At 40.7% G+C, this 288,358-nt stretch overlaps 12 protein-coding genes across 19 annotated transcripts; 8 read left to right on the top strand and 4 right to left on the bottom strand.

Moving 5' to 3' along the window:
- The first annotated feature begins 129,114 nt into the window (after positions 1-129,114).
- jak2b (Janus kinase 2b) lies at positions 129,115-154,293 on the top strand. The gene is made up of 25 exons (XM_085785984.1): positions 129,115-129,249; positions 129,390-129,549; positions 132,521-132,757; positions 133,423-133,546; positions 133,656-133,773; positions 137,820-137,965; positions 138,352-138,643; positions 138,931-139,050; positions 139,184-139,341; positions 141,136-141,247; positions 142,732-142,918; positions 144,115-144,239; positions 144,445-144,579; positions 145,361-145,448; positions 146,085-146,212; positions 147,017-147,155; positions 147,741-147,892; positions 148,400-148,550; positions 148,971-149,107; positions 150,165-150,354; positions 151,054-151,178; positions 151,274-151,446; positions 151,570-151,687; positions 152,001-152,114; positions 153,268-154,293. Exons 3-25 carry the CDS (start codon positions 132,526-132,528, stop codon positions 153,373-153,375), a joined length of 3,372 nt encoding a protein of 1,123 aa, XP_085642110.1. The 5' UTR covers positions 129,115-129,249; positions 129,390-129,549; positions 132,521-132,525; the 3' UTR covers positions 153,376-154,293.
- A 1,585-nt stretch (positions 154,294-155,878) lies between these two features.
- Positions 155,879-163,522, top strand: LOC146981045 (monocarboxylate transporter 13). Its single transcript, XM_085785983.1, has 5 exons — positions 155,879-155,897; positions 157,854-158,121; positions 158,677-158,820; positions 159,945-160,718; positions 161,372-163,522. Exons 2-5 carry the CDS (start codon positions 157,905-157,907, stop codon positions 161,548-161,550), a joined length of 1,314 nt encoding a protein of 437 aa, XP_085642109.1. The 5' UTR covers positions 155,879-155,897; positions 157,854-157,904; the 3' UTR covers positions 161,551-163,522.
- A 694-nt stretch (positions 163,523-164,216) lies between these two features.
- Positions 164,217-182,985, bottom strand: gldc (glycine dehydrogenase (decarboxylating)). The gene is made up of 25 exons (XM_085785981.1): positions 182,537-182,985; positions 182,269-182,347; positions 178,829-178,964; positions 178,195-178,359; positions 177,966-178,043; positions 177,700-177,847; positions 177,130-177,326; positions 176,937-177,033; positions 176,705-176,810; positions 176,177-176,316; positions 175,118-175,198; positions 174,840-174,937; positions 173,754-173,838; positions 173,584-173,625; positions 173,327-173,469; positions 171,899-171,974; positions 170,127-170,252; positions 169,311-169,460; positions 168,881-168,993; positions 167,788-167,929; positions 166,957-167,068; positions 166,766-166,861; positions 166,493-166,665; positions 166,285-166,365; positions 164,217-165,337 (listed from the first exon to the last, which is right to left on the bottom strand). The coding sequence occupies exons 1-25, from the start codon at positions 182,828-182,830 to the stop codon at positions 165,197-165,199; spliced, it is 3,099 nt and encodes a 1,032-aa protein (XP_085642107.1). The 5' UTR covers positions 182,831-182,985; the 3' UTR covers positions 164,217-165,196.
- A 25-nt stretch (positions 182,986-183,010) lies between these two features.
- Positions 183,011-188,060, top strand: mboat4 (membrane bound O-acyltransferase domain containing 4). Its single transcript, XM_085785982.1, has 3 exons — positions 183,011-183,146; positions 186,658-186,882; positions 186,982-188,060. The coding sequence occupies exons 2-3, from the start codon at positions 186,704-186,706 to the stop codon at positions 187,940-187,942; spliced, it is 1,140 nt and encodes a 379-aa protein (XP_085642108.1). The 5' UTR covers positions 183,011-183,146; positions 186,658-186,703; the 3' UTR covers positions 187,943-188,060.
- Positions 188,061-189,515: 1,455 nt separating this feature from the next.
- Positions 189,516-194,328, bottom strand: coq2 (coenzyme Q2 4-hydroxybenzoate polyprenyltransferase). The gene is made up of 8 exons (XM_085785980.1): positions 194,232-194,328; positions 193,385-193,773; positions 192,393-192,559; positions 192,160-192,281; positions 191,933-192,018; positions 191,698-191,831; positions 190,795-190,983; positions 189,516-190,668 (listed from the first exon to the last, which is right to left on the bottom strand). Exons 2-8 carry the CDS (start codon positions 193,710-193,712, stop codon positions 190,510-190,512), a joined length of 1,185 nt encoding a protein of 394 aa, XP_085642106.1. The 5' UTR covers positions 193,713-193,773; positions 194,232-194,328; the 3' UTR covers positions 189,516-190,509.
- Positions 194,329-194,963: 635 nt separating this feature from the next.
- On the top strand, positions 194,964-205,806 carry LOC146981041 (zinc finger protein 462-like). Its single transcript, XM_085785978.1, has 11 exons — positions 194,964-195,121; positions 195,359-195,426; positions 195,512-200,406; positions 200,517-200,749; positions 201,130-201,248; positions 201,469-201,603; positions 201,729-201,963; positions 202,233-202,375; positions 202,461-202,684; positions 203,081-204,176; positions 205,032-205,806. The coding sequence occupies exons 2-11, from the start codon at positions 195,417-195,419 to the stop codon at positions 205,172-205,174; spliced, it is 7,233 nt and encodes a 2,410-aa protein (XP_085642104.1). The 5' UTR covers positions 194,964-195,121; positions 195,359-195,416; the 3' UTR covers positions 205,175-205,806.
- A 532-nt stretch (positions 205,807-206,338) lies between these two features.
- slc75a1 (solute carrier family 75 member 1) lies at positions 206,339-213,355 on the top strand. The gene is made up of 13 exons (XM_085785977.1): positions 206,339-206,470; positions 207,568-207,750; positions 208,738-208,834; positions 209,002-209,105; positions 209,293-209,451; positions 209,636-209,827; positions 211,020-211,122; positions 211,242-211,353; positions 211,446-211,554; positions 211,646-211,736; positions 212,583-212,630; positions 212,740-212,829; positions 212,983-213,355. Exons 2-13 carry the CDS (start codon positions 207,601-207,603, stop codon positions 213,084-213,086), a joined length of 1,359 nt encoding a protein of 452 aa, XP_085642103.1. The 5' UTR covers positions 206,339-206,470; positions 207,568-207,600; the 3' UTR covers positions 213,087-213,355.
- A 2,678-nt stretch (positions 213,356-216,033) lies between these two features.
- Positions 216,034-221,373, top strand: hint2 (histidine triad nucleotide binding protein 2). Of its 2 annotated transcripts, none has more exons than XM_085785976.1 (5): positions 216,034-216,251; positions 217,117-217,254; positions 219,606-219,710; positions 220,857-220,929; positions 221,044-221,373. In XM_085785976.1, the coding sequence occupies exons 1-5, from the start codon at positions 216,165-216,167 to the stop codon at positions 221,133-221,135; spliced, it is 495 nt and encodes a 164-aa protein (XP_085642102.1). In that variant the 5' UTR covers positions 216,034-216,164; the 3' UTR covers positions 221,136-221,373. The 2 variants fall into 2 exon arrangements, with proteins under 2 accessions (XP_085642102.1, XP_085642101.1); XM_085785975.1 differs by having other exon boundaries at positions 216,046-216,404; positions 221,044-221,372.
- A 1,618-nt stretch (positions 221,374-222,991) lies between these two features.
- LOC146981038 (long-chain-fatty-acid--CoA ligase ACSBG2-like) lies at positions 222,992-236,378 on the top strand. Of its 2 annotated transcripts, none has more exons than XM_085785974.1 (15): positions 222,992-223,090; positions 224,736-224,810; positions 224,915-225,147; positions 226,092-226,375; positions 227,831-227,919; positions 228,854-228,974; positions 229,110-229,190; positions 229,393-229,542; positions 230,365-230,532; positions 230,632-230,813; positions 231,809-232,042; positions 232,393-232,610; positions 233,428-233,567; positions 233,679-233,922; positions 235,966-236,378. In XM_085785974.1, exons 2-15 carry the CDS (start codon positions 224,746-224,748, stop codon positions 236,055-236,057), a joined length of 2,301 nt encoding a protein of 766 aa, XP_085642100.1. In that variant the 5' UTR covers positions 222,992-223,090; positions 224,736-224,745; the 3' UTR covers positions 236,058-236,378. The 2 variants fall into 2 exon arrangements, with proteins under 2 accessions (XP_085642100.1, XP_085642099.1); XM_085785973.1 differs by lacking the exon at positions 222,992-223,090 and adding an exon at positions 223,486-223,693.
- Positions 236,379-240,321: 3,943 nt separating this feature from the next.
- Positions 240,322-245,777, bottom strand: LOC146981037 (flavin reductase (NADPH)-like). Of its 2 annotated transcripts, none has more exons than XM_085785985.1 (5): positions 245,573-245,777; positions 243,439-243,580; positions 241,902-242,103; positions 241,144-241,308; positions 240,322-240,787 (listed from the first exon to the last, which is right to left on the bottom strand). In XM_085785985.1, exons 1-5 carry the CDS (start codon positions 245,659-245,661, stop codon positions 240,630-240,632), a joined length of 756 nt encoding a protein of 251 aa, XP_085642111.1. In that variant the 5' UTR covers positions 245,662-245,777; the 3' UTR covers positions 240,322-240,629. The 2 variants fall into 2 exon arrangements, with proteins under 2 accessions (XP_085642111.1, XP_085642112.1); XM_085785986.1 differs by having other exon boundaries at positions 243,439-243,584; positions 245,573-245,692.
- A 994-nt stretch (positions 245,778-246,771) lies between these two features.
- On the top strand, positions 246,772-258,900 carry ppef2a (protein phosphatase with EF-hand domain 2a). 4 transcript variants are annotated; one of them, XM_085785967.1, is made up of 17 exons: positions 246,772-247,310; positions 248,171-248,233; positions 248,872-248,999; positions 249,098-249,152; positions 249,243-249,418; positions 249,643-249,757; positions 250,157-250,203; positions 250,478-250,644; positions 250,781-250,817; positions 251,354-251,503; positions 252,193-252,537; positions 254,225-254,410; positions 254,543-254,685; positions 255,866-255,975; positions 256,777-256,943; positions 257,262-257,349; positions 258,606-258,900. In XM_085785967.1, exons 2-17 carry the CDS (start codon positions 248,179-248,181, stop codon positions 258,857-258,859), a joined length of 2,223 nt encoding a protein of 740 aa, XP_085642093.1. In that variant the 5' UTR covers positions 246,772-247,310; positions 248,171-248,178; the 3' UTR covers positions 258,860-258,900. The 4 variants fall into 4 exon arrangements, with proteins under 4 accessions (XP_085642093.1, XP_085642094.1, XP_085642097.1 ...); XM_085785968.1 differs by having other exon boundaries at positions 246,772-247,326; XM_085785971.1 differs by having other exon boundaries at positions 246,773-247,310; positions 255,869-255,975.
- Positions 258,901-268,201: 9,301 nt separating this feature from the next.
- scarb2a (scavenger receptor class B, member 2a) lies at positions 268,202-283,885 on the bottom strand. Of its 2 annotated transcripts, XM_085785965.1 has the most exons (13): positions 283,365-283,885; positions 278,186-278,343; positions 277,828-277,975; positions 277,422-277,619; positions 276,523-276,614; positions 275,135-275,254; positions 274,499-274,677; positions 273,026-273,144; positions 272,613-272,686; positions 272,406-272,457; positions 272,164-272,316; positions 270,450-270,497; positions 268,202-270,073 (listed from the first exon to the last, which is right to left on the bottom strand). In XM_085785965.1, the coding sequence occupies exons 1-13, from the start codon at positions 283,485-283,487 to the stop codon at positions 269,933-269,935; spliced, it is 1,605 nt and encodes a 534-aa protein (XP_085642091.1). In that variant the 5' UTR covers positions 283,488-283,885; the 3' UTR covers positions 268,202-269,932. The 2 variants fall into 2 exon arrangements, with proteins under 2 accessions (XP_085642091.1, XP_085642092.1); XM_085785966.1 differs by lacking the exon at positions 270,450-270,497.
- Positions 283,886-288,358: the final 4,473 nt, after the last annotated feature.

Here is a 288,358-nt window from a genome sequence, read left to right as displayed (position 1 = left end):
TTTCATTTTCTTCTTCGGAAGCAGCTCCCTCCCCCCGTCTCATCACTTAAAGGTTCAGTGTGTAATAATTGGCAAGGTTTATTGACAAAATCTGAATATACTGCATGAATATATTTGTATAAGCGCATGTATAATCGCTATAAAATAAAGTTTGTTTGGTTTTCGTAGTCTTATAATTCTTCTTTTACATACATACACATATACAGTATATACAGTAGCAAGGGTCTTGCTTTAGAAAGTGTCGCCATCTTGCGCTGCCATGTTTGTACGGCAGCCCGAACGGAAAATCCAGCCAGCCACAGCGTACGTTTTGCGAGTTTCATGTTCATAAATAAACCAGCGAAGAAGAAGGAGGAGGAAACAGCAGACATTTTGTAAAATGGTTTAGATCTTCACCTTGTCCCTCCATGCCCCTGAAATACTCCCAGTCGACCCAGTCGTGGTAAACAAGTTTTTTTGTCCTTGGTTGGAGGCCACCGTCACTTTGCCGACAGGAGGGGTGAGTGCGAGCGAGTGAGTGAGCGCTGCAAACTAGAATCTGAACGCTAGATATCACGGTTTTACCCCCAAAATACACACTGGACCTTTAAGGCTGCTTTGTTGTGATGTCATTTGTATAAAGAACATTTGATGGATGGAGCCTGTTTGTTTCTGTTTCTAGGTAAAGCCACTTATTTCATTTCATGTCTTTTATCTGCCTGGATGAAGGTTGTGAGCTTGCATTGGACACTGGAATCATTAAATGAAGTGTTTATATTTTCAGAATAATCAAGTGAAGTGGGTGTGTTGAATTCTGCACTTTTGGGTCAACAGCTGACCCTTTACAGTAGGTTGGTGTGTTGCTACCCGCTCACAGCATCCTCTGTGGTAAACTGTGAGATGAAGGCTTTCCTCATTTTGAAAGGCTACACAGGAGGATTGTTTCTCCCAAACGTTATCACATGCATGAGAGCAGCTCACAGAGTTTTGTCGAGCTTTTGTGCTAATTCTGCCTCCCACCTCCGTCCTCTCATGGTGGTGGTCACCACGGTGAAACTCTGGAGGGGTGGAGGCTGCACAACATCACTCTCCAATGTGTTATATTAAGAAAATTTAATGATTCATTTAGCATGAATGCTCCTGATAGATATTGGTGGTTTGAATCTGGACTTTTCTGTTGAAAAAAATGTGTGTGTGTGTGTGTGTGTGTGTGTGTGTGTGTGTGTGTGTGTGTGTGTGTGTGTGTGCGTGCGTGCGTGCGTGCGTGCGTGCGTGCGTGCGTGCGTGCGTGCGTGCGTGCGTGTGTGTGTGTGTGTGTGTGCGTGCAAAGGGATCAGTGACTGATTCCCCCCTTGTCTAAACACGGTGGCTATTTACCCTAGAAGATTGGAAACACCTGTCAGTGCTGCTCAACATGATGGTGTTTGTGTGTGTGTGTGTGTGGTGAGGATAATGCATTAGATGTAAATTATGGATTATGTGTATGGAAGTAATAATTACAAACACATCAGCAACTAAATATCATGTTTTGTCATTCAGTCGCCTCTGAATACTGTACCTTTGTATCTCTTCTCAGAGCTCTATTCATGGTCCTCATTATGCAATTTGTTAATGTAGTCGTTAAACCCCAGTATATACATACTGTATAACAGATACAGTCTGAACACAGTGGACACAGAATACTTCATTGATTCTTAGGGGGATATTAGGTTGAGTAACAGTTGCTCCATGCATCAGCAAAGAATACAAAATATAAAGTATGTTAGAAAGATAAAGATACAAATGAATATATACATAAAATATAGACAGAGGTTTGGTGAAAGAGAGAACAAGAGCAGCCTTTTAGAAATGCTTTGAGCTAAAAAAAAAAAAAGAAGACAGAAAAAAAACTGTCAAAATGAATATTTGCCCGGAAGCTAATGCAAGAATCAATTAATATTAAAATTAGGAGACCTCTTAAGCTTTGTCCTTTGACAATATTTATGTGTTGGCAGGCTACTGACCAGTGTTTTTGAAATTATGACTGGGTGACTTGTTTTCATGTTGGCTTTAAAAAAAAAAGAAAAGAAAAAACTTTTTTCCCAAATGGATTTAGAGCGTATGGGATGAAATGCTTGAAGAATTCCATTACTGACGGACACAGTCCCCCAGAACAATATGGGATTTCTTGTTTAGACTAATCTTTCATGTAATGGCTCCTAGTTTCGATGATTGTTCATATACCTGGGGGGGTTGAATCAAGGACTAACAGCATGGTGCAACTATTTGACATCTTCAGATGGATATCTGCCTAAAGCTGGCACTCACAGAGATCGTCTCTCTTTTCCTCCTATAGTCCAATGAATGTTACAGATCTGCTGGAGTGCAATATTAACACCATTACTCATTTAGTCGTTTTAGATTTGTGTGCAATGAATAAACAATAATGCAATCTTTAGGATAGTTTTTCAGCTGGAAAACAAAGCGAGCTGAGATACAATGAGCAAAGTAACGACCCAAGCCTCTGTGTGTTTGTGTGTGTCCACATCTGCATGAAATTAGTCACCACACATAATATGACTACATTTTTCCTTCTCCACAGACACTGTACTAAGGGCAAAAAAAGAAAGAAAAGCAACTCAACAAAAGTTTTGACAGTGTTTATCAGCAATAAAAAAAGAAGAAAAAAAAGAAAGTGTTTCTAGCATTTTACTTTCTGCTGCACCTCCACGGGCAGTTTCACTTAATTTGCTTGATAGACCTTTTTCTAGGACTGTGTGCAGATACAGCTAAATTGACATTTGTAGCCTCCTTTTACTGAGGGCACATTTGGTTTCAGAGGTGGGGTGGGACACATTTGCACAGCACAGACAGAACAGTATTCTTTACGCTTCAGTCTCTGATGTTCAGTGCTAGAGGCCTTTTTTTAGAAGAAGAATCGTACCTGTAGACAGAAAAAATATAATCATTTTTCTAATTTGAACACATTTTAGCTTTGAGTTAAGTAATGCATAGTTTTACACTTCATGCAGTTGTATTTGAGTATTTTGTTTGCTTGTTTTTTCTCTTCCCTGATTGTGTTTGATATGTTTGTTTTGTTTTCTACTCACATAGGCCAATCTTAATTTTTGTTCATTTAATGTTATTCATGATTCTTATCTCTGTGACATGATGTCTGCTCTTGTTAAATTTTTGTTGTGTCCGAAATCACTCACTCATTCCCTACTCCCTACTCCCTATATAGTGAACATTAATAATCACTAAACATTTGGACACCACTACAAAATGGCGTGGTCACTATATATTGCACTATATAGTGAGTAGGGGGTGATTTCGGACACAGCCTAGATATAATATTTGCCTGACTAGTTTGTAAATGCATTTATTTAAAAAAAAAAAAAAAAAAACGTTACTTCCTGCTTCCGCTTCGGCCTCGCGGCCACACGCGCGCGCGGGGTTCGAATGTGCTCGCGCGAGTACGCCGAGTAAATAAACGCCGTTCGTATTAAGTTGTGCCGCTGCCCTCCTGCTGTGAAAACCGTCCTTCGCTCGTCAAAGCCCTACAGTAGTTGTCTTCCCGCGACTTTCTGCGGATGAAGCGGGTGAAATCAGATCCATCTTTCCATAGGCCGCTATTTTGTAGCGGTGAAAATGAACAGTTTGAACCATAGACTGTAAAAAGAATGGACGTAGCGTCCGTGACGTCACCCATTGGTTTTGGGGAGTCGTTTTTGTGACTCAAATATGGCGGCCTGGACAGCGCCATGTTGGATTGGCCGGCCGAGAACCCGCCCACTGGCCTCGAAGCAGCCTGTCTCCGAACCGCTCCGGACCAATATAATACATCCATGCTCCGGACCTGTCACTCAATGTTTCCGCGCCCTGATTGGCTAGAGTTTTAACCTAATAACAGTAAAACTGTAGAGTTAAAAAAAAATTCACCCCCCTCAGAGTGTGTGCGGGGGTAGAAACTATCGATTGAGACGAAAAAACGTTCTGACACCAGGCTTTTAACATGTTTACTGAGGATGTAAAGTCGGCGATTTTAACATGGGGGTCTATGGGGAATGCTCCCTTCTGACACCAGCCCCCAGAGGAATCCGAGGGGATTGCAGTTTTTTGAACGCGGAAGTGAGCTTCACTTCTCAGACCGACAACTGCCCCCTTGGTTTGAACACACTAATGCAGGAGCAGATGCAGCAGGAAGGAGAAGATGACTGAAGTTGACGGAGAGTCGGCCTGGGTTGTCTACTGTGGTTTCCCATGAAGAGATTTCATTACTTGGAATACTTGAATTGAAAAATGAATAAATGGAGGAATGGACGACATGTGTCACAACGAAGACCTTCAAACAGGTAGGGGTTAACACTGCCATGTTGCTTCTGCTGACACCGGATGCTAGTAGATATTGATAAAGCATGTGTATTATAAGTGGGCTACAAACAAAATATTTGCATTGTAGAGACTTCAACCAGACAACTTGTCTATAATGGCAAAAGTTTCAGCATATACCTGTTCAGAAACTTGTAATAAGCTCATATATGGGCTGGTGAATGCTAGTTTATTTAAATTAAGGCCCTTGTGAATATTCAGGTAATATAAATGAATTATAGGGTAGCTGGACCTGCCTGCAGGACACACTCTTTGTCATGATCAGTTCTAGAGATAGACATTTTTTCTCAGAGGGGCTGTGTGTTTATTTCACTGGTTTAACTCCAGAGATCCATGATAGTCTGGATGTCAAGACCTCCAAATTGGCTTTTAGGACCAAGAGTGAGGGCGAGAGACACAGACGGAGCACCGAAGTGTTTCCTGTGGGCGGTGAATGTAGGAAGTGTGTGCAGACGGCGATGGAGAAAAAGAGAGTTTTAAAAGGTTTTTAAAGAGGGCGAACATGGCACAACGAAAGGAGAAGTAAGAGAGAAATGGAGTTGCAGTATTTCCTCAGGGGTGAGCGCTGTCTTTTTTAGACGACTGTTTGAAGATTGTGAATCCATTCTCAATGGATATTTATCATTTCCCTGTGGATGTGCATTCCCAACCAGCTGCAATTTATCAAGGTAGACAGAAGGCGAGAGAGGGCGTGGCTGCAGGATAGACAGAGCAAGAATCAGAGAAAAGGGAAATGCACTCTTGTGGTAGAAACACTTTTGAGGATGGTGTTTGAGTAATTGTTAACACAGGACATCTGCAATATTAATGGATAATTTGCATGAGATAAGAGCTCTCTGTAATTACCGTTACAAATTACAGATATGGGAGCTTGGACTGCTCCAGTTCCATCACATCAAAAATGTAAAAAGCATCATATCATAAAAATTACATGCTTGATCTATAATAATACGGCATGACTGCAAAAAGGGAGGGAAAACCTGCATCGTTTGATAACTCAAAATGACTGTATGATTGCAGAGGGGGCGGAGTGCCGGTTTAACAGGACAGCCATGCTAGTAGCTCTGTGAGCAAAGTGTTGACTTTGATTGCAGGTGTTCCTCAAGGGATTCATCACCTGGGGACAAAAACATAGGTTAAAAAAAATGATTTTATTTGAATTCAAATAACTTTCAACACAGAGGACAGATAGAATATATCACATTTGTTTGGTTTTTGACGAGCTAGAGTTTTATTAAGTTGATCCATAAAGCATGTAATGTTTAATTAACACCAGTCATGATTATGACTTGGATGTTGACACAAACAGTATTTACAACAATTTCAACATTTCCAAAATGACATAACCACAAAATAAAATCTCTGCTAATGATGATGATAGTTAGTCAGTCCCTGTCTGATATAGGGAAGGACAGAAAAAGAGCATAGCAGGGTGAGGGGTACATTACATAACTGAAGCAGAATAAAGAGACGAAACAGTCACATGAGGACAATAATGACATTATAGAAGTGAAAGGTTTGGATAACCACAGCCAACAAATTATCAGGCATTAGGAAAGGTTTAGAGTGATAATTAGTTAAAATATCATGGTTTAAATAGCAAAAAGTACTAGTGACTTCTAAATACAACAGAGTATTGGGTAACCCTTTCTTTTACAGTCCCCTAATTACTGTGTATTTACTGTGTATTTACAAGGTAAAAGAAAGAAATTACAAGGTAACTAACACTGGTAAATGATGGTAACTACAGAGTAAATACTAACTAATTGCCTTGAAATATCTCAACTATTACTAAAGAACAACACTGCATTAATGGGTAATTACTACCGTCATTATGAAGGTAACTACAGTAAAATAAAAACGCAATTACAATGTAAAAGGAGAGAAATTACATCCCATTTACCTGGTAGTATAATCCAATATCTCACCTGTCCATCGTGTTACTAAGTTATTGAGCTGTTTTGGCTGGTAATAACTTTGCTCATTCATTTATCATGCCTGATTTTATTTAGTACTTACCTGGCAAATATGCCATCAGAGTCGTCTTGTTAATTAAACCTTCTGTAGTGTTACCAGGTAAAACCTGTATATTTACCAAGCAAATAAGATGAAAGTATGCTGTAAAAGAAAGCGTGGCTTCTTTCCACAGTATTACCAGTTTATTACTATGTAATTAAGCCAAGACTGTTCAGTTTTACACATTTTCGTTTCTCAACATTACCATGTATTTTCTGTAGCATTACTAGGTAAAACACATCTATTTACCAAGTAAATAAGATGAAAGTGTGCTGTAAAAGAAAGCGTGGCTTCTTACCAGTTTATTACTATGTAATTAAACCAAGACTGTTCAGTTTTACATATTTTTGTTTCTCAACATTACCATGTATTTTCTATAGTGTTACCAGGTAAAACACATCTATTTACCAAGCAAATAAGATGAAAGTGTGCTGTAAAAGAAAGCGTGGCTTCTTTCCACAGTATTACCAGTTTATTACTATGTAATTAAACCAAGACTGTTCAGTTTTACATATTTTCGTTTCTCAACATTACCATGTATTTTCTGTAGCATTACTAGGTAAAACACATCTATTTACCAAGTAAATAAGATGAAAGTGTGCTGTAAAAGAAAGCGTGGCTTCTTACCAGTTTATTACTATGTAATTAAACCAAGACTGTTCAGTTTTACATATTTTTGTTTCTCAACTTTACCATGTATTTTCTGTAGCATTACTAGGTAAAACACATCTATTTACCAAGTAAATAAGATGAAACTGTGCTGTAAAAGAAAGCGTGGCTTCTTTCCACAGTATTACCAGTTTATTACTATGTAATTAAACCAAGACTGTTCAGTTTTACACATTTTCGTTTCTCAACATTACCATGTATTTTCTGTAGTATTACTAGGAAAAACACATCTATTTACCAAGTAAATAAGATGAAACTGTGCTGTAAAAGAAAGCGTGGCTTCTTTCCACAGTATTACCAGTTTATTACTATTTAATTAAACCAAGACTGTTCAGTTTTACATATTTTGCGTTCTCAACATTACCATGTCAGTTCGGATCATCTTCGGTACAGTAAGAGAACCAAATGCAAAACATAAATTTGATTGTTTATTAGGAATTTTTCTAAACCAAATGTACATGTTTTAGTCAAATGTAATTATTTTACTCACCTACTAATGTTATGTTGTACATTGTCCCTGACACAAATAAACGTATTAAACAAAACTAAACCATTATACAAAATATTAAAGAAGAGAGAAAAGAATAGGCCTAGGCCTACTGTTCTAAAGTGCTGCCTAATAAGTTAAATAAATTATTCTCAAATTAACAAAATACGGTATATAAAATAAGCTTTACAATGAATTAAATATTCACAAATAAACAAAATATATAAAACATGATTTAAAAAAAAAACTTCTCACACAACTTTTGACGGACCGACCATAGGGCAATGTGGGCAAATGCCACAACGGCTGCCTGACGATGCTCTTGGCACATTTGCAGCAGATCCACAGGTGCTGGAGCCCGTGCGCAACACGGCCAGAGAGAGAGAGAGAAAGAGAGAGAGACGGACAGACAGAGGGACAGGCAGACAGACAAACACAGAGAGAGGAGCCACCGCCCCCGCCCCCACCCCTCCTACAAGCAGGAAGGCATGCTGGTGTAGACTACTGAGGAGAAAATAAAGGACAACATTGCTTTAGATAAAATAAAACAGATTTATTATTGACTGAGAACGGTTCCTATCATTGTAATGGCAAGAACACATGCTTGAGCTTTACACATGTCCTAAGATTTTCAGCCATATATAATATTATTAGCCTACCTTTTGCAGCAGGTAACGCACACGCACATGCACGCACATGCACGCACACACACACACACACACACACACACACACACACGCACACACACGCACACACACACACACACACACACACACACACACACACACACACACACACACACCTGTTGCTGTGCTGTCTCTGTTCCTCTGTTTTTGTACTCTGCTGCCTGGTTGTTCTTTTGGGCTCAAGCGAACATGGACGGCCGTCACGGCCCAATCCGACCAGACGCGCTGGTTCGTGCAGAGAAAAAAAAAAACGCCTGATGTCGTCGCTACAATTCAAATAGTTACCTTGGTTACCTGGCTGTTAGCCAATAAAACACGGAGGAGGAGTCTCCGCTTCCACAACACTTCTCTCTGATTGGTCGTGGCGTCGTGCCTGTGTTGCATTCACTGTGACTGGGAAATTACAAAACTACCATCTTACTTTCTGTTTAACTCCGTCTGAGAAAACATCCGGGGCTGAATAAGAAATGTTCGGGGCTAGAGCCAGGAATGCCCAGACCAGGCGACGCCACTACATGTATTTGTATTGAACCGTTTCGGTACGGGGCGTTCGGTTCGGTACAACGCTGAGCACGGGTGAGAAGTTGTGTGTGTTTACAGTCCGACTGCAGCTACATGTGCAGCCCGTTTGCGTCGTGGCTAATGCTACCGCTAGCAAGAAAACAGAGGCTTGAGGACCCCCCTGCTTGTAGGCACAGTCTGCCTGTCCCTTTGTCTGTCTGTCCGTCTCTCTCTCTCTCTCTCTCTGGCTGTGTTGCAAAAGTTGTGTGAGAATTTTTTTTTTAATCATGTTTTATATATTTTGTTTATTTGTGAATATTTTATTCATTGTAAGGCTTATTTATACCGTATTTTGTTAATTTGAGAATAATTTATTTGACTTATTAGGCAGCACTTTAGGCCTATTCTTTTCTCTTTTTTTATATTTTGTATAATGGTTTAATAAGTTTATTTGTATCAGGGACAATGTACAACATAACATTAGTCGGTGAGTAAAATAATTACATTTGACCAAAACCTGTACATTTGGTTGAAAAAAATTCCTAATAAACAACAATCAAATTTGCATTTGGTTATCTTACTGTACCGAAAATTAACCGAACCGAGACCTCAAAACCGAGGTACGTATCGAACTGTGATTTTTGTGTATTGTTACTGAAGAGTCTTGGTTTAATTACACAGTAAGAAACTGGTAATACTATGGAAAGAAGCCACACTTTCTTTTACAGCACAGTTTCATCTTATTTACTTGGAAAATAGTCATGTTTTACCTGGTAACACTATAGAAAATACATGGTAATGTTGAGGATGGAAAATGTGTAAAACTGAAGAGTCTTGGTTCAATTACACAGTAAGAAACTGGTAATACTGTGGAAAGAGGCCACACTTTCTTTTACAGCACACTTTCATCTTACTTACTTGGTAAATAGACATGTTTTACCTGGTAACACTACAGAAAATAAATGGTAATGTTGAGAAACGAAAATATGTAAAACTGAACAGTCTTGGTTTAATTACATAGTAATAAACTGGTAATACTGTGGAAAGAAGCCACGCTTTCTTTTACAGCACAATTTCATCTTATTTACTTGGAAAATAGTCATGTTTTACCTGGTAACACTACAGAAAATACATGGTAATGTTGAGAATGGAAAATATGTAAAACTGAACAGTACTGGTTTAATTACATAGTAAGAAACTGGTAATACTGTGGAAAGAGGCAACACTTTCTTTTACAGCACACTTTCATCTTATTTACTTGTAAATAGATGTGTTTTACCTAGTAATGCTACAGAAAATACATGGTAAAGTTGAGAAACAAAAATATGTAAAACTGAACAGTCTTGGTTTAATTACATAGTAATAAACTGGTAAGAAGCCACGCTTTCTTTTACAGCACACTTTCATCTTATTTACTTGGTAAATAGATGTATTTTACCTAGTAATGCTACAGAAAATACATGGTAATGTTGAGAAACGAAAATATGTAAAACTGAACAGTCTTGGTTTAATTACATAGTAATAAACTGGTAATACTGTGGAAAGAAGCCACGCTTTCTTTTACAGCACACTTTCATCTTATTTACTTGGTAAATAGATGTATTTTACCTAGTAATGCTACAGAAAATACATGGTAATGTTGAGAAACGAAAATATGTAAAACTGAACAGTCTTGGTTTAATTACATAGTAATAAACTGGTAATACTGTGGAAAGAAGCCACGCTTTCTTTTACAGCACAGTTTCATCTTATTTACTTGGTTAATAGATGTGTTTTACCTAGTAATGCTACAGAAAATACATGGTAATGTTGAGAAACGAAAATGTGTAAAACTGAACAGTCTTGGCTTAATTACATAGTAATAAACTGGTAATACTGTGGAAAGAAGCCACGCTTTCTTTTACAGCACACTTTCATCTTATTTACTTGGTAAATAGATGTGTTTTACCTAGTAATGCTACAGAAAATACATGGTAATGTTGAGAAACGAATATGTGTAAAACTGAACAGTCTTGGCTTAATTACATAGTAATAAACTGGTAATACTGTGGAAAGAAGCCACGCTTTCTTTTACAGCATACTTTCATCTTATTTGCTTGGTAAATATACAGGTTTTACCTGGTAACACTACAGAAGGTTTAATTAACAAGACGACTCTGATGGCATATTTGCCAGGTAAGTACTAAATAAAATCATGCATGATAAATGAATGAGCAAAGTTATTACCAGCCAAAACAGCTCAATAACTTAGTAACACGATGGACAGGTGAGATATTGGATTATACTACCAGGTAAATGGGATGTAATTTCTCTCCTTTTACATTGTAATTGCGTTATTATTTTACTGTAGTTACCTTCATAATGACGGTAGTAATTACCCATTAATGCAGTGTTGTTCTTTAGTAATAGTTGAGACATTTCAAGGCAATTACTTAGTATTTACTCTGTAGTTACCATCATTTTACCAGTGTTAGTTACCTTGTAATTTCTATCTATTACCTTGTAATTACACAGTAAATACACAGTAATTAGGGGACTGTAAAAGAAAGGGTTACCGAGTATTGTGTATGTGTTGTTTTCAATGTTAAAACAGCTTTTCTAAGTTAAAACATTTTCAGCCTTATGTATGAATTGGCTCTGTAGTTGGTCTGTTAAACGACTGTTCTGATTCACTGGTGTCTGAGAAGATCATTGACCGGAGGCTCCAACAGAAAATCAAATGGAACTTCGAACTACCACGTACAACAGGGATGTGTTGAGTGTTGAGTTTTAACAGTGATGTAGTCATCAGGACTGAGGCTTGTGGTGCGTTCGATGACATCCGGCTATGTGTCTGATTATCCTGATGCAGCATAAATAGCTACATCCGTTGCTGTGCAGCAGTATGTGAGTCATAGGGTTTGATGATAATCAAATTCATATCATTAAGGCATAATGTTAACGGCTCAGTTAACGGCTCGGGTTCAACTCCAACCTTTTTAATTTTCTCTCTCACTCTGCCCTACTTTCCTTTCTCTCTCTCACACTCTTGCAATCAAAATTAAGGCAAACTAGGCAAAAGAAACTTCTAAAAGAAACTGATGAACCCGCTGGGAAAACACGCTTATTCCATGTTTTAGCTCCAAAAGTCACAATTGGGCATTGAAAAACAAATTCCAGCCAGGTTCATCACTTTTTAGTGCCCCGCTGGAAACAGTTTTAATGTGTTGTGTGTAAATTTACAGAGAATGTGTTGTCAAATTGCGTTTGTGTATTTGCATGGGTTTTCTTAAGTTGCACAGAGCTCTCAGGGCCACCGTAGAGATGTTGACTTACTCTGGAGGGGAGATCGGCAGCCTGCGAGAATGAGAAAGAGAGAGGAAAACAGGTGCTGACACCAGTAACATTTCAGGAGTGAAAAGGTTATTGTCAGTGTGTTCACAGCCGAAAGACAAACAAATCTGTCAGATCTGTGGTTGTGTATGTGGCGCAGTGTATCCTCAGACTCTGATAGGATTCATAGGAGCTGTTGTAGTTTTCCTCTGCCAAAGGGTGTTTGGGAAGAAAGGAGAAAAGAAAGAGCTACTTGATAGAAAACGACATTAGATGTGAAGTATGCATAATGTTAAAGTCTCTGGATTTGTTTGATGTTTTGAAGTTTAAAACTTTGGGCATTTGTGACATCTTCAAATAATGGCCCCATCCACTGTGCAGGAAATTGCTACAAACACTGACAAATTGGTTCTGGTATGAATAGAAATGACATTATTGCATACTATTAGTTCTCAATCATCAATAGACCTTTATTCACAAGTTCTGTCTTGTAGAGAGAAGTGACTCGCTCTTGGAAATTGATATAAATGGTTATCATTTAAGTGAAGCACGCATTACTGAGGTGGGTATGATGTGGCACAGCTTGAATATTAATAGCGTTTTGCTAACTTGAGAGCAGCGACACCTGTGAAACACCTGTGGTTGCAGCAGCATCAACCGAGCTTTGTAACGTCATCGGCTATTTGTCATCTATTTGGGTGTGTGATTAGATATGAGTTTTTTTTACAGTGTTGGGGAAGCAACTTCGCAAGCTTGTAAAACTTTGAACAAACATTTCTACCCCTGGGGAAATGTAGTTTGTAAAACTACAGCTAAAAACTACTTGTACTCATTTAACGCAGCGTTAAATAAATCAACATGTGGTGTATGAAACTAAATATAATAGCCACCAAAAAATTCACATGCCAGCAGAGATACAGTATGCCTCTCAACTCAGTTTTATTTTTAAAGAAAAAAAGCTGACATTTTTGGTCAACATACAGTACTGTAGGTTCACCAGACATGTTGGGTTACAGCAAATTGTAGTTAAGCTATGTAGTTCAATTACATGTAGTTTAAATCTCCCCAACACTGGTTTTTTAACTGCTATATGACCCTTCACAGAACCTGTGGTGTCAGGAACAGCAGGAAGACAAGATAGATTTTCAGCAACGATTATTATAGAAGTTGGAACAGACAACAACACAGTGTGACAAAAACACATACCCCTCATCTATTTCATTGGGACCACTGTGTTTTCTAAGCATGAAGCAGTCTTATATCTTCCCAGAGTAAAATAATGCCTATGATTCTGTGCACTGTCTGATATGAAGGAAAGCATTGGTGTGGTATTATTCTGACCACGGTCTTTTGGACCTTCAACCACAGGTGTCAGGTGTGGCCTGTAGGTGGGTGTGGTCAGAGGCAGGTTGTGTTGTAACCTGCTCCCATGTTTCCTCTCGTGTCAGAGTATGGCTGTGTTTGTGTCCTTCATGTTCTTCTTCTTCTTCCTATTACAGGGCTCCAGACTAACATTTTTACTAGGAGCACAATGGACCCTAACTTAAAATTTTAGGAGCACAAGCAGCAAATTTAGCAACTTGCAAAGCAAATATTAATGATCTTCACACACATTAACCTGCCACCTGTAATGACAGATATCAGATTCTTTGAGTCTCTCCTTCCTTGTTTCACCAGCATTACAAAAAAAGGCATATTCACTGGTTGCACATGTGCAAGTAGATGTCTGTCTTAAATTTTAGGGGCAAAATGCCTCCATTTCGGGGCAGTCTGGAGCCCTGTGTTATCTTTATTTTTTGCCTCATGTGATGTGAGTCTTGACCCTGTTGCCAGTTCATTACTGGATTTGTTTGCTTCTTTTAATTCCCTGGTTTTGACCCCTGCCTGGCTCGCCATCCCATAAGACTTTTGCTTGCTCTTCTTTGTTTATGTTAAATAACTCAACTACACTAGTTTTGCCTCCAGCGTCTGCATTTGGGTCCTGCCCTCTGTGTTCTTGTTATCCTGCCTGTACCACTTGTGACAGTTTGGCACCACAGTGCCGCACTGCATCACAAACAGCACAGGATATGTGGGGGGAAAAACGCATGTTGTGACCACTAGTTGGCGGTGCACGCCACATGATTAGACTCTGAATGCTCTTTACAAGTCTGCCAAGCCGAGCCCCACAGATTTTATGAAAGATTGCCATGATTGGATGCAGCCTGATGCCCATCTCTGGCTGTTCCACAGGTGGGTAAATGCCACGCACCTGTGTGTGCACATCCACTGTGCTTCCTAGGCAGCGCTGAGGCTTATGCGTGTCGATTTGTCACCTCTATTTGTTGGGAAAGATTGTCCAAAGTACAAATGGCTGTAGTCTGATCTCATCTTCTCCTCTACACATTTTCATTCTTTCTCCACCCATTTCCATCATTTTGTCTCTGTCTCTCATTCTCCCCTCTCTTCTCCATCTGTTGCTTTCTCCCGGTCTCTCCCTCTCTCCTCCCCCTCCATCTGTCTCGGAGGAGGTTTCACTAACAGGGTACTTGACAGGAGAGAAGAGTGCAGGGAGAGTGGCCTTTTTCTAGCAAGTCAGCTAGTCATCCAAGGCTAATTAAATATCGCTTCTGAGTGCTCAAGTCTCTCTCTCTCTCTCTTTCTCTCTCTCCTGTCTCTTGCCATCTCTCTCACTATCTTCCTTAAAGTGGGTGCTTTTCCTGAACTGAATTAGCAGTCCTCGTTCCTTCTCTGTATCACTTGCTCTCTCTCTCTCTCTTCTCTCTCTCTTTATCCCCTTGTTCCCAGTCATCGCCTTGGGCTCCTTACACTCAAATTAACCTTTCACTATAAAAATCACACAGGGGAGCAGTAGCCAGACAGGTGTGTGTATTCAGAGAGGCCTGGAAAGAAAGAGGAAGGAGGTGTGTATATGTGTATATGTATGTGTGTGTGTGTGTGTGTGTGTGTGTGTGTGGCCGTGTGGCCGGGTGTGCACAGGAGTGTGCATGCATGTGACTGAGTCTACAGGGTCAACCTAAGCCCTTGTCCATGTAATTGTGAATTAGAGTCTTAAATGAGCTCTACTTCCCTGAGCTGATCGAGAGACCGAGAGGAAGGGAGCTGGGAAAGGTAAATGAAATGAAAAGGTGCAGAGAGTAGAAGTAGCGTTTATTGGGAAAATAGAAAAGATGAGAGGGGGAATACGGACAAAATGAGAGACGAAGACAAGACACAGCACGACGGGGGAATGGGGTTGTCAGGGTTGGGGGTAGAAGAGTCCATATCCATGTCTCTTTATATGTCCTTCATGGATCTAAGGACAAATAATGTGATATATTCTCGCAGTGAATCTCCTCTTTGTTAGTGTATGTGTATGGATGAACTTAAAACAAATCACAAAGAGTAAATGTTGAATAAGACAGTGCTACAATGACAAAACTGGATGTGCACTTGTTTTCTGAACTGTCAGATAAGTTCTTTGAAGGAGATGAAGTCACAACCAACTGAGCCCTGGACAATTAATAAAGTCCTGTACATCTGATGTAACTCTGAGGTGTCGAAATTTCCACCATGCGAGGTGACTGTGGCAGCACTGACAGGAGGAGCCCCAGCAAGCTCGCCTCCAGGGCTGGAAATTAAGCTTTCCCACTTATAAATGTTACATACTACTGACAGGCTGTGTCCAACAGGCTGACAGTGTGGTGTTCAGCCTGTTGGACACAGCAGTTAGGGAGTGGGCGGCTAGAAATGAGACCATCCAATTTCCAAAGTGGTGGAGATAAGGAGAGGCAAGGGGAGCAGAGGGAAGGTGCAGGAGGACAGAAGGGTTGGGAGCAAAGAGTGGAGCAAAAGTAGTGATGTGAATTTCAAAAGAATTTGACTTTTTGTGTCTTTGACCTCATGTTTAAATGCTTCTAGTTTTTTGAACATGCCAATGCATTCCTCCTTTGTGTAGAAAGAGCTCTCTTTGTCTAGATTTCTTTACATTACCCTATCAGCAGCTGTTTATCTATAGCATGAGGCGTGGTGGTCGTTTTTTCAAACAGCTGTATAACATCACTTCCTGTGTCACATGTCTCTAAAGCTTTCTGCCGAAGATAAGGATGGAAAGACATTAATTAAGGAGTTGCTTAATTAATTAGTAACTTTTAAAAGATGTCTGTAAATAATAAATAATGAACTGTATAAACACAGTAAAATATTTTTAGTTAATTAACTTTAATATGCAACATGTATTAACATCTAAGTCGTCCACTTGCACAAGTTGCCAAACAGTAAAACTGGACTGAAACTGTGAAGCCTCAAGAAGTGATCAAAGTGTCCAAGAGCAGCACTGTGCAGCATCCAATTACTTTGAGCTCATGTTTGTTCCCATGTCATCTCCAGCCCAAACCCATCTCAAAGTTTCTTGTTTTAATGTCCCACCTACGCAGAGAGAGACCTCCTACCAACCGATTCTCCAACTACCCCTCAACCTCCACAAAGAGGAGATCCAGAATAACTGTCAGCTCTTCTCTCTTATGTATCACACTCTTTATATTCTCCATGAATTACCATCCAAAAATACTGCCAGTGTGTCTGTTGGACTGCCTGTACTCCAGTCTGTAAGTGTGTATGTGTGTGTGTGTGTGTGTGTGTGTGTGTGTGGAGTTTCAAACCTTTGTTGCTTCAGTTCTTCTGAGAGAGGTGGAGCAATTATTGACAGAGATGCAGGAGGAAGGAGACACAGAGAGAAATGATGGTCACGTTAGTCTGTAGATGTTCAACCTAGAAAACGGATCAGTCTCATACAGCAAGTCATGGGCAGCTGCAGCAGCATAACCACCCAATGTTTTTCAGATGTCCTACTCAAACTCAGCCTCCATATTACAAGTACCTTACAAAAATATAAATGTACATACTGTTCGTCTCTGTCTCCCTCTAATTGGTTGTCTGTATCTACTCTGCTCCTTCTCTCTAATTGAGTGGCACTCGTTCTCTCTTTCCGTCTGTGTCTCTCGTTCTCAACTCATGTACAAAAGATGTGACTATTGGTGTAGTGTGTGTGTGTGTGTGTGGAGAGAGAGAGAAAGAGAGAGAGGGAGAGCGGGGCGCGTCATGTTGGGCACACAGATGGGAGAGGAGAGGATGATTAGAGTGGTATTACATTGTCACTGGGTTGGCACACTCTGCTTTAATTACCGGGTGCAGCAAACACACAAAGACATTTCTGGATACACACATATTAACATAAAGAGAAAGAGACACACTGAAAGACAAAACTCATCCAAACACAACACACAGACACAAACACACACTGGAAATATGGTATATTGAAACGCCAACCAGCAAATGCATTCACAAACAGTTGCCTACTCATCTGGATTGATGAGTTGAATCTCAACTTTTCAATGGAGGCCCTTTTTAAAACCTCATGTTGTTTAGTTACAATATGGCAACCAATCAGCTTTTTGTGTAATATTTTAAAATGCTGCTTTTTTGTATAGAGACGCAAAGCACCTCAAACATTAGTCTGTTACATGTTGCTTACTTGCATGGTAACCATACGTCCTCATTTGTCTGTAGGGTGTCTAGGAAATGATCCAGTTTCTAACACCTACTACCAAGTTATTATGGTTTTCACTGTATTAAAACAACTTTTATGATGTTATACACATATTTTCACAAATACGAAGAATGCAACATGTTCCTGCACAGACTGATCTGTCGGTCAATCGACACCGTTGTCAGAACTGTCTCTAGGCAACAGAAAGTGATTGGAAAGTCATTATAGACAGTCTTTAGTGAAGAGCACCCGGGGGGGAGTCACTTCTTTCTGTGCAAGGTATTTGGCAACAAAATGAATGCTGCTTTCATGGCTTCCATAGCAGATGCATCGGCTGGTATGTTGAGGAAAACGCCCATAGTGCAAGTGCATACAGTTACATTTAACAATCCTACGTAGGTTGAGTGAGTGGAAACATGGTCAGCCCGCATAATAATGTCTTCTTCGTGTCACAGACTAAGACATTTCATCTATAATACAGGATATTGCTTAAAATCCAGCATTGATGCAGTATAAACAGCCTCATTGACACTAATGTCCGCTGCACTGTTTTGTACTCACACTGTTTATTAGATTACAAGACTATGACCATTTTCATCTCCTGTGCAGACACATAAATTGAAATTTGACGCACAGCATGACATAGGAAATGCACAAATAACAAGACAATGCCTTACATTTCATACAGGGAAAACAATCTGACTGGTGGCTTATGATTTCATGGTATGAATAATACAGATGTTAGAGGAAGTATTGTTGGACAACAAACTTCAGTACTGGTATTTATGTCAGCAGAAGTGGAGCTCTAAATTTAGTTTTGAAAGTTTTGTCAGATGTATAAACAAGTTATTGTTGCAAAATCTTAGCACAAGACTGGTGTTTAAATCGTTATCAAAAAATGTTGATTGATTGGTGACAATCATTAGCCTGTTTGTTCACGTTAAAACAAACCCATCTACAGGGACCTATTGTAACTGATAGCCACTATTGAGCCTCTGTAAATATACTGAACCAAAGGTAGATAAGAAAAAGGAGTGAAAAAGAGCAGAAAAGAAAATGTTAGTCAGATGAGAAAACCAGATAGAAAACACTTTTCTTTTTCTTTGTGAAATCCGTCTGCAGACTTTGGGGACAAATAGAGAATGAAAGATGTTGAGAAGGGAAAAAGAGAGAGGAGGCGGAGGAGTCTGGGGTTGGGAGTCAAGAGCTCAATCTATCCCTTAGATGAAAAGCAAACGGCAATCGGCGCGGCACAAACACGCGTGTCATCCCTGGGAATTGGCCGGCGGTTGGTGGCTCATCAGGGTCCCTCTTTCTCTTTTTCTGTGCAAATGGGGGAAGAGATGGAGGTGGAGAACGAGGAAGAGGGAGGCAGACATTTATATTTCATTGGACTAGATGCCGTGATGCCAGTTAAACTGATGTCGGAGCTCTCCAGAGGAGGGAAAGTGAAGAAGACGGCAGACCAGCAGCCAAAAAACAAGGAAGGAGGAGGGAGATGAAAAAGAGAGGAGTGAAGAAACAAGAGAGAGAGGGGGAAAGGAGGGAGAGAGAGCATGAGAGGTTAATCTAGAACAAATATCCATAGTGACAGAACAAGAGGGCCGGATGCGGCGAGTTGTTACTGGGAGTGGATAAGAGGGGATTTACACAGCAAGTGAAGGAGGGAGGGGGGGGAGTGAAATTGGAAAACAGAGAGGGACAGACACAGAAAGAGAGAGGAAAAAGAGGAGGGCAAGGTGAGACACGTGGAGAAGGAGAAGGAAAGGAGAAGTGGGGACAGAGTCAAGAGAGAGCAACAGTACAAGTATGACAGAGGAAGAGGAGGATGTTGAGATGATAAAAGAAGAACGTGAGAGCAATCCAAAAGACAGAGGGGAAGCACAGAGACACAAGAAAGCAGAGAGACAAAAGACGGATATGGCCTTTGCCGAGCTTGTCGCACACTAAGAAATAAATCTGAGTGCAGAGCAGATGAAGACAGAATAAGACGAGGAAGTTTTCTTGATCCTCTGGTGCCATTCAAAGGTATTAAAGGCTGAGCTGAAAGTCGATAAGGAAGCTGTGGTCAAAAAAGTCAGGTTTTTACAGGAGGAGATAAAGACCACAAACTACTGCATCTTCGATTCTCCTCATCATCAAGGGTGCGGGTTTACCACTTTATTACCAGGCCCTTGATCCATAGGAGGAAAGATAAATGGTGACAGATACTCCATAGAGGAGAAAGATAAGGGTGTAAAATAGCTATCTATAAACATTACAAATGAAGTCACTATATCAGCATGAATCAGTTGATTTACATACACAGTTACAGGCTGTTAGATTTGATATAGTAATGTGATATTAAGTATTAAACATGGCCAGTCAAACCACCACCAAACAAAGAGCTACAGTACATTCGCCAAATGCAAGATTTAGCTTATGATTTCCTGATGAATGTAAGTCCATTTTCCCTCTCATTTTATTGATCGGTTTGATTAGATCTCAACACATTCTATTTGCAAGGAACTGACTGTTATTACAGAAAAAGATATCCAAAGTCAAAGGCAACAGCAGAGTCAAATGATAAATATATTTCGACTTGTCCATGAGCAACCACTTTCACATCACAAACCATTTGACAATTTAATATTAAAGGTACAGGTATGTAGGAATTACTCCCATCTAGCATTGCGGTTGTATATCTCAAGCAACTCAATCGTATTTTTCATGTTGCATTCGCGTGAAATTGGGCGAACGACAGCCGTTGCACGTAATGGCACAAACAAGCCTCTATGTAAACAAGTGGTCCGTCAGCACGAGGCAAAACAATACACGTGACAATATGTTGTCATGGCGATGTCGTATTGTTTTACCGGCTTTATCTTGACTTCTGTGACTAAAATGACATCTGGTTTGTTACCGACGGCCGTCTGCCCGACTGCAGGTGAATGCAGCATCAGTGTAACGCTCCATTCCTCCTCACTGCGTTACCGTGGTGACTTTTCACAGACGCCACCTCGACCTGAGCCGACAGCTCCGGTGAGTTTCCGTGGTTTCCTACGGTCACACTGCCACTGAACGTAAAAACATGGCGACACGACATGGCAGCCAGCACCGAGCTTACCTGCTCGATGTATATATGAATGATATGAACAGCAAATTCAGAGCTAATATATAATATATAAAATAATCGATTTTCGTGAATAGATAACAGGAGAATTTACACAATGTCCCTTTTAATATTAGCTTAAGGTGTTAAATGTCATATAGATAAGAACCTTAATTTAGAGGTAGGGTTTTATGTGTGATTGGTTTTTCCCACAGTACAGCATGGAAATGGTCAAATTTAATTGAAATTGAAAAGCATTGTTTTATTCAAAATAATACATCTAGCTAGAGTCTGACTGTGCGATGTCACTACAAAGCTACAGTTGTTGTTTTTTTTACAGCACAACATTTGTATAATGTAAAATTCAAACATTTGTAAGGATAAGAAAAACTGTCCGACTAGAGCTTGTTCTTTCTGTGCACTGTCTATCTATCTGAATGGAAAGCATATATCAGGAAGCAGCATATATTTCACAAATACACATTCACACAATACACAAGTTGCGGTTTCAAAACAAGGCACAGGGGTAGAGGGATTGATTATTGACTTGCATGCAAACAGGAATTTTAAACAGGTTGCTTGGATTCATGAAAATGTTTTCCTATATTTCCTGCTTCTTTCCAGCTACCTGGTTTCTCATGTGTATGTAAATGTACAGAATTTTTCCATTCTCAAAAAGCCATAAAGACGTACAGTATAGTACACCATTGTCAGCATGTAACAATGGTGGTTCTGGCCTTGCCTTTCTCTCCTTCCTCTTCAACATTAGACACTTATCTCCTCACTTTACCAAATATGTCATAGATTATCTATTCTTTATTTCCTTGCTCTAGTTCTTCACCTTATGTCCATCCTCCCCAAATAGGAGAGATGGATACTCAAAGCAGGCGTATAGGTAGAGGCACCAGTTAAGCAGTTTTACTTCAATCCTACAGGTGTGTCGCCACCAGCTGGCTCTCTTCCTGTTTCCTGTCTGGCTAAGTCCTCCACTTGTTTCTCTATCAGCCAGTCCTGTGTCCAGCTCATCGCTCCACTAGTGCCTGCCAGCTACAATCCCACCTGGTTCACTGCTGGCCTCAACAGTCCTTTTTTTTTTTTGTGATGCTCTAAAAGTCCTGTGTCTCCACGCAGCATTGTCCCATTTTCCCACATCTACTTAAACCTGTCCAGTCTGCCCAGTCTTCAGCGAACCAGCTACGTTATTCTGAGCAGGCATCTGTCTACCATATTTTATATCAGTACATGTAGCATCTCACTCTCCGCTGTTTCAGTTCTCCATATCTTTGCCTTGAATGGTGGTTGAGGTGACTTTGAAGGACTATCCACCCGGTAAAAGTGAAAACAGCTGTTACTGCAGCACCTGGCACTTCTTAGCCTGTGCTTGTCTTGTTACTGACAGTAATTGTCTATATAAAATGATTAAAACGTCAACAGGAAATGCTTCTGTTGTATACTAATGATGATCAATAATCATACAGGAGAGGATTAATCATATAAAAAAAGACCAGGATACAGTGCAGCCACAGAAAATGTAGTTTTCCTTTGTTTTTAAATTGCTTCTCTTTTTCCTCTTTCCTGCTGCTATGGTGTCGGTATCACTAATCACCTATTCTGTGAGGGTTATTGACAAAAATTAACAGTATAAGAGTATCTGCAGGTGGCATATTCCTTTCCTTTGCCCTCCCACTGCACAACATCCTCCATGAAGGATATTCTCATTAATTTTCACTGTGGAATTAGTTGTGACAGAACACACAGAGACCCCTCGACAAACAGACAGATGACCAGATGCACACGTATAGGGAGACAGAGGCGATGGAGAGACAGATGCAGCCGGATAGGGATGAGGAGAGAAGAGGGAGACAGATGGAAAGATGTAGATAGATGGAGACAGCAAGTCAGGGAGGATACTGGAGCATTTGGCCTTGCGCCTGAATCAACACGGAAAGCTGACAGCTATATCTGTAGGCTTTATTAACATGGAGAGGCACAAATCCATGCGTGCACACACATCCGGACTTGTAAGGGAACACACACACACACACACACACACACGCACACCAATTAGAAACTGAGTAAAATTCCAGGAATTTGTAAGCAGAGGTTTACATGCCACATGAAATGGACTGAGTCTCAGATTAAGCCAAGGTGTGTGTGTGTGTGTGTGTGTGTGTGTGTGTGTGTGTGTGTGTGTGTGTGTGTGTGTGTGTGTGTGTGTGTGTGTGTGTGTGTGTGTGTGTGTGTGTGTGTGTGTGTGTGCGCGCACACACGCGTGTTTGTGTGTGTGTTTGTTTACAGGCGGGAATTGGCACTTGTGTCTAAATGTGTGAAATCTGACATCCAGGTGCATCACTGATATCCCTCAGCAGATGTTTTAAAAGATAACCTTGTTGTGCACGCACGCACACACCACTAAGCCAAAGTAAACAAATTATGCCACAAAAGAACCAATATTGGTATACAAACAAGTTAATAAAAATAGTAACATAGTAAAAGTATGGTCAGGGCTCCATGTAGACTGATGTGTCCCCCAGCACTCTAATAAGCTTATAGCAGCATAGCTATAAAATGATTCAGAGCTACTGAACGCACTGGAGATTAGTCCAGGAACATGACCCACAATTTTTGCCTCTTTGTTGCGACACTCACTGTGGTGCTGATTCTGTTCCACCAGCAGTAGTGGAGCTGTCCATGGTACCACTGCCCTGGATGGAAAAGTCACCACAAGCAGGAACCCTGTACCTTTGTCTGTCTTAGCCATTGTGTTGATTCACTCTAAGAACAAGTATATCATTCATTGTGGTATCTGAAATTCCTGGAAAAACACTTCCTGAAACTATTACTATAAGTGTCATAGAAACAGACTGATTTATTGCTGCACTTATTACTAATCATGCTGACTGAGACTGACATTTTTATATGCTGGATTGGGTGTATAGAGCAGATGTAAAATAATTCTTTGCTTTATGCTAATACATGAATCAAACTGCTGTTAAACTCACTTTACTAGTTAAAATAATGTTGTAAACCAAGCCATCAATGAGTTTAAAGACTTACTGACGAAGCAAAAATGAACGGTATGAAGGATCTGTTGAAATGTATTTAGGAATGAAAAGTGAAACTGAGCAAAATTATACTATGAACATTATAGAAATACAAAAAAAAAAGATCAATAGGATCAAGTGCATGTGCGTGTGTGTGTGCGCGGGTAAGAGAGAGGGAGACAGACAGAGATGTGACAGCTGGTTGACACAGTGGGCAGTAGGATGAGTATTCTGTCAGAGTTGGCACAGGGAAGTGACATCACCTGTCACAATGTTTAATTAACACCTTGGAGTGTGTGTGTGTGTGTGTGTGTGAGAGAGAGAGAGAGAGAGAGTGTGTGTATGTGTGTGGATTAACTGGTACTGTGATGTGTATACCGGCATTTAATGGTCTCTCACTTCCTCGCTCTCTCTCTCTCTGTGTGCCTCCCATATTTGTGTGGAGTTTAGCATCACGGTGTGTGTGTGTGTGTGTGTGTGTGTGTGTGTGAATGTGAAAGTAGGTGTGTGTGTGTGTGTGTGTGTGTGTGCGTGCGTTTGTGTGTGTCAATGACAGCTGAGGTCACTCCTGGGGGTTTTAATCTGGACTCGCATCAGGAAGTGGGATGGCTTCAGCTGGTCTGATTGGAATTTCCGCCGGCAACCCAGAGGTTCACCAGCTGTACCAATGATACGCTTCCTGTAACTGTGCAAGCCTCTCCCTCTCCAACTCACTCTCCCCGACACACACACACACACACACACACACACACACACACACTAGTAGGCATGTACACTGACTCACACTCACGCTCACACTCTCTCTCGCTCATTATCCAGCAGTGAATTGGACCTGAAGACAGCTTCTGTCACACCTTGGAGTGGTGATTAGATTCTCCACCACTTCTTTGCTCGCCCTCTCATACAACCGAATACCTACTCCGCTATTAGCAGGCCACTGGAATTTGACTCAGTTGGGTTAAGTGCAGCAATTATGGCGATGGTTATATACATTTGCGGTTAGCCACAGAGCACTTCTCAAGGTCGAACTTATTTAATACATTCATCTACAGTACTGTATAACCATGAGTTGGTGCTTTATTTCCACTTTAAGTATCGTTTGCTTCTTCAGACTTCTGTCTTGTTCTTTCTTGTTATGAGGATGTCAAGTCTTTCAGATAAGGTGGTTCAAAGGTGTCATCCATTTCATGGCTATGACTACCAGGTATAACTTGTGTAAGTGCTGCAGTTATTTTATTTTAACATTTCCATACAAACTGTATGGTGTTTGCTCTGGTACATTATGCAAACCAGCCATTTTAACTATCTATTTATTTGCCTACTCTACCTGTGCTGAATTATTGTTATTCCTCCTCTATTCTGCTTGTTTGTCATCTGGTTTATTTATTTCTTGGCCAAAGTCCTTGCATCCAGCCCCTTGAGTCTTTTCACGGCCTCAGAAACTAAACTTTGAATTTCTATTTTTTTTGTCACTTCCCATCTTGGTCATTCAAAAAGTTCACTAAACACAATGCAAAGGCTCTTGGTGACTCTTGGTTGAAAAGAATATTCTGTGTTTATTATTCATCCGGTCAAAAGGGTGAGGGAAAGATATTTTTCATGTGGGACAGAGACTGTTCTGTGAAAGAAACATTTCTCTCCCAGTTTTAATGCATTTCACATGTTCACTTTTTCTCTCTCTTATTCATTTTTTTCTTCTTCTTTCCATCTTCCTGTAGTTTGACTACTTCATCATCTGAGGCCGTGTGACAGCAATACATTAATCCTGGCCCTGCTCACGCACACGTGGACGTTACACTTGAACACACACATGTGCACATACAAGCCCACACACAATATATTATAGTCACATACTGTAAGTACACTCAGAAATGCACAGAAATATTTGCACAGGCTCAGATATGAACACTAGTGCATGCGTATACCTTAATGCAAATATGCACATGCTCTCAAATATAAATGTACACACACAGCTGCTGGACAAGCACATAACCTGAATATGGGCGACAGATTTGGAAGAGATTCAATTCCCCCTCAAGCATATACATGTTCATTTTACAGCTACACAGTGACTGATGAGGAATGAAAAACAGCTCTGACATTTACAACATTACACAAACTTTAGTGCAGCAATGAAAAGTAACACAATCAGAAGATAGAGCAAAGTGCCAGACAGTCCAATACATTATCATAATACAACACTTGAAGCTTCACAGATTCATATTGCAATGGCAAGACAAGTGGCATCTGCCATATGGTTGAAGGTTAAAGTCACAGTGGAAGCAGGGCCGTAGCCAGGATTTTTGAAATACCGAGGTCATAGTCGTGGTGCGCGGGGGGGTGGCGTCAGAAATTTGGGGCAATTTTATATTAAAAGGCTTCAATCTGGTGCACTTTGACAGATAAAAACTACACACATCATATTAGATTAATGCCATTTTTTATGATATTATCATCACTAGTGATCATCCAGAGAAGACCCAACTTCACTGAATTCTGATGAGAACACACCACCTATTACAAACAGTAGACTAGCTCCTCACATTCGTAGCAGCCACAGAGTAGCAAAAATATTATATTATAAAGTTTAATTCCAGCTCGAAAAAAAAAAGTCTGAAATGCAATGTGAAGGTCCTGGTTGTTAACATAAAGATTAACAGGTTTCTAGGGTGAAGTGTGCACTCTTTTTTTACCATAGCTATAGCCTACTATTTTTGGGTGACTTCCTTCTGGAGCGTCACTTTGAAACAGGCCCAGGAAGTTTGTTTGCTTTTCCTTATAGTTACCACAAACATACATCTGACTGCTCCTTGTTGCAGCAAATTTTGGTTTGTGTTATAATTGGTTATTCACGTTGTTTAGCTATGTAGTATTTCACATTTCTATGCATATTTTTTATTAGTAAAATATTGGTGTCAAACTTCATTTCGGTTGTATGGTCTACTTTGAATGGGAAAATATGAAGAGGTCTAGGTGAAATCAAAATGAGCCAAAAACAGTTGTATTTGGATGGAGTGAATATTATGACACAGGCTATTAGTGAAATATAGCCTAATTAGTTTTTCAAAGGTCAAATTCCACCTGGACATACGTATCTCTGATAATAAAACAGCTGCAAAATTGCTCAGGTTCATTTTTTTAGCATCTACTTTTACACAGTTAGCCTACACATTACTTATTCATTTGCCTGATATCCCATGATTCAAAGGTAGATTTTACTCTAATGTGATTTTTGTTAGTATTCTTACTAGGCAGAGATGAAAAATTTACATTTTCTACTGTAGCCTACTCCAGACATGTCTGTAGTAATCTCACCGGTCTTAGCTTTCTTTAAATAAATAAATAAATAAATAAATAAAAAAGACTGAAATAAAACTAATGGTTGCCTAAACTTTACACCGCATGCTCTTTGTTAAATCTGTCCAACATTTTTTAGAAACAATTTCACAGTCTTTGTTTGTGAAATATTTGTGCTTGTGCACCACATATGCTCACATCTTGTGCATCTCCTGGGGGCTAAGCCCCCCCTATCCTTAAAACTTAGTGACGCCCCTGTCTGTAAACATAAAATTTATCATGTCACTGTGCTTTTCACATAAAGTTGATGGAAGAATGGACAGTGCAGTAGATGCCCCCTCAGTATAGTATCTGCAGGAAAGAGGTCTCTGCTCTCCCCCACTTAGCTCAACTAGTGCATAGTGCAGGACACAGACAGTAAACGGTGCTGAATTGACCATATTAAACAGCTGTTTTCTCCGCATACATGAGGTTCCGTCCCGAAATAATACAGCGCTTCAAGTGCACGTATGTACGAAACTTTTACAGTGTAACAACTGTTTGGAAAGAGCAGTTTATCTAGAACCAACCAACTCACCCAGTAGCCTTCTCCTCCATGCACGCAGGCTCCGCGACGCGCTGTATCACTCGCTTTTTCCGAATGAATCGCCTTTTTTCCCGCGACCAGTAAACAAACACCAGCGTACGTGAGGGCATCAATAAACAAGAGCATTATAGGCCTACCGGAATTGTTTGGACAAGAGAGGAGTCACTCAGTCACCTTCCATCTGTCCTCCCTAATACTTTGCACTTTTTTTTTTTTTCCATTCATTTGGCCGAAAAAAATACCGAGGTCATGACCTCGGTGTCCTCAATGGTAGCTACGGCCTTGAGTGGAAGTACCTTCATTTTAAACACAGAGCTTAAAACATACTCCAGTAACAAAAAAAATATCTGGCTCTAATAGAAACGAATAATAAAAGTTATTTTCTCTCTTGAAATACAAAGTCAACCATATCCTTTTAAACACAGTGTCAGGAGCACTGCCAAAGCCTCAGAAAAATAGTTGGCACATTATTCTTGTTACAGAGAAAATGTGTTAAAATTTTACTTTATACTGTCTTTTTTACTTTAGACCATTGACAGTGTAGCTTCAAACTTTTTAGATAGAAAAATGAGGGGAGAAAAAAAGTCCTAGCTGGGGCACAACTTCAATCCCAAGCTGCCACAATATAAGGAATTAAGCATAAAGTCAAACTTGAGGGTTTATTCACTCCAAACCACAAGGTAATGTCAACACTTCCCAACACACATTGCAGTGCCGTGAGACGGACAGCTTCTCCTGGTCTGGATTACTTCAGTGTAATTCGTTCAGACGGTTTTTGCCAGGAGCCAAATTATCCACAGAGGTGTCCTCTTTGAAAACAGACTCAGTGATAGTAGCCTGTAAAAACACTGAAGCAACTTTATTCAGCAACTCCACTGTACAGGGACGTCCTGCATTCTGGGCTGCATTTGTTTTGTCTTTTTCCCCGATAGTTTAGCATGCTAACGTCCAATAACTAAAATCCATCATGCTGTAGAGAGAGAACATACGTATACATTATAATAAAAAATTCTCTCAAAACTAAATTATAGGTAAATTTTGACATTCTGGCAGGTAACCATAATGCCAACACGTGCACATGGGGGAGATGATGTCATGGTGAGATAACCAAATGAAACAAAGCATTCATACAGTATGTTTTACATTCAAGTATTTTTCTAGAAACATTTTAAATAACGTAAGTTCACAACGCAGGTCAATTTTAATAGCATGTATGTATATAATTTAAAAAATAATTGCTGCAATAGATAAATACTGCAGAGGTTTTCATTTAGTTGTCCAATCATCAGCCCATCTGCAGCCCTCAGTGCCAGTTTCCAATCAGCCACAGGTAGCCAATCCCATCATGCATAGGGGAAAATGTGACAAAACCCTGTCTCCAATCTGTCACAGGTCCAATGCATTTACACACAAACACATCCACAGCTGATTTACTCTGAGCTGAATTTTTGGAGGAAACACGATTGTGAGACTTTGCACTTTGGTCGGAAACCAGAAAAACCACACAATGCCACAACAAGAGAGACTGAGAGGCCTGGACGGACCTGCATGGTGGCCAGAGTTTTTCAGACTTCAGAGCACTAAGCAGCCTCTCCAGTGCAGTTATCATTGTGCCTTTGAGCATTGACTTAATTAGCAGCTGAGCTCCCAGAGTCATTATCAAGGTGGGGAGAGAGTTTTTCAATCACTGTCCCTCCAGATTTTACTCACTCAGTCCAGGATTTGTGCAGCCTGCCCTCTGGACACAATCATGCTGCACTAACTCTGCTACTGCCTGAATAATATTTTTTACTTTGTAGTCAAAGAATACTGCTGCATCTGAACTCAGTCCTCAAGAGGGCATAATAGATTAAAACCCCAGTCAGTCGGTAATTGAATAGCAACATTATAATGAGAATACATGTAAATATAGATTTTATTTTGGCATGAAGGCTCTGTTTCATATCACTCCCCGTGAAGGCTAATTTAGAGACAGCAAAAAAAGTGAGAGCAGGGAGAGATCAATGCAACTCCCCCAGAGGGGAGGCAGGAAGAAACAGTAGGCTTTTAAAATATCTCAGCTCAGCTAGTAGCGATAGTAATATGGAAGCTAAGCTGACATATCAGCTGTACCAGAGTGCCCCACTTGTCCCGGCTAAGTAGCTTGAATTCAGATGATATTTAGGCACAATCTCAGCCATTGAAGACGACCAAGTGAGGGCACATAACGCCACCGAAGTAGATTGTTGCTTAGTACCACCAGTGGTACTCTACAGTCTGTAGTCTAACACAAGTTTGTGCATCTATTTAGACAGCAAAAAATGGTCTTTTGCAACTAATTTAGCTACAGTCAAACAGAAGCATTTGGGAGACTTGGTGTTTAAAAATCCATTCACATGTGGTTTTCTGAAGGTCTTAATTAAGATACATGTTTTGTTACTGTAGCTTCTGTCTTGTTACTTGTTTTTACAAGAATTTGTGTGAAACCTAAAATGAGAATGGATGAAACCTCACTGGGACTGTGGTTAAGCAGCATGAAAACATCAACAAGAGTTTATGGCTCTACATTTTCTATCTTGTAAACTATTGCGTAACGTCATCTGTGTGAGTATGACTGCTGTTTGCATGATACTATGTCTGATATGATTCTAAAATCATTATTATTCATGTCCCTTATCAATCTACACTTCAGTAAAAACAGAATTAAGAATGCTAATTTATTCAAATGGCAGATGTGGCTTATAGGGACAGCTCTGTATGTCAAAGTGGCCAAGCCAAAAGACTTGACTTGAGACCAGTTACAAACACTGTAGTCACTGCCAAAGGTCCTTCAGCCCCACAATACAATATTGATGTGAACATTTTGTGATATTGCAACAACATATTGTGATACATTGCAGTTAATTACCTTTTTGCAAATGCAAATGATGTCTCGAAAAGAAAACATCTGCTTTAAATGAAATAAATAAGGTAAGTTAATAGTAAATAAATAGTTAATAACATATGTTCTGTCTGTTCATCTCACTTGATTAATTCCTATATATTAAAGAAAACTTCAACTCATGCAAGGTCAAGACAAAGTCTGAAAACAAGAACTTAAAGATAATAACATAACACAAAAAGTCAAGTCTGAACAGATTGATCATGAGCTGCTTTTTTTTAGCCTCCACAGACCCAATTCCCATGGGAGCAATTTACAAAGTCTGGGAGCCAGCACTTCAAAAGCGTAAAGCCGAGCACCTTTCATTTTAAGTCTAGACCGAGGTACGAAGAACAAGCCCGGGGCTGTAGTTAGCCTGTAATGTAAAGGGGAGGTTGACCATGCAAAGCTTTCCATGTGATAACAACGATTTTGAATGGTATTCTGAAGTGAGCGATAAAAGAGGGATAGGGAATGAGACGGATAAAAGAAGGACTAAGGAGACAAAAGGAAAGAAAAGAGGCACATTGAAAGAGAGCGAGAGAGAGCAGGTCCTGGCAGTGAGCAGACAAATGGTTCTCAGAGCTGCTAGCTAGCTCGATAAAAGACAGATCTTAAACTATGTCCAAGGTCAACAGCTGACATATTTACACCACTATCACCACCATCTCTGTGTCTTTTCTGTCTTTTTTTTATCTCGCCTTCCTGCTCTATCTCTACGCGCCTCTGCCCTCTTTCAATCACTCCCTCGCCGCAGCACTACAGTGCAGAGTTTAATGCTTTTGGTGACAGACAAATGCGTTTTCATCACCTAGGCAAATACAACTGATCCATTAAAAGCTGTTTAACATTTCACTTTGTTGCGCATTTATAAGAAACAAATCCCACATTAATTTTTGTTGTGCATTATAACAACTTTAAACATGGTATCTCCCATTGTGAGTGGAAAAGTAGACATTTAATGTACTGCATTTACATTCTTAAAGGGATAGTTCACTCATAATTGAAATTTCACTCATTATCTACTCACCCTCATGTCGACTAAGGGCTGGGAGAAGTTTCAGAGTTATGCGTGGCTTCTCTGAGTTACAGGGGGTCTCGGCGTAGCAGTGCATGTGCATATAACGGTTGCAAATAGATACCAATTGTCTTCGTAACAAAAAGACACACCAAAAAACATCCAAATACCTCCATGCTGCTCGTATGTAATATTTTTTTATATTTGGATGTTTTTTGGTGTGTCTTTTTGTTACGAAGACAATTGGTATCTATTTGCAACCGTTATATGCACATGCACTGCTACGCCGAGACCCCCTGTAACTCAGAGAAGCCACGCATAACTCTGAAACTTCTCCCAGCCCTTAGTCGACATGAGGGTGAGTAGATAATGAGTTGAATTTGAATTGAATTTCCATTTTGGGTGAACTATCCCTTTAATATACAGTATTAGTGGTGTTTCCAGTGTCACAGTGTATGCAATTGATCTGAACCCACTGGTCGACTTCAGCTTCATTGTTATTGATCGGGGTTTTGATGTGATGATGTTACTTGTGGCATCCACAGTGGTTTCTGAGTTAATTATGTGGAGGCATGTTTACCATCGTCTTCTTGGATGCCATCCTCCTCTTTGGCTTGTTGTGACCCCTTTAAACCAATCAGGGTTTGTTTGCAGCCCCTTGACACGGGGAGCAAATGTTTACCAGATGTGGGATAGTAGCTGCCAACGAGATCACTGAGGTCATGCCCTAAGTCTTTCTGTGAATTTGAGGGATTTTAAGCAATCTGCTGTTTGTCAATGCACACAGTAAGTACCAGTACACCAGAAAGCAGTGATGAGTATTTTATAGGCAGATTTCAGCATTTTTAGGTTTACTGCAGTATTTCCATATCAAACTACCTTAAAGCAGATATCAGTGGAATGTTTTTGTTAATATAAGTCCTAAATAGTCCTATTTTCCGTCAGCAATCACTTACATGAAGTATTTCAGCCTAAACACGAGTCTCTCCGTCACTCTGCTCTGCTGTAACCCGAGGAGAAAATTTTCCTTGTGGGATACAAGTGTTATCCAATGAGGGGAGAGAACGGCATGAAGGGCTGTGTGTGCAGCCAAGGGATGCGCGTGAATGTGGTGACGTAGCACGAGGACCAATTGATGCCTGACAAGGGCGGGGGCTGCTAACTCATGGTGCGTTCAAGGAAACTCGTACTTTGTGTTTTTCCTTCCTGTGAAGTCATACCAGTTCGATCTGGTACGAGTTCACGGGTCGGAAGTTACGAGTGGCCGTTATAGTGACTTTCACAGACAACAGGACGGTAAAAACACGAGCTACGGGTTACCTGGAACGCTACCAAGTCGTAGTTGTGACTTGAAGCTGTAACTTACGGTTTCAAAAGCCTGCCTTGAACACAGCATTAGCCGAAACGGCCGTGCCGATGATATCTGCTTTAAGGACAAAATACGCTAATAAAAGATTCACCATTTACATTTTTTCTGGCAGTATGGAGAAAACTTTCAAATACCCCGAAAAAACCTTGATGTTGAGATTAAAGCTAACATAAATTGAAACTGGTGAAATGAATTTAAAGCCCTGAACTGTTTTATCCCAGAAGTGTTTGCTATATTAGAATTTTACTCTTGAAAATATTATCCAGAAAAAAGGGAACTAATAACAAAAATCCATTAGGAAGGGGAAAAGCATACGGTTATAGCAGGAACATGTTTATTATACTGGATCATCATTCAACCCCTTTGGATGGCAGATCCTTAGGTTTACAACCACTACTGCATCAGGAAAGTGATATACACATTTTAAGACACATTGCAAGCTTACAAATGACATTATATAGTATATATATGTATTTGTGCTTTCTGACAATAACAGTCTCATACTGTATGTACAACCTTGTTATAATTAGTCATGTGTGCAAACAGACCTGAATACAGTGGAACCCATGCATATATCTTTAACGGCAGGGAGTATAGTGAAGTATATAATCTACAGCTTGTGGCTTGGACATACAGCAGGGACACACAATATACACCCAAATCCCACACTCAGCACCCTCTCTAAGGAGCTCAACAACAGGCAGAGCAACTTTGCAGTCATATCTCTTCATTATGTCTTCATAATTACAGATGTTAAATGTTGCACTAATTAAAAACATCAGTCCCTGTCAAGATATATGGTGCCCTTTTGTTTGTCAGCTTTCTATTAATAGCTTGTTAAGCAATGTGCTTAATTGATTTCCCAGTGTGCTAATTGATTGCCAGGCTAGAGAGAGATTTGTTTTGGAAGGTAAACTGAGCTGATTGTCGGGGAATTTAGCAACCGAGACAGAGAGAGAGGCACAGACAGGGAGAGAGGAGGAAAAATGGCATCATCGTCACACAGGCAATTAAGACGGAGAGCCTGACCTCTGCTCACAATGACTGATTACAAGTTTACAGCTTTGTGACACTGCGGAACGTCTGGCAAATGTACTTAAACAAACTTTAGATGGTGTTCTACTTTTTATTTAGAAGTTCACAGTCTGAAGAGTTGTTTATCCATCTATTTCTCAGCCATCATGTGAAATATCTATAAGTCAGAAGCAGGAACCTTGACCTGAGTTAACAATAATTGATTGGAAACGTAATTATCTTGTTTAAGCAGTGAGGGTTTTAGAATTAAAACAGAATACACCCCCATCCTGTTTGTTGCAATGAGAGCTTAAATGTCTATTGGCGCTTTTCCACTACATACTGTAGTCACGGCTCGGCTCAGCACGGCTCCACTTGGTTTAGGTGCTTTTCCATTACAGCTGAGTTCTTCATAGTACATCCTCAGCGGGGACAGGGTCGTCATATTATGGCGGCTAATAGATGTCTCTGCTTAGGCTGAATCTGTGTGTGATACAAATGTATGTTTTTTGACCCCTTTTGGCAGTTGCATGTGCAGACTGTGATGTTTTCTGTCATTGATAAATCAGAAATGAATTGATAATGTAGAGAAAGCCAACATTTCAGAAGACTGTGCAAACTCTATGTAGAAAGACAGAACCGGCAGCAGCAGTGACACAGCAGACATGTAGCCACCTTTTACTCATTATCACTCACTCACATCCACAGTGACATACAACACTGTGATTAATTAAATTAATCCACTTGTTATCTTGTAAGTGTTGCAAACACAGTTATTAGAGTATTGCTTTGATATAATTAAACTGAGTTATCGGAGACTTTATGAGCATGCAAATGTATTTACTGAGAGTGACCCACTGACAGATAACGGGGTTTGGTTGTTCCTTCAGAGATATCTCACCATCCTACAGTGTGTTAGCAGTGACATTAAAGCAGATATCATCGGCACGGCCGTTTCGGCTAATGCTGTGTTCAAGGCAGGCTTTTGAAACCGTAAGTTACAGCTTCAAGTCACAACTACGACTTGGTAGCGTTCCAGGTAACCCGTAGCTCGTGTTTTTACCGTCCTGTTGTCTGTGAAAGTTCCCTATAACGGCCACTCGTAACTTCCGACCCGTGAACTCGTACCAGATCGAACTGGTATGACTTCACAGGAAGGAAAAACACAAAGTACGAGTTTCCTTGAACGCACCATGAGTTAGCAGCCCCCGCCCTTGTCAGGCATCAATTGGTCCTCGTGCTACGTCACCACATTCACGCGCATCCCTTGGCTGCACACACAGCCCTTCATGCCGTTCTCTCCCCTCATTGGATAACACTTGTATCCCACAAGGAAAATGTTCTCCTGGGGTTACAGCAGAGCAGAGTGACGGAGAGACTCGTGTTTAGGCTGAAATACTTCATGTAAGTGATTGCTGACGGAAAATAGGACTATTTAGGACTTATATTAACAAAAACATTCCACTGATATCTGCTTTAAACTGGCCATCAGTGCACTATGTACCTTTGTTAAATCCACTGAAGTATCTTACAGTCCTCTGATCCCATTAAATAATTCTCCATTTATTTCCTTTTGATTATTTTACTACAACGTATTGTTGCATATGGTATCATTTGATATTTAGAGCTTATTTAAATAGAACAGGCCTAAAGACAAAAAGGGTAAATCCATGCATGCTGTACTACACATTTACAATCTGCAAATTTAAAAGTTTACTTTTAGCTTGTGGTTTTGATTTTATATCAACTTACTTTATCTTCCTCCACATAACAACAGGCAGCAATGTTCATTGATTTTGTAGTTGATTTAAAAAAAAACATATGTCATGCAATATGAATTTCAATAAAACTGGTGACCCTATCACAACATTTTAAAATTAACCATTAAAAAAAACATCCATATTTTGTATAAGTAAAATATGAAACTTGTGAAAATTGGACAAAATGACGGAAGTCTAGCATTGACTATAAATGAAGGTTTGACAGATCACTAAGCCCCGCAGTGAGCCTCAGGCTATGCAGACCAATACAAAGTCCTAGCCTGCTGTGCTAATTGGCATGTTAACACTGTGTCTGAGTGTTGAATTAATCCAGTACCCTTTAAGATTCCCACTATGGGACAAAAAAACAAGAATGTCCATGTCATGTACAATACCACTAACAACCCCACAGTGGATTTAATAAAATGAAAAATACCACCTGTAAGTGATGGTGATTCTCAGTTTAAAGCTCAAGGTTCAAGGTTCCCCTATTGTTGCCCAAGGGTGAATTTGGTGTGTCGAGCATTCATCAGTAGCGTCAAAGTATAAAAACACCAATGAAGGTCATGACAAAGTGTTTCTGAAGACATGTACACACGCATTCACCCACTCACGCAAACTTTTAAGTGGTGCAGAAATGCAATGGCTGCAGGTGCAAAAGCATTCCTGTCTTGTTTTGTTTTGTTCTTCAAGCAGAGGCCACATACTGACAGATGGGAAGGTGTCAGAAAATGAATGGTCCATTAAGAATAGTTCACCACAGGCTACAGCTGTGAGGAGTAAAGACCTTAGGTGACAAACTCATCAGTGACTGAGTCTTGGTTGGACTCACTGTCATGTCTCAGACCTACAGTACAATGACTGAAAGATCTGTGGCGCTGTTCCTATACCTACTGACTTAGTTTGTACTTTGTGTAAAGAATATAAAATTAAGTGAGAATGGCTTCAGCCCTGAGGTGAGCCAGTAGTAGGGCATAATGAATCTGATGAAAATGCAGTTCACTTTCATCCTTTGAGTTCTGTTTGTTGAAAAACAAGTCCATTATCCAACCCATCAGGTTGTGACTCATCTCAAAACGCTCTCTCAGCCTCATGGCTAGAATGTGGACTGTGTTAAAGGTTGGAGACAAATCAATAAATAGCAATCTAGCATGGGTTTTGTTCCCCTCTAAATGTTTAAACAAAAGGTTAAGTAGGGTGATTGTAGCATCCTCAGCTGCCCTATAGGCAAATTGCATAGGGTCAAGGGCGTACTCATTTCCCTTCTAAGCTCTGCCTGCACAAGAATTTCAAAGGTTTTCATTACAACAGAAGTGAAGTTTTTATTGTTTGGGTGGGCATTTTGTTATGTACTGCACAGCAGGTCACAAGTTGTCTGATACTCACATGAAAAGTTGTCCAAAAGACACATACTACACCGAAAACGAGGTAGATCAATCACAGTCAGTGACTTGTATTAGCTGAGGAGATGCTAAGCATTCAGTGCTTTCATTCAGCACACTGTGGGTCTCTTCCAGTCTGGACCCTTTTAACATGTTTGATACAAAACACTTTAGCTTCAGTTAGTTTTGTTTTACAAAGTTCACTCGCCTCTAGTTCCCCTGTAATCTGTCCAGAAATTCACCTAAAATACACTATATTCCCTTACTTCTTTTTCGTCCTTCTGCATGTAAACATCCATGTCTGTTTTGGTACTTGGGACTTTATGTGCTCTTTGGATTTGTAGGGTCATGTTGAGTTTTAACTCCCTCTGTTACTCACAAGCAGTGTGCGAAATACCGCACTGGGAGCATACTTCTCCTCCTCAAAAAAAAAAAAAAGAAAAGAAAAGAAAAGCGGCCAATCACCAGTGCTAGCAGCAGGGGCTGCGGCTACGTCTTCAGAGCACTCGGCCTCAACTTCACTTTCTTCGGCAGAGGGTGGAGAGGAACGGGATCCTCTGTTCTGATAGCGAGTGGGCTCGACTCACAAGCCATCAGTTTGTGGTCCCTCACTGTGAAAGACCTTAAAAAATCAGTTGAAGATAGTGAAAACAACCATTATATGTGTGTCAGCTAGTCTTTAGGTTTGTCTCAAGCTGAATTTGCCAACTGTAGCCAGTCAATACTTTTTGTAAATACAGTTTTTATTGCAGTGTGCTTTTTTATATTCTGTAATATTTGTAAGGGGAGAAATTGTGGTCTATCCTTCCTATTCAAAACGTCCTGTAGATGTTTTTCTTTGCTCGTTGTGTTTTTTATGACTGTCCATCTGTCCCTAAGTGGATCCCTCCAAGGTCTTCTCAAAATTCCCGCTGTGATTTTTTGGACACTTCAATATAAACCAATTTACTTAGAGCAAGTGTCAAATGGATGGCCTTGGAAAGAAGGAAGTGTGGCAGAAAAAAGGGCAGGGAGGATGTAAAGAAAGATAGAGTGGGAGCAGTGAGAGGAAAAAAGGGGGGGAAATGCAAAAAAAAAGGGTGAACATATGAAGAAATGAAACAAGATAAATAAGCAGGTTGCAGGTTTTGTGTGAGCACATCTGAGCATTCAGTGTGTGTGTGTGTTTGTATGAGTGCACGCATCAGTTAGTGTCAGTGCGTCGTTCGCCAGGTCCGCATTTCCCACGAGGCCATGCATGAGCGGGCAAGCGGCGAGTCCCCAGGGACGGAGACAACAGCGGTTCCATTGTTGCAGCGGTGATATATTGCCAGGAAACCCCTGGGGGCAGGAACCACTTATTTAGACATCAAATTAAGGCTGAAGACACACGCACACACATACACACACACACACACACACACACACACACACACAGACACACACACACCACATAATTGGTGCACACATAGAAGATGCTTCCTGAAGCACACATACACACAAATTGATATTGATTTACAGGTGCACACACACTCGCACACACTCTGAAAGAACAAGGACATGTCGCTGTCTTATACTTTTCTCACATGTTACACACACACACACACACACACACACACATTCTCAGAGCAGTCTCTGCAGGAAGCTGAATGAGGACACAGATGCATTGCTGTGACACAATTGACAAGTGACGCCTGTTTTTCCTTGTGCTGAAGAAAACACAAATGTACACACTTAAACAAGTAGACACACACATACGCCACCATACATTGGGATAATAGTCACTTTTCCTCTTGCATCACTGTATGTGCTATAATTTCATATCTGACTGAGTGAGTGGTGGTTTTCCGAGTGCAGAGCTGCAGTCTAGTGAGCTGCTTTGGTTTCCTGGCTGCTCAAGACTTGCAGTAAAAGCGAAGGGAGGGAGTACTTCCAATACACTGAGCCTCGCTTTCAATATGGCAAATAAATTACTTGTGATACATCTAAAACATGGGACAAACCTGAACAGAGAGACTAAGAGTATAAATCAGAATTGGACCATAAATCACAATCCAGATTTTGACCTAATCTTTCTTCTAACATATAAACTGATAGCAGCTCTATCTGACTAATACTAGTGAGGAACTCTATTGCTACAGTAGATAAAACAAGGATCATATCTGCCTGACTGATGTTTTATTCATGCTTGTTCACTCTGAAATAGACCCCTCCCCACACACACACACACATGCACACAAGTCACCAGAAAATAATGGCTTTTTTTATTTTTATTTGAACTATTGGCTCAGTTTCTGACAACAGTAATCTCAAGTGCTAGTGGCAATCAGCCAAGTGTGTCTAACTCCTACGAGTGGTGTTCGTAGTTCCGAGTGTGTCACATGACCAGCAACTTTTAACCATGTCCTCCAGGCATCTCAGTGCACCCAGGGTCAATAACTCTCCTGTGCAGTCTCTCGTCCTGTGATAAGGATCTATTACCAGAAGGACTTACACCATCAGCTGGGTTATGTGTCTTGTTCTTCTCGTCTCTTTTAAGCATCATTTTTGTAGCCTTCATCCTGTCATGGCCCATTTTTGTTTACATTTATTACAACTAACCTCTCTTTTCTTTGCCATGATGACCTGACAGCAGCATCGTTACATACTGGAGCTAAAACCTTTGAAGGGTAGTTTGACGAGTTATTATAAAGGACAAGAGACGTGCCAAACTGGAGCTTGAATAACATGGGACAAGTCAGGGTCAAACTCTCCAATAGAGTTGACACTGGCATCAAGGTCTCTCCCTGTCTTACTCGGTCCTTCATGTGCCAGGGATGTGCACTGATTGTCCTTTGAAAAGCTGACACTCTAAAATTTAAACTTTAAAATGCTGAGTCAATATTTCCAGTATTCTACCAAAGTAACCCAGTTAATTCAGGCGGTATACATCAAATGTCAAATTGTACAGTTGCTTTGATGGTGAAGCGTTTCATCTGAAAACAGAAAATCCTCTTAAATTCCATACATTTTAAAGCTGGTGACAGACTGAAATAGAGCCAGTGTCATATACAGTAGGAAGCCCTCAGGACCTGCACAGTATGGCATCAGGTGTCAGCATCTGCTCTCCCACCACATTTGTAGGTCATGGTCCACTGTTTATGTGTACTTGTGCCACAACAGGTAGCTTAACTCCCTGATTCCTAACTGGTAATGTGACTTGGACTCCTGAGAACATTTTTATCTTTCTTATACACTATGAGCAACAAATAATGAATTATTATTCCATTAACCAATCTTCCTTTTTGTATATTTTTTTAGATACTCTTTGCACTCCTTTGCATGCTTTTAAATTGTAAACAACACACACCACCTATTATCTCTTAAGATAATAATTTTGGATCCAGATCATCCAGGTATGACTAATGTAATTAAAATAAAGTGCCAACATTCATGAATGTCAGCCTCTGTCCTTAATTAAGGAAACTAGAAAGACAGGGTGGTTATTGTGAATACTCATCTCCAAATCGTTTTTTTTTTTTTTTGTCTCACATCAGATGAAATTATCCTTCATGTTTATGTATATTCCTGTGATCTTCATCATCTATCTGTCAGTCACTTCTGCCACATTGCTCTGCCTATCTATATACATTACATCAGCCATTCATTGATTGTTTACCTCACCTGCCAGATCTCCATGAATACGCTGAAAACATATTAAGACGTAGGCTATTACTCCTTTCCATCAATCCACTCACCAATCTATTGATCCATTATCCTTTCATATTATGCCTAATCAAACAAGAAGATCCCAATAGATGCACAGTGGTGAGTTAGTGATGATGAGATGAACTGAGTGGTAATCAGATGGAAGGTGGTTGTTGTACCCATCATTTGATGAGCAATAGCGGCGCTGACAATGAGCTGTTGAGCACAGTGGCTGATAACCATGAGGCTCCTGTATTAATAAGTTGGTCCTGATGAAAATCAAGGAACAAAGTGATTGATTTGCAGTGTTACATGTGACTTAGGGGATGACTTAAACATCAGAGAAGTTTTTGGTTTGTAAGTTTTTTGTTTTTGTGGATAGGAAAACCATGTCTACTGCCACCTCCTCCTCACCAGAGGCTGACAATTTTTCAGGAATCCTTTCGATCACTGATACCTTTGGGATTCCCAAATAATTTTCACAAAACACGATTCAGAGCGGACGGGACAGGAATTGTAATTACAGTATGTCTGTTTCTATATGCAATTACAATGCAAATGCAATTTTCGTTATTTCAAACATGATGATGACAGTCTTTTTGTTTTCTGCTCTCCTGTTTGCTCTGGCCACTGCAGGACATTTGTGGATTGATACAGATAGAGATACAGTACAGATAACTTTATTTATCCCCAAATGGGTTAATCCAATGTAAGATGATCTCTGTGATTGACCACCATCAGAGCGATTGCCAATAGCTCAAGAGATATTTATACACTCCTTAGCACCTTTTTAGCCATCAGTATTAGTATTAGCAAGCAGTATTAGATATATTTTTAAAGGTACAGTTTGTCTGTTTATCTATTCTGTCTATTTATTGTCGTGTTGTTTGGAATGAATGTGTACATGGGCTGCTGGCATCAAGAATTTCCTTCAGGATTAATAAATTAATTTGGCTTGTAGTCACTTACTTTATATACAGTATGGTCACACAGGGCTGTACAACACAGGGCTCATTCTTTGAGATAGACAGGATTTCTTGTTGTTTTGTGGTGGGACTAGGATGGAATATAAATGTTTTCGTGGGGGGTACAGTAGATGGGACAGAAGTGAAAATCCACTCCCTTCATCTCCCAGCTTGAAGCAGAATGGAGGTGGGTTCTTGGCAGTGGTCATTGCCCGAGGAACCTCATCTCCTTCCCATTGAAAACTGACAGCTTCAGGTGGTGATTGCTTTATGTTTGTTAGTTTTGACCCTCTACAGGTCCATTCATTTGGCAATTTCTTTCAGGACCCTGTCATGCCTCAGCCTATATTGGTTTTCCACGCTGGTTGCAGGATGATGGGCCTTCTTCTTTGCCCCAGATCGCGATTGTTTGGAGTTGGCAAGAGTTCCTTTCAAGACAGCAATCACTCGAGTGCCTCGTCCCACTGCATCTTTTATTCCTGGCAAGCGAGGCCTGACGCTTTTACACAGCTGTGTTCTTCTGCTGCCTCTCGGACCCTCTGCACTACGAGTTCTGTTTGCTTTTGGCATTGGCTTTGGCTCTGGGCATTGTAAATTCATGCTCTAGCTGCCCTTGACAGACCATCCCAGCAATCTCCTGATGTTTCCAGCGTTTGTCTGCCTCCTCCTCTGCTTCCACTCAGTGGTATTGTTAGCATGTCTGACTTTCTCAAGTAGAAGCATTATACATGCCACAAAATGTGTTCATTACAGAAAGCCAGTAGCAATCACAAGCTAGAGCTGCTAAAAAATGCAAATGAATGATGATGTAAGAAGAGTGGACATTTGGCTGATTTGTCTGAGTTTGTCTCTCCGTCTGCTCTTGTCCTTCTTTTTTTGTTTGATTGTATTCATCAGTGGAATATACTCATCTGCAGTGGTCTGTGTAATTCCCAGTAGATGTCTTCCCCAGAAGTTGAAATAATAAATAATACCCCAAGGTCACTGAAGTTTCAGTGAGTTTATATCACATCTTAATAATAACTGGTTTCTACAGTTTAAAGGTTATAAAAAAAGGCTCATATTAATGTGGATGAATCTACGTTACCCACACTTGTTAATGGGTCCATTTTCAATAAATATATCGTTTTATCTTTATAGTTAGTGGTCGGCTCGCCCAACATTTCCTACTTTCGGTTTCGCGGACGCTGCTCGGCAGGTCATGATAATAACGCAGCCGAATCGCCGTTCGTGGTCGGAACTACGACGGTATCTGATCGTCTTCAAACCTACGACTTTCATTCTTGATCAATGAAAACATTCTTGGCAAATGTTTTCGCTTTTGTCCTTCTTGCGCCGGTCCAAGAATTTCACTGTGCATGTGGAGGCTCATGGGAAATGTAGTGTGAAAACACTTTGCTTTCCAAAACTCCTTGTTGTCCCTTTAATAATCATTCAGGAATTTACTCTAGATTATATACATTGTAGCAGCTCTGTTACACCACTACCAATATGACACACTTCCTCAGACAGTTTGTAAATTTCTTGCATTGTAGTTTAACCGTAGTAGATTAAACATCCTGGGAGGAAGAAGTGGGATGGCATCAAATAAACACTATAACCACTGGATTACTGTCTGCCTGAGTATGAGTGGAAGACGTGGGAAGGTGAAGTGAGATGGGAATTCTAGTGCACTGCAGGCACAGAGCTGTGCTTGATACTACAGAGGAGAATGAAGAGGTTATACCCATGTCACTTGGGATGAGAGTGGGAAGACGCAAGGATATGAAAGGCATGTGTGATAGATTGACTGTGAAGGTGAGTGAGTGAGGTGAAGAGATGCATAGTGGGTGATATACCCAACAGTGAGCACACTGATTGGATAATTGGATGACTGGACCTCGCCAGCAGTGCTCCCGTGGCGAGAAGAGAAAAAATGAAATGGAGAGCTGTGTGTAAGACTATGCTGCCCTGGTGAGGTCGGAAGAATTGTACTGCATGGGAGTCTTTACCAAAGAAATTTCATCTTGAGCAGCAATTATAAGGCACACACAGGTGCATGGCAGGTCGCTCCATCCCAAAAGAGAGATTCACACTCGTTTGCTCTTTCTGAGTTTTCTCCCTTATAACCGTCATGCTTTTTTTTCTTTACAGTATCTGAATCACGGGTGGAGCAGCATGGTGCCTCTGCGTTTGAACACTGGACCAGGGGCCTTTCTATATAGATTTTGCATGATCTCCCTGTGCTTACTTGGTTCTCATACCTTAATAAACTAGCCTTCGTTTTTCTAAGGAGGTTTGCATATTGCACAGAGGATTTGTCAGCCTACTTGCAATACCGTCTAGTTCCACCAAAAGGCTGCACCCCACGGTTGGGGAACCACTGATCATAGATAATACAAATTACAGGGGAACTATGTAAGTCTGGTCACTTTTCTGCTGATTTGCTAACCCACCTTCTGGCCATGTGCATTTGTTTACAACGAAACCGGTGAGAAAGCAATCAATCGAGCGGTACATAACGTTATATATACGATGTAACAACATGTATATTTGTGAAGTATTATATGTCATAAACAAGAAATTACGGGAGTTGTTTTAGAGGTAAATACAGAGACTGCTTGCTGAAAAACTGTCCCTGAAGGCAACTCGCATCAGCGGTTTTGCATGAATTTACCTCTAAAACAACTCTGTCTCATAACGTTCCATTATTATCTCATAGCGTGGTGAATGTGCAGGTCACAACTTGTCCACGAGAGCGTTTTGGAGTTGTTGGATTGTGTATTTGATGAGTTTGATGAGAGAAACCAAGAAATCCCATTAGCCTCCGTAGCATAGCTCTGAGCAGCTTGCGGCTCTGCTCTGCCGTTCTAAAAATAGCTTACACCGACAAATAAAGGTAACAAACCTACTGCTATGACTATAGCGATTATGGCAATGGGCCAATTTGCCAAAATGTTGAACTATCCCTTTAAAACTCTGTATTGCAGTCTAAATAACACATAGTGAGTTTAACTTTCATCAACAACTTATCAGACTGAACATGACAGGAGCTGGACTTTGAAGTCATATCCGTCACTCCTGTTGCTCACAGTGAGCAGTGGTACGACGAGCATCCTAAGTGTGTATTTTGAGTCTGTCTCACTACCCTGGACCTGTCGTTGCTTTAGCTACACTATAAAGAATTACTTCAAAAAATGCCGCAGAGGATTTAAGTTGCAAATTCAAGATCCAAATTCTAATCTTGACTCTTATTATCAACAGCACATTATAGGGCCTAGATCGGAGGCTTGACACGCAACCAGAGCCATACATTAAAGAGTTCGGCAGGGTGCATTAAAGCCTCATCACAGCGTCTATACAAATATGTGCATTTGCATTTGATTAAATATGCACATTTCCATGTATATATGTTTGTTTCTCAGAGACTGAGTTGTAGTTTCTGCTTGATTTTCTCCATTAGCGTGTGGTGGGTGTGTCCTTATATATGACTCAGCAATGCCAGCGTGTGTGTGTACAGTGTGATTGCCCAATTGAAGTACTGGCCAGAGCTGAGCAGGTCTATCAGGGTTGAGCTGATTCAGCACTTCACCAGGCACAGAAAGAGAATTACGGACTGGACACATGCGCGCGCACACACACACACACACGCACACACACGCACACACACGCACACACACTCTAACGTTCAACTGCCAACTCAACCTAAAGCATGCCCACTTATATGGACACTATCTCAATCTTCCACCGCGACACACACGATTACAGAAACTGCACACACACGTTACACTCATGCAAGCAGACACCACACTGCACCAGCACACACACACACAGACACACACTCACTTCTGGGAGCATACACCTAATGGAAATAGGATTAGATGTCGCACCAGTTATTACAGTAAAGTGGTTTGTAGCTCTTAGCTCGTACAGGTCACACTGTCCTCATTGACATGTTGTGTGTGAGTATGTGTGTCTGAAAGACAGAGAAAGACCTGCGTGTGTATGCATACACAGGCTGGTGTATCTGAATGCTGTGTGTGTGCTACATACTGTATCATGTCCTTGCACAAGTGTAAATGCCTCTGACTACTGTGTGTGTGTGTGTGTGTGCTGCGTTGTGCAGTGTGTACAACAGTCACAGTTTTTTCTCTCCCACAAAGCAAATCAATGTCTTACTGCATCATCATCAGAAAAACATGTTTTTTCTGCTTGTCTCTCTGCAGTTACTGTTATTTACCTTCAATTTATAAAACAAACACAGGCTGAAATTGTACAACTCAGAGTTGATCTTTTCTTTTTTACACAACTATTCTTACTCATTCTGTTGTTATTGTGACCACTCCCACATACTGTAACTCACTGTTGCACAACAGAAGTAACTACGAGCAGGTAGTAAAATAAAGATGCTCTGGTGGTGGTGGTGCAGTGGCTCTAAGAAGCAACTGGTGAACAGTTTAGGTGGACTATGGTAAATGGTAAATGGTCTGTATTTATATAGCGCTTTACTATACCTGAATTTGAAACGATACCCAAAGCGCTTTACAGTACATCGCATTCACCCATTCACACACACATTCACATTCACACACTGACTATATCAGTGTCTGGACTTCTGGCTTAACATACATATAAAATTATATAATCTGGTAAAGCACATGAAAGATATATATCTAAAACATCATATTAAATATATGGTGTTCCTGTCTGATTCCTGGTGAGATGTTGAACACTAATTAGCTTGAAGGCATATTTAGTAAAGTCATTATCTACATGTAACATGGTTCATGTGGAAACACGGCTGTCTGGATGCAGCGTGCTGCAGAGGCCCACAGGAATACTGACACATATGAAAGGTGTAATAACTGTGTGACATATTTGTTTGTGTCATTTTTGTCTTTTGTGTCATGCACACACACACACACACACAGATGCACACTGTATACAGTATATACAGTAAAGTACTGGTACTGCATGTGTCCTTAAATACCTTCTCACACAGAAGAGGCCTAATTCCAGAGTTAGAAACTGATCAAACTCTGCAGTTTGTGACAGCACTGCAAACAACTCTGCCTCATTAGGGAGAGGTATAACTTGTGTGTGTGTGTGCGTGCATGTGTGTGTGTCTGTGCGACTGTGCATCTGTGCGTACAGATTATCTTAAGGTATTATTTGTGTATAAGACAGTCTAGTTACCTATATTTGTGTTTGTGTTTAAGTTGTATCAATCCTGCCTTATGGATGTTCGTGTGTGTGAGTGCGCACACCGAATGGTTTGTGACTGTTTGCATGCAGTTACTTAAGAATTTCTTATATATTGAAACTTATAGGCCTTCGTGTGAGAATGAGTGTGTGTGAGAGAGTGAGAGAAAGAGATGGTGTGTGAATGTGTAAGGCTGTGTGTATATAGATAGGTGGGTGGATGGAGATGGGGAAATGTGTGTGTGCGTGTGCATGTGTCCCGTGGGGATAATGTGACAAAGCCTGTGGTGTGATGTGTGATGTAAACTGGGATCATTAGCCTAGCAGCAGCCACTGGCATTCACACACTGTCTACACCACCTGGGAGCTGATAAACACACACACACAGACACACACACACACATGCACACGCAAGCAAGAGAAATGTGCATAAAGATATGCACCTGGAAAGTAATACACCGTCACTGCAAGCTTACATCTACACACATACACACACATTTCCCATTACACATTACATACATTCAATCCCATCTCATCCCTTCCTGGAGCATCCCCCTTGTATCTTTATGGAAATTGACTGCAGACAGGGATTGGCTTTTTATGTGTGATTTATGTTGCCGCTCTGTGTGTGTGCGTGTATGCGTGTGTATGCGTGTGTATGTGTGTGTTTGTGTGTGTGTGTAAATTGAGCCCAGACAGGGATTGCGTTTTTATGCCTGTTTTATTGGACAGCCTCTATTGCTGTCAGGACCGGGTAAAGAGAAGAGAGGAGAGGGGAGGAGAAAAAGAGGAGCAGAGAGGAAGTATAGAAGAGATATATGGAAAAGAGCATAGCGACACAAAATAGCATGAGAAGCAAAAAGAAAGAACATGGACAAGGATTGAGAGAGGAGTGGAGGAGGTAAATGAGCCAGTGAGAAAAGGTGGCAAAAGGAAAGAAGGAGAAACAAACAGATTAGGACATATGGGGAAAGAAAGAGGAAATTAAAGTCAGGACAGACAAAGAGAGATAAAAAAAAAAGTAAAAGAAAAATGAGGAGGAGTAGATGGTGATGAATATAAAAAAAGAGAGTGCAGACAACGAGGAAAAGAAAAGAAAGAAAAGACAGAAGAATGAAAACACAAGAGGAGAGGGAAGACCATGAGGCGTTCGAGTGATCAATCCTCGCCTCCACGCAGGAGCGGCCCATTTTTCAGCCCCTTGTTTAGCAACCTGTGGCACTACACGGTGGAACGCAACACAGTGCGTTCCTGAACGACCCCTCCACCCTCCACCAGCCACCCAGCGCCTCAGGACAGCTGTGTGTGTGTGTGTGTGTGAGAGAGGGGACAGGCATGAATGTGCTTTCCCCTTCACCGTTTATTGATACTCTGCTTCCCTAAATACAGACCAATCTGTCTTTACTGTCACACTACACACTTACAGACACACTTAAAAACATGCTGTGCACACACACGCACACATGCACATACACACAGTGAGAGTGAGAAGCATAGAAATTAAAGGTGGTAAGATGGAGGTGAAAGGAGGAGAGAGGGGGATGCAAAAGGTGAAGAGGAAGATTAGAGAGGGAAGAGAAACAAAATTCAAAGAAAGGAGCGAGGACTCAAAGAAGAGAGAAAAGGAGGAGGGAGAAGGACAAGAGGAGAGGAAAGGTTCTTAGCAGGAAGTGAAGAGGATACGAAGGGCTGAGTGCAGAAAGCAAAGTGGAGTGATTGATAGGCAATCATCAGTGTCAGCCACACCGTCCTCTTACCCAACTCTCGCCCTTATTTCTCAAATTCTTTTCTTATTTTCCACTCTCTAAGATATGTCTTTCTGTTTTATCCATTATATCCTCTCTCTCTCTTCCTCTTCCTCTCTCTCTCTCTCCAGAGTAAGAGGCATTAATTTGCTTCAGTTGATTGCTTTGGAGCGTTTCATAGAGCAAACATACTCATCATGACTCTCCTCTCCTCTCCTCTTCTTCTCCCTTGACTCTTCTTTTCCTCCTCCTCCTCCTTCCCCCTCCAGTCTCTTTTCCTCTTTTTTTTTTGCATAATTTCCATTTTCCGTTCCTCACCCGTAAAAAAAAAAAAAAGCAACAGACACTGTTTATCTATTCATATTTATGTCTCTGTGCACTTTACTTTTTTTCCCTTCTTTTTAATTAAGGTTTGAAATATTTAGTGGCGCAAAGTAAACAATATCTTAAGTAAAACTATTTCATGACTCAACAAAGAAGACAAATGGTGAAAACAGCAGAAGGTTCCAGATCCGATATGGCTAACTATTTATTTTTGTATTACACAGTATATTTATTTTACTTCTTGATTTGTGTGACCACTGGGAGGCAGCAGAAACACCAGTTGCAGATTAAAAGACACTATCATTACTTTTTTAAGTTGTTGTGACCTGTGAGAAACCATTTGCTTATTTTCAAATGTAGTTTGTTGTGATGAATGTGTTGAATGTGATGACTACCACTGCACAGGCTGCGCTCCGCCTTGCACCGAGAGTAGACCAGGTTGGAGCTGGCGAGCTTTTGCATCTTGCACCGCGCCACAAAACTCAAGCCCGATGTTTCATCTTAGATGTGCAAGTGCATCACAATATAATGAAGCTCATATTAGATCTGACAAGGGTTCTGAAAGGACCTTATACATTCAGTTGCAATGTTATTGATAAAGTTAACTGTCCAACTAGTGCTAAGTACACAAACTGAACCATGAGCATAATGAGCCCTGAGACCAAATAAAGTTGTAACAATATCCCAAAATACCTAAGCCCCTGTACAGACTTTTCATTTAGTGTTGAGTTTGGCGGCCCCTGTGGACAAAAGCGACGGAATGAAGACTGCATTTCCCTCTGTCATGAAAATGTTTGTCTGGCCGGCGCGTGTAGATTTGTTTTGGAAATGTCGAAAAGAAGATGGGACTTGCTTTTTTTTTTTTTATCAACGTAATGTATCTATTTGTATCGTTTCGTCAGTGGTCCGACCCGACCATGCCTTCCAGAGGTATAGAATTAGACTACTAAATAGCGTATCTTCACACTGATGGGCTCATTTGCTGTTGTAGGTAACAGAGACACATCAGCAGAAACCAGAGACCTTTGCGTATTAAAAGCTCCGTACAGGGGCTTTAAGAAAAGAAAGTTAACATGAGATGCAGTTGTCTCACACCACAGTCTATCACACCATCACCTGTCCACCAGAGACTGAGACAAGCTGTTTTCGACAGGAAAATGTCATCATCATTGAGATGTTGTTCAAACACTTTGGATATTCAGTGTTTATCCTGAAGTTGGAGAGAAGGGTAACCATCATCCATTTATTTATTTCCTGGCAAGGGGCCCCTTGTTAAACAGTCAGTGTATAGCAAAGAAGGGAGCAGCTCAATACTGTTACGCTGTCAGAAGACACAAGTCTGTTTTAGTTGCTGAAGCATTTTGGCCTTTATTAGATGCTCCACAGCAGAGAGCTGACAGGAAAAGTGGAGAGAGAGAAGAGGAGGAGATCGAACTCACAACATGGATATATATATATATTATATTATAGGATATAACATGTCATATATATATATAGTGTATATTATAGTCAGCATCTTCCCTGTAATACCGCACCTTGTAGTTGCCCAAACCAAAGACACTGACAAGCAACCTATAGTTTTTCATTTTGGTGCAAGGACTTGTTGTTCAGTGATCAATGTGCTAAAGTTTAAACTTTAAAATTGCATAAATAAACTTCACCATGATACTTTTTAAATTTCCTTTTTTTTTTAGAAAAACACTTTCTACACACAACTCCAAATACACTGCAGGTGCAGGACTAGGAGCCTGACAATGTGAGAGGTCCACCAGACAAGACTGGACCTAACAGTTCCTCCTGAATAAAAGGCAGCTTTCCACGAGAACTGCAGTGAAACATGATGTTGGATAAAACAGGAAACAGGAACTTAAAGATCATTATTTGGCATTTTAAATGTGACAACCAGGGAACAAGTGAAGTACAATCAGTGACGGAGTAAAGATGATTACACTCATGAGGCAGAGAGTGACCATTTTAAGCCCATTTTTTCCTCAGAATGACAGAGGGAAAAAGTCTCAGTACTAATGATAATTGGGTACTTTTTCCTCAAAGTCTTTTTTTCTGATACATGTAAATGAAAAACACACACATCCTCTCTTTTGTGGGAAATTTTCCAAAATGTCATTTCTTTCATCAGCTGAGCATTTGCTTGATTGTTCCCGAACTGAGCACATTAGTGCACCATATAGAAAATAAAATAATAATCAAATTGGTTTTGTGAAAATGTCACACTTACGTAAATGTATTTCTAAAATGTAATTTATATCTACTTGCGTGTTGCGTGTCTTCCCCGTCTTAACAGTCTCACCCAATGGAGATGTGTTCTGACCCTCACAAAGAAAGCATTTTTGATACATTGAATAAAAGTTAGATTTGCATAATGGCCACTGTTATGCAGCCGCATCCTGTTATTGAAGCACTCTTTTGACAGACTGGGACAAAAGGAAGCTGCAGGGATGTAGGGACCGGGAGGAGGAGAGAGGGGGAGAGGGAGAAGGATGGAGAGAGTTAACAGTAAAGGAAAATGTATGGAGAGATAGGGGCAAGAGTGATGGGAGTAAAGGAAAGAAAGGGGCAAGACCAAAAAGAAAATACAGGGGGAAATGATGAATAAAGAAATAAAGACACAGGAGTGAAGAGTAAAGGATGAGAGAGAAAACAGTGGGGACAGGAAGGAGGAGAACAGACAAATATATCTGTGGTGCACTCCAGAGATGCAATTTTTCATTTTTGAAACTGATCTGTCATTATGACAATCAGAGAATCACTCATGTGTAGAATTTCCTTGGGGTTCATTTCAGGGAAAAGCTAAAAAAAAAGAAAAAAAGAAAAAGAAAAGCCATTGACAAAGACGAACTGTCCAAATGAAACTGTGACTGTTTCTGTTTCTGAACCTGCTGCCAATAAATTGATTTCAAGGAAAAACTGTAATCGATACTAGTTTTTCTACAGCTAATATGTGTTTCTTGGTATTCGGCTCGATGAATCCTTATCCTGGAAACCTCCAACTATGAAAACAGTCAAAAGCATTGGTATAAGAGACAACATACATCTCACTCCACTGTTTTATTATTCTAGGTTTACCTGGCTTTTAATAATTTTCAACCTGTAACCTGCACACATGAAGATTCACCGGTTGCCACATACATATTTTTTCCCCTTGTTGCTGGTTTTGGAGCCGTGAGAGTAACAATCTCTTTAAACTCATTGTATGCTTAACAATTCAGCTTAATATTGTATTTCCCGTTGATGTGGCTGACTGAATAACTTAATGAAGAGTAACACTTTCCAACACTTGTGATAAATGTGCACCAGCAATAGCATTTAAACTGTCCATTACCTCTTCCTGCCTTCTTTATTATCTCAAATCCTTTTTAATTAAGTGCCATTGTATCTTTTTTACTAATATTTGTGAGGAATCTTGTTAAACTTTTGTCTTACACACTAAACTTGTGCTCTGTCATTATCAGAAAACGACTGGCCTTGCTAGTTAAACACAACTCATTAAAAAAGCTGAGAAGTCCATTAGAGAGATGGAAATGAAAGTAATTTAAAGAAAGATGGTGTTAAACAGAGAATCAGAGAGACTAAATGAAATTTGTCTAAATGGATCCTTTCTTTCTCAGATTATTATGGACATTAATTTTCTATTGCAAGAAATGTCAGCGATGAGATTTCACTTAACTCACATTTTTTTAAATCTGCTCATCAAATTAATATTCATCTCATACGAGGTGTCAAACCTTTAAAAGGTACAAGAGAACAAATAAAAACACAAGCGAAGGTCAGGAGAGGTTGTTCAGGGCGTAATTGAGACTTGGACACACACACACACACACACACACACACACACAAGATAAGAACCATATACACAAACCAAAGGCAAGTTTATTTATGATGCATATTTCATTAATTTCCAAGTGCTTTAAATAAAAAAGAACAAGAAAGACGAGGATAGACAAATAAAAAGATTAAGAAGTATAAATGCATACAACAATCAAATACATAAATAAAAAAAAGCCAATGTTGCTTTAATAGTCAGATTACATTTACTAGCAGCAGTTAAAAGCCAAGGTGAACATGAAAGTCTTTGGCCTGTTTTTTAAAGTGAGCCAGAGGTCGACCACATGATTTTCTGGAGGTTTATTCCAGCTGTGTGTCGCATAATAAGTGAATAAGTGGGAATAAGTTTAGGTACAGATGTACTTTGGCTCTCAACCATTAAATATACAGTGTCCAAGATTTGCCACTAGGGAGCTCTCAGTCAAGATTAGTCAGTCTTTGATGCTATTGTGAGTTTATGAGTGATTATGGGAGTTTTGTCTTCCTTTCAAAAAAGAAACTGACCAACAGTTACCATGATTTTACACTTTTCAATGTGGAAAAGTGACATCTTATACCTTTACTACATACTGTACCCAGGTAAAGGGGATACAGAAAAGTCCCAAGTGATGTAAAAGGACAGAAATGTGTAGCAGGTCTCAAGTTTACTGGGAGTTTGTTCCAGCTATGTGGTGCATAAAAACTGAATTATGCTTCTCCACGTTTTGTTTTGACTCTGGGGACAGTAAGCCGACCTGTCCCAGACGATGAGAGGGGTTTGGATGGTTCATAAACCGAGCTCCGGATCAGAAATGTGTTTTGGCCTCAAAGCGTTTAATGCTTGATAAACCAACAGTGAAATTTCAAAGTTTCTTTCTTAAACACACAGGAAGTCAGTGTCCGTGACCTGAGAACTGTACTGACGTGATCTGACACCAGTGTTCAAAGCAGCTTGTTTTAATGTGAAGGTTAAAACTTAAATGAATACACCAAGGGTTGTGGCATTTTAGTATTTCACACTAAGCACTGGTTATTATTTTGTCTCTACACTACATAGACAAAATGATATAAAGAAGTTTCACTGGTGCATCTGGGAGGTATTTCAGGTATTCAGGAGGTATTGTGAGATATGATTTTCAATTTAAAGAAATTCTTTCAAGCAATAATGTACAACTTTTCTGTTTTCTACCCTTAAATCTATTTATGTTTTATGTAACTTTATGTCTGAATTTGACAATGTTCAGTTTTCAGTTATTCATTGGATGAAACAAGACAATTTTTGACAGTTTTTTTATTTTTAATCTTGTCAATAACTGATGATAAAAACAAGAATTAGTAGCTGTGGTCAGCAACACCTGTAACCACACTCAACTTTGATGTCACAGTGTATCGACAGGTGTCCGTTTCTACATCGCTGCACCAAGGTGAGATGTTAATCGACCACAGGTCAGTGAAAACAAGACTTTCCGCCAGTGTCGAGCTGATCATTAAAACCATTTCACCTTCAGCGTCCTCCGTCGTTTCAAGAACGAGCTGCAGAAAAGTGAGGCGCCGACTGAAACTCGGTGCTCAGCGTGACGTCGGCGATAAAAATTTCCAGCCTAAATCCAAAAACCCAAAGCCATTATTTTAACATCAAAACTCTCACTCTCGCGCCCTTTCCATTTACCGCTCCCTCTGTCTGTCACTCCAACTACAAAGCCTTTTTTAAGTATTTCCTTATCACTCTAATTCTCCTCCAAACCCACTGTGGTGACGAAATCATTCACAATTTATGTTTCTCCTGGCAGACCGCTGTGGCCCACCCAACTCCGACACATAATGGAGACAAGAGCCAGTCAGAGAGGGCTCCTATGAGGAGAAAAATAATTATCATACTCTGTCATGCAAACGCACACACACACACACACACACACACACACACACACACACACATTGACATTGATCTCTCTGAAATAGGACACAGTTCACTTAGCTGTAACAGTAATCAACCATGAGCTTTTTTCCCTGGGGTTCCCCGGATGCAGGTGCTGAACCCCACCGTGTGTGTGTGTGTGTGTGTGTGTGCAGCTCACAGTGTATATGCCATCGGTACATGCGTGTCTGTGTGCCTGTTTATGTGATTCCCCTGCCTTTGTATGTATGCATGCACGCTAACCTTGAAATCGTTCTGACATGATCTTTTTTTACAGGTATATTTAATCCGGGTATATCCTTTTCTTTTATCGTCCCCTCTTCCTTTCATCTTCCTTTCCATTTACCGCTTCACATTTCTTCTCTAGTGCCCCTCGCCTTTTAAATAATTCACTCAGTGAAGAGTCCTCTTGTCCATCTCTTCCTCTCTCCTCAGCTGCTGTTGACACTTATATCTGCCTGTCTACAACTCTTTTCTTCTCTGTGTATTACCGTTTATCTGTCAGCTTCTTTCATCCCCTGCCTCTTCACTTTCTTTCCCACTCAATCCCTCAATGTCACTCGATGACATTGTCCTGAATTGGCAGTTCCTTTTTCTCCCCCCCCCTCATGCTGCTAATTCAATTAACAAGATGCCATCTCCACAATTAAGCTTTCCAATTACCGCTCCATTCTCAGTCCGAATGAAAGTTGTCCGCTGAAGGTTTTTCTTTGTGCTGTATGTTGAATTGAAATGGACTTGCAGCCTGCGCGATAAGACCTGCTCATCATCATCAAAAAAAAGAGAGAAACTATTTTAAAAAATGTTCACAGCTCACTCTCTCTGATTGCTCTTGCTCATTACTGTTTTTGGAGTTCAGTCTGTAATAGTTAGTTCTTCTACAGTATATGCTGACCTTATTCAGATGTACCAACCTGTGGAAAGACGTAACAGCACAATCAGAGTTGGTCCAGTATTACAGTAGCTGCGGAAATGCCTCTGATATCCTCTACGAACATCGGCAAGTGCACAGTCTATGTATGTACCAATCCCATACCACATTTGCACATCTGCACGAAACAGCAATTTTCTAAGAAACAAATCTCTTTTTCTTTTTGCTCTAAAACAGTCGCCTACACAGGAAGCTGTGCTTTGCAGCTGCTGTCTTGGAGCGGAGAGGAGAAATGGATTTCACAACGTCTAACTTTGTGAATGTAAATATAGATTATATAGGAAATCCAAAATTGACACATTATATTCTGCAAACATAAGCAGTGAGTCACACTTGTTTTCCACTAGAAAGACAATCCAGTAAACATCTCTGTGGATGTACTTCTTTCATGGTCATGTCCCACACAGGAAGAAAATGATAAAAGGTTCAGATTTGTGCATTCACAAGCTCCATCACATTCGTCTCTTTGTACCACACTCTTCAAGCATCACTGTCAGGAAGTGTCGACTCGTCTTCTGTCTTCTAGAGGAAGTGATAAAACTTTGTCACAGAGTGGTTTGAAAAAGGGCCACTGATAATGTACAGGTGACATTATGATACTGTCATTATATCTGCCAGCATAATGTTACTGTGATTTCCATCAACCTTTAGCACCAAGTAAAATATGGCCCTTTATTACAGCTGTGAGAATCACTATGGAAGAGGATTAGGGACATGTAGATGTTCTTCTATCTGAAATAGAAAATAAACTACATGAAACTGGTGTGGTAGCATTATAACTAACACGTGAACATATTACCATTATCTGTGAGTTTGTCAGCATGATGGTGTTTATATTTAACTTAAAGGTAGAGTTGGAGATCCTGGAAAAACGGTTCAAGCAGGCCACATTTTGGACATACACGGTCCAAGCCCCTTAACTCAGACTTCCCTCTGAAGCCACGCCTCCAGAGCACAGAAACACGCAGCACTTGTTCAGTGTTGGGTTCACATCAACCTCACAGCACAACCCAATGTACAGTAGCTAATCCCAATGTAGCTAATCCCAACTCTAATTTTCCACCAGCTTTTTCTCATGGCTCTTTCACGTGAAAGAAAACACCTGACATCATAATAAACCACTCAGCATCCAGTTCAGAGCTACATTGGCACCTACCAGACTTCAGTGTGGTGTATCACTGGTGTTGTCTTTTCCACGGTCGTAACTCGTTAAAGACTCTGATCGCGCACACGTTTAATGTGGGAGAGCGGTACGAGCAGAGGAGGGAGAGAGAGAGACGGCAGCTTGATTGACACATCATGCCGTGGCGTTCAAGATGATTGGACGCCGTTTTTACAGGATTGTCCGTTCCACAGGTGACTGACTTTTTTCATTTTTGTGAAAAAGCCTCCAAGTTACCGGGTGTGAAGAGGATTTCAAACAAATGCTCCAGACTAAGATCTCCAACCCTACAGTACCTTTAAAGCAACACTACGCCATGGCAGAGGACCTGAAAACGTATGTCGATGTGATGTTTCAGTCTTAAAGCAGAAGTAAGTGATATATTTGTGTTAATATAAGTCTTAAATAGTTATATCTTCCGACAGCAATCACTTACATAGAGTGTTTGGTCTGAAACACGGGTCTGTCAGTCACTCTGCTCTGCTCTGAGCCGAGGAGAAAACATTTCTCGTATCCTACAGTTTTTATCCAATGAGGAGAGAGAACGGCATGCAGGGCTGTGTGTGCAGCCAAGGGACGCCGTGAATGTGGTGACGTAGGGACGAGGACTGTTATGGTGCGTTTCCATGAAACTCGTAACTCGTGTTTTTCCGACCTGTGAAGGTGTACCAGTTCGATCTGGTACGAGTTCACGGGTCGGAAGTTACGAGTGGTCGTTATAGTGACTTTCACCGGTAAAACAGGTCGGAAAAACACGAGTGGGTTGCCTGGAACGCTACAAAGTCATAAGTTGTGACTTGAAGCTGTAATTTACGGTTTCAAAAGCCTGCCTGGAACGCAGCATTAGCCAAAACGACCGGACCACTTACTTCTGCTTTAACTTTAAAATACATTTATATTTAAACTTGTTACGTTTATATTGTCATTTTAGAGTGTTGAATGTAGAATGATGATTTGGAGAAAGAATAATTGTTATTAAGCTTTCTTGAAGGTGTGAACATTTTCTGAATGCTGTATTAGAGTAATAGTCTCAGCAAAAAGACAGCTGACCAGTAGGGAGCCAGAGAGCTGTTATCACTCATTCAAATAAAAAACATAATGAAGTAGAACGACATGTCATTGACACAAATGCACCACGGGACTGGGCACTGTTGTTGTTGTTGTTGTTGTTGTTATTATTTTGGGCCAGATGAGGCAACGTTTACCTTTCAACCTTGATTATCTTTGGTGTTTGTCAGAGTAACGTTGTAGAAACCAGCAGCAGGTGCAGAGAGCTGATTAGGATCTGGCACAGTCGTACGGTGATGACTCATCAAAACACATGCAAGACGGGGAGGAAGAGGAAGCGGAGGGCAGGACCAAATCATCAGCTTCTCTCTCTATCTAGCCCGATCTCTCTCATGACTTTGTCAAAAGGCACACAGATTAAGAAAAAACAGTGCTAATTAAAACTTTTGTACAAAACTGAATCTAATTGAGCGGGCTGATTAAGTCGCTTTTCAGAAGTACGCAAGGCCATCGACGTGCCAGAGCTACAAGCAAGGGTAAAAACTGCATCAGCTCGGATTGGATGTGAGGTTGTCAAAACACGGCCCAATTAAAAAAGTTAATTCATTAAAACTTGCTCTACTTGTAGACAGACCTGCGAGATGACTGATTTATCTGATGTTTATTGCAGCACGGAGCCCATTCTGTTTTTCTTTTTTCTCCTTCTCCTCCTGAGCAGCTCCATGTCCATGCTCTGTCAGGAAGGGATAAGAAATGCTGCACTTCTCAGCAATTTAATGTGCGGTCTAATTAAAATGTTAAGAACATTACGGTCTCACAGACATGTAAGATTACTTAACTGATGCTTAGTTGTACAGCGGCAGCAATTTTAGTCCACCTTGGAACATTTATCATTTCTGTCTTATCGTCATGTGGCTTGAATTTTTACGCAGCAGCAGCTAACTTGGAAAGATTATACCAACACAATTATTCCTTGAATATTCGGACCACCAAGGTGAGAGCAAATATTTTATTGGAGTGGAAGTGTAGGAACACCCAGTTTGCTTCATTTTAATTGGGCAGAGCTAAGGACAGAGAGATTAAGATTAAAAACAAGTAACATAACACATGCACATTTGTCATCCATACACACAGATGGCAAATCTACAGTAGAAGAGCTTCACAAAAGAACCTGAGCCAGTGACAAAGAGCTGCAGGGAAACAACATAAGGAGGTGATAGAGGGAGACATTCACACTATAAATGAAAATATGAAAATAAATGTCAACATGAATCCCCCACAAAGGAGTCTTTACATGTCATGGATGAACTATAGCCAAAGCAAATGAACTCAATGCCTGCTATGAAGTATTTGACAACTGTTTTTATTTATTTATTTATTTATTTGACCTTGTCTTTGGCTATAGAGGAGGGTTGTGAGAAATTCTAGATATGTCAACAGTGTCACTCTGGGTGTAGTAATGTGTCAATGAAAGGCATAGTATAACATCCCATTCTCAATCTGAGTTATAGTTATTCCTCAGAATCGTTGACAACAGGGACAGTAGGCAGTAGCCATTGTCAGGCACCTTCTCTCCACCCCCAGTGTTTTCACCCAGTGTGTGGCCTTGATATCCACAGGAAGAATAGCTGATCCAACCTAGTGCAGGTAACCGAAGATTATTTTGGTAAATTCCACCGACTATTTAAACTCTTGTATATAGTTTTATACAGGCTTGATTCATAGTGTAAACATAAAAAATGGTAATTTTGACATCAACTTAAAAAAGACGCCCTGAGAGGTGTCTTAATGTGGAAGTTTAAGGTCCCATAAAGGTAGAACAAGTGCATGTTGAACAAGAACAAGCTGTTTGTATTGTGTTTGTCTTTACAGACCGATGGAAGGACTGAACAGTGATGGCAGTAATCGGTACACCTCAGTAATGAGCAAACAATGTCAGGATTAGAAGCCGCACCCCCACCACCACCACAACCCCACCAAGATAAAACCCCATGTTCTTATGCAATAGTACGATGAATCACTTTGCATAGGAGCATCAACCAGATGGCATCGATATGTTCATAAATGACCAGCGACAGCAGATGGAGAGAGAAGTAGTCAAGACAACATACTGTAGGAGACAGAGAGCAGCAGAGAGGAGCAGATGGAGAGAATTATTCAGAACAGGGCAAAAGGATCTGAGGAGATAGTGAGGAACATGAAGTATAGATCTTCAGGATCTCAGAGAACCGATGTAGACATAGATCTATATCATTTCACCAATCAGTTTAAGACTAGTGACTGTACTGTCATCCCAAGGAAGAAAGAAAGTTCTTCCAAGTTCCAAAGTTACAACTTCCAAAATTAAAAAGTCAGAAATTTCAAGTTTAAAGTCAAAAAGTAAGGAGAAGAAAAAAAATCCAATTTGATCAGACATAATACAGTCACAAATCCACAAGAAAAAACTAACAAATTAGCATGAGATCAGTATGTGGTGTTGACTGCTCCTCTCTCCATCTGCTGCTGCTTGGTCATTTGCAAGAAAAAAAAACCTCACAAATATTCGAGAAAAAACTCAGTGTTTTCTTCTTTTTTCCTATCAAGGAAGGAAAGACATGTCAGGTTAGAGGAGCACAGGCAGCACCAGGGAATCCTACAGCTACACCACAAAGGTCAATGAGGAGGTGCAGCAGGAACCTCCTCATATGTAAACTCAAAGCAGCAGGTGAAGTTTCTTCTTTTAACCTGAATGGAAAAAAAATCTCATCAGGCAGAAGCTGTACGCAGGATTTAATCTAATGCAAGAGAGAAACATTACTGAAAGAATGGTTTTGCTAAAAAAAAAAGACTTCAAGTTATTTCAGTCCAATCTGAAGTGATAACTGCTCCTTGGAGTTTTCCTAAAGAAGACAAAATTAAGATCTACTTCCACCCAAAACATAAAATCCAGATAGAGGCGACTAATGTGACCTTGTGACGTTCTTTCCAGATATTATCGACAAAATGTGCATTATTATATTTCAGTCAGGACCACTTTGTCAAAAATAATCTTTATTTACTTGCACAAGTTTTATTTGGCGGTATGGTACTGTTCTGGGACCCCCTGCTCTTCCACGCACTTACGTGGAAAGCCTGAGGCAGGAAGAGCACTTTCCTGCCCTTCATGAGCCATCATGAATGGCATAAGCAGGGAGCGCATGCAGCAAAGAAAACCCAGACAGAGCAGAGCAACCAACATGAATAGGCAATGACAGGAGGGGCTGGGGTGGAGGTGGGTTGCGAAAGTGCCAGCAGAGGAAGCAGGAAGGACGGTCGGGCAAGAGCAGCTTAAATACCCCGCTCTGAATGCAATTTCCCAATAGGGAGCGGACACGCAGAGTCAGCTGAGCCATCAGCTGATCTGTGCCGGTGATGACAGCTATGCTGTGAGAGCTCGTGGCCTGCCAGAACTAACGCTACGCTTGATTCAGTTCACACTCATGATGGTATTAAGCTCGACCTGTCCACAGAACTAATCTGTCTAAATCTAAGTCTAGGTGCTCATAACATGATGACAGAAACAGATTAGTTTAGATTCAATAAGGGACTGATTCAAGTACAGTTAAGTATGCAACACTGCCCACTTACTCTATTTCTGTTCAGCATCGTCATATTTTATGTTCTTTTCTCTTAATAGTGCATGCCACCAGATGTTTTCTCCTTTACCAACATCTTTGGTGATTCACGCAATATAAACACAACTTTCACACACTTAAACCCAGGAAAAAGAAAACTGTATTTTGCGGCGTGGCTCGGAGGAAGCTGGTGAGCCCGGTGCCTGATTTTTGGCGAACATCCTGTCTCTGAGGATTAAAGCTGAGCAATAAAAGCTCAGGTGTGTGCACTATGTGTGGATATGTGTGTGTGTGTGTGTGTGTGTGTGTGTGTCTACAGCTGCTGTAGGGCTGGATTGGCAGTAGGGGAGCTGGCTGTGGTGCTGAAAGCAGGAGCTCTGCCTTGTCTCTGTCCATGGTGCTGAAGCTGTTTTTTTTTGCCTTGAGGGAAGTTTGTCAGACAGCTTTTCCTCAGCTCATAAATCCCAGAGAACCAGTTGTTGCCATATCATAACCTAAGCCAGCACCACCATTCGGGGAACAGGTGGTGACTTGCCATTTTTACTTTTACTTCAAATCTTACTGTATTTAAGATGGACAGTTAATTTTGTGAATGAATTAACAAAAAAATGAATGTCTCTAAACTCAAAGCAACTTTAAGGACCAATGATGACTTATTTGTTACTTATTTTTCAACCTTGCTTCTGTTCTGGTTCGTGTTTGTTTGTTTGTTTTATTAGATCCCCATTAGCTGCCGTACAAGACAGCAGCTATTCTTCCTGGGGCAGAGAAAGCAGAGAAAGATGAAAAAGTTATATGTGGCCCAACACGATACCCTTTGTTTTCTTGTTTGGTTGCAAAGAACAAGAAGAAAAAGTCCAAATCTCCAGGATTCAAACTGTACGTGCCGGAGACAAAATATGGGACCCCCATTGTAATTTTTATTTATACTCCAGTCAGAGTTGCAGACTGCATTATCTTGTTTGTTCTTTATGTATGAGATGCAGAACTACCCAGCCTTTCTCCTCTTGCTGTCAGTCTGGTTTATGTGGAAGTCAACCTGCTGCTGTTGCCTGCCTCTATCTCCTGGCGCTCCTTTCAAAGCAGCTACAAATAATGATGATGCAGCCATAGTTTAGGAGATAATGCAGGTCGCCCACTAAACAGAAGGTCGGTGGTTCCATCAGTTTATGAGCATTTAGCTCTTTTTAGTGGTGACTAAGACAAGAAAAGTGCAATGCAAGTGCAATACCATTTACATTTACCGTAGGATAATAAATATAGTCATTTAGCTCATAAGATGAGAAAATTAGACTCTGACAAATAATCACTGCACTGGAATTATCTTTTCTCAAAACATTTAAGAAAATATGTTGTGTTTTATCCAAAAGGAAATTTTCATCGTGTGGTGTCTGCTGGGACATAATAATTTGCTGGCATGAAAGTGAAGCAGAGATGGACTATCATTAAATTGATAAGACGTCCTAAGATGTTTTCCCAGAAAATACTAATTTTTCACTTCAGACCATCTGTGTTTCAGAAATGCATAATGCATTTAGAGAAATTAAAACAAGTCTCACTTACTGAGTCTGGTTGATTATTTTCAGATTTACCAGAAGGTATGAACTGATATATTGCTTTATGTATTTCTTTCTTTGTCTTCCATTGTCTCGTGATTTTTTTTATTATTATTATTTTTCCCTGTAGAGCAGAGATTCATTTTTTTCATCTCCCTTTCCAAATATGACTCAATTCGAATTTTTATTCATCAAAGCTTATTCTGCCAGAAATGCTAAACGATCTGGCTTTATGAGAGCATGATGGAAATGTCCTCATCCCTCTCGTGCTTTACAGTTCAATCAGTACCTTTCATGTTAGACTGAGAAATACATTTCTCATTTCACTGGTCCTCAGCATATGATGTAACCATGGTAAATGAGCTTATGTCCTTCTTGCACCTCTCCTACCTGTTCTCAACAGAAACCGTGAGGGGATGAATCAGAGATTGTCCATTTGTCACAGTGGTCTCCACTTGAACTTGGGATAAGATTGTCACTATTCTGGTTCCTAGTTTCTTTGCCCATTACTTTGATTTGATTTGGATATAAAAACTTTAGACTTGAGACCATTTTAGGCTGATGAAAGATTGAATAGCCTCGTGTTTAAACCTTTTGACAGTGGAACTGCGTGTGTCCATGACAACCTTTTAAAACACATGTAATTTGGAGCCTTTTCACACAGCCTTTTCATTCAAGGAACTGTTTTGGCACTTATGTGTTGGCTCCATGTTTCAGGCCGAGAGGTACTTCTACAGTATAAAACATACAAAACGAGAAATATGAAAAAAAACGTATTATAACTGATACCGACACTATATATACTGCATCCTCACATCTTCACATTAACCCAGATTTCCCTTCAGATGGAAAATAAAGAATGAGATTTTAAAGCAGCTATCAGGAGAGCAAAAACAAAGCAAATAGTTAACTTACCATACATCCATCAGGTCATTATGCAGTAGAGGCACTGCTCCATATGGATTATTAGCGGTGGGAATCACCAGAGGTCCTGCAATAGAATGACGATTGCGATATTAAAAATATTGCAATATGCAGCAATATATTACGATTTATTATCTTTTTTCTACTGCAAATGATGTCTCCAAATGAAAACTTGGTTAGCATTTGTTTTTTCTTATAAGGTGAATAACTTCTTAGTCTGTTCAGATCAAATCACAGGAGAGTAATGCACTGAAATATCATCACCTCAAATGAACCCTATAAGCTGCTGGTGATACCAGACCAGGCTTTGGCAGGACAACCCTTGAGTGTACTGAAATGAGTACACATGTGCTTTATTGCTCATTAATTCAACTTTTCCTCTCAAAGAAAGGGATTATATTACAAAGTTGTTTATTCTTTGAAGATCACGCAGACCAACACACACAATGACCCACTCTGGGGAATTGGATTTAAGATCAAGTTGAAGTTATGTGAGGCCAACAGAAGGATGATAATAATAATAATAGATTATATTAATAAGAAAAATAATAAGAAACTGCATCTCTCACTCTAACTAAACTACTTGTACACACCCACACAGTTCTTAGAGGAGCTCTAGTGAGGCAAATAAGAGAAAGAGAGAAACCAAATCACCTGTGTGGGTGAACCAGGGGTGTTGGAGGCCTTTGATTTTTGGCATTTTGAGGTTTGATCGTGGTCGAACTCCAGGACTTTTACAGTGTCTTGAAAACATTGCAAGCATCTGACTGTCTGCGGCCATGTAAGTGTTGGCTTTTCTGTGTACCTACCTTCCACCAGCCTTTTTTCATCTCATCGTTTTAAGTGCCATGAAGAGGCCAGGTCATGAGTACCTTGGATACGAGGCTCTCTGTAGGGCTTAAGAGGCAGCCTCCTCCTCTCAGAGGCATATTGAGTTGTATACGAGTTGGTCTGGACCACTCATAACATTAGCGGCAGGTGTCCTAGACTGCTAATACTATCACACTGAGAGAGAAAGTCAAGCAGTGTGTGTATATGTGTGTATGTGTGTATGTGTGTATGTGTGAGTGAGAGTGAGTGATATACCTCATTGATTGATGGTGACATGCAGGGAATCCTGGACCAACGTGCTGACATGTGAATGTGTTTACAAGCATGTGATGGCGTGTGAACATAAAATGATTGGTAGTTTAGGGGTTTGTGGACAATATTCTTAATTTGGAGGTAATATAAACAACCGCAGTAGGTATGTGTGTAAGTGTGTGTGTGTGTGAGTGTGGTTCTGATCCTTAATATAATCACTCTGTGGTAGCCATGCACACACAGAGAGCACATGCAGGGAAATACACAGGAGTCTGTGGACTGAATTAGATGGCGGTGTGTGTAATTTACACATTCTGCAGGTCAGGTATTTTCAGATTTTGCTTTTGTAAGCCACTGAGAAATTTAATTTATTTATATTATGCAAATACATGTTGTTTGTGGAATCTTTTTTTTTTTTCCTGTTCCTGCCCTTTTGCTGCTCTGATGTTGAGGAAGTGAAATGTTTTTTTTGTTTGTTTTTTTTTCTCTCTCCTGTATGGAAATCTCTGGTGTTTACCGTTACAGGTGACTGGATTTCTTGTTGTTTATAATCACCTTTGTTTGCCTTCTGGCTCCCAATCTGCTGCAGGAAAGTTCAAAAGGGCATAAATAAACCACTGTTGGCAGTCTCAGGTATGTGTTTTACTGGTCTATGAAGTCATCATTCCACTCTGGACTTACTGGGAAACTACTACATGTACAATCCTTGTTCCTAAAGACAAATAAATGAAGATACTAGCAAGGTGAAATCTCTGATACCTGCTCTATTTATGAAGTTCCTTTTGATTCTTTTAATTCTGTTGATTTGATGCTTATTCACCCAAAACTAACTGACTGACAAAACTAAAATAATATGAGTTATACTGTCAGATTTCAAGTTTTGTGATGTTTGTATTTGTGAACCTGGGGAGCAGATGTAGGTTGGTGTTTGAAGCTGGTCTAACCAAAGTGACAGAAAGTGGAAGCTGGCCATGCAGCCCCCCACATGTCTAGTTTTTTTGACCCAGTGTCACTTTCATGCCGTCTGCCCCTCAGTGGCTCGTAATGCCCCTCAGATGTCCTTCAAAGTAACCCATGTCAACTGGCCCTGTGCCTGAGCCCCATATTGATTTTGTTTTGGTCACAGCACACGGCACAGACTCTGACCAGCCTCTGGCTCCGAGTCCACCAGGCTTCAACCGAGCAAACCCCCTGCTTCAAGATAACACTTAATAAGGTCACTGGTTCAATTATGGGCTACACTGGTTCACCCGGCAGGGCTCTTAAGATGTACCGTCTCCTCCTCTCCTTTCTGCTCATTAAGTTGGGTCTTAATGTAAAACGTTAACATTTACATACATATGCTGTCAATTACTGTCGAGAGTCCCTGTGCTTTTCAAGAGGATTGCCTTGCTTGATTGGTCACCATGGCGATACTGGTGGTGGAGAAGGTCAGTGTTTTAGGGTCCGGTACAATAGGACTGAGAGAGAAATGAATGCTTGTGGTTCATTTAACATCAGCAGTTACTTTGAAATTAGCTGCCTTGAGAGAATATATATAAGTGTGGGGTTGAAGCTAGTGCAAGTGCAATGGATAATGGGAGTAGTTTTTTTGTTGTGAGAAGAAAAATTAGCATTCAGGGTACTTAACAATGAAAAAAAATAAATAAATAAATAACAAAATACAGGAAGTGAAAAATAAAAACACTTATACGCCACATATGCCATCATCAGAAGGTAATAGTTCAGGATATGTGCAATATAAATTAAGTTATCAGGGCAACATACACAGCACTTACGCACGGATAAGATGCTACTTCATTTCATGTGCAAATGAGGCAATCTAAATGCAGTGGGAACAGAACGAGACACTGCTTCTGTTGTACTTTTGGTAGCAGATTTTGTACAAAAGGCCTCATCACTTTTATCCAGCCACACTTTTCTTCTTTGCTTTTGATAAAGCAGTGCCTGTATACACACGCACATGCACACGCACATGCACACACGCACACACACCGACAAAGCCATTCGTTTAAAGGACTAATATTTTAGAAGAGGAGTCAGACGTTTGAGTAGTTGAGGCTCCTTTTGCACAATCACTTTTGAAATGCTATCAAAATGGAAGTGCCACCGGAAGGGTCTCATTTCAAAATACCACAGATCCATTTTTACAAAACATAATAATTAAAAAAAGTAGTAGTTGTCTTTTAAGAAAGGCTAACGGGGTGTTCCCACCAAACGCGATGAACGCGATTGAATCGCGCGTCAAATGAAATCGCGTCGCGCTAGACGCTCCAGTTTTGACGCTGGTTCAATATGCAAAAAACGCCTCGTCGCGGCATCGCGTCGCGCGACGAGCCCGCCCAAACAACAACATTTCTCCCACTATTTCATTCTCTGGCTGAGATAACCACCGTCGCTGCACTGTTCCTGTCCCTGTAGATGGGAGAGGAACAGCGGTGTGGGTCTCTGGCTGCAGGAGGAGGAGGAGGAGACGGCTCCGTGAACTACTGTGTGACTGACCGCCTGTTGAGTGCTTTGGGACGGGGCGGCCGGCTCGCAGCGCCCGCTGGTTGAAAACAGCAGTGATAACGGGCTTTCAGGTCCGAATCTCCAAATCAGAAACGTTTGTAACAGCACCGGAAAAGCAACAGTGAAGAGCTGTGGCTTTGCAGCAGCTAATGGGGATCTGAATAATAAACTAAACTAAACCAGAAAACTTCTAATATTGTCAATAGACTCGCTCTGACTAAACTGCCAAGGGAACACCAGTACGTCCGTACGTCAGCACGTTGGTGACGATCTCAAACCTGATGTCGCGGCGCGTCTTCACGCGAATTCGCCGCAAAAGTTCAATTATTTGAACTCGAGCGATGAAGCGTCATCGCGCCGGGCGACGCGATGGAGGCGATTTTTCGCGGCCAACGCGTCCATCGCGTCACGCTATCGCGTCCATCGCATCGCCCGGCGCGATGACGCGACTAATCGCGTGTTTGCATTGACTTTACATGTAATCTCGACGCGCGATGAGGCGTCATCGCGTTTGGTGGGAACACCCCGTAAGCAAATAAAACCCTGTCCCATAATAGGCTGAATTTGAATAACATACTTGGGGAAGGATTTGTGGAAAAAATACACATGCATTTTAAGTTTTTTAATGCTAATGGGTGATGAAGTGTTCAAAACAACAAAAAAAAACGATCCCACCAACGTATCTCTCCGTTGCCTTGTACAGGCTGTGGGGTGTCACAAAGGCAGCAGCCGGTCTGCTGAGGTGATCGGCCGGTCAACCTGCGTCGTCATCCCGGGGGAGAAAATGAGCCGAGTAACTTATCCGCAGGTTTTTAGAGGTTTACCACCGGCTGGTTAAATTATTTTTAGGAGATACATGCTGGTCTCATTGATGAAATGTAACAACTGTGGCAGTAGCATTAGTTTGTTTGAATGAAAAGTGAAGCTACATGTGTATTGGACAGAAGAGCAGCGCTGGCTTAGGGCTCTGTAGCCTACAGTATTTACAGAAAACACCACATTTACATCAATAAATAAATGTTTTACAATGAACCGATGAGTCTACATTAAATTTTATTTTATTAAGTTATATATTCATGGATACGGTACACGGCAAAGATACTTATACTCTAAACCGTCTTTGGTTAGGGTTAGAGGTCAGGGGTGCATTGCATTGTGGGATACAGTTCACAGTGTAGACCATAGACTGGTGTAGACTGGTCAGATGCACGCTGGAGATATTCTCCGAATCAGTACGACATCCAGTAATTTTTCACATACTGCAGATTTTGCTTTTGTTTGCATAATGCATAGGGTCGTACATACTACATTTTGGCCAAATCAGTAGGCTATGTACAAGCAGTATAGTATGCGGTTTCAAATACAGCCACAGTGTCACAGCATCACCAGTGTCACTAATGAGTCCTTTTTCTTGATCCTGCCCCAAGTTTGAGTTACTCACAGGACAGATTGTTAGGTTTAGTGACTTGTGCCAAAGGTCTTGATAATGTGACTCCCATTAACCCTTTGTATCAAAGGCATCAATCCAGCTTTAGTTAGCAGGGAGCCTCAGTGTCCTGTGTCTTTTTCTTTGTGTCATGTGTCCCCAAGCTGTTGAATTCCTCTGTTCCTTTGGTGTAATGTTTTTTCCCCCACATTTGTTCTGCTACTATAGCAATGGAATAATTTCATATAAGTTGTGGTTTAAAACAAGGCAGTTGTAGCTCATTCGCTGCACAGCTGCCAAGATACCACAGTGCAATTACCGGGCACAGCGGGGAGTGCAGTTTCACTTTGAAACACAGTTTAGACAAATCTGCATTCCAAGTAAAACACAGATACCTCAAGTGTTTGAGGAAATTGTCATTAAGTGTGTACCTAAACAGATCCAAGAGGCTCAACATATGGCTGCTGGGGAAATGGAATTAAAAAAAACTAATAACTGTTTTTTTTGTTTTGTTTTTACTTTTATTTAAAACTAGCCATTACAATGCAAGAGAGTGAGTCTGCGAGTGTGAGTGCAGTGAGTCCGACAGAAAGTGAGGGACAAGTTAAAAGGGAGAAGAGAAGATGTGAGGAATGTAGCGGATATAATAAAAGAGAGGAAGAAATAATTATCATTTCATACCACATCCTCTCTCTCACTCTCTCTCTCAGCCTTCGACACATGGAGTGATGAGGTAACGGTGGCCTTGAGATGAAGCTGAAACGGTTTGCTTAACTAACTAGTGGTGAACACACACACACACACACGTTTATACATCAAGGTACAAATTATAAATGCACCCTCATCAGGTGAAATATACATGGCAACACCAAGGACACATGTAAACCATATAAAGCTGTTTACACATTCATAGCCACAGTGTTGCAGCATCACGCATGCAACACGCAACCACAGGCACAAACAAGCACATGCCTAAGCAATTAATCCTATATTAAAGTGCAGCAGAGCTGTAAGTGCAGCTCAGTGAATCCAGCACATTTCTCTGGCGACGGTTAATTCACTAAAGAGGAAATTAAACAAGAAATGGACAAGAGAACGGATGAATAAACAGGATATACTGTAATATGAATATTATTTTCAATGCCAATGACGCCGCTTGAGTAAGTGCCATTCAGCAGGTTTTGTTTCTTTCATAAAACTTCTATCACACGTAGGTGATACACTATATAGTCAGATGCTCTCTTTTTTGTTGTTGTTGGGTAGCGGATGTTTTTCACACAACAAAAGAAACACAAGTGTGTATTGAGGGAGCAGATGCAGCTCTTTGGAGGGTGATGTGTGTGTGTTTGTGTGTGTGTGCCGACTTCCATATGTTTACTTCCAGTGACAAAGCCCTCTGGTGGTTGTAGGAATTATAACGGGAGTAAAGAAAGAAGGTGGTACTGTAATGTGGAGTGACAGAGTCTGGCTGAGGAAGAGGTCAGAGGGGATCGATGAGTCGACAGAACAGTTGACTGTATCACAGGTGGTCAGCGTTGATTCCCTCTCTACTGCATCAGTTTTTTTGTTTCTGATACGACCAGTGGTGGTTCGATTTTGTGTGGTGCCCAGGCTAAACCCAATTAATACACTATTGCACACTTGTAACCGAATACAGTACACCCACGTGGTGGTGTGCCAACTAGTTTATTATTCTTAAATAATATAGTGACCCCACCGGCCTGTATCCACATTATTAGGATCAAATTGTGGTTTATTTGGTCTCTCTTTGTGGTGGGACTGATTTTACTCTTTGCATGAGGACAGACATAGATAGAAAGATAGAAAGTGCACCATTTCATAGATTGCCCACCTGCCTCCCCATCTCCCATATCTTCTGAGACTGAGGGAGGATGGATGACCCTAACCCATCATCATTGACTTTCTGTGCAAATGAGCAGTTGAAAAATGATTTAACAAATATTTTCACACATATCAAAATCTATCTGAATGTGCCAGTTCAATAGATTTTACCACTTGTTCAGCTTGTATAGGCATGTCAAAGCTCTACTAAAACTTACAAATTCATCCTTTGTTGTGTTGCAGCGCCACTACAGGCCAAGCATATGTACTACAGCGTATTGAGTCATTTTCAGAAAGACACAGCAACTGTATGGTTAATATGCACATCTGAATATTTGCTTACTTATCGCAAGTCATACTGTTATCGCACATGGGACATTTTGCTGACAATCGTGCAGGCCTAGTGTATTTTCTAACTCTGCTTTATAATGTTGTCCAGCCAACGTGGGCATTGAAATAGAAAACGCATCTAGATGTTATTCCTGAGGGGAATGGAGAAACAACAAATGTTGTTGTGTTAAATGTGGTGGACCTGTGTGCTTCAACTCTTTTTCTGGTTTTCACTGATCAGAACATTTTGTGCTCCTTTTAGTGTGAGTATCAAGTTCCCAACAAAGACAGTAGTTACAGTCAACCTACATTCTACCATTAATGGCCTCTCACCATTCACTACAGCACATTAGCATTTTTATTTAACTGAACCTTGCAGAGAAAGGAGTTTTTGATTTGCTTTCACATTGATTTCTCACTGCCCCCCCTCAGTTATCACTCCCACCTCTGTGCTGTGCTGCGTGAGTTAAGTGCTTTCTTATGGTGAGTGATTAGGCCTGAGCCCAGCTGCTAAACATAGATGCCGTATACAGTAAATGCTATATTCACAAAATCTGTTTCATGTGAGTTGGTGACTCGGCTGGTTAATGGTGCAGTTGACCGGTTGGGGGGTAAGTGGAAAATGTGGTTTGAATTTACAGTAAAAAAAAAAAACACTGATGAGTTCCTGAGGGGCAACAATACTGGTAGTGCCCCATGTCCAAATCAACACCATGGCTAAAGAGGCACTCAGTGTTAATTCAACAGGCCGAGCGTCTAAACAGAGAGTCATAGTCTGGTTTCTGTGGTTAAAGGGACAACAAGAAGTTTTGGAAAAGCGAAGTGTTTTCACACTACATTTATGAGCCTCCGCGCGCACCGTAAAATTCTTTGACCGGCGCAAGACAGACTCATGTTTTCATTCATCAAGAATTGAAGTCAGAGGTTCGAAGGCGATCAGATACCGTCGTAGTTCCGACCATAAATGGCGATTCGGCGGCATTATTGTCATGACTCGCCGCGAAACCGAAAGTAAGGAAACGCTGGTCAGCTCGACCAGCATTTCCACCACCACTAATAATAACAAAATAACGATAGAGACAAAACGATATATTTATCGAAAATGGGCCCATTAACAAGTGTGGGTAACGTAGATTCATCCACATTAATATGAGCCTTTTTAATTGTCGCAGAATTTTTGGTTCTGCCGACGGATAAAACTCCTCGTTGTCCCTTTAAATCGGCCAGAATTGCCACTGTTTGTTTTCTCCTTGTCTTCTCTTGGCTGATCTGAAGTTCAAGTCGTCCTGAAGCTCTCAAGTCCCAGATAAGCTTGATAGAGTTTTATTATCTGTGCCTCCACTGTTTTATGCAGATTAAGTTTATCTAGAGTAGATGACTAAATGGGAAACTCATAAATTTGTACACACCAGGGGAGAAAATGAATGGGTCCTCGGGGCAAACTGAGATTTAAAGTTCATAAAATGTTTCTGAAATTTTTAATGAGGAGCGACCAGGGCCCCTGTTATTATAATGTCTCACCCATCCCTCTGTGGCCAGCAAAGAGTTTAAGTACAAGATGAGATGAAAATGTCATGGGTAGAGGCTACAGTCCAAACTGCAGTCGGCCCTGGTTTGCATCCTGCATTGGGTGGCCCTTTACTGCATGTCATTCCCCCTCTCTCCGCCTCAATTTCATGTCTCTCTCTTGACTGTACTATCCATTAAAGGCATAAAAAGCCCAAAAATGTACTTTGAAAAAAGAAAATGTCATGGGTTTTACCTTAAAGATAATTTATCTTGACTTTTAAAACTCATTTTAAAAGTTTCATTTCCTTTTTATTTTTAAAAAAGACTTCCTGTCTTTGTCTTTGTTCCCTCCTCTCTCTGTCCCACCCTAATGTGTTTCACCTGAGCTCGATCACCTTTGTCCTTCTTTTGTATTCAAGTCTCTCTCTTCTCCTCTGTTTTGGTCAGTTCATCCTGTTTTGTTGGAGTTTTGTTTTTTGTTCTTGGGTTTATCTGTTTTTTCCTTTTCCTGCTTGATAGTTTGGTCGACCACCCTGGGTGACGCATCACCTGTGCCAGTGTTGGGGATCCCAGCCAACAAAATACTGTATCTTCCTGGCTTGATGACCCTGTTGTATTTCCTCACTGTCCCATTCCTCAGTTTCCTCAATTCCCAACTCCGTCCTTTTGCCCTGAAACAAACACACTAAGACCAATCTGTACTGGGCATCCTGTGTACAACTTGCTTGGGTTAGCATTTATAGATAGATAGATAGATAGATAGATAGATAGATAGATAGATAGATAGATAGATAGATAGATAGATAGATAGATAGATAGATAGATAGATAGGAGTGACATAATGACAAACCACTGTATGAGAAGACGCCTTGCAGCCTGGATATGCACATAAATACACACACACACACACTTTCCCACTCACAAACACACGTTCGTCTCCCTTGCTGAAGGGTGTGATTGCAGCGATTGCTGTGCGGCTGTCAGATTGCAGGGCAGCATCCGTCTGGAGCCTCATGCATTTTTATTGCATCTTAGCTCCTCTTCCTCTCCTTTACAGTACAATACATCTGCCTTGTACTGCACATATTGTACATCATGTTGAACATCTCTAGTGTCTTTGAAGCTGCATTGACTTTTATGTTTTGATTATACTGTATCTTTTCAATTACGTAACAACTGATGTCCAGGTTTGCTCGTTAGCTTAGCTTCCAAAGGTGCAATAGCTTCTCACAGTTCAGGATATTGTATGTTGACTTTTTAAGCGCAACCTTTAGATTATTTCTCTTTGAGATGGAGCAGTTACTGTATGCAACAGGGTGACATAAGCATTTAGCTAAAAGTCTAAAGAAGAGATGTCACTCATGTTACAAACAAATTAAAATGCTTCCATGTAAAGTGCTCTGTCCATCTCTGCTGCGGTACAGTGGCACTTTGACACTTCACAGCCAACAGCGTGACAACCATTACTCTGGTGTTTGGACAGGGTGTTGAAGTTAGCTTTATTTACTGTTCACTCATTTGTATAGCAGTATGGATTTCCCATCAAAATATATGAGGCAAACAACATACTGGCAGCCTCTGGTTATGAGTCTTTATAAGCTTCATGTGTCCAACTAAGGAATTAAAACAATGATAGAGTCACTTTGTCTCATTGCAAGAGAGAAGTGAGAAAAATATGGGAGAGAGAAGAGGGAAGGAGTGAGATGGAGAGGAGAACTGTATCATAAACCAGTTTGACTGTATACGCCAAACAAATCAAATGTATAGTGCTCAAATCAAATATGTGCAAATCCCTGTAATAGCATTCGTGCTCCACAGAAAAAAAGAAAATGTAAACCAGAAACACAAGGCATAAAGGACAACCATTAAAGGTCCCATGACTAAATTGCACATGTATTCAGAGACCAAGCCTTTAAATGAGCGGTCAAGACTTTTGCAACTTTGTGATGTCACAACTAAGCAGGCACCGCCCCAAGCCTTGCCCACCTTGTCTCACTATAAGCTTGCAGGATTTGGTTTCTCTGAGTGTCTTCCTGAAATCTGCTCTATATTTTTACTCAGAAAATAGTCAGCCAATCAAGAGAGAGGAGATGAGAAACAATCAAATATCAAAAACATAAAACAAGAGGCAGTAAAGGTGTTAAATACAAAGCCTTTAAATTTACAGTGAAGGTTGGTGGCAATTGTGTTTTCATATACAGTAGGATGGACTGTCAAGAGTTTGCTATAGTGTTTATGAGTTGTATGATTTCAAGCCAAAGGTGTAAATGATGTAAATTGGAATTGTGACTATGTGAATGCAGCGTATTCAACCTGAATGGTCTGTTTATCAAAGCATTTTTGTACCTCAACAAAGCCAAGCCTTAAACATGGTAATGGTGAGACATAAAATTGTCATTGCAACTATTTTAGATGGCTGTTGCCTTACAGCAGGAACATCAAATCAGAAAAAGGCACATACAGGTTGCAATGATGGACGGTTTCCATGCTTATTTTTAAAATGATCCATTCCATGTTTATGTTCAGGTGGGATCTACATCTCTTTGTCCACACTCAGAAAACACAATGAGGATTTGACTGTTTTCAATCCAACTGAAAGTAGGAATGGACATTTCTTTTGGAAAAAACAAGCCTGTAAATAAAAGAGAAAAGTGGTTGGGTCAGACAAGAAATCAAATGCAGCAGAATCCAAACATATTTTATTTAACCCCCAGATTTCAGGTTTAAGAGACATATACTGTTGCAATTTTATTGGCCAGAGCAACAGCGTCTGCCATCTGCTATAAAAAAAAATCAGCTGTTTGATACTGAACTGAAACTGGCTCTGAGAAACAAAACAGAGCAGACCGTTTCCTTGCAGCCTCAATGCCTGTCTGTATGAAACACAGACATATTACTAAGCAAATTGATGGAAAAGAAGAGGAGTTGCACTCTCACCAGTTAGCAAAGTATTAAAGTACTAATTTTATCTCTTTTTTTCCTCCCACACATCATGTTTTGTATCTGCAAGTCTTTGAAGAGCTAAACTGGTCATGTAATCATCCTTGATGCAACAAAATCACGTTCTTGTACCTGCTTCTCTTGATCAAAAAACACATTACAACAACTCAAGGTGAAGTTATTTCTCTAAACTGAAGATCTGCACCACCAACCCTCATCTGCATCCAACCAGCTTTTCAAGACTTCACTAATTATGTGTCTCTGAACAAGTTCGGCGCAGATTTCATTTTAAGTTTTCTCCAAATTCGTCTTGAGACTGAATGCATCACAGAACCCTACCATAAATCAAGTAATTCATTTCTTACCTCATTACTGAGATGTCTGGTTATTCGCCAGGATGTGAAATATGGACACCGTCCTAAATTATATTGATAATTCTATTTAGCACCAAACCATCACTAGACTTACAGTAGTAAGGAACCTCCAACACAGAGCCCAACGAAAAAACAAACTTCAAAACTGATATTAATGTGGGCGGATCACACATTTTGGATGCAGTGTGTACTGTACATGTAGGTAATTGAATTCAGGATGAGGAATTAAAGCACTGCCATTGTAATGATAACCTGTTTATCAACTGTGGTCTCTCTCATCCCAACTGAAGCTCAGATTACACTTGCAGTGTGTGTTTGTGTGTCTGTGAGCATCTCTTTCCTCCCTGTCACCATGGTGTTGCACTTCAGTGACTGACTGATTGTGTGCTCTGATTGGATCCTGGTTGCCAGGATGTGGGACATTAGGTCTATGATTGGTGGATTGAGACTGAGAAGGTCTTTTTTTTTTCTTTTTCTTTTTTATGACTCATCACAGTTAAATGTTACTCCAAGAATTTATTTTTCTCTTTAAAATTAAGAAGAAAACCACTTTTTAAAAACTTTATTCCACTGGCTTAACACACGACTGGACCAGGACTTCAAATTCAAAGTCCAGTAAATGAGCGACAAACAAATCATTGCCTCTTTAGCAGTTTTAGTCATCAAAAACAATTTAATGTCCAAAGTCAAGCAGCAATTCACCACACCCCGGCATCTAGTGGCACCCAGACGACATGGCATCACTCACAATACTCCTAATGACCCCATTCGCGAAAGAGATTAGTTGCAAATGAACTAATCACTCGCGAGTTGCACATTGCTACAGGGAGCTGGGAAAAAAATTGGGTGAATTAGTAAGCAGTTACGATGATGGAGAGCAACTGACAGTTAGTTATGCAGAGAGAGAGATTCAAAGTTGTGTTTACCCGACTGTTTTATGTCTTCTCCGCATGTCTTTCTGCTTCGATGAGAGAACTTTCCTAGGGCTTAATGAGTTTGGAGCCTTGGGCGTTTTAGATTGATGTGATCTGGGTTGAGGAGGTAACTTTTAAAATGTACTCTGGTGCAGCGTAATCATCGGCGTAATCTATCTAGTTACTGTCAACATGACACAGACTATTGTTTAACTTTGGTGCACATGGAATAGATTGAATTAATTAGCTGAATTAAAGAGAAACACAACATGTATATGTGTAGATGATGTATGATTTTAAGAAGTGGAGTGCAGTCCAAGGAAGTATCATATAGCAGCAAGTAGTGTTCTGCACTATAGCAGTCTTGTCTTTATTTACTTTTCTGAATCTACTGTAGTGTTATTTTTAGGCTACTTTACACACATATATCAGTTTATTCTATTTTTTTTTTGGTGGAGCAACAGAATAAAAAAAATCTTACAGCACAACAAGACACACCTATTGAGTACTTGACCAAAGTCGGTTTAAGTGGTCAAAGTCAAAAAATTGTCATAGAAATTTAAGTAAGTCATCTACAAATTTGCTCTTACAGTAAGTGGACCATAAATCAACCTAGTAGCCTATAGTTCTGGAGCTGTTGTTCATATAATGTGATCTTCATTAGCACATGGAGTTGGCCAGTTGAAGTTATAGATGTTCACTTTCTAACACCAGGTTATTGTTGTTTTTTGTTAATGTATTCAGATAAAGTTCAGATGTGAGTGTTTCACTTCCATAATGAAGGGAGAACATTGTTCACTAAAGCTGTGTACTACACAGTAGCTACACCAAAGCGACAATGTTGCGTGCCATTTGCAGCGCTATCTGAACCTAACCAGTGCCCAGTTTGACTGTCGCGGGGCTGAAGAAGAATATTTCGAACTTGCGCTGCAAGCTAGTCGGAGCAACAAGTCCAGTCATTCTGCCACGCTACAGGGCTGTACAGGATGTCACGTCATTTCATTGCCTTTGTATGTAATTTCGCCGCACCACAAATGTAAGTCGCTTTTGATGCGTACACAGCTTCATAACGATCATGAGATATGATAGAAAGACAATGCAGTGAGGTTTTTTTCTTTCCGACCATCTTTGCTCCTATTTCCAATGTCAGGAATGATATTAGTGATGATATATAATGAAAGAATAAAGAATATCACAGTAACACTGACTGTGGCTCTCTGGATCTTTAACTTTACAAGTTTGAGGATGAAGGAGGCGTTCCAGGTCAAGGACTTCCCTCAGCTGAGACTGTTTTTACCGAGAGATGTCTGGAGGCTGGGTGACAGCTTGGTTAACACACACACACACACACACACACGCACACTGTCAGACTCTCCTGCTTACATTCTGTCCAATAGTCGCACACAGACACACACAGACACACACACAGCAGCAGCAGAGTGGTTAGTGTGGCTAGCACTACCAGACCATGTGCTACAGTGTTAATCACACCTATGAACATTAGCACTACAGCACAAGCCACCGTTACAACGCATGAGTAGCCTACTGTATTCACACACACACATACACACACACTCACACAATCACACACATATGCAAAAGCATGAAAACATTGACAACAAAGGCTGATTTTCCTTTTTCAGTCTGTTTATCCTCATTAATCAGGTTATTAATATTCCAGTAATTATTACACAGCTTGAAGTTGAACTTGCATGCCATTTTGTTTCATTATTTACAGACTTTATTACTGTATTATCTAATTCACCAACAGTTGTTAATCCAACACCTCTGATAATTAAGGAAGCACTTTGAGCCTTTTGGGGATAACACCGTCTTCATAGTTCTCTCCTCAAAGGGAAGTTAAAAGTGGATGTCAACACATCTGATGTTATAGTTCTGATGTCAAAGCTGCATAGCTACATTTACAGAGGGTGCTATACTGAAAGGTCATATTGTTCATATTTCATTATAATTGATCTTTTCTCAGATCATAGTTAACTTAAAATGTGTTTACAAGAGTTGTCGTGTAAACAAATATACTAATTGAATTAACTTCTTGTGTAGCGCCACATTCACACAGATTTGTGCTGTTTATATCCACATTTACTGGTAAACAGTGTTTGCCTTTCTTACATATTCACAAAATGGGTGGATTTTTTTTTTTTTTTTTTTTTTACTGTTTTCTGACACTGAATAGACCAAATAATGAAGAGATTAGTCAAAAACACAATTAAGATACTAATTGTTGATACAGTATGTCAATTTAAACAACAATTTAATGAGAATTAATAATTACAAAAAATAATTTTTAAAAAATCGTAAATAGATCTCTCCTGCATGAAGTTGGTACCTAATATTTAGTGCAAAAGTTGCTTTAATCTAAAACTGAGGTGCTGTAACATTATAATTTCAAACTTTTCTGCTTCAGTATTGAAGGACAACCTGTTTGTTGATTTGCTGGTTTACACTTTCTGTAAGCTCTGTCTAATACAATTTTCCTACAGTTGAGCTGAGGAGAGAACAGATCTCAGCACAATCACATGCTGCAGGTTTCTATTACTGTAGATTCATTTCAATATTTTTCATTTCTGCTGCGTAGCAGGTCTCTGTTGGCCGGTTGGAATTTACACCGATTCGGTATGCAGCGTGGCTGTGTTTGTTTCATTGTCCAAGGCACGGCAATTATTAAAACAGGAACGGCTGTGATGTGTTTTCTGATTGGAAGCTAAAAGATTACAGCCGTGATGAATAATAAAATCAGATGCCACTAATGTGGGGCTTTTGTAGAATGGCAAATTATGGGCTGCCCTGGGACTGAACCAGAGCAAAGACTGACAGTTAGTGGGCTGAAAGGGGAAAGTCACGCTTTAAACATGTTGTCAAAGAGGTAATTTCCACATGTGACGTGTGCTTCCTGAACTATTTCACTGCTTTTCATATCACAAAAAAAAATAGAAAAGATTTGATAACCGTCTGGCTGAGCTTCAAATGTTCAGCAGAGCCGACAAACAGATTTATATCTTGCCCCCCTTCTTCTCTCAAAAGCCTAAATCTGTTTGTCTGTGTTAACAATGTCACTTCAACTTTTAATATTTGAACTAGTTCAGGGGCACTTGATTTACCCCAGCAGCCTGGAACAGCCGCCAACGCAGACACATTACTGGTGAGATTAAAGTAAATCAAGCACTCAGGTTTCTGCTGTGTTTGCGCTAGGATCAAGCAGCAGGGAAGGAATGGAGCGCTCTGTCTTGATCAAGATTCAAAAGGTGTGTGTGTGTGTGTGTGTGTGTGTGTGTGTGCACATCGTTGTGTGCATAACGTATACTTTCTGCGTGACGAGGTTGAGACCAGAACTCACCACCTCCTCCGTGTAGCCCACCGCTCTCGTTCCTGTCACTCTATTGAAAAGTAAACCCCAGTACCGTGAAATAATCTTTAAGAAATTGACCTGTTTTGGTTGTGGAAGGCCTCTGTAAAGCCAGCCTCCCCGCACCCGGAGTTGAAAAAGAGACGGCTGAACTAAATAAAAAATCCACATCCCTTCACTTCACATCATGTTTTGACTCAGAGACTAAATTTCACACCCAGACAATGCCAGCGCCTTTCATATACATTTACAGTAGCCTGAGCGCATAAAAGGCTTCTGATTGGTCACAGCGAGTGAGACCAACTGCTCCTGGACTTCACTCGAGCTGTAATATCGCCACCTTCCAGGTGTGTTCACATACATATATGTGTGTGTGTGTGTGTGTGTGTGTGGGTGTGTTTGTGTGTAGGTGCACGTGTGTGTGCAATGTACGGATCAATATATCGCTGAGCCAAAGCCCTCTATTACCCTCAAGTGGCCAAAGCGCAGAACTGGCAGGACTTACCTGAGAGGTACAGGAAGCAGCTTGAAGAATGACATTGTGAATCTCTCTCTCTCTCTTTCTATGTGTGTGTATGTGTGCACTTGTACTTGTGCATCCACACTTATTTGTATGTGGGTCTTACTCTTCTGTGCCACTGTGTGTGTTTGTATGTCACGCCTGCTTGCATGTTCCTATGTGTATATGTGGAAGTGTGTGATATTGTGTGTACGTGTATGTGTACTGTATGTGTGCACACCCCTGCCTCTTATTTAAACTTGAGATTAGCGGATAGAGAAGGAGCGGCAGAGCAAAACGAACAAATATACAAACTCTGTGGTGTAGAGCTGGAAGTGGTGGTACAGGTGTGGAACAGGGGAACGGAGGGATGAGTTCAGACCTTGTATTAAAAAAGAGGCTGTATGGGTGGACGTCATGTTGCTTCAGGTACATGAAAAACGACATTTAATGTTATCAAAGTGAGTTTGAAGGCTCATCAGAGATCATCAGAAAGGATCTTGCAACTCCTTTGGCCCTTCATCTTAATGATCATGAGGCAAACGGTGAGGGAAATGCCACCACAAGTGGACTTGTCTTTTTTTTTTTTTAATTCAGTGAAAAAATGAATACTTTGACTAGAGTCAGAGTTAACTCTAGGCTCATATCCTCATACATTGACATCTGATGCTGGAGCCTGATTTACTCCATAAACAACATTAGAAGTAATATAGTAATATATATAATATATGTGCAACACATAAGTGTTGCACATATCTTTATTATAAAGACACAAATGACCACCCTAAGGAATACATGTGATCAGGGATGTCATTAAATTCACAATGTGTGCTACAACTGAAAATATATCTGCTATGTGAGGGCAGAAGAAACACAGATTTTATTTCAGGATGTAATCAACTGCAAATATGTTTTTCGATGAGCCAGTGCTGCACTTTGGCAGATGATGTCGCATTGCGTTCCAGCAAAAGTTCTTGAGCCAGATTCAACTTTTTTCACTCAGTGCTCAAATTCAGCTTTTAACTGTTGTTGTACACGTATCATCAATCATCAGTCAATCTTGTTTTCATTTAGAGCCGTGGTTGTGGCTGTGCTGCACATCTTGCAGTACATGAGGAGTGGCTCTATATTAGGGTGTAAATGTACGGGGAGGCAGCAGAGTCTCAACAACATGGGTTTCCAGCCACTTGTTGTTATGCACACTTTCAATTTGTGAATAAAATACAAAAAAAAAAAAAAAAACTTGATCGTATATCACCAAAACATGAAAAAATCTCAGAAAATTGTTATTTGGGGGGATTTTCCTTCACTTGCTTCTCAGGTGTTGTTTATGCACATGGAAAAAAACTTATGAAAATGATTTCGCCAAAATGAAATAAATATAAATGTTCTTGCTCCCATGCCATGATATTGGTATAACCAGATCATTGGAGTAAATGTCACAGGCTAAGGACAATTTATTTTCAAAACCTCATGGTTTCAAATTTCATATGGAGAATTGCTTTTTAGTTTAGTTAGTGGAGCAGCAGTGAAATCAGGACTTTGGCTCTTTCCAGATCAATCTGGCAATAACAGGAATAATGTGTTGTGCTCTCCAGAGTTGAAGTGAACACACTGACTATGACAGTGGAAGCAGGTCAGCAGTCACCCACAGATGAAGAAGATCTGTGCGAATGTGGAAGTCATTCAGTCTTGTAGCACTGGTGGTGACACTGGCTTTGGGAAAAAACATCCCACGACATCTCATCTCCACACACTGGATGTCAGAGTGCCATCAACTAACTTAACCAGACAGGGAATTGTGATTTTTTTTTTAGTTTCCTGTTGGACACCATAAGCATAAGTTGTGTGTCGTCCCTTGAAAATTTGAGCTAACCTTCATTTGTATGGTATTTATGATATATTTTCAGTTAGGAACAGATTCTATATGATCTGCATTGTGGCATTGTATGCATTTAGCCATTGCCATTAAGCTAGTTCTTACCTTTGATTCTGTGTCTTGTGAGCTCAGTTAAGAGGTCAATGCAGCATCAGAAAACAGTATTGTATGTTTTACCCCCCAAGCTTTGCAATGTGTGCTGCACATGGCTATGCAGCACACATTGACATGACATCCCACCTGGACTCTTTGTAGTTATTCCCAGTTTTATTTTTATCACTAGTGTCTCATCAGCCAATTAGTTCTCTGTGTGGATATAGCCTTGTCTCCCCCCTTTTCAGCTGCCAGATTGTATTTACACCACCAGTTTGTTCAGCTGTTCAGCTGTTCCAGTTTCTAGTCGAGATTGTCTTGTGTGTGACTTCTTTGTCTGTTGCTGATTTCTTGCCTTTTTGTGTCTGGCTTCAAAGTAAAGACTTTTGAACTTGAACTCTTACATAATCTGCTTTGTGCTCCTAGGTGTGTGCCTTTCCAGGGTTTAAGATTGATGCTGTTGCCTCCAAATTTATTATAATCTCTGGATTATGTTCTGAAAATAATTATGTATCCTTGTGTATTGAAACCTATATTTCCTGTTGTGAATGTCTCTTTGGGGCCTGGAGAGATAAACCATAAACCATGCAGATCATTCTGTAACAGATCAACAGAAATGAAATAGCTGTTGTTGCTTTTGTTGAGCTCAACTTTGTCGCAGTTGTTGTGGTTGCTGCAGCAGCATCTCCAGTTTCTGGCTGTTTATCTGTGTGCGTGTTCCTATACCTCGTCACCAACCTTAATATTCCCATTCTAATTAATTTAAAAGCTCCAATCAAAATGCCCTATGTAAAACACCGCAATCAGAATCACCAGACAAATTTCAATCATATGTAGATGGTAGTTAAATGAATCATGAATCAGGCAAAAACAAAAATACTTCTTTGTACTAATTGAACCTCACTCCCCCAAAAAAGGTCAAGGCAAAACTGGTCTTCTGCAGAAGAACAGAACACTCACTATATATAATAGGAATACTGTAGGAATATAAAAAGTAACAATTGATTCATGCAAGTCCTTGATTAAACGTGAACTTGCCATCTTGTGCTCACCTTCGCCTCCTCATTGCTTCCAGAAGGACTAAGCATGCATTGTTATCAAGCTGCTGCTTTGTTAAGAACAACACAATAACAGCTACAGCAATGAATAGATGATGGATTTGTGTCGGTTTGTGCTGATGACAAAGACACGAATCAAAGAATATCTACTCGTGCTTTTATTCTGAAGTGCCACGCTTTTCTGTGGTTGGAAGTGTTTGACACAGGTCTGTGAATTTGAAGCATCATCTGTTCAACTGTTGAAGGTCGGCACAGCTGTTAAACATGCAAGTAGGAAGCAGCTCTCTGGCTCACGATCACTGTTGGGCATGTTACTTTTAAAAAGTAATTAGTTCTAGTTACTTTATCCAAAAAGTAACTGAGTTAGTAACTGAATTACTACATTATAAAAAATAACTTATTACCAGGAAAAGCAACTATTGCTTTACTTGTTTTTATAAAATATGTCAAATTACCCCTAACCTCCCACGTTTATCTGGGACTAACCAACTCACTCAGTATCACTGCCTGTGCGGAGGGATACCGAATGAATTGGTTAGTTCCAGATAAACAGCTTTTTTCCCACGAGCTGATGGACTGAAAAAAAGTGTATATGTAGGCCTACACTGTATTATTTTGTTACTTCTTGAGTCAAGTAACGGCGCATTTTATTGTCAGTAATGGTAATGGCGTTATAACGGGGAAAACGGTAACTTTTTTAGATTAGGCTACTTGTTACTGAAAAAAGTAGTGCCGTTAGTAACGCCTTTATTTTATAGCCTAACGCTGTTATTCCCATCACTGGTCATGATGCTATCAAGCTAACCAGTTACCATGCATGCTAATTATTAGCTGCTAGCTGTTACTAGCTCAGTGTAAATCGCGGTGTGATTATTAAAATAACTCCGGGGGAAAAAAAGAAAAGTAGAATTGTGATGTGAGGTGGATCTATTTTTTCCCACCGCTAATGTCACACAGCTGTTCTGCATCAGCGCATGTAAACACCAGACTTTATTAAATTACATGTGTAAACAGTCGACCTGAAATATTCAATCTGAATGATTTCAATCAGAATGAAAAACATGTGCATGTACGCACAGCTTGTGGGTGTGTGTGTGTGTGTGTGTGTGTGTGTGTGTGTGTGTGTGTGTGTGTGTGTGTGTGTGTGTGTGTGTGTGTGAGTGATACAGGTCACAGAGTGTCAACAATGGAGAGAGATGAGTTCCACATGAACGGCTCACCACCTCTGCTGCTCTCCTTTCTCACTCCATCCATCCATTTTTCTCCACCTTTCCTCTGTTGCCTCTCTCTAAGTCTCCCTCCATCTCTCACTCACCGTCACTGTTTCTCTCCACCTGTTTCTCTGTCTTTTTTGTTTCTCAGGCTACCTACTTTTCTTGTCTTGTCTTCTATAGGCCTATTCTCTGCCTATTTTACCTCTCTCTCCTTCCATCCTCCTTCTTCATCTTGTCTGTTTTCAGCTTATCAATCTTTCACTCCGTGTCTTACAACTCTTTTTCTATCTTTTGGACCTTCTGCCATAACTAGGTCTCACTTTGTCCGCTTTTTCCATTTTTCTTCTCATTTGAAACCCCACTCTCTTTTATTGATTCAATCCTTCTCTCTTGCTCTCTTTCCTCATCCATTCCTATCTTTCTATAATGTCTTTTACCGGCTCTCATCTTTTTGACTGAACCAAACAAGTATGGTCAGTCCTAGAAACCCTAATGACTGACTTTACTCCACCAGTCAGCTGAAAGTCACATGACTCAAATGACAAGATCATGTCATTGGTCGACCAGCCAAGTGGATTTCCTCATTGGGTGCAGGTTTGCATATGGATGGGAAAAGGTGGATAAATCAGAGCCTGAGCTGAATTTCTGTCCAAAAATCTTGTGAAAATGTCGTCAATGATGAATTATTTTGTATGCACAGCAGCAGCAGGATATGGAAGTAGAGCAGGCTTATGATTATAAATTATAGTTTTTGATTATAAGGAGGCATGAGCATTAAAGTTAACCTTAGGATGTGAAGCAAATATAACCTTTGAAAAGTAATCAGAACAAGTTGATTCATAAAAAATCCCACGAAAAACTAGCCTGACAAGCCAGACTATATCATTAAAATGTATAGTCTGGCAACGACCGGTAGACCTCGGCTCAATCCAGGGGGCGGGATGAAGGCTGTCTTTCAAACGGCCTCTGCACGCAATAGGGTAGCGCTATGACCAGTCAGAGCAAAGAGCAGGATGACGTTAGCCTGACAAGCCAATTAAAATGTATGTCGTCATCGCGTTAAGCCCGCCCAACGACTCTCTAAACAGATAGAGCGCTGTGATTGGTGAACACAAACAGTGTTTGAGACTCAAAAAGTTCCTATGGCTCGTTTCTAGACCCACCTACAGAGCAAATATATTTGCTGCCGCTAGAGTGCGTCTAGATTTCTAGGCTAACGAAAAACAAGTGGGACCCCAAGTTTAACCATGTTTGCATTTGTCTTATTCATCAATTCATCATCCTCAGTCAGAAGTAAAGATACAGTTGGTAAAGGTCTAACATCTTATAAGTTGAGACCAAACTTACGACCTTGGTGATCGCTCTATCAAAAATGGTTTTGCCAAAGTTTTGCCAAATGGACTGTCTTTGTCACAACTTTAGATGAATTGTTAGCTCATAGAAAAAGAGAAATCTTGTCATGTTTGAAAAGAGATGAGCTGGTATTGCTCTGAAAGTATAAGGGTTGGCCTCCCTGCCACAAACACACCTCTCTGCGCTCACTGCAGTGCAACTGGACATGAATGAGCCTCTACTGCAGCTGTACTGAAATACTGTATGAACAGTGCCTGCAAAAATGTGTCTCAGAGCCAAATAATGGTCTTTGTTGGACTTTCAGGAAACCACCTAAGGCTCAAACCCACATCTTCCAAGCACTCGTCTCATAAAATGTCATTTGACTCAAGTGTTTATGTGAGGAGACTTCAAAATTCAGCGCAGCACCTGAGGATTTGAACCTAAGACCTCAGAACTGAAGAGCGGTCCTCTTGACATCATGAGCTATTTTACCAGCGACACTTGACCTTCATATGTTGGATATAGATTTGACTATTTTGACTTTCCTTCAAGACACTGCACTTCAGCTTCCAGGTGGAAATCTTCACCTCCAAAGTTCTCAACAGGTCTGTGACTCCTTGAGCCAGATGGAGAGGAGCATTTCTACCTGCGTTTGGCCCTAGTCCACCACACACAGGACGACAGCAGACAGACAATAACAGACGGAGAGAGGTAGAGGTGGAGAGGAAAAACAGCCACGCTGAGCGAGAGATGGAAAGAGCTGTAGAGGGAGAGAATAGAGGAAAGGGGAGAAAATGGATGGATGGAGTGAGAAAAGACAGAGGTGGTGAGCCATTCATGTGGAACTCATCTCTCTCCATTGTTGACACTCTGTGACCTGTATCAGAGAAACACACACACACACACACATACACACACACACACGGTGCTTGGCGAACAGGTTGGAGCCGACACACAAACATGCAGCCAAACAGCAGAGTGGCTGAAAGCAACTGCAACAACGCTCAGTTCAACTGACAAAAACAAAAGCAACAATACATATTTGATTTCTGTTGATCTGTTTCTGATGCTTCGTCATGGTCAGAGGGTCGGTTTAGAAAAAAAAAAACTTTCTGTCTGCTCCATTCATCTGCCCAGACACCAAAGAGGAGTTCATAACAGGAAGCATTTCTTTCAAATATTCGAACGCACCACAACACCAAGTAATTATGACGATACACAACATTATATCAAGCATTGATCTGTTTATACCATTGATCTGTTTACACTGGAAAGATAAATGATAGCCTCTGCCTTGATGATGTGTTTGTCATGTCTGGAGCCATTTCTACTGAGCTTTTTTTCATCATCAGGATTCAAATGTGTATTTTTATGTCATACATTTTGTCCTTGTCCTGAAATACTCTCCACGCAGCTGTTTGTGTCATGACAAGGCTAGATGAGGCACAAGCACCATCAATTACTCTAAGAACATAATCCCCTGAGACAGAGTAAACACCATTAGCATGTTAATGTTGACGGTAATAACAATAATGAAAAATTAAGCAACTGACTTGATGTGAGTAAATGCGTATTCTGTAGGGAGGCAGCGTGGTCAGTGTCTGCAGCACAGCCACATTTCAAGACCTTAAATCACTGTACAACAATGATAAACGAGTTTGGTTTATGCAAATTATCGCACCAATTTTTGGTGAGTGAAATGATAATAACATGTAGGAAATGTCAAATTGTCAGAAACGGAAATCAGTTCCGCACAAATGTGACATTTTGTGTTAAGCAGAGACACTACAGGTGAATAGGGGGAAAAAAATTCACTAACACATATCACCATGAAACTTCCCAAGTTTATCACTTAGATTAACACTCCTATAAATTCTGTAATATTCGCCTATCCAAGGCGTACCCAAAGTAAATTGAATGCTGTTCTTGAACTGTTTGGAGAATATGGATGGGCTTGGTCTCTTTTGAAAGGTATCACTCTGAAGTTTTTCCCCAAACTGAAATAATCACTATAAGTGCTACTATCATTGAGTAATCTAAGTGGGAGCACACTGAATTAGAATGTTTTTATTCTCGCCTGAATTTTTTTGTTGCAATCAGATGCCTGAAGATGAGTGTAGCTGAGAATTTTAGCTGGAAAACACAATGGGACTACAGCATGAAGCCTTACCTGGCCCCAGTTCAAATTTGATAACAATCCTGCTAAAAATGAGTATTTTACACATGTTTTTCTAAGTGTATATCTAGGCGTTTTCCTAAAGTTGCCATTGACAAACAATACATGCGCCAAAGTGCAGCTTTTGCAAAGTTACGCATGAAAATGGCGGTGCTGCCTTTTCCCAGGGACCGTGAATGCAGCACATCGTTCGTTTCGTAATTTCATTGGCTATTCAATGCTACAGTTGTCATCGGGATCGGTTTCTATTGGCTGAAGCCATTCAGCGCTGTCGGAGGGGATGTTCCTCATGAGACACAGCCACTCATTCGCTATTGCAGGCGGCAGCCGGAGAGAGGGAGCTTGTGATTGGTCGAGTGAGCTGTCAATCGAAAGGTCAGAGGGCAGCGCCATTTTGTAAAGTGAAATAAACATTGTTTTCATGTAAACGCCGGACTTATGAGGAGAAATAAACGGATTTACTGGATATACAATGCGTAATTTCATAAGATGCAGCAGCGGGATGAGGTTATCTACCGGTACAACCGTGTGTTTTGGACTAAATACTTTACTGGATTGGATTTACTGGACTTTTCTGAATGTAACGACACCAAGTTTGTGGGGAAACCCTGTGATCCTGAGCCTGCCCTGACACAAATCGTGAGTTATATCGGCTTTTTACGAACTTTGTTAGCATGTTTATAGTCTGATTCGAGTGTTGCTGTGATGATTATATTTAGGAATGGTCGGCATATCTTTAATCACAAGAGTTTTAGCTTTCCAACGATATGTGGCATGACTATTTCAAGTGACTGGTGACATCCTTTATGACACCTCCCTGATTAAAACCCGGCGGGCCGTCGGAATGGCAACAGGTTAAGACAAATATTTTTTGTATTACATGTTTTGTCAAATTCTATGTTTAAATATGTAAATTAGGCAATATCTCATGAAATACGCGCTAATTTGCATACATTTCCAGAACGAAATCTGAACAATGGATAAAGCTACTTTCAAAATTCTTGTTTTATTTTGTTGACATATTAGAGTCAGAAGTGTTTACAGAAGGGATTTTTGATATCTCTTTTTATCACTCTGTAAATGAGAAAATACTGTCACCAGCCCTAAAAAAAAAAATCAAATTTCACCCTGTTTTTAGGAATAGAACGTTGTATAAATCAAGCTTTGAATGATGTATCAACAATCCCCTCTGTAAAAACCTTCAGAATATAGAAAGGGATCAAACTGGAAGGTTTGGTGTCTGTCTGTAAGTGCTGTTGAAGTGTAGTAGTAGTAGTAAACCTTTATTTTACCAGGCAAGAATTGCTAAGAGTACATTCTTATTAAGGCAATGGCCTGGTAGGAGGTGAAGACCTCCTAAGGGGCAAGGAAGTGGAGATTTTGGGCCCCAGAGTATGAGGAAAAACTCATTTTGAGAAAACGGCCTTTAAAGACTTAAAGACTTGTACTGTAAAATTCCATAGATTGTTAATGTCAATCGTACTTTTATGATTGGTTGCGTATACAGAGGAAATGACAATTTTTGGAGCCTACATAACTGTTCAGGAGAGAGAGAGAGCTTTACAATGACACCTGACATGACATGGGTCAGTCAACAGGGACAGCACAGTATGTCACAGTAACATGCTAACTTTTGGTGAATTTAGGAGAAATCTACTGCCGAAAGAGACAAAATGAAGTGAAGTAAAAACCTTAATGTGGATTTTCTGCCATTTCTTTGGACTTTTATGAAAGAATAGCTACATGTTAAGGAAGAAAAATAGCCCAAAATCTCTTTTTGCCTGTAGTGTCTCACCAAAAATTTTAATGGAAAAAATGGAGATGGCTGCTTCCTTTTAATGCAATGTCTGTATTCCTTGTGTTTTCTTTTTTCCTATTTAGCTCTTGATGTGTGGCCTGTTTAAAATGGAATCTCAGTGGAGTTGAAGGCAGGCTCACTCATTCAGACGCGCCCACACACACTCTTAGGTAAATCTCACACAGACAAGGCTTTAAAAGGTTTAGGAGTGTAGCAGCACTTATACAGATTGCCTCTATCTCTTCACTATAAAGGCTCACACACATACACACCGTCTCTCTCTAACATTCAATTACCTCCATCTATTCAATATACAAGCCATACACACACACATACGCACACACTCACATAATCATTCAATTACACTAAACTTGCTTTATCGATTTTCATTCACAGTGGCATGCACACTCTGTTCAGCCACAGTGTGTGTGTGTGTGTATGTGCTGTAGAAGTGCTGTCGAAGTGCTTTGGAGCATGAACACAGGTGGTGTGTGCCTATCTTACATCTCTACTTTTCTGAGGACCAATTTGAGTTAAACACCTTTGGAGGTGAGGACATTGTGTGTGGTCCTTCCCTCTTCAAAGGGCCGGTCGAGGATTAAGACTTGAAGGTTTGAGGTTGGGATTACTCATCTGGTTGTTAGGGTTAAGGTGGATTTTAGTTTAAAACTTGGACCATGGACTCGGGCCCAATCAATATGGTGTTTTTGGAGCTGATGCAGATATTAGGGAGCACATAAATGCATTTTTTGGCAATCGTCCCTCATATATGGTTTAAACTTGTATTGGATGCACAACACTTGACTGTATAACAATTAATCATTTTTTATTTTTCAAAACAGCATCAATGTAACACTGTAGCTAGTAAACTCTTCGAAAATGTAAATACATGAACCAGAAATACTCACATTTAAGAAGCTGAAATCAGAGAATTTTGACTTTTTTTCTTTTTTTCTTTCTCAAATCGATTATTAGATTATCAAAATAGCTGACAATTAATTTAATAATTGGTTATTGTTCAATTCATCGATTAATTGTTGCGGCTCTACTTTTCACACATGCTCCTGTCAGTCCTACGGTGATGTGTGGAGCTATATGAAAAAACCAAAAACTGAACAAACATCACGCAAACATTATTTCTCAGTGGGCCACTAATGCAAGGACCTCATTTCTAAATTAAACCCAGCCAGTTTGTCAGCCAATTGACCTGCAAAGTCCACACCCGTTCTTATCAGCCAGTGCATACACTGATACAGATATACGTATGTTTGAGAAAGGCTCAAATCAAATCATTAAATCAGCCATTCCATTCATTACTTGGACCTGAATCCAACTTCAGACCTTATTTGCTGCCTTTCATTCCTCCTTCTCCTCTGTCCTCATATTTCCTGTATCTATCTGCTGCTGTCATGCAATGAAAGCAACTGACAAATTAATAATCTTAAAGACAACCATAAATTGACCAATCACAGCTCATGCTCCAGATTTCACCTTGCATGGTAACTTATATATGTTCATAGACTCTTTCTTTTTATAACCTGCTAGTGCACAAGTTGAGCGGCTGCAGTGTTTTTCCATTCCCTGTTCATTTGACCCAGACAGTCATTGTACTGACTGTACAGACATTAGCTGCAAGGCAGAGGTTTTTTATTTTTTTTATTTTAATTAGCACATTTCAACAACAAGGCAATTCAAAGTGTTTTATATGAGACATAAAACATCATTAAGCGGAGACATTAAAGAAGCTCCAGACAGTATGAAAAGAAAAACCCTATATAGCTGGAAATGTTCTCAACAACTGCACGGTCCTCTGTTGTGTTTATGATACAGCTCAGTCTGTGACTCATCTCAACACGTCCCGCTGCTTCTCTTCATATCTCTACATACTTAATTCACACGGCACTAAACATAACTGGAAATTTCCACTTGTACTCTTGTCTACAACTTCTCAGGCACTTGAGCCACCTTTAAAGGGATACGACAACATTTTTTTTCGTGTCTTAATTGCCTCACTCCTTTCGACTGTGCGTGCAGTAACAAGGGAGATACGGGCAGAGCTGGCGCACCGCTAATTAGTTTAGCTCAAATGCTGGAAGTGCATACAGTAGGTAGTGTTAGCCTGCCTGCCGAGCCGAAATCAACAGTCAGAAGCTGATTTCATTTTAGCTCTAAACTCTGTAAATATATCACTTTATCGACATTTCAAACATTTTTAGGCAAGAAATATCTGTTTAGATCAGCAGTGTGTCGTTAATTTGTCTAAATACCAGGTATTTACAATTTTGTTCTGACAAATTCGGCGCTACTCAAGCTAGCCGTTGTGACCAATGCACTTCCGGTTACTTTCACAAAATAAAACACCCATTTCCCTTATAGAAAACCATGACGATAGAATTTGTGCTTTTACTTTGAAATAGGAAGCTAACCTACCCTTGATGTAGCTAGCTTGAACCAAAATAAACCGTCTTAGCTTGAACCCTCCGTTTTGACCGATCTCGTCCCATTACCGGCATTTGACCGCTCAAGATGCCTTACCGGAGAGTTTTGTCAGCTCTGAGACGAAGATCGGCCCGCCGGTTTCCATTTAGAGTTGCTGAAGAGTGTCTCTGATGACTTTAGGTGGAGGCAGGCTAACATTACCGATACACAGCGTTTGAGCTAAGCTAATTAGCGGTGCGCCAGCTCTGCCCGTATCTCCCTTGTTACTGCACGCACAGTCGAAAGGATGGTGTCTATCTGCTTGTCTGCTTGACTCGGGAGTGAGGCAAGACACACAAAAAAAATGTTGGAGTATCCCTTTAAAACTCACTTCCTCTTGTTTGGGCTGCGTGGTTTGGTACTGCATTATTTTGTTGAAGATCCTCATAAATGCAAACCTGTGTGAAGAGCAATGTGTAATGGGATGGTATAGGGTACTGAGTAAACAATTGTTTACATCTTCTTATGTGTTTGTTTGCCTCGTACGGCCTGTGCACCGTTCTCTCTTCCACACACATCTACACACACACCCTCACACTACACAGAACAAATTAAAAGCCAAGAAGCAATCACGAGCTGGATGCTGACACACACACACACACACACACAAGCATCAAGTGACACCAAAAATCAAAGAGTAACCCAAGCCCACATGAACACACTCAAACACATCGGGCTATAGATTAGGTAGATCATTTTAGACTACACACACACACACACACACACACACACACACACACACACACACACACACACACACACACACACCTATTGTAGTTGGCATTTCATGAGGCCCAACTGTCCCGTGTCCAATGTGTCTTGATAAAGCTATTACAACCAAGTGTGTGCGTGCTTGTATGTGTGTGTGCATGTGTGTGCGTGTGTCTGCAGGTCGCTGCTCTCAGATCAGGTCCTGCTCAGCACGGTTTTGATTTCCCCAATGAAATCACCAGCTGTACCTGCACAACATGAACACACACGCACAAACACACTGTGTTTGATTGGGGCTTTTTTGTGAGTCACATAACACAAACTGTCTATTTCTCCATCACAGCTGAAGCGAAGGGGAAAATATCTGCTGTGGTGGGTGAAACAACCACAATGGATTTTTCTCTGCTTCCTCTATTTTCTTCTTCAAATGTCGCTCACCATGGTAACATGGTGACAAATTAAGCAAACTAAACAAAACAGAGTGATCTGGTGGCATTTACAAACGAAGGAAAGTCAATTTCTCTGCGCATTGCTGCAAAATAGGTAAATATCAAAGAGTGATGCCTTACATTATGCTTTTTACTTTTCTATTAAACTTCCTCTAGCTTCATTTTTTTTTGAAACACTTTGATTGCACAGCCATGATCTGTGCAGAATCCATATTTCTTTAGTAACTCGGTGGCTTGTTTCCTGCAGCATGTTTGTCTACTACTGTATACTCTGATCAATGGTTAAGTGTGTGTGTGAGTATAAATCTATAACTTGTTGAGATATTAACTTTATGCGTCATGCCATGGTGAAAGAACTGGTTTTCTTTCAAAAGAAACCAAACTTTTCTAAACTAATGTTTACCAAAAACACAATGGAGCAGAACCTTTTGAAACCAATTGTTTTAAGACAAACGATTTAGTTGGTCTGATCTGGAGCCAGATGTCATTTTAATTACACTGTCTTTACATGGTTTAAAGCAGAAGTAAGCGATATTTTTGTGTTAATATAAGTCTTAAATAGTTGGTTATATCTTCCGACAGCAGTCACTTACATAGAGTGTTTGGACCGAAACACGGATCTCTCAGTCACTCTGCTCTGCTCTGAGCCGAGGAGAAAACTTTTCTCGTATCCTACAAGTTTTATCCAATGAGGAGAGAGAACGGCATGAAGGGCTGTGTATGCAGGGACGAGGACCAATAGATCCATGACGAGGGCGGGGGCTGCTAACTCCATCAGCTGACAAGACGTTATGGTGCGTTCAAGGCAACCTGTAACTCGTGTTTTTCCGACCTGTGAAGTCGTACCAGTTCGATCTGGTACGAGTTCATGTGTCAGAAGTTACGAGTGGCCGTTATAGTGACTTTCACAGGTAAAACTGGTCGGAAAAACACGAGTGGGTTGCCTGGAACGCTACAAAGTAGTAAGTCATGACGTGAAGCTGTAATTTACGGTTTCAAAAGCCTGCCTGGAACGTAGCATTAGCCAAAACGACCGGATCGCTTACTTCTGCTTTAATCATGTTTCAAGAATTCCAGGGCCATAAAAAGTGAAACATTAAATTGAAAAAGTTAGAGAGCTTTTGTAACTTTGTCAAGTAAAAGTTTAGATATGTTGATTGTGCCACAGCGGGTTGTTCAGTTTCAGGGAACATGTTCAAACCAAACTCCAAATGCTGCTGGAAATACAGCTGCTAATAAAGGGCCAGGGTTGGTTTCAACAAAAAAATGGAAATGGTTCATTTGTCCATGCATGTTCTGCTTTTTACCTGGATCGACATCACATGTAAAAATGCCAGTGTGGCTATTTACACTTGGGTTTTCAGCTTTACTGGGCTGGACTACTTCAGTCAGACACATGGGAGAAGTTCTGGCTGACTCTTTGTGTGAGCATGTTTACTTTATTTTAACCCACAACCTTGGTCTTCTTCCCAAACCTAATCAGTTAGTTTTGTTGCCTAAACCTAAACAAACTGCAAATGAAAAACCAAGATAGTAAATCAACTAAGTCTAAAAGATATGTAAAAACTCTCTCAACTCTTCTTCATATGGACTGTTGCTCTTTATACTATCTCACCTCACTTCAAGCCTCTGTGCCTCTGTATGTTTAATATGAGCTGATGGCAACAGATATTCAGAAAGCCACCCAGCATATGGCTCTGGTTTAACAGCACCTTTACTTTTTATTTGCTTCGAGGTACACTGTGGAGATTCTGACTGCTAGTGGCATTTGGAGTAATGTTTAATGATTGAAAGCTAGTTTTGAAGTGTTTAAAAACACTTTACAAATGTTTTTTAGGAAAACTTATTTGTTTGTTTGATCCTCTAGGATTCACACAATTAGTTTTTTTTTTCAGGGAAACACAGAAAACACGAAAACTCTGTAAGGAATATTTGACATCATTCTATTTCTCCATACTGTGCATTTTCATACAACTGTACATGCAGCAGCTTTTGCATCATCTGTCTCTTTTTGGGCAGAGGAATCCCTCCTTTGTTGCTTTTAGTTGAGTTTCCCCCTCACACCGATCTGACAGTGTCAGGACAGGGTGTTGTGCAGGATACAACAGGCAGGTAAAGCAATAAATAAATGCAAGGACAGATTGTTGAATCATTCAACAAAGTTGTCATCGCTTGAATGCCAATCTAGGCAAGGACATCAGGCATACTGATCTTGTATATAAACACATCTGAATATGTTAATAGATGGAAATGCTTCAAATGCTAAAGTGTGTCAGCGCACACACTGCTGCACCCTATAGCCCACAATGGGACCACGGGGTGCAGCGACTTTAACAACAGTAACCTCAGATGCAGCTCTCAATGCCAAACTGGGTCAAAAACTTCCAATTGTTCTCGCGGGTTAAATACAAGTACAATCGATTAATAAGCCGCGGCAAAAATGAGGCCATCACATCTGTATATCCAGCTGTAGCACCGGACGGGGGAGGAGCTGTGACCTGATTAGAAACAATGCATTGAGCGAGTCACGGAGCGAACGTGTGCTGACTTCCAGAATAACTTTAAGGTTTGAAAACAACTTCATGATGTGGCCTTCTTTTGAAAACTTCCACGTATCTCATCAAGGAGAAGTAGGGCAGAAAATCACTAAACAACAGCCACAAAGCAGGAGAAAGAAAGAAAGAAAGAAAGAAAAACCCACTGCCGGCTGCACTAGTTTACTCACGTAATGTCAAGTTTTAATACCTTTTGGGCGGCGGTCGCAGATGTTGATAAAAGAGAGGAGAGAGAAAAAAAAGAGCCAAACAAACCCCTCAGTTTATTTGCTTGTTTGTTCGTAATGATAGGTGTTGAGTAAAACCTGAGGACAAAGTAGTCGGGCATTACACCTGGATCCAGCTGAAACCCTGCAGTGTGTTTCTGCCTGATTCCTCATGTTGTTATTTAGCTTTGTTGTTATTACTTTTCTTCCCAACAGATGGATCCAAAAAACAGTTGAGCCATGGGGGAGAGAGAGGGGGGGGTGCAGAGAGGCAAGGTAGGAGAAAGAGTACATAGGATCAGGGAAAGAAAAGCTAAGGTGACAGAGGAGGAGGGGACAGTAGAACCGCCTGGAGGAAACAGAGGCAGAAAGGCGAGAAAAAGGGCTCAGCTTTGTTTATAACACCCTCCAACTATTATTAGTGGATAGGTGGGGGGGCTTCACCTGCTTCAGGCATGGTATTGTATGCACTGGTGAGCTGCAGTGCTACCTGAGGGTGTGTGTGTGTGTGTGTGTGTGCATGTGTACATATGAGTCAATGTTGAAAAGGGTCAGAGGACGTGTTTAAGTATAAGGTCTGTTGTTCCCTGCATATGTTCATGGATGTTGGTGTTTATAACCTTTAGGGATGTCTCGTGTGTGTGTTTTGGAGTGATGGAGGCACTTGGATGTATTTCATCAAGCCGAGGTCACACAAAGTGGAAAAGTCCCACTCCACCAAAATGTGTGTTTTTCCTATTTGGATGTTTCAACTTCACAGTGGAGAGTGATGGAGTTTGACACAAGAAGGCTGTTTTCTTCTTCTTCTTTCTGCTGCGAAATGCATTAAAGCAGAAGTAAGCGATCCGGTCGTTTTGGCTAACTTCCTGTCAGCCAATGGAGTTAGCAGTCCCCACCCTCGTCCCTATGTCACCATATTCACGCGCATCCCTTGGCTGCACACACAGAGAGGACCGCCCCTTTATGCCGTTCTCTCTCAGCAGAGTGTCTGACAGACCCGTGTTTCAGACCAAACACTATAAGTGATTGCTGTCAGAAGATATAACTATTTAAGACTTATATTAACTCAAACATTCCGCTTACTTCTGCTTTAAGTTGCTGTGTTACATCTTGGTGTGCAACTTCACGACATCACAACTAAAATCGCTATGCAATACACAGCAGACACAAGGGTAATATGGAAATGTAAAGCCTCCAAGTGCATGTACACATTGGTTTTACTTAATATTTTAATTGATTCTACTTCTTATACTAGTAGCAGTATGATGCAGGCCTCACATCGAGAGGGTTTTGAGCTTCATGTTCTCCCTGTTCTCTTTGGGTTCACTGGCTTCCTCCCACAGTCCAAACACATGCACTAGATAGGAGTCTCTCTGAATTGCCCGTAGATGTGAACGTGAGAGTGTGAGGTTGTTTCTCTGTATGTCAACCCTGTGATTTACTCTGCCACCTGTCCAGGCTGTAACCCACCTTCGCCCTTTGTCTAGTGGGATTGGCTGTGATCCTACATGTATAAATGGAGTAGCCGATGGATGGATTACATTACATTACAAAAACTCATTTTGTGGACACTTTAGTGAGTGAGGGACAGTAGTGAAAGCACCACGTAGGCTACTCCATCTATTTCAAGTGATCAACTGAAGAAGTGCATGAAGAGTGGAGCAACATTTCTGTCCGGCAGTTAAACTTTTGAGTTGAACGACTGATTAAATTACTTTTGATTTTCATTTGCTTGTTGTTTTATTGAAGGACAAAAAGTATTACAGGTGAATTAGTAATTAATCTCTGTAGATGAAGAGCTCTAGATTTATGATAACCCAACAAGGCACAATATTTCTGCTGTATTTTGTTACATAAACATCTGCATGCACTTATCTGTATTTATCAAGGCAAAGAAAGTTATAATTACCTTGTGTATGATGAGGAGAAAGTGATGAAAACAGTTTTCACACATTTTAAAGAGATTCAGCAGTTACACAACTAAGAACAAGAACATTTCCATTTTAAATAACATGAATATTACTGTACATACACAGTCATAATGAAATGATAATCCTAGAAAACAGACATCAGTTGAACAGTTCCTGTTTTTATACAAAATGAATCATGCGGACGTGTCTCCTCCTCCTCTTCATCTCTCTCTGCGTTTATTTGTCTGCCTGCCTTCCTCTGCTCTTTGCAGACCCTGCAGCTCAGTTCAGGAACCAGTTGTGACAATGCAGAATCTTTAATTGTCATGTGAGGTGACCCATTGTTTCACTGCTGTCAGCGCCGTCAGCCAGCACCAAAGGGAAGGTGAAGGAACAGGCAGGTAAAAGAAGTAGAGCAAGCAATAAGTATAAAACAATAAGATCCTACTGCAGGAAGCCTGACAAACTATTCATGCAAGCAGAGACCAGTAAGAAGCAGACGGACAGGTAGCCAGCTCCACTGTAGAGAGTGGGAGACTGTACCGTATAACCCAGTGTCTCCTGATTTTTGTTTTTCTGGTGATCAAAGGTTTGTTTACGCTGCTTCAGAGCGACCCAGCAAATGAAAGAAAAAACAGGAAATGGAGCAAAAACAAACAAACAATAGAAATAGGAGATTCTACGTCAAAAGTGAGAAAAGAAAATGACAGGGAACCGACATATAATAATTCAGTGATGATGTTCATTAGTGTCACTTTTCAGTTGTTTGTGCGGTGGGATGAAACAGATCGCCTTACAATTAACCAAACTGTTTTTGGAAAGTGACACTAAGTGACATGAAGCGTGAGCTGCACAGCTCACACACGTGTCATGAAGCAAACGCCATGCAGCCTCATTTCAAAGTCAGACTCTAACTCTGATTTTGTCCTTAGAGCTGTTCATACACTGTTGAATAAAGATTATAAACCCATTTGTCACAATGATGATCTGATCTTAAACCACAGGCTATAATCACAAGAAGGAGATACTAAAAGGATGATGAATTCTGATAAGTTCTGTGAAAATAAGGCCAGTTTAGTTTGTTGCTATGAGCTTGAACTATGTAACACCACACTTTGAGCCAGATACACAATTTTATTTATATTTTGTTTGTATTTTTTTATATTGCACAATCCTCTTCTTTCAATCCCCTGATGCAGAGCAAGGTGGAGTCAGTGGAGCGAGATTTCTGTCGGAAGAATCACGCACACACTCACATATACTATATATACATAACCAAAACACACACACGTACACACACGCACACACACCTAAGCTCTATCTCCTCGCTTTGATTGTCAATGAAGGGGCTTCGTGACAATACATATTTCTTAGTTCTCCGCAGCAACATCAGATGCTTCATTTTGTTGTCAGACTTAGTCGGCTGCGCCGCACCTTCAATAACACGGAGGATTTTCAGTCAGTAACAGGAGAAGCAGGAACAGTCAGCTAAATGTGATCTTTTATTTCTGTTTACTCATCTTCAGCTTGATATGGGTTTATCAGCAGAAAAAGAAAGCCTCTTGGAAAAAAAGAGCATATCAGTATTTGATATCAGGTTTTCCTGTCCTCCACAGTTTGTGATGCTGATAGAGAGAACAGCTCACTCTGATAGTTAGAAGGCACTGTTGTTGCTTGATGTGTGTTGAAAGCAAACATTTTTGAAGTGATCTCATGTTCATTTGTCTTTTGAGTAGCAAGTGGTAACTGATGGCTCATTCATGCCTGATGACTCTCTTCTAAACTTGTGGTTAAATGAAGAGTGTTTTAATCTGACAGGTCTGACAACAGCAAAAACAACAAAACAAACCTTGTGCTGTTTGAAAGGCCCTTGAGTATCATGTCAAATATAGTGGTTTTATATTCTTGGAGAGATATACCTACTTAAAGGGGAGCTACGCATGGTGGCTTTTCCACTGTTTTGCTAACCCTCCTCCCAGCCATGTGCATTTGTTTTCAACAAAGTCATGGAGCGGTGGATAAGGTTATATATGTTTTACAATGTGTATATTTGTTTAGTCTTATCTGTCATAAACAAGAGATCACGGGTTATGGGACCCGTTTGTGCTGTGGTGCCGCTGAGACGAGATCTGGGTTGGTTTTCAGCCAAGAGACGCTAGGGTGAAGGCAGAGAGCCTCCATTCTCCCTGTAACAAGTTACAAGTCATTTACTGTAACCATCATTATTGCTCCAAAGCTGTTTAATGAAGGTAAATACGCAGTGTTAAGGTTAAAAAAAAAAAAGTTTTTACCTTAAACTTTGAACACGCAGTGCAAACTATGTACTATGATTTGTGTATAACCAAAGGTTAACAAGGGCAGCAAAAACATGCATGTGCAAACAAACATCAGATTGCGATTATTGGGGAGATATTGCGATTGTGATTTCAGTGTGAATGGTGATTTTTGCCTCATCATTTTCACTATAAAAAGAAGAAAATATAAAATTGATGAGTTTTGTTGGGCCTTGTACCCAACAAACATGTCCCTCTACAGTACTGTATGTGTTGAGAATATGATTTATTAGTCAGAGCATCTCTATAGAAACACAACACACCAATAATGCACAACAATATATTAAAAAAAAATCCTTGACCAATAATGTTTTTTTAAGAAGTCAGGGTTCACATACCTTTTCCAGCCTGCACTGTAAATGTTTGAATGACGTTCTCAGTATGGTTGATTAGTATATTAGTATATTATTAGTTAAAGCAGAAGTAAGCGCAATGTTTGTGTTAATATAAGTCTTAAATAGTTATATCTTCCGACGGCAATCACTTATATAGAGTGTTTGGTCTGAAACACGGGTCTGTCAGACACTCTGCTCTGCTGTAAGCCGAAGAGAAAACTTTCCTTGTATCCTACAACCTTTATCCAATGAAGAGAGAGAACGGCATAAAGGGGCGGTCCTCTCTGTGTGTGCAGCTAAGGGATGCGCGTGAATGTGGTGACGTAGGGACGAGGGCGGGGACTGCTAACTCCATCGGCTGACAAGAAGTTAGCCAAAACGACCGGATCGCTTACTTCTGCTTTAATGCAAAGTGATGACCTGACCATTTTAGGACAAATTTATACATAAATTGGAGCATTTTCAGAGGGCGTCTTGTTGCCAAATAATCCAGAGTGAATTCTGCTATGACTTTTACTCAACAATGCAACATTTGCACATTAATTAACCACAGAAACAAACAAGTGGAAGCGGCGACAACATAAACAGTAATCATCATTACTGGGGGTAAAATTAAAGCCAGTCAGTTTCCCTCTTCTTATGCAGATGCTCTTATTTTCCAACCACCATCGCCACCTCGCACAAATCACCGCGTGGCTTCTGTCTGGCAGTCCAACCACTAATCCCACTGCTTTTTCTCTCCATCACACCTCTCTCTGTTGTTGATTTAGCTGCATGCTGAACTACAGGGAGCACAAGAGAAACCATGATGATTCACTCGAGCGAGAGAATAACACCAACTCCTAATCTAAAATAAGTCTATACAGCATAGGAACAGAGCAGAAATAACAGCAAACACGAAAAGACACAAGTGACAGAACAACACATCGAATGCACAATGATGTATGGACTGTATTTGTGTGTTCTCATACAGTATACACGCTCTCTTTGTTGTTTGACTGACAGCACCATCAGGATCAATCAGTGTGACACTGACCAATCAAACGCACTTCACACACATGCACAGAATATATTAAAGGGATAGTTCACCCAAAATTCAAATTTCACTGATTATCTACTCACCCTCACCCGACTAAGGGCTAGGAGAAGTTTCAGAGTCCTCCGTGCCTTCTCAGAGTTAAGCGGGGCTCCGTGCAGCACTGCATGTCCGACGGTAGCAAACAGGGCTCACTTTTCTTCGTCCAAAAAGACACACCAAAAAAACATCCAAATACCTCCACACAACTCTGTCTGTAATGTCCCTCTTGTATTGAAGCCCCGACATGAGAAATTGTTCCGAAAAAAATTAAATAAGTCTATATTTCAAGCTTGTTTGTAGCGGAAGCTCCCAGTGTTTCAGTTCAGTGCTCTGCCTGTGTCAGTGCAAATCTCGTGCGATTTGCACTGACACAGGCAGAGCAGACTTATTTCTTTTTTTGGGAACAATTTCTCATGTCGGGGCTTCAATACAAGAGGGACATTACAGACGAGCACTATGGAGGTATTTGGATGTTTTGTAGTGTGTCTTTTTGGACGAAGAAAAGTGAGCACCATTCCTAACCATCATATGGACAAATACTGCTGTGCGGACCCCCCCTGTAACTCAGAGAAGGCACGGATGGCTCTGAAACTTCTCCCAACCCTTAGTCGACATGAGGGTGAGTAGATAATGAGTTCAATTTTAATTTTGGGTGAACTATCCCTTTAAGATGAATACACAGTGATTGGAACTGGAAACCTGCCCAGTGCCCACACTTCTCCTGATTCGCATTGTGGCACAAATAACTTGTTGGATCTCTTGTTTCTCAAACCACTAAACTATGAAATTACTGAAGTAGTTGACTAACCAGTTGTTTATCAACAGCTGTTTAGCATCTGTTCATATTTTTACAACATCTGTTTCCAACAGAAGATCACAACATTTTGGGAGGTCAGATAATCTTGATTGTCACTGACTGACTGACGATATTCCCACCACTGGTCAGCAGAGCTCTGCCACGGTCGACTGAGTAGGAACTGCAGGGAAGTGAATGGGTGCTTCCAATACACTGAGGTTCGCCTCTCTAGGGGAAAATAAACAGCTTTCATTACATCTATCTTTAAAATTAAAGCTTTGCACCATTGGGGTTGGAGTCTGACCTCTATTGTGCATCTTCCTCTTTGTCTCCCTCCATGTTTCCTCCTCTCACTATCTCTCCTGACTTTCTCTCTGTGTTTATTAGTGTGTTTATTCGTAAAAAGCTCTATCTTTGTCTTTCATTCATGTGTCTTGTGAATTTTCCGTTAGAAGTTGTGATTTGACCACAGGCGTCCAGCCTCATGCCAGGTTTTGACCTCGTCTTTTCTTAGTGGGAAAAAATACATATCTTTGTTTTCTATTTTGGAGCCTGTTGTTCTCTTACAGTTTTCACAGAACACAAGATTTTGTTGTTGTTGCTTTCCACTTTAAGTGCCTGCTGCCACAGTCGCTGTTTTTCATAACCCCAAGATCGCCACAGACCACTGACAATGCACTGCAGGAGTGGGGGGGAAAAAAACCCATCAAAGGTGTGCTCGAGAGAAAAACAACTTTTTGTACCTTGTATGACGTGTTGAAAAGCTTTTTCAGAGACAAGGCAGCAGGCAAGGCAGTGTGGCATATTTTGGCCTTAAGTATGTAAAGACATTATCATACTGATTGTCAAATAATATGATAAAGACGCTCTCATCCCAAAGAGACAAACAGAACAAAAGAGAGAGAAACAAACAGAGCAGGAGCAACTGGAAAAGGAGGGGGGGGTTCTCCTCCATTAAGATGCAACCTGCTCCTCCTCCTTTGGGAGTGCAAACAAGTGGGCGAGGCAAAGAGAGGAGGAGAGGAGGAGGAGGAGAAGGATAAATGAGAAGAGGAGAAAATGAAATGAGAGGACAGGAGAAGACGGGCTGGTTGTGTTGATCAAAGTCTGAATATTCACAGCACTCTCTGCTCCGAGATTAAATACTAATTACTCTCAACAGCTGCTCAATGAGCTCACTAAGACTCATTATCACAATGTACTACATGTGTACCACTTTAGGAACACAGAGCTTCATTGCTAAACAAGACGTCCACCAAGAGGAAATAAAAGCAGCACCGTCAATGGGCACAACGATTCCTGCAGGAAAGTTAAAAACTTTATTGTGGATCATTTGTTGAGACCTCCAGGAGACAGACAAGGCTGTTTGATTAACTAAGCAATAAATGTTTATCTGTCACATCCACCAGTGATTATTGAGCAGTTATTGTGGTACAGATGTGTTAGCGCCATTGCAGTTCTATGGGGGAAGCTATCATAATTTTTTTTTTTTTAATGAAACATCGTACCGAAACCATTTGAACAAACAAACTGAGATTATTTTTAACATTTATGTGTTTTCATTTCTCAACAGAGCTACACAGGAGCTGCTCTTAATCACATGAAGTGCAACATACTGTACATTCACATGGATGTGTGCAGCTAGAGGGTGACCTTTAAGCTTTGCAAAGTCAGTGCTTTGTTGTTGACATTATGCTGTTCAAACCATAATTAAAGCTACAGTTTGACATTAGAGGAGTTTGGTTTATTGCCAAGGGTTAAGGCCATTTTTTCAGGTGGAGGATTGGGGGGGGGGGGGGGTTACAGTGAAATTCTGCAATCCCCAATCCAGAATAGTGGTCCATGCTCTCCCTGTGAGACACGTTCACTGACAGCCAATTTGGGGCTTTGGGGGCCAAATTCAGACACTGTCAGAAATTTAGGAGCAAGTTTTCACAGTGTGACCGCTGCTGCTATAAGAGCCCCGCAGATGGATGACATGAGCTGATGACTCCCAGCCCCCAAATACTTTTTTTTCTCTCTCTCTTTACATCATGGCGTGATGGTAAAAAAAAAAAAGAAATCATAAAAGTTGAGTTTTTGGCAGAATAGTTTTACTGTGCTGCATTCAATGACTCTCCTCTGAATGAAAGAATGAAGATGTGATGTAACACATTGGTAGGAAAAGAGGGAGTAGCAGGACAACACAACTCACAGAGTTCAAAAGTGTCATTTAACATCCAGGAATTAGTTGTAGCATTAGTCAGTTCGTGGTAACATTGCATGGTTGAGCGGTTTGGGAGTTGTAGCTGTGTGTGTGTGTGTGTGTGTGTGTGTGTGTGTGTGTGTGTGTGTGTGTGTGTGTGTGTGTGTGTGTGTGTGTGTGTGTGTGTGTGTGTGTGTGTGTGCGTGTGCGTGTGCGTGTGTGTGTGTGCGTGTTGTGGGAAAGAGGTGCATTCGTAATGCCAGTGGGCGGGGTGTTTCTGTTCCAAACCAGAGTACAGGCTGGGAAATGAGTTATGAAATCCAAAACTCTCAGCGAGCACTTGGTGTTGACTCATTGGTGCTGATCAACAACAAACTCCCACAGACTGTATTTCACTGTGGTCATTTTGTGTTGTGTGGCAGCACAAATCTTACTTATTGCCTTTGTGAGAACACAAACCATCTCCCGAACTACAGCAGTGCCGCTTGTCTTTCCTCGAAATCCCTCCTCGCCATAACTCTGCGCACTAGTATCCTGATGCTGCAGAAGCACCGTAATAACATATAAATAACAATAAAAGAACGCGGCAGATGGTGGCCGACCCTGTCGCACAACTGGGTCAGCATGTTGGGAGAACGGACCAGACTGCACAGTGTTTAGCACGGGCAGAATGAGACACGGTGCAGCTGAGATGGATGATGGAAGCTGAATTTGCACAATAAAGGCTGTACGAGCCTAACATAAGAACAAAGAGGGCAAAACAAGCTGAAAAACAAAGCTCAGGAAGTTACCCGGCGCTAAAAATATCATCAGTATTCAGTGGGGGATGGCTGTCCGGCTAAAACATGTCCCCACATCTTTCTGTTGTTTTATTCAACTGAATTAGCTGCAGTTTATCCTGCTGGTGTGACAATAAGTATCCTGAGTGCATAACAGGTGGAGAGAATCATGTGCATGTGTGTGAGTGTGTGAGTGCAGTCGGGGTGTTGCTTTTTGTTTGTTGTCTGTGTGATTGACAGTCGGGCAGCATGAGAGTTGACGGTTAATCAGTGCGTCACTTCCTAATGGGCTAAAATGTACACACACACACACACACACACACATACACACACACTCCAGCACACACAAGCTCAGCTAGGAGTATAATTGTCTGTGATTGCATTTGGATACCCATCCACACTCATGCTGATTAGCATCATGGCGTCAACGGAGAGAGGGAGACACTGAGAGAGAGTGAGCGAGGGAGACTTATTAGCCTGCACAGTTGTCTGCATATTGCTATTAATAAGAAATTTTAGCCAATTAAAGTGAGTCTGAATCCACCAACTAACAGCAGCCCAATATATTTGGAGGGATGCATCAATGTGTGGACTAGTATTGGGATGCTCTTGCCTAGTAACAGACTGTGTCTAAAATCTTTTCTCTACTATAGTACAGCACTCACTACCAAGTTTAAATATGCAGAAATGTTTTGCCAAATTTATTGTTGAAACTGTGTGGACTGTTATACAAACCAATGTTGTGTCTGTGATGTTAAACACAGGTTCCTGAAGAGAGTGGGCTCCTCTCCTCCAACTAGGCGGTTCCTTTCTCCACCTACCTCTGGGCTAATATGAGAAAGAGACGGTCATCGACATAGAGGCGTGTGCCGAGCCGTGGCTTCAGTGCAAGCTGATCTTTGGTAAGCAAACGCTCACCCATCTGTCACTCAAAGTGGCAAACCAACAAGTTATAATAAGATTCAAATGGGTGAAGAACCCAGAGGAGAAACCAGAACTCACTGGACAGATTACATATCCCATGATGGATGGATGGATGGATGGATGGATGGATGGATGGATGGATGGATGGATGGATGGATGGATGGATGGATGGATGGATGGATGGATGGATGGATGGATGGATGGATGAGAGGTTAGTAAGACACCAAACCTGTTTTTGAGACCAAGTTAAAGGGATAGTTCAACATTAGTCATAGCAGTAGGTTCGTTACGTTTAGTTGTCAGTGTAAGCTATTTTTAGAACAGCGGCTCAGAGCCGTGAGCTGCTCAGAGCTACGCTACGGAGGCTAATGGGATTTCTTGGTTTCCCTCATCAAACTCATCAAATACACAATCCAAAAACTCCAAAACACTCTGGTGGACAAGTTGTGAGCTGCACATTCACCACGCTATGAGATAATAACGGAACATTACGAGACAGAGCCGTTTTAGAGGTAAATTCATGCAAAACCGCTGATGTGCGTTGGCTTCAGGGACAGTTTTTCAGCGAGCAGTCTCCGTATTTACCTCTAAAACAACTCTGTCTCGTAACGTTCCGTTATTATCTCATAGCGTGGTGAATGTGCAGGTCACAACTTGTCCACCAGAGCGTTTTGGAGTTGTTGGATTGTGTATTTGATGAGTTTGAAGAGGGAAACCAAGAAATCCCATGAGCCTCCATAGCGTAGCTCTGAGCAGCTCGCAGCTCTGCTCCGCCGTTCTAAAAATAGCTTGCACCGACAAATAAAGGTAACAAACCTACTGCTATGACTATAGGGATTATGGCAATGGGCCAATTTGCCAAAATGTTGAACTATCCCTTTAAACATGCTCTGTCTGCTGTGTAGTTTTTTTTTTAACATGTGAGTCACTTTTGGAGCCAGCCCTAATGCGGCCATTGGAGGAACTGCAGTTTTTGGCACTTTGGTGTTGGCTTCACTTTTCAGCCCTGGAGATTGATCCTTAGGAGACTCTTGACTGCCCTGTGCCAAAGTCTTGTAGAAAACCTTCCTCAGAGGAGTACAGGCTGTTGTAGCACCATATTAATGCCCATTTATTAAGACTGAGATATCCAACAACAAGCCAATATATTTCGGTGTCATTCTTCACCTTGCTGATAACCACCCATATGCATATTTCTTTCGATATACAAATGTTGGCAGGACTGTGATTTCACCGTTTCCACCCTGAAGATGCTGTTGGCTGTTACGTCAACAATACATTTTGCAGTAAAGTGTGCAGACTTCCATGTTCACCCAAATTAAAGCACCAAGCAGGTCCTTGTGGTTGATACTTACGTAAATATGAGAGGCATATTTGTTATGTGAACGTATCGTCTCGTGGCTGAATTATAGCAGATTATTATTAATAAGCAGATCCTGCACGCGGCATCTCTGTGAAAAGATAAACAGTGTTCACTGCCGTCCCTGACGGTAGATCACATGAAAAGACCGAGGATGTCTCGCTCTTTCTGTGTACACAGATGGTAACAGAGGAGGAGAGTGAATGGGTGAGAGGGAAGGAGGGCAGAGAGGAAGTGCGGAGAAAATGGAAGCGGGAGACCGAAAGATGAGAGTGGGGAGGAGAGGAGGAAGGATAGTGGCGAAGATGATGAAAAGAGGGAGGGAGAGCAGCGAGAGCAGTGGGAAGAGGAGAGCAGAGAAGGAATGACAGCCATAATGTGTCAGCGTGAGTGACAGCCACGTATGAATATTGCATGTGTGATTAGGGAGCAGAGAAGATGGGGCTTAAATGGCTTGTTAACCAGGGCCCCTAAATACTGGCAGAACCATAGCAAGGAGCAGGGGAGAGGAAGCTGAGGACGAGAGGGCGGCGCCGATGTACCGACAGAAACAGAGCTGATGAGCGAGGGAGGGGGAATGTAAGAGGGTGGAGGAGAGATAAGTTAAAGTAAAGGGACAGAAAAATGACTTGATCTTTTATTAGCTGATACAGCAAGACCTGGAGACGGCAGCAGAATGAAGAAAATGAGGGAAAGCTGCCTGATCATGGAAGAGAGAGATGTTCAGGTTGTAGAAACATAGAGAAAACACAAGAACCATCTTCAGTCGATCTCAGACATGTGCATCAATCAATGTGCTTCAAGATTCGCTCTGATATCAAACCTTGTAAAGCACAAATCACTGCTGAACAATAGATAACAATACGTTTATATATGATAATGCTATGATGATGGTTTAATTTGCTTTATGATCTTAAACAACCTGGTTAGCTTTAGGGAAACATAATCTGAGTTGAATTAGGTGGTAGCTCGATGTTGCAGTGGTTAGCATTGTCACATCACAACAAGAAGGTTCTGGGTTTGAATCCAGGGCTTTGGGCTTTTCACTGAGTGAAGTTTGCATGTTCTCTCTGCTTAGCAATATAGCTAATGGATGGATGGATGCATAATGAACAGTTTTGAAACAGGAAACAAGCAGACTAGAGGGTTTGTAACATGCATGCAAAAGTTGAGGCTCATATAAATGTCTAGTCTATGTAAATCTATCAATATAGTGTCTGTAATATCTATATAAAGTTGTTTTTCATCTATTCATACATTTCTAAATGAGCATATGATGCCTGGGGAATAGATTACGTTTGTGTTTCAGTGTTTTAGATTCTTTTCACGGCCTCTAATCCACAAAGCTATGCTGTGCTCAAATGCTGCTTTCTAGGAAAAAAAACAAAAAACCTTTTCTCTTTTTTTTACTGAGTGTTGGGACATTTTTATATATATATTTTTTTATGTTGCTGCTTGTTTAGTTGTTGTATTTGTGTCTTTTCAAGTCACATTTTGGATCTATGGTCTGACTTTTCAGACCATAGATCCATCCATCATTTCATTTGATTGATTAAAGCAGATAACAGCGGCACGGCCGTTTCGGCTAATGCTGTGTTCAAGGCAGGCTTTTGAAACCGTAAGTTACAGCTTCAAGTCACAACTACGACTTGGTAGCGTTCCAGGTAACCCGTAGCTCGTGTTTTTACCGTCCTGTTGTCTGTGAAAGTTCCCTATAACGGCCACTCGTAACTTCCGACCCGTGAACTCGTACCAGATCGAACTGGTATGACTTCACAGGAAGGAAAAACACAAAGTACGAGTTTCCTTGAACGCACCATGAGTTAGCAGCCCCCGCCCTTGTCAGGCATCAATTGGTCCTCGTGCTACGTCACCACATTCACGCGCATCCCTTGGCTGCACACACAGCCCTTCATGCCGTTCTCTCTCCTCATTGGATAACACTTGTATCCCACAAGGAAAATTTTCTCCTCGGGTTACAGCAGAGCAGAGTGACGGAGAGACTCGTGTTTAGGCTGAAATACTTCATGTAAGTGATTGCTGACGGAAAATAGGACTATTTAGGACTTATATTAACAAAAACATTCCACTGATATCTGCTTTAATTGATCAATTTATTAATTCAAACTCTGACACAGTTTTTTTTTTCCAGCAGTTAAATTTAAATACATTTATGTTGAATTCATTGCTAAATTTTGAGAAAAAGTCTGGTAAAAGCTGGTTTATAGACATTGAGGTAAATCATGCAAAACCACCAGTATTTTTTTAAATAATGGCTTATAGAGATGTGTTGACAATAAGACTTGAAACTTTCACTTTAGCCAAGACACCGTGTTATTAATTCTCACTAATTGTTTGCTGACAGTGAACAAAAACACTTATGGCAATGAATTATGATTTTCTTCTTATTGTTTTTATTGTTCACAGCATTTTGGACAAGTTTTTGGCTCTTGTTTGTTGTTTGCAGCATCTCAAACTTGTTTTTGGCAATATGGAGTTTTTTTCTCAGCACTCTCCACCAGTCCCTGGCAGTACCAGAGCTGTGATTGGGCAGTGCTGGGCCGTGCTAATCGAAAGTGGCTGCATGCCCGTTTTGGCACCGTGTCACATATCAGCGGAGCAGCGGACACTTTCTCAACTCCAGATTCATGCTGCAGGACATTTTCTGGCAGAGAGAATTAGCTGCCCAAGCCAGACATACACGCACATGGGCACACAAACACAAACAACACACAGACCCACACACAAACACACACTGTCACGCAACGCTCATAAGTGCAAAAATGTGTAAGCAGAGAGGACAAATGAGACACAGACTTAGTGGGGGTGGGTGGTTTAGGTGTGAACATGTAAATGACAGGCGTATGGACAAGAATAACCAGCCAGTATGTTCCTCTGCTTCCCTTCCCTCATTCCTATGAATAAAATATTGACGAGACTACTTAATACACATGACGGCTGATTTGGGTAATTTGCAAATGACAGATGATTTGCTTTAATTCAGACCTTTTACTCTCTTCAGTCTTAGGCCCACTTCTCTTCCTGTTTACTACAAAGTTTACTCCAAAGTGTTGGTGTTTGGGCGTTGTTTAGCTCAGTGGGTAGAGCAGGTACCTCATATGCAGAGGCTATGGTCACATAGCCACAGCGGCCCCGGTTTAATTCCAGCGGTGGCTCTTTGCTGCATGTCATTCTCCCTTTCTCTGTCTCCCTGTTTCCTGTTTCTCTACAGCTATCCTATCAATTAAAGGTATAAAAGCCCCAAAAATATTAGTAATGTTCAATAACATGTGATGCGTGTGTGTGTTCTTCTGTCTGTTGCTGCTGTGGTAACAATGTAATTGTGTCTTTAACTTTAACTTAACATGTCGATAGCCTGTTTCGAATTAGTCATCATTGGTCAAAATGGCTACACAGTAAAAGCTATAAATCACCATTGCACTGGTGTGTATTGTCTGTAAACTTTTTTCTCGTAACATTAACTTCAGACTTCATTGCATGCATTCACTGCAGAAAGTGACAACACAATGGAAAGAAAACTAATTTTATGTGTGTTGTAGTTATGATAAGATTTATGATAAACATATGATGTGTCTCTGGAAACACTTGAGTTGTGTTGTGAGTTTTTGTTGCAGCGTGTTCATGTGTTTGCAGGTGTTGTGAGTTTTTGATAAAGCTGTTTCCTGAATCCGTAGCGTATTTAGGCGTTTTCTGAAGTTGCAGTGCGTTGAGCTACGGGCCACCGTAGTTTTTCTTCTTTTTATCCATTTCATGACGATTGTTTTTCATTTGTTTAGTGCTTCGGAGGTCCTCTGGTAGCCATGGCAACCCTGTGTTTAGTGTAGCAAGGCAATGAACTGTGGGTAATTCCCTTTGGCAAAGCGTGCAGAAATGTGGACTTATGGAAAGTGTGCATAAAGGGCTCAAAATGTGTACAAGAGAGCTCTTATGTGCTGGATGATTTTAGAGTGGGACAGCCCTAAGCCCTCGAGGACTTAGTGGGAAGGCGCCTCAAAGTCTCAGAGCCCATGAGGGTGGACATTGGGATTGGGCCACAGTCACAGACTGTAACCATCACACTTCCTCACTCCCATCTCAGACTCCCTTTATCCTTTGGTGCATGCTTGTTTATTCATTAAATGCCTTGAATGTTTATGAATGTGAGTCTGTGTGGACACTTTAACCGTTACAGTCTGTAAAATCTCTCCACTGTGTTTCTCTTCAACCATAGCTCTTTAAGTTTCTGCTGTAAATGTCAGAGCGATGTTAGCTGGACTGAGCCGATCTCCAGTGGCCAGTTTGACAATTAAAGCAGCTCTTTAATGACACAGAATGGGCCCTGGAGGTTTTGCAGGCTGGAGCTCACCTTGGTGTACACTACATTTACACAAACCCATCATCATCATCATCACAAGTGAGAAATTGAGACTTTGTTGAAGGTCAAATCTAAATAATGTGAAAATGACACTGTATGCCACGAAAAGCTGGCTGTTTAGTTAAAACTAGTGAAACTAAGTGCAATACAATAGGTTGTTGTGTATCATATAGTGATTGTGTTTTCAGCACTGTCAATAGCAGGTTACTATAGATGTACATCAAATAAAACAAAACAACATACAGCAGCTTTATATCCTTTGTATAAAATCTGGATTGTCTGTAGGACAGCAACCTATTTATGTTGTGTATTACTTACACATTTTTATATATTTAATAATATAATAATGATATAAGTATATGATAACGTAGCTGCAACTGAGACATTAACTTTAAGGTAACAGTACATTAGTACAAGTGTCTCGAAGGGCAACATTTAATGACTTCTATTAGCCTAGAAATCTAGACGCACCCTAGCGGCAGCAAATGTATTTGCTCAGCAGGTCAGTCTAGAAACGAGCCATAGGAACTTTTTGAGTCTCGAACACTGTTTGTGTTTAAATGTTCAGTTATGATTTTCCAAGGTGCATTATGAGTGGTCGCAGCTCAACCAATCAGAGCAATGAAACCCTTCTGCAGTGTGTTTAATATTGTAGCAGATTCTGCAGACAAAAACGTTAATGGAAATGCTTTAAGCTGCGCTCCTGTGTCAGTCTTCATATTAGATAAATAGTTGTGACTGACCCAAGCCGTCTCAGGGGGGATAGAAATCTGTCTGAATGGGAGGGTGGTGGAGGGTGAGGGGGGTGCAGACCCAACTGTGAGAGTGAATAAACATGAGCTTACTGATCGGTCTGGTCTCCAGGCTTCTCCTCTGGTGGATTGAGAGAACATATAGTGTGGGAGACATGCCAGAGTGCAGACAGACGTATGAGCTGCATCACATGCTGCTACACTCAAAAAAATGAAACATTGACTTTAATTAAATTTATTTTGTCAACAGGTTCCACGTAAGTGTATTATGTTAGTTTAAAGCAAAAATGATAGGTTCATTTAACTTTATGTATTTGTGTTACGTTAACACAATGTGAATTGACCCAACTAGATAAAATTACTTCTGATCAACAAGAGATATTTAAGCTCACCCAATCTAATTCAGTTATGTTATATGGACATAAATAATATATTTACAAGCTACATATTTTACATTTGTCCTTTAAACATAATAAACTTAAGTTCAATTTATTAAAATAGGTTTTCATCCAATTTATTTTATACTAATTAGTGTGACCTAATTCTAGTTTGTCAACAGGTTCCACACAAATGAATTTAGTACACCCAACATATTTTTGTTATTTCCTTTATTCACCAATATACATTCAACATTTTGTTGCCACTTGGTACAAAATAATACCCCATAAGACATTATGGTGCAGCATGGTTCAACATTAACAGTTGTAAACTACCATCCAACTGCAGTCCAACAATACAACAGGCTTGCAGTTCTTAATTTTTTTTTTTTGTAACAGCATAATAATTAAACCATAACACCTTCTGCTGTCAACTTTTATTTTAATATTGTGGAGGGGTGTATTTTCCTAACATTTTAGGTCTAAAAGAAGGAATTGCTCCTGTTTTGCGGTAGTTGTGTCTGTCCCCGCATCGCCACGGCAACAATGAATGGGAGCGGATGCAAGTTCCGCTGCTTAGGCTGTTTACATCCCTCAAAGCCACAGACAGCGTCAGATGGAGACTTAAACATGCACCCAGAAGTTTATTTACTTCAAGCAAGCCGACATGTTTGTAAAACTAGATCTAATTCAAGTTGACGCTCGGTGTGTTCACGTGCAGTCGGAAGCTCCCGCTTGTGTCATAAACACAGGAATATCAACTCTTGACTTGCTTCAAGTGTAAATTTTTTTCCAGACAGCGTCAGGTGGCGACTCAAACATGCGCCGAGAAGATTTTTTTACTTGAGCAAGTAAAGAGTTGATATTCCTGTGTTTATGACACAAACGGTAGCTTTTCCTACTGCACCTGAACACACCGAGAACGGCAACTGGGTCTCGTGCGAGACTCCGGGAGACTTTGAATTAGATCTAGTTTTACAAACATGTTGGATTGCTCGAAGTAAATAAACTTCTCGGTGCATCTTTGAGGAGCCATCTGACGCTGTCTGTGGAAAAAAATGGCAGTTTTGAGGGATGGAAACAGCCTAAGCAGCGGAACTTGCATCCGCTCCCATTCATCGCTGCCGTGGCGATGCGGGGACAGACACAACTACCGCAAAACAGGAGCAGTTAAACTGAAAATCTTCAGATTCCTACTTTTAGACCTAAAATGTTAGGAAAATACACCCCCGAGTTGAATTTGCCCGGAATTGTCCTTTAACAGATAACCATTTTATTCACATTCGGCATCCAGATCAATGTTTGGTTCATTCATACAGTTTGTTCTTGAGCATCTGTACCTTGGTTGAGAGTCTGCCAGCATCCAGATGAAGGAAGAGCTTCTGAAGTACAGTTCCTTAGGATAACTGAGGTTCAGTGCTACACCTATTAAGAGTTCACATGCAGAGGCGACGTCTCCCAGGTCATGTAGAACTTGAACATCCTCGATCATTATTCCATCATCAGCTGGAGGAGTGGTGGTGGCATCACCTCCCTCGACTTTGATGCTGTAGATGCCATGGGTAACTTGCTCAAGCTCCCTCTGGACAGCAGCACCATCAGTATCCTTTACATAGGGGAGAAAGAAAGGACACAACCAATCTATGAGATCACAGATTTTGTAGAATTCCAAAGATTGACTTTTGCCTTTCAAGTTTCCCTTAATGAAAATAGCACGATACTTAAAAAAGTGCCATTTGTGTAAAAATAAGCTAAAGTAGTGCCGAGTGATTCCATCAAAGATTCAACTCTGAGAGATAACTATGACCTGGACGAACAAGAACCTTCACAGACATTTCTAATATAGACTCAACAAGCATTTTTTTTTAGCAACAATCTAATGCAATCCGATACAAAAGCAATGCTATAATTTTTGCTAAGCTTATACATTTTAAGTTTTTGTTTACATTGCGTCAGAAAATGTTCCTAAGACTTTGCCACCCTCATGTATTTTAACAGGGTAGACACAACACTTTTCTTACTTATTTAATAATAAACAAAGTAGAATTATCACCTTTCTGACAATGTCAGTAAAAATTTAACATGTATAAGCTTAGTAAAAGTAGAAGTAGAGCTGTTGTATTGGATTACACAGGTGTGCCTAATATAATACTCTGTGAGTGTATTTAGATTTCCGAAAAAGTTTAAACCAACTGATTCCATGCAAATTTTAACAAAGTAACATGATTAATTATTCAAGATTTTATTTATTACAGGTAGAAACTAAACAATTAAAATTACCAATCAGGTATTCGTTGAAGAGGATGTTCGGGTCTTCATTCAGGTGGAAACAAAGTGCCCTGAGAATCCACTCCTGTCTCTTTTCAACAGTTTCTTTCTAAAGAGAGAAAAACATACAGAAATATTTTTAGGACTTCACATAGACACACACTACAATGAATGACAAACTTGTTAGGAAATGAATAAAATAATGCAATATTTATACAATACACCTAGCTATAGAGGTGGTGTTTAAATATCAACACAAAAAGGCACACACAAATGCTGTTTCAAACAACCAAATAAATAAATACATAAACTAAGTAATTTTTCTCATGTAAACATGACACGTCTTTTTCCGGTCGGTCGTCATGGAAACGTGTCACTCATCTACAGTTTTGACCAGAGTGGAAACACACGTGTGTGAACACGAACCATACGAGTTGAAAAATGAAACAATGGATCATTTTCACATCTGATGCGCACCGATGTCTCGAAGCACCATGAAACAGCTTGTAGCGCTGCTCCTCCGGTTCGGTGTTCACCAGCTCTGACTTGTAGGGGACGACGTGCTAACAGCTAACGGCTAGCAGCTAACGGCTAACAGCAGCTGACTGAGCCGTGGGCGTGGCTCGGTTTACGTTAACGGGGATAGACTTGGTGCAGTCCTCGGTCTTGACGGTGAACCAGCGGGTCCGATGAGCATGCCAGCATCTCCGTGACATGTCCCAGTATGAGTAACCGAGCAGCCCAACGTTAATTTGCTGTTAAAACACGCAGCATTTCCTTTCCTGTTTCACAATAAAAGCCCCCCAAAAGTTTGTTGATGGAAAACTTTTAATATGAAGCAGGGTTAGTCAACGGTCAACGTAGCGTTAACGTGTGCGACTTTAAGCTAGTAAACGTGCCAGACCCTCTGCTCTCTAAAACACAAGCACAAATATAGAACGAGTGTTGTATCACAAACACAGTTAAATAATGCTCAGTATGAATGAAATGAAACAATAAAATGTCCTCTTACCTCTTTTGACGACAAACCGTTGGCAACTTCACCGCGAAAATCAAGGAAGATTTGATTTGTTTGCGCATGCGCAGTCTGAACATTTGAATCCTCTTCTTACCGCCACCTTCTGGATGTAATTAGTATTTCAACATAATTCACTTAAATTAAATAGTTTGTGATTAACCAACACATAATTATTGTGTACACATAACGAAAGACACAATTACATTGACTTTATTAGAAAAACATATTTTAACTTAACAAAGACATGTATTTTAAGTAAACTGAACACATTAAAATAATATACAATGCACAACCCACCCCGTTCACTTTTTTGAGTGTAAGTTGTAAAAGCCAAGAAATCACAGTTTAAACCCCCTGAACATGCACACACGCGCGCGCACACGCACACACACACACACACACAACTTAGACTCACTTACCATTCAAACACATAGCTAATGTCCGTGAAGGTTCTCAGTCATCCAGGTCATCTTATTCTTGTGGAGTTGTAGTAAAAAAGCAACTGGACTGTTAGCATTAAGAGCTGTTTATTCACCTGAGAGAAACGTTGTTAGTTAAAGCAGAAGTAAGCAGAATGTTTGTGTTAATATAAGTCTTAAATAGTTATATCTTCCGACAGCAATCACTTATATAGAGTGCTTGGTCTGAAACACGGGTCTGTCAGTCACTCTGCTCTGCTGTAAACCGAGGAGAAAACTTTCCTTGTATCCTACAACCTTTATCCAACGAGGAGAGAGAACGGCATAAAGGGGCGGTCCTCTCTGTGTGTGCAGCCAAGGGATGCGCGTGAATGTGGTGACGTAGGGACGAGGGCGGGGACTGCTAACTCCATCGGCTGACAAGAAGTTAGCCAAAACGACCGGATCGTTTACTTCTGCTTTAAGTATCAAACTTCACCAACATCTGTCTCCAGAGGTGGAAAGTGACACCAATGTTAACTCTTGTCCATTACACCTTTTCTTCTCCTGAAGTTAGCATGCTAAGCTCGTCTTAGCTGTTCCAATTTCCACTTACTGCACTGTAAGCGTCTGATCTGTCCTGAAGACACATGCTACTGCAAAGGATGCCTTACAACTTATTCGATTATGAAAACAAGCATGCCATTAAGCATAAAGCACTCCTTAGTGGAGACTTTACTAGACCATATAGGAGGATATTGCATTAAATTCAATAATAATGTAGCTCAGTCATAATCTCAATTCTCCATACTAAACAAACATGCAAGAAATAGTATTCATTCACTTAAGATTTAACAGTGGAGGATCAGATTTTTGTATTGCTATTTAGCATATCTTCATATTGCAAGTGCACACTCTCATCTGTTTTATCTGTAGGTGGGATAATAATCATAACCTGTCAAATGAACCTTGCGGGAACCAAATTTATCTCCCAACATGGGAGACGAGTCCATAAAATGTGATTTTGCAAACATGCGTTTGTCCCCTGCAATGTGATGAATACAAAGTGAATACATAGGACACACACAAATACACACACACACACACACACACACATTTCATCCTCCTGCCAGAAATCACATCTTTTGCAAAGACCATTTTTGCATTTAGCTCGACTGAAAGCTAATGAAGTGGCATAAACATGATCTTTCACGCCGAGGTGCTCCTTCTTAGATGCACAGGCCAGACAAAATATGAAGATCATTCCACATGACAAATACCTTTTACCATATTCATCGCACTGTCAGGACACACACGTCATTTCTTTTTTCTTTTCTTTTTTTTGATCTTTTGTGTCAGTCTGCTGTTGTGCATCTCACAAAAGAAAATGGGGCATGTAAAAGGAGGAGGCATCGGCTATAATGCATATGTTTGTCATGCACTAATCACATTTTTTATATACTGGTAACAACAGGTTTAAATTCAACCACTAGAGCTCTCATTTACATTCAGCAACCACCACAACATATACAAGTCCACAGCACAGTCAGTGTCTACTAAAATCTACATTAGAAACTATAAGTGTAGTCGTCTGCCAGCTAAAATGAACCCTAATCTTGTGATATACACTTTTGAAAACAGATATTCAGATAATATAGAGGCAGGGATTTCTCCTCTACCAAATACACACTATATACTCTTATAAAGGTTGCTATAGCTGCGACATTCTGAGGAAAAAAAGAGCAAAGGACACGACCTTTACATTCAAACAAAGGCTAAAGACTTAATGTGTCTCCAGCTGATGATTCAGCATCACATACCTTTGATAAATAATTATTATAATGCAGCTCTCACAGGACTTTGATGGTTAAGCTTAAACACGACATGACATTTCCAAGTAAAATCCTGGATGCTGTAAAAGTTTCTGAGCCCTTTTCTAAGAAAGAGTGGAAGAGCGAACAAGAGAGGATGAACGAGATGAAAAGAGAGATGAGGATAGAGAGAGAGAGAGAGAGTCAGGTAAAGCACAGAAAAAGATACCAGAGTATAGGCAAATGGAAAAGACAGTTGGAGGGAGAAAAGGGAAAAGTTATATAAAAGTGCTTTAAGGAGCTTATCGCTCATATGATAATCATCATTCAATTTGATTGGTTGGCAGATAGAAGGTCAAGAAGGCAGCTCCTCATAATTGTGCCTCCCAGCTCGGCCAGACTGAGTCTTTTCAGGTATCAGGTATCATGTGAATCTACAGTATGTGTGTTTGCGTGTTCTTGTATTTCTATCTTTGTGAGGTCCAATTTGAACTACTGACCTTGTAGGACTTTTTTGGCGGGGACATTTTGTGGATCTCTGTGTGTTAGTCCAAGGGTAATCCTTGGGTTTAGGGGTTAAAGGTTGGGTTATGGGTTGTTGTTGTTGGGTATATGGCACAGACATGGAAATATGTTTGTGTGTGACAGAGAGAGACAGATAGAGAGAGAGAGGCAGGTAAAGAATGAGATGTGACATTAGGTTCAAGTCCATTCTAAGCTGTAGTTGACATTATCATGGATTAAATAAAGCTTGTCTGTGCGTGAGGACTTTTTTTGGGCGGGGGGTTGAGTTTCCATTTTTCCTTGCAATTCCTCTGGTTGTGTTTAGGTTCAAATGCCCATGATGATAATAAAAACAATATTTTTCTCTGGATTGTAAGACAGTGATATATACAGTATATATATGAGCATCTCACTATCAATAATGGACAATGAAAGGATGATCAAACAAAAAATACATTTTTTTCATATTTTCATAGAAATTCAAAATTCAACACTGGCAACGAATTAGGTTAATCATTAATAGAAAAAAAATCTATTCTTTACTGAAGTTTAAAAAAGGGTCTTGTGAAATACATAATGCTTCTTTCTTTCTTTCTTTCTTTCTTTCTTTCTTTCTTTCTTTCTTTCTTTTTTTCTTTCTTTCTTTCTTTCTTTCTTTCTTTCTTTCTATCTATACTGAAATAATCTCATTCTGTGTTGTATTGTATTAATATACAGGAATTAGTTAACTGACTTGTGAGTTTCCACTATTTGATTATTTTTCAGATGTGATTTGTATGATTCATAAAAAAAGACAACAGTGTGATTTATGATGTATTGTTGTTGCAAGTTGTTGCCTCCACACACACACACTGGAAACATGTCCACAGTCTCTTAATAGCTTCTGTACCAACAACAGGAGTTTTGACAGTGAAGATACTGAAGCACCACTGTCACTGTCTCTTATAAATTATTGTTGTTTATAATAAAAAATAATAAAAAAAACAACTGGAGAGAAATGAGTTCATCCTTACAGGACAGTTGTCTTCCTTTGCCCGATTTACAAAAGTGAATGATGAAGTGCAGGTAATTGCTTTCTTTTTTTCTTTTTTTTTGAGGTAGATACGTTGTTCTGGAGGAGAAACTTTTAATTGAAAACCAGAAGTTGTGCAACTCTCAGCAGCACTTAAAGCATTAGTGTTGTCCTCATTTTGACAAACACGTGTCTGTTTCCTTTGAAAAAAAAAAACCACTAGGCTATTAAAATTCACAAAGTAGGACCTCACCTTAAACAACAACAAAAAAACAAACAGCAGACAAAGGTTACACACGTTTTGTGCAATAAAAAAACACAGGACACTGTAACAAAAGCTTAATAAAGCTTAACTGAGTATGCAAAGTCTTCAACAATATTAAAAAGCCTTGGAGAAGAAAATAGCATAAATAGCACTCTTCAAGTGTGTGTGTGTGTGTGTGTGTGGGAGAGAGAGAGAGAGAGAGAGAGAGACGCAGGTGGTGAGTTTCAGGCATGGAAAGCCTTTGGAGACTCTGTTCAAACCACCAGGGACTAAAAAGAAGAACATTTTTATCTCTGTTCTTTCTATTTTTTGTCATCACTCTCTCTTTTTCCTCATGTTCTTCTCCTGACTCTATGTTCCTTTTTTTCTCATTTTCTTTTTTTATGTTGTCCTTCCTCCTCAGTGCGCCTCTCTACGTGAGTTGTGTGCACATAGCTCCATCTAGTGGTCAATCATATGGAAGGAAATATTTAGTCACCATGATCACAGAACTTTTAGATAAGAGGGTAAGTCAGAGACCACTGGCTCAGGTTTTTAAAGATGGGAAATATCTTAAAGGTCACATGTTTACACTTTTTCCAACTTTAATTAGAAGTTTGACACCCTTAAGAACATGTATTTAGTTATTTTAATTATCACAACGGCCCTGAGTTGTTTTACATCTCCTCTCAGTCTTCTGTCTTTTTTTCAGACAAACACCCAGAATAGATGGTGGGTGTTCCTGAGAGTGGTGTTGTGACATCACAAAGTTACAGAAGTCCTGATAGCTCATTTTCAGGCTCAGTTTCCTAATACGGGCCGTGTGCATTAGAGGCTGACACAGGAGTGTTTCTTCAATCCCGTCCCGTCCCGCTCCCGCAAAGAAATTCCCGTCCCGGTCCCGTGACAAAGTCAAAAAATAATCCTGTCCCGTTCAAATCCCGAATAAATCACTCCCGATCCGGTCCTGTTCCCGTTTTTTTCTATTTTAGAACACAGTCGTCATGTAAACGATTGTGTTGACAGACACGACCCCCCCCCCCCCCGTCTCAGCTCACTGCAGGCAGAATGACAGACAAACGTTTTGAGCGCAGAATCCAGGTTCTTAACGTAGCCTACTGCCTGGCTTGTGCTTCTTTGAATGACTCCCAAACACGTGATTAAAAATAAATTGACTCCCAAATTACGGGATTCACGCGGGATTCCCGCGGGATTCCCGTGTCCCGCGTGAATCCTGAGAAAATGTCAGCCCCTAGTGTGCATTTCTCTGTTGACTGAGCGCTTATATTCACAGTATTTATGATAAACCTAGACCTGCTTTATAATTTAAAAAGACAAAAGTCTACATTTACACAAAATGGGAACTCTAATACTTTCATATCTGCATTAGGCATGATTAACTTTTTTTTTCAGTTTGGTTGATTAATAAATCAAACATCAAATGTTAATTCCTGAGCTGCAGATGTGCTGTTAGCAGACTTTATTACCTTGAGACGAAGCCATGCTGGCAGGTTCACCCTTTTTCCCGGTCTCTGTGCTAAAGTTGAACCATTTGACAGCATCATATTTACCCTGCAGGCATGAGAGCGATATCAGTCTTGTCATCTGACGCTTGGCAACAAAATCAAATTTCTCCAAAAGAAATTCTATCTAAGGCTTTATTGATTGTTCAAATAACGCAATCTTTACAACAACGGTGCAAGGTCTGTGCCTTCCTGCCACCTTCGTGTTCAACAATGCACATGTAAAACATGAAATCTCAGATTCATGTGTTGCATGTTGTTTGGTTAAGACATAGTACAGAAGTGCTACGGTGACAAGCTGTGATTTTAGAGGTGTTTACATGCCCTCTCTTTATATCTTTAAGTCTTTATATTAAGCTTAACAAACAAAGGAAATAAACCACAGACCCATAAAGAACAAAAGACTGGAAGTTAACAAAGGTGGAAAACACAATAGTAGAACTTTTTGTGTTTGTTCACAAAAGTTAGTTGGCATTTTGACAGGAAGCCTTGTTGTGTTTCCTTCAGATAATAACTCTATTAGAGTATCCGTTCCTCAAGTATTGATTACAGTGACACACTCTAAATCTTGTTTTACGATTTAAAGGAGAGAGGAAATTGCTGGATCAGATACATGAAGAATAGATGTGGGTAATTAAAAGGTTAATACACAACTTAATAGTCGTGATAAATGAAAACTATTCCTCCTCCTTCGTCCCTCCCACAACTTCCCTTTCTTCCACCACCCCGCCCTTGTTCCTCTTCTGCTCTTTCTCTCGGTTCCTCCACTTGTTCTTCTTCCTCTATCTTCCCCCTGTGTGTTTTTTATGTCCTGCCTCACTCGCTCTTATTGTCTCATTTTTCTCCCTCCATCTCCTCTGTCTGCCGAGGGCAACCCGGCTGTGATGCTGTTTTAGATCCACTGGAGGGATAAGTGTCGGAGCAGAACAGATTCTCCTGTTCCTGTGTGTGTGTGTGTGTGTGTGTGTGTGTGTGTGTGTGTGTGAGAGAGAGGGGGGGGGGGGGCACATGAGTGCTGTCAACCAAACACCTAAGGACATTCTTAGATATCTTCTCACTGTGTGTGTGTGTGTGTGTGTGTGTGTGTGTGTGTGTGTGTGGAAGCAAAGACAAGTGTCACCTGAATGCCTTAGGCTCTTCCAATGGCTTTATTCATCCATGTGTGTGTGTGTGTGCGCGTGTGTGTGTGTGGATCAGGTGCTTGCCCATGGGGTTCACTCGACGTGTTTGCCTTGCAGCAGATAATCTGTGTATCCAGCTTTAACTATTAAGGAAAATCTTAATACTATAACGTGCAGCGGTAATATATTTTAGACCAGTGGCTCTCAGTACAACCAAAGGATGAATCTTCCCTGTTAGTTTTCACTGTGCTGGTTGGTCGATGGCTCTTTGGAGGTGCAGCATGTCGATCCACAAGATGATGCAGATTGAAATGATCACAGCAGCTGTCAGATGGATTGGAACAAAATGTTTGTACAGATGTTCATGATGTATCCTCATGATCCAGGTGCTGGAGGAATACAGACATAACTAAATTAATAATGACTGCATAAAATAAACAAATGAATGAATGAATATACAGAAATGACATTTTTCCATTTCATTTATTTGGTATTGATTTAGGTTTCTGTATTTATTTGTTTATATTAATTTCATTTTTTGATTATCACAAGATGTTGTAGACACGTTCATGTCCCTGCCTGGGTGAATTGTATTTTGTAATTTTGCCGGTCCCTTTGGTTTTTGATCTACAGTAACTCTATCGGGTCATATTTTCCATCAGTCCAATGCTTTAGCTCAGTCAAACACCTTCAGAACTAACAATATGCAAAATACCTCGTGTTTACTGTTGATTAGTGAATGTTAGCATGCTAATACACTAAACGTGGACTGAATGTGGTAAAAATAACATCAATCAATCAATTTGTTTATTTCGGGCATGTCAATTTAAATCATCATCATCACACTTCATCTTAGTTCAAGTAATACAATACACATGGCCGAAAGAGAAAGCGGGAGGAAAAAAAGCTTATCTAGTCCCGCCCCCATTACCCACAGAATAAAAATCTTTATCATAATCTTTTCTTTTCTTTTGCTTTTTTACATTTTGACATAACATGTTACAGCAGTAGGTAGTATACAGAGCTGAAGTTTAGCTCTAGACAGTACATACAGATTACGTGTGTGTCTGCACATGTGTCCATATTTATCCGTCATGAGTGAACAACAGTCTCATCTTGTAGCTTAGCATGTCACAAAGTCACAAAATCAACATCAGCGTTGGTATGTTGAGAATGTTAGCATGCTGATGTTACAGTACTCACATAGCTGTTAATGTGGCTTTTTCAGCTTGTATAAATCATTATATTATATATTTTAAAAAAGGCAAACATTAGAAGCAGATCTAAAACAATAAACATCCTGTCGCCCCCTGAGATCTCTCCTTGACCCCTGGTGATGGTCACAAACCCCAGGTAAGGAACCTCTATTTTAGAGAATAGTGTGTTGTGCCTGTACTTCGGGGGTGGGTCATTTCCTTTCTCAACAAAACAAAACAATACCCTGGTGCAGAAAATGATCTCAACACGCAAATAGATTTCCCAGCTGAGTGTGGAAAAGTTGACTGACCTCAACTTTGTCCAACATCTTCAAGTTGAATGAGTGTCCCTCTGATAATTGCCTCAGTGGAGATGAGTGAGAGCAACAGGTTTTAAACTGCAGATCTTTTTGTTGGGGAGGGAGGGAGGTTGAGGCCTGGAAAAGCATCATAAAGATGCCACATCATCATCATTTAGTCCTTAATTCCTATAACACTTGTCTTCATTGTGGGCAGCTGGTCATAAAGACAGGAGAATGAACTCAAAGCGTGTGAGTAACCACCACAACCACCCACAGTTGTTCCTATTTCCCTTGCCTTGCCTATTTCCAGAGTAATGAAATCACTGTCATGAGTCTGTAATGTCACTATTTCTAATGTGCACCAGTTTCGGTGATACATTCGGTGCATGAAGTCAGAGTTAGCCTATACACACTGGTTCAAACCAGTTACTAATTGCAGAAGCTGCCATCACTTTGAAAATACACAAAATAACAGAACAAACAACAGTCAACCTAAAATACCATGAATCTGATACAGTCTCAGTAAAAATGTAATATCAGCTTCAAATTCACCGGTTGTACATTGCATTATAATGCACTTCATAATAAACGTGATATTGTTTTCAGTCTATTCCCTTAATCTGTAATCTGTGCTTTTAGTGGTTAATTTCAGTTTTGGTCTTTGTTTGTTGGTTAAGTTGCTGGTTTGTTTATGAACAAGCAAGGGGACTGATTCAGTGAAGACGTTGCCTTCATGTGCTCCTAAAAACCATCAGACTTCCAGACTCAGAGTTGTATATTAATCATAGATAGACAGATACAAAAGATAGGCTACAATTAATCAAACTATATGTTTAGTTTTCACACATTGCAACACACAAAACACTGCCTGGATTTCTGTGCATTGTCATATAATTCAGAATAATTTGATAATTTCCACAATAGTTTTAGAGTCAGAGTCAGTTTATTTGCCATTTGCAGAAAAAAGACCGCATTGGAAAAGATTTTGCAAGAGCTCAAGCAGGAACACTTAGGACAAAAAGACAGTAAACAACATTGTTAAAACCTAGAATAAAAAAATTTAGTAAATAAATACAGTAGAGACAGTACAGAAAAAAAGGGACAATTTGTCCCCATGGATAGTCCGACAGTCACTTAAGTACAGTTAGTACATACAAAAGTGCATACAATGTATGAAGTGCCTAACACTGGTGCCTACAGGCATCGGTCATCTGACCAAGTGCAGGAGTATGATTTAACATGCGTAAAAATTAAGTGTGTGATTTTAAGTTGCTCAGGCTATGCACAGCACTAGGAAAAAAACTGTTTGCTTGCCTATAGAGGAATAGAAGAGCATTATTGCACGATACCGTCTGCCCGACTGGAGAGGAACGATGTTTAAAAGGCACGGGACAGAAGCCTGGAACTGTAAATGACTTCAAGATCTGGCAGGTCAATACCAGTGGTCTTGCGAGCAAGACGGACAATTCTCAGATATTTCCGATATTTCCTTTAGTTTACGCAGAAAAAAAAGCTGTTGAAGAGATTTTTTAACCAGGATGCTGGTATTGAGATGCCAGCTGAGATGACTGGTGATAGTAACACCAAGAAATTTGAAATTACTCACCATCTCGACTCGGCACTATTTATGGTGAGAGGGAGATGGGACACATTTTCCTTTGTTTTGGAGGCATTTAAGATTAGATTATTGTTCTCACTCCACTTGATTACATTTTGTACCTCTAGTCTATAGTTTGATTCATCATCTGAGTGTATTAGCCCAATGATAGTAGTATCATCAGCGTATTTTACAATCAGATTGTTCTGAAAAGAGGCATTGCAGTCATATAGAGAAAACAACAAAGGACTGAGGATGCAGCCTTGTGCCGAGCCACTGTGTAAAACAAGTTCGTCAGACACACAGTCACCAATTCTGAGCCTTTGAGGTCTCAAGGTTAAAAAACAAAAAATCCACTCACACACAGCATCGCACAGACACTGGAGCTTGCAGAGGAGATTTGAAGGGATGATACAATTAAAAGCAGAACTATAGTCTATGAATAGCATTCTGGCATAAACATTTCCTTTATCTAGTTGTTCATAGACTGAATTTAAAGTAAAGTAAATAGCTTCTTCCACAGATCTGTTTTTCCGATAAGCGAAACAGGAATCTGGCATTTAATATAGTTCAGTACTAACCCCTCGAAACATTTAATTAATACAGAAGTAAGAGCAATTGGTCTGTGATCATTATGGCATGTCGCTGGTGAAAGCAAAAGGTGGCTACTTCAAAAAATCTAAAACATATTCTGCTTTGTTTACTATATAATCACATATGTGTTCCTTCCTTCATAGTTTTGATGTCTTCAGAAAATAAAGAAAAAACATTGAATGAGAAGGTGTGTCTAAATTTTCAACTGGTAGTGTATGATTTAGGATATTGTCCACCAGACATGGAAAGATAAAACATGAGGGGTGGAATTTTAAAAAATATTTTTTTTTTAAAGAAGTGCAACAAGTGTTATTTAACTATTGATGTTCAACTGGCTTTTTTTTCATTCAAGTTAAAGGTTATTTTCTGTAATTCTTGGCATTACATTTTATGGCTATGTAATATTGTCCACCATAGGTACATAGATAAAACATGACAGTTAGAAATAAATTTTGAACAGAAATGCATCAAGTGTTATTTTACTGCCCGTTCAACTGGCTATTTTTGAGGCTGTAATTCTTGACATTACATTTTATGCTATGTATGTTTCTAGGACATTGTCCACCACAGATACAACATGACAGGTTACATGATAGGTAGAAAAAGAAAATGGACAGAAATGCAACAAGTGTTATTTTTTTTACTGCTCATGTTCAACTGGCATTTTTTTTTTTCATTCAAGTTAAAGGTTATTTTTGAGGCCATGTATGTTGTCTTAGATACATAGAAAGAAAGAAGTAGAAATTACATTTTGAACACAAATGCAACAAGTGTTACTGCTCTTGTTCAACTGGCTTTATTTATTTATTTATTTATTTATTTTAATCCAATCAAGTTAAAGGTTATTTTTGAGGCTGTAATTCTTGACATTACATATTATGGCTATGTAATGTTTATAGGATATTGTCCACTATAGAAAGATAAAACATCACACAAGTTTGAACAGAAATGCAACAAGTGTTATTTAACTATTGATGTTCAACTGGCTTTTTTTTTTCATTCAAGTTAAAGGTTATTTTTGAGGCTGTAATTCTTGGCATTAGGCTACATTTTATGGCTATGTGTGTTATATTGTCCACCACAGATAGGCTACATAGAAAGATAAAACATGACAAGTAGAAATTAAATTTTGAACACAAATGCAACAAGTGTTATTATACTGCTCATGTTCAACTGGCTTTCTTTCTTTCTTTCTTTCTTTCTTTCTTTCTTTTTAAGTCCAATCAAGTTAAAGGTTATTTTTGAGGCTGTAATTCTTGACATTACATATTATGGCTATGTAGCCTAATGATTATACTAGGATATTGTCCACTATAGAAAGATAAAACATTGCACAAGTTTGAACAGAAATGCAACAAGTGTTATTTAACTACTGATGTTCAACTGTCTTTTTTATTATTATTAATAAGCTATTATTATTATTATTATTATTATTATTATTATTATATGGATTTTCGACAGCACTTGAAGGCAGCATGGTGGTGGTGGGAGAGGCTGGCTGGCTGCTGGTTTGTTGACTGCGCTGCCGCTGTAGCCTACCTGCTGCCACTGGTGGTGAACTAGCTCCAGTCAGTAGCAGCAGCAGCAGCAGCAGCAGCAGCAGCAGCTTGTTGTATGTCAGAGTTGCAGCCATTCAGTCTGACGAGATGTCAATAATGTAACTTTCGTCGTAGCTGCAGCAGTAGCCACCACTACCACATGTCCTGGCGCCGCTGAAAGAAGGATAAGAAGAAGATGTTCGTCTGTAGATGAATTTTCTTTCGTGTTGTCGGACTATTTTTTTTTTTTTTTTTAAGTTTCAAGATTGACAATAAGATAGATAGACGGTGGCTAAAGTTGCTGCTCCGGAGCAAAGATGGGTAACGCTGGGCTGCTGCTACCACTACCACAGACAGGCTGCAGAGGAGGAGGTACTACCTTTAGCCAGCAGCAGCACAGCAGCAGCAGCAGCAGCTACAGTGCGACATGGAAATACATAAAATACGACTATTTCCGCGTGGATTTCGACCACATATAATAACCACCACACGTTTCTATCCACTTCGTGCAGGTTGTTTTGAGTACTGATCTCAAAGGGACCGGAGCTGTAGCTGTCACAAACTCTCGCTCGTCCTGGCCTAAGAGGCTAGCAAGCGAGCTAGCCAGCTAGGTTAGCCAGCCCAGCTAGCCGCACGACTGGCTCATCCACTACCACCACCACCACCACCAAAGTAAGTCTTTTTTTTTTTTTACACTCTGACACTTTGAATTTGATATTTTCAGTGTTGAAATACAAAGATTGTAGCATTAGGTAGCTAAATTGCTTAAAATGCATGTGCATATATTGTGCTTACATGGTAGTTAACGTGAACTTATATAGGTGGGTGGGTGTGTTAGTGCCTTAAAGTTAATCTATTGAAGCTATAGCTAATAGTAGCACACGCAAGATCATGGCCTGGGTAAGTGAGTGAGTGAGTAAGTTTTTTAATATTTGCACGGGCGCGACATACTACATGCAACCTTTGGCTAAACTTCCCATAATAATAATAACAACAACAACAACAACAACTACTAACATCGCCCTTATTGAAAACATAGCATTGCAGTTTTGACATGACATTACATTCCCAAGTGTCCATGAAGATTGTCCATTCAGTTACAACACAGAGGAAGTGGGTCATGTGAAGATTTAATAAACGGGTTATCTATCTACGTGACCCACCCCCAAGAAGTTGTTGATATTTTAGAGCTTCATGTCAAACAGTTGGGGGTAAATTCAGATTTTTAAGATGACAATAGTTGTACTGTCTTTGCAGAAGTTGTATAAACAGTGTGTGCTGGATTCATGAATGTCAGAGCAGAGGTGCCATATTTTTCTTTCTCTGTCTCTTTCTGTGGAAAATGTCATTATATCAGACTGCACGCTTGAAGCTTCAGTGTACTGTTTCTTTGCTCAATGGCCATTATACTTACTTACTTAAGGGCTGAATATAGTAACTCTATTAAGGAGTAGTTGAGTGTACTTCACTGACAGTAATAGCTAACTTACTTATATACCATTAACTCATTATTTTCAGTTCCCCATTTGTAAAGATTTGTAAAGGAGATTTTCTCAGCTTTTGCATAACTGTGGATTGAATTTCTCTTAAAAATGGTCTAATGTCATAATTGTTTCTTTTTTCCTTTTGATACTATTTATTGATTTCATCAGCACTGAATGACTTTAAAACTAATTGATCTTCTAACTAATCACATTTGCTGATGAGGTTTATAAGATTGAAATGTTTCAGTGTTAAATCAGGTTAAATTAGCTGCTGAAGACAGACCAGTTTTGGATATTTAGAGGAGGTGTTCTTGGTTATGATTATGGCTACAGCCTTGAACATCTTTTTATGCCACTGTCATATTGTGAGGTGCAGAGACAACAATTTTTGTGTGACCTGTCTCTCCTATCTCAGCCATAGAAACCTGCAGCTCTTCAGAGTTGTAGTATCTGGTCAAGTAGCATACCGTACTTATTTTTGAGGAATGGCTTAATCAATGTAAATATGCAGTTGTGCCTTAATTGTCATTGGATTTATTGACCTCAGTGTATACGTAGAGATCTGTACTTTTATTGTATCCCTGCCTGGACGGTTTTGTAGGTTTTACAGGAAAAGCAAATTTTTTAACTCTAGACATGAAATTAGGGATGCATATGATTAACCGATAACAAGAACTTTGACCGATTAATATTATTGGTTAATTTTTTATTTTTTATTTTTTATTAGCTGCTTATGTTATGTCGTCAACTCATTGGGGCGTGTCAACACGTGCCCTCAGTCATATTTTGCAGCAGAAAGTTACACAGGATGATTGACAGTACATACTGTATGTGCCCCCTATGCAGCGCAGTCCCCGTGAGGGAAGGTCAGACAATAAATGTAGCCCACACGGACATAGATGTGCATCGTCTGTAACAACTTCGCTGCGGTCTCTCCAGCCGGTTCACCTGCATGTTGTTCCTCTCTCTTCTGCCTGGTGTTTGGCTGCACTTTGTATAAAAGCAGTTCGACATTGGAAGATCTAACCTCCATCTGAGACAGAGCACAGTGGATCTGGCGTTGATCACATGTGTGTATTTTATAACGGCAAAAAAAAGAAAGAACATTTTAATCTTATCGTTTAACGGTTAATAATCTGTTAACGAGCGTCGATTATGGGTCATAAAAAAAATTCAAAATGTGCATCCCTACATGAAATACATTCTCTGTGACTCAGTCATATACAACATTGAGAAAGAGGAGTGAGTCATTTTTATTTCAACACAACAAGTAGATGAAAAAAACATATAGGGAAGTTTTGGTTTTCATTTGAATTAGTTTGATAAGCTGTTATTACTACAGTATATGGCACTCGGACTAGTTTCAGTTTACCCTGATCCCTGTTTATCTAGAATCACATCTAATATGGAGCATCTGTGTGAAAGATGAGTGGTGGCCCAAAGGTCTTATCTGAGGTCACCGTGACCTTGACCCGCAAAATCTGATTGGTTCTCCTTCAAGTCCTCGTGCGACGTTTGTACCAAATTTGAGGAATTTGATGGACAACTCAAAAACAAGATGCCTCTTGGTCTGGCTGCCCTGGACATGGAGGCATGCTACGACATAATCTGTGTTTGCCAAGTTACTATTATAGGAGAAATGTAACGTCCTTATTTTAGCTCCCAGTTTGATATAATGCTGTCTCTTGTGCAAAGGGTAAAGGGGGTTAACTGTATAGCAACTACTTGTAAGAAGGAATTAAAGTATCCTGGTTTTCCTCTGTTGAGTGCATCTCTCAGTAAGGATTGCATGTAGACAACACATGAGGAAAAAATACATTTGAGATTAACACTAAACTTGTTTTAAAAATATCATGTAACAAGGCTAAAAATGTCAATACTCCATTTGCAATGAAACTTCTGAGTGTGTTTGATAACTCTCACTGCAAGTAGCCTATTTTTGAATTAGATTTACAGATTTTATAACCTTTTTCCCAGACAATGGTCCCTCTGTACTGGAGCTTTATGTAATACTTGAATTTTGATAACAGTTGTGCCCATGTTCCCTGATTATGATGTTAAATTCATCACACTTTGCTCAGGAAAAAAAAACAGCCGTCATTATTTCTGGTGACATTCTCCTTTTTTCCTTTTCTTTCTTTTTTCATAACTGATTGAAGGTTGCATGTCGTTGAGGGCCTCCCCGCCAGCCATGGACACTATGACAGACACATGCCCCGCGGTGCACCAAAATGGAAATGCCCATCGGGAATCTCCAGACACAAGACCAGCCACTGCAGTTCTGAGGCTTCATTTCTACCACAGCAGCCAAGGAGCAGCTGACTGCAGCTTACTCAGCTACCCACCTGGGGACTATGTGGCTGAGGAGCTGTGTATAGATGCAGCCAAGGCGTGCAGTGAGTACTCAAGCACTGCGAGGCTGCATAAAGCACCCCCATTCATGTGTTTTTGTTGTAACTCAGGGCATAGGTCCCAAGATAAGGTTATCAAGAGGCCACAGTGAAACCTATCAGCAAAAAAAATCGTTGGCTTGTTCAATCATCTCCATGCTTTGTTTACAGTCTAACTTTATTTGAGCATAAGCAGAAATATGATGGCGTGGCTTTGCTTTGCTTTGCTTGGTGGTTTTTCATCTGAATTATTATTGTGCATTTCTTGTGTTGTGTTGTTCTGTTTTGTTTGTTTGCAGAGATACAATTTCACAGTCAACATAAGTATGATGTAACTAATACTTAGAGCCAGGGCTATGAGGTTGGGGGAGGGCTTGGCAAGACTAGTACAAGACTAACCAGCATGTTGTTGGAATCGCACATTATGTGTTTGATGATAAACCAAACATGGCTGACGTTTTAGATAATCTTTATTGACCTTTTGTTTACCTGTGTTGGTACTAGAAACAGGCCCTGAGGCATAACCTAACACAGTGTGTGCTCCTTAGAGCCCTACGTTTTACACAATTTACATTTGCACACTGTATAACATTTTCTTCAGTTAATTTATATAAATAAACTGTATTGAGTGCAACAGAACATAATCCGGCTTCTTATTCTGTCTGTTTCAGGTATATCACCTCTATACTACAGCCTTTTTGGTCTCTTCCGAGAGCGGGATTGCTTGTGGTTTTCACCAAATCACATCTTCCAGCTCGACGAATCGTCTTCAGAAGATGTGCTTTTCAGAATAAGGTAGAATTAGTTTTTCCCTCTGTATTGTCCCTTCAGTATCTTCTCCAGATTGTAATTCGTGAGTAGTCGTGACTTGCTGCATTTTCCTTATCATCATTATTTACCACAGGTACTACTTCCCTGGCTGGTTCAGTGGTGGGGCGTCCCGGGCATATCGATATGGGGTGACCAAGGGGTCAGAAAGCCCTGTCCTTGACGACTTTGTAATGTCATATCTCTTCTCTCAGGTAAGCACCTCAACCTACCTTACAACCAGCCTCCTATTGCATACACTGGTTAGAAATGAAAGCTTGAGATGCAGGTTAGTTTAAGGAAAATATTAAAATTGTTTGTTCATACGATGCCTTGCAGCCTGGTATTCAAGACTAAAAATCAAAAAACAAGCAGCTCACATCCTTCACAGGTGCAGTGATATCAGTTTATTTGGTCACATCTTCAAACTTCATTTGGTTTGGTTTTGTCTTTAAAGGGATAGTTCAACAATTTGACAAATTCGCCTATTGCCATAATCCCTATAGTCATAGGAGTAGGTTCATTACCTTTAATTATCGGTGCAAGCTATTTTGAGATCAGTGGGAAAGAGACATGAGCTGCTCAGCAAACAAAATGGAAGTGAGTGGTACAAGTCCCCTGTCCCTCATCACACTCATCAAATACACTAACCAACAACTCCAAAACAGTCTCACCGATAAGTTGTGACCTGCATGTTCACCATGTTATGAAATAATGAGAAATTCTCGTCTCATAATGTTACATTCTGAGTATTCTGAGTATTTGCTTCATGTATTGTAATGTTACATAATTATACATGATTATTTCATAGCGCTTTGAAATGTGAACTATCCCTTTAAAGCACTGCACATTGACACAGAGCAGCCTGATGTCTGTCCATGGATATCTGTAGTGAGTTAGAGTCAGTTGCTGTAAACAAGAGGGCTGCCCGTGCATGCAAGCACAACCAACAAAAAAGCTTTCAGTGAGGGCAGTTTTATTACCCGCCCTCACTGGGAGGGAGTGAGCAGTCTTTGGAAGCAGTTTTGCAAGTTGCATGCCAAAATCTGCATCTTGGTGTCAACAGAACCCAAATGAGAGAGGAAAAATTAATTTAAACTTTTTTGGCGTGTGTTTATTCCAAGGCTTTTTTGTGCGCTGAAAGTCTGAAAGGTCCGTGCAGCCTTGGAGCAGAGCCATTGTCCAAAATGCTATTGTTTGCTGTTAAGTTCCTGTCTGTGTCTAAAACAATATAAGTCTACCACACAACATATTGACAAGCTGCAGTCAGGATGCCAGTAAAGCTTGATTACTGAGATGGCAGAGCAGGAAGCTGCTCCAGACCCTGCAGACCTGGCAATGTCCCAGATTTCCTTTGTTGAATTTGACCAAATGTTAATTTTAAAGGTAGAGTCTGGAGGTTTGTTCGTTGCAGTTTGTAAACAAAACATTCAAACTGGGGCCCTCATATTCAACTGTGCACCCTCCTGCCCCTGACAGCAGCAGCAGCAGTTGTCAACACTACAGGGAAAAGGAAATACAGTCCGAGTGAAGCGCTGGACCCAGCCGTCGCCAGCAAGGGGAGCCTCTAGTGTTATGCTGTAAAGAGTATGAGGGCCGTGGTGAGTTGGGAAGCTGGTACTAGCGGCGGATGCTAGCCGCCACCGCTAGCGGAAGTTAGCATCGAGCTAGTGGGTGTTAGCGTTGGTGGATAGCATCCGTCGCTAGCCCTCGCTAACATCCGGGACAGCTAGCGGGGCTAGCAGCCCTCCTACTCTGCTGCACAGAGCTTCACCTGCTCTGTCATTGGCTGGAGAGAACACCATGATGATAAGGGCCTTTAAAAAGAGGCCCCGTATTGTTATCTAGTCTTGAGGCCCTGTCATGTAGAGGGGCCCTCAAATGTGTTCATGATCACTATTGTGTTTTTAACAGTTTCCTGACATCAGACGAGGTCTATGGCGCTAAAGAATAAGCCACATCAGGCACTGGCTGCACAGACAGCTGGAAAATACAGAATCCAAAATGTCAGCTGCTAAACATCTGACATTACTAGTGTTAGGGGTTATATAGGGTCCAGAGGGGGTGCGTGGGTTTAAGTATGGGCCCATTTCTATTGCATTTTTTTTCATCAGGGCCCCCCAGCAGGCTAATCTGGCTGTGGATGCCACACCGGCTCACACAACTACTACAACTTTCTGAAAGCCTTCGAGATCACAAAGTCTGAAAACATAAAGCGCCCCCCCCCCCCCCCCCCCACGCCAAATTCTCTGGATTTAGGTTACACTAATTCCCATTACAATAAGTTCACAATTTGATTTCTCTGTTGGCAGTTATGAGTATTTGTCCTTTTTCATCAAAGGGAAGCAGAGCTGTAATCAATGTTTTGTTTAGTTTTTATCCCCCACACTGCACAGACAGTGAAATATCTCTGCAAGACAGGTGGAGAATCATAGAAAGGAGACATTTTCAGATGTATCATCATAAACCTACAGGCCCTCAGTCAAGAAATGCCTTTATGAGGTTTGTCGTACAGGTGAATCCAGGTAATTTAAGCCAGTAACATGACTGGAGCTAACCTCTGAGTGAACTAAAGGATTATGTGGAATTATGCCTGTGGAAATCTGCCCCAGTGGCTTGGGAAAAGCCTAAAAGGGAGGAGGGAAGCACAGCTGCGAGGGTCATTTGAGGGCGTAGCTCATAGTGTATTTGCCGCCATTAAACCACCACACCATGCTCGCATTCACTACGGACAGATGTTGTGTTTTGCTTTCGTGAAGGATATGTTGCATTCTCACAGTCTAATCTGGAGCTGAGCTTCTGTGTTTGCGATAAAGAAATGCTATTATGACTTGGAAGGGGAAGTGTGTCCCTGCATTCACCAGCTGGGTTTCAGCCAACACAACAACAAAAACTAATCGAAAGCCTTAATTTTTCAAACGACAACAACAAAAGGTATATCGATTGACTTGTCTGTTTCTGGCCGGGAAGGGTGAAGGGAACAAACCACCACCGCTGCAAACACCACTGATGCATAGTATCAGCACAAAAACACACAGATCCCCTCTCTCATCTCATTTGGTAGTTGAAGGTTAAGCAATACAACAACAAAAGCCAATCTTTTCCCCAGTATTTTAAGGACTCTGACTCACACAGTGTGGCTGTCTGAGGAAAGCACAAATGTCGCCCTGTAGTTGCAGCCTGTTTAATGTTACAATGATTCGTTATAGTAACAAGAAGACTTAAAACCCATGGTGTCAGATGAACTGACAGGAAGCTCTTATTCATTCCAGTGACTGGCAGCAAGTCATGTTGTGCAAAACTGTCCTCTGAGCCGTTATTTACCATTTCTTGTGGTTTTGACAAGAAAGACGATGACAAAGTAGTTATATATGAGCATCTGTCTGGCTTCGCAGACAGACGCTCATATGTCCGTGGGGGGGGGGGGGGAGGTGTCAACCATCTGCACCACAAGTTGCATAGATGCCAATTAAGAGACACAGGGTGTTCACATATTCTACATAAAACATAAGTGACCTACAGTATCTGAACACACCTGTGTGAAATAAAGGGATAGTTCAACATTTTGGCAAATTGGCCCATTGCCATAATCCCTATAGTCATAGCAGTAGGTTCGTTACCTTTAATTGTCGGTGCAAGCTATTTTTAGAATGGCGGAGCAGAGCCGCGAGCTGCTCAGAGCTACGCTACGGAGGCTAATGGGATTTCTTGGTTTCCCTCATCACACTCATCAAATACACAATCCAAAAACTCCTAAGCGCTGTCGTGGACAAGCTGTGACCTGCACATTCACCACACTATGAGATCATCTCAGAACATTATGAGACAGAGTTGTTTTCGAGGTAAATTCATGCAAAACCGCTGATGCGAGTTGCCTTCAGGGACAGTTTTTCAGCAAGCAGACTCTGTATTTACCTTGAAAACAACTCTGTCTCGTAACGTTCCGTTATTATCTCATAGCGTGGTGAATGTGCAGCTCACAACTTGTCCACCAGAGTGTTTTGGAGTTGTTGGATTGTATATTTAATGAGTTTGATGAGGGAAACCAAGAAATTCCATGAGCCTCGGTAGCGTAGCTCTGAGCAGCCTGCCGCTCCGCTCCGCCGTTCTAAAAATAGCTTGCACCGACAATTAAAGGTAACGAACCTACTGCTATGACTATAGCGATTATGGCAATGGGCCAATTTGCCAAAATGTTGAACTATCCCTTTAAGTGTCATCAGATGGTTGTGACAGTTCCTCCCATCTCATTTTTGTGCAGTGGAGGAATGACTTTGTGAATGGCTTGGTGAAGATCCCCAACTCCCATGAGACTCAGGAAGAGTGCCTCGGCATGGCTGTGCTTGACATGACCAGGACGGCCAAGGAAAGACAGATGTCTCCACTGGACATCTACCACACTATAAGGTACAAGTGAGACAGAAAGACATGAGTAAGCGTCTGAGCATCAAGAGCTGGACACCAAATCTTCTTTCTTTTTATTTGATATTGAGGATAATGATCACTTTAAATTTTGTAGACAAAAACAAGCCATACTTCTGGAACATGACTTTGCTGAACTTTTCTTAATAAAACGACAAGAAGATTGCCAAAGTAAAAAAAAGTATGAAATTGGCAGTTACACTTCTCTACTCTCCAGACAGTGTGTAAACTGTCCCCTCATTGCACTCATGTTTTAAACTAACCAAAGAGCCCTTTTTCTTTTTGTTTGCTTCTTGTATGTTCCACACAACTTCTTCTTATGTGCAAACGCAACATTCAAAATGATAAGTGATTTCCAACATCTCTTTTAGCTACAAGTCCTTCTTGCCAAAGGACATGAGAGCTCAGATCCAGGACTGCACCTTCTTGACACGTAAGCGAATCCGCTTCCGCTTCAAGCGCTTCATCCAGCAGTTCAGCCAGTGTCGGACCACAGCGCGCGACCTCAAGCTCAAGTACCTCATTAGCATGGAGTCCCTGGAGAAGGCCTTCTACACGGAGACCTTCCAGGTCAAAGAACCATCCAGCGGGCAGCTCATCATCCTGGTGGCAGCAGACACGGGCATCCAGTGGTGTCGGGAGAAATTGAAAGATTCAGACCAGGTTGATGATTTTTTTTTTTCTTCTGCTGAATTTAACTCCAGATGTTTTAAGTTTTATCCAGAGCAGTATAAAACAAATACAACACAGGAAGCCATTACTTCCCAGTGTTGAGGTCAGAACCGCAGCTGTGTACACCCATAAAATAAAAACTCAAGTGTTTTATAACCAGAGATAAACTATTAACTGTATGAACAGGAAATATTACATTGATCTTGCATGGAATTTCTTATAAATGTGGTTTGTTTAATGTCTTTTCTCATTTTGAATGCATTTTAATGTGGCGGCAGGAGATGCAGACCCTGTGCGACTTCCCAGATGTCACAGACATCAGCATCAAACAGGCTAACAGAGAGGGTGCAGCAGAGAGTCGGGTGGTCACCATCAACAAACAAGATGGCAAGAATCTGGTAAATGCACTTTTTAAACCAAAGCAAAGATTTGAGAGATATGAAAATAAAAAAAATGACATTCACAGTCTGTTTATTTTACACCATCATGTTGATGCTGATGTGCTCTGTTGTTGGTTTTCATCCATTTCAGGAGCTGGAGTTTCCCACCTTATCTGAAGCGCTCTCCTTTGTGACCCTAATTGACGGCTATTATCGGCTCACTACAGATGCACATCACTACCTTTGTAAAGAAGTGGCACCTCCGAGGCTCGTGGAGGCCATCGCTTCTCATTGCCACGGCCCGATCTCGTAAGTGCAGATACACAAAGCTCCATTTATATTTGAACGCTAGAAGAGTATAATCCTGAGCTTGAAATGTGATTCATACAGTATCTGTGGTGCCTTCCCCTGCCTCACTTGAAGGTCAAGATAATAAATTATTTCTCAAATTTGTGACTATGTCAACCTAATCTTTCAAAACTTCCCAAAAACAGTCACTCATCCTTCCCCACAAAGCTCAAAAGCAGACACAAGAAGAAGTGCAAATGGGCTCAGCCAAAAAAATCCTGATCTCTCAGTTCTTCACATTCAGTTCTTTGTTGCATGTATTTCACAATACGCATTCAGATCTGATGACGGTAAAACCAGTTTCAGGCGACTTGTTCTCTGTGACATCGTGCATCATCATGCTGCAGCTGCAAGAAGCCATTAGTAGATGGCCATACAGTAATAATCAAGGCTATAAAGGGGAGCACATGATCAACAATAGGACTCAGGCAGGCTGTAGCGTTCAAAACCTGATTGATTGGTGTATTGGCGTTAAGGCAGGGTTCACACTCATCCTGGAAATCCTGGAAAACACTTCAGCCATGGAAAATGAGGGAACAATTTAAATGTTCTGGCAAAGTAATATGTTGTTCTCCAGTTCTTGGTATCAATTTGTCACAATTTCATAGTTAATTGGTCATGTAACAGATTATTTCATAGATGAGCAGTGTCACATAGTGTAGGAGCTATGAATGTGTTTTCTGTTGGTTTTCTGTTGGGTTGTTCTGATGTTGTTTATTTTGAGTATTATTTAGTTTGTGTTATTATTTTTAGTGGCGTGTTACATGATTATAGGTGAGGTTCAGCACTCATTATGTTCACCTGTTGCTTTTCTTTTGTTTTGAGAGCTATTTTTGTTATTTTTATCTCAGGGATTACTTTATTTAGTTTGTACACTTTATTAAGAGTTAACATATTTTGTTTGGTTAATAAACACTTTGATCTTCTTTAGTTCTAAAATCTCAGTGAGTTTCTTCTTCGACATCCGGGCCCATGTTCAGCCTCTCAGCGGCTCTTTAGACTGAAGTCGCTACATACAGTATAGACTGCACTTATTATAAAGGAACATATTATTGATGCATGTCGTGATTACTATCTGTCTCTCACATTATCTAGTTCATCATACTAGAAATTGATCTGTAGAAAAGAGCAGGAATTCTTGCCCCATGTGAGTCAAGAAAACTTTTCCCACACCGTTACATCACCACCACCACAGCCAGGACTATTGACACAGTCCAGGCTTGGTCCATGTGTGTCGTTGATTGTAAGATTGCGTGAAGAGTCCAATGGTCTTTTCGTCTCTGTGTACCAACCTGTTTGTTCCTCTCCAGCTCACTGGGTGTTTTTTTTTTTTTACTGTTGTGTGTGTGTGAAAATCCCAGGAGATCATCAGTATCCAAAATATTCAAACCAGTTTGTGTGGCACCAACAAACATGTCACATTCAAAGTCAACGAGTGTCACGTTTTCCTGCCATTCTTATGCGTTACAGCATTAAACTGAAGCCTAATCCCATGCATTGTACTGCTGTCTGGCTAAATGGTGAATCACATAGATAATCAGGTGTACAGATGTTCCTAAAAAATAAAAATAAAAATCCTGGTTAAGTGTGTATCTTTCAGAATAGCAGTCAAAATGTTCAGACGCATTCAGACAGCTGTATTTATATGCAACACAAACATCTCTGCTGAGATACAGAGAATATTCTGTTTTGACAACATAGTGTAGTGTTTTTATTTTTATTTATATATTTATTTATTTTTTTCTTTCATTGCAGAATGGAGTTTGCCATCAACCGACTTCAGAAATGTGGAAACAAGCGGGGCCTTTACATTTTGAGATGCAGCCCTAAAGACTTCAACAAGTATTTCCTGACTTTCCCTGTGGAGGTAGGTAACACTGTGCTGCTGATAAACAGTGGAGGTTAATATTGTAATTCTTTCTTCGAGATACAGTATATTAGTATATTGAATTGGCAGTCGCACTGTCTTTGCATTAATGACAATGAAGTGAGTCTAGTTTTCAGCTGACAGGCAGATTCACTTAGACTCGTACTGTTTAACCCTGATGAGATAGTGTCAGTCGACCTCTACTTGAACCTCATGTGGAGTATCGGTATTTAATGCACATGACAAGGTGCTGTTGACATTTTAAACCACATTCCCCTTCTGACATCTTTTTAAACTAAATATCCCCCTCTAGTCCTTGTTAAGGTCACTGTAAAAGAGTTCTGATACTTTGAGTAAGATGAAAGCTGAACCATGAACTCACAGGTTCATACTTGAATACTCTGGACTCATTTTTAATATCTAGTGATACCATTTATTCTCCCTGTAGAGACAGTGATATATATCGTGGTTGTTGACATAATGAAATGATGAGCGCTGATAATTCTGCTTTGAGTTCAAGATATTCAGATGATGTAGATAAACCACTTCAATGTTGTTACAAACTGTGAAGAGAAAATGGCCGCCGTCTCTCCTGCCCTGTTTAGTCTGACTGATAAAAAAATTGAAGTTTAGAGGACAAACCTCTACTAGAGCAGCCAGGTTTCAGCTAAAAGCATGCAATGTCATTTCTTCTCAATTATTAGATTATTTGCCAAAAAAGATTTGTCTTATATTGAGGGATTCATCTCTGGAAACATGGGGTCTGTCTAATTTCTGGTGCACACCTGAGTGATTATGTATGTGGTTATATAATAATAGTTCATTAATTTGACTGGGCCTCAGCAGGGAGGCAAGGGGGCTTCATTGGTCCCTGATTGGGACACAGATATCCTCTGAATGCCTTCATTTGAGGTTGGACAGACACAGCCAGTCTCCCTGTGTGCATTGTCCTTCGCACTTATCCACACATTTTTGTCTGGATATGGCGTCCTAAGTTCATGACGTAGGTTGGCACCGAGGAGTCTGGGACCCACTGATGATGAGCTCCAGCAGATTTAACGTGGTGTTAGCACTTCTAATGGACTGAAATTGTGAATAAAGAATAAATCAACATAGCGGTGCACGTTGTGATTGACAGTCGCTCAGTTTCTCAAGTAGCAGGGAAGCTTCTTTTTTTTTTTTTTCAGGATCTCTGAACCAGTTTTCCTTTGCAGAATGACATAAGAGTCAGTGTGGACAATAATCCTTGTATTACTTGGATGTGTAGAGGGGATAACTGGCAGCCACTCTGTTAGATTCTCTGCCAACCTTCACTTTCTTTCTTTTTTCTTCACTACAGACACACGTTGTACGATACAAGGCTGCATAGAAATCCTGCCATGCATTTCCCGCTCAGAGAGATTTGATACTCTCGAATAACTGATGATTCACTTCCTCAAACCTGAATCACCATTATCCATCTCCACTTGTGTGTGTCTCTCCAGGTGTACGACTCCGTAGAGTACAAGCACTGCCAGATAACCAGATCTGCCAGCGGGGAGTTCAACCTCAGTGGAACCAAAAGAAACTTCAGTAGTCTGCAGGAGCTACTCAGCTGCTACCAAAAGGAAACTGTGCGCTCTGACAGTGTCATTTTCCAGTTCAGCAAGTGCTGTCCACCTAAAGCCAAAGGTAAGACTCGTAGCAAGAAATTAGCAAAACCCAGTTTCTGCAGGCAGGCAGACTTTTTGTATACACACTGAGCTCCTCAGTGAATGGATGTCTCCTACCAGATCGCAAATGAGGTAATTGAACTGAGGCCTCCAGCTCTATGGTTTTTTTAATCTCCTGATGAAAGACTTCAGTTGCGTTTTCACTCTGGGACTTCCTGGTAAAGGGAGGATGGGTAGCAAGTTTACAGGAACCGTCCTCTCACTCCTCCAGCCTACAGTTTCGATCATCACGCAATCGTTATGCAGCAGTTTTTCTCTCTTCTCTTTGTTTTTCGGGCAGTATCGATGCTTTCTAATGATGCTGGGTTTTAAAAATGTTGCTTCAATTGTCACGTGATCGCGCAGATGTCTGTCCACTCATCTAATATTTTGTCTTTTACTGTCATGTTCTCTTTTTAACGGCCATGGAGACTATTTTTTAATGATGCTGGGTTTAAAAAAATGCTACTACTTTGGGGCTTTCTCTGCCCAATCAGACCCCACCCGGGAGTTTTTCGGGGCCCGAGATAGGGACTTGTTTAGTCCCCGTAAATGTTCTGGGAAGTGGCTCACTGGGTTGAGCAGGCACCCCAGGCTATAGTCCTCGCTGTAGCCGAACCCCCGTTCAAATCCAGTGTTAATTAAAGGTAAAAAAGCCCCCAAAAATATACTTCCAGGAGATCGTCCTTTGGGGCGGTTCCTGCAGTGGAAACACCCCTAATGTTTGCAGCATGGTAAGCATGGTAATTAAACTGAGGCCTTCAGCTCTATGGATTTCAGTCTCCTGGTAAAAGACTTGAAAACAAGTGCCTCACACAAGTTAACTGCTCGTCCAGTCCCAGTGGGATGTTTACTACTGTCTCAGAGAGATCTAAGTACTGATTGATTAGTCATCCTGGGATGGAGACTTACAGCAGCTAGGGTGGCTCAAATATGACCCAGTTCTCTTTTTAGGTACCAGTAAATGAAAACTGGTCTTGCCGATAAAGTTTAATAACAGATCTTTATGTGGAAATGCAGAGTTTCAAAATATTTCTCACTCCATCTCTGACTCACACTTTGATTTCTCAAGTTTGTCTCTGTCAGTTGGACTCTTATTGTTGGAGCACTTTCAACTTGGTGAATTTGTGACTGGTTTTAATGCAAGTTTTATTTTGTTTCTTTCCACCGTTCCAGAAAAGTCCTGCCTGCTCGTGTGCAGGAGCAACAAGGGCTCAGAAGTGCCTCTATCCCCATCACTACATCGTCACAACATCAGTCAAATGGTGTTTCACAAGATCAGGAAAGAAGATCTGGAGTTTGTACGTTTAGTTTTCATACTACTATGTCTCAATTTTCTAATACACTGTATGTCACAATATATGGACTGAAGCATTGTGTACCAGGACAATTTTACTGCATCATCAATTTAACTTCATGGTGCATCACCTGTTTGTGGTTAGAAATGTAATGTTTTGATGGTGATGTTTTGCAAATTGAACCTGTGATCTTGTCCTTTTCTGTTAGATGGAGAGTCTTGGTCAAGGGACTTTTACGAAGATCTTCAAAGGCGTCCGCAAGGAGCTGGGAGACTATGGACTGGTGCACCACACAGAGGTTGTCATGAAAGTGTTGGACCAGGCCCACAGGAACTACTCCGAGGTGACTGGACTCAGTTTAGACTGTTTTTTTTTTTTAAGTCAAGAGTGTATTCATCTTGCTACATTAGGTTGGTAGAGTTCTTGAGTCTTTTTTTAAAGTGCCATTCATTTGTGTAGACCACTAATTCTTGACCACGGGTATATCTATCCGAGGTGATGGTTATGCAGTGGAAAAATTGAGTAATTCAGATGATTTAAAGGAAGATTAAAAATAGATATTCAAACATGGAACAGTATTTTTTATCATAATTATTATTATTATTATTATTATTAAACCTTTTTTAACCAGGTTAAAGCTTATTGAGATATAGAATCTGTTAATCAAAAGTGACCTGGCCAAGAGGCAGCAAAAAAAGAGGCATCAAAAAAGTACAAGCAATGAATAACAATAGTTCAATAAATAAGAATGAAATCATCAGGGATAGATTGAAAGAAGTATAACATGTAAAAACAGTGACAGAGCCCAATGCTTTCAAGTTCCTTAGTTTTAACAAAGTTATCAGGTTTGACAATTTTAATTCATCTTGCAGAGAGTTCCATGCGGAGGGAGAAGCAAAACGAAATGCTTTTCCCCCCAGGTCTGTGAAAACACGAGGGACAGTCAGAGTAAAAAAAGCCAGTGGATCGTAGTCTGTAATGAAAATATAACCACTCTTGGACTTTTCTTTGTCAGACAAGAAAAGGTTTAGAGAGGTCACATTGTCTGGAAGTGAGGCCCAGGTGAATCACTGGAGCGTAGCTTTCTTTTCTGACATCTGTCTCCTCCTGTCTTTCTCCTCCAGTCTTTCTTTGAAGCAGCCAGCATGATGAGTCAGCTGTCTCATAAGCACCTGATCCTCAACTACGGCGTGTGCGTCTGCGGAGAAGAGAGTAAGTCAGCATCTCTCTCAACGCTATAAGCGACACAGCATGTCCTCAGATGCCTACTCATCCCCCCACCCCCCTCTAAGTTGACTACCATTATGAGCTTGGTCTAATGATATCAAGAGTCCACCATGCTCAGCTATAATCTTGACCGGCCTCTTTGAGCCTGAGGATTAGGACTATACCCAGCCCCACAAACTCCTTCACCTGACACACACTCTCTCACACGTCTGTACTGCTGGTAAAGTGGAAACACTAATATTATAAAGGACAAATTTTAATGCAAAAAAACAGCTGTTAGTGAAGTGCTTTTGTATTAGATTTATTTGTATGGGTTACGTTCTTCATGCATAAAAAAAGAGAAAAAATAAGCACAGTATAGCTGGAGACAAATCCAAAATTGGTCAGCTCAATTACAAGTGAACTGTGCGTGACATTTTGTCAAGTGTCCTCAGGAGTGATACTTTACCCCTCCTCCTCCTCCTCCTCTCTGCAAGTGGCTTTTGTTAACACCATTTGCAAAGTGGATCACTTGGGTAATTACATTATGTGGGTAACATGATATTATTGTTTAAAACTGTTGTGATTGCAGGATCCTGAATTGCTTTTTAAATTTCAAACCTTCCTTTCCTTTTCTTTCAGACATTATGGTGCAGGAGTACGTGAAGTTCGGCTCACTGGACACCTACTTGAAGAAGAACAAGAACTCTATAAACATCCTGTGGAAGCTTGAAGTGGCGAAGCAGCTGGCCTGGGCCATGAACTTCATGGTACGAATCCACATGGTGTCCAATTTCATCCATGTACCAGCTATTCACAAAGTATTCATATGAAGAGAGAGTTATTATCATTATCTTCCCACTGTTTTTTTTTTTAATGGGAACAGGCATACAATGTATAAACTGACAATACACTGACCAAAAGACAGACAGACAGAAGACAAACGACAAAGCAAACCCAACAACACAACAAAACATGACCAAAACAGGACATAAAAGTAAAAAACACGCACAAAAAAACTAAAACAAAACAAAAGAACAAACCACTACACAAAAAAAGGATGTGAAACTACTAAAATTAAAATTAACAGTAACTACTTACTATACTTTCACTCAAAAGTAAGTTTTCCCCATTTTTTGTTATGCATTTCTACCTTGTCTTGATTTGATGCGATTTTTTCCAAAAGAAATCGGCGTCACACTTTATTTCTAAAAAAAATTTGTGAATATTTTTGGGTCTTTTAGCCACTTTTGAATGTCTAACCAAAATCTGACTACATGTGTAAAATAAAAGAATAAATGTAACTGATCCTCCACTTCTTCATTGCAAAATTTACATAATGGAGAGTGGTTAATGTTAAAAATGTTTAATTGTTTATTTGTGGCGGTAATTCTATAGAAAATCTTTATTTGAAAAATTCTAGAATATGAATCAATTGTTCTTGTACAAATGGACCTAAAATAATATTTCCAGGGAATCAAAGTGTTAAACTCATCTTCCCAAAAGGAGCAGGCTGCGTGTGGAATCTTCTCACTATTGGTAAGATGCTAATAAGTCATTTTCTGTACCTGCAGGAGGAGAAGCATCTTGTCCACGGAAATGTGTGTGCTAAAAACGTCCTCCTGATCCGAGAGGAAGACCGGCGGGCTGGGAACCCCCCCTTTATCAAACTGAGCGATCCCGGCATCAGCATCACTGTCCTACCCAAAGAAAGTGAGTCTCTCTGTTCTGTAATGCACCTCTTTAACCAGCAGAGGGCAGTAGGTTCCCACTTAACAAGGATCACAGTGGCACTGAGATGGTTGACATCTTAACCCTCCTGCACTCCTTCTGGGTCAAATTGATCCAATCTGTTCCATTCCTCCATCCTTCCTTCTTTCCTTCCTTTTTCCCTTCCTTCTTTCCACAATCCTTCTTTCCTCCTTCCTTCTTTCCTTCCTTCCCTTCGTCCTTACTTCTTCTTCCTTCCTTGAACCAATCTGTTCCCTCCCTCCATCTTTCTTTCCTTTTCCCTTCCTTCTTTCCACAATCCTTTTTCCCTTCCTTCCTTCCTTCCTTACTTCCTTACTTCCTTCATCCTTACTTCTTCCTAACTTTTTGACCCAATTGACCTGATCTATTCCCTCCTTCCTTCCCTTTTCCCTTCCTTCTTTCCTCCCATCTTTCCCTTTGTCCTTCCTTCCTTTCTTCCTTGACCCAGGAGTACAACAGGAGGGTTAAATCCACTTCGTGTGTGTGTGTGTGTTTGTGTGTTTGACGCTAACAGTTGATGCTTAACGGTGTGTTGTTTGTGCTCAGTCCTGATCGAGCGGATCCCCTGGGTTCCCCCCGAGTGTGTCGAGGACCCTGCCAACCTGAGTCTGGCTGCAGACAAGTGGAGCTTTGGCACAACACTATGGGAGATCTGCAGTGGTGGGGAGAAACCTCTAGCAACACTAGATAACTCTAAGGTAGGATGTGGTGGTTGGACCCAGAATATATATAAGGCAGATATTTAACATCAGATGGTAACATTGGTGTGTGTACAGTATGTTTCCTCATCTTGTCATTAATGCAGCGCAACACATGACATACAGTTTCACTTGAGTCACATACAGTGGCTGATTCAGTTTGCTGTAATTTAATTGTGTATCCCCATTGCTCCTGTGACTGTGACCATTCAGTGACAATGTGGTGAATGTATAGCAACCAAACAGTTTTTTGTTTTGTTTTTTTTTATCATTTCCGACTTTGTCAGTATTGAAAATAGCTTTTTGAAACTGGCTTCAGGCTTCTCTGTTTGCAGTCAACAACAGGTTGAGTAGCTGCAACCAGTTGTCCTGCCAAGACTCTGTTTACATTGCTCGTCTTCTTTTTTTCCATTTACTTTAAAATAAAATCTAAAATGTGTCATTTAGCTGACATGGAAAATCCACAAAGACGGCTCAGTTTCAGTATGATTTCTTTTATTCACACAGAAAAGTCTGTTCTACGAGGACCACCACCAGCTTCCTGCCCCGAAGTGGACCGAGCTGGCTAATCTGATTACCAGCTGCATGGACTACGAGCCCACGTTCAGGCCAACGTTTCGCGCCATCATCCGTGACCTCCACAGCCTCTTCACGCCAGGTCGGTGTATAACCGCCTCGTCGGCCAAAAGGGCCCCTTATGACATCACAACAGGGAATTAAGGGCACACCAACGTTGAATCTCAAACGTCCTCACACACATCCACACACGTTCACCATAGTGTCCTCAGAAACATGACCGTGAGGAGGGAGCCTCGGTTCCTGTTTTGTCGTCGTTGTCATCATCATCATCATCTGATATGGAGTAGGGATGGTGTTAAAGTGCAGATTTGAAAATAATACCAGTTTCATCTGTGTAGTCATGATCAATTCAAACATAACACAGACACCAGAAGCAGGGAGACAAATGCTGGAAAGACTTTAATCCCAATTAGAAAATGTTCCAACATTTAATTCCTCCTATTTCTAAACTGTCACATTTTCTCTGAAGTGTTTTTCTCTTTGTCCTTCGTGTCCCCAGACTACGAGTTGATCGTGGACAGTGACATCCTGCCGAACAGGACGGTGGGCTCCGCCTGGTCCAGTGGAGGCTTTGAGAATCAGGAGCCAGCTCAGTTTGAAGAGAGACACCTTATATTCTTACAGCAGCTGGGCAAGGTACAAAGATGTTTCATGAAGTTTTTGAGGCTCATGTGGTTTTAGTTAAGTTGGGTTAAGCCTGGTACACACATAAAGATTTTCTAAATCTCAACCGATTTTTTTATCTGTGAGAAACCCCACACATGAAGATAAAAAATCTGTGATTGAACAGTTTTGATCGTATTGTGTGTGGTGTGCTGCGATATTCCAAACACAGCACACCACACTAGATTTTTCAGAATCTTGACCCTCTGGTCAGAAAACTCAGAAAGAGATCCGTATTGTTGTAGCTACTCTTTCGGTTCTATTTCCGGAATGGACAATGAGAGAAACGTAATTTTTTTTTTATGAAAGCGGGACACTTCAGCCTTTACAACGATCCCATCAGTGTGTGTCTGTGTGTCTGTGGCTCCGGACACCGAGCAGTCAAGCGGCTGTCCAATAGGGACCCGTGCGCTGTCACATGATGGGCTGTGAGCGGCGGTCACATGATCGTTTAAACATGGCTGCTCTATTGCTGGCTGTTGCTGGCTATGAGTGCTACCGTCTTTGCTATCGGCTATCAGGAAATCTTCCGTGTATGCGTGAATGTCTGTGTGAACCTCGTGTAATGCCAGGGCTGCACTGTGGCGCTCTGTGGGATTGCCGGTGTCGTGCGGAGAAGTGGCTTCCCGCGAGCAGCATGCAGAGCTCGGCAATCAGGCACTTCTCGGCACAACACCGGCTTTCCACACACAAGATAACTTTTGATTAAAACGGCCACAGTTGTCGGCCCCAACAATCGTAAATATTGAACATGTTTAATATTTACGATTATCGGCGCCGAACGTTTTCCGAGCCGATTGTCGGGAGAATTTTGACTCTTAATAGACATAGGCAATTTATATACTGTAGGTCCCTCGACATATAAACATTTTTGTACAACTCTGGTGCACTGCAGAAGCGTTGTGCAATCAATTCAGCTCACAGGACTCTGGTCGTCATTGTGAGTGCATTTTCAAAGTAAGAAAACACTTAGCAGTAAAATGCAAGTCAGACTTTAACATCGAATCTCGAATCTGCTTCTGTGTTTCAGGGAAACTTTGGCAGTGTGGAGATGTGCCGGTACGACCCGCTGCAGGACAACACCGGTGAGGTCGTGGCTGTGAAGAAGCTCCAGCACAGCACTGCAGAGCACATACGGGACTTTGAGCGAGAGATCGAGATCCTGAAATCCCTGCAGCACGAGAACATCGTCAAGTACAAAGGCGTCTGCTACAGCGCAGGTACAGTTCACTTTAACATTTTAACAGCTTTGTTCCAGTGTCTTGTCTTTTTAAGAACTAAACGGTCACTCATTTTGTTAGCTAATACAAACCCAGGTACACACATTCAACAGTATGAGCTTGGGTCTAATGATATCAAGACTCCACCATGCTCCGCTATTATGTTGAGGGCTGGTGGGTTGTTTCTAGGATGATTACTATACCCCACCCCAGAAACTCATACATTCACTTCCCATTTCCTACACATTTGCCCATTGGATTAAAAATTCCCAAATTGTTGACATCAATTCACTAAATTTTATAGGTTAACTATAAACTAGCAGTAGGTCTGTCACAATAATGGTCAGGGGTATCTGGTGATTTAAAGATCCAGTTAGTTCATACAGTTTATTTAGATAGCTGTATCGAAATCTGGTTTTCACCATGTATTGTAATGTTTATTGTTTTATTTCAAATGTAACTGTGGTGAAATAAGGGCCCCGTAAAACTTTGGAGATTTCTTTCGTTTTCTGTCAATTTTGACTAAAGCTTAATTTTTTATTAACTAGTTCTTTCATTGATTTGATCGGAGTGTTATACTTATAATGATAAAACCTGTATTGACTTGGTGAGCTTCACAGGAGTGAGACAAGTGTTTGACCTTCTGTAGTATCATCCACAAGTTCATCCACGAGTAATTCTCTCTCTGGATCCCTTCAGGTCGACGAAATCTCCGTCTGATCATGGAGTATCTGCCTTTCGGCAGTCTGCGGGATTACCTCATGAAAAACAAGGAGCGGATCGATCACAAGAAGCTTGTACACTACACTGCTCAGATCTGCAAGGTACGGCCCCTTCGGACAGTTCTGTAACTTGCTTTTTGGATCTGCTCCCTTCCCAAACTACTGATGATGATGATGATGTCGTTCTGTGTTACCAGGGTATGGAGTACCTGTCAAGTAAGCGGTATATCCACAGAGATCTGGCAACAAGAAACATCCTTGTGGAGAGTGAGCTGAGGGTGAAGATCGGAGACTTTGGCCTCACCAAAGTTCTGCCTCAGGACAAAGAGTACTACATGGTCAAAGAGCCGGGAGAGAGCCCCATATTCTGGTCAGACTGCTTTCTCTGTCATGTTTTGTTCTCTTGCCTGAAACACTGTGAGCTGACACTGAGGAACTGCTCTGAGATGGTTGAGATGGTTGAAATCGTCCTGTGATCTCTCCTGTTTTGCAGGTATGCTCCCGAGTCGCTGACTGAGAGCAAGTTCTCTGTGGCGTCAGATGTGTGGAGCTTTGGAGTTGTGCTTTATGAGCTCTTCACCCACAGCGACAAAATCTGCAGCCCCCCTGCAGTAAGTCACTGCACGATTTTATTATGTATAGTTTGTTCTTTATACTCTTATACTATATTCTGTTATCGTCACTGTGTGTAATGCTGCTGCTGCTGCTGCTGCTGCACGGTAAATTCCCAGCTTGGGATCAATAAAGTATATCTATCTATCTGTGTATGCATGCATGCACAGGTTTTTTTTCCCACTACCTGTTCAGTTGCAGCTCAGTTCAGCCATTTTTTTTTATTGTCTGTAAGATTTTTTAAATTTTCTGTGAATCAAATGATTTTTTCAACTTAATATATATAATAATAATTGTAATTCTTCTCCCCAGGTTTTTATGTCAATGATGGGGAACGACAAGCAGGGACAGTTGATCGTCTATCACCTCATTGAACTCCTTAAATCAGGCAGCAGGCTGCCACAGCCTCTGGGTTGTCCCACAGAGGTAGGAACATGTTCACAATACACAATGCACAGTATACTGTTATATACACCCAGTCAATGAATATTCAACACATTATCTTTTTCAGTTTTTGTTTTTTTTAATCCATTTATATTTTTAGATAACATGAATATAAATGCATATTGTGTAAATTAGCTTCAGCTACGAGCCCTATACATAGCAATACATTTATTGCATCGTCTCTCCCTTGTCCTCGTTGAGTAAAGCATAAATAACATAAAATAGTCATATTTTCATGCTAAAATTTAGTCATTTGTTCTCTTCATTCACAAAAAGCAATGCTGATATTTTTCTGTTTGGTAAAACCCTGCAGCTCAAACGGTCTACTAATTTTCAAACTGGGTTCACAACAAAAACTGCACCATGGAGGTGTTATTCTGGTGGTATAGCTGGTATTTTCCTTTGTAACATACACCAATCAGGCATAACATTATGACCACAGACGGGTCACTTTGTCATGGCACCTGTTAGTGGGTGGGATATATTCGGCTTCTAAAACATTGACGAGCGAGGGCCAAACTGTGAGTCAGAGCATCTCAAAAACTGGGTGTTCCCAGTCTGCAGTGCTCAGGATCGATCAAAAGGACCAGTGGTGAACCGGCCACAGGCTCATTGATACACGTGATGGTGTCCGATCCAACAGACCAGCTACTGTTGCTCAAACACCTGAAGAAGTTCATGCTGGTTCTGATAGAAAGGTGTCAGAATACACAGTGCATCACAGTTTGTCACGTATTTGGCTGCAGAAGGAGGACCGACCAACACAATATTAGGCAGGTGGTGATAATATTATTTCGTGGTCGGTGCAGATGCTGTGATTCAGCCGTGTCAGAAGATAAGCGACTGCTGCCATGGTCAGTGGTGCTTTGTAAAATCTTTAAAGCCTTAAAGCCTAATAACGCAACCTCTCAGTTTGCAGTTCATCTTCTCACCAGTGCCTGGAGCAAATGTCATGATCAGTGGCGTCTCTCTGCTACTTAAGTGTCATTTTCAGTGAGAACACCCCCTGTACCCAAGATTTATAAGAATTTTTTAAAGGCTCTTTACGTCAAGGCTGTCAGACAAGTCGATCTGCTTTGTGACTGCACCTGTTGTCTAACATCACTGTCCTCTGTCCTCCCACCTCGTCTCTCAGATTCATGAGGTCATGGAGGAGTGTTGGGACAACGACCCCGGCCTGCGTCCTTCTTTCAAGGAGCTCGCCCTGCGCATCGACCTGTTCAGGGACAGCAAGGAGTTTTAAAATCACCCAAAGTGCCCATCCACCCCTCCACCCCCAACCCCCCCACCCTGCACCCCTCGCTCCTCTTCAGCCGAGACGCTCTTCACGTTGTCGTCCTGTCTGTGGCAAAGGGACAAAAAAGGCCAAAACAAGGTCCTTCTCCTGCTGAGTGCCAGAGCAGTTTGTGATTGAAGAGCGGTGGTTCGAAAACAAGGACCAGCTCAAAAGAACTACTGCCAAGGTGCCTTTTAAGCAAGGCACGCAACCCTCCCCCCCACCACCCTTCCCCTCCTCGCCCTCTTTTTTTTTTCTACAGTGGAGCGGCCAGAAGAAGAAAATGGAGGACTGGATGTGTCAAACTGTTAACGGTGATGTTGCTGAAAGTGTTTGGTCAAACGTGGTGGATAAAGTTTGAGAGAAGAGAGTTTGTAGAAACTGTGAGTAGACTAATGCCAGGCCTGAAGCTACAGTAGAGATGCTTGTGTTAAACAACATCTCTGTGTTTGTGTGTGTACGTGTGAGTGTGTGTGTGTATGTGAGTGACTGAGAGAGAGAGAGAGAGAGAGTGTCTGTGTGTGTTGTCCATACAAACAGCTAGCAGGGCTAGCTCTTGCCACCCCCTTAACCCCCCTCCCCTCACCTGAGGAGAAATGGACTAATAGATCAGAGTGTTTTCTATGTATGTGTGTATATACCTACAATATATTTGTGTACATATGTCCAGAGAAATTTTATAATTTTATAAAAATGAAAATATAGTAAATACTATATTTGAGCTGCCAGCAAAGTGTCAATGTAAATGAAGTGCATACAAAGGTAATTTTAAAAAGAATCTCGTTGTCATTGTTTTATGTTTTCATTGTGAGAGGTGGTTTGGAAATTAAAAAACAGTTTAATTCAGCAGTGTTACCTGTTGAGCAAGTTCTGCTCCATTGCTTTGTAACGCCTCGTTTTTTTTAGACATTTAAAAACATCCACTGTGCTTTTCCACCCAACGCAACACTTGAAGTCACAGAGCTCCTCAGCTCAAACACTGTTTCTTTAAAATTGGCCTTAAAAAAGTACAAATTTTGGTTTATTTGTGACTCATTTAGACATTTTATAACTAACTCTATAAACTTAAGTCAAATGTATCTGTTTTTTATTTCATAAAATATGATATATCTCACTTAATTGTGAAAAGTCAATACTTAATGTTACATAATAACAGTACGGACTGCATACTCAAGCTACAGAAACTGTTGAGCTATAAATAGACTTTGAGAAAAAGGTCAGTGCGCTCTCCTTACAGAGCGCATTCACCTTTCATTGGTTCACCACCATTTGATTTGATTGATTGGCTTATTCTCTCTCCTGATTAGCTTTATTTTAGCTAAATTACTTATTCCATTGATTTTTAAAGTTTGCAATGCTGCAAACAGACGTTAAAATGAACCTTTCTTCAAATCAATTTATGCACTGTTGCTTCAGTTTTGTCAGAATCTCCTGTATTGTTAATTGTCTCGCATAATCAGCTTTGAATAAAACGGATTACTGCAACAAAAGGCACATTTTAAAGGAACTGCAGAAAAAGTAGTTTCAATTCATTCATGCTGCTAAAAACATAAGAAATCCCAGGACAAAAAAAATCATCATCATCATGTCAAATGAAACACACCTCCACACCAGTGGAGAGCTGCACTTATTTGACTGAACACCTCTGTCCTATAGGAATCATCCATGAATAATTGTCATTTAATTGATTAACAGCTAAAACAATTTGCAAAATTCATACATTACTGTTAACTACCATTTCCTGAAGACATTTCAGACGGTGTAGATTTCAAACTGGAAGCACTTTGATTATCCAGGCATCAATCAGCCCCGTCCTTAGGCCACAATTTGAGTAGCCAGTGACAGTTTTTAACCTGTCTGAAAGGGGTCAGAGGTTAGAGGGGTTAAGTCTGAAAATCAAGGTAAATTTAACTCTTGTGCGTGTTACTTTGTTGCGCAATTTTCTCTATTACAGGCAAAGAAAAGTAACAGCACTTTTTTTATCTTTTAAATCCGTGTTTGTTGCATGCATTTTACTTACTTCTCAATTCAAACATACACTGAATTTTATTTGCTCATTTCACGTAGTTTTTACATTACAGCGGCATCGACTTTATTTTGAAAATCGGAAGTTGCGTACGTTTCCGATTAGCATTAGCTTCACCAAAGTCGGTAGGGGGGGTCGCTCGACCGATGGGCATCGGACTCGGTAATGAAGGTAATATCTTTACAGCTGTTATTTGAAATAGACCCTGTGATCGTTGCCTGTGTTTGTCAGCGTTATAACGTGGAGAAATTATTGAATCAAACCGAGACCTCGACGCGAAGGGTTTGATGCTGTTGTCTGTTGTTCCAGGGCGATTACCGTAAACTTCAAAATAAGAGCGCACCAGGAACGTAAAGGTCAGTATAAAAGCTAACACCGCAGCACATAACAATGTTTGCACCGGCGGCAGCAGAGATGTGTCCAAGACTACTGTCCTCTAGCATGAGACAAACGGGAAAGTAACGTAAGTTAACATTTTGAATACATATGTTTTTTATCTGTTTCAAAACTTTGTGGGTTAGCTAAATTTATTTAATTCTATATCTGTGTCAACTGTGTTTGTAATTTGAAGAGACCGTGGTGCGTTTAAAAGCCTCGTACAGGAGTACAGCAGTGGGGGAGGGAGTAAGTTAGTTTGATCCCTGTACTGTAGTAACATATGACTCCATCACACTGTTAATAAACCAACATTAGGACAGGTAAAGGAACTGTATTAAAAACTGTAATTGGGTAAAAGTAGCGACAATAAAGCGCTGGCACCAAAACTAACTCAAATAAACAAATTAAGAAGAACAGCTGTGCCGAGTTGAAGCTCTAATTGCGCAGTGACATCATCCTGCAAAACAAGTGTAATTTTCAGGACTTCACAGAATCCCCTGTTTGACGACAATGCATTGGTAAAAAAAATAATAATAATTCAATTCGACGCATTTTACTGAACATTGAAATAAGTTTTTGAGGCTGTAGCTACTTTTTTGGTGTTTAATATTTTTTTCTTTTCTGTAGGCTACTGTCTTCAACAATAATGTATGTAAAAGTACAACACTATGATTACCAATTAAATGTACTTGACATATCGAGGGCTTGGAGCCAGAGGGGCGTAAGTGGCATTTTGGGCGAAAATGAGTTATCAAAAGAAAGGTCTTGATGAGCTCTATCCAATGGTGCCAAAAAGACCTATCTGAGATCAAACTGTATTGAATAAAGCAACAAAACAATAAAGACCTAACACAAAAGTGTGAGTAATGTTTGGAGCCAGAAGGGCCTAAGTGGACTTACGCCCTTCTGGCCCTGAAAAATACATGTAAATACATGTAGGACCCACATGTTTGTTCAGAGCCAGAAGGGCGTAAGTGTAGTTGTTGCCCTTAAACAGCATTCAAAATGGCTGAGAAAACTGCAGACATGGAACATGGAAGTTGAAGATGAGTCAGAGTTGTTTTTGAATGTATGTCCTCGCAAGAGTGATGACAGTAAGACAGAATCATGCCTTGAGAGCCTTACTGGGGTCATCCCTATGTTCCCCGGGTCCTATGTAGCTGTTTTGTGTGTGACTGGGGAACATAGAACCTTTTTTAGAAAAAGGGTTCTATGTTCCCCACTTTTCCCCAAAAGGACCCGGGGAACATGCCATTTTATGGTCCCATACCTGCAGTGGAGTTGTGACTTTGCAGATTTTTGCCTATTTTTGAGTGAGAAGTTGAGTTGTGACTTTAAGTGGGACGTGTAGTTGTCCCATTGGTTGGGTTCAGGCAATGAAGAAAGGAGTTGGTTAAGTTTAGTACAGTAAAAAGACCAGGTAGAGGCTAGACAGGCCAGATAGAGAGAGACAGTCCAGATAAGTAGAGAGAGTCAATTGATCGGCAACAGCGGAGAACATAGGATCCTTTTGAAATAATTAATGAATGAGTGAAATGAAAATTAATTACTTATTCAAGTGTTATTCAAGTGTTAATTATTCAATCAATTCAATGCATTGTTCAGCAGATACGCCCAATATGTCCATAGAAGACTTGGAAATGTTTGGTGCCAAAAGGGCGTATCTGACGTTTTTGCCATATTTTTTTGATTTTAAAATGTTTTAGAACATGTTCATTGTGTTAATATGCCATAAGTTTATTACATAAATACTCATTCATATAAGTATGTCTGTGGTTGCAATGTTGTGGTTTAAGGTTAATGAATACAGTTGATTGAAGTGTGGTCAAAATTTTGTTTTGTCTCTCCTGTAAAGTTTGTCAAAAGCCACTTACGCCCCTCTGGCTCCAAGCCCTCGATATGAATATAAATAAATTCTATATAAAAAACACACATAGGCCTAAGTCAAAATTAAATAAAATAAATGCACCTTTGCCACTGTGTTATACCACGTAGCCTATTTGTGTGTGTGTTTTGCATGCTCATTTCCTTATCTTCTCAGGGTATCATCAGTTTATTGCATGGCAACCGTTCAGAGGCAGGAGAGCAGTTGATGAAGACAAAGATGAAGTCCAGGACGAGAGCTGAACCTCCTGATGGGGGCTACGGCTGGGTGGTGGTCATGTCGGCCTTCTTCATCATGGGCCTCACCGCTGCCGTCCTCAAGAACTTTGGCCTTTTCTTCCTGGACATCCAGAGCCACTTCGGGGTCCTGACCAGCACCACCTCCTGGGTCACCTCCACCACCATTGCAATGTTTCACCTAGGAGGTAAAGAAAGAAACGAAGATTTTTTTTATTAGGGATGTCACGATTATAGAATTTCTTGGTACGATTATCGCCAGAGAAATAATCATGGTATTACGATTATCACGCATCAATCAATTTCACAAGACTATGAATGTGTAAAATCAAATATAGTCAAAATATAATTACATTACTAATCTCTAAATATAGGACCAGTTACTAATCCCCTGGGGGAAGTGTTTGAAATATTTAAGTGATTACAGTAATTGCCATCTATACCAATTGTTTAAGTCTATTTTTTTAAATTACAAATGACACGCTAACATTTAAATTCCCACCAATTCAGTGTTACATTAGATAAATGGACCAGTATCTGTGCATCTTCCTTTACCTTGGTGCACATCTGCCGATATGGTTCCGACATAATCTTTTTTTCTTTTACAATCAATTAATTGTGGCGTAACTGGCATTTAATACCACGTTTAATTGTGAAAACAAGTAATTGTGATATCCCTGGTTTTGTGTTTGTGTGTTAAAACTCAAGGTGTGTTTACAGTCTTGTTTTGACGCTCTCCTCAGCTCCAGTAGCCAGTGCGCTGACCATACAGTTTTCTCAGAGAGTGGTCATCATAGTCGGAGGTCTGCTGACCACCTCAGGGATGTTGCTGGCGTCACTGGACCTCAGTCTGCCCTGGCTCTACCTCACGATGGGCATCCTGCAAGGTACGCCCTACTGAAACCTAAAAAGATTTCTGCTCATTCAGTTTTACCAGTTTTAGTCTGAGGAATGGGGAAATTAGATCTTACATTTCACTCTTTATTTCAATTATTCATCAGAGCCCTTCTGTGGCATTGTATAGGTTTTATTCCCCCGGTGGCCAAAATACTAAAATAAAATATAAAATAATAATTCAGACTAGCCCTTTAAGGAATTTCAAAATAAAATCTTAGTAAAAAAAAAAAGGGCAAAGAAGCATCAGAGTAGAGTCTTTACTGTTCCATTAAAGCAGAAGTAAGTGGTCCGGTCGTTTTCGCTAATGCTGTTAGTTCCCCTATTTTCAATTTTTTTTTGACTCCAATAGTTATGTAATTGAAAAGCCTGAGTTGACGCACAAAACACAGCAACACTTCAAAGTGTTACCAGCTAAACAGGGTGGTTATCAGTGATCTACACTAAAAAGAAGCAAGTTGCAACATATTTTACGGTGCACATTTTCTAATGAAGATAATTTGTTAACACATTGGATGTACAAGTGTGCGTAGAAATATCTACAGAAGCAAAATTGTATTAAACTCTCTTCATCAGTTTCCATCAGAGGCTTTTCTGACCGTTTGATCAACCAACACACAGAAATCACACTCCTGTTCCTCATATTTACTAAACAGCGTGAATGATTTATATTTGACGGTTGTAATGGCATGAACAAGTGTATAATAATAGAAGTGAATGACATGAAGCCAAAAAAATTTGTATTTCTCATGGGAGGGCAGAGTGACAATAATATGTGACTCACATCTGTTTTTATGACCAGATGCAGCTGTAACTGAGGTTTGATATTCAACCACAGAATGAAAACAGTTTCAAATCCAGATTAGAGCTTTAACAATGAGAGATGAATGATACTTGGAGACTTTTTTTTTTTTTAACATAATCAACAGAAACGCATGCCAAAAATCAATTTTGTAGATAAAACGGTGCGATTTGTTGTTGCATATTTGAGTAAATGAGCAGCTTCAGTCGCAGCCTTGATGCATATTTTGCCTGTTTTCACCTGATAATTTGTTTCTTGGTGTTTTTTATATGTCAAGTCGTAGCTGGATGAGTTCACCCGGTCTTCTGTTTCCAGGTTTGGGTATTTCCTTCTCGTGGATTCCTGCCAACAGCATGGTGAGCCACTACTTTTCGCGCTGGCGCCCCATGGCCTACGCCATCGCCAGCTCGGGGGAGTGCGTGTTCGCGGTCATGTTCAGCCCGTTCTTCCAGTGGCTCATCGAGACGTACACCTGGCAGGGCGCCTTGATCATCATCGGAGGCCTTCAGCTCAACCTGTGCGTCTGCGGCGCCCTCATGAGACCCCTGGAGACGACGACACAGCGCTCAAACGTCCCAACAACAGACAAAGACCAAAGTCCCCCGAAGAGCAGCAGGGTCGTCTTCCAGTTCTCACTGCTCAGGAAGCCCGAGCTGCTCTTCTACATCCTGTTCGCCATCTTCGCAGCGGCGGGTTTCTTCATCCCGCCTCTCTTCCTCGTGCCCTTCGCCATGAGCTTGGGGATGGACGACTACTGGCCGGCGTCGATCCTCTCGGTGCTGGCGCTGGCCGACCTGGCCGGGAGGCTGATCTGCGGCTGGGTGGCCAACATGAGGCTGCTGAGGAACCTGCAGCTGCTCACCATGGTGGTCACGCTGCTCGGGGTCGTGCTCATGCTGCTGCCCATCAGCCAATGCTACTGGAGCATCGTGGTGTTCGCCTCGCTCTACGGCTTCCTGTTCGGCTGCGTGGTGGCCATCCACGTCACCGCCATCGTGGACATCGTGAGCCTGGAGGGGTTCGACAGCGGCCTGGGACTCTTCATGCTCTTCAGGAGCATCGGTGGCTTCATGGGTCCACCTGCTGCAGGTGAGATGCAGATTTCGGATTTTCAGTTTACAGTTCACTTTATTGTCATTTTTATGTAAGTACATTAAAAAAAAAACTAGACACTGTGCAGCAATTCAAAGACAATTTAAAGAGAAACAGTGCAGCAATAAAACTGTCAAAAATATAAAATAAGTCAGTGCAGCATTAAGAACGTGAATTAACTATTAAATAGTTAATAATAAATACTAAATGCTAAGATATTATATGATAAATAAAAATTTTAAAAAGCTGTAGCCTATGTGATTAGATCATCAGGGGGAAAAAAGTAGAATATGAAGCTGAAGGTGAATGAGTCAAAGTTAAATTCAAATGGATTTTTTAAAGAATATTATTACATCCCAAAAAAAACAGATGTAGATTAGATTATACCCAAGAAGAGACACTGATGTTCTTACAAAATAACCTGCAGGGCAAGTCAGAGCCACAACCTGTGTGTGATAACAAGTCAGAGCAACAACCTGTGTGTGATAACAGCTCTGTAATCAATGATTGAATCTCTCCTCCAGAAACGATGCTACACATTCAAAAACGAACACATGACCCATGTTTTTCAATTCAACAGCGCAGGTGAGAGTAAAAACGACTGTCGATCGGGTCATGTATTCATCAGCCCTTGTTTTACTATATTTCAGGCTGGCTGGTGGACGAGACAAACGACTACAGCGCTGCCTTCTACCTCTCGGGCCTGTGCCTCGTCACATCAGCTGTGTTCGTGGTCGTGGTCGACCGCCTTCTCCAGAGGAGGAAAGCCTTGGAGGCTGAAGTTTGTCAACAGGAGAACTGGGAACCAGCACAAGGACAAGTCAAGTGAGACACACTGTTACTAAGACTGTTTTTTATTACCTGAATGGCCCTGGAGGCCACAGACGGGTGAATCAGCGAGAAGATTGATCCACGCCTCCTGGTCTCCAGGTCACTGCTGCACCTTACTGGTTGAACTGACAGAAAGTGAATATTGCAATAAGTATGTTTTTTTTAATTTCTTGCTCATACCAAATTTATCTTCTAGTTTTAGTGGAAGTTTTTAACTCTGCAAGATCCAAACTTTCTTTTCCCCCTGAAGGACCAGAGCTTCTGAACAAACAAGCAGCCAGAGCTACTAAGCTAAACTCTGAAACTGTGTCCGTGCCTCCGCTGGTCACTTCATTTTGGAGACTTTAGTCACAGGGTTTTTTGGTAAAAACAAAAGAAAAATCTCCCCTATTCTCCTGTTGGCGCTGACACTTAATGTTCAGTGTTTTATTGAGACCAAATCCGATGAAAAGACTTGAGCCAACAACATGCATCTTCCCTGCTCTGTCTGTGCTTCTTACCATTTGTTTCTACTAAAGTCAGATCTGTGTTTAAAAAAAAAACAGAGCATTTGTCAGTATTTGTCACAATACACTTGGCTCACGAGGTGAGACGCGATATTTGGTTCACGAGAACGAGACGAGACGATCCTCATCCAATCTTCAGGTCCACCCTCTGGCTCATTCTCTGCCCCCACACAGAATGTGCTAGTGGCTGAAGACAAGACAGATGCGGAGAAATCTCAGTTCTTGACCAGAGTGACGGTAAAACTGATCAAACTAATTAATAATTAATCTGAGCTGACTGAAAGAAACTGTGAGGAAATGTTATGTTTGAAATATGACCTCTCATTTTCTCACCTTAGCACACAACCTCCTGCAAGTCAGCCAAGTATGTACTTAACTCTGTGAATGGATTGTGCTCCGTCTGAACCCTGGAAGACCAGAGAGTTGATCAGCTCCAGCTCTGGCGGGTGTGTGTGTGTGTGTGTGTGTCAGACAGCTCTACAGACATCGGTCGTGCACCGGAGAGGTTTGGTTGGGAGCGAGTCGAGACCAGACTGTAGAAAGTCTCATCAGCTTCATTGCGGCCTGGGGTTTTCTGTAGATCACAGTTAATACAATCGCATATGGCCACAATGATGCTGCAGTGACCGTATGGGATGTTTTGAAAGGACAAATGGAAACATTTAGTTAGCATTTTGTCTGTAACTAAACCCCGGTCAGACAGTGCTGGTTTCACTTGCACATAGTATGACCCCTGAGTGTCGCTGACGTCATGCTCACTCTCCTTCATGTCTGTCGACACTTACTAGAAAACATCCGTCCTTTACACACAGACATTTGGTGCATAGATCGGCTTTGATTGATTGTACTTATGGCAGCAGCAGCCTGTTGGACAGACTCTAGATAAACTTCAGTGTTTGGTAGTGAATCAACACGTCAGCCGGTGTAAACATGTGGTTTGTAGTTTTCAGTCAACAGTGGCTCAGTGTGTCGCAGAGGAATGAGACGTTGAAAAAGATGAATGGTTGTTGGTTTTGGTCTTTTCATGGGATGTGTTTACAGTGATCATATCAGTATTACTGCAGTATTTATCGTTCCTCCTTAGGATACAATCAGAATATTATTTTTGATTAAGACCAAGTATTTTATTTTTTATTTTTTGGAAAAGCAGAGGTATGTTTGTTTGTTTTTTTCTTTCCTTGGAGATGCTGGACTCTTGGATATGAACATGAATGTGGGTCAGTCCACAGTGTGGAGCTCAGGTTCACAGCTCAGGTTCCCTGTGACGACAGGACGTGTGGATTTCCTGTGTCACCGGTGACGGTGGCACTTGAAGGCTGTTTCTGATGTCACTTTTATGATTATTCAGCTTATCCAATCAAATCAGTAGAGGCTTAATCATATCTTAAATATAGGTTATTGTTACTGAAGTATTATTTATGCAGTTTCCCAATATATCACTTTATTTAAAAAAAAAAAAAACAAGTGCTGCATATTTAAGTCGTTTAAATGAATTGGTTTTAATAGGAAGGTTAAAAGTGTCTTATGTTTTAAATGAAATCTGAAATTCTGCCTTAAATGTTTGTAAACATGTATCTCAATATATTTGATTTTTTTTTTTAATGTCACCAGCTCTGGCTGCAGTTAAAACACAATTTTAAGAAACTCTGTTGTCGTGTCTGCATTTTTTTTTCCTCCCTTGCCTCTGTAATTTTTTTGTTTAATCTTCTGAAGCAGCCTCAAACTTGAAACTATATTTGTAGTGTCTTTTGGGAATCTATGGTATGTGCTGTACAAATTGCTCATGGGTTAAAGTGCAGTTACGCAACCACATTCTCAAATTGGTTTCACTTGGTTTACAAACTTCAACTAGAACTGAACCAATTACAATAGAAAATAAATTAATCTGCATTTTCTGCATCTATTTTTCTTAAAAGTTTTCTACATCTATTCTAATTAAAAAATGGCAAGAATCCACTGATTCCAGCTTTGCAACAGTGAATTTGATCATTATGTTTGAGTTGGTGATCAGACATCAACCTGGGATTTGAAAAAGTACTTGTATGATAAAGATTATTATTGTTACTATTAATAAATAGCATGTCAGCTTAAACTGAAATATTCCCTTAGTCACCACTTGGTGGCAGTGTTGCCATAAACAAGAAGTTTGAACACACAATTAAAGAAAAATGTTTAATACATTTAAGACATTTTTTTTCTCTACAGACAAAACATTGAGATTAGAAAATAATTCACGTAAAATCAACATAAGACATTATTTTCTATGTATCCAACAAATGCCACAACATACTTTAAAACATTTCCATACTACAGATGCATATTAACAAAAGCCTAGAAGGAAACTAACATCTATAGTTTGTCATATTTGGGGGGAAAAAATTGGGAAAAGCCAAGGCAGCTATTTTACACAACAGAATAGAGGCACCAAGGGCGTTCTTTATCTTTATCAGATGCTGGGAGTCAAAAACAAAACAAAAAAACTGTACTCAGCTCAGTGGCACAGTGTTTCAGAGGTGTGTTACAGAGCGGACTCAGAAGTTGCACCTTTGGTCCATTAAAGTTCAAGAAGGGTTAACCCATAATCCCCAGACCAGTCCCAACGTCCCGACTCAGACCCGACATCCATTCATAATAAGTAGGCTAAAGACTCGGTGTGAAATCAGAAAGTGCTCAGGCCAGGGACTCTCCTGCAGCTGTAGGCTCCGTTAAACTCACAGGACACTAATGTTAAAAACAAGGCAGGACAGGGAAAGTCTGAAATCATCAAAACAACAAAAAACAAGAGAGAGATGGAAGGAAACAGCAGCAGAGACAGTCTAGTAGTTCATTGTCTGGTGAAGAGCCTGACAGCACAACCTCTGCATTTCTGTCTGAACCCAAGTTGGTCAAACATTAATATTATATTAATGCTATTATTTAACGTGACAGTCGACACATGTCACTCAGGTTTATTCAACTACATCTAGACAGGCGACAGAAAAACTTCTTCTCCGACTAACGTGATTTCACAAAGTCGTGTTTTTGGGCCTTACACAACCCCCTTTTTTCTCCTCCACAACTGTTTCAAGTCTGAGTTTTAAGCGCTTGGAGCTTCAGCCGGACGTTGGGACCGGAACAGATTAAGGGGGGGGGGGATATCTATGAGGACGCCCTGTTCTCCTCGTATGGAGACTCGTAGACCTCCATGGGGGGGCAGGTGCACACGAGGTGCTGGTCGCCATAGATGTCGTCGATCCTGGAGATGGTTGGCCAGAATTTGGTCTCGGGCCTGATGAAGGGCTGGAAGGTCAGAAAACAACGGCACAATGGTGAGGAAAATAGTCAGAGTTACTGAAATGCTAATGGACAGTTGCAAACACTTAAACACTAAATATATTTTACATTTTACTATATTTTTTGGACTTTTTGACTTTGAAAACTTCTTTCTTTCTTACTTATTTCTAAGTAAACAATGCAAGGGCTCCTATATAGTGCAATTTATTGTTGTTTAGTGACAACATTTCGAGCCACAGCAGCATTTTTTTAGCTCAGCACCTGCACAATTTTGGTTTTGGATATGCGTGCTTTCTACTGCTTTGGACAAACTGCCTACAAAAATGACAATGATTCCATTTTTATGGCGATTTCTTTTTGCTAGTGTCGACAGATTTAACAGTGAGCTCTTTAATTCCTTAGGTTTTGTTAACAACAAAACAACAACAAAAACGAGAAGACTTGCAAAAAAGTTTAAATACTTGCTTGCTGCTTTTGAAGTATATTTAAGTAAAAATTTGACTGTCCAGGTATACAGTACATATAAACATGTAAAAGTTATTCAAAGTACATAACTCCATTAAGTCAAATTATATTTGTTTTACAGCAAATCGTAGTTTCTACATTGAAAAAAAAAAAGTGCTCAAGTCAGTTTGTTCCCCTAAAAAAATAGTTACTATTCATTGAATCTGTGGAATTTTTTACTTATTATTGTTATGTCTTTTTAATATATTTATTTGTAATATCATTATTATTATTATTAAAGTGGAGGCAGAAATGACCAACCAAACTAACATTGTGAGGTGGAGATGAAATTACAGGCTTGTGTGCTGTAAGGACTGTGCCTCAATGTTGTTGCGATTCCTACTCGTCACCACTAGAGGTCGATAAAGACCGGGAATTATCCAGAACACTTTTAGTTGAGCAGGAAAGTTTGAGCAGAGTGTTGAGTTGTCAGAGCTGAGGACACTCACCAGGGGGAAAGCAGCAAACTCCCTGGAGTAAGGTCTGTCCCAGTTGGAGGATGAGATGCAGGCCAGAGAGTGAGGGGCCATCTGTGCACACACACACACACACACACAAAAGCTGTAACATCGACTATCAAAGGTTTGTATATATCAGACTAATCTACTACATCTTTTCACCCTGAATAAAAAGAGATCAATAGCTCCAGTGTTGTACCTTGAGCGGGTTGATGCGCGAGTCCATCCTTCCCTCCTCGATATCTGCGATCTCCTGTCGGATAGCGAGCAGGGCGTCACAGAACCGGTCCATCTCAGCCTTGTCCTCCGACTCTGTGGGCTCGATCATGAGCGTACCAGCCACCGGCCACGACATGGTGGGCGCGTGGAAACCTGGACACATGCACCCAAATCAGAAACAGACGGTTAAAAACACCAAATATACAGGCAGGAGATGCAAAGAGATACAAATATATACAGTAACTCATTGTACCATAGTCCTGCAGCCTCTTGGCAACGTCGACAGCCTCGATATTTGCCGTCTTCTTGAATGGCCTCACATCTAGGATGAACTCGTGAGCTACAAAACCTGTTCAGAGCAACACAAAAACATATTAAAAAACCTGACATAAACAAACTGTCTGAAGGTGTCCGAAGGTGTAGAGAGTAGAAACGACGGCGCACCTTTCCTGCCTCTGAAGAGGACTTTGTAGTGACTTTCCAGCCTTTTGGCCATGTAGTTGGCATTGAGGATGGCCACCTCTGTAGCATGAAGCAGCCCCTTGGATCCCATCATCTAAAACACACAGACACACTATTAAAACTGACAATCCCATTAATATAGAACATAATGATTCAGATCTGTGGTAGATCTGTCATAACATCAGATTTTTGCACGATCCGTTACACATTCAGTCGTGCAGCTATTTGCTGTTATGTTTCAAATTGAAAGAGCTGAATAATAAAAACCTGTTTTACATGAAAACAACACAAGACGATTTACTGTAGAAAGTGGAAGTTGGAAACAGAGCAGTGACCCAGGTCAGACAACGACTAAAATTATCACACTGAAGGCATTTTTCTTTCATTTGTTTTGTTTCCCCCATTTGATTGTTGCAGACTCTCTAAAATCTTCTGTCTCTCCCTTCCTGGAATCAGCACATTTTATCTCCTCGGAGGAGCACTTATTCCTGATAAAACAATAGGGACCACACTTATTGGTCGCCTCCACAGTGACATCCTGACCTTAAGTTCACGTGACTCCGGCGGTAAAGTCACACGACAGCCAAGTGACTTTAACAGCTCATTATGTGACAACAACATGTGAGAGGAGCTGATGCCACTTACAGTAAATATTTAAACACGTAACGTCAAATAGCAAATCCAGTTGTCTCCGATCCTCTATTCAAAGTCAAGACTCCTGCAGGAAGCAGTTAGTCTAAAGGTTTTAACAACGGGGTCTTTATTTTCTCTCTGTCTGGATCTCGTCTGTCTCTGATAATCTGCTGCACCGACCTTGATGTAAACCCAGGAGATGGGCAGGATGGCGCTGGAGCCCCAGGGCGCGGCGCTGATGGTGCCCAGGGAGCTGCTGGCGTTGACCGACTGCATGGGGACCACCGGGTGGCTCGGCAGGAACGGGGCCAGGTGGGCCTTCCTGGTGAGGACGGAGCAGACGGACATGGTCAGACAGGCTCAAAGCGTAAAAACCCTCTACTGTAATCAGACTCCTATAAACATGTTATTCTTCTATGAATAACTAATAATTTTTATTCATTTATTTTAATGTTTATTTAACAGGGATGATACATACTCCTACCCTCAGGTCCCTCGCTGTAAACTCAACCGTTTTAAGAATTCTTTTATCCCAACTTCCATCCAATTTCTTAACGAGTTTGTGCAATAATTCTTATAGTGCTCTTACCATGGTGAATTTATGAGGTGTATGTATGTGCTATGTTGTGGGATATGTGCAATGCTGTTATGTCTTGTGTTTGCTGGGTTAGTATGGCTGAGGTGTATTGTTTTTTTGTCATTGTGGCCATCAAGGCATTTATGGCGCAGCTACAGTGTCCAAGACAAATTTCCCTGAACGGGACAATAAAGTTTATCGTATCGTAATGTATCGTACAACATTGCCACAAAAAATGGAAAATGCGATGCATACAAGACGTCTAGCTTCAGCTAATTTGCAGTCTTTGTCCCTGGTCAGGCTTTAGAATAGGATAAAATATACTGAATACAATAAATGCAATGATACAAATACAGTGGATAATACAGTGAATAGGTACCATGAATGAATAAACGCAGCTGCAAATTTCCTATTAAAACACAAGTTAAATTTAGCATTAAACATTAGTAAAGTGCTGTATTGACAATGACTAGAGAGAAGTTAATGTAAATTTAATTTTTGATACCTTAAAGATTATATTTTATGCAAAACGTTGATAAAGTTTGATAAAGAGTATTTTTTTACAGGTTCTATATGATTAAAAATGCGATGCAGGATAATTATCTCCACTCGTCTATACTGTAAACATGCAGGTGTGAGCAATGTGGAGCTGATTTAGTGACATTTCACTTTTTTTTTTAGTTTAATTTGACTTACACTCCAATGGGACCCATGCCAGGTCCTCCTCCACCGTGGGGGATGCAGAAGGTTTTGTGCAGGTTCAAGTGAGAGACGTCAGAGCCGTAATCTCCAGGACGACACAAGCCCACCTGTAAAACAGAGAAACATGAAGAAGATGCTTTTATGCTTTTTTTTTTAATGGTTTCATCAAATCATTTGTGTGTGTTTTTAGATTGAATGCATACATTTCACATTCAGACTTGAAGACTGTCTGGGATTGGTGGAGGTTATATTGGCATAAAAAGCATCATATGCATATTATATAGAGGCCAAAGGTTATTTATTTACAGCATGATAACATCTATTACCCTTTTATTCTATAAGCTTTGAGTTTCCACTAATCAATAATTCACTGATGAACAGCACTACACTACACAGCGTATTGTGCTGCTGTTCCGTCTCTCACCTGGGCGTTCATGTTGGCACCGTCCAGGTACACCTGGCCACCGTTGGCATGAATAAGATCACACACATCTCTGATCTTCTCCTCAAACACACCGAAGGTGGAGGGGTAGGTGATCATCATGGCCGCCAGGCTCGCCTTGTGTTTATCCACCTGAGGGAGGAGGCAGCATAAAGTATTCATTAGGAATAAAATATAGATGGCACCCCGGGAGCCCGGGAGGTCAAAGCTGCCAACTGTAAACCACCAACTGAACTGGAGAGCTTTGTTAAAACACAGTTTCTTTCCTCTCCCTGGTCTCCAGTCATGTCTTCACCAAAACAATAGGCATTACATGAACCCTTAAAAAACTTATGGAGGTTTGTGATTCTTGTAATGCGGAGAAAACAAAGCTGAAATGTACAATTCAATGTTCAATCAATGTCATCACATCAAAGCCAGACTGTAATAGAAAATGTAGCTACTGACAATGACTTGCCTTCCACAGATCATTATCTACCCATGATCAATGACTTTATACATGAATGTTTCAGGAAAGAGTTTAAAAAATGAAAAGTCTTGTTAAAGTTTGTAGTGATCAGCTTCAGTCTGTAAGTTTGGACAACAGACTCTAAATCTAAGGAGCAGAGAGGCTTAAGTGTCCTCAATTTTAGGGTCAAGCCCCAGACTGATGGATCCTTCAAATCACAACATGCTGTTCAATACTCAGACTCCTGATCACATATCATCCATTAGACAAGGATCCTGTCTCTGAGAGTTAATTGATCGCCGTGTGTCCAACCAGAAGGGAAACAACAACAACAACAGCTCAGTTCTCACCAGCGCTTTGAGGTGTGCCAGGTCGATGTTGCCGTCCTTGTCCACCTCCACCACCTGAACCTTCATGCCGGCCATCTGAGCGCTCGCTGGGTTGGTGCCATGGGCCGATTTGGGGATCAGACAGACCTGGAGTTAAAGAATATATATAAATAAAGTCAGATAACAGCATGAGGAAGTTGTGATGTATTTATAACCTGGATGAGATTCAGCATTTGTAAAAACCTGGCAGGCTATGACCTTGTGATAACCTCTCACTCTCCAGGAACAAAAAGGAAGAACTGATACTGAAGTCCAAACCTTTGATAACAAAGGCCAAATTTTATTATAATTAATTTCCCTGAGTGAGTTTAAATCTAAGAAGACCACATTGCCTAGAAAGACAAAAAATATACTCAGTTTGAAATGAAAAGCAGCTCAGAGATGGTGTCCTGGCTTCTCTATGTTTAATAAAATACCAATAAAGTGTTGAATTAATAAAATGCATTCTCTATCTATAGGAAAACAGAAGGTCTTTTAAGGTTTCAGTCTGCGTGGGGAAATCGTCTCACTCTTTGGTTGAATTTTAAATCCAGTCCACACCCACTGCCGGCACCAATGCTTAACCTGCCTTCAGGTCACTAATTGATTTTATCCCTTATTAGGGTGACACTTGCGTGACTAAAGTTGCAAAATGTCACAAAGGAAACTGGGGCGCTCAGACCTCTGGGTTGGGTAACTTCGACCCCAGCGACTGGCTGGGACAACACTGCAGAGGCCGTCGCACCGCTGACTTGCAGTTATCAAAGTCTTGGAGGCTCCAAATATGGGATCTTGAAAGCAGGTAACCCACAGTGGGTTCAGAGTGTTTTCAGCCCCCCCTCTGTTTGCACAAACGGTTGTTAGTTTGGACCTTGACTGTGTCAAGGGATCAGGCCACTATCTAAGATGTCCTTATGAGGGAGCTATTAAAAAAGGCCCAATAACAGTACAAGACAGAAATACCTGCGTCAGCCAGTCTTTAATCTGAGGGGGGGGGGGCGTCTTATCTCGCCTTGTCCTTGGATCTACCGCCAATCAGCACGTCAGGATACTGGAGGAATTTCTAGCCAGCAAAACCTGAAACCTGTTGTAGCCCTGAACAATAAAACCGAAATGACTGACTCATCTTTACATATCAGAGCTGCATCTGTGGCCAAATGTATCAGAGTATAGTATGTCTAAGAATAGCATGGGTGTTATAGTTTTATTGCTTTTAGAGGAACTCACATCCTTGTGGAGAAACAGGGAGGACTTACTGTTTCACTTTTAGTTGGGTTTATGCAACGTTTTTGGGTAATACTCTTATTTGCTGAGAGTTGCATGACGTGACTGATATCAGCTCCCTGTCTGTGGATTAAAGTGAGAAGCTCCAGACAGGAGAAGAGGTAGCTCAGCTCTGCTTTGTAGCATAAAACCCTGGTTATGCTGTCTCTTGGCAAAAAGTAGTAAAATCTACCTCATTACCACATTATACGTTTGCATTCTGCTTGTAGTCTCCTGTTTATTAATGCACAGGCAGGAAGTCTTCGTGCTACATTGCAAATAATATATATTTTCCTCCAAAATTGTGATCGTATTCGTAACTGAACATAGTTTTAGTTTTAATCCCAACATTCCTCAGTGTTATTTGCTCTCAGTGCAGATAGTTAAAAGGCTGTCTTGTTATTTAATCTTATTAACATCAACTTGACATTAATTCTTAGTGATTTTTTGCCTCAACTTTTCTTATCTCTCAGCAGCAGCAGCAGACTTACACTTCTGGAGCTCTCTCCCTTTGAGTTCAGGTAGGCTTTTATGGCGGCCAGGCCAGCATATTCTCCCTGAGCACCACTGGAAGACAGGGCAAACACACCATGGTCATGTATCACACACACACACCCACATCCTTACCTCAGCACAGTTCAAAGACCAGTCTGCAGACATTACCAAAAGGGGAGAAAAGGCAGCATGGCGTGCTGTTCATAAACCTGCTGCTGCTGGTACATGGTGACACCAGGATCATGTAGGTGTGTGCTTTATCAGCTCTATCAGGGTTCTTTCTGCCTTTCTATCCTCAATCACAGTTGTGTTCACACTCAAACCATGCACATTATGTACAATTAAAAGACTGTAAATCACTCTTTTACCAAAGAAGAACAACAACCGGTTGCTAAAATCTTCTTATACTTAAAAAAAAAGGCAGAACTGTTGACTGTCTGCATGATTAACACATTCAACAAACAATCTGATGTAAATTTGAATATTTTTAGTTTATGTAGCTCAAGTTATGAAAACTACAACTCAGGTGGTTTTGTTAGAAATTTCCCACATTTATTACATGATGACAATGAGCAGCTTTAAGACTTACTGAGAGTCTGATGTTATATCTAAACCAGTGCTGTCAACTAAACGTTAACATGTGAGGCATGTTACCGTGGGTCACAACGGCAGTGTCATTATGATGAGCAGGTTTAATGTTTAACATGTTCTTGGCTTGGCACATCAGCATTGACTACAGTTACAGCTGAGGTGCAAAACATTACACATTAGATATGAAGGTATTTGTTGTATTTGTATTTGCACAAATTACATATTTAACCTGATAGTACTGCATTAAGGAAGTGAATATGTATCATATCCAAACTCTAGTTGCAGTCACCAGAACTTCGCATGGTGCCATGACACTTGCATGACTTAAATTGACATCCATCATCTTAACACTTATGTATAATAATGAATGAATGAATAAATTAATGAGTTTTTTTATTTTCGTGTCATGCCACCACTGTGGCCCATGACAAATACAAAAAAAAAGACTAGACAGTTCTTCCTGTTGGTGTTACTTGCCACACAGGTGACACATAAATAAACATTTAAGATTACTTTCAGTACTCAACTATATATATATATCTTCGTCTCATTGCCCAAGCCTTTTCAAGAAATAAAGAAAATGGAAATATATTCAACTAAAAAAGATGTTTTAGCTTCTCAGCATCATCTAACCACACAAATTCATTATTTGGATCTACCTTAATAAACAATTTTTGTCTTATAGAGTCATAGAAAGGACAGTAGAACACAAAATGAATTTCATTCTCCACCTCTTGCATGTCACATGAATTACAAATTATATTGTATAATAACTGCTTCAAGCTAGAGGTCAGAGACTATTAACCTAATGAGTTTATGAGCTCTTCTCTTACCTGTTTGGCTGGAAGGAGATCTTGTCGTAGCCCGTCACCTCACAGAGGTCTTTCTCCAGCTGTCTGAAGAGTGTCTGGTAGCCCTCAGCCTGGTCCAGAGGCACGAATGGGTGGATGTTGGCAAACTCCCTCCAGGTGATGGGCTGAAGAAAGAAGAGGAGAGCAGTGAGCTGAAGGAGTGGCAAGAACTTTCCAAAAAAAATAAAAAGTGAAAGTTTTGCACAGATTTACTGAATCAGATCTATTGAATCACTCACCATGAGCTCTGAAGAACTATTTAGCTTCATTGTGCAGGAGCCCTTGAAGAAGAAAACTGCATTTTACCAACACAAGTCTCGCATAATTATGGCATCATATGAAATTCAGCTTTTTTTTTTTTTTTTGCAAATGTGAATATCTCGTCATCTCGACTCCAGGGGGCACTGACCAGTGGGATCATGCTGTGCACCAAGGAGATGTCCTTGTTCTCCAGGCGCTTCATGTATCGCACAATGTTGGTCTCAGAGTGATAACTGGAGACAAAGATGAACCACAAAGACAAGAATAGGTTTAGGCATTATACTCGAATAATTCACACCTGTAGCCTTCTAACAAAACAAATTAGCAGGGATTTGAGACAACCTGAATCCACAGAGCAAAAGAGAAAATTTCCCCAAAAAAGAGTGCTTGTCATGTACCCTGAGAAACTGCACAGAAGTGTAGTCAAGACCAAATGTTGATCCTATTACCCCTCTCATTTTTTACTGCATTTTATACAGTTAATTGAGGAATTTAAAAAAAACTATTCATGGTCTATATTTGGTTATATGACCTAAGCCTTTTGCACAGTATTGTAAAGGAACAACATTAAGGATTTATAGCATTTGAAGTTCTGATTGCAGGGTGCCGTTCAGGCAGCAATAAAGATAATATGGTCGGGTTTAGCTGCCAGCAGACACTCGTGCTGCCACAAAGACTCTTACTTTTCCACTACTACTGCAGAAATAATTGGTTTAAACTCTAACTCTATCAAGAAAAAGCACATGCTTTATTTTGTATAATAAATTCAACCTGATCTTAAAAGACTGCGAGTGGACGTCAAGACGAACACCAGCCTGGGTTTATTTTAAAAAGGTCAGAAGAGGTTAATTACACAAATGGTGTATAAAAATAGAAAATGTTATATATCACATATTAATTCCAGTTTGCAATGTACTGTTAATCCTCTGAGGCAAACCAACCAGTCTGTTAGCGCCATGTAAGCCTCATGTCAAATAACCACAGCACTGAAAAGTCTGAAAAGTCAGTTATGTTGTGCAATATGGTCACTATGGAAGTAATAAAACGGCTTTAACGGCAGCACCATGTTTGGCAAGTGCGGCTGCGGTCAATGAGACCAGTATTCTGATATTTATTTATAGCCCAACATGTCATAAAGGTATAAACTCAGTATCGTGTCTGTGCAGTGTGTTATCACTGGTGTAATGCTACACTCTGTGCTGCAGTGTTGTAATTCAACTAAAGGAAAACCAACCTGTTGAAGATCTGGTGCAAGAGGTACTTGCTCGTCCTCTTGAAAGGACTTCCCATGATTCCCTTCACCCGCTCGCCCATCTTCTCAGCGATCAGCTCCTGGAAGTGTTAACATTTCAAAATTAAAGCAGGTGTTTTTGTTTATTATTTTTTTAATTTGGCCTTACAGCTACCTCTACAAATAAAATAAAAAAAACACTATCCTGACCAGGTACAACTAATCATTAAATGACAACTGATAAACTATAAATAAAATGTGGTGAATAACAATCAACGTACAGCTGATGATTCACAGCCAAAGACCCACAGCAAGTCGTCCAGGTCCCTCTCAGTCACTGTCTCATCCAGAGAGACGCCCAGCTGTAGAGAAGATGGTCAAAAAATACAATAAAAGGTCAAATAAAAATAATAAAATAAAAGCAGAAACTGACATTTTGACAACACTTTATAAACACTACTACACTATTAACAATTAGATAGGCATTGTGAAATATTTAATTCATCATCTATAAAGCATTCTTCCATACAATACGATTAATATATGTATTAAGAGATGTGTTAACAGATGTTTTATAAAGTACTTAATAAACAACCTGAATTAATTATGAATCACAGCATTAATAAGTGTTCAATCATTTTGCAAATGTCTAAATCATTGTATGTATAAGTGCAGCTCTAAATATTTGTTAATCATTGATTAAACCTTTTATTTATAACAGATCTAATGAACCACTGGCATCTCCTAAAAAACTGGTTTGTGACCGACACAATACTATAATCCTTTGATTGTATGCAGCATGTTCTCTTCTGCAGCACATTTCCCTCTAACCCTAACCCTAATATTAATCAACTCTTCTTTCTCACTCCTAGAATCAGTAAAGAACCTGGTCGATATGCATTTAAATTTAAAGCTCCAGTCGACTGGAATAATCTCCCTTGCTCAATTAGGCCTAGAACATCTTTTCATCTCTTTAAATCCTTACTGTTTATTTACTTCCAAACATCCTGTTCCTGTTTCTGATTTATCTTTCCCTCTTCCTTCTCTCTCGAGGACATAGTTTATCTAAACTGGTTCTCCTCTTGTTCTTGTTAATGTACTTTATTTATTTGGAAGTATACGTAGGCATGTGTGTAAGTATTCTGTGTGTGTGTGTGCATATGTGTACACAGGCCCAATCTTGTATACTATGTATTATTGCAGAGGGTTTCTCTGATTTTGACATGCACGAGTGTGTATGAATGGGCGTCTCTAAATTGTATCATGTTTTCACTTTCGGTGCTGCAGTTCCAACCCAACATCTGTGTTCCTGTTAAAAAACATAAAGAATTCATCCTCACCACTCCCTCGGTGTAGACTCGTAGGTTGATCTGCCTCTGCACGGCTCTCTCCAGGATGTCCTTGGCCGCCACACTACAGTTGATCTTCAGAGTGTCGAAGAACATCTCACTGTGCAGCCGGTGTCCTGCTCTCTTCAGACCTGAAACAAAGCAAGTTGTTCACCTGTACAGTCAGTGTATAAATAACTGAATATACTTATACTATATCTATTTGTGAAGGATGGGACTGGATAAGAAGATTGGAAGGAGGTTTTTGCTGCAGGAATGAATCCAAAGTGTCCAGAATGATGACATATCTTACCATAAAATTACATTGTATACACAAAGACTATTATCTTTTCTCTATCACTAAACCAATCAAACTGTAATGAAGCATCTTGGAGCAATCACATGATGGGGAAAAACAAACACATCTAACACACAAAGTTTCACAAACTCGCAGAAAAACAACTACCGTACATCTGGAAAATGATTCTGCTATTGAATCAATAAAAGCTTGATTTGATTTCAAGTAAAAACAAAACCTACCTTCAGCAAGGATCAGAGCAGCGTTGTGTGTCCTCTCTGCGATGTGTTTGAGGCCCTGAGGACCATGGTACAGTGCATACATGGCAGCCATGTTGGCCAGCAGAGCCTAGGAGGATGCAACGAAGAAAAGAAAAAAAATTCTATATCAGCTCATTGACAGACAGGCTTTACAAATACATAAAGAAACATTTTCTTATGTCAGAATTTTTTCACTTCTTGCCCGGTCACGTACCTGTGCAGTGCAGATGTTGCTGGTTGCTTTGTCTCTGCGGATGTGCTGCTCCCTGGTCTGCAAAGCAAGTCGATACACCTCCTTACCGGCTGCATCCCTGAAATATAAATTCCACTGCTGAGTTTCCTCCACAGGAGATTTAACTTGAAGCTCCGTCACGGGAACTCAAGCGCGATCAAAACAAACGTCTCACCTGGTGACGCCAACCATCCTGCCAGGCATCATCCGGACCAGGTTGTCTTTAACAGCGAAGAAGGCGGCGTGTGGGCCTCCGTAGCACAGAGGGACGCCGAACCTCTGGGAGCTGCCCAGGGCGATGTCCACTCCAAACTCACCGGGAGGACGCAGCACGCAGAGCGCCATCAGATCGGTGGCACAGCAAGCCAGGGCCTGGGAGCAGGGACGGCATAGGAAGTGAGTCACGGTGTTTATGTATGCGGTTGTGAAACCACTCTTCTGACTAATCTCTTGCATTTTATAGTCATTATGACACATTGTGGATTTACAAGAAAGATTTCCAACTGCAACAACAACTTAATGATGAATGAAACACATCCCAGCCCTCTGGCTAAAGCCACAGAAAGCTAAGCCTCCCATGTGAATATAAAGCTGTGTGTCATCAGTGTAAAACTTTAGGTGCAGGTGTGAGATATTCAAATCACTTTCTTCAGACATGAAGACAATAAAAATTTAGATATTGGACACTTTTCTGTTGAAACAACTGCTAAAAATCCCATTGCATCCTGTGGGAACTGCCTCTTACCCCTCCTTTGTGTGCGCGGTCCACCAGAGCGGTGAAGTCCTCCACCCTGCCATCGGTGTCTGGATACTGGAAGAGCACACCGCTCACATCCTTCCCACTGAAGTCCATCTCATGAGGCAGCTTCAGCACCGTTTTCACCCCAATGTAGCTACAACAGAGGCATCAAAGATTAAAAAGGTACACTACATCATGGAAAAAGACTTTACATTTCATATTTTTGTATCCAGAAGTTGTTTTGACAGCAGAGTCTAGTGTGGAGTTCATACTTGGCTCTGGTCTGCACCACAGCAATGGTCTGAGGGTGGCAGCGTGGGTCGATGTAGAAAGTCCTTCTTTTGTTCTGTCTGTGAGAATTAAACACAAAAAGCTGGTCAGAGAACTGTGGTTAAACTACTTCAAGTCAGACCTGTGAGGCAAAACACACATTACATCTACAGTTGAACTTAATTCTCATCTATTTCTATTTCTAATAACACTTCTAGGATTATTCTCCACCTGTGGCACAGCTGCATGGCCTCAGCGGCAGCCGTCCCCTCGTCGAGCAGGGAGGCGTTGGCCACGGGCATGCCTGTGATGTCACAGATCATGGTCTGGTAGTTGAGGAGCGACTCCAGGCGACCCTGAGAGACCTCCGGCTGGTAAGGAGTGTACTGAGTCACCCTGAGAACAAGACACACGTTATGAATCAGCAGAGCGAGTCTGGACACGAGGACAATGGCACAATGTTGGTGGGATTCAAAGAGCCGAGAGGGGGGGGACAGCGGGACACATTGTACGCCCCCCCTCCCACGGTCCCACCACCTCCGATCCTGGGATTTTGGACAAAAAAATGTGCTTTAGGACTGTTGATTTGGTTTTTTGGGGTCAAAGAAAATCTTTGCGTGTGAGAAGTAAATCATCAGACCTCACATGAGTAAAAGTCTCAAGTCACACAGCTTCCTATTAAAGTCACGTTACTGTGCACCAGAGCAATTTACCTTAAAATGAGAAACCAAACCTCATGAATAAGCATCATTAGTTATCTGTGACTGAGTCAGAAGGGGGGGGCTAGGGTTACACAAGCCTTTAGCACTTTAAAATGTCTGCAAGTCCTCTCCTGAGGTCAGGTCACCTGAGGTGAGCCACTCACCAGCCTGCATTCTCCAGGAGATTTCTCTGGATGGGTGGTGGTAGCGAACAGTTGTAGTAGCCCATGCCGATGTAGGACCTCCATACTTTGTTCTTCGATGCAATCTTCTGTAGAGTTTCAAGAATCTCATTCTCACCTGTGAGATATTCAAAGAGAGACAGACAAAATGTTAAACAAAAGTCTGCTGGGCATGACTTTAGATTTTCATTTGTAAGAATGGGACAGTGACATGTCTGATTTTATTAGATTATTATTCTCAATATGATGAAGTAGCATATCATTCACTCACTACATTAACAATAAACAGATGTTTCCATCTGTTTCTTGACTGGATTATAGCGAAAAGTATCAGAATATGTGTCACATAGTGCATTCATCCACACTGCTCATCTACAACATGATGATAATAAACATAAAGATTTCTAATTTTTTCAGACTTTACATTTCTGTCCAACACCAAACTAATTATATCAAACAAGATATGGCCAAAGATCTGATGAACAACGTCATGTATCTCATGTGGAGAAGATCAGTGCAGCATGCAGTTCGTTAGAGGTGCCATGTGTTCCTGATGCACTTAGATCAGCGGTGATTAGTCAATTCGTCAAATGTGAGAAAATTAATTTGCCGTGTACTTTGATTATTGATGGATGGTTTAAGTCAGTTTTTCCATGCATTTATGAGTCTGAACTAGTGAGATATTGTAACTTGGGGCATTTGTTTTTACTATTTTTGTCAGTTTTGGGAGAAAATAATCTGCAGGGTTATAAAAAATAATAATTTGTATCTGTCCTAAAGAAAGTTTGACTCTCCGAATACATATAGTGCAAACAACACCATCGCTAAGAAAGAACAGCTAGTGTTAAAGATGCGAGGACAATGCAGCTGTACCACATGTCATGTCTTCCCATCAAAATAAAGACGAGACCCATACGGTTTCTCTCTCTCTCTCTCTCTCTCTCTCTCCGATGGCCAGTTATTTAGCCTCATTCCCCACTGCTGTAAGGAAGGGAGCTCTGCCAGTGCACAACCAGCCTCTGAGATTCCTCTGGCCTTCCTGGCTGCCTAGCAACTCCAAGGAATGGACAATACTGCCCGTCTGAACCGAGAGCCCTGACTACTCCCGTTTTCTGGAGAAGAAAAGACACCTCTAGTCCTCAGTTGGTGAGAGAGAGAGAGGGAGAGAGAGAGAGAAGGAGACAGTCAGCCAGTATACAAATGGATATTTACAGCGTCTTCGAAAAGGCAAAAAAAAAAAAGATGCACATTCAACCCCCACAGAAGTGCTCAGGGGTGGGTGGGTGGCTGCAAGCGGCCAAATCCAGCACAGAAAATAAGAATTTAGTGACTGAGGATTATCAGCAGGTTCTGGGTGAGCTGTTGTGTTGGGTGTGTGTTTTAGTGTGTGTATCTTGTGTGAGTTTGTGTCAGCATAAGGAGGAGTGCTTTTCCCATGGTCCCGGAGTTCTACGGGGCAGCGAAAAAAGCCTGATTCAGAAGCATCCAGGAGGCCTATTGTTGGAGAGAGAATCCTTTGCTGGCTTTGCAAACCGAAGCCCTCCAAAGCTGAACAAGCAGAAAACCAGCACGGCCTCCAGTTTGTTCCTTCAGCATGGCTTGTTGCATTATGAAAATCCGGCAGAGTCACAGGGAGCGGCCGACACGAGGCGGATCAGAGTGACGAGGACGAGGTGGAGGAGGAGGAGGAGGAGGAGGTGGTGATATGGAAACGCCACAGTATACCTGAGCTTCTTTATCTCACTTTACATTAGTCTTATTAATCTCTGTTTGACAGTTTATGGTCACAGAGTCATTTCAGACTGTGTGTGTCAGCAGTTATTAGCGGTGCATAAGATCTTTACACACACCTTAGATTAAGGAGAATATGTGAGAAAGTCCATGTCTGGGTTAGGTGTTCATTTAATATGAAGTTGAACAGACTTCCAGTATTGTTTTAATCAACTATTTCAAGATTGATTAAGCAAATATCTTTTTCCCCTGTCAAAAACATGTTAAAAATCCTTCTCTCTCAGCTCTTCACTTTGCGAAATTTGCCCTTTATCTTTATTTGATGAGGTAGTTAATTAATTAATTTGAGATTTTGAGACTGCTGGTCAAACAACACAACATATGCATAATCAATCACCACTACCTGCTTTGGGGGATTGTGACAGGCATTTTCCCCACTGCTTTTGTGATGTTAATAGGCGATGATAATCCTGATAAATCCTCATTATACTGTGTTACTGTTTTACAAAAAATTCTGATTTGTGATTAAAAATGAATAAACTCATTAAGGGAATTGAAGAAAGTCAGTGAAGGCTTTGTCTGACACGTGACCCATAAACAATGACTGACAGATTCACTGCATCAAACACCAGCTGGATTTACTTACTCTCATCATTTACAAGTATCATCATCACTACCTCATGTTATTCATCCATACCACAAATGTTGTTCTTGCCATTACTGCAGGGTATTGTGTGTTTTGCACATCTGCACACTGGAGATAATGACAATGACCTGCAGCATGTGCAACAAATTACCATAAGCCCCCCCTCAAAGCAAAAAATATATATATTTGCATTTGAAAACACTCATTATTTATGTAGTCGGGTGTCATTCGTGTAGCTTTCTGCAGTGCCACAGAGAAAGCTGCTATTCTACATCAACTATTTAAGTCATGTATTTGAAATGATTGTCTTGACCTCTTATTTATGAGCTTCTGATTAAATTAAACCCTATTATTCTGTGTCTGGCTTGTATCTTCTGCATGGAATAATGAATGTAATGTCCACTCCCATTACAAATGAAGAAAGAAAAAACACACATACACACACACACACACACATCCAGGCAGATCCCATGCAAAACATACGAAAGTCACCTTATTAGGAACCCCCTCGGCTGTGATGTAATGTGAACGCTGTAACCAGATTGAACTGGACTTGGGACCGGAGCTCAAGGCTAAACTTTACACTCCAGTTGCCATCCTATGAGCATCGGCTTCCCAACAGGAGATTGGTGCCGCTCGCCGAGTTTCGCAAAAACAACTCCAAATATGTTCAAAGGAAGACTTAACAGGGGAGTGCGCTCCACGGCACACAATAGAGGTGCAACCTACATTTCAGCCACTCTCTTAGCTTCATTTAACGCCCGATTTATGTGGGAAGAAGGAGAAGAAAAAAACCTCACCGTGCAAAATAGCAGTGGGATAAACAGCCTCTTTTTTTTTTTTCTTTTTTTTTACGCACATTTGTATTTTAAAAAGAATATTTACCACTGTGAATCGGGTTTGGCACAAGTGCATCGAGGCTGATCGCGCATGCAGAGGGGATGATACTGTACATCAGAGGGATGTAGCCTATAGATTCTAAATATCTTATCATAGCAATGACACATATTATAGCCTATATAGTCAATATAAAAGACAAACTTACACACTGGATCATCCATTTTCATACTCCACCGCATACGGATGGAGGCTGGGACTGTGTTTTCGATCAACTGGTCGATCGACTGTGGAAAAGAAATGAAAAAACAAACATTCATGATAACCTACATAAACGTGGGTAGACAATAATACAGATTTGTCTCTCAGAGCAAGTGTTGGGTTCAATAAAAAAAAAAAAAAGAAGGGGAAAAAAACGAAAGGATGTATTTGCGCCCATTTATGTTTTTTGGAGGGATGAGTATAGTAAATCTTACCTCGACTCCCAGAGCATCCAGCATTTCTCTCTTCTCCCTCTCACCTGGACCGATGTGCCGCTCTGCGAAGTCATCGTGCCGGGGTAATATTCGCTCTATCTGCCTGGAGGAGACGGCTGCAGACGTCCTCAGACCCCGGGCTGCTGCTGAGAGGGGGGATGCCCCGCTGTTTCGGACCCTGCTGCACTGAAGTTTCCAAACCACGCGGCTCTTGTCACTCAGATGCCTGCACGGTGCGCTGGGATTCACCGACTTGGCCAAGAAGATCCCCCAGGACTTGGCGCAGCTCTGCATCTCTAAATCACTTTGCAAAGGACTAAAGTGTGCAGAAACTGGTGGTGAAGCCTCTCTTCTTCTTATTATTATTATTTTTTTCTCCTTTCCTCCTTCCCTTTTGCTCAGCAGAGTTTCCCCCCACTGAGAGTGATGCGATCCCTGCAGGAGACTCTGCCAACTCCTTCAAACTGCAGAGTTTATACAACTGCACAGTTGCACAAGAGCGGGCCAATCAGAGCGGAGATGCTGCGTGACGTAGTGACGAGCCCCGGTCAAACAGCTGCTAAACTTTCTCACGTGCCCACCTTCTCCTCCTGGCCAAGAGAGGAAGAAGGTAAAAAAAAAAAAGGAGCGAGGTATCACTCCGAAGTCTCAAAGTCCGTCCTGAGCAGCGCGGAGACTTTAACCGGCAGCCTCAGGGTGTGTTCAGTGATAACGAGTGAGTGCATGGAGGTAATGGGACTGGGACATTGTGACACCCTGACCTGTAGGCATTAATAAAGTGCTGCTATGTAGAGATTAACTATGAGTTAGCTACTACTTGTTAATTCAATCAGAAATCAGTCAGATTAAAACATGCACAGATGATGACACAGACATGTTTGCATCTCTTTTTGGTTGTTGTGCAGTTAGGCTAACCCTTATTTCACACACACAAAGAGTCCTATGTCCCCTTCAGCACACGTGTAAGCCTTTGACCAGCAAGATTGCAACAAACATACATTGAAATGAGAGAGTATACTTGCAGATACATTTAAATTATTTTATTTTTTTTAGCAGGTGATGCTATGATCTGTGGCTTGTTGCTTAAAGGGATAGTTCAACATTTTTCTAAAACAACTCTGTCTGGTAACGTTCTGTTATTATCTCATAGCGTAGTGAATGTGCAGGTCACAACTTTTGTGTTGGATTGTGTATTTGATGAGTTTGATGAGGGAAACCAAGAAATCCCATGAGCCTCCGTAGCGTAGCTCTGATAGAGCTCGCGGCTCTGCTCCGCTGTTCTAAAAACAGCCTGCACCGACAATTAAAGCAGAAGTAAGCGATCCGGTCGTTTTGGCTAACTTCTTGTCAGCCGATGGAGTTAGCAGTCCCTGCCCTCGTCCCTACGTCACCACATTCACGCGCATCCCTTGGCTGCACACACAGAGAGGACCGCCCCTTTATGCCGTTCTCTCTCCTCATTGGATAAAGGTTGTAGGATACAAGGAAAGTTTTCTCCTCGGCTTACAGCAGAGCAGAGTGACTGAGAGACCCGTGTTTCAGACCAAACACTCTATGTAAGTGATTGCCGTCGGAAGATATAACTATTTAAGACTTATATTAACACAAACATTCCACTTACTTCTGCTTTAAAGGTAACGAACCTACTGCTAAGACTATAGGGATTATGGCAATGGGCCAATTTGCCAAAATGTTGAACTATCCCTTTAAGGGATCAGTGCTGCTTCAAAAGGACCAATCCATATACTGACAAACATCAAACATCTGCAGATCTAGAGCAAATAGAAAACAACAACAACAACTTGAAAACACCTATGCATCTGATGCCACAGAAAAAGTCAATTGTGAATGAGCACATTGTGTATGAAGTGGCTGGTTGACTCAAAGTCTGTCCTCCTAGTGTTAGCCTATATATCGTATAAGCAGTCACTTCCAGTTCCAGTCCCAACTACGTAGGCTCATAATGTCTTCCATCCTGAATATCCTGCAGTTACTTTTGCAAGATCAGGCAAGTCATTGTTGCTCAGTGGATTCCTGTGGTTTTCCCAAAACATTTTTCAGCCATGTTTGTTTTGTTTTTTTCGGGGGGTTTTCTTTGTGCTTAGATATCACTTCAGCAAAGGTTTGTGAGGTTTTAATAAAATGTACTGACTGGGACCCTCAACTTTCCTTGACAGTATGAAAATGTTATAGCCTATATTATTCTCAGATATTATTTTGCAATATTTTGACATTAGAGTAAATTAAGATTATTGTTAAATATTACATCATTTTCAACATCTATAACTCACTATAAGATGCACCGTGCACCATCATAATTTCAATCCAGTGGTTTTGTTAGACCAGCAGTTCAAAATCATCTCATGTTAGTTTAATATGTTCAATATAGTTCATTTTCTTTAATTAATCTCCTATTGACTGACTAAACAATTTTTCTAGTTCATTTTACCATTTAAATGTCGTATTTTATTATCTCATAAATAAAAATAAAAGTTGTATGGTAAAGACAGAGTTTACAATATTTTCCTCTGGATGTAGTGGAGTTAAAAGATAAAGTCACATGAAACACTCCTCAGTCAGGATTTAACTAAAAGCCTAACATCTTTAATTAACATAGAAATTAACCAGTGACAGTTTCTTTTTTAACTGAATCCACTATATCAAGATGCCAAGATTACAAAGCAACTCTTATTTAAAATAAGAAATAATCAAATTTCCATAATCAGATCTGGTTAAAATGTTATCAAATCAGCATGACGTCTTCAGTTTCTATCTGTTTGGTTTAGAAACATAAGAAAAAGACAAAGTGAGTTTGGTTTGGTCCGGTTGCCACAGTTGCTTAAATATGGATTGACAAAAAAGCTTCCCAGTCCTGACAACGTTAAACAAAAAGGAATAACCATTATCAGTAATGTGTGTTAACAGTAAACAACAGAGTCACTTTAATGCGAGCCACAGGTGGAACGGCAAACAGTCGTCCAGGTAAATCAAGTATTTCAGCTCTTTAATAGGACAATCAGCACCGAATGTCTCTGATCGGTGTCTCAGTTCTGTCCCCAAACTGAAGCTCAGATATGGGTTTGATCGACTGGCTCCTAGAGCGACATCAGTTTTTAATGCACCAATGTTTTTCTCTTCCATTTGCATTTTTGTTCTATTTTTTAGCCAAAGGTGGATTTCTATCGTTGACATGCAGGTATGTAGATATTGATCAGATGATTGTTATTATACGCTACTATGAACTGCAGTTGAAAAGCAATGTGTCAAGAAATTCCGGTAGTACCGGTACATTACAGGGCATCATTACAATGGGACTCTTACTACTCTTTAAAGGGGTCCGTCTCTCAGAGAAAGTTTTATTTTATAAAAACTGAGAGTATTGATTTGTAGATGTGTCCTTGTATGAACTATTCAGATCAATTGAAACTTTTTTTTTTTTTTTTTTACATTTACTCTTAAAGCAGAAGTAAGTGATATATTTGTGTTAATATAAGTCTTAAATAGTTATATCTTCCGACAGCAATCACTTACATAGAGTGTTTGAACCGAAACACGGGTCTCTCAGTCATATTAATATTCTAATTAAAAGTGTACTTCAATGATGAACGGACCATTTTCCAGATATGTCTTTTTTTTATCACCAGTCCAGAACCTCAGGATATGATAAGTGTAAATCAATAAATAATAGTAATAATAATATATATTTGTCAGATGATATTCATCCCCACACTGGAGAAGCTGCAGCGGCTGAGATGTTGCTGATTCATTCACTCTTGATGAACTAATCGATTAATCAACAAGTAGTCACAGTTTGTCAACATTATTTAAACCGACATCCTTTCTTTTTAGTTTTTTAGTATGTTTTATCTGAACTTTGTATTATAATCTACCCAAACTCTGTATTTTAACCTATTTATTGCACTCACCGCCCTTTCTTTCTATCTTTCTTTTTTTGTGTATGCTTGCCATTGATACTGTTGTATACTCTGGTGTGTATGTATGTATTGTATGAACAAGGCAGTTGTTTCTTCCTGCGCTACTGTACTTGCCCAAGACAAATTTCCCTTGCAGGACAAATAAAGTTTATTTGATTTGATTTGAACATGAGCTTCTGTTGACAGGTACCTGTTTGTTGCTGTCGGAGGTTGTGTCCTGGCAGTTGTCACCATGGGCATCTACAGCGCGCTTCTGTTCATCTCCACCTTGGTCTTTCTTCTGCTCTTGGGCTTTGTGGATCCAGCCTGCATCCACACCTGGGTGTTTGGTATCCAGATGTTGTGGCAAACCTTCTGGCACCTGCTTATCCAGTACAGGGTATACTGGTTGCATGAGCCTGTCAGCATCAGGTGGTAATTTAAAAATCATCATCATTCAAGATCAAGTGAATAGATTCTAGAAGAGTTTTAATTCTGATATAATCAAAAACCCACCTCTTGTACTTTCAGATTGCTTTGGGCAGTGTCGTCTTTGATGCTGCTCACTCAGAGAATCACTTCAGTGTCCATGGACGTCCAGGAGAAACAAGTTCTGATCATTTTTAACGCTTCGTCGTCTAGAAAGAGATGCTGGACGATGCTTCTCCCGCTCGTCAGCTACCTCCTCAGTTTCACCACACTGCTCGGTGGGCCCTTGTGCTCCTACGGCCAGTTCGTGTCCCTCATGCAGGGCATCAGCCTCAAGCCTCCACCCTGTCCACTGGGTGTGGTGTTTGTAAAGACGATGCAGATGTTACTGCTGGAGTTAGTCAGGTTTTGTCTGCTCTGTTTCATAACACAAAACATCCCTGATCCCTCTTGCTCTGCTGTTCTTTCTGACATCTTGTGGGTTTGGGGTTTTGCTCTGGTTCTGAGGATCCAGTATTACTCCCACTGGAGGGTCAGTGAATGCCTCAACAACGCAGCCGGGTTTGGATTTCACGCAAACCCCTCTGGAGACTGGGGCCGACTATCTGATGGGGATTTCTGGAGCACAGAGTCGTCGAGCCGAGTCTCAGAATTTGCCCGTCGATGGAACGGCACGACAGCTTCGTGGCTGCGTCGGCTCGTTTACACAAGGTGCAAACGTTTCCCGGTGTTCGCCACTTTTGGTTTTTCACTGTGGTGGCACGGTTTGCACTTAGGTCATTTTGTGGGGTTTTTGACCTGGGCAGCAGCAGTGACAGCAGACTTCTATATGCACATGTACGTACGCCCAAAGCTGTCCTCATCATGGAGGAAGCTGCTCTACTCTTGTTTAGGCTGGATTAACACTCAGATGGTCATGTCTTGTGTGGCCGTAGCTGTAGAATTAAGAAACATCTCCGGCTTGAGACTATTGTCTGTAACATATATCGGTCTGTTTCCACTTTGTAATATACTTCTACTGGTTTTACTATTAAAGCTTAACACATTTAGGGTAAACCCCTGATGTAGTCATGTGAGCAAACTCCCAGATCTACATATTTGTGACATAACAGCACAAATACAAAAGGCCAAGTTTGTATTTAAAACCTCCACTGATGATCACGTAAAAGCAAACTATATATAAAAAAGACCCTCTCCAATAATGAGATTAAAACAATGCTTAAAAGGATAGTTCACCCAAAATTCAAATTGCACTCATTATCTACTCACCCTCATGTCGACTAAGGGCTGGGAGAAGTTTCAGAGTCCTCCGTGGCTTCTCTGAGTTACAGGGGGTCTCGGCGTAGCAGTGCATGTCAATATAACGGTTGCAAATAGATACCACTTTTCTTCGTAACAAGAGATTTGGACGAACCGGGAAGAGGAGCTTCCGCTGCAAACAAGCTTGAAATATAGACTTATTTAATTTTTTTCGGAACAATTTCGCATTTCGGGGCTTCAATACAAGACGGACATTACATACGAGCAGCATGGAGGTATTTGGATGTTTTTTGGTGTGTCTTTTTGTTACGAAGAAAAGTGGTATCCATTTGCAACCGTCATATGGACATGCAGTGCTGCACGGAGCCCCACTGTAACTCAGAGAAGGCACGGAGGACTCTGAAACTTCTCCCAGCCCTTAGTCGACATGAGGGTGAGTAGATAATGAGACACACTGAAATTTAAATTTTGAGTGAACTATTCCTTTAAGACCCACTTATTTACTGTTGCATATGGGTCTTGTGTTTTCATTAGTAAAGTCTTGCCCTGTTTTAAGTATGTTTTGTGGGTTTTTGTTGCTGGTTTTTTTTGTAATGTTTCTGCTTGTAAACTGCTTGCCGTTTTTGATGTGTTGTACAGCGCTTTATAAATAAATGTATTATTAATATTATTATTATATTATTAATAAACCTGCAGGCAAAGGATCATAAAACATACAACATGTATTCTGGCCATATCTTGTTACAAAACATTTTGGCATGAAATGTACTGTACTCTTGGTGGCTGCCAATAAAAGCAACAAGACTGGACTGGCTCAGCAAGCAACTGCCATCCCATAACAAGTCACCAGAATCACTGACTAATCAGGAGAAGACTGGCTGGGAACTGGCTTCACTGAGAGACATCTACTTCAGCATGTAGGAAAGACTATAATATAATAATAATCATACAATCTCAATACTTTTAATGTATCCTTAATGTGGTTTTATATTATGCTGTGTGTTTATGTCATGTTATTTATCTGTAACATCCAAGTGAATGAATGTGAATGAATGAATATATATATATATATATATATATATGATATATATGTGTTTGAATTGTTGCATGTTCTGACAAAGAATAGATCTAATATATGAAATGAATATTGAAATCACATCATGCCCAATTAACAATAACTTGCAAATTTGGATAAAGGGTAAAATAAAATGCGTTATTCCTTGAATGGCGATAGATAATGATCATTTATTCAAATGATTGTTTGTCTTGGGTAATCTTAGAAAACGATGTAGCTGAAATGTGAAATAAACTGGACTTAAAAATACTTAAAATTTATGGCCACTAGATTGATCTCTGCTATAGCATATTCTTAATTTAAATCTGCATTAACTGATATTTCTGATGTTGGCATCATAGTAATCAAGCAACACACAGTAATAAACTTGGAAAAAGCACCAACTAACCAGCTCCTCTCATAAAACAATAGGCAGTTTATCTTAAACAAGTTCAGGCAGGATGAGGAAACATTACCTACTCCAAAGGAAATGTAACCCAGTGACTCACAAAGAAAGTGAAAATAAAGACCCAGATAATTTGCTCAACAGTTCTTGACACAGTGACTCAGGTTACGTTCATCAAGTGAATATGAGTCATGCTTCCCCCTAGTGGTCAGAGATTGGTTACTGCAGGGCAACAGGAGCTGATTGGGAGTTTTTTGGTAATGCTATGAGCCAGGATGAACATTTACAGCTGTTTACTCACCAGTCCTGCCAAGAGCTTCAGTCATTTACAAGACAAGAGGTTATATTATGCCCTGCTGTGAGCAATGCCTCTTCCTCAGGACAGCCTGAACCCTACAGTTATTTTTTTTTAAGTAAAGATAGTCCGAAATTAACTGGTTAGCACGCTAACTTCAGTACAGGAACATAAGTGGCATAAATAAAAGAAAAAAAACTGGAAAAAGCTCTTGGTGAATAGAGAAATCAAGGAATCTAATTTAATTCAAGGCTTCTAGGGGTCATGGAGCAATAGCAAAATACACAAATAACTCATTTAATGTGATTTTACCAAAAATAGAAATACATGTTTAAACTTCACAAATGATTTGAGGTTAAATTTGTTATTTTTTGTTTGTTTTTGTGCACAATAACCAATGACGCACAATTACATTGATATGAGGGCTTGAACACAGTAGTTCACTATATACAGTATGTAAAAATGAGTTTATTATTTTATTTCAAAATACAGTTAAATGTGATTCTTTAAATTGTGTTTTCAGGGCACAACATTTATCTGGGTACTCCGTAATGATGCAGTATGTGATGTACTGTAAATGTAATAAAATGTGCTAGTCTGGGCTGTTTATGTCACTCATCTGACATCTGCATCTTCATCTTGCAGCAAAGTTTCTCTTCTTTCCTTCCACAGGTTGCCAGCAACAATGCCCAAAAATAACAGCAGTCCAAGGTTTCTGTTTGAGACAAACTTCTTCCAGCAGTCGTCTGGTTTATTGATGTCCAATGTGTAAATCTAAAGGAGAGAAGAGAAGAGACACTGTGAGATGTCGGGTCAGGATAATAACCAAAAAATCTTGGTCATGGGTTTGAAAAAAAAAAAAAACATGTTTTCCAAACTCTGTAAAATCATATTTCTTGCCTGGTGTGTTAGGTGGGTGGCCACTGTGGACAGAACAGCATAGTAAGGTAGAGTCTGTTCAGCATTGATCCCAGCTACAACAAGTCCTGACATCATGGCCGCAGTGAATCCACTCAACCAAGGTTTGGTTTGCTCCTGGAACCGCAACGCAGTAGATTTGACTCCTACTTTGATGTCGTCCTCCTTGTCCTGGTTAACAAAGAAAGAATAAAGTGAGTGTCATTCAATAACATTATGGCATTCACAAAGCAAGGAATTGCGAAGTTGTACAAGTATGTCTCAGTTTAAGAAAATGTTTTTAAAAAATGTTAAAAAAAGAAGGAGAAAGATAAAAAGAAGGGGAAAAAAGGAAAGATAGACAAGTGGTGTCTACTGCTATTTTGTTTGTTTTCTTGTCACTACTATGTTTCATCATTTTTAATATTTTGAAACAGAGTATAATATTGGTGTTGAAGTAAGCCAATGTAATTGTAACAACAGAGAGGGGCAGGTACTATAAGTTTTCTTCATCCTGCTCCTTTTCATTCATGGTGACAATGTGTACATTATGTAAATTATGTGCAACCATGTGAGAATGTATACCATGAATGGAATAAATCAAAATGAAATGAAATTCTATTTTCACAGATGAATCATTAGAAACTCATATTCAACTCCTATCTCTGATTGTGAGCACAGCATTAACACTAAACTACCATCTCTGGATTGCAATCAAATAAAAACAAGGGAATAGTTTGCATCTTGAACTGGTGCAGAAAAGCAATCTGAAGCTAACATTGTGCTAAAATGGTGGTGTGCAATATAGCAATACAAAGGGTAAAACATTATGTCACAGTGTGTTTCTCTTAATTTCAAATGTATAAGATGGTGTTTGCCATTTAAAAAGTTTGCCGTCCACTTCACCTGATGTGCATATATGGTGTCATATATCAACGTCCACATCACTCCTGAGAAATACAGCGGGAGGCACACGGACCAATCGCAGGAGCCCTTAACAGCGGACCAGCCGAGCAGTGCTCCCCAGTTAAAGGTGAGGCCTGAACAGAAGGAGCGGATCCACGTTTAGACTGAGCACTAAACGATTCTTGAGGCACTCTTATACAGTTAATCTTATTACAGTTATAGTACAAGGCAATACCTAGCACAAACTGTGGCCAATATGTGATCCTCTTCATCAGCGGGTACGTGACGACTAGAGACAATGAAGCAGCACCCAGAGCTATGCTGTGAGAAACATAATCAAAGCTTTGGGTCAAATACTGTTAAACCATTGAGTATATGAGCTCGCTACAGACAACATTGTCTTTTTGTCTTGTTGAACAAAAAAGACAATATTTTGTATGAACTAGACAACATTGACTGTACCTGTAATAGTTGAGACACAAGAGAACCCCCAGTGCAAGAGAGAGCTGCCCCCCGAGGAAGACGAGTGCCTGCATTTGAGAGATCTCCCCTGAGGCAATGGGTCGAGTGGCTGTCCGGGACACCTGCATGATAATAAAAACAATGATAATGATGAGAAAAAGAACAAAATACAGTAAAATCAAACCATTTGTAATATAAATACCAGAATATGACTGTATGTGAGTTTTATACACCTTTTTGTCAAAGTCTTTGTCCCACATGTCGTTGATGGTGCAGCCCGCTCCTCTCATCAGCAGAGCACCGGTACCAAACAGAGTGAGCATGCCCAGATGTGGGAGGTTGCCGGGGTCAGAAGCCAGAGCAATGCTCCATGTACAAGGGAGATACAGCAGCCATGTCCCTGTGATAAAACACACACACACACACAACAAAACCTGTGTATTACACAAGAGGACAGCAGAACAATTTAAACTGACTTAACCCTCCTGTTGTGCTTCTAGGTCAAATTGACCCAATTTGTTCCCTTCCTCCATCCTTCCTTCTTTCCTTCCTTTCTCTCTTCCTTCTTTCCACAATCCTTTTTCCCGTCCTTCCTTCCTTCCCTTTGTCCTTACTTCTTCTTCTCTCCTCTTTTGATCCAATTGACCCTCCATCTTTCTTTCCTTCCCTTTTCCCTTCCTTCTTTCCTCCCTTCTTCCTTCCTAGAACAAATCTGTTCCCTCCCTTCCTTCCTTCCCTTTTCCCTTCCTTCTTTCCTCCCATCTTTCCCTTTCTGACTTCCTTCCTTCTTTCCCTTCATCCTTCCTTCCTTCCTTTGTCCTTCCTGCCTTCCTTCCTTCTTTCCCTTCGTCCTTCCTTCCTTCCTTCCTTCCTTCCATCCTTCCTTGACCCAGGTGGACAACAGGAGGGTTAAACTTAAACTTCACATTGAATTCAAAGTGGGTCAGTCCTGTGGGGTTTAAATCCAGGCGAAGACATGAAGTAACAAAGTAACATCTAAAATAAATTTAATTTCCTCTGTGTACAAATCCAATAGGAGTCACTCTGGGATTACATCAAGAGACAAAAATACTTTGAGGTAGTCTCGATTCACAGAACAACTGTGGCAAGTGGTCAGAGCAAAAAACAATGAAACTAATCAATTAAAACATTTTGCACAGTACTGTCTGTATGTCACTTAAATGTACTCCAGATGTGACTTTCATTACAAACAAAATGTACAAACCGATGGGTTTGTCCAGCCTCATCAGTCGGAGGTATGGCTGGACGGGCGCTGGAGCTGAATTCACAATCGTAGCAGCTGATAAACTGAACGGCCTCGTCCCATATTTCTGAATTTCACGTAGTCTGACTGATGGGCGGATTGCACCCTGGCTGTAAAACACTCCTTTTTTTAACACGCCGGAGTCCAAACCGAGCCCATGCCTAGGCCCCTTCCCTTCCTTGTTATGGAGGAGGCAGTCTGCCAGAGAGTAGAGACAAGGGTAGGCTCCATGCTGAGTCCTCCTCAGGCCGGCCAGAGGCAGCCGGCTGCTCAGCCTGGCTGGGAGCATGGTGGTGGGTCCCTGAAGTCAGACTGGCATTGTGGTTTTCTCCTCGGTGTCAGTGTCACCCCTGAACATACACAAAAAAAACAAACAAAACCACACACACACACACACACACACACACACACACACACACACACACACACACACACACAAAGGTTTGACACTGGCTTTTTTCACAGAGGAGGGGTGATTTGCTTGAGCAGGCATTTCCTTTTGTTCCTACACTGAATCAGATGCACAAAGAGACTGACAGGTCCATGTGAGCCTCTTAGCTGTGTGCCTGCAGCATTAGTTAAGTATATTAATAGTCTATTCATTTATATCTACTGTGAGGGTTGAGATAATATAACTAATACAGAATCATACAGAAAATGACACGTTATTATCGCCATGCACTTCTCTGAAGAATGAATGAATGTTGCTAACAGGCTCAACTAATACCCCTCTATGTTAACCTGCATTTAACACAATAAATACGTAAATAACGTTACATAAATAACTTTAAGGGTGAAACCAACATACACTGTGAGATACAGATGAGAGACAATTAATTTTGAAGGACGGAGGGCACTACACCGGTGGCTGGCGACACTACTGTTGTAGTTTCCTGTTATTGTACGCCGGATGTCGATCCGGGTGAAACCAGGTTCAACCTCGGAACCAATGACAGACGAACACACTTACTACCCACCACTATTAAAACATATTCATAAAAAATATTTATTGTCATTTTCATAGATGTCTGTATCAATATCAACGAAAAAAACAACAATAATAATTTGACATTCTTTTTCAGTTCCCTTTTCTACGGCGTTAACGTTACCGAAATTGCCGAAATTTTGATATCAAACAATAAATAAATAAAACGTACCCTGCTTTGAAATAAATTTGAAGGAAAACAGGCCAAACTAAAACGAAAGCAACGGGGGCTGTGGATGGAAAGTCGGAAATAAAGCCACACTGATTGGTTAACGTTTCCTACAATGCATGTGGAAATAAACCTACGTTTATGAATGGTATAATGATGACCTATCCACCTTGAGCTGCTACGACAGTTAATTACATTACATGTGTACGCTAAAACAGTCGATCACATATTTTTTTAATCTATTTTGGATAATCTATCAATCGTTTAAATAAAGTTAATTCATAACTGAACTCCTCCTTTGTGAGCGCATTCACTGACTTTTATTTTGAAGGTGAAGCGACTCTCGGGCGGAAGTGAAGTTGTGGTCCGTCCGAGTTCATTGATGGTTTTTCGCTGCAGAGGAAGCAGTGAGTTGTAGTCGCGGGAAAAATGGCGGAAACGTGCGGTCTCTTCATGTTATTCGCAACAAGGGTTCAAAACATCGCATCGTAAACACCATCCTGCCTTTTTCTCGCCCGCCTTATCACGAACTCTGTGCGCAGCGGTATGTATTCCTCCAAGTTGTATTTACGCACATGTCTTTTCCATTGTGTGGTGTCGATTTTACGACTCCTTCCTGTTGAACTTAACTAACTGAAAGTTAAATACCAGTGTGATGTGCCCGTACCCGTGTTTGGTTTGCAGAAATCCTCAGTTGCGACATCTGTAAAGTCTAACAGGAACGAAACACGTGGATGTTTGTAAACTCTGAGAAATGCAACGTTTGTTTTCAATCCTCTAGGTGTGTCACTGCTGTGTTTTTGGTTTTCCGATCTCCTGGACCTTCAGAGGAATGCAAGATGCAACAAGGTATTTACTACGTTTAGTTTTTCTGTTATTGTAGCGCATCATATTACTTTCGGTATTCAACGTTATCCTTTATTCACCTCCTCAGACTCAGTGCACTTTTCCACCTCTGGACACATAACTGACAATAAGGCTGTCCCAGAGACATCCCCGGTCAAGTCTTTACCATGTAATCGCTGCACGATCATCTTCAAATCCAAAGTCTACCTTTTTGAGCATCTCAACATTGTGCATAGCCTTGATGTCGACACGGCTCTGAGAGAAGCTGGTCTGAAACACCATGAGACTATCACAGTATGCACCGGTAACAAGAGAATCACTTTGGGAAATTTTCAATGCCAGCATTGTGATTTTAAAGCTTGCAGCCAAGAGAACTTGACCGAACATGAAATGCGATGTAAGAAAGTATCAGAAAACCAGAATGGGATAGTAAATCCGGCTTTTCCGGAAAACCAAGAAACCGAAATAATTGTAATTTCAACAAAACAGCACAAGGAAGGTGCAGAGGCAAAATCTACCCCAAAATCTAAATGCCCAGTTAACTCATCGAAGGATCTGAAAACATACAAGAGACCTTTGCAAACCATCACCAAGTACTTTCTACCATCATCTGGATCACAAGGGAAACCCTCATTGAAGTTATCTGAGAACCCACGGCCTGTAGAGAGCAGGGAGATGCAAGAGACCCTAATTCTGAAAGAATCTCCGTCATGCTCCAGCCCAGAGAGCAGTGGTGTGTTTAAGGTCACTGCAAAGTCCATGATTGATATCACTAAACAAGGGTCTAACCGATTTCTGCTGGATAACCACCTTGCCATTCCTGACTTGACACCACCAGAGCCTGTGGAACAAGTAACAAAAAACCCTCCTAACAAATGGGGCAAGAGGAGCAATGAAGAACCGTTAGGTAGCGCTGCTAAAAAAGCAAAGTTAAGTAAAAAACAGGAAATGCTGCCAGAGGAAGCAAAGGAAAAAGAAAATCAGACATCAAGCAACACAGACTTTTTGTTTGAAATTAGTGAGGATGAAGAAGAAAAGATGGCTAATTTGTTAAATGAAGACACAGAAAACCCCAAACTCTGTTTTTGTAAGCAGTGTAACTACAGTGATATGGGCACCAAAGCCATATCTATCCATTACCGGAATCACCACCCTTACGTGAAATATACCGTTGCCTACATTAAGGATCAGAGCGATCAGAGTGCTACCTTTCGTTGTCTGGAGTGTCCCGTCGAGTTTTTAAATGTTGCTGACCTGAAGAGACACTACGCAGAAAATCACCCAGAGGCCCCCAATGTTTTCTCAAAGCAGTCGTCTGAGCTGAAGTTGGTTTTCAAGTGTTTTGTGTGTCCGTTTACATCCAATGTATTGAATCTATTGAAAAGACATTACAAGGAAAACCACCCGAATCATAAAGTGAATAATTCGCTGTTGTACTACAGATACTCAGTGGCTCAAGAGGAGGAAGTCAAAAATGCACAGCCTTCCCAACATCCTATCTCGAAAGCGTCAGACACGGTTTTATATCATTGTAACAGTTGTCAATTTAGTCATAAGTCAGCTGTTGTCATGCATGTCCACTATCAAAAAAGTCATCCAGATGAAGAAGTCACAATTGACAAAATCAAACAATCAGCTAATGTCACATCACAGATGACGCCCAAGAAATCTGTCACAGTAACAGAAAACGATACACCCCAGAACAACATCTTGGATTCTCCTAAAAAAGCAGAGCAACAGAGAAAGATTTCATTGACTTTGAAACGCAAGCGCACACCAGACGCTTCTAACACAGAGTCCCCCAAACCTGAGAAAGTGAAAACTGCAAAGCAGGGAAGCAAAACAAAGACTCCCAAATCTAACAGAAAGACACCTGCTGCAAATTCATCCTCCAGTTCACCAGATAAACTGTTTTACTGCCAGTTTTGCAGTTATTCCAGTACCAACGCCAAAAGTGTTGCTGGCCATCATACGGTGAAACATGCTGAGCATGGCCTGAGGAACACTGAGGACATCTTGAGGTATAGTGCTGACATGTGGAAAAAACAGCAAAGTGAAACTGAGGCCCCAGAAGAAGATAACGTAGGAGATGCTTCAGTGACGATATCTAATCCTTATGTATGTGCCGAAAACTTGTTTTACTGCCAAAAGTGCAACTTTGGAAATCCAACATTAAAAGGAGTGATTAACCATCAAAACAAAGCGCACCAACGGATTAATACCACTCTAGAAACCATACTTGAACACACAGCTTTGATTCGTGATGAAATCAAAAAATCGAAGACAGAAGAGTGTGCCTCCTCTTCTAATCTACCTCTCCCAATTCTGAATAAAGGCGATGAAGATATGCAGTTCTGCCCCTTGTGCAACTATAGGCACAATTCTATGGACCGTATGTTGAAGCATTGCTTTGAAAGTCATCGTAGGGCTCCGGTTAAGTCCCCTCAGATCCAAAGGTATACCTTGGAGGTTCTCAAACAGGCACAGAATTCGCTCCTTCGAACAACTGCTAGCCGAGCAGCTAAAAATGCATCCGTTGTGGGAAAAGGAAAGAAAAAAAAAACGACAACAAAGACGCTTTCCAAGGGCTTGTCAGTTTCAGCGTCACCATCTATGAGAGCTACAAAAACAACAGGGGACTTGAAGTGCCATAAATGCCTCTTCAGATGTCAGGGTCTTAGTGTTATGAGGAGGCATATGTGGAAAAGCCACAATTCAAATCGCACACTTAATGAAATTCTACAAATTCTTTATAAACATGGATCGGTACAGTCAGGCTATCACTGTGACACCTGTGTTTTCTCTCACGAAACTGCAGCAGCAGTCCAAAAGCACTTCGATGAACAACACCCAGAACGTGAAATGACCTTTGAGTACGTATCCAGGAAGTTATATGCTGGTCCTGACAAAGACGCCCCTGAAGACAAGAATGTCAAGACAAAGCACATCGATGCTATGAGCGACGGTGCTTGTACTGATGGCAGTTTACCATCCCAAAGATCTGGACAAAATAAAACAAAGAGGCATTCGTGCAGAGCATGTTCATTTAGAGGTAATTCAATGTCAAGTTTGGCACACCACTACCGGGCTGTTCATCCTTGGACTGTGAAAGATGACGGCTCAGTCCTGAATGTCATCACCAGTGAGAAACTAAGTGAAAACAGCGATGTGGAGGAACGCAATGAGATGAAAGGGACAATTGTCACCCAAGAAGTACCTCCTGGATCTCGTGGGTCACTTCGTTTATCTGGTGTAGCGACAGAATCTCCTTCATCGGTCAAGTGCTGTTATTGCCCTGCAATATTTAACACCCACCATGGTCTCCAGACTCACTATGGTATGAAACACCTAGACGCTTGGTGTAAAAGTTCGGCCAAGCGGCTAGTACAAAAACAAACTCGTGTCCATGTCTTTAATTGTCCACATTGTACCTACATCAGTACCAACTATCATGGAGTTCTCACTCACTGCCAGATGAAACATCCCACCTTACCTTCCAGTGTAGACAGTACTCATGTGGATGAAAAATATCTACACAGTTTGAAAGACAATGGTAAGAGTTTGAAATTTAAGGGGTACATGTGTGAAACCTGCCCTCAAATCCATGCAACACTGGAGAAGTTCAATAAACACCGTGAGAAGGATCATAATGACACTGTGCAGAATGACCTCAAACCAGCTCTTAAACCATTGGTTATAAGAAACCTACTACAACAATCTAATAACCACAGCAGTCAAGGATCAGTATCAAAGGCTTCCTTTCTATCTAAAAAAAAATTTACACGGATTAAGTGCCAGCAATGCAGTTATACTTGCACCAACAAACTAGCACTCAGTCGCCATGTGCAACTTCAGCACAGGAATGCATCCAATGCTGTTCTAAGAGATTATGCCTACAAGTGCAACCTGTGCTTTTCTCCCTACTTCTCAGAAAAGTATCTGGAAAACCATATTATAAGGAAACATGGAAAGGATGCCTTCCTTAAATACCGTGCTGAAGTTGGCAAACGCGTCCCAGAGCAGCCTGACCCTAACACAGAAAAAAGAGTAATGGTTTTCAAGTGTCCACGCTGTCCGTATGTGAATGCTTGCACCCATGGAATACTCACTCATTGCCAAATGAAGCATCCTGCTGTTGTGGCCAGGGCAGATGAACTTAAAACAGATGAAATAGTTGTAAGCAATATGGTCGGCTGTAAGAAGGGAAGGAGTTCAAATGAAAGAGGGTACAAGTGTAAAAAATGTTCCCAAGTTTATGCTACATTGACAAAATTGAAAGCCCATCAAGAGATGGAGCGCAAACAGGCTGGTCAAGCAGCTTCTGGACACTCGATGGACACTAAAACACAGACTAAAAAACAGGCTCATTATGACTCGGGCTACTCTGTATTGGAGGCTTTGGCTATAAAAAACCAGAGCGACAGTTTAGGAACAGCAACAGCAATGGAAACCACAAACGCAGACCTCAGTCAACAGCCGACCTCACCTGAGAAATATCAGGTGTCATTGGAAAATGAGGAATCGCAGTACAAGTGCGCCATGTGCTCCTATGTTGGTAATTGTCGAAAATACCTGCAATGTCACTACAAAAACGCTCACAAATTGGATCCTCTCACCACATACAAGCTGCTTGTGAATTATACAAAACGTAAATGCGGCTACCTGCACAAAGCTATGCTGGAGGAAGGTGCACCGGTCAAATGTAAGAAGTGTCCAAACCTGCTGTTTGACTCATCGCAGCTGCTCATTGCCCACTATAGTGTTTTTCATTGCAAAATGGACTTCATCGTGTTGTCAGAACCATCTAAGAATTACAGAGGAGTTTACAGATGTGCCCACTGTAGAAAAAAAATTAGAGGAATTGGAAAACTGTGTCACCACCTTGATCGGCATGCAGCGAGGGAGAAGAAGAAGGCGAAGGCAGCCAGAGCAGCGAACGCACCGCCTGTCATTACCACAACACCGGAGGCCACATCCTTTGAAGTAAGTCGACACTGCCCATATTATCATTTATATTCTTGATCTTTTGTTACATGCTTGAGCTACACAAGTACGTTTAAAAGTTGATGAACCTTGCTATGTCTTATTTCCAGCCTGGTTTGGAAGAAGAACTGCCCATATTAGAGACTGTGGAGGAGCTGGCCCCATTGAGTGTCACACCAGAAGAGAGCTTCAATTCTCCAACAAGACAGGACAAACACAGATGCAAACCATGTGGGAGGAACTTCAACTCTCTTAAAGGCTTGCGCTTACATGAGCGCAGCCATGCAGCCCTGGCAGCCATTAAGAAACTGAACCATCTGCCTACCTCAGTGCAGAAGCAGAGGTAAGAATAAGCTTTGGTGGGTGTATGAGCATTCAGAAATGTAAAAATCAGGTCAATTATTGTTTAACACTGCCCTTTCATTATATAAGTCATTTGAAATTGGTCACACATTTGTTCACGTAATAAAAAAACGATGCTATTCCAGTGATTACAATAACAAGAAGAGATCCCCCATGTTCCAGTGCCATTACACATATTCAGATAGCTGTGAAGATTATTAATAATGTCTACTTAGGTTACCAGTACAACATAAAGTGAATGTCACAAATTTGAAATCCTGAACCCACAGTGTGCCTTCAGTAATCGATAAGCTAATTGTGATTGTATCCAACTTAATATTTGTATCCAACTTAATATTTTTTCTGGCAATGTCTCTCCAGCATTGACAAATACCTCCTCTACAAAAATGGGACCTTGAGGCCTTTTGTATGTGTTATCTGCTCCTTTCGCACGACCGTGTTGGACCTGTGGAGGACACATTTTACAAAAAAACATCAGGGTGAGCAACATTACAGCTTTAATCAAAGTCAAGCGTTTTCTTTCACGTGGGCTGTTCCAATGCACATTGTGCTTTGACTGTTACTAGTTGCATTGCTGTGTTGTAAAGAAAGAGAAAAGGGTTTGAGTATTGTATTGTCTAATCTGTTGACCTTGTCTTGTTGCTGCTTTGCATTTCATGAGATGTTTTTTTTCTGTCTGCCAATGCTGGATGCCCGTAGATGTCATTGTGGATTCTGCAGAAACTGATAACCAAGAAACGGAGGGGGCTCATACGAGCAGAAAGGAGCCTCCTAATCTATCAGAGGACCATAACTATTTGGCTGAGCCTAAAGAAGAACCTGACGTGGCTGATGGCAAGTTGTCCCTCCTATGTTTTATAAATCCTAATATTTATATAGCTAACAAAATGCATATTAAACACACTGTTTATATCAAAGTGGCCATACTGAGGGTCCAAGGTTTTGTTTTACTTTAACAGAATCCCTGTATTTGGAGCCTCCGGATGTGCAGAGACAGTTGAACAACTACAATTTGGTGGCACAGACCTCGAACCTGCAGCAAACGGCGCTGCTCGAGCAGTCGAACAGTCTGCTTCACTGTGAGTCCTGCACTTTCAGCACCGGACACATTTCAAGTTTGAGGCGGCATTACGCAAACCGCCACGGGAAGAAGATCCTCAAATGTAGGGACTGTGACTTCTTCACTGGCTCCAGGTAAGTTATATCCACCAGTATCTGTCTTTTATGAATTTTTCTTTGGAGTGTGAGAACTACTGCAGACAAGGACACCAAGGACACAAAACAATTGGCAATATTTTTTGAACATCATAAATTGTCCCAAAAACTCAGGTACACATTGCTTCATTCATGCGTAACAATTTAATCTGAAATTCTCCTCAATAAGACAATTAACATAATTGTTATTTTGGTGTTAGGTGTAGTAACAGATGAGTTTTAATTTCTCTGTCCACCCCTGTGTTTAGGAAAATCCTGGATATGCATGTGGAGATGGGTCACTCAACCTTTCAGGCACAGGCTACTCAACAGAGATTCCTCCGCTGCCCTTTCTGCCTCTACCAGACCAAGACCAAGAACAGCATGATCGATCACATCGTCTTGCATCGTGGTAGGTTAGATGATGGACAGGATTCAGTGTTTTCCCCATCTGTCATGCTATACTCAAGTATTATTTGTTTTCTTTTTGGTTTCAGATGAGCGTCTTGTGCCAATAGAGGTGCGCCGATCGAAGCTGTCTCGTTACCTCCATGGCGTCGTCTTCCGCTGCCACAAATGCACTTTCACGAGCGGCAGCGATGAAAACCTGCGTTTGCACATGATTAAGCACGATGACATCAAGCCCTATAAGTGTCGGCTGTGCTACTTCGACTGCGCTCTGCTGAGCGACCTGGAGGCCCACCTGAGTGATAAGCATCAGGTGAGGATTTGATGCTGAAGCCGACTTTGCATCGCTGGAATTCTTTTGTGTCTAGAAATGACACAGTGCAAGAATTTGAATGATTAAAGGGAAACACTGCCACTGTCTTTGTTTTAGGTTTTTAAAGCTAATGTAAAAATTCACTGAACCCTCGGGCTGTGGTAGCCAGACAGCAGCCTCTGGGGTTGTTCCTCTACCACACCTGCAAAACTGTGTTGGCTCCCAAAAGAAAAATGCTGAAAATAGCTTGCATTTCAGCTGGTCCCTCCCTGCCTTAGGGGTTCAGGGAGCCACTGCTGCTCGAAACACAGGTTCCTAAGTTTCTGAAATTGTTTCTGGGCTATAATCTTCTCTCTAGGTGCTGTCTAGTTTGACATTTGTTTCTCTTTTGTGCAGGTCATGCGGAACCACGAGCTTGTGGGCCAGGTCAGCCTCGATCAGCTGGAGGTGGCAAGCGTTGGTACGATGACAAAAGAGGTGATGCAGGAGGAAACGTCAGCAAACTTTGAGCCCCACAACGATGACAGCGAGGATGTAGAAACAGAAGAGTTTGGTACAGACCATAATGAAGCCGAGAACCTGGCAGAAAGTAACACAGAGGAGAAAACTACAGTTCATATGAAGGAATCATCACAGGACCCACAAGGCCACAAAGCAGGGAGCGTGGACTTGATGGAGGTTAAAGTGGAGTCAGATGCTGAGAGCGCAAACATTGCAGATATTCAGTCTGATGAATGCAGCAGCCCAGAGAGACACGGGAACCAGGCTCAACCTCAAGAGAGACATTATGAGGACGGTGGCATCATTTCCCCACAGCAAAAAGAGGAGGCAGCAGAAGGTAGTTCAACAACATGCGGTGAAATCACCGACAGAACGGAGGCCCACGAGTTAAATGAGAAGGAGCTTCAGCAGAGGACGTTGAACATCGAGGAAAGGGTTGAAAATGACATCCTGCGTCACATTCTCCTGTTGGATAAGGACGAAGACGACGAGCTCCCGAAGGCAGATCAGGATAGAGCGATTAAGACGGAGGAGGAGAGCGCCATGTCGGACCGCGGAGACGATACACTACATGAGTCGTCGGATGAAGGAGGAAGCATCGCTGTGTCCTGTAACTCGAAACTTGAAGTTGATGCGGAGTCGAAGAGAAATCACGCACATGCAAATAATAATGAGCGTTTTAAAGTCGACAGGCATTTGTTAACTCTGTCACCCAACCGTGTGCAACTAATGATAAGCCATAATCTTAAGAGCTCACAAACTGTCTCGCTCACAAACTGCAAAGAAGAGCCTGAGCGCGTTCAGACGCACAGTGAGGAGATGACAGACCCTTATGGAGAAATGCCAGTGCTCGAGAATGAATATCTAAAGGATCACCCAACACCTCTTGGGAGTTGCAAGGAGGAAGAAGACGAGATGGTAACTGAAGACAGTGGGGACAGATGCAAGGACCAGGAACACGAGGAAGAAGACGAGATCAGTGCGCACAAAAGTAAGAATTTGATCACAGTAATGTATCTAAGAAGTGAATGATTTATAATTGAAGGAACCCTAACCTTTTGATTGATTGAGACAATTAAAGGGATAGTTCAACATTTTGGCAAATTGGCCCATTGCCATAATCGCTATAGTAGTCATAGCAGTAGGTTCGTTACCTTTAATTGTTGGTGCAAGCTATTTTTAGAACGGCAGAGCAGAGCTGTGAGCTGCTCAGAGCTACACTACGGAGGCTAAAGGAATTTCTTGGTTTCCCTCATCAAACTCATCAAATACACAATCCAACAACTCCAAAACGCTGTCGTGGACAAGTTGTGAGCTGCACAATCACCACGCTATGAGATAATAACAGAACGTTACCAGACAGTAGAGTTGTTTTCGAGGTAAATTCATGCAAAACTGCTGATGCGCGTTCCCGTTGGGGGCAGTATTTCAGTAAGCAGTCTCTGTATTTGCCTCGAAAACGGCTCAGTTTCGTAACGTTCTGTTATTATCTCATAGCGTGGAGAATGTGCAGGTCACAACTTGTCCACAAAAGCGTTTTGGAGTTGTTGGATTGTGTATTTAATGAGTTTGATGAGGGAAACCAAGAAATTCCCTCCATAGCGTAGCTCTGAGCAGCCTGCTGCTTCGCTCCGCCGTTCTAAAAATAGCTTGCACCGACAATTAAAGGTAACGAACCTACTGCTATGACTATAGCGATTATGGCAATGGGCCAATTTGCCAAAATGTTGAACTATCCCTTTAAGCTTTCAAGTTAAAATACCAGATTTGCCCCATTGCAACATGCCAGATTTTCAAACTTCTTTGGCTTTTTACGGTTTTAAAGTTAATTCCTCTTGTTTTTCAGGTTCAGAGACAACCACAAGTGTAGCTGCTGAAGTCCTGTGCCCATCGGTTACAGAAATAAAACTTTATACCTGTGGGTTTTGTGGACGAAACCTCAAAGACAGCTCTGAACTGACGCGTCACGTTATGAGACATGGGTTGTAACGATTCTCCTGACATTGCCGGTGGCAGAAGCAGCTAGCCTTCCACTGATGTTTCTTGTTTGGGAAGTTTAATTTTGTTTTCAGGAACCGTCCTGTGCTCTTTTACTGTACTGTGTATTTGAAAATGACTTAAACAAATGCATTTTTTTTTTCATGTTTTGTAGATTTTAAAACCTTTTTGAATCGATATCTTCTTTTTTTTATGGTACATATGAGTGTGATTTAATTTTGCTACCCAATAAATAAAACTTCTTAACGAAGCTGGTAACTGCAAAACATGTGACACATTGTCATAATATGCTGTAAAACACAAAAATCTTCACACTGTTTGATATTGTTATAGAGATGTTTCAATATTAGGAACTGTACCAACCTCAGTGCCACTGCTGGTGGAAATGCTTTTGCTGCCCTCACTGCAGTTGGATATTTGATTCTCCTGCATTTTTTCAGTGAACCTGTTACAAAAATAAACTTTTCTTTACATTTTATCTTTTGCCATATAGCATTTACATTTGTTTGCACAACCTGAAAGGGTTGCCATTGATGTAATGTAGTCCAGTGTATTTATATTTGCTCGTGTGTCCACTAACAACAGACCAAATAAGTTATCACTATTATACTGACTATCTTTTTTAATATTAATCATGGTGGAGACCTGGTTTAGCCGCATCTGACCCACATACCCCAAGACTGTGCTTTGATCAAGTAAATTTACATGCACAGCTACTGAATAAGGAGTGAATCAACACTTTTCCTCTCTTTTTTAATTAATTGTTATAATTTCATGTGCCTAATAATCCCTCCCTTGAACAATGAAATGCTTGTCTGGAACAGAACTGGTGATCAGATTTTTATTAAGGTAATATCCCCAGTTTAGCTATACAAGCTATTCATATGTAATCTGTACAGTTTTACCTCACAAATTTGTGATTATTCAAATAAAACTGTGACTTTCTGGGGCCGTTGTCTGCATTGTCCAATTGGTAGTCCAGATTGACTAATGTAAAAAAAAAAAAAAGCATTGTGTTTTCGCTGTAGTAGACGGGGAACTGTGACCAGCGAATCGAGAACACAAAAATACGAGCTTCGGGGGATCACGTGAATGCAGCACCTCGGTCCGTGTTGCGTTCGGTTTGGTTACGACACTTCTTGTCATCCAAGTGTAAGAGGACACCGCTTCCTGGTGTGGACTAATAATCATGAACTGATGAGAGAAAGAGGTAGAGCTGTCCCAGTCAGTGTTATTCGTGGGTCCTGAGCAAAGACTGGTCCCGAGTTACGAGTCTACGGAAATACAGTAAGTAAAAAACCTGTTTCTTCTGATCGCTTTGTTAAAAAATGTCTGAAAAGAGGTGATGCTGCTGAATACTGGTCAGTCTCAGATGGATCGATATCACAATCCGCCAAAGCAACCACTTGGAGAAGATGTGCGTAGGTGTGTGTGTTTGTTTGTTTTTTTAAATGAGACAGTTTTAGTTACACACTGTAAGTCAATGCATTTACTGTGTAGTTCATACAGACTAGGTTAAAGTTTGCTCTCAGCAGTGGCATTTGCAGGAATTATTTCCTCCTTCCTTGGGCAACACCTCTGCTTCCTCATTCACCTACACTCAGCAGATGTAGTAAATGGAAAATGATTGAATGTAGCCTAGTATATTGCCCTTAGTAAACGTTTAGGATTGGCACAGTAAAAGCAGCAACACAACTTTGTAAAGTACTCTCTTACAGGTAAATACAGTGTTTTCAGAGTTTCATGTTATTTGAATATTACAACAAAGGTGTTAACACATGAACAGCAATTCAGTGTATAGCTACTACTTATTATTCTGTCACACTGTTTATGTAACTGCTGTTGATCTAAAAAGTAACTATCTTAAGCAGTCAGAAAAATGTAATGGAGTAAGAAGTATATTATATGATATGTATAAAGTAACCTGCAATAGAAAATTGTAGTGAATAAAAAGTACCTCCAATGTTAGTACATACAATTTTCCACCACTGCCGACAACTTAGTTTGATAGTAGTGTAGTGTACATTTTCTGATAGTGCTGCACGTCAGTACAGTTTTCAATAGACAGAAGAGTATTATTGTAATCATAACAAAAGGTTTAATATTTTGCTTGGGCAGGTCTTTCATGTCCTTGCCCTAGTCATTTAGTCATTTACTCCTTTCCAGGAAACCTTCAAGGAAATGATAAGGAAATTACACACCTGTGAAGTCAAGTCAAGTCTTATTTGGTACTTCCTTGAGGCTTTAATTGTTCCTGTACCTACAGATAAAAAGAGACTTTTTTTACTGTCAACTACTGTAAACTTACCCGAGCACATTTAGTGTCGTGGCAGTGCTGCTCAGCTCTTCTTAACAGGAGCTGTTTGTGTTTCACTCCTGAACAGGATCAGAAGAAACAGGGAGATTCAGCCGGAGGAATGTCAGATGTAAACAAATCTGCAGAGGATGGCGGCTCGTCCTCCAAGGTCATCAAAATTGTGTTCATCATCCTGCTGCTGGACCTGCTGGGATTCACACTGATTCTACCTCTGCTGCCGTCCATCTTGGACCATTATGCACAAACAGGGGTGAGTCATTGTTAATATTGTTTGTTTTGCTGTTAAAGAAATTACATTAAGTGTCGTCGGTAGAATTTCATGATACATTTAACATAGAAAAATACATAATATTATTGATGAATGGCATCATCACTAAACGTATGTAGCGTGTCATGGGTAGGCTGTAATAATAATAATAATACATTTTATTTATACGGCGCTTTTACAGCTCTCAAAGACGCTCTACATAAAACCAAATACAGAGGAAATACATGTACAGAATACAAAAAATACATACAAGTAATAAATACAAGTGCTCAGTGCAGAGAGAAGTGGAAAAGAGAAGGAAAGAAAATAAATGAAAAGTACATAGAAGAACAAACAATGTGCAATAACTATTTGTAATTATGGAAACTGATGTACAGAGTGGGAATAAAGGTTGAATTTAATTAATACAAACTGTCACAACATTACTATTTATCGTACTGACAGAAATTAGCTTGGACACACTTTATTCTGGTTATGCTATTAAATCAGTATAATGACTTAAAATGCACTTTTAAATGAATGTACTTGTCAGGACAGACATAACAATAACATAACGTTGAGAGAATAATATGTAGAGGGTGTAAACAAAACACAAGCTGTGTACATGGCAGCTCACCCACAATTATAAGATCCTAAATGTATCATGACATGAACACCTGTGCCCGGCTGGGGTTGGAACTGGTGTTAAACCTCAACTGCAAAGTGATTTTGACTCAGATCTGCAGGAGAGACGACGTGCAGAATGTGATGCTGCTCCTTCTAACAAAGAGGCCTCTGTGCAAGTCATCTATTTCATAAAAGAACGTAATGAGTGATTAGATTAGCAGCAGTGGGCTGTGTTGGGGGAATCTGCCGAAGCTGACTCATGCTGAGTTGACCTCCTTCCTGGTGTTGTTCATATTGTCCCTGTGTGTGATGTTATAATTTTTGGTTGTTGTTTCTTTTTTTATTATTTCTCCTGCTGGATAGGATGCTGTATATCAGTCTCTGCAGAGTATCGTGGACTGGTTCCGGGAGGCCGTTGGGATTCCCATGGAAAAGAAGTACAACAGCGTCCTGTTTGGAGGTACAGTACATATTTGATTGGTTTAACATTCTGGGCAACTCGTTATATATATAGCTCTGCTTTTCACGACATTGCGATCAAGTAAAAATAGAATTGCAATCATGCAAAAATGGGGTTCATTCCAGGTCACTGGTTTAATATGTGAGCTCCTTAATTCACTCCCTCAGGTCTGATCGGGTCACTGTTTTCGCTGCTGCAGTTCCTTTCATCACCTATAACTGGTGCTCTGTCAGACAAGTATGGCAGACGGCCCCTGCTCATCCTTACCACAGTGAGTATCATTTCTAAACTTGTTGATAATATTGTGTAATGTGTATTATATTTTATTTATATAGATTTAAGAATATATACATTTGAATCCTTTCAGAAGGAACAGTGTAATGATATCATTACACAGTTTGTGGAAAAGACATAACAGCCATGCCATTCTGATCTAATTGGGTGCCTTGTTGTTCCAGTTAGGGCTGTTGTCCTCCTACGCCGTGTGGGCAGTTTCCCGGAGCTTCACCATGTTCCTTTTGTTTCGGATAATTGGGGGCATTTGTAAGGGCAACGTCAGCCTCTGCACCGCCATCGTAGCCGACATGCCATGCCCAAAAGTCCGAAATCGAGGAATGGTAGGCACAGACATTTGTGGCTGTTTCAGGGGAATGTACTGTTGAAAGTAAATATCTTAACGTGCACTTTATTCACTTTTTTTTAAAATCTATCAGGACACTGTGACTCCGACCTTCACATTGCATGGTTGTGAAAACAATACTGCTCATGCCCTTTGTTGTTATCTTCTTCTCCTCTGACCAGGCAATGATTGGCATCGCCTTCTCCTTGGGCTTCACCGTGGGGCCTCTGATGGGAGCCTACTTTGCCGTCAGCTCAAAAACAACAGGAAATGTCTTTTACGAAACTCCAGCTCTGCTCGCCTTGGCCTTCAGTGCTGCTGATCTGCTTTTTATTTGGCTCATGCTGCCAGAGACTCTCTCAAAAGACGTCAAGGTCAGCTGCGGAGACATACACACTGCCAAGTGATGAACTAACTCACACATAGTTTTAAGGAACAGTCACTTATTTGCAATATGTTTTTCCAAAGCAGAATTTCTAGTTGGTTACCAGGTATAGGTGAATGATATTAAAGGAGGAGGAGTTACAGCCAAAAACAGGCTAGCTTAGCCTAGCATAAAGACTAGAAAGAGCAAATAAAGCTCTTAACGTATAAAATCTGCCTGACAGTACACCTAAAGCTCAGTGTGCAGTATTTCATGGAAGTCACTACTCTAAACCAACACATAATTAAAAACATGGGTAATGTAAACCCACAATAAAGCCATGTAATGCTAATTATGTCCCCATGTTTCTAGTCTTAATGTAAAGGTAGGCTGAGCAGCTGCTGGTAACAGCTGTAGCACAATCTACTGGACATTTTCACGCAATTCTTGGACAGAAAGTTTGTCTGATATAACAAAACCAAATGTAATGTGTTTTTTGTTGCTACACTTGGACGATTGAGCTTCTCACAGATGCAGGGTGATGGATGTGCAGCAGAGTTTGACACTAGAGGTCTGATTTCACATCCATCTGCTGAAGGGGAGAGTTTCTTTGTGCCATCTAATGAAACTTAGTGTGATGTGGAAACTTTTTAGAGGGGGAATACACATATTTTGGCTTGAATTATATCTGCATTCATTCATATTTTTCACTGTGGAGAGATCATAAACTCAAAAATGTGTTTTGCAACCAGGGGATACATTGCCAAACATCGTCTTGTTGTGTTGAAGCTGAGAAAGGAAATGCTGCTCTTTAATTCAGAGTGCTAAATACTGTGACTATGGTGTTAATTGTGCTTCACAGTGGAGACAAGGGTGATGGAGCTGTTAATCAAGTACAGTCGGTTCATGCTCACACCAGTTGAACTTAGTTTGGTCACCATATTGCAGCAATAGGAATGAGCAAGAAAAATAATGTGGAAACCATATTGGTATGTTGTGATAGGGTATGTTATATTATATCTATGCTTTACTTTATGTATACTTTATCTGTAATGTTAACATGTGTACTGTAGGGACACTACACTACCTATGTTACATGTTATCTGTTGAGCTATTTTTCAGGTAACCAAAGGCATTTTTACACTATGTAGGTCAATAAAGTTTTATTTTGACTCTTGGTTTTTCTTCCCGCTTCATCCTAGGCTTCGTCCTCTGAGTTCGGGGACTCCGGAGACCTCTTGAACCCGGTGTCTTTGTTCTATTTCTCTGCTGTGGCCAGGACAAAAGACCCACCTTCCAAAGAAAGTGAGTATTCGTACGTACTGGATTCCTGTGCGAGGCATGAGGCTTGCACCCTTTTGACCCAATTATGAAGCATGAATGAACTTTGGCAAGCTGACAATGGGGCGGGGATGTCTTTACAGAAATGCAGAAGCTTCAAGTGTTGGGCCTGGTTTATTTCTGCTACCTCTTCCTCTTCTCTGGTCTGGAGTTCACACTCAGTTTTCTGACTCACCAGCGCTTCCAGTTCACAAGGTACAAATAAAACTCAAGAGATAAAGCTGTGTTCACTCATGAGTTGTACTGAATGCATCCAAACAGCAGTTTTTGCATTTTTCTCCCAACAGTATGCAGCAGGGAAAGATGTTTTTCTTCATTGGCGTCATCATGGCCTTGATCCAGGGGGGGTACGCTCGCAGAATCAAACCTGGGCACCATATCAAGGCTGTTCGTTTGGTACGAGTCTGTTTACATGAGAACAGCAGCACTACAGCACAACTCTATTGTATTGTCTTGTACACTGAACTCAATTCTATGATCCTTTTAGGCAATCATAACATTAATCCCAGCATTTATTCTCATTGGGTTATCGTGGAATATAATGATGCTTTACGCCGGCTTGGCATTATACTCCTTTGGTGAGTTGTGTTCATGTTCACTTTATGTTTAGAAAACCAGTGATAAGACAGACTGTATGCCATGTTAAAAGATGTTAAATCCATTACTATGTAGCTACACGATTGTGTTGGAATAGATAGACTTTTATTATTAGACTCAAGGTCCATTTAAAAAAGACAAACAAACACACACACATACAAATTTAAAAGAGACAGTCATACCAGTGTTTCCACATGGCTGACTGGTATCTCACAGCACTGAGACCAGGATTGGACAACAGCATTAAGACAGTATTTTGTGTCATTCAGTGGACAGATGAATTTATACATCAATTTCCGCAACAGAGCATGAAATGTATTTACACGCACTTGACAAAATAACTCACTCGCGCTGCACCACCTAGGTTTTCCCATCAAAATTCGTAGGCAATCTTTATAGGCAACCTCAAGTTTGTGAATGCTTGCCTTTTTTAACTTAACCCACAAGAGGGCAGTATAGAGAAGGAGTACAGTAAGCTCTGAAGAGATTAATTTTAACATCATCAGGACACCAGAAAAATATTTCTGTTGCTGCACCAAACCAAGACATAGTCACATACTATGCAAAGGTCGTCTGCAATATACTTATGTGAATAATGAATTTCCCTTTTCTAATTTGACATTCCTTTATCTAGTCTGTGCTGCTATTTTGGTAGTAATAATGTAGAGACTTTCAGGTTAAATTCACAACATACCATCACACAGGTGGTATGCAACAGGGTGATTACCATAGACAATGCAAGAAATTAAGATATTTCTGAAATTATGAAATATGTATTCATCAAAAGGATTAATTAATGTCATCATATTTTCTCCTTTTTGTCACAGCGGCTGCGATAGTAGTTCCATGCTTGTCAACGCTGGTCTCTGACCACGGTGAGCCTCATTCATTATTAACCCCAAAAAAACCCCATTTTCATTAACCCACAAGCCATTTTCATTGTATATATATATAAATCTGTGCACTGTTGCTGATTGTCTGCAGGTTCAGCCAATCAGAAAGGCACAGTGATGGGGATCCTGCGTAGTCTGGGCGCCTTAGCCAGAGCACTGGGACCTGTTGTATCTTCCTCCAGTGAGCAAGCTTTCCTAATATGACCGATACGATTTTTAATCCAATTATTTCACATTTAAGTAACTTCTTTGAAGCAGCATCATTTAAATTACTTTCCCGATGTTTCAATGTATTTACTATGTGCTTGTTTTAATCGTTGTGTTTTCTTCACAGTTTACTGGATAGCTGGAGCGCAGATCTGTTTCCTCGCCACATCAGCCTCTTTCTTCATTCCCCTCACCCTCTTGAGCACAGCCAGGAGGCTAAAGGAGGAGTGAGCAGTGCAAAGACTTTGAACAGCCTTTAAAAGGACTGATGAGGACACCATTCTGATATTTTGATGCTTAAATGAATGTATCTGCCGGGAAAACAACCACTGAGTGATTTCTTCTTTTCATGTGCATCAACCATGAGAAGATGTACAGTATATTTTCTGCGCTGCTGGCCAAGGAACAAAAATATTCAAGAAGACAATGCACATGCCAAAAACCAAAGGGCGATTGAGTGAGTGACTGTATGAGTGTGAAACAAATAACCCAATGCCTTTTCTTTTTTTTTAACCTGTGTATATTATGGACAGCATGGGTCAGAGTGGGGAACAAATGACTAGTGTGTTTGTGGAACATATCTTACTTGAAGATTGTGCAAAAAGCTTCTCTGCACTGCAAGTTAATGGAGTTGGTGGAAAATATTTAGGGATGTTTACTCAAGTACAACTTTGAAGTACTTGTTCTTTACTTTAGTGTTTCTGTTTATGATTTTTAACACTTTGTACTCCATACATTTTGCACCATATTATGTGAATTTAGTGCCAAAGGTTGTTCTGAAAAGATACTACATGAACTATTTGGTCAAGCTGTAGAATAAAAATATATTTTTTATAGATTACAGTGCATATAATATTCAAATAAGTAAGAATAAGTCCATCTCAACAGCTACAACATTAAAATACTGTTTAGTCCAGATGCAAATGCATTAATAATGGGGTTTTGATACTACAAATAGTTTTTTTTTAAACTTTTAATAAAAAATCAAATGCAAGTTTTTTACTCGTAAAATGTTTTTTCATGTGTGGCTTGATTTATTTAAAAATATTCACCAAGGTTGCTCATAATAAACCAAAAATACAGGAGTGAAGCAGCTAAATCACTGTAGTATTCCTACGTCTATATATAACAGGCTCTTTATTAGACTGCAATATGAGCTTTCCCTTTTTTCCAAGCTAGATAACATTGTGACATTTTAGCAAAGCATTACTGAAAAAGAAAATCATGAAGGCTTTGGTGAGGTTAGTACAGGGTTGCCAACTCTCACGCATCTGGCGTGTGTCACACGCTTTTAGGTCCTGTCTCACGCTCTCACGCCACTCAAACAATTCTCACGCCAAAATCAAGCGATTTGGCAAAAAAAAAAAAAAAAAAAATCAAAGCAAGCTTTGGCACTCGTCAATAGGCTCTCTGATTGGTGTGATGCTTATCCGCGTGTCGATTGGACGGCTGCTCAAGCCTGTGATCACAGCAGAGCACAGTAGGACGGGGAGTTGTCGATCCGCGACCCCCCCCCACCCCTCCACCAACAGCGGCACGGTGCTGAAGCCTGGACCCGACCTGGTCCGAATCCGATGGCCAAAAAAAAGAGGGAGAGAGCGAAGCCCGAGGCACAACCTGACCTGACCGAGTTATGTTTTCAGACTGAACGCGGCTCGAACTGACGCCTGCGGTCGGGCTGGTTGGGCCAGTCCGTTGAAAACTATAACATCAAGATGCAGACTGGGTAGCACAAAAGTACAGCCAGGCAGCTCAGTCCAGAGAGCAGAGGAGAGAGAGACAGCGCAGCAACAGGTGTGTGTGTGTGTACGTCTGTGTACGTGTGTGCGCAACTGCGCATGCATGCACGTGGGCCATACCTGCAAACTCCGAATGGGTATGTAGAATGTTTATTACAGAAGAGAAACACACATTTCAGGACCTGACTTGTATCATCAGGCTGTAGTAGGCTGGTCCAGGCCAAAAGCCAGAGCTCCCCACTAGACCAGTTTCATACACTCCAGCCATACAATGATAGGAACCACAGATCTGTTTTTTTCCCTGTTATCTGAAGCAAATGTTGTGTTTTCCCTTTATTTTCTTCTCAGAGTACACTAGAATGCTTCAAATACATGTTAAAATCACAATTTTTTCCTGGGGGGGTGCCCCCAGACCCCCCTAGAGGGATATACGTATTTTGTCACCTATTACCTCTAGCCTACTCAGTTTGCAGGTATAATGTGTGTGTGTGTGTGTGTGTGTGTGTGTGTGTGTGAGAGAGAGGGGGGGGGGGGGGGGGGGGGGGGGGGGAAGAGAGAGACAGAAAAACTACAAAAAACATACGGTAACTATTATTATTATTATAGACAACCCCCCCCCGTCAACAGAATCTCACTCCAGCCCAGGACCAAAAGTTGGCAACCCTGGGTTAGTAACGCCGCGAGGGCAGAAGATGTCGCTGTGACGCTGTGAGCTCTCTGGCCTGCGCGCGCACACACACACACACACAATGTAAACACAACTTCAGCTGACGTCATAGCGCCCCCTCCTGGACGAAATCACGAGGTCATATTCAGTTAAAAAAAAACACAATTTTATTTATTTGTAGGTATGTAGATATTGTGATTTATGTCAGTGTTATGCCATGTTACGTAATTTACTTACGTAATGCCAGAGAACATTCGTGGTTAGGGTTAACAACAACAAGCCGTCGACCATTGACGCTCTTGAACGTCCCCTGCAATTAAAAAAAGAAAGAAAAAAAAGACCCCTTTGGAGACACTACAAGATGTCGTAATTTTGAGTTGTTCAAAAATTATAATAAGGATACAACGATTTAAATGCAGACGATCACGTACAAAATGTATTTAAAAAATAATCATTGAAGTTATGTCTTACAACTGTTAGAAAAAAAAAAGGTTTTGTTTGTTTGTTTTTTGCCTTTTTGCATGTCTCACTTGAATATGAGACCCATTTTAATGACTGATGTCGGTACTTCATTACATGTTGGTATGTCAAGTCAAGTCAAGCTTTATTTATATAGCACCAAACAAATACAATTGCAAATAAATACATTAGATAAAGGCACAATAAAATCGAATCTAAATCTAAAAGAGGTAGGTTTTTAGGAGGGATTTTAAAATTCCTACTGTGACGTGAAAGCGTGAACGCACCATTATCAACGTAGTGCGTCCTGCGTCGACGGCTGCAGAGTTTTGTGTTTTGGCCAGTGAACGAGACTTTTGCACAGTGTCATTTTGTGTGTTTAACTACCGTATAACTTGAATTTAAGTTAAACAAATGAAAACTATAATATTAGATTAACCAGCCATGTATTGTCGTCAGCTTTTGCGGACACGGTTCGTCGGGGTCGGAGCGGCACAACTCAACCGGCTGCACCTCGTCTGTCGATCCGAGGTAGCTGCTCTAAAAACATTCACCTTTGCTCTTATCATCATAAATATTTTATTTCATGTAGCAGCCGAAGCGACACATTTGGACAACAACGTGTGTGTTACCAGCTCTGACGGTGGCTGTGGCAAATCTGCACAAGTGCCTCGCCACCAAGAGGTTTGCTTTATTGTATGGTGCGTTCATGTTATGATAGCATGTTAGCAGCAGCTGTAACAGTGCCTTGCAAAAGTATTCATACCCCTTGAACTTTTTCACATTTTGTCACGTTACAACCGCAAACTTAAAATGTATTTCATTGGGATTGTATGTGTTTTTTACAAATAAAAAATCTGAAAAAAGTGTGGCGTGCATACGTATTCAGCCCCCTCCCCTGAGTCAATTGTTGAATCACCTTTGGCTGCAATTACAGCTGCAAGTCTTTTGGGGGTATGTTTCTACCAGCTTTGCACATCTTTAGACTGCAAATTTTAACCAATTTTCTTTTGAAAAGAAAAGCTCCAGTTGAGTCAGATAATTGGATGGAGAGCGTCACAGCAGCTTTCAAGTCTTGGCACAGATTCTCAACAGGATTAAGGTCTGGACTTTGACTGGGCCATTGTAAGGGATGGATATGCTTTTATCTAAACCAGTCCATTGTGGCTCTGGCTGTGTGTTTAGGGTCATTGTCCTGCTGTAAGGTGAACTTCCATCCCAATCTTGAACACCATGAATCATTTGGTCTATCACATAAAGTCCCAATGAAATACATCTCAGTTTGTGGTTGTAATGTGATAAAATGTGGAAAAGTTCAAGGGGTACAGTATGAATGAATGAATGAATGCAATGCACTGTATAGCTGTTGTAAGTCATGTGTGTTGTCCATCTGCAGAGACCACTGTGCACCAAGAGCGACGAGGTGAGGCTGGCAGAGGAGGCCAGCAGGAAGTACGGCTCCCCAGCTCCGACCATCTTCTCCAAAGTGATTGACAGAAGCATCCCTGCAGATATCATTTATGAGGACGAGAAGGTAAACAATAGAGAAACACGATCCCCAAAAACATGTCTTATCTCTGCTGACGTGGAGCCTGGAGATAGTTTAGTACAGACTTGTTGATAAAGTTGAAATCAACACAATGTGTGCTAAAGTGTGGTCACCCCAGAGTAAACAACATATTAAGTTTGAAACAACAAACTTGAATTGAAAATGATAATTTGTTCAAATGTTCATGTACTTTTTTTATTTCATGCACTTAAAGAAACCTTGCATTTTTTAGTACTTTTAGCTCATTAATCTGTCATTCAACTCATTATGTAAACTAGGTGAAGTAGGGCTGGGCGATATGAGAAAAAATCCTATCACGATAATTTTTTTCATATCAGTCGATATCGATATATATCACGATAGGACTCAAGTCACTGTTTTTGTCAAGCCTAAATGTTCCATCATACTCACAAGTGAGATTTGAAGATATCAGAAGGTTATTTCTGATTTAAATATTTATTTTTCGTCAAAAATTGAACATTTCAGATGTAATGATTAACATATAAAAGCAATGAGTAGCCTAATAACAGTTTCAGATAAATAAAACTGGTATTATATACAGTTAGTTTCAACCAAATAATTTGATTGGACAAGAGACATACATGAGTGCTGATATACAGTACAACAGCACTGGGTCTTTTTACAGACATTATCACTCCGCTGTTCAGGCGTTTTGTGACATTACATCAGACAGGAGTTAGGTCAGACTAGAGCCAGGCTCCCCATACAGGAGCTGCTCCATCTCTCTGCTGCTGCTACAGTTATAAACGGACATGAAAATTAAAACCCGGACCGTCTAATTAGTGATCATTCTCAGCCTAAACCCGGCTGAAAAAGAAATAGGAAGAGAAATCGCTGCGGTTAGCGTTTGCTTCGCAAGTGGCCAGTGTTTAGGTCGGCACAGCTGAACAGTGTCGCTCTGGTGTGAGGAGCAGCAGCAGCAGCAGCAGCAGCAGCAGAGCGGCCACGCCGTGACTGCGCTCCCTTTGATGTGTGACGGCGAGCCGCTCCGACTGCCTGCTGTCTCCGTGGTTAAAGTTTAGGGTTGTTTACACCTACTGTATTAGAGTTCAATCAATCTGGGTTAATGTAAACATGACGTACCACGTCTTTTCGCGGTCACTCGTTCTCCTCCATTTTTATTTTCGAGGCAACACTCATTCTCTCTCTCTTTTTTACTGGCGATGCCCCGCTGCTGACGCCAGGCTGCAGCAGCCCAAACATTACCACGTGTTGTTGTGCTGTGTACAGTCCTCCTGTGCTGTGTCAATCTAACCTGCTGGCTCAGCCAGTGGTTCAGCGCGGCGCAACTCTCGTTTTCATTGGCTGTTTCAAAACATGAATGAATGAAACCTATCGACTTTCTATCGACCACATTTCATATTGCTATTGAGTAAAGTTATATCGCGATATATATCGTTATCGTTTTATCGCCCAGCCCTAAGGTGAAGTACTGTCTTTAGGAGCTGACATTTCTACATCTGTAAGTTGTCTGACTTTACAGCCATGGGCTTCTCTAAATAAGACTGAAAGTCTGATAATGGATTTAAGTAGTGGCCACAAAATATACAAAATGGAAATAATTGGGGTGAAAGAAAATACGCAATATCTATGAGGTGATACTATATCAATTTCCTAATCTTTATTGAGCCCCTCCCCTCTACACACACATCTTTTTATGACTGAGACAGATGTGTATCTCCAACACGGATTCTAAGTAAATCTAAAATTGCACTTAAGACAAGATCAGCAGCCAAATTTCTGCTGGTTAGAGAAGCAAAGCTCGACCCCCACATGACTGCAAAGAACCTGCAGGAGAGTTTAGCTGACACAAGTGAAAATACAGAGCCACATTTGATGAAAACAAGTAGAAACATTTCCACATGAGGGTGGAAATATTCTACTTTGGGGTTTTGAAACATACTTTGGGAGTTGATTGTATTCACTTTAAAAATGGATTTAATCTTAAAGCAGAAGTAAGCGGAATGTTTGTGTTAATATAAGTCTTAAATAGTTATATCTTCTGACGGCAATCACTTATATAGAGTGTTTGGTCTGAAACACGGGTCTGTCAGTCACTCTGCTCTGCTGTAAGCCGAGGAGAAAACTTTCCTTGTATCCTACAACCTTTATCCAATGAGGAGAGAGAACACCATAAAGGGGCGGTCCTCTCTGTGTGTGCAGCCAAGGGATGCGCGTGAATGTGGTGACGTAGGGACGAGGGCGGGGACTGCTAACTCCATCGGCTGACAAGAAGTTAGCCAAAACGACCGGATCGCTTACTTCTGCTTTAATATAAGATCTAAAATATATGCATTATCTCTTGTGTCGAACAGTGTTTGGCTTTCCGGGATATCACGCCGCAGGCTCCTGTTCATTTCCTGGTCATTCCAAGGATTCCTATTCCCAGAATAAGTGAGGCCAAAGATGACGATGCTGAGGTAAGGAGGTCCACAAATTACTCCTCCATCCAAGAACCCATCCCCACATACACTGGGGCTGGGGGTGAGGAGATGGGGGATGGTCAATGGCATCATGGTCATCGGTCTGTCACATTATAACACACAGAGGCAACCACATTTACATGTCTCTAAACACTGACCAACAGTAGGTGAGCAGCCAAACAGTGCAACTATATGTCTTTGTTGTACATAGGGACAATAATCTGCTGCCTCCACTCTCCTGGAGCAACTGGAAGTACATCATAGTCTAAAATATATAATGCCTGCTACGTCAAATGTCTGCAATTGAAACTAAGGGGTCCAGCCCTAATCATTAAGAATATATCCCCAGGCCAGAAGTATGCAAATAAACAGGACGTCAATACGCTTCAGGCTGCACAGTGATGTGTGCCCATGTGTTTTTTTTTTGTTTATCTAAGTTGCATATCTGTAGACTTTGGGAGTGGTGTTAAAACATTCAAACAAATACTGTAATCCGCACAGCACAGCAACCCCCCAAGGCCTCCCCCCAAGTTCAAACACAGGACCAGCTGTTGCATGTATAAATGTACCGTATTTTACTGGCACTTCCACTTTGTTCTGGCTTCAGGACAGATTCACACCAAGCTGAGGAGTAGTAGCCCCTCATATATTATTACTTTTGGAGCTAACCATGTTTTTGTTTGGTTGTTTTTACAGAATTAACCGAAAAACTGTTGATTAAAAGCTTTTGCCACATATCTGACATATTTATCTAACATCTTAATTTACTAATCCTTAAAGATTCTGCTAAACCATCTCATCATCTATATGAGAAGTGTTTATTGATACTAAAAATCTTCACTGGAAAGAATATTTTTAATCCAGATAAGATAAGAGATAAGAGTCCTTGGGATAGTAAAGATATCTACTGGTACTTAATAAATAGAGGCAATTAACCAAAGTATCTGACAACCATATCAACTATCCAAACAGACATCAAGAATCTGCTTTTTCTAGGTTTAATCACACAAAAAAGAAAAGGTCGATTTTCCAAAAATTTCCTCCAGTCTGCAGCTCATCCATCACTGAGTAATGATTAACAACGTAATCTGCACACATCCAATAAAACAATATAATTGACCTCTTTGTTTTCCCAACTTCCAGCTCTTGGGACATTTGTTGGTTGTGGCTAAAAAAGTGGCAGCGCAAGAATCTCTAGTTGAAGGATACAGAGTGGGTAAGTTGTTGTGTAGCTGACGTACAATAACACACCTTCACTCATTAATGTGAAAATATAAGATGTTTATTTACTTCCACATTGAATTTTTGGGATTGTTTCTGCTCTCCACAGTGATCAACGATGGAAAACACGGCGCTCAGTCAGTTTACCACCTTCACATCCACGTCCTGGGAGGGAGACAGATGACTTGGCCCCCAGGATAATGGTGTCGCATGTGTATGTGTTTGTGTATGTTCATGTGTGTGTCAGCTGAGCTACTTTCATGTGTTGTTAGTCCCGTGGGCGATATACAATATGATGGGTGGAGTTCATGCAAAAGTTTGTATTGTCAACCCTCTTCAACACACAAAATATGAAATGTAAATATATAGATTTTAACAAATGTGAAAAAAAAATAATAATAATTGTAAAAATGCAAATAAAGACACTATTTCTAACGATGTAGCTGGAAACTCAACTCAGTTCTTCAAAACTACTAACACCTTTTAATCCACTTCAGATACATTATGACATATTAATGGATTATAGCTGATCTTTACATTTGAGTAATAGTAATTTTAGAAAGTTATTATTATTTCTAAATATTCTTTTCATCGAAGGTGCACATTGGATAAAATACATGTTACTAACAAAGCAATCAAGTTTTTTGTAACAGACAAAGATAAAGTAAAAAAAAAATGAGGTAAAAAAATGGCAGCAATATTGAACATAGAAATAGATTAGAAATAACAATTTGACGGATTTCTACGCAAAATTGGTGAAGTACTGTAGCGGAACAAAGAAAGTGCACGTTTGAGCTGAAAATACATAGGACCCTGACAGCAACAAAAAGTCAAAAGAACCCGCGTATCTGGCAACAGATGAAATAAAACAACATTTATTTATTAACCATTAACTCATCTATTGATTGCAGCCTATAATTTCTTAACAAGTGGTGCCTAATCCAAAGGTGACACCCACTGGGAACAAGCAACACTAATGCAAGCAACACCACACTAAAAGTGTAGAGCTGCTGGCACTGATGAGTCGTTCTGCTGCTAATCATTGACCACCCCCCACAGACGGCATGTGCCCAGATATTTATCAGGGAGGGTGGGAGAAGGGGGCGAGATTGTGGTGTGACTGGGTGGTATGATTCAGTGACCTTGGTGCCCGCGAGCCGAGGTTACTGCGAGTCATTCGAGAACGGAGGGGGCTGAACTTTCCTCTATATTTACTTGCTAAACAGTGTCCACTTTCTTAAGCGCAGCTATCAGACGGACGTGGCTCTGAGATACACACACAGGTCAAGAGGAAATAGGAAACAAGGCCTGGATTAATGATTTTTTAAGACAAACTGATTTTAAACTGCACCAGCTAAATAAACTCATTACGCTCCATTAGTTTCCATTTCATACCGATGACAAAAACAGGTGTAGTTTAGGTGTAAAATTGAAATCCTTTAGAGGTTTTTCAGAAAAATAGGTGTAATATTTTAATGTATTTTCCCCCGATGTGACAGTCTGGTTGGAAAAAGTTGCACAAGTTTTGTTCAACTATTGAATAACTGTTTTATGGGTCAAAGTCTTGTGTATGCTCATAAACCAGAGGAGAACTTATCTAGTTTTATCATTATTTCCTGTGACAGGCCGCGTCATGCCTATCTGATAATGGCCATCTTCACAAGTCAATTTGGGATACTAAACGTCTCAATACGACACACACACGCCCACTAAAAGTATTGTTTTACAGGGGACGCTTGAACTTGAGTGTTAAATGCGCCTGCAGTGTCACCATCGGTTGCCAGTGCCAACAGCTGTCGCCGTGTTTCTATATTTAATATAAACAAAGCCGGACTGCACCAGCTGCAGACTGCCAGTGGGTCAGGTCCTCTTCACCTTGAAGAGACGTAACCTTTGGTCAAGTTTGTTGGTGGATCTTTAACTGGATCGACACGGCAGGTGTTCAGAGGATCGATTGTGCAAGTCTGGACGAGGCGTGAGCGCGTGCCCTTTACCAACCGCTCCCCCAACCACCCCACCCCTCTATAGGCTGAGGTTTCCTCCAGGGGGGGTAACAGTCGAGCACCTGCGACGAGCAAAGGTTGATCCAACCCTGTCCTGAAACCTGCCTGCTGCTTTCAACTTGATGCCATTCAGCTCTGTCGCCGCTGCACAAGGTAGGCTTTCTTTTTAACACATGCTTTCTGATGTTGAAGGGTGTAAATGATGTGTTGTGTCGTCACAAAAAGTGCTACAGGGCATGAATGTGCTGTCTTCTGGGGGGAAATTTCCACATTCACTTACACATAGAAACTCTTTGTGCTGCAAAACTGAATTTCACAGTTGAATTTAAGAGTTAAACACTGAATGACGAAGACCATCACACAGTCTTTGCAATATTGACAGAAGCAAACTGAACTCAGCAGCCCCCCTGGGGGGATGTACTTTATGGTAAATATATTTGAGACAAACACATGACTGAGGGACGAGCGTAGCCACCATTTGATATGGGCAGGCTCCTCGACTTCTGTTGTTTGGTCAACAGAGACGCCGTCTTTTGATTGGCTCGGGTTAAAAAGCTAAACAAACCGCTGCAAACATGACTTCTCTTCACCTGGAGCTCATCTCTATTTTCTGAGACTAAACATCTGTAACTAACTACAGTACGCCGGCTGGATTTTCACTCTCTCCTATGGGACTGTAGGACTTGTGTTTCTCTTCTTTTTGTTGCTCGCTGCCTTCATCACAATGCACGCCTTCTTTCGACATCTCCATTCTGGGTAATGTACAAATCATCTTAGCCCATAATGAAACTGAGACCTGCTCTCTGTGTGACTTAATTAAGCTAATTGCCTAATCCAGAGCAAAGACTTTGCTGCTGCCTCTTCGTTATTGCCACACTGTAGTTTTGTAAGGCGTGTGAACTTTGCTCCACTGAAATCTTGACCAAAGTTATCTTCAAAACCAGAGGTCACTCTTGAGATTCTGCCTGGTGGACTGATCTTGATCTTATCTGATCTTATTATTACAAATGTAGCTTTTGCATTCATGTCAGTCAGTGAATATGTCACTAATTTGTTCTGACTGACTGATTACGTCTTGACATCTGAGGACGTGTGTGGAGCGAATTGTTTCTACTGTTGCAGAATAAACACACTAGATGGCATTATTTCACTGCCTCCATGGAGACACAGAGAATAAAAGTTGAGTTGATGATATTTGCATTTTATTTAATGTTTTAAATCCTGTTTATCTTATTTGATTAAGATGATAATAAAAAACCTACTTAATGCAGCATATTTCATATGTACAGGAGTTGTAGCTGAAAGTAAAACTAAAGCAGAAAAACAGCTGATGATAAAAATACATAAATGCAAACAAAACCAGAGACTAGTGAGAAAAGCGAAATATGAACTAGTAATTTAAAAGTCCAGTTGGATAAATAGATTTTCAGCTGTCGTTATTAAAAAGTTGTAATGAAGTAGTGTCAACAGAGATGCTGCAGATTCAGTTACAACGTGTGATTATTTGGATCAAAGGTGAGTATCACGAGTGCACGCCGATGTCCCAATGCCATCTGGCACGGTCCTCACAGTTTCAACATTGAGACCACTGCTCTACGTGATTACAAGCACTGCTGGTCATTGGCTCTTCTGACCTGTTGCAACGACTGTGAAGTGACCAGTGTCAAGTCTGGGTATAAATAGGCCGAGCGGCGCTGTTTCATAATTGATGTTCTTAATCTGTGCCGGAGGACGTCTGCAAGTGTTTTAATGCTGATTTAATTCATGTCCACTGAAGACAGTGTTTCTCTAATTATAGAAAACGCAAGATGAGCGTTAAAGGAGATTCAGCTAAGAGCAACGGAGCCGCAGTCATGGACACTAACACTGAGAGGTACGGACAATAAGAACTAGAAACAAAGTGTATCTAAAAGTGATGTTTTATGCTCTTTTTTTATGAATCAATTCTCATTCATAACATCTGAACGGCTTCCACAGCATCCCTTCCCAAAAGGCACAGACTCTGTCAGACCCCACCGACTTAGACATCCACTCCACTCCTCCTATGTCTAACGGAGAGGCCACAGCAGCAGCAGAAGCAGCAGCCGAACTCAGTGCAACATCGGCCTCGGAGATCCAAGAGGAGATTCAACCCTCCGGCTGCTGTGAGGCTCCGGCCGAACTTGCCACGTCTCCTGAGCTGGAGGAGGCCGTGGAGAAACTTTCACTGGGTAAGAGTCAGAGAGTGATGAATGGGAAACAACACACAAAGAGGAAGAGGAAGAAGAAAACTGTGCTATTTGAAGAATGACATCTGTGGGAGTTTTTAGACTTGATTTATCGTATTGGAGCATGCACCCAAGACGAAAGTCATTTGCAGAGCGTTTAAGCACCTGTTGATAGAGACATGAATTCTTTTTTGAAAACACTTAAGTTCAAGTTTTCACAGCCACATGCCTCAGTGACAGAGCAATGCTCCTGAGGTGAAAGGTGCTGCAACAAGACATACATTGCTCGGTGATGTGGTGTGAACCTGCAAGAGGAAGTTCAGTTTGAAACTTAAAATACATTTTGCAGTAGTTCACTAAAATCCAGAAAAAGAAGAAGAAGAAAGAGTGAGAAAATAGATAGCTACCATCTTCAAGTTTTGTTCAGACTCAGGAATAAGAAGATGGGGAGGGGGGGGGGGGCATTAAATACAATAATTTAAAAAGAATAAAAAGAAAATAACAGGAGGGAATTGTTATGAATCAGTGAAAGTACTAATTATTCCTTCTTGCATTAGATTAAAACCTGTAGCTTAATACTTTGCATTTAAAACATGATACTTCCTCTAACCAAACCTGATTGGTGGGTGGGTGTCGACATTCCTGCAGCTTCCTGTTTTGTCTCAGGTAACAGGAGCCTCCTCCCCCTCCCCCTCCTCCTCTCTCTGCAGACCATGCTGCTATGACAGCAGGTGTTCACGCACTCACAGGTGTCTGCAGTCCTCTCGTTAACTAACCATCAGGCTCCTCTCCTGCAGTCAGAGCAGCACACTTGACTTGCAGTGTCTCGGTGTCGGTGTGTTCGTCTCTCTCTCTCTCTCTCTCTCTCTGTGTGTGTGTGAATCACGCTTTTTCACTCATCATCATCATGGCGGGTAAATGCAACTGCCCTTGTTGTCCCAATGCAGAAGAGCCAAAGGCAGTTCCTCTGTCCACGGCCAATGTGGCCACGACTCTGACCCCGGCCGACCAGCTATGGAGCACCGGGCCCGACCAGGCGGTGAGGCTGCGGGTGGAGGGCTCGGGCCAGGCCTCGGAGACGCCCATGACCGTCCATCAGATGATGCTGCAGACGGTGGACAGCTACCCGGACGTCCCAGCTCTGGTGTCCAAGAAAGACGGCCAGTGGGAGACGCTGACTTGGAGGCAGTACTACGAGCAGTGTCGGGCAGCTGCTAAAAGTTTCCTCAAGGTTTGTTTGTTGTCAATTAACTCACCGTTGTGCATAGACTGTGTTGTAGAGTACGCCGCTGTTTGGTTATCAGGAAGTACTAGTTTGTGGAGTGACCTTTTTACCTTTTTGTTTTTTAGACTTCTGCACATTTAGTTTGAGCTTTAATTCAGGATAATTTCTCAATTTAAAAAGTAGAAACTGTAACATTTTCACACAAACTACTGCAGTAAAAATGCAGAGATGCAGTAACTAAACAGACAGAGAAAAATAAAACTAAATTTGAAGATTGATGGCTCTTAAGTGAACTAAATGTATTCCTTCTGTGCTAATTATAGATCCTAATACGTCATCAATTCTCGTTCACTTTTCTTGAACATTTGACTGAATTAACCACTTGACATACCTCTTCAAATATATATTGAAGCTTCAAAATATTTTCAATTCCAAGCAAAAGTAAATTTAAGCATTTGAATCTGAACTTCTGTGGAAAGATGAAGTCAAACTCTGATATAAACTCAACTTTCAGTTAACATGCAGTTGTGTTGCAGTGTAGTTGGAGACAAATCCATTTATCATAAGCAACACAGTTCAAACTGAGGCGATTTCAAACAACTGCACTTAAACTATATCAAGAACTAGGACAAGAGTGAGCACTACAGTGACACTAGTGTCCTCTCTGCTCATTGTTGACTTTGATGCACTTCACCTATTGTTTGGGTCGTGGTAAACCAACCAGTTATGCGCAGCAGATGCATGACCTTTTGAAACTGAGATCAAGTTTCTATAATTACAATCATTGTAATGTTGTTCTATACTGTATGTCCTCTACATTTACATTTAAGTGCCTGAAATATGTGATTCAAGTTTTACAAGGTCTGAGTGCTCCACTACATTTACATGTGAACACCCCACTGAAACCAAAATCCAAGTGGTGCCAGACGTTTACTTTTATTGCTTCAAATATGTTTATTGAAAAACCAACCAATTAACAGAGAAATTAACAGTCGACAGTTACCGTATGTTTCCTTTTTTTGTTTTTTACAGAAAGTAAGAAAGAATAATTACATCCACTAACACCATCCCTGACAACAATGACAAATGCGAATAGCAAATAAACAGAAACCTGCAACTCTGTTTACATTTATAAACCTTTATTTTCTACATGAGCCATATTTGAAGATGCACAGGTGAGACAGACCCCTGCTGTTTTTTGTAAACAGAAGAACAGAAGAATTTACACTATGATCTCTTCTGGTGTGAGAACGGGCGCTGAAAACCAACACTTGGGCGTGTGAAATTCACAACTTGAGTTACTTACGTCTCCTGTTTCACGGCCATGTTCATGTCTCATATAAGCTGGAGTGAAACGAGATGTAGGTCAAAAGTAATGGAGGCACTGTGCCACTGTTTCATTAAAGATACATGTTCTTTAAAAAAAATGAACATCTTTCCTCTCTCTTTTTTTTTTTTTAGTTGGGGCTGGAGCGTTACCACGGTGTCGGGATTTTAGGATTCAACGCTGCTGAGTGGTTCATCTCGGACATCGGCTGCATTTTCGCCGGGTAAGATCATATTTGAAGAAGTCAGACTTTTTTTTTTTTTTCCTGAGCCGTCCCGACATAGTTTCACATGACGCTGCACAATTATCTTCGTCCATGCTTCTTATCTCAGAGTCTGTCTCTGTGTCTCTGCCCTCACCTGTTGATCCACTGAACCAAAACTTGAAAACACCTGCATCAGTCTGAATTGTTAATGCAGAAACTCTGTGATCTCCTCTGGCTGTTGCTGTTTTTATATGTTAATATCATGAAGTTGTTGTTCTGGATTGGTTTATTCAGTGTGTTTATTCAAGTGGTTTAAAAATGTGTAAGCTTTTACATTTGTGTATGAATTGATTGTTATGTAACTTTGACTTTGGCCAGGGCAGTACTGTACTGAATCTTCTATGTGTAGGTGTTGACTAGTCATAAAGAGCAGTGGATTGGCCTCAGTCATCTCATTTCCCAGCTGTAGGCAGTAGAAATGTTTCTGTATGTGATTACAGGCTGTTATGAGATCTTATTGTAAATACTGAGAGACAACAATTGGATTTTGCTGAAGGAGACTGGTCAATAATATGAAATAGGGATTATTCTAATATGTTGCTGTGCATTTTGTATTGGAAAAATCATATAACAATAATGATCCCCGGTTATATCATACTCTAATTTCACTTTGGACAGTTTGACTGTAAAATTAGGTGATAAAATAGATTCTCTGTGTGTTTAAAAGTCTTAAATTTAACTTTGTGAACCCTGCAGGAACTCTGTTGAGGAAGTGGTGTTTTTATTTCAGGCTCTACTGGTTAATCTAATCTTGAAATGGAAAGAAATAGGTTGTTGTAATCATTAGCCAGTTTGTTATTTGAGACGGTGGACAAATGTGCAAAATGTACAGTGCCTCTTCAGCGTAAATGCATGAATTCAACTGAGTGTTTTCTTCTGGTTTGTGACACAGGGGTCTGGCGACTGGGATTTACACGACCAATTCCGCCGAAGCTTGTCAGTATGTGGCCGCCAACTGCGAGGCCAACGTCCTGGTCGTGGAGAACCAGAAACAGCTCGAGAAAATCCTGCAGGTCAGCAGCGTGATTATTACGGCATCGGCTCGTACTGACTGTCCTTGTAGTGACTTTTTGCAAAGACAGAAGGAGGAAATAAACATTTTTTTAAAAGAATCTATCCTCACATGTACAATTTGTCTTTCCCAACAGGTTAAAGATCACCTACCTCACCTGAAAGCCATTGTCCAGTATAAAGGCGAGCTGCAGCAGAAAGCACCGTTCCTCTACACAGTACGTTTATTCAGCCAATAGATTAGTCACATTCAAATCATCTGATGTATTGCTCTATTGATTTTCTTTTTTAAAACTAAATCATCATCTCTCTTACTCGGTGTATAATAAGAAAGAATATGCAAATAAATGAAGCCTCACAGCTGCGTTTTTGTTCAGTGCAGTCACTGTATTAAACACGGTCTCCTGTGTGTTGCTGCAGTGGGCAGAGTTCATGAAGCTGGGAGAGGCCGTGTCCGACGAGGAGCTGAACGCCGTCATCGACAGTCTCCGCGCCAACGAGTGCTGCACTCTCATCTACACCTCTGGAACCACAGGCAACCCCAAAGGAGTCATGTTGAGCCACGACAATGTGAGTGTCATCCACAAGAGGCTTTCCTTTTACTCGTCTTAACTTCTGTTGCTTTCACAACACAAAACAGATTTTAAATGTTTTCATCATCAACTAAATTCTGCTGCACCTGTAAAATCATTTTGTTTATTTAAACAAAAACCAAGAAACTGTCCCAAAGCCTAAGATGACATCTTTAAATTCATTGAATAATCTGAGTATTTAAAGACTTGCCTATTCTATATTTTGCTGTCAATCAATTAAACTAATAATTTCAGCTCTTTTCTGTTTTATATTGATCAGACAGTGTTATTGGTGTGACAGGCTTATCAAATGATAAAGAAATTGTGATTGAAGTAAAACAAAGTAGGCTCATAAATAAATTATAAAAAAGCTGGTACTGATTTATACATGTAGTTTTATAGGGTCTGTACATGCCTAAGCCCCGTTGGAGTAACATATACAGTATAGATGTAAATAGGGAGTTGATATAAGAATAATGTAATCTTTAAGTTAAGCCTGGATCCTGTTTTGCCAAAAATCTTTGACATTTTAGATGAAATTGTATCAATCTGTGTTTTTGTTGAAGTTATTATCTATACTTACTCACTAAACACAAATTATCTGTCTAAACTTTTATATATATTTTTTTATTTTGGCTCAAAATGAAATGAACAGCAAAGCAGACACAACTGATGTCTCATCCAGATCAATTCTTATAGTTTCATAAGATCTGACAGCTGTTTCTGCCCGTTCTTCAAAATGTTTCTTTGCTATAATCATGAAAACTGAAGAAAGCACTAAACGTCTGTGATGACTCCCCCCCCACTTGTCAATGTGCAGCTGACATGGACGGCACGCACGGCAGCGAGCCTGGTGGATTACACCTACGCCTCGGAGGCGGTGGTCAGTTACCTCCCGCTCAGCCACATCGCAGCCCAGATGTTTGACATGTGGATCGGGATGACTTTCGCCGCCACCATCTACTTTGCAGAGCCAGATGCCCTCAAGGTAAAAAAAAGACATCCACTGTTTACACAAACATGTAACAACATGAGGAAAGTTTTCCTATCTTCACTACAACCTCCTCTCTTTTTGGTTCACCACCAGGGCTCCTTACCAAACACGCTGAGAGAGGTCCGGCCCACCTACTTCCTGGGGGTCCCGCGAGTGTGGGAGAAGATGCAGGAGAAGATGAAAGCGATCGGTGCCAAGTCGTCCCCGATGAGGAAGAGGGTGGCGGACTGGGCCAAGTCCATCGGCCTGCAGTACAACTACAGCGTCATGAACGGGTGAGACGGCAGCAGCTTCCAACATCCGTCCGTACTCAGAGACGAGATGCGATACCAAAGATACTTTTATATACCAAGATACCCCATGAGAGGCTGCTCCAATGATATGAAATGGTTACACTTCCTGTTTCCTAAGTGGGCGTGGTCACCCGTCCCCCCACCTCGTGCTGTGACCGTGTGTGGGGATTTATAAAATGTATTATTAGATGAAAGTGAGATATTTATATGTTTTATATTACACAGCTAGCAGTCATATTTAGCATGATGAAAATTATTTAAAGGGACAGTTGTGGCAAATTGGCCCATTGCCATAATCCCTATAGTTTTCAGAGTAGGTTCATTACCTTTAATTATCGGGGCAAGCTATTTTTACTGTAGAACGGCGGAGCAGAGCCGCGAGCTGCTCAGAGCTATGCTACAGTGGCTAATGGGATTTCTTGGTTTCTCTCATCAAACTCAAATACACAATCCAACAACTCCAAAACGCTCTGGTGGACAAGTTGTGACCTGCACATTCACCACGCTATGAGATGATAACAGAACGTTACCAGACGGAGTTGTTTTAGAGGTAAATTCATGCAAAACGGCTGATGCGCGTTGTCTTCAGGGACAGTTTTTCGGTAAGCTCTCTGCATTTACCTCGAAAACAACTCTGTCAGGTCATGACAGGTCTTGAACAAAGCCATAATCATGTCAAAATGTTCAGAAGAGACGTGGCTTGTGAAAAATTAGTCCAAAATTTACTTCAGTGACTGTGGGGCGGAAGAATTGACCATAATCTGTGTTCACGTTTAATTTTCCCATTGGAGTCAATGCACTCAAGGCTGCCTCTAGTCTCCTAAAAGGGCATGGCCGTGCAGAAACCCACGCGAAATGTATACAGGAAGCTGACTCGTCATGGGGGGTCTCGGTGTCTAAACCGTCTTTGGCGATACCACACATTTACCCGAATACATAATACAGATGTGACTCTAACCTCGTCCTCTGGGTTACAGGGAGAATGCGGTGCCGTGGGGTTTCATGCTCGCCAACAATCTGGTCTTCAAGAAGGTGCGTGGCGCTCTGGGCCTGGACCGCTGTAAGATCTGCTTCACGGGCGCCGCCCCCATCACCAAGGAGACTCTGGAGTACTTCATGAGCCTGAACATGCCGCTGATGGAGCTGTACGGCATGAGCGAGAGCTCCGGCCCGCACACGGTCTCCATTAACAGAAGCTACCACATCGCAAGGTCAGCAGCAAAGCATTATGGGCCATGTGTGATTATTGAACTTTTTTTTAAATATTTAAAACCAATTTTTAAATCAGATTTTTTAGTTTAGAGTGCTGTAACCTTATTTTTACACCATTTATTATTAAAGCCATTGACATTAAAGCTTGTCTTGACATTGTTTTCAGAGAGGCACAAGCTAAAAATGTTGGGAACCACTGGTTTATTTAGTATATAAAATGTTTTTCTAGTTATAAAACCACAATCTCTAGGTTATGGCTTTATAACCCAGAGATTGTTAAACCTCAAAGAAGGCGTGCAGTTGTAGCTCATCTTTTTTGTTGTTGATGATGTTGTATTCGTCTCTCCAGCTGCGGGAAGGTGATGCCAGGCTGCAAGACGAAGCTGGAAAATCCAGACGCGGAGGGGAGCGGAGAGATCTGTTTCTGGGGTCGCAACGTCTTCATGGGCTACCTGAACATGCCCGACAAAACAACAGAGGCTCTGGACGAGGACGGCTGGCTGCACTCCGGAGACCTGGGGAGAAACGACCAGAAGGAGTTCCTGTACATCACAGGAAGAATCAAAGGTAAGATGCGTTTTTAAAAACACCTCTGCATGGTCTCAGTTTGGGCCACTAGATTTATTTTGAACGGTTACTGTATATGTGTTGGAAACATGGATTTGTCACGAGTCACGACCTCCCTGAAACTTATAACTTAGTGGTAGAAATGATCTTAATGCATTTATATCATATTCTTACTTCTTACTCCACTACATCCATTTGACAGCTGGAGTTACATCATCATCTCAATTTTCTCACAATTAGGAAATGGCACATGATGAAAAAGTTGCCTTTTCCTCTTGAAAAGCATTGTACATGATCAAATTTTTCTTTAACTTCTTACATTTGTGTGTTTTTCATTTTTCTTTCTTGTCTTTTTTTTTTTTAGATTAATTAGTAGTGAATATTTTTGCTTTAGAAACTAACATTTTCTACTGTTACATGTGCTCATAAGGAATGAATTTCTGTATAAAAGACAAGAAAACGACACACTGTTGAACCTGTGTCTGTTTTTGCAGAGCTGATCATCACCGCGTGATTCACGGTACATTTATTTCACAGCTGGAGTTACATCATCAACTCATGACTTAAATTAGGAAATGGCACATGATGAAGAAATTAACTTTTCCTCTTGAAAACCCTTCAGAAACTTGCTCTAACTTCTTATATTTGTGTGTTTTCACTTTTTCTTTTTTGTCTTTTTAGATTAATTTGTAGTGGGTATTTTTGCTTTACAGAAAACAAACATTTTCTACTGCTACGTGCGCTCACAAAGAATGAATTTGTGCATAAAATACCAAAAAAACAACACAACGTTAAACCTGTGTCTGTTTTTGCACAGAGCTGATCATCACCGCCGGTGGCGAGAACATCCCTCCTGTGCCCATCGAGGACGCGCTGAAGGCCGAGGTGCCAATCATCAGCAACGCCATGCTGCTCGGAGACAAGCTCAAGTTCCTCTCCATGATGATCACCCTCAAAGTAACCGCACTTCTGTTCCTGCAAAACACGGCCACAGAATGAATAAATAAATAAATAAATGAATAAAACATAATAATAACAACCTGTCTTTTCTCTCGTCTCTCTCCACAGTGCGTCGTCGATGACAACGGCGACCCCACGGACGAGCTGAGCCCCGAGGCGTTGGACTTCTGCATGCAGCACAGCGTCGCGGCGACCAAGGTTTCAGAGATCATAGCCAGTAAAGAGCCAGCCATCTACAACGCCATTCAGGAGGGCATCGAGCGCGTCAACGCCAAAGCAACGTCCAACGCACAGAAGGTCCAGAAGTGGGTCCTGGTGGAGAAAGACTTCTCTATTGGTGGAGGAGAGCTGGGTGAGTGAAGATGTTTTGTTTTTCTTCCTTTTTTTTTTTTTAGATAAAACAAGAGATAAAACAACAATGAAAGCAGCAAAAACCTTGAGAGTTAAAGCAGAAGTAAGCGATCTGGTCGTTTTGGCTAATGCTGCGTTCCAGGAAGGCTTTTGAAACCGTAAATTACAGCTTCAAGTCACAACTTACGACTTTGTAGCTTTCCAGGCAACCCACTCGTGTTTTTCCGACCTGTTTTACCTGTGAAAGTCACTATAACGGCCACTCGTAACTTCCGACCCGTGAACTCGTACCAGAACGAACTGGTACGACTTCACAGGTCGGAAAAACACGAGTTACGGGTTGCCTTGAACGCACCATAACGTCTTGTCAGCCGATGGAGTTAGCAGTCCCCACCCTCGTCATGGATCTATTGGTTCTCGTCCCTACGTCACCACATTCACGCGCATCCCTTGGCTGCACACACAGCCCTGCATGCCGTTCTCTCTCCTCATTGGATAAAACTTGTAGGATACGAGAAAAGTTTTCTCCTCGGCTCAGAGCAGAGCAGAGTGACTGAGAGACCCGTGTTTCGGTCCAAACACTCTATGTAAGTGATTGCTGTCGGAAGATATAACTATTTAAGACTTATATTAACACAAAAATATCGCTTACTTCTGCTTTAATAAATACCATGACAATAATTGAAATTAAAACAGGTCAATACAGATCAGCTAAAAAGGAGGTAAAGATTTAAATGTCCTAAAGATGAAATCAATACACTTTTATAATAGATTATTTTTCATCTTCATATTTTCAGATGTTCGATGTTGCAGGTGCAAAAAGAAAGAGAAACTGTATCTTTCAGGGTCAGTAAAAAAAACCCAGCTGGCGCCTGCAGAGTGATCCGATCAGCTGAGTGTCTGATAAGATCCCACATTAAAAGAAAACAGTTTAGTAATATAGGACAAGAAAGGCCAAACAGAGCTTCATGAATACATAAAACCTTGTGACTTAAATCGAGCACAGAGAGGTTAGGGAGGGTATGTTTGAACCTAGAACTTTCTTAACCTCTTGATGAATTGATGAGAAAAAATAATTAAAGGGATAGTTCACCCAAAATTCAAATTTCACTCATTATCTACTCACCCTCATGTCGACTAAGGGTTGGGAGAAGTTTCAGAGTCCTCCGTGCCTTCTCGGAGTTACAGCGGGGCTCGGCGCAGCACTGCACTGCCATATGACGGTAGCGAACGGGGCTCACTTTTCTTCGTCCAAAAAGACACACCAAAAAACATCCAAATACCTCCATAGTGCTCGTCTGTAATGTCCCTCTTGTATTGAAGCCCCAACATGAGAAATTGTTCCGAAAAAAATTAAATAAGTCTATGTTTTAAGCTTGTTTGTAGCGGAAGCTCCCAGTGTTGCTCTGCCGGAATCTCGCGCGATTTGCAGAGCCGTGAACTGGGTGTCAATGCAAATCGTGCGAGATTTGGACGGACCAGGAAGAGCAACACTGGGAGCTTCCGCTACAAACAACCTTAAAACATAGACTTATTCAATTTTTTTCGGAACAATTTCTCATGTTGGGGCTTCAATACAAGAGGGACATTACAGACGAGCACTATGGAGGTATTTGGGTGTTTTTTGGTGTGTCTTTTTGGACGAAGAAAAGTGAGCTCCGTTCGCAACCGTCATATGGACATGCAGTGCTGCACGGAGCCCCACTGTAGCTCAGAGAAGGCACGGAGGACTCTGAAACTTCTCCCAACCCTTAGTCGACATGAGGGTGAGTAGATAAAGAGTGAAATTTGAATTTTGGGTGAACTATCCCTTTTAAGGTCAAGTTGTAATCACACTTACAACTTGTGACCGTGACTCAAGCCACGCGACATTCCTGTGGAGTTTTTGTTTGTTAGTTAATGATTCAAATCTCCGTATCTCTTTTGGCAACATGTTTAAACCTGCAGCAGATCAAATGTTTGCCATTGTTTGAGGGTTAGCAGCTTTACGTTTTTTGGAGATTTAGATCGGCTCTAACCTGCTTTTCCTCTCACATCTGTGCAGGACCCACCATGAAGCTGAGGAGGCCCATTGTTGTGAAGATGTACCAGGAGACAATAGACGACATCTACGGACTGACCGCGGACAAACAGTAGAACGAGACAAAGACAAAACCAGGGAAACGCTCGTGAGAAACTTGTTTATGAACACTGTGGTTGTGTCCAGACGTTTTGGTGTTGGACCTCCTTTTCACCCGAAGAGTTAAAGGTGCACAAGAGGTTTATAATTTAATTTGTCTTGATGATTGTGTTGTATTTAATGAGATAGAGGTTTGTGCTGCTATGTATTGATACGCCGAGTTTTCCACACGCTGACTCTTCGGTGTCTGTTCCAAATTGATATTTAAGCTGTTGAATGTAAATACAGTTCCACTGCAGATGTGCACTTTTTTTTGTAAATAAAACATCTAAATCAGAGCCAAATCTCGCCATTTAGTGTCTGACACACACACACACACACACAGGACGGGGAACACTGGATGGTGTCGTCATCATTTACAGAAATAAACTTTTACATTTGTATGTGTTTTTTTTTGTTTTGTTTGTTTTTTGAAGGACATTGTACTCACTGTGGCCCTGAAACATGAAATTCTCCTGAGTGATCATGACCTTATTATGTATTTTATTATTTTTTGACAACAGCAGTATCTATTTAAATGTTTTACAGCATTAATTGCCAGTTTTCAGTCTCATGTTTTGCACATAAGATCAATGAGCCCAATCTGGCCAAGCTGCATATTTATCTCTATAGAGAGGAGATGATGCTTGAACAAGTGCTTTTTTTCTCTTTTCTTTTGTCTTTTTTTTTTTAAATATAAGATTATGTATAGTCTGAATTCCACTAATCACAAATCAAGCATGTGCAAATTATAAAAGCTACATTTGAATTTGTGCTTCTCCGTGTACAGTTTGACAAATGCTGACATGTTTATGGATGTTGCATGATTGTCAATAAAAAGTGATTGATTTGGACAAACTGACCAAACAGAGTTCAAGAACATGTGTTTTTCCTTTTTTTTTTTTTTTTTTTTTTAAAGCAGTGAATATTAGTGTTTTGTTATGTAGCAGGGATCTGAGCTGACAACAAACTGTCATACCTGGGGAAACTGAAATGTTTACTCAATTAATGACTTCAAATATAGACTATTAATTATAAAAACATGGTATACTGTTCAACCATCAGCTCAGCTTTAAAACAAAAATAAAAATCCCTTAGGCTGCAGTTTAACCCTTTAATTATTTACAACCTCATTACCCCAAAGATCCAGTTAGCCAAGGGTCAATTTAGAAAATGGATAGCCAGTGGGACTGTGCATAATAACAGTGTTTGACAAAGCCTTAGGAGCAACAGCTAAAGGTAAATATAAAGAAAACATGTAAACTACTGTACATTAACCAGAGCCTCCTACACCACCTATTATTATTATTATTATCATATCATTTCTGACGTGCATGTCACACAGTCATACTTTGTTTTCGCCATAATTTGTCTTTACGCTGTCAGCCATATCAGATTGCATTCTTGGACAACTGGTTGTGTTGCTTTTCATTCCTGTCCTTAAGATAAAGTTACGCTCAAACCATAGATGGTGGGAATGTATCTACACATCTCATTTTCTGACATTGTTAGGCTATTTAAACTGTTTGTGCAGGGCTGGGCTGATGGCTGCTAGCTAAAGATAATATAAATATGCATCTATATGGCTCATCGCTGCGTTCCTGAACACAGGGAAACAACCGATCTGCTCCATTTCCATTGGCTGGAAGTAAAAAGTAACTCTCTTTACGTAACCTTTAACCCATTTTCCGTGGGTCAACTCAGGACCTGCAAAGACGACATTTTCCTCCAAAGTACTCTGACGTCTCGTCTCATGATACAGAGTCTCTCCAGCAGAATTGGAGAAACATTATCCAATCCCTATTGTAATAGATGCCCTCAAGTGGAAGGGAGAGTGTTCTGCTAATGGTGAATCTGAGGTAAATGCTGTAAAGAGTTGAACTGGAATAATATAAAAATCAATTTTCATTGATAAAACACATGATAGGGAACAGTTACATGATGATAAACTAAACTGTGATTTATTGCAGTTAACATCTTCATCTGAGTAATGCAGTTCAACACAAACATGTCAATTCATTCTCATTTGACCAAATAACCCTGATTGTGTTTTGTGAGAAGAAGGTTCTGGGTTTGATTGCCGCCCGGGCTTGAGGCCTTTCTGGTGGATCTTTTCCTCCCACAGTCCAAAGACAAGCATATGAGGCCGACCGGTTAAATTGCCCACAAGGTGTGTGAGAGTTGTTCATCTTTATTTACCAGCTGTGTGATAGACTGGAGACCTGTCTAGGGTTTTCCCCACTCCTGCACAGATCTGCAGTACAGCCGATGGATGCATCTGTTTGAAGTGACCGACACCAAAATTGCTCTGAGATAATCAACATGTAATTATCACAAATTTAGCCTCACTTAGATTAAGTAGTAGTTATTTCTCAATCACACAAAATTATCTGTCAAATTCTTCAAAGACGGCAGCTCTTGAAATAATCATCTTTATTCAGACATCCTCTTAACCTTTGCACTAAATTGCAGCATTTCTTTCTCATGTGCTCTCTCTCTCTCTCTGAATGCCTTCACCTCCCACAGCCAAAACTTCTTACTGTGCAGGATTTAGTTCATCTGTTGTTTATCAGCACGACCTTGTTTTCAACAAGGAGCCAGTCAGCATTTTACTGGTGTCATATTTTGTCTTTTACAGTGTGTTATGGTCGTATAAAGATATATGACCATAATACACTGTAAAACACAAAACTGGTTAGACAAAGTTTATGTAGAGACAAAAAAATTCTCTGCACTGTTAATGCATTTTGTATTTGATGTAGGCTACATATAATAGTATACTAGTGAGCACAGGAATGAAATCCAGCCAGATGTTTCACCTTTGACAGATCACACTACGCACTTCCTTGTACTAAAATTAAACTCATCAGTGCGGCAAACATACGGTGCACGTGTTTCAGTGTCAGTTTGATATCTAAAAGATTGATTAATTCTCTCGTGTTGAAACCTGGGATCCCCAAAATAATAATAATCATAAGGCAAAAGATGTGCAAAGTTTTGTATTTAAGGTCTTTGATGTATAAACGAGAACTCAACTTGAACCAAACCCAAGATTTACAAAACCTCGAAACCCTGAATAGACTTTGCTTTAAGCTGAAATTAAATGAATCTTTGTCAGTTTCATGATATACATTATTTTATTTTTATTTCAAGGAACTGATACAGTGCATTTCTCATATAAAGTACTCCAGTGAATACACGGCGCAACACTGACTTCTGTCTGAGATACATAACGACACTTGCCCCATCACTTCCTGCTGCTGAATATGGCACCACACTGCCCCCATGTGGCAGCAGTCACATCATACACATCATAACTACATCTGTAAGTGCAGTGTAACAAGACGAGTACATAAAAAGACACATAAGGCAGTTAAACAGTCATGTCTGTTAGTTGACTGTGGAGGTCAGGAAATAGACATTCATATATGTTTTGTTAAAGGGGCCAGTTTGCTCCAAATAAAATACTTTCTTTCTTATCTCTCATAGTATCTCACCATGAAGATTAGTTATGAGTTTCAAATCAGCGTGAGTATCTCCTCTGTAACTGGAAAAGCCGTGCTAGACCTGAGGATAGAGATGTGATGACATAAAACGCAATAAATTTGAGGTGTATAACCATAGAGAATAATAAGAAGAAAGATTACCGGTACTTGTTGAATTTTCATAAAATAGAGAGCATTATTATTACATATTATATGTTATATGTCTTTGTTATATGTTTGTATATGACGCTGTCATTTTAAGTTTAGTCTGCGCTGTTAGGTTTCAGCAATTTCTTCTTTATACTGTATGTTAATTGGGTTATGGTTAGGCTTCTTGTTCACAGCTGATATATTTGAAAAGGAAACTTAAAACACAACGTAAATGAGAGTTTAATTATGGCTCCATGTGTCCATCATTTCCATCACTCCTGCAGTGACTCCAGAACAATACAGAAGGAACTGGAAATTGTTTGTGATGATGCTCTTTTTAGAGGCGACGTCCACATTAGTCTGAATAATTCCCTAAAAGTACAATCAACAGTTTTCTTACTTAGGGACTGTTTTTTTATGACTGTAGTGAAAACTCTTTCTGCTGAAGTCTGTGGGATTATCCAAAACAAAGGAAACAGCCTGAAAGAGCTTTTCCAACAATACTGTAGATATCGTCACCTCAAAAAGTCATTGCTGTTTAGAGCTGAAGAGATGAATCAATCTGTCAATCAACAGGGAATTAATCAGCGACTATTGTGATGCTTAAAATCACTTTCATTTTTTTATTTGTCAATATAAAATGACAAATATTCTTCCAATTTAAGCTTTAAACTTAAATAATATGAGGCTTTTCTTATTTTTCACTTCTTTTTTCTGGCATGTAAAACTTAACATTTTGGGGTTTTGGTTTGATGTTTGGATGAAACAATGAATTGTTCCAAATTTTCCCTCAGATTTTAGCACCAATAATGTCCAATTTACCTCTGTTGTGTATAAAAACCAATTCATGGCACGATATCACCAGAGATGTGAGTAAACATAGATTTTTATGGCAATAATTTTTGTACTTCTTCCTTATTTGGTGGTGATGGCGACTCCCTTCTTGACCCAGGCGTTGCTGTTGAGCAGAGAGAGCATGAAGCGAGCCACGTCTCCTCTTCCCACGGCGCTGCCCGCAGGGTAACCGCTGCCGTCCGGCACAAAATATCCCTCGTGGGTCAGAAACTCCTGAGCTGTAAAGGTCATCACACAGATGAAAAAAAAACAAGAGTGAGAGGAGTTACGACAGCAGCATTTTTCATTCAGTCTGACTCCTTAAAGTTGTTGATGGCGCTCAGCAGTTTGCCTGAATACATGTTTAAGGCAAGTGTCGGTATTTACAAAAAAAATGAGGCCCATTCATTCTCATTAACATGGTTAAAGTAATGAGAGCACGCGCTAATGAGCTTGAACTATGGCAAAATGTATCCCGAGGCAGTGAACTCTTTAAACACTTGATGCAGCTCTGCTCCTCCAGCTCCAACCTGACTTCCTCCTGCTTGTTAAAAAACAAACGGACACTTCTTGAGTCTGTTTTCGAGGCGTCTACCTGAGGCCGCCAGGTTCTTGAGGCCAGGTGGGCGGACCACGGTCCAGCTGATGTCGGTGGTCTTCTGCAGAAACTGCTCCATCTCGAACATGTTGGCGAGGACGCTCCGGATCATCGGCAGCAGGAGGAAGCGGATGAGATAAGGTGACTGAGTCCCAGAGTTGGCTAACAACGGAAAAAAAAAAGAAAAAGAAAAGACAAACACTGTGAAACTGAAAAATTATGATGATCTAAGCTGCATTTAACTGCAGGTTTCATAATAAATTAATCTGCTTTTCATCTCCTTGAGTTATTGTTAAACTCCTTAGTGCATGAAATAAAAAAAGGAAATTAAACTCATTTACTGTTTCTTTGAACCTCCTGTGATGAACAAATGTCCAAAACCAAAAGAGTTTCCAACTTACTGTCGTACAGGACAAAGATGAACATTAAATTATTTCATTTTGCAAACTGGAACTACTGTAGACTTTGTGGCTACAAAACAAGTGGAGATGAATGTGGACGATCATTTCAGCCTTGTCTGAAGGTTCACTTAGTAGTTCCTCCACCAAAAAATGAAAGTAATGGATTTAAATCAGAACTAAAGGAAACTCTCTATAGGAAAATTTGATATTAACGTGACCAGAAGAACTAGTACAAACACATATTCACAAGTTAGTTGAATAAAAAGCAAAAACTTGACCTGTATACATTTTTTTTTTCTAATAATAAGCCAGAAAAGGCTTTGAAGGCATCATCAGGTGTGCTGCTGGACTTACGCTCCGTGTACCAGGAGGTCATGGTGATTAATCTGTTGACCCGGGCCTCTCGCATGGCGCTGATCATGGCGTTCATGGACATGGTGTAGCCCGTCACCCCCGAGAAGAAGGAGATGGGGAAGCCGAGGCAGGACATGATCACATCCTGTCCTTTGAAATGTGTCTTCAGACTGTCTGCGGAGAAAATATCAGCTTCCACCACCTGAGAGTAGACGATAATAGGACATAAATAATTAATCATAGATCTTTGTATTAACTCTTGGCTGCAAGGAGAGACTTTAACATGCTTGTAGTTTCATTTTTAATTCATAATTGATGTACAAATGTAACTGGTGAACTGATGAACAAAGACCTTCCACATTCAAATCAGTGCTTAAGGCCACGGTTGCTCTATTGCATCAACAAATTGCATGCAAAGACCAAAACCAACAATGTGTTAGTTTATATTTATAATTTCTGTTCCTCAAACACGCTGGTTTCAGACTTCAGACTAAACCAAACCACACTGAACGAGTCCTTTTATTGTGTCCTTGTTTTTCTACTTTGCTTCCAGATGTGTCTCATTCATTCTCAACATGTTTCAGTGTTTCCATTAAGAAGATTTATTCAACAGTTACTTGCTGTTGTGAGAGGAGGCTACAATTCCTCCAGTTCCACAAATCAATAAATATATTACACTTATGATTATTTACACTTTCTTATCATTTTCTTTATCTTTTTTCTTTCACATCCTTAACTTTCCACTCTCTTATCCCCATGCCATCATCGCCTACATTTACCTACTGGTTACTCACAGTCACTCATATACAAACATGATTGCACTAGCATATACACACACACATACAATTGGTTGTTCCCTTGTCAATGTGTTTTGTACTTTTGTCCCATTCATATCATTGTATAATAAAAAAAAATGACATATGATGAGATTACAGATAAAGTTTCACCCAAAAACAAAAGTATCTTAATATTTGTTGTACCATTTCCCTTAATGCAGTTAATTTCTGTTATTGTATCTTGTCTTCATCAAATAACGTATATCCATTATCTGATGTTTAACAGTATTTTACACTCTCACAAGTTTTTGTCCATGTTCTTAGTAATGAAAGAAGACGTCATGCAGACAACCCTCTGGCTCCCATTTGTGTATTTAACAGCTGTGGGGCAATGGAGTGCCGTCTCCTCAGAGGATAATTTACAACATGTTAATTTTTTCATGGGTTTTATTGACGATAAGGAAATTATTGGATAAAACCAGGGCTATCTTTGGAGTGCTGCAGTGGAGTGGACGTTATCTGCTCTGCACAGCACCTTCCCTGAATCACACCCACCACGACCACTGTTCAGAAACATTCAACACTGTAGGTTTTTCCCCATTTAACCCTCATTAGGACATAATTTATCAACATTTATCATGTGACTTTTTTTTACTGGCTGAACTTTGAACTCTACATGCAGTGAGCAGCAGTTAATGGCTAATGGTTTGAAGTCATACAGCACACACACACACACACACACACGGTCAGGGATTAATTACCTTGAGGTTGTCATGATGCACGCCCAGTTTTCCCGGGTTCCTGACGATGGCCGTGACCATGTGACCCTGCTGCAGCGCCTGGTTGACCAGATATTGACCGGTCTGTCCAGTGGCTCCCAGCACAGCGATCTTCATCCTCACACTCACTCACACACACAAACACAAAAACACACACAGAGCTGCGTCACGGCTGAAGCTGATCACCGGACGGACGACGTGTGTTCAATGCTCTGACCTCTCAAACTTAACTGCGGGGAGGTTCCCTCCCTGTTTCACAAGTACAAGTGTAAAAAAATGATTACCATGGTGCAATAAAGAAGGCCTCTCAGAAATTTAGGTTAGTCATCTGACAGATTTTCTGAAAAATGCTGCACTGAATTATTGTCACCACTTATCAAACAGAAATACTTTATAATAGTTAATAAGTCCAGAAAGTGGTTTAGTCAATTAAAACCCACAAAATAGAAAATAAAAAGCTTTTTTTGGCCCGATAAACCAAAACACAAACAAAAAAAAAACTCATGAGAGTTAGGAAGAGGAAAATCTCACTTAAATTTTACTAATTGCAACCATTATTTTTAACCTAAGACTGCATCACAGGTCCTTTCATATGAGTGCAAATGTTATACATTACATTATTACACCTGTATTCTTTGTAAACATACAAGTTGCAGCAAAATAAGCCAATATTTCCCATGATGATTGCCTGATATAATCACTGGGATTGATAAATTGATCCCCATCTACCAAGTGCTGGTGTGTTCTCATAGACTCACACAGAGAGATAAAACTCTGACTGAACCACGCAAGCAACAACAAACTGTGTGTGTCTTTGTTGCATTCGAATCGGGCTGATTATCTCTGCAGCAACAGACAATGAAGAGCTTGTTGGTCAGATGCTCACTGAAGATACTAAGCGGATACTGACTAAAACCCAAATGATGTTGGTTAAGAACCACTCTGAGGATGTATTTCTTGGTAGCTAATAAAATGTTTTTTATGTTGAAGATACATGGGAAAGTGGGAGAGAAGAGAACTTCCCATCTTACATAATCTCATTTATTATCAAGTATGCAGTTAATGTTTAACTATACCATAATGGCCCTAATCAGTTCACATCCAGGCTTCAAATGCACTGGCTTGTTAGCGTGACCCTGAAATGCTGTCCCCTATGTGTTTTATTTGCTTTATGGTTTGTGTATATTCATATGAAATGTATTTTAATGGTAATGGTAACTTTTGGTTAAGTACTGTACAATGCACTTCCTCTCATTCTTTGTTTATCTTTTAATTTTCACAATTGTCATATGGACTATGTGTCTTAAATCAAGAATTATAGCTATGTAGCCAAAAGTGTGATCAAACTGTCTATAATGTCATGTCAATGCAATTTTTTGAAAAGTACTTTTTGCAGATAGGAAATGGGCCTAGTAAAAACACTGAAAACAGAGTATAGTATTCATATGTCAAATGTCAAGCAGTTTAGGCCTAACACAAATCAGACTCCCAACACTCAAGGAAATGGTGCATTACCGCCACCAAATGGCAAGATATGTTCTCTTCTGTTGTTAGCAGTGTTTAAAAATATGAGGCATTATACTGGCATTATATGGCCTATAATTGTTTGCATTTTGGAAATGTAAACATGCCGAATTCCCCTTTAATTGTTCCTGTTTACTATAATTATTGACGCACTGACAGACTGCATGAGCGCACTGACAATTAACAACTTATTTAGTTTGTTTAGCTAGCTACTTCTTCTCAGAGATATAAATGGAGTAGTAGATTAAAAAACACATAGCGACAGCACCACAAACTGCAACCCTTAAAATACGTTTGTTTTTTGTTCTTTTAATAAGATAGGCTAACGTTACATTAGTTTGAGGGTCAGTATGATCTCGAAATCTAACAAGCGTGATTCGAGTTTGTGTTTTGCAACAAACAACACACCCCTTTCGTTATCTAACACACGGAGGAACAACGGACATGTAAAACCCACGCTACAAACATTTTAGCAAGATTTCCCCCCAATATTATATCTTGACGTTAAATATTGTGCAATTAAAAGCTGTGACCGCTGTTTAACGTTGCACAGTATCGTTCATTCACCCCGGTGTTATTAAACACAACTCACCTCACGTTGCTGCGTTCACGTCCGACCAGAAAGTGAATGAGGCGTTCAAGAGCAACAGTGTTCAGGTGTGTTTGTAAAGCAACGTTCATTTGGATTTAAAATTATATTTGTACGATATCCTGAAACAAAGAGGGTATTTTAATGTATAATTAATTACGGTATGTCAAGTTAAAATGTAGACAGAAATCAACATAGGGGGGATAATGAGCCACCCCTTGTTGCTAGGAAACCATAAGAAAAATTGAGCATGTGACCAAATTTAGGAGGAAGGCATCCTTTCATGGAGTCTGTGAAGGTAAGAACCACATGAGTAAAGTGGTTAGACATTATTTGTGTAAACATTTTTCACTCTTGAAAGTCAGTTGTGTGATAATTATACATTTGTTTACATGAGTTGTGGTACCTATGAGCTACAACATGAGGCAGTAAACCTAGCATGAAACTGCACCATTAGCTGTGGGTGAGTGATAAAGTCAATATGGTAGCTCTGGGGTAAGTTGAGTCACTTGGCCCATCAACTTACCCTGCTCCTATGCTCAATTTACCCCCAATAGACGGGGTAAGTTGTGCCACAAGACCACTTTTTTTGGACACAGTTATGCTTACACTCACTCTGTTTGCAGGGATGCACAACATCCTGAAATATATGCAGATAATTTAGTTATCCACAAAACTATAACTGCCTTGATGTAGTGCCTTGATGTTTGCAGCTAGAGTGGTTGAGTTTGTCTGAATTAAATTTTGCAGAAAAATACAACTACCGGTACTATGATTTGTTGTTTTTGTTTTTTAGAATTAGAAAAACGTTATTGTCCCGCCAAGGCAGGAAATTCATCTTTGGTCTCACTTACATAAGAAAAACACAGACGCTTGAAAAGAAAAATACATACAGGTAACATCTGACAATGACTGTGTCTTGTTGATTATGGAAATGGCATTAAGGATAAAGGAGCCGCAATGAAATATAAATCTTGCCAGATCCTGACTTTTAGATTAAAATACAAGCATACAAGTACAAGATGGTTCCTTTAGTTGGGTTCACATTGAGGGAAACTAATTGAGAAGTCACAAAGTAATATTAAAATGACAGAAGAGTACTGTAGCCTACAATCATAATGATGATACTAAATGATGATGATTTGTGTTTTTCTTTCAGCCTGGCCTTATGCAGTTTCAGCTGGATGACCTGTAGCATCACAGCGGACTGCTGCAATGAAACATGGAGGACTGGACTCGGCTGGCTTCACACTGAAGGCTTTCAACACACACACACACACACACACACACACACACACACACACACTTCCAAAACCAAAAGCATACATCGACCTGCCTCTTACCCACACATGTTTACCTCTGCACTATGGCAGCCTCCTATATAAAGACCAGTCTAGTCGCATCAAGTCATTAGCTCAGGTAATCCACTTGAGGCTCGGGGGCCTTGATTATGCGATCACACTGAGGGACTAAAGACTAAACCAGCGTCAGCAGCACAGATCGGGGGGTTAGATTCACACACATGACGCCTCTGTGGTGACAGTTACATTGACGCTGCTGCTGTCATTTACTGTATTTTCCTACAATGACAGGACTGACTGACATGCTGCAGTTGTTGACCTGATCCGGGTGGACCAGTGGAGGATGAAACAGAGCAAATGGCTGTTTGAATACTCGCTGACACAAGGCACCGACAGCCAAACATCTCGGGAACTGGTGACTGGGAAGAGGAGGTGACCACGTACGTAAACAGCTGAGTTGAGTCTCTTCATTGTGGTTATCTAGATGGAAAAAAACAAGTTTCATGTTACAGGCTGGGTTGAAATAATCCATGATAATATTTTCTTGTAGATGGCGTTATTGTTCACTTAATCTGATTGGATGATTTTGGCTTCCTGTTGAAATATCTTTACCTGTGACGAAAGCCACCCATCTGTTCTTTTTAAGTAGGTCAAAACCAGCAATGAGAAATAAGAAAGCTGTGCACAAATACAATCTAATGAGATCTACTATGTTCAGATTTAAAGGTTTATTCTTTTATTGGTTTTTGGAAACTATAAACAGACATTAAATTGTTTATTTACCCAAAACAGCAAAGGAACATGTAAAAAAAAAAAAAAGCAGTTTCCCTTCTTTTAAATAATTTCATTTCATCACTATAACGTCAGGCTATGAAGGTATTTCCTGTATGCTTGGTTTTGTAGATAGCTTAACATAGACTAGGCCTTCGTAGAATTCAAGCGAAAAAAAAGTCCTGTGCTTCAGGATTGAGGCCAATCGCAGCCGCCAGGACTGAACCAGAAGATAACGAGATTTAAAGGGCACAAAGTCGAACCGCCTCCAGCTCCAGCTCCAGCTCCAGCTCCAGCTCCAGCTCTCCTGCTGGTGCTGAGCTACACTCAACTTTCTGCAGAATTATATAAACGTGTATGAATAAGAAACTGACCTGTGTTCAACTTCATCAAGCCATATTCCATATTTATTTTGGAGCATTAGCCTCTAAATTATTTGCTGCAGTTAGATAATTAGATTTTGCATATTCAACACTTTGGCTCTGTTCTGTGTGGTGATGATGTTATGTTTGTGTGGTGTTTTGAACAGGAACAGCCATGGGATGTGGCGTCACAAAGTCCAACCAGTTCCACAAACACAACACTGGAAAAGGTAACGTGGTCCTGCAGACGCTTCAACAGAGTACTGATGAATCTGCCTCTTACATGTGCTGTAATTAATGTATCTGTATGTCTTATTGTCTTTCTGTTCTGCTGCGTGCAGCCGTCACATGTAAGCCACACCCGTCTTACCTTGTTGTGTTGTTGTTGTTGTTGTTGTTGTTGTTGTTTAATGTCAAGCTCAAACCACCTTGAGCAAAAGTCAAATGTCCAACCTTAACAGAAAAACCTGTTTCTGATGTTTTAATAAACAACCTAGATTTACAGTTAAACTATGTTAATTTGGTTGAAAATGTAAAGAAGGGCAGTAATTAGCAACTTCTATTCACTATCATTATAACTATGAATAGTTCATTATGTTTATTATGTATCAGTTGACAAAAACAAATTGTATAAAAGTGTGCCTATAAACAGTACTACATTTGTGCTAAAATTCACCAATTCATCATTGTTCTAATTGTGCCTTTGTTTTGTCAGTGAGTATATAGCAGAATATCGCATATTGTTGCAATTAATTATTCAGATTATTAAAGAAAAACAAAAAACAAACAGAATATCATAGTCATGCACAGCTGTAGATAAACATGCACACTAATGTTGTGAAATTTGATATCCTTGTCCGTTCTTCAGCCATAAGAGCTGCCATCCTGATCCAGCGATGGTACCGTCAGTATGTTGCCCGCACAGAGATGAGACGGAGATACACCTGGCACATCTTCCAGTCCATCGAATACTCTGGAGAACAGGCTCAGATCAAGGTGACAAACCACCAGCAGAGACCACCTCTTGTAATTTTTCTTCATTCGCTATACAGTATTGAGTACAAACTCATGCCCGACCTCTCTCCCCTGTGCAGCTTTATAACTTCCTCGGCTACCTCATGGATAATTTCACACCATCGAGCAATGAACGTAAGATTTAACATTTCAGCAGACAAACTGCGTTGCTCAGAAAAAAAATTCCCCCCCATGAAAAACTGAAACTTTGATCCTTCCCTCCAGGAAATCTGATCTCACACATCTTCAGAGACAACGAGGTCTGTCGGGACGCCGAGTGGGAGAGGCACTTCTGCTACAAGAACATCGACGTGCCAGAGATTTACTCGGGACCTCACCTCACCTTCCCGCTGACGGTGGAGCAGGTGGTCGGGCTGGTGGAGGCTTTCAGGAGGAAGAAGGTAGGTGCTGCTCTTCAGCCTGAAACACATTAAACCAGGTCTTTTTGAATCACTGTGATGGGTAGAAGCATAGATACAAGTGATGCACCCTACTGTACATCGCAGGGAAAATATAATATGAAATATTTATAATTATCTATTATTTTTCAAGATCTGTCCAGTGTGCTGTACATTTGTGTGTTTGCACCTGAAAACCCCCCTCAAACAAGTCTCTCTCCCAGTAGCAGCTGCACTCGCGCTACGTCCTCCAGCTCCTGCTTGAGACATGGAAAATGCTCCGGATGCTTCCCAACATCAACCGCATCTCCACCTGCCAAAGCAAAGAAATCACTATTTGTGGTGAGCTGGAAAAAAAATCCTTTGGTTATTTATTTCTGCCTTTTCATCGTAGACTGTGAAAACCATCAGTAATCGATGGAAAATTAATCAGCAAAATGATTAATTTAAAAAAATCTGAAATTCTCTGGTTACAGCTTTAAAAAAAATTGTATGGTATCTTTTGTTTTGCAGTACAAAATGGGTTTAAAATAAGACGACTAGATCTCATTAGATGTAATTTGTTGCAGGTTTTTCAACCGTTGAGACAGATCTCCATACAAAAAGATGTGTTTGACATTTTATCGAGGCAGAGAGAAAGTCTCATTGCTGTAAACCTTTAAACACATCCAGAGAGAGTTGTTAGCAGTGTGCTTTTTTTTGTTTTTTTTACATGCAGTACACATGTCCTCTTCATTACAGGTGACCTACATGGCCAACTTGAAGACCTGCTGCTGATTTTCTACAAGGTCTGGACCTCATCTTCTTAATTAATACTGAAATAATCCAGATTTTTCTTTTGCTAAGCAGTTGTGCTTGTTTTTTTATATAACGTATCGATATATCTCGTAACTGTTTTCTTTATAAACTTAACAAAGATGGCTGTATTTTTTGTACTTTAAGGGGCCTCAGTTTATCACTGAGGGAGTGAAACTGGATCTGTGACTGACATATTGTTTACATTTAGATTACAGAATGATCCTTTAACGCAGAGCTACTCTGCTGTTGTTATCTCTGTCACAGAATGGCATGCCGTCACTGGAGAAGCCCTATTTGTTTAATGGAGACTTCGTGGACCGAGGCAAGGACTCCATTGAGATCCTTCTCATCCTGTTTTCATTCATGCTCGTCTATCCGAGTGACGTCTACCTCAACAGGGGAAACCACGAGGATCACATAGTCAACCTGAGGTAAAAAAAAATATGTGGGACAGAGACGCCTTAAGTCTCACTTGTCAACAGACTTTAAATAAATCCATCAGGTATAATTAAAACCTGGTTTTCTGATTAGTATTCTCTGTCTCTTTTGTTTCTTTGGCTGGTTTAGATACGGTTTCACAAAGGAGGTGCTGACTAAATACAAGGTGGGTTCTTATCATGTAAAACCGGTAAAATCTGACACGTCTTGCTTTGTTTACCGCTCGGTGTAAACTTGCTTATCAAACCACCAGTGCACGGAGCCAAAATGTGTGATTATCCGTGCTATCTTTGGAGCAGCAAATTAAAATGGTTTCAATCACCTTTGCCAACACATTCCCACTAAAGCCTGATATAGGCCGACTTACTTTCCAATACAATACTAGTCACTCCTCCTCACCGCTAAGAGGATTTGGGACTTGACTGCAGGACATCTGACTGCGTTTGTGGCTTCTCATGAGTCAGGGAGTCAGGGTGGTCCAGTGCCAACCCCAGATGTCCCAAATGTTTCAGAGTTACTGTCCTGCACTGACAAGTTTGAATTTCCTGCAGATACTAATTGGATTAAAAGAAATAAACTGGGTTAAATACACATTTACATTTTCCAGGCATCTTGAATAACATCTTAATACTAGAGACACAAGCTGCAGGAACTGATCACATAAGGAAAACTACACCATTAATTCTCCATGTTTCTCATCAGATGCACGGCAAACGGATCCTAAAGCTGCTGCAGAAGATTTTCAGCTGGTTGCCGTTAGCGACGGTGATCGACCAGAAAGTGCTGGTCCTCCACGGAGGGATCTCTGACACCACAGACCTTAGTCTCCTGGCCCGACTGGACAGACACAATGTAAGGAATCATCAAGTCCGCATCAGTCACTTAACCTGTATCAATCACACATTTAAAATTTCTGTTAATGTGAACAGTTAAAGGGACTATGAGGAGTTTTGGAAAGCAAAGTGTTTTCACACTGCATTTCCCATGAGCCTCTGCGCGCATGGTGAAATTCTTGGACCGGCACAAGACGAACAAAAGCGAAAACATTTGCTAAGAATGTTTTCATTAATCAAAAATGAAAGTCGGAGGTTCGAAGACAATCAGATGCTGTTGTAGTTCCGACCATAAACAGCAATTCAGCGGCATTATTCCCATGACTCTGGGAAACTGAAAGTAGGAAATGCTGAGCGAGTCGACCACTAAATAATAATAACAAAATAAATATAAAGACAAAACGATATATTTATCGAAAAGCTGTAGTCTGATACCTTTTTCAAAGGTATCTGAGAGCTCAAGTCTCCTGGGTTTCCCGTTCTTTTGCAGAGTGCTGCTTTGTTTCCCCTAAAATTGTAGAAAACTAAAATAATACACTGATATTGCTTAAACAGTGTTTCATGTTGAACTTTATGCCTTTTGGAGATCATTTCATCTTCCATTTGCTTCACTGTTCACATTAACAGAAATTTTCACCAAACTTTTGCATGCTACTGTACACCTATATTCATTCCCTGAAATCTCTACTCTGCTGGTTTATTCCCCAGTATGTTTCAGCGCTGAGGCCTCCGAAGAAGAAGCACCTGATCTCAACGGGGACGTCCATCGACTCGGACGTAGACGAGGACATCTGGTCCGCCAACAGGATGCTCCAGCGTCGGGCCTCCCTCACATATCCCAAACCTATGGGAGTACGAAGCAGCTTCCAGAATCGCTCGCTGCAGGATTTCTCTGAACGGCTCAAAACGAACGTGGTGGACTACGAGCTGGAGACCCCTAAGAAGAGACAGTCCGTCTTCAACTCGCCGACCACCAGATCGGAGAAAGAGATCACTCTGTCCGTGTCGTCGGACTCTGTAAACAGTGAAAACATCAAGGATGAATGGAAACAGGTGATGAATGAATACGCAGGAGTAACACTGAGATTTCTGTCACGTTTTAATCGCATTGAATCCATCTGGACCCATGTTGTCTTTGTTTTAGGTTTTTTTATCGCTTACCTTCTGAAAGTGTCACATCAGTGCTGCCAGAATTAGGAGTCTTCATTCATTCAATCATAACACACCAATACTGTAAATCATCATTTAATATATAAGCCTTTTAAAAGTCACATTTGAGAAGCTGAACCTTAAAAATGTCCTAAGCAGTGAATCACTTTTTAAAACTAAATAACTGGTCATTGACATTACTAAACAGCTTGATTTCTGAATATTACAAAATCATAACTGTGCATTTATTTTACACCCAGTCTCTCACAAACACATTGAGTGCGTTTTTATGCGTTTCAAACATCTACGAAGACAATTTTATAGTAGTTTAGAGTTGCAGTTATATTGTCTGTGCTGCCTGTTTGTTGTGAAATTGTTCCACATGAGATATTTAGTCAGTGACGTTCACAGAAAAAAAAAAGGTTATCTTGGTCAGAGGTCACGGCCTTTCTGCTCTGGCTCCATCCCAGCGGACTGAATCAGTCACAACCTTATAAACGCTCCATCAGTAATCACCACTCACCTCGGAGCGAGAGCCGCAGATTGTTGTTGCCTGCGTGGGTTGCAACATGCTCTAATCCACCGCATCATTAATCCCTCGGCCCTGAGCTCAATCTACTTTTCCAACTGGCCGTCATCACCTTAAGCACAGGCTGTAAAAGTCAGTGGTCTCATCTGGTGACGATTCGCCTCCAAACATGCTCAGTCACCGCAAATCTGTCGCAGGGGGAAGGAATGTAAGATGATGCTTTCAGGCTGATTGTGAGCATTAAACCACTGCAAACACAAATAACTGAAGAAATAATTTATATATAATAGGGGCGTGCCAAAAAATCGATTCACGTAAGAATTGCAATTCTCATTTAATATGATTCAGAATCGATATAAAATGTCCCAAAATCGATAAAAAAAAAATAAAAAAAATGAAACAAATCTGCTGGCTGTCGGCCTCCATTTCCTTAGAATTTAAAAGGCAGCATGTTTAACTGCACAATTTTTTTAATAAAGAGGCACTTTTAATTTTGTTACTTAAGCAATATGTGACATTGCTTTTATGCAACAGTTTCAACAATTCCATCTAAGCATGGATAAATGTCTAAAACTCGATAAATGTGAAAGTCATTCTGTCTTGTAAAGCAGACTGGAGTAGATCATGAGGATCCTTTGCACACCGATAGACTGAAGCAGAAATCATTATGAATCAAATCGTTTTGAATCGAAAATCGATTTTGAATCGAATCGTAGCCCCAAAAATCAGAATCGAATCGAATTGAATCAAATCGTGAGAATAGTAAAAGATTCCCACCCCTAATATATAATGTAAATTTACAAGGCTTTAACTATAGATTGTAGAAACTTAATTTATTTTTCCCTTAAAAAAGACGACAGATTTATATTTGTGCCATTAGTAATTAAAAGTGGTCGTGATGCTGGGATTAAAACGTCATATTGAAACTGTAGCAGTTTGTATCTGGTGGTGTTTCTAGATTTCATGCAGTGGAGCAGACATTGGGTATAAATGTGACCGATGTCTTTGTTTTGAAACTCAAAACCACCATCTCCCTCCTGTCACTTCCTGTGTGCCCTCCAGGTCCTGGACCTGCTGTGGAGCGACCCGATGCCCCAGGACGGCTGCACGCCCAACGAAGTGCGGGGCGGAGGCTGCTACTGGGGCCCCGATGTCACCGAGGACTTCCTGAACAAACACAACCTCCAGCTCCTCATTCGCTCCCACGAGTGCAAACAGGACGGTTATGAGTTTTGTCACAACCGTAAGGTGAGGGGCCTCACACACAGACGGACTGATAATAATCCCCACAGATCAATACCTAGACAGATCACTGACACGGCCGCTGGCTTCCTTCAAGTCTGAGGAACATATGAATCCCTTCTGTTTGTTTTACCGTAGGTCCTCACTCTGTTCTCTGCCTCTAACTACTACGATGTGGGAAGCAACAGAGGCGCCTACGTGAAGCTGGGTCCAGACCTTCTGCCTTATATGATTCAGTACCAGACCAGCAGCATCACCAGAGAGCTCACTGTGAGGCAAAGGTACAAAAACACTGCAATATATTACAACACACACACAAAACAGAAAAAACATGAATCATCCATAAGAAGTACAATAGAGAGTTGGCATCAGCATATCAAGCAAACGGTGTCCTTTCTTTCTGTAAATAGAAAACTTGTGTTGCCTATTTTAGATCAATCCTTATGTCATCTGATGAGCCAAGACATTGAAAAGATTTAGATCCACGCTTATGTAGTCTTTCTATCTGTGTTAGTTAGATAAACTTACCTAACTTAATGATTAAATAAGTAACCCACTTATGCCGGTTACAGAGGTCTGGCCTTTTATTGTAACCACAGGTGACCTTGTAGTGGTGCTACAGCTAGTTCATCTGCTGATTGTTTCTGTTAGTTATGTATCTTCTCCCTGCTCCTTTCCAACCAAGAAATAAGAAAGTGTTGTGTTTTGGTATGTTTATTGGGAAAAGTCGTGAAATTACCTTGGCTGGACCAAATAAAAAAATTAAATTAAATGGAATGAAAATGTATCAATTAATTACAACAGTAAAAAAAAAAAAAAGCTGTCAGTGGTTATACTCTCCGCTTTGAAAGTGATGGCTTTAAATTCCTCATTTTGACCAAAACACAGACACAGACATTGTTGGGAATGTGTTTATTTGCTTGTCTTTACAGACTCAGATGAGAAGATTGAAATCAGTCTCATGTTTGTCTTTAGCTTAAGGTTTGGAAACAAAGGGAAACATGTTTTGTTTACCTTTAGAGACAGCCCTGTCTTTGTGCTAAGCTAAGCTAACTACCTGTTGATACTGATCAATCCACTCAACCACAATGCGAACAAGGGAGAGTTGAAATATTCCTTTAAATTAATGAAACAATGATCAAAATTGTTTTCATGTTGCTCTCTTTATTAACTACTCCTCAAATATTAAACTAATCTGTATGTACAAATATGTTAATGTACATTAATATTCCAGAAATGTTTTTTGTCCAAGTTTTGCATCTTAAAACTGGTTCAAAAGCAGGTTGTTGTTTTGTTTTTTTGCCTTATTGTGTGATGAAAACCCATTTTGTTTCTATTTAAACAGATTTAAAACAGAATTTCTTGACCTTTAATGACTTAATGGAAATGAATGTGTTTCTAACTGTTTTAAATGTGCCTGTAATGCTGTAAATTAACCTGTTTTTAATTGTACCTGCTCAGCAGTATTGGGCGAACCGAGCACTCAGCCCTCAAAGTCCTGCGGGAGCAGCTGTTTGCGCACAGGTCTGACCTCCTCTGTGCCTTCAGAAAGTTAGACGCCAACAACACAGGTGTGTGTCTGTGCTGTGTGAGTCCTCTGTGGATCGGGTGTTATTTAATATAATCACAGGCCTCACATGTACATCCAGTTTCCCCGTGCGGTTCTCACAGGACTACGTCTGAAGGGGGAGAAACACGAGCTCGCAGCTTTGTGCTTTGTGTAGTTGTGAGGAGCTTTGTAATCCACAACAACAACATGTGGACGGAGCAGAACATTTGATAGTTTCACAGAAACCTCAGCTGAGACTGTTGTTGTTGTTCCGGATTTACTTTGACACATCAGCTCCAAACATGTGCGAGAGATCTATTTGATAGTTCACTAATCCAAATATTTAGGAGTTTCTCTTGGTCGTCGTCAGCAGAGTCTCCCTGTGTTTGTCCTGTGTGCAGTCAGACACGACTTCACCACCCTTAAAAGAAACAAAGTTACAGCATTGCACGTTTGTTATTGATTACATATCTTACACTATCTTATACTTAAGAGCCTAATATAGTAGAGTTATAATCAGTGTTTGCAGTGAGACATGTTGATCAGGTGATTCAATAACGTGATCTTGGATACTGTGTATCTAAACACATTATATGACAGAAAAATAATACAGTGTATTTAGATTTCATGATAGAAAAGATTTAAATTTGTTCATTGGAGTTATATTGTAAAGTTATGGTGGTTGACAATATAAACAAACTCAAACATTTCTTCACTGAAATTTCTTGTTATTTATTCTTTGGTGCAACAATTACTCTGCTCATGAGAGAACATCATTAACCTCGTTCTCGTCTTCCTCCTCCTCCTCCTCCTCCTCTGTCAGGTTTCGTGTCTCTTAGCGACTGGGCCTCTGCAGTGGAGAGTGTGATGCGCCTCAGTCTGCCCTGGAGGATGCTGCGCTGTCAGCTGGTCACCTGCAAGACCAGCGACGGCATGGTCAACTACAACGAGTGGTTCAACGAGCTCGCCATCGCAGGACCCAACATGGATGTGAGTGTGGAACTATAACCAAAGTGAGAGCGTGAGCCTTTGAGTTTGCATGTTCTCCCTGTGTCTGCATGAAGCTGTTCTCTCCAGGTTCTCTGGCTTCCTCCCACAGTAAATAGACCCATGAATGAATGAGTGTAAAAGATACTAAACCAAAGGCACAGGAAGTGATGTCACAACAGTGGCTGCAGTGATTCTTTTGAACAACACATAATGTGTCGAGTTTGTGTGAAGACTTGAGTCCTTTTGAGTTGTTTTTTTTAATGGTTAAATGCTGTTTACATTAAATTATGTTAACTTAGTTTCTCTCTCTCTGTGCAGCACATTGACCAGAGTCTGCTGGAGACTTTGTACCGCCACCGCTCCACCTTGGAGACCATCTTCAGAATCGTAGACACAGACAACTCAGGTAAAACCACTGATTCATCACCATCACAGTGAAACAAGTTACATCTGTGCACACCACCGGCTACTCTGTTAAATGGATACTTACTTACTTTCTTAGAGGGGAAATCCACCTCAAAATCTCAAACATAGCAAAAGTTGACGAAAGTGAAACCTTGTTAACAAATGAATGAAATATAAAATATAAAAACATGAATTTGCCCCCCAAAAAATGCAATACAGTGCCAATAAAACAATAATTTAATTTCATTCTAAATTCTTTATATAATCATCTGAACGCAATGAATCCGTGACCAGAAGCAAAGGTCTGCCTTCTGATGGATAACTTGAAATGACTGCACAGACACGAGACACGAGACACGATCTATCGAGGTCTGGTTCACAGTAAAGTGTGTCAGGGCAGCCGTCGTTCGTGAAGTGTTTCCTCGTATCCAGATTGCTAGTCTACGGCGTCCAGCCTCTGTTAATCCACCTGTAGCTTGCCAAAGAGGCCACAGCAGGTTATCGCCTCTCGAATCCTCCCAGTTAAGACCAGGATTAACCCACTGATCTACTGGTCTCTCCACCCTCCGACTTCTGTGCACACACATTTTTCCCCTCCATCAGCATCTGCCTCAGCCTTTTCCACCCCTTTTGCTTCATACTATAATCAATCAATCAATCAATCAATCAATCAATCAATCAGGCTTTATTTGTATAGCACTTTTCATGCCCACGGCAGCTCAAAGTGCTTCACATGATAAAAACAAGGAACATAGGGAACACATATTGGGAGACACACATTACATTCACATACACATACACATACACATTCACACAATAATTTTAGAACATTGGATTTTAGAGACATCGGGGAAACACTATCTTACACTCAATCATTTGCAATGGGGAAAACACTAGATAAAATGAAGTAAAATAAAAATAAAATGAGAAGACGAGAAAGACACTAGATAAATGTAAAATATACAGGTGTAGTAGGATAAAATAGAATAAAAATGGATGAATTAAAATATAAGAAATAAATTAAATTAATGTTTGTTTGTTTTTTTATCAATTTCTTTTTTTATTATTTCCTCACATCCACTTTTACAATATTAATTCAGCAATCATTAGGACAATTCATTTTACAAGTGGTATTAGTAGACAATCACCTTTTGTTTGTTTTGTTTTTTTGTTAATTAAATGTTTTATAACAATAAAAAATAATAAGAATCAGTTAAAAGCAGATAACATCCTCCTCCTCCTCCTCCTCTTCCTCAGGCTTCATCAGCATGGAGGACTTCCGGCAGACCTGGAAGCTGCTCAGCGTCTACCTGAAGATGGAGATCTCGGACGAGGCCATCTCCGACCTGGCCGTGACCATCGACAGCAACCACGACGGCAGCATCGACATCGACGAGTTCATGGAGGCCTTCCGCCTCACGGACAAGAAGAGCCGTCTGGAGCGAGGCCGCAGCATGTTCATGGGCACCGCCACCGACCTCACCAAGCTGGAGGGAGACCCCAACATTTGAGCTGCAGGGACCGAAAAAAACAGATACAGAGGGGCGACGTCCGGCTCAGTCGCTCCGTCGGGTGGCCAGCAGCAGCGCAGGTGCAGCCGACGCAAGCTGCTTTAATGACGCACATTAGGACGTACAGTAGGACGCTGCTGAGCTGAGCAACAGCCGTGCGGATGGCGAGGGATTAGGAGGGAGGTCAGAGGTCGCCGTGCTTTTACAGCCAATGTTCATTCATTCACTTTTTGAAGCAGTTTCTTCCACAGAGGAAGTGAAGTGGGTGAAACACAACTGCATGGACACGAATTTAGTCTCTTTTGGTGTTAGAGTAGCTAAAAAAACTGTTGCAAACATTAAGGCTTCATATTTATTTAGACACCGTGACCAGTTATTATACAAATGTTCGCATTTTATATCCATATTATTTTTGAACTTTCTGACTTGTGGAAGAGTAACACCTGCACACTTACTCCAGATGCTTTTAAACATCATTTTAATTCCAGTTAAGTTAATAAAAAGTTTTGAAACCCAACTTTATTCATTTTTTACAATGATATAAAACTGATAAATGTGACTGACAGCTGAAAACGAAGATGTTTTTTTGTACGTTTGCTACTGTAAGTAAGTAAAGCAGTAGACAGGAACCTACAAGTGATCAAATCTGAATTTACAATTTTTTTGAATTTTTTTTTGTACTCATCGTTAATCCTCTCACTCCTTAGTGCAAAGATGTTTAATGTGATTTTTAACACTTTGAAAATAATACACAATAACACAATAATCTTATGTTTGACTGCTCTCAGTGAGTCAGTGTGCAGATGAAACTCAGTTCAAGACATGCTGATGTCCAACAGCCTTGCATGCATCTACAATGTGATGATTGTGTAGCCATATAGTATATCAACACTTTATAGGTACCAGAAACTGAAAAAAACAATGATGAACAATAAACGATTGTGCAGCTCATCATAAGCACTACATATTTGCAACTAAACGTTGCTGGTGCCTTAGCAGCAGAGGAGATGAAGTTACATCCAGGACGCACTGAGGATGTTTTGATATCAGTGCCAACTGCCACCCTCACCTTTGTCCAGAACGGGGAACTCATACTTGTATCAGATGAACTGTTTAGAAGAATATGTTGCTTTTAACCCCAGAGGAGTCACTGTATTTCAGAGGGATTGTTTGATATTTTTGAGAGTGGCGTTAATCTTCTCTTCTGACTCAATTTGAATAATAATCAAAATGTCCTATTATTCCTTTAAGATATGGAGGAAAACAATGGTGTTAAATATTCTCAGTGGTATTGTTAAATGAAGCTCCCACCATGTTCAGTATTGTTTAAACAACTGTGATGTAAAACGTAAACTTTGTTGTATGTTTTCTGAGCATGCAGCCCTTATACATAACTGTAAATACATCTTACAGTCAAATCTGTAGTATTAATTTGTACAGGTGTAAGTTGATAACCAATTATTTCCAGTTACCAATTTAAACAGCCTTAATTGATCCACAGTGGTATCTTAGCAATATGACTACAACTAATAATTTTATTCACCATCAGTTCATACATTGTTAAAACTATTGACTAAAATCATCCTGTTGATAATATGTCAGGAAATAATGAGAAATATATATATTAAAATTTCAGGTCAGTTTTGTCTGAGTCCAGCTTTAATTTGAGAAGATTAAAAAAGTTAGTGAAAATTTTGGCTTGTAAAATGACTTAATGATTATTATTATAATTATTATTATTATGATTATTTTACCTCTGTTTTATTTTACATTATTGAACATGAACACTTCAGTCATTCCCCCTGAGAGCTGCACTGTTTGAGTCCACAGACTGAAATGTGCTATAACTTTTTTTCTTTTTTCTTTTTAACTTTAAATCATTTTTCTAAAGTGTAAATTTTGCTTTATACATCTCAAATTATTAATAACACGATGGTGTTTCTGATGTCTTTTACCCTTCCTGGCCAGGCAGGTTCATTTCCATTTTTACCAGCAGGGGGCGCGACAGACCATTCAGTTCAATTTGTTGTGGAGCAGAAGTATTACTGCAGGTAAAAATCCTGCATTAAACATCCTACTGAAGTAAATAAAAGTACACCAAGTCAAACTGAAATGGGCAATGCACTTAACACATGAATAAAAATGCAAAATGATGAAATATGGCTCTTGCACTAATTTCGACCGTGACATTAGGTTATTATCACTCCTACTTTAGGATTTTACTGCTGTGGCTGGTTTAAGTGGAAATTACTTTTTGATACATATCTTCTAAAGGGCTTGAATTAATGGTTATTTAGGATGAAGGATTATTTTGTTGTTTAATTGATTGCTTGGTTTGTAAAATATCAGTAAGAGCCTATTACAGTAACCTACAACCTTAAGCGACACCTTCATATTTCTCTGTATTCTCATTTATATTTACGCATACAAGATGTTGTTAAGGTAGACAGCAGGCTGTTGACTCCTGATAATCATCATAAAACGTGTTCTGTTAAAAAAAAGATAAAGATAAATTGAAATAATTACAAGGAACAATAGCAGACTTCACATGCAAGGGGCTGCAACCATGGATATGTGACAGACAGATCTCAAAATAGTCCATATCCTGTAAATCCTGAGATTACTGGAGCATTGACCAGTTTTCCAAGATGATAATTATCCTACAATTGGTTAAGATATTAATGAATAAGAAAGGCAAAGAAAAGAAAAACACCACCACAGATGTTCACATTGGGCAACTGTAGGAAAGGTATCAATTTTCTCTTTGATCTATAATTTTTGGGAATAAAGTGACCATGCACGGCACCGCCACGCCTATTTCCAGTGTTCCTTTGTATTAATAACGGGTCATAAATCCAGATGACACAGGAAACATGACTGACTAATCCGAAATGTGCTGTGGACCAAGGTCTTGTTCCACTGTCCATGACTCCCAAGGACAAACTCCTCTCACCAGGTAAACAAAGAGTGGGTGTCAACTTTGCAATTGCTTTGTGCAATGCATTTTTAGACTTTGTTGAAAGTACAGACAGTTCTCGACATGTTTGATGGATGTTCATGTAAAACGCAAAAACTCCCACTCAAACCTGAGATTCTTGAGGAGATAATACAGTTTAAAAATCCAAGAATTTTCCACTGTGTGTTGCTGCACCTTGAATTCAGGGTGTGGGCCTCCGTCGGTAATCCTAGTTAGTTAGTTTATCTCTGCATTTGGACTGGGAAAAAGGGGAGAAACGGTCAACTTAGTCATGATTCCTGTTGTATCTTGACTACTGGATATACAGATACAGTAGTAGGCCTAAGTATTTATAAGAATTAAATCTCACGCAATTGAATCAAGTCAACTGGCTTCATCAGTTCGTCTTCAAGACAAAAACTAAGCCCAGTTGACTTGATTGAATTGCCTGGACAAATTGAGAATTTGCACAGATGAGATATTAATTAAAGGAGCACTGGAAAAAGATTTTATTTTAAATTTTAACTAACTTAACAGCTTTGCATACATCTGGAAAAATGGGGAAACGGTTAGACTGATGTTGTTTCCCATTGCATCTTGATTTGTGTAATACAGGAAAACTGGAAAATACGGCCAGAGGCTAGTTTGCTTATCTTAGCATAAAAACCATAAAAACTGAAGTCTGGCTGGATTGATCATGTTTTCTGTGGTATGTTGACTTGTGGATACATAGTCTAAAAAAGGAGAAGCAGATGGAGGTCTATTTCACTATTTGAAAGTAAGGTCAAAGGTTACATGGCTTAGCAAAGAGACTACAGTAGGTGGGAACAGCTAGCTTGGCTATTATTAGCTAAGTTTCCATAAGCATCCTGATTTGTGGACAAAGGTATAGATTTTGATCATTGGAGCACTGGGAAATAGACTTGAATGAATGTATGAAAGTTAAACCAGAAGCAAATTAACTTAGCAAAAGGACGAGTGACAGAGTTAGCCTGACTTGATTAGTCACGATTGCTGAAAGCATTTAGATTTGTACTGTAAAAGCTTAGAAATCCAACAACTAATCAATAGCCAACGTTAGACCACTTAAAATTGTATTATTTGTTCAATCATTGGTCACACCATGCAGCCAGGAGGGAAGGTTAGGCTACTGTTTGAACACAACACGTCAATTGCTACAAAAAAAACCCACCATGAGGCCGACATGTTGTGCGTGCCCCCTCTGCTGCTCTCCACAACTAGCCACCAGCCCCCAACATAAACCACCTCACACACTGGTGACAAGTGGGACAATAGAGGGAGGCAGTTAGACCTAGTTTTGCAGTGTATTGAAGGAGGGGGGCGTCCATTGTTCGCAGTCTGCAGGTGGTCCTACAGTTGTAAAACTGTTGGAGCTGTGCCCCAATGAAAAGATGTGAATCAGTCAACTGAAGCATCTCAAAGCACTCGGTGACACAGACTTCAAGAAGGACTGTGGGTTCGTTTTACGTAGCAATGAAATGCTTCAGAGGTTCTTTAGTGAATAATTATTCAATTTGTCCACCAAGTGTGTCGAGTGCTCCAGCAGCAGCCAAAATGTTGTTACTATATGGCCTTCTGCTTTCTTTTTTTATCACCCGATTCAGCCAGTTACTACTACAAGGATAAAACCTGCCTCAGCACATACTCTCTGCAATATAGCATCACATTTTGCAAGTTTACCACCAATCTTGATAGACACCTGCATCAATTTTCTTGTATTTTGTGTTTCTGGCAGCTTTATTATTATTTTTAATTGACAAATGAATAAGTCAGACTCATAGCTGAGTTCATATTAAAAGATGGAAAGGCTGCATGACAATAACAAAAGTTATGGTTGAGCGCGAAAAAGCAAGAGGAGAGCCACACTATGTCTCCACAAAGTTATGTTTCATAGAAAGCCTATTTGCTGTTGCTGTATTTGTAGTTTGTTAAAATAGAAATTGAACGAATGCACTCTTTAATGGAGACCCTGAAGGAGACAGTGCGTATGTGCTGACGGCTGCAGTCCCTGAAACGACTCTCACAAGGGCAGAAAAACGTATGATGTCAGTTCCCAGAAGATCCTGCCCCGAGGCTATCACTTAAAATAATGAGGAGAAAGGCTGCTGGTGTGTACCGTCCGTACGCATGTAATGGCCTCCTGGATCTGTGGCATTTATCTGCTGCTGCTGCTGACACACGCGACCTCCTATGCTTCCCACAGAACTTGCCCAAACTTGTGGCGTTTCAACTTTAAGTTTGTCACGTGGAAGTAACAGTCAAAACACTCAGGGGGTGAAGAGTTGAAGAGGATTTCCCCTGATTTTTTTTATATTATATTATCTCTGTTTTTTTGTACAGTCATTCACAGAAAAAGGACATTTCATCACTGACCCGGCAGTAAGGCCCTGTACTGAACGCTTAGTCATAGTCATTACGCAGTTTCATCCCTGAAAAAAACATGTCAAGACTTATTTGATCCAGTGTTAGAAATAAACAGATCGGTACAAGTCCTTAAAAGTGCATTAGGCGCATTAGGTTTTATGCGGCTTACTTCATCAAAATGGCCCCAAGGACAGACAGATAGATATAGTATGACCTGAAATGGCTTAATTCAAGCTATTATTATTATTATTCAAGTCAGTTTCATGCATACAAATTACATTTAAGTAAACTATGTTGTGGCAGATTGAGGCGTTGTTATGTTTAAGTACTTTATATACAGATGTGTGTTTTAATCCAGTGGTTTCTAAATGAGGGGCTGTCTCCCTCAAAGGTTAACAAGATCTATAAATCTGAGTGGTCTGGAGACAATAAATATTGCAGGAAAAAAGACAAATTGACGAAAAGTTTAGTTCCTCGGGTCTTCAACAGTCCCTAAAATATGGTGAAAATGTCACTAGTTTTGAGTCTGTGTGCTCATGTGAAAGTCCTTTTCCTGGATCATAAAACTTATGCTGCAGTCTGGCAGTTTACAAGTTACATACAGTAGGCTACAAGTTTTTATTATTATGTGTTTTTACTTTTATTATGACAGAGAGAGAGACAAAAAATTAAGAAAAGAGAGAGGGGATGACTTGTAGCAAAAGGCCAGATTCAAACCCAGTGAACCTGTGGTATATGTGCTTTATCAGGTGAACCACCCTAGTTAGTAAAGTTTTTTGGAGGACTTTTAATTCATGTTCTTTGTTACGCCTGAAAATGCTTAAATTATAAAAAGTAAAATGTCATTTTATTTTCCATCCTCATGGGTGCCTCAATGTGTTTTTTGATGTGTAATATTTCTAATGGTTCTTAAAAAAGTAAACATTTCAGTTATCTAAATTCAGGTTATTAGCACTTACATTCATTATAATATATATTTCTCTGCAGGTGGACAGTTAAAGGAAAGACAGCAGGCGATGGTGTGAACTTTGCATTTGACTGCAACTTTTATTTTTTTGCAAATACACTAGAAATGTTTACAAAAGCACTGTAGAAACATCTGTGCAGTGTAAATTATCAAAACTAAAAATGAATATTACTTTGAAATCATTTTGCACCTAACATGACAAGGGGATTGTCATTTTCAGCAGCAAAACAAATTAGTACATCTTTTAAGAGGAAACGTCTGTTAGTGACTTCAGAACATCGAAACTGGGGAGGGGGGGGGGGGGGGGTGCGGTTGTTACACCAAAGAGCAAATTAAGGAAAAATAATAATAACAACAACAACAAAAGGATGGTATGGCACTAGTGCTCATCCCTGATGGAGGGCGTCATTCATCTAGATATTTTACACAGCATCAATTCTTCACTTTACTCGGTCATCAAGATAATCAGCCTTCCAGTAAAAACCACTCCAGTTTGACAGAAATCGGTGCATCTGGCTCCACAAACACAACTTTTTTTACTCTCACAGGTTCTCATACACGTCCGACAATCTTAAACCATTCATATACACTCTTACAGACATTTTCTTATATTTTACAGGGCTCTGGCTGGTCCCAGTTTGACACACTGGTCCATCTTTTTTACACTTTGTTTTGTATTTTCAGTGTGAAAACAAAAGTTGAAATGTCGAATGGAAATGAAATGTGCTTAATAGCTTAATATTACAAAATAAAAGTCTAAATCACGCTACATAAAAAAAGAGGAATAAATCCTACACAAGTGAAAACTAACAAAAAAAAAAAGTCACAAATCGAGGAACATAAAGATACATAAATATCGTGTGGCCCCTTTACAAAACATCCACAACTTATTTTACACAGCTCTGTATTGCTTTGTCTTACATAATACTGAGAATTTTTTTTTGCTCACAAAGAGCATTGATTACTTTTGTTTGCATTTGCGCCGGATGAAAAACAACAAAAAAAGCAATACCCATCAAACTGCTATCTGATTTTTTTTTCTTTCTCTTTTTTTGCCTTGATGTAAAAAAGGCACATACATGCATTCACGCACACACACACACACACACAACACAGTTGCAAATACTTCACTTAAGTGGTGGCACGATTTTAAAAAAAGAAAAGAAAAAAACAGTTGGCGGTGGTTTTGTGGCACAGCCGTTATCAGAGGAGAGTAAACATGGCGCTGGGGCAGATCTATGTGGGTTATCTTTGGTCAAGCAGGGATGAGCCAATGGGCTTGGAGGATTGGACTCAAAGGTCAGTGTAGTAGAAGTCAGACAGGTGGAGGAGTGGTGGTGGCGATGGCTCAGGTGTGTGTCATTCACACACAGACACACACACATACACAACTCACAGGATTAAGGTTTTTAAGGTTCAAGTAAAGGTGGATAACGATGGACTGTGAGTTCGCACAAGGCAAAGTTTCTTGCATGTATGTGAAATTAAAGGCCTTTTAGTGACTCGATGTTACTTTAAAAGACAAATTCAACAGTTTGGGGAACAAACAACACACATATGGTGTATAGTGGTTAGCTTAGCTTAGCATAAAGCCTGGAAAACAAGGAGGAAAAGGCTCTGGTCACGTTTACCAAATTATCCTGCTAGGGCTGCACCTTGTGATGTTTTTCATTATCTATAAATCTGCTAATTATTACAGTGTTAGATGCTGATGACGGCATCCCAGAATAAATTTGAAAAGCTGAAATCATCCATTTTTTGGCAATTGATTAATTGATTAGTCAAATAAAAAAAAATGAGTATTCATTACAGCTCTTAGTTTTTGGTTTGTTTGGGTTTTTTGTTTTTTTTTGGTATGGACTGAAAACAGATTTAGACAGAGGTGCTCGAAGGCGAGTTTCGTCTTCGTCTACACTTTCTTCCAGTCTTTGTGCTAAACTAAGCTTAAATAAGATGTAGTTTCAGATGAATAATTCCCCAAAGTGTTGAGCTTCTGCTTTTAAAGGACTCTCCACCAGTGTCATTTAACCCACGGTCAGACTTCTGACACCGATCTTACATGGCGTTGAAGTGGCTCACCCTTTCTGTCAAGTCTACTAACCCTATAATATATATAATATAAACCCCCATGATACATGTGATATGGTCAGATCAACTGTTAAATGAGGAATGACAGGTTAACTGTGATAACTTTACATAAATGTCGCTAGTGATAACTGTAACTGCTAATTCCGATAAATGGCAGAAAGCTTTGGGCTTTGTATCTTTGTGCTCAGGTGGCAAAGGGTCGGTGACACAGAAAGTCTTCAAGATTTAAGACTTGAAAATAAAAATAAAAGGAAAAGACTTTGTGGTTCAACCTGAAACCGAATACGAGCACATTATGGTAAATTCCCCATATGCAAATACAAGTCCATAGGTTATGGCATGTTTTTTTTCTTTCTTTTTTCTTTTTTTTTTTAGCAGCAGCAATAACAAATACAAAAGTATATCAAAAGAAGACACTCCATGTGCTGAGAAGCAAGTAACACAGAGGCAGGGATGTGTGTGTTGTCCAATCATCACAACAACATCACAACCAACACTAGCCAGGACAAACCGTTGAAATGTCTTGAACATATGGACCACCTACATAGAAATGACAAGGACAAAAAAAAACAAAAAAACACAATGAAAATACACAGGGCACAATTTCCAGGCAAAGTGCAGGGAATTTTTCCACGATGACAGTTTTATGGCCTTAGGTTCACTTCCCATTGACAGACAACAATGGGTTTTTGAATACGTGTGTGTGTGTAACGAGACAAATGTGGCGGACAGTAAAAAAAAAAAAAAGAAAATTAATAAAAAACACAACAACAACATGAAACATAAGACAAAACAGTGATTCAAGTGCTGTGTGCTGCGTTTGCCCGAATGCCTACTACAGCTTCCTTGGCAAACCAAGCGACTGCACAGCGGCGAGTGGCGGCGCACAGGGCTCCCCTTTAAACACCCACTGATTCCACTTTTTTTTTTTTTTTTGTTCCTCTCCTAATAGTCACGGCACTTGACAAGTGTCTTTGACAGATCAGCTGTAAATATAGTAATAGTATAATAGGACCAAAACAAAAACCTGGTAGCCTTGTGTGAGGACTGGTTTTAGCAATCCAAATTGTGCTTTCTCTAATAAAAAGAACAGTGTAGACGTGCAGGAGCGACGGTCGACACCAGACAAGAAGTTAGTGTCTTTCAGCGCACCTGGGTGGACTGCTTGCTGGATTTGGTCAGAGGTATCTCAACATTTCCCCTTTTATATATGTACAATAAGGACAAAGAGATTTCCAGCTTATTTGAACAAAGTATGAACATAAAGAACACGCTGAACCGTTGTAAGGCAGAAAGCAGGTTCAAGTCTCCCTTGTAAGTTCTGTGGGTGTTTTTTTTTTTTGTTTTTGATTTTTTTTTTTCCTCCTTTTTGTCTTAAATGTGTGATGAAGCCTAAAGAAGAAGGTGCAACTTTATCAAGCTACTGTCGGCAATCCTAACAATTTCACATCTAGATACTAACACCTTATCTAATGAGGGCTTTGAAATGTAGCCGAGTATATTTATTTTTTTTAACTAGTGTCGTGTGGAAGGGGAAAAAAGGATGGTGATACATTTATTTAAAAAAAAAGAATAATGAGAAGAAGAAGGGGTGGGGCCAAAAATCACGAGTATTTCAGGTGTCACACTGCACCGTGCCTGTGTCGAGAAAAACAGTTGCCCTTCAATTGTCCGTTAAAACAGGACACTGAAGTGTAAGATAAAGGTGCACAAACACTGTCACTGACTGATACTTGAAAGTGCCATGTGTATGTGATCATGTGTGTGTGTGTGTGTGCACTAATTCATCTTAGGAAAAAAGGCAAAAAATGCTATAAATAGTTTGGCTCAGTCTGATTTTTCTTTCCCATCTTTCTTTCTTTTTGTACAAAAAAAGGATATGCCAAGTTTACTGTTTTGTTAGCAAAACCGTTTTATCCTCAGAGCCCAAGAGTTAGCTCAGAGTTTCGTCCTAAAGATCCGAGTTTACTATGGTTCTTATTATTTATTTATTTATTCATTTTAAATCTGTTGGCTTGTGAGTTTTCTCCTCAGGCAAGACTGACGGAGAGGAAATGAGCGAGAATAATACGACGACTGTAACAACACCCGCTGTCGTTCAGGTGAATACTAAAACACTCTTTGAGCCACGTTAGTCGGCAAAAGTCTGCTCAGAAGAAGATCATGCATCCGTGTGCAGCAGCAGCAGCAGCAGCGACACCTAATGCTACTGTTTGTGTTCCCTCAGAAAAAGAAGAATTACAGGAAAAAAAAAAAAAGGCTTGTCCTGGCCTCCGAGCCCGCGCTCCCCCACCAAGAGTCTCGCCGTGTGTTAAGTGGGGGAAACCAGGACGGAAACGAGGAATAAAAAAAAAAAGGTGTGAGAGTTTGTCGTTGTGTTGCGGCACGGCAGGCAGTGAGGGCCATGCTCAGCAGGTAGAGGAGAGGAGGACAGACAGTCATAAGAAGGCTCAGTGAGAGGAGCAATGTCTTTGTTGACTAAACATTTACTGGGTGGTTTGTGTCCCACTCCTTTTTTTTTCTTCCCCCCACCACCCAAAATAAGTGAAAATGAGCCCACACTGTGTGTTGTGAACCCCCCCCCCCCCCCCTCCCAACACCCGTGGTAATGTAACACCCCTGTGCTGCTCCCTCAGCCCCCTTCCTGAGCTCCACACTCGGGCAAGGAGATCCTCGATCAACACTTCTGGGCCTCCACTGGAGACATGGCAATGTAGGAGCCGTTCCTCATCGGCTGCGTGGCGGGGGCGGTTGGCGTTTCCGACGGCTCGTCCGGCTTGTCGCTGACCTGCGTGTAGGCCATGTCGTCTTTTGTCGTCTGTGGAGTCGGAGGGGAGGGGAGGGATGACAAGGAGGAGTTAGTACAAACGCAGCAATGGCGAGACGTCCCATAAAAAATGTGTTTTTTATGCTCAACAACACTGACATTGAAATGGGAATCAATGTTTTGACTGTAATGCTCACACAACAAACCTAAAGTGCACCAGTTACCACAACAGATTAAAAAAAAAAATCCACCACATAAAACAAATAAAGACTTAAAAGCTTAAAAGAAACCAATAACACTGTGAGGCGAGAACTTAAAAAAGGGAAATATCATGTCCGTAAAGACAATTAAAAAAATGATAATAATCAGAGATGATGGATAACAAATTAAAAAGGAGAATAGCAAACAAGGCAAAATGAAGACTTACAGTAAAAGAATGAAAAGCTTCAGTAAAATCAATACGTTTTACTTCATTCTAAAACAGAAAAGGAAAAAAGGGGGGGTTACAGAAAATTAAAATTAGAACATGGTTAATACAACACTTCTTCACATTGCAATTAAGCAACAACAGTCTCTCTGTCCTAAGATAAACTTCAATGCACGTATATAATAGAATAGTTTGATATTTTATTTTTTGGAAATTTGCTTGTTCAGTTGAAAGTCAAAGCTTGTCCGAAGGTAACAGGAACAAAATCCAAAACACCAGCAACAACAAGGTCAAAACCCGTGTGTAAGGATAAACCACTTTGCAAGCTATTTGCATTCTCTCTAATATTTGCCGCCTTCATTTGTTTGTTTTTGTTTTTGGCTCACTTCCCGCTCTCCGTCCCCACGTATCCAATATTCAGCTAAATTCACAATAAAGTTGTGCACATTCTTTTCCTTTTTGTGCAACAACTATGAATATTGACAGAAACACGGCCCTTTAAGGCACATGTGAACCAGCTATCACTTCCAAGCTACTGCTTATATGTTAATGACTCTTTTCTATGGAGAGTCACCAACTTTTGTCCAAAATGTCACTAGATCGCTTTCAGAAATAAAACAAAAAGTTGGTAAATTTGGCAGCTTTGCATTTCCAAGAGCTACAACCACAATTGTAACTCCATCACTCACTCAGTCAGTCAGAGTTGCGTTTATAGGACTTAACGCTGCTGTTGTGGTTCAGCCAAACACGACAGACTTTGATGCTGGTAGGCATATTCTGTTACCTTTGGACAGAGTCGGGCCAACACTTCCACCCTGTTTCTTGTCTATATGCTAAGCTAAGCTACGATAACCTAAGATAAGCCAACTGTCCCCTGGCTGCAGTTCTTTTTTTTGTAAACAAACATGAGAGTGGCTCTCATCCATCAGCCAAACGAGAGTAATATTACCCAAAAATATCAAATTCCTTTAACATGTGTATACAAGGCCACTCTATGTATAGACAGTGAATAACTTGCACTATAATACCACTGAAGGCAAGTAAGGCCAGGGTTCATATCAGAAATCCTATATTACTACTACTACAGATAAGAGGTCAACATGTGTTGTACATCGTTTCCAGAGCTACTCTAGTTCAATGCACTTTGTTACTCAACAGTGCTAAGTTAGTTCATCGCTACGCTGACGCTTCCTCCCTGAATACGACGACTCATCGTTTCATCAGGAAAATAAAAACTGATGCATCGACTTTTTGGAAATATTTAGCACAGAGAAACACATGAACACCATTTGATCCAGAATTGTGGGAAACTGCACATGCAGGCTTTGGCTTTAGCTTTAGCTTTGCAGGAATTCATGCAATGTGTTAGTAGTCGACATGCGCACAGCTCAGAGGTTAAAACCTGCCCGAAGCTCGGTGAGGTTAATGTAAGGAAAAAATGTTAACCATGCAGAAACCAGTCAAAACTTAAAAACTTTGGACATATATACTACTACTGTGTCTATCTATTTATCTATCTATCATCACTCTAGGTCCCATTTACACTGTGAGCTAATGTCAGTGGGTAGCACACGTTTTTGTTTTTCACACCAGGGTAACTGTGGGGATTAATAATAATAATAATAATAATACTACTACAGTTTAGGATTAATATCACCACAGCAGCAGGGAGCTTGTGGAGTGGGGAGGGTGGGTTTGGGGTTGCAGTTCCTACCTTCTTCTGGCGGTTTCGGCAGAACAAGACGACGAGCACCAGCAGCAGGATGATGCCCATGCCCACGATGAGCAAGGGGAAGTTCGACACGAGGGTCACGATGAGGAGCAGCGTCCTCATCTGGGACGCCGAGTCATCATCGATGGTCGCCGTCTAAAGGTTCAAGAGAGACGATAGTATTGACTTATGGTTCCCTTCATTGGAACAGGTTTGGTTCAGTTTTGTCTTGTGTTTGTTCTCACCTCATTGACGAACATGATGGGGAAAATGGTCTCGTTGATGTACCTGGTTTGACTGCAGACAGACAGAGAGAGAGAGAGAGAGAGAGAGACTCTGAGGTCAGGGAGAACATCTGGCTCAACATCTGGCTCAACATGTGGCCATAATGGGGACAGCGTGTGGCAACAGTGAAGTGAAGTGGGTCACAGTTCAACAAAAGTTTGACTTACGGGAAGCCCATGACCCTCTTCATGATGATATTGAGCTGCGCTCGCTTACAGGCACGAATGGGAACTCCCGTTGTCTAAAAATGAAAATGATAAAAGAGAGATAAAAAGATATTATTTTACGTACAAAACCATGTGTAAATCTTGGTGCAGATTTTCGTTTTTTAATCTTTCTCCAAGTCTCATATGTTGGATAATCTAGAGATGCTTCAGTTGCTGCTTTTTAAGAAACAAATTCCCTCAATTTTTGACAATGTTGTTTGACAAACCCTTATTCATTTTGACCCATAATGTTGTTTTCTACAGCTCATGATCAAAACAATCCCTGTCATTTTGATAACGCCGCCATAAAACCGAGCTTCCACACAGACCCACGTGACTCTCTAATCTGCTGGGATATTGAATATGAGCCGTACCGGCTGCAGGTCCAGGTACGTCTCGTGTTCCTCCTTGTTGGGGCTGAGCCCGTCGATGGCGTTGATGTACTTGGGGTCCGCTTGATAAAAGTGGGGGAAAGACACCACGATGGGAGCGCCTGGAGGAGGAGGCAAGAAACGATTGAGACAGTCAGTGTCTGTGTAAACAACAAGGGCTGGAGAAAGATGACGATGAAGGAGAAACGTGAGATAAGATAAAACTATCTGGTGTTTTGTGTGTCAGGCAGATAGATGGAACAGGAATCTCAGTAATCGATATACTGCTGTAGATAGAAGACGAATGTGTGTTCCAGGTCGTATTGGGCCTAAATAGCGATAAGCTGACGAAACATAAAAGAGAAAATTGCACCAGTAGCTTTGATTATGAAAACATATACAGATAACATATTTGAACTTAGAATAATTAAATAACTTTAGTTAAATTGTGTAGAGTATATGTATATTTGCACATATATGTTCTCTAAAACTTAAAGACAACATAGTAATGTGCTTAATCAATGTATTTCACATACACCTCGTCAAAATAAAAGTCTCCATCTAAACTCAATTAAGGATTAAGTTCATGAGGATGCAAAAAAAAAAAGACGTGAAAATCATTTTGAGCCTCACTAAGGAAACACATTAACACCACTCTTAAAGTCAGTCTATTAAAGTGTCCATTGAAATTTCTATAAAAATGTCCCATTTGGTCTGACAGGCAGATGATAGATTTCTTTCCCAGCACATTTCTGGTAATAATAATAATTATTATAATGAAGTCAAATCACCAGCTGTTTTTTCTGCCCGGGTGCTCCTGTGATTTAAAGTGGACCTCTAAAGTTAAAACTTTTTCAGTCTCACGCATTTCAACAACTCTGTGTAAAATTCTGCAATAGATCACCAACGGTATCTGGAAACAAATACCAGGAAAGATAAAAAAAAAAAAAAGTACTGGATCAATACTAAAAGTTTAAATCCTGTGATTTCATGTAGTAAACACAAATCCCTATCTAGAGGTCATTAGTTATATAAGAAACGTATTTTATCCCCTTGATGATATTAAACTTTGTGTTACTGTAACTACACAAACAGCAGCGTGCTGCGGTTACAGTAGCAGATCGTTCGATGATACAATGACTCCGATGTGTCCGACCCATGGCTGGGGATTGCCTTATCAGAGCAATCACGCTACCACTCGATGACCACCATAAAATACTCCAGCAGTTAATTATTGAGCCCTGTATTGAGCAAAAATCTGGCATGCTCAAACAGAGGGAGTGAGGCCACGGTGACTGACTCAACGGACATTTACTGTGGGGTTAAAACAAGGTGGGGGGGGAAACTGTGTCATGGGACTGGTTTGGAGGTGGTGGGTAACTGGGTCAGGGTCTATAGTTACAGAGGGGGGGCTCAGAGGGAGGGAGAAAGGGGGGGATGGGAGAGGGGGGTTAAGTGGGCGGTGTGTGTCCCTACCTTCTCGACAAACGCTGACTTTAAGCACCCCGGTGCCGAGACAGTCTCCAGCTGGCACACAGAAGCCGGCGTTGGAGGGGTTGTCTTTGGGACTCATGAGGACGTCGCTCGGGGGCGCGAAGCGATACGCCTGGATGCCTTTCACGTCCACGTCCTTCACATAGGCCAGATGAATGGACCTGAGGACAGAGACACAGCAGCTCGGTGGTCACTTTTGTGAATCATTGTCGCAGACGGTCTAAATAAAGAGGAAAGCAGCAGCTGATCACTTATCTTCTATTCAGTTTCGGAGCATAAATAAAAAAAACGGTGTCAAATACAACCTGATCACTTCCTGTACAACCTACACACACGTTAAGGTGTGTCAAGGTCAAACTCTGGACTCCCCCCCACGTGTGTTGTTGCATTCATCGTCAGTCTTATCAGACTCTGTAATAGCCACAACTCAACTTAGGATCTTATCAGTGAATTTACAAGCACATTGTTTATTACTCAGTCCTCATTTCCCACTAACTTACACCTCACCCGAGTTGTTGGTCCCCACCCTGCTGCTGCTGCTGCTGCTGCTGTTGCTGCTGCCGCTTTGACTATAAACAAATGGGCAACCGACCACACACACGCACGTGCGCCGCATACCTGCAGAGATCAGCAGCAAAGATGTAGAGGAGCTCGTTCCTGTTTATCAGAGGGTGGAAGACGGCGCCGTCCGTCCCGTTGATCATGTTGCTCTGATTGGAGGACCACCACGACATCTGCCTATTGTTCATTTAAATAAAACAAGAACATGATATAGTGTTTGGTGAAGCTCAAGTGCTACACTTAAGTACAGTTTGAGCTACTTCCTCAGTATTTATTCTCTTTTATGGATACTATAACTATTACATTTCTTTTCAGACTCACATTTTACATGAAAACACTGGATTTTAAATACAGTGCTTATAAAACACAACACACTGTTAAAGATTACAGCTTTTTTTTGGCTTGTAGTTGATTATCCTGCCATTTATTCTCTAATTAATCCAGTTCCCGTTTACAGTCCACCTCTTAATCTGATCTCCTTGCACTTTGTCTAATTGACACTTAGGGTTAGGATTTCCTGATTTTTTAACTGATTTAACTGATAGAGATAAAAAAAAATAAAAAGAAACCATGGCTGCATCATCATTTCCCACAATCTGCCCACAAATGTCTTGTTTAGAGAGTGACCAACGGGTCAACACCCAAAATGACTTAAGTTTACTCATCATTACGAGTCATGTGAGAAAACAGTCAAATCATGTTGGTAGAGAAGCTGAAAGCAGTGAATGTTTTTTGTTTTTTTTTGTGAATGGTTCTGCATTAAAAATAAAAGGACTATGCAGAGGTCAAAATAAATAAATGCAGATTAACTTGGCTAAATGCAGCAATTACCCCCCCAAAATGCTGAGATTTAGCCAAAAGTCCACAACAAATGTATATGAATTAATATAATGTGTGTAGTACACTTTCTTTTTTACCCTTTAGAGAGGCTGGATCATCTAAATTGTATATTAAGTGTGTAAAATGAGCTCCAACTAAAAACACTGTAAAAAATAAGAGAAAGATTTGAAGCATAACTTGCCCCTGTTAATGCCCCTGTAAGTAGGCCTCTGAAAGCAGGATTTGTGTTTGTAATGGAGAGGATTTACACTGTTGCACTGGTCCTTCTACTGAGGTAAAGGATCTGAACACTTGTTTCCTCTACTACTACTGGATCCGACCTACACATGCTGATCCCATTCAAAGTACAAAGTCACTTCAGATGGACAAACACAACCCTTTTGCAATTCTGCTCTCCCTGCGGCACAGGGAGCAAAGGCTTTCTTTCTCCCTGTGCCCCCATGTAACATGTTGTGTAACGAAAAATAAAATGTGCATATGAGGAGGACTAGAGGGGGAGAGAGAGAGAGAGAGGAAGTGGAAGCCGTGTGCTGACAAGACAAGTGTTTTACAGGCACTGAAGAGAGCACAATAGACAGAGGACCCCGTCTGACATGAGCCGTTACCTCAGGCCGTTCCACGAGTCGATCTTGCCATAATCCAAGTAGTTCTGCTCGCCAGTGTGGAACACAAACTCTCCTTCATGAGTGCCATTTTTCTGTGGAAAACAACACACAGGTTTCAGACAGAGCTGCTGTGACCGACAGATGTTGAGGATACAGCGGAGAGGCACTGAGTCAGAAACGAGTGTTTATGTCTGCTGACAAAGGACCATGGGAACTGTGAGAGAAATACGGCTTTGTATTTGGCATTAAAAGACGCCCCTTAGCGTTTTCTCACCCAAGTCTTACACAATAAGGGTTTAGTAATCAATTGAAGACTGGTGGTGGGCGTTTGAGCACATCAACTGTTTTGACCTTAGAGAAAACTACACTGATGTTTTCAAAGTCTTTTTTTGTTATAGAACTTTTAATTTCTATAAAAATGTTTGGCAACAGTATCTCTGAGGGCAAAGCTGATGCCTTTTAATGATCTATTTCCTCTGTCCTGTCCAAAATCCTGGAGATATATTTAGTTCATCGTCACATGACAAAGAAAAGCAGTGAATCATCACATTTGGGAGGCTGGGAATTGTAGATTTTTTTTGGCAGTTGCCTGAAACGAGTTATCGCTTAACAAAATAACTGGTTTAGTTAGTCAAAGAGACAGACTGGTTGTTTTTTTTCGCCCAGTACAAATGCATTCCTCAGCATCACAAGGCCCAGCGCCGCAGACGACGTTGCCTTATAAACAGGAAGTACAACCATCTTCCATCAGCATGTAGCCGATATCACTTCTTGCACGACGCAACCACAGGCTTCCTCTTGTCCTGTTGCTCTAGTAACTCTTGTCCTGTTGCTCTAGTAACTCTTGGCAATAAAGACGCAAGGGGCCGGGGGTATCTAAAGTTTTACTTATAGCTTACCTTCCACATCAACCCAAAGTATTCATCCACGTCAGGCTTCATGGTGCGGAGCTTTGAGAGGAGAGGGTGTTTGTATCCCCACAGGACCTCGTGCACAGTGCGGGTGATGAACAGCTCAACGCCAATGGTGGATTTCAAGTATATGGATATGGCTTGTCTAAGGAAAAAGCTGTAGGAGCTCAGCTCGTTGATCACCGCCTGAGGAAGAAAGACAATGAGTTAGTTAGGTAGCGCTGTAAAGAAACGCTGTTCGTTTGTTTGTCTTGGCCCGACTGGGCTGAAGAAACTATCACAATAGATTTGACCGGAATAAGAGTTAATAAAAAAATAATAATACACACACGCCACTCAAGTGACGGAAAGCCAAAACAGCTGGACCAGATGGACCAGATGGACAATGCCTTACCACAAAAGGGATGTTGACAGTCCTGATAATGTCAACCTCGGGGTTACCGGCGGACTTCTCAGGCACAAAGACAAAACTTTTGGGGTTGAGGGCGTAAACCTTGGTGCCGTTCTCCAGGAAAGTTACGTTTTCCCTCGGCCTGTACTCCCTGGTGTGGAAAAGGGGGCATCGGTCAGTTAGTCCAGATGTCTTTTTGTTTTGATTTCACAAAATCAAACCCAGATGACTTTCGGAAATATGGGCCGAAACGACTCGTTAAAAAACAAAACAAAACAAAAAACAGTTTCCTTTTCCATCACGATATATGTTCACAGCTGCATCCCTGCTCCCAAAACACTGTCTGAATATCAAAACCTACCTGTATGTATAAGGTCCGATCTGTTTGACAGCTGGCTTCCCGCCTTTCAAGAACTCCTCTGGATTGGTCACATTGAAGAAGTAATACTCCATATACACAGGTGGCGGTGGATTCTTCCATGACTCAAACATTTGGCTCTTCTCCGTCAAAGTAATTTCCTGTCAGGAAAAGAAGAAGAAGAAAAAAAATCAATTGCACATTCAGATTGAGAAACAGCTAAAAAAAAAAAGAAAAAAAAAAAGATCAACACAGTCCACAACATTTGTGAAGCAATGTTTTATTCACAATTTCGGCACTTTGAAAGACTTCCCTATTCTAAATGAGGGCTCATCTCAGAGCACACATGGCACTTTTTCTGCAATGAGTTGGTGTCGGGCCAAGACCCTGAAACCCAGAGGGATGCCGAAAAAAAAAAAAGAAGTCCTTCATAGCCGAGAAAAAAAAAAAAAAAGGTCAGAACAGGCAGAAAGTCTGAGCAAAAGAACTGCACAGTTTTTGACCTTAGCAAGCCAAGGCAGGAATCTGTCTGTGGGCTACTAGTCAGCCCACGCACCAGAGATGTGTTGCAATAATAACAATAATGCATGACATGTGTGCAGCTGTAGGCATCATCAGGCTACATGTATAACAGGTAAAAAAACTGTAAAAAACCAGAGAAGATCATAGTTTCACAGATGTTTTGGTTGCGATCATGCGGCGAGACGTACTGTAAACCTGCAAACCAAAGTCAGGGGCAGCTGTGTGTGACATACAGAAGCCGGGCTGCTGCAAGTCTGAACATGAGAAATCAGTAGAAATCAGCCGTCCCAAGTGTTCAAGGAAAAAAACGAAAAGAAAAAGCTGAAGCTGATGTTTGTTGACCAGGAAAACAAGAGAGCCTTTTTTATTCAAATATAGGGGAGAGTCTTTTTAAAACTTGGGGAGAAGAGAAATGACCCACTTTCTTTCATGTATTTTAAATGACGCGTTCCTTAAAAAAAAAGAAGGAAAAAAAAGCCACCTTCCCGAGTGAAGCAAGGTACACCGGAGGAGAGAGGCCTCATATCGTCAGCAGACGTTGAGAAGATATAGCTTAAGGTGTGGCACCCACTTCCTGTTTAGGTTGAAACTTCCGCTATTTTAAGTGTGTTTTGTCCTGGTTTGGTTTCGTGGGTTTTTGCGGCATGAGCCCCGCTTTACAAAAAACCCCGTTAGACGTCAATGAGCGAGGTCATCGAACATACCTGCTTTGATACTGTCGTGTCGCTGCATAGCAACGGCGAGATGGTTCAACTAACAGAGCATAAACATCAGATTCAAACACTGATCTGGGCATGTGATAATATAACATAGCTCCTCAGTCTTTAGGGCATCGTACAGAAACAACCAGACTGGTTCAGGAGTGCAACTATTAAACTGCAAAAACTCAAAATCTTTCCCAAGAATATTTGTCTTATTTCTTGTCAAAATGTCTAATTTCTAGTCAAAACTAATCTCTTTCCACTTACATAAGACTCATCACCTAAAAATGTACTTGTTTTTTGATCATCTTCACTTGTTTCAAACTAATTTTCACTTGAAATAGGTAGAAAAATCTGCTAGTGAAAGCAAGTCTTTTTTGTGCTTATAATAAGAAAGAAAAACTTGCTCCACTATCATTTCATTCTTTTTTTTTTTGGTCTAATAATATGACTAATAACTAATGTTGCATTGCTTCATTTCAGATTTAGCCCATGATATCATCAGTCGGGGTGACACCCTGATTAATCGGTTTTAGTTTTACGTCACAGCCGTGTGACTTCTTGTCTCCTGGAGCAACGAAGAAACTCCAAAAAGGAACTCATTTAAGACGTGAAACTCTCCTGGGATTCAGTGAGTCTTCATTTTTAATTAAGACTTAAACTGAGAGAGAAGTGAGTGGTCGTCATAAGGAGACAGGGCACTGTAGGACAAAACACAATGCTAAGCCAGCAATTCATTTCTCTTGTTGTCCTTGTAAAAACAAAAAACGCAAACTGTCATTTCTGAAACCGGCTTCACATCTCTGATGCAGCCCTTTTCCCACCTAACCCCCCCTCCCCTGCAGAGTTTGGGAAACAACCAAAAACGACCGTGGCCTGCTTGAATCCCTCGTGTTTGCCCAACCTTGAACAAAAAGGTGTTTCAAAAAAAAGATCCTTCGAAGTTAAATGTCAACTATTCGCCTCTCGGAAAATAAAAACCTTGATGCATCACTAAAAAAAAGTGAGGGACAACAACGCAGAGAGGACTGTCAGTGTGATCAAAACACAGCGTTTAGCCTTCAGCTGGTGAAAAGCGCTGAGTTTAACTAAACAACAGCGACAATGTGACCCGAGCCTTGGCCAAACAGCTTCGGGCAGAGCTTAGGTGTGGTGTGACAAGATCCTGTTTTTTTTTTTTGTTTTTGCCACAAGAGGAGAAGAAACACAGAGAAAAAATAAAAACATAACAAGTTCATCCTGTGGGGAACATTTCACTTCTTTAAAAGTTGCGCATGAGTGGCACAACTTCAACTGAACACATGCTGCGTTCGACCAGCTCGCGGCCTTGTTCTTGAACGCCTCTTACTCAACCAGCCCTGTATTATTACTACCTTGAAAAGTCTCCTCTCTCCCGAGCGGAGGCAGAGAGAGGAGTGGCACGAGGCCGGGGGAGGTTTTCTCTACAGAACCAGTCGGGATAGGCAGTGGCTGAGACGACAACAACAAGGCACTATATATATGAGGTCGCTCCCAGGCTGAAATCCTGCCCCTGAGGCCAAGGAGTCTGACAAATTCCTCGCCTGACATTTCTTTTTTTCTGCTCCTGTTGTTTCTCTCCACACCCAGCTCAGCAGACATACAGAGTTCATGTCCTGGAGGTAGCTTTTGACTTGTCCCCCCAAACAACTAGGCTACATCATTATCACAGAGAAGGCCTCATTCAACATCAGATTAGGTAGATTTTAGAAGTCAGTTCAGCATGTCGGCTTCTGCCTAATTCAATGGGAAGACTGTGGCGAAAGAGGATTAGCTATGCTGTCATTTCGTGTAATCGCCAGCCACATCAGAATTACGTCCCCCCGTTGATGAACTTTGACTAACTCTTTTAATTTGGATCCCCTGGGATGCTGCCGTGATTCAGAATGAGAGAAAAATGAGACCCAAGGAGACCTAAATTTAACTCCAGGAGGGGGAAAGCGTGTCAGTGGGGGCAGCTGTTTGTGAGTCTCCTACTTGGACAAATAGTGTATGTGTCCTCTATTCTCTATTCCTGAATTTTTCCTTCCTCTTCATTAAAAAAAAAACAAAACAAAAGTGGGAAAGGGGAGAGGAAAGGAAAGGAAAGGAAAAAGGGAGGGGGCGACTTTTAAAGTACATATTATGAGCTGTACCAAGCATCCGACAGCAGTGGCAGTGATTCATGTCTGTAAGAGGAATGCGAGGTATTTGAAAAAGGGGGCAGACAGCAGTGAAGGGTCTTGCAGGGTGGGATGGGGTGTCAGCTGCCAACAACTCCCCCTCCCCAATCCCATCCCATCACCTACATCTGAAAATAAGAAAAAACACATCATAATTCACACACCTTGTGTACAATAGCGCTTTCCCTCAAGTCAGAGAGACCGCAAAGCCAAGAATAACATCGAACTGATATTCACACTTGAATGCCGACTTGTGCCGCATGTTGAGCCAGTTCTGGGGAGGGGGGGGGGGGGGTTTGGGGTGAGGGTGTTTCTGTGCAATGTACGAATCCATCCAAAGTCAGAAATAAATGTTTAGCTTTCGCTGTTCTCCATAATGTCAACATTATTGTTAAATCATTGCAAAAAGCAAAACATTAACTCCTGTGGAATATAGGAGACAGAGAAACTGCAGATCGAGCTGACGAGCTCTGACTGATCTGTGAGACTGTGACAATTCACAAATGGACCAGGATTCAAATTAAAAATTTATGACTGCATTTGGAGTATTGGTTCATTTTTTTCCCCCTCCCAACGATTTAAACTTTGCAATCAATCCCACCGATGCCGATTGGACTGGTTTGTTCGAGTTGGACGCTTGATTTTCACTACAACAAAAGGTGCAAAAGCTGCTCCAGCGGCCACACAATGTAAAGAACAAAAAGAAAAACTTAGTGCAGACCCCTCCACTGGAAGTCAGGGACTCCCTGCCTTTCTCCTGCACTCACCCAAGCTTCCCTTCCCCCCATCCATCCATCTATCCATCCATCCAGACCTGCACACCTCCCCCCCCTTAACCCACCGTGTCCCTGCTGCTGGCTGAGATTCCTACCAGTACTATACCATCTTCCCTCCCAAAATCTACCCAATACCCCAAAATGTCAGCACATCAAGCCTGTTTCTGCAGAAATGTGTCACTGGGTCATGCGCGTATAGTTGCTGGACAGGACAGGTTATGGGCATACTACCAGCTAGAGAGGGAGCACCTATAATCCCTGCTCTCTCTCTTTCTCCCTCAAATTTTCCCCACAGATCTTTTTTATTCAATAAGAAGAAATGCATAATGTGCTCACACACAAACCCTATGGGTCCATATAGGTTCGTCAAGGGACATAAAAAGCAATAAAACAGGATGAGGTCATAATAAAGTCACCTCTGAGAGTCACACAGGAAATTTCCCCCTCATGGGGAATACAGGGGATTTCAACCTGCAGGTAAAGCGGCTATATCAATTAGGCTCGGCTTTTGTGTGATATTTGAAATGAAAAACACACATGCTGATCAGTCATTTGTCTCAGTGTGTGAGCTTGACCGGCACCTCGAGGCTGCAGCAGCACTGCATGTACTAGGGACTTATATACACGCTGCTCAACCACCGCGGATCAAGCGGATTGTTTAAAGGGGAAAAACCGCTTCGAGATGATCCCGCAGAGCTGCAGCAGCACACACACACAACCAACACAGCAGATAAACACAAACAACAAATCAAGTCTTTTTCTTCTAACAAACATAAACGTCTACATTGGATGATCTTGTGACCCCTGCATGTTCCGCCAGCAGCGGGTGGGATGATGCTGAATGCGCATGATTGGCCACTGCAGATGAAAAAACGCTTAAACATTTTAAAAAAAAACCACCCACAAAATGTGACAGATGGTGGAAGGGGAAGGTGGTGTTACAGTGCACAATGGTTGATTTTTTTTTATATATATATATATAAAAGAAAACGATCAAACTGACCTGTTTTAACCGGCTGTGTATCATTGTTTGGAAGACTTGAGCCACGACCAGGGCGATCCCCACTATCAGGAGGTGAGCGCACACGATGCCGGTGGCGTAAATGGCACAGGATCTCCGAGTCATGATGCTTGTTTGGCGGATGTGCTTGTCTTCACTCTTGACAAAAAACACAAAAAACTTATCAGAAGTCCTTTTGAAATGTATAAAAAAAGATCTTGAACACTCGTCGTCGGCTCCTCAGCAGCAGCAGCAGCAGCAGCTTGGTTGTAGTGATGATGGGTTTAAACTTCTCGTTCCGCTGTCCTGGCGTGGTGGTGGAGTGAAATGTTGGCACCGGTCGTCAAAGAAGAAAAAAAAAAGATCCGGGGGGATATTAACACTGATGATGGATAGAAAGAAGGATGAAGAAGCTGGTTGTAGTGCTGCTGGGTGCGGTGGGTTGCTCTCAGCACATCGGTACGAAGAGGAATAAGAAGAAGAGGAAGAGCCGACCACCTCCTCCCTTTGCTGTGCGCATTAATGAACTCGGTCAGGCGAAAAGCGTCGTTTTGGGAGGCTGCATGGGCGGTGGGCGTGTGTAGTAGGAGTGAAGAACAGGCAGTGATGGTGGTGGTGGTGCTTTCCTACCCTGATGTCACCGTTTCCATCAAATCTGACAAACATTGCAAAAGTGAAACAAAAACATCAACATCAACATTGTCATTTTATTCTATTCTTTATGTGCAACTTTTATTTTGTCCACTAACTTTTTATTTATTTAATTGTTGTGCTGTGCTGGTGTGATGATAAGTGTATAGTTTCTGGGGTTAAACAATAATAATAATAATAGGCTACATGTTGGATTATTTAATGATAGCAGCAGCAGCGGCGGCGGCGTGCTCGCGTCCACGTGAACGCGCCGGTGGAGAGTTTTATTTTATTTTACCTTATTATTAGAATGATTATAAACAGGTTTATCAGGTGTGTTAACGGTGCGAAAATGTAGCTGTCACCCGTTACAACAATGATCCACAACACAATAATGTGCATGAGGAGGAGGAGGAGGAGGACCGTTACCTTTTATAATGACTCCGCTATCTCGCCCCATCGCGGCTCCTTTAATAAACTCAGCGTGGACGGGAATAATGAGCCATTCAAACGAGCAACTAACTCTGACGTAGGCTCTTTGTCTGACCAGCAGACGATCTGATTGGTCAACGTTATCCCGGACCACCGCTCGGGACCACTCCCCTCGCACGCTGATTGGTGCGACGCGGGAGTGTGCGATGGTAAATTTGATCGACTGATTTCAGGGCGGGGTTTATTTAAAGGGGAACAGGACGGATGATGTCCTCCTCGCAGCTCGCACACACCACAAGGCAGAAGAAGTGGACAGTTCACCTGCTGCTGCTGCTGCTGCGGAGGAGCCTCCACTTTAACCACACATACATGCACACATACATATATGCCTTTACTGTGGAAGGACAGAGATGGAAAAAAAAAAAAAGGTGCATGATTTATGGTCACCATGAAGAGAAAACGACCACTAAATATCGACAAACATACATCATAATGTGGAGGGAGAGAGTCTTGAAGGGTCCTAGTGAGGAGGAAGAGAAACTGCCACTCTGAGAGAGAAAAAACAACATGCCATTTATCTTTATGGTGCAGAATTTACCTCAGTGTGTGTAATTTCAGCCCCCCAAAAAACATATATTTTGTCTTAATATGAAGTACATAAAGACAAAAGTACTTAAACCACTCATGCAAATAAACAAAAATCACTCTGCTAAAGGATTACAACAAATTTTGAACTGTAGCCTAATATCTTCAAGTTTCACTCTGTTTTACATATCATAGAACAAGATGGCGGCCCACACAGGTAGAAAGGGGTTTTTCCCTCAACATCACTTGATAATTACCCTTTTGAGAGACTAATGGTTATCTGTGACATGCATGTGAAGGCTAATACACTGCCAATTTTATGAACTAAATTTGTACAATTTATACAAACCTGTATACAGTATATTGCAGCAACATGGACATGAAGGGGGGATGTAAGGCCTTTACTAAGTCTCAAAATCTATTCATATGCAGGAATCATGTCAAATACAAATGTGCATGTAGTAGTTTTTGAATTGACTGGTGTGAATTCTGCAGAAGGAAAAAAACAGCAATGACATTCACTCTGCAGATATAGTAGGGAAAAAAATCCATTGGTTTCAGCACAGCAAAGACTGATCTGTGCTATGCAGCTCCTGCCTGCTGGTTGGTTGGTTTTCCCCAAGCTTTTGGCCCAGTGAATATTGATTTTTGTTCAAAGCATATTTTTAATTTTTCACTATGATTCAGTCCTCGCAGCAGAGGGAACATCAGTATAGTGATACTTTGCTCGCACTGGTCTTGGAAAAAGTATGAAATGCGCATTCAGACGTCTTTAAATAGGGGAAATGTTAACATGGTAGCATCAGTGTTTTGTTTTTTTTTGCTGTCGAACGCCCTCTGGAAAAAAAAACACAGACCCTGATAGTGATGACTCCTGACTAGAACAGGAATTGCTCGCTGAAGTTGTGGGTGTTTAACACCTTTAAATGCCATCAGCTCTTCACTACATCAGTGTGTTACCAGAATTTGGTCAAAGCGTTGTCAAGTTTTGAAGTAAGAAAAAGGTCAAAAGGTCACATTTCACTAGGATGCTCCGATGCCTTTTGGACTCTTTGGCACTCGAAGCATCTAACCGGTGTGCGGCTGAAACCGGACACCACCGCCCTTATTTACAGACAACACCAGCTGCTTATCTCAAGAGGAGGAAGCTTTTTTTCCCAGAATTCAAGTTGACGAGACGCCATTTCAGATACCGAGTTACCTAATGAGATGAGAAAGCAGGCTAAATCTGTCTCTGCGCTGTCTCATTCACAGATTCATCCGATTGGTTTGCCGCTTCTTCTTCTTTTTTTTTTTTCACCAATGACTCTGAATCAATCTCGGGGAAAGCTATCAGATCTCACGAGGGATCCGTTTCTCACAGACTGAGATTCGTTTGAGGTTTGATTGATGTCTAATAGGATTCATCCTGTTGTAAAATGCTGTATGAGCAGGATGACTGAAAGGTGAGCACGGTCATTCATCCTCTTGTTTCATAATCCATTCATGAATAAAGTGGGACAAAAGGCCACGATTTTTTTGTCCGACAGTGATATACATCATATTCTTTGATGTTTCTTAGTGGAAGGAACTGACTGGGCTGGACTCTTAACATTAAGGTAATTGAGTGTTACCTCATTGTACTAAGCCTTATGGCAATCCCAGAGGATGGGGGCTGCAGGAGGAGGGGGGCGGCATCTGTTCAAACAAGGGAAGTAAAAAATGCTAAAGAAAATCATCAGGGGGGAAGGATAACAGTCAAGTAATGCAGCAACATTGTTTCTGCCAAAAGAAAGGGTGGGAGGGTGAAGAGGGGTAAAACAGTTCAACCTTTGTAATGGTTTCTTTTTATGTTTGGTCAGCAGAGCGACACTGATTTTTTTTCTTGTTGGAAGCTGAAGACGTCCAGCTTTGAAGGCCTACACAAAGATGCCTGGAAGAAATGTTGAAAAAGTTCAATATCTCTACGTATAGCTTCATAAAAGGGAGTTTGAGTTCACTTTTTTAGAATAAGGCAACCATTCACACCAACCACAACAAGAAGGCTGTTATCAAGAGGGAAATAATTTTTGGCAAATTCTTCAAACTTGTTTCTGTTGTCCCCACAAATCCTTCATTGTTGTCTGTCACATTTTGCCCCCCTTCCCAAAAAAAAAAAAAAAAAAAGTAACTGCACCAATGGCCTTTGGTTTTGCACTTTGAAGACATGGCTGAAGTGCAAATCTGCATCAACAGCAAGCACATTTATATGGACACAAATGGCCATTCAAGAGTTGTTAAGAGAAAGTATTCTCTGAATGTATTATACATTCTGCACAGTCAGCTTGTGAGAGTCATTCGTGATAAATGTGCTAAATGGGTTATGTTGCTAACTCATGTGGGCTTCACATTGTGCTTAGGAGGAATCCAAGGTCACTGTGCTCTCTCACACCCAATAATTATTATCAGAGTCGACTGGCTCCAGTACTTTTTGACTTGGTTGTCATGGAGTTAAGACTGCCGGCATAATATGGTCACAAACCAGTAGACATAGTGTTTGAGGTTTGACAGGTGGATTTCACTAAGTCAACTTTGCAGAGGCCAAATGTAAACACAATTTACCTGCTCAGATATCAGATTACAGATGTCAGATAACGCACACGGTATCTGCACAATCATTCACCTCTCTTAGACTCTCCCTCTAATGACAAGTTATCACATTGTATTCATCTGCAGCACTGTACAAACACTTGTGTCAACATCCTCGGCCTCAAAGCTATCTGAGGTCACTTTTGTGTCAAAAGGGCAACAAAGATAAACACGTGTATTTGAATTATGACTAATGAGAGGAGTTGTACTAAGGTGCAGCAATGTCTTGGCATGATCACGACTATCAGCTCACATTAGCGCTAATGCAAACCACTGCTGAAGCTGATGATTGATCATTTCATTTTGTAGGTATTTGCATGAAATGGAAATGCACCAATGAACCAAATATCATCGCAGTCGTCCTGACAGTTCAAGAATCAGAATTGCCATCCAGAGTCCATCCTGCTAGATTGATTTTTTAAAAATAATTTCATGGTTCATGGTTAATTTTAATTTAAACTAATTGAATCTTAATTTAATTAAAAGGTATATTGCACAAAAAGAGTGAAAGATTACTTTTAAAGCTTGGGAAAATTATACTCTACAGAAAAGTCGCCCCACCCTGCACAATCTGATAAACGCATGGTATTCAAACATCAAAGCAACTTGTCTAAAAACCTAAAATACTAGAGCAGCATTATTATTTTTCTTCCTTCTCAGAAACGCTCTATCTATAAGATGAACAAACAATATGAAACACAGCCGTGTGATTTACCAGTCACATTCCATCATCTCTCCTCCCT

Source organism: Trachurus japonicus, chromosome 9, assembly GCF_045865225.1.
Source record: "Trachurus japonicus isolate A0001 chromosome 9, Traja_1.0".
In the NCBI taxonomy this organism is placed as follows: domain Eukaryota; kingdom Metazoa; phylum Chordata; class Actinopteri; order Carangiformes; family Carangidae; genus Trachurus; species Trachurus japonicus.
Note: the sequence above shows the minus strand (reverse complement) of the source record. Positions and strands in the feature narration are given on the sequence as shown.

Excerpts from the sequence above, each read along its gene's own strand:
- scarb2a (XM_085785965.1), bottom strand. The coding sequence starts at position 283,487 with ATGACTCGGAGATCCTGTGCCATTTACGCCACCGGCATCGTGTGCGCT. Across the intron at positions 278,344-283,364 it reads TACACAGCCGGTTAAAACAG|GAAATTACTTTGACGGAGAA; the intron begins GTCAGTTTGATC and ends TTTTCCTGACAG. Across the intron at positions 272,687-273,025 it reads CGTACCTGGACCTGCAGCCG|ACAACGGGAGTTCCCATTCG; the intron begins GTACGGCTCATA and ends TTTCATTTTTAG.
- mboat4 (XM_085785982.1), top strand. The coding sequence starts at position 186,704 with ATGGGCATCTACAGCGCGCTTCTGTTCATCTCCACCTTGGTCTTTCTT. Across the intron at positions 186,883-186,981 it reads CATGAGCCTGTCAGCATCAG|ATTGCTTTGGGCAGTGTCGT; the intron begins GTGGTAATTTAA and ends TTGTACTTTCAG.
- coq2 (XM_085785980.1), bottom strand. The coding sequence starts at position 193,712 with ATGCTCCCAGCCAGGCTGAGCAGCCGGCTGCCTCTGGCCGGCCTGAGG. Across the intron at positions 191,832-191,932 it reads TTGGCCACAGTTTGTGCTAG|GCCTCACCTTTAACTGGGGA; the intron begins GTATTGCCTTGT and ends CCTTCTGTTCAG. Across the intron at positions 190,669-190,794 it reads CCACCCACCTAACACACCAG|ATTTACACATTGGACATCAA; the intron begins GCAAGAAATATG and ends TCTCTCCTTTAG.
- gldc (XM_085785981.1), bottom strand. The coding sequence starts at position 182,830 with ATGCAGAGCTGCGCCAAGTCCTGGGGGATCTTCTTGGCCAAGTCGGTG. Across the intron at positions 168,994-169,310 it reads GTGCCAACATGAACGCCCAG|GTGGGCTTGTGTCGTCCTGG; the intron begins GTGAGAGACGGA and ends TCTGTTTTACAG. Across the intron at positions 166,666-166,765 it reads CAAGAGGCTGCAGGACTATG|GTTTCCACGCGCCCACCATG; the intron begins GTACAATGAGTT and ends GCATGTGTCCAG.
- LOC146981045 (XM_085785983.1), top strand. The coding sequence starts at position 157,905 with ATGAAGACAAAGATGAAGTCCAGGACGAGAGCTGAACCTCCTGATGGG. Across the intron at positions 158,821-159,944 it reads CACGATGGGCATCCTGCAAG|GTTTGGGTATTTCCTTCTCG; the intron begins GTACGCCCTACT and ends TTCTGTTTCCAG. Across the intron at positions 160,719-161,371 it reads CATGGGTCCACCTGCTGCAG|GCTGGCTGGTGGACGAGACA; the intron begins GTGAGATGCAGA and ends ACTATATTTCAG.
- LOC146981041 (XM_085785978.1), top strand. Across the intron at positions 201,249-201,468 it reads TTTTACAAAAAAACATCAGG|ATGTCATTGTGGATTCTGCA; the intron begins GTGAGCAACATT and ends GGATGCCCGTAG. Across the intron at positions 202,685-203,080 it reads ACCTGAGTGATAAGCATCAG|GTCATGCGGAACCACGAGCT; the intron begins GTGAGGATTTGA and ends TCTTTTGTGCAG.
- ppef2a (XM_085785967.1), top strand. The coding sequence starts at position 248,179 with ATGGGATGTGGCGTCACAAAGTCCAACCAGTTCCACAAACACAACACT. Across the intron at positions 249,153-249,242 it reads CACACCATCGAGCAATGAAC|GAAATCTGATCTCACACATC; the intron begins GTAAGATTTAAC and ends CCTTCCCTCCAG. Across the intron at positions 251,504-252,192 it reads CCCGACTGGACAGACACAAT|TATGTTTCAGCGCTGAGGCC; the intron begins GTAAGGAATCAT and ends TTTATTCCCCAG.
- hint2 (XM_085785975.1), top strand. The coding sequence starts at position 216,165 with ATGTATTGTCGTCAGCTTTTGCGGACACGGTTCGTCGGGGTCGGAGCG. Across the intron at positions 217,255-219,605 it reads TCATTTATGAGGACGAGAAG|TGTTTGGCTTTCCGGGATAT; the intron begins GTAAACAATAGA and ends TGTGTCGAACAG. Across the intron at positions 219,711-220,856 it reads CCAAAGATGACGATGCTGAG|CTCTTGGGACATTTGTTGGT; the intron begins GTAAGGAGGTCC and ends CCCAACTTCCAG.
- LOC146981038 (XM_085785973.1), top strand. The coding sequence starts at position 223,662 with ATGCACGCCTTCTTTCGACATCTCCATTCTGG. Across the intron at positions 228,975-229,109 it reads AGCTCGAGAAAATCCTGCAG|GTTAAAGATCACCTACCTCA; the intron begins GTCAGCAGCGTG and ends CTTTCCCAACAG. Across the intron at positions 233,923-235,965 it reads TATTGGTGGAGGAGAGCTGG|GACCCACCATGAAGCTGAGG; the intron begins GTGAGTGAAGAT and ends ACATCTGTGCAG.
- slc75a1 (XM_085785977.1), top strand. The coding sequence starts at position 207,601 with ATGTCAGATGTAAACAAATCTGCAGAGGATGGCGGCTCGTCCTCCAAG. Across the intron at positions 209,828-211,019 it reads CTCTCTCAAAAGACGTCAAG|GCTTCGTCCTCTGAGTTCGG; the intron begins GTCAGCTGCGGA and ends GCTTCATCCTAG. Across the intron at positions 211,354-211,445 it reads CAGCGCTTCCAGTTCACAAG|TATGCAGCAGGGAAAGATGT; the intron begins GTACAAATAAAA and ends TTCTCCCAACAG.
- jak2b (XM_085785984.1), top strand. The coding sequence starts at position 132,526 with ATGTCGTTGAGGGCCTCCCCGCCAGCCATGGACACTATGACAGACACA. Across the intron at positions 147,156-147,740 it reads CACTGTCCTACCCAAAGAAA|TCCTGATCGAGCGGATCCCC; the intron begins GTGAGTCTCTCT and ends GTTTGTGCTCAG. Across the intron at positions 149,108-150,164 it reads TCTTACAGCAGCTGGGCAAG|GGAAACTTTGGCAGTGTGGA; the intron begins GTACAAAGATGT and ends TCTGTGTTTCAG.
- LOC146981037 (XM_085785985.1), bottom strand. The coding sequence starts at position 245,661 with ATGAACGTTGCTTTACAAACACACCTGAACACTGTTGCTCTTGAACGC. Across the intron at positions 243,581-245,572 it reads CGTGAACGCAGCAACGTGAG|TGTGAGGATGAAGATCGCTG; the intron begins GTGAGTTGTGTT and ends TGTGTGAGTGAG. Across the intron at positions 240,788-241,143 it reads CAAGAACCTGGCGGCCTCAG|CTCAGGAGTTTCTGACCCAC; the intron begins GTAGACGCCTCG and ends TGACCTTTACAG.